Source organism: Corythoichthys intestinalis, chromosome 17, assembly GCF_030265065.1.
Source record: "Corythoichthys intestinalis isolate RoL2023-P3 chromosome 17, ASM3026506v1, whole genome shotgun sequence".
NCBI lineage: Eukaryota > Metazoa > Chordata > Actinopteri > Syngnathiformes > Syngnathidae > Corythoichthys > Corythoichthys intestinalis.
The window spans coordinates 269444-505220 of NC_080411.1; the positions used below are offsets into that span (position 1 = coordinate 269444).

The 235777-nt window shown below is 40.1% G+C and overlaps 7 protein-coding genes and 1 long non-coding RNA gene across 12 annotated transcripts; 3 read left to right on the forward strand and 5 right to left on the reverse strand.

The window, feature by feature from the left end:
- Positions 1-282: 282 nt before the first annotated feature.
- On the reverse strand, positions 283-32089 carry slc27a4 (solute carrier family 27 member 4). The gene is made up of 14 exons (XM_057819449.1): positions 31721-32089; positions 29835-29996; positions 15271-15481; positions 15005-15188; positions 13444-13602; positions 10103-10172; positions 9002-9093; positions 7726-7835; positions 7420-7629; positions 6007-6133; positions 5781-5918; positions 5543-5707; positions 5330-5476; positions 283-4736 (listed from the first exon to the last, which is right to left on the reverse strand). The coding sequence occupies exons 2-14, from the start codon at positions 29993-29995 to the stop codon at positions 4579-4581; spliced, it is 1932 nt and encodes a 643-aa protein (XP_057675432.1). The 5' UTR covers position 29996; positions 31721-32089; the 3' UTR covers positions 283-4578.
- A 2955-nt stretch (positions 32090-35044) lies between these two features.
- Positions 35045-51669, reverse strand: swi5 (SWI5 homologous recombination repair protein). The gene is made up of 5 exons (XM_057819818.1): positions 51530-51669; positions 41785-41833; positions 41609-41712; positions 40196-40290; positions 35045-36196 (listed from the first exon to the last, which is right to left on the reverse strand). The coding sequence occupies exons 1-5, from the start codon at positions 51655-51657 to the stop codon at positions 36132-36134; spliced, it is 441 nt and encodes a 146-aa protein (XP_057675801.1). The 5' UTR covers positions 51658-51669; the 3' UTR covers positions 35045-36131.
- Positions 48864-56085, forward strand: LOC130905982 (uncharacterized). Of its 3 annotated transcripts, XM_057819817.1 has the most exons (3): positions 48864-50800; positions 55576-55693; positions 55971-56013. In XM_057819817.1, the coding sequence occupies exon 1, from the start codon at positions 49044-49046 to the stop codon at positions 50526-50528; it is 1485 nt and encodes a 494-aa protein (XP_057675800.1). In that variant the 5' UTR covers positions 48864-49043; the 3' UTR covers positions 50529-50800; positions 55576-55693; positions 55971-56013. The 3 variants fall into 3 exon arrangements, with proteins under 3 accessions (XP_057675800.1, XP_057675798.1, XP_057675797.1); XM_057819815.1 differs by lacking the exon at positions 55576-55693 and having other exon boundaries at positions 55971-56085; XM_057819814.1 differs by lacking the exons at positions 55576-55693; positions 55971-56013 and adding an exon at positions 50956-51076.
- Positions 56086-61279: 5194 nt separating this feature from the next.
- fam163ba (family with sequence similarity 163 member B, genome duplicate a) lies at positions 61280-87358 on the reverse strand. The gene is made up of 3 exons (XM_057818087.1): positions 86644-87358; positions 67831-67946; positions 61280-65245 (listed from the first exon to the last, which is right to left on the reverse strand). The coding sequence occupies exons 2-3, from the start codon at positions 67921-67923 to the stop codon at positions 64784-64786; spliced, it is 555 nt and encodes a 184-aa protein (XP_057674070.1). The 5' UTR covers positions 67924-67946; positions 86644-87358; the 3' UTR covers positions 61280-64783.
- Positions 87359-96588: 9230 nt separating this feature from the next.
- Positions 96589-125582, forward strand: dbh (dopamine beta-hydroxylase (dopamine beta-monooxygenase)). Its single transcript, XM_057819685.1, has 12 exons — positions 96589-96973; positions 100776-100922; positions 101991-102248; positions 106218-106394; positions 113656-113758; positions 116715-116881; positions 117180-117323; positions 120025-120063; positions 120315-120374; positions 123727-123854; positions 123973-124132; positions 125124-125582. The coding sequence occupies exons 1-12, from the start codon at positions 96605-96607 to the stop codon at positions 125256-125258; spliced, it is 1887 nt and encodes a 628-aa protein (XP_057675668.1). The 5' UTR covers positions 96589-96604; the 3' UTR covers positions 125259-125582.
- Positions 125583-125941: 359 nt separating this feature from the next.
- Positions 125942-200828, reverse strand: sardh (sarcosine dehydrogenase). Of its 2 annotated transcripts, none has more exons than XM_057819684.1 (22): positions 200738-200806; positions 197192-197384; positions 196248-196384; positions 193587-193765; positions 190750-190929; positions 190343-190466; positions 189008-189108; positions 186244-186348; positions 181752-181881; positions 179132-179218; positions 168460-168550; positions 166864-167005; positions 159375-159458; positions 157649-157762; positions 157392-157530; positions 152332-152445; positions 149038-149185; positions 136390-136483; positions 133814-133976; positions 132452-132620; positions 130989-131124; positions 125942-127936 (listed from the first exon to the last, which is right to left on the reverse strand). In XM_057819684.1, the coding sequence occupies exons 2-22, from the start codon at positions 197377-197379 to the stop codon at positions 127808-127810; spliced, it is 2754 nt and encodes a 917-aa protein (XP_057675667.1). In that variant the 5' UTR covers positions 197380-197384; positions 200738-200806; the 3' UTR covers positions 125942-127807. The 2 variants fall into 2 exon arrangements, with proteins under 2 accessions (XP_057675667.1, XP_057675666.1); XM_057819683.1 differs by having other exon boundaries at positions 125943-127936; positions 200684-200828.
- Positions 156518-159523, forward strand: LOC130905906 (uncharacterized). Its single transcript, XR_009061171.1, has 3 exons — positions 156518-157179; positions 157376-157453; positions 159377-159523. It is a non-coding gene; the product is annotated as an uncharacterized LOC130905906 (long non-coding RNA).
- Positions 200829-202463: 1635 nt separating the features above from the next.
- cercam (cerebral endothelial cell adhesion molecule) lies at positions 202464-219425 on the reverse strand. 2 transcript variants are annotated; one of them, XM_057819881.1, is made up of 13 exons: positions 219320-219425; positions 218831-219007; positions 214862-214972; positions 214600-214717; positions 213279-213413; positions 213001-213205; positions 210197-210316; positions 210018-210094; positions 209642-209748; positions 209400-209532; positions 208438-208565; positions 208159-208362; positions 202464-207088 (listed from the first exon to the last, which is right to left on the reverse strand). In XM_057819881.1, exons 1-13 carry the CDS (start codon positions 219343-219345, stop codon positions 206854-206856), a joined length of 1776 nt encoding a protein of 591 aa, XP_057675864.1. In that variant the 5' UTR covers positions 219346-219425; the 3' UTR covers positions 202464-206853. The 2 variants fall into 2 exon arrangements, with proteins under 2 accessions (XP_057675864.1, XP_057675863.1); XM_057819880.1 differs by having other exon boundaries at positions 218831-219423.
- Between the last annotated feature and the right edge of the window lie 16352 nt (positions 219426-235777).

The window sequence follows — 235777 nt, forward strand, 5'->3', positions numbered from 1 at the left end:
CCCGCTTTTCACTGCGTTCTCGCGGCGGCCACGTTGTTGCGCCTAATGTCCTACTATGTTGGTCCTCATAACAGTAGAGAAGACGGAGTAAATATAATCTACACAAAGAAACTGTACCCCATTGACTCACAGCCTCGAAAAGTAAGGGTTACATTATGTCAGAAACTCGTTCGGTAGGCCTCCGTTCCGAACCGAGGACCACGTACCGAAACGGTTCAATACAAATACATGTACCGTTACACCCTTAAGTATACATAATTGTGATTTGGTTCTTCTATAAAGGAGGTCACTTCTCAAAATCAGGCCATTTAAAGTACGTGTTGCCCGAGCATCCCAACACTGCTGTTATTAATGTTCAAATGCTACTCAAAACATTGTCCATACAGTTAACAAAGCAACTGAGCATCACCATTTTACCAAAGCGTTTTGAGTGGAATTTTTCCATTTGGGAGAACATAATGTATACTTTTTTAAATCATAAAATCAGTTCACCAACCACTACTCACGTCACCGATTTGAATAGTTTTTTATTTATAATTTTTCCATTTTCAGCACAGCTTTTCTCATTTGCTTGGAACTCACAGACTTTTGATCAGTAGATAAGAGGACATCGGTGTGTCACGCTCACAGCACACCTCCCCTCTTTTCTATTCCACACACTGCTTGATCTGAGAGCTGCCACTTGTGCAGAGACACGATACTTAAAACAAATATAAGCTTTAAAACAAAGTCGTTTTTGCCTTTTTTAACATCACTTGATGTTTTCAGGGGACAGAGAAAAAAAAGTGCAATAGTCAGGTTGGGTTGGGTTGATTGGAGGAGACAACAGTGCGGTATCATTTAAAAAAGAAAAAAAAATCTTAAGAATGTATTGAATTCACTTTGAAATAATTCTGTTTTTTGTTTTACACGTTTATAACAATGTCAAAGAAACGGCGATTACAATGATTACGATCATTCCATCAGAGCGGCATTTCCTGTTAATTGTGATCATTAAATGTCATGCTGCATTTTCACAACATTAGTTTGCGTCAATTCATATTACTCCATTACAATAAAACAAAGGCGACATATCATGGAGTGAACGTATTTATAATTTGCTTGTATGCAAACAATTTGGTGTGGAGTGCCTGTCTTGTGTTCACCCATGAAGTGTACATGTAAAATTAGGCCTATCATGGCTTGTTCATGTGCCTGCCGTCGAGAGTGGGAGTGCTGAACATCTCAAGTTTTTTTGGAATTGGAAAAACTAGTTGCTCACTATGAAGACAAATACATTAAGAATCTGTTTAATTGGAACCTAAAGGTGACCCTACTGTAAATGTTCACTCTTTGGTTCATTTAAAACCAATTATTAAGACACCGAGGGAATGGATTTAAATGGTGAAAAAATATGCCCCCTTCAAACGGTTCCCCTTGTGGTCCAACGAAAAATTCCCTTTCTCTTCAGACTTCACTTGATTTGAAACAAATATGGGTCGCCGTACTCTACAGTGTGCATTTTAAGATGAGACCACTTAAAAGATGTGACTGATGTTTGCAGCAGATTGTCTTCCACTCAAGCATGAACCCGACAAAATAAATCACAACGCTTCAACGTTTCACAGAAAACATGGACAACACACAAAGATTGATGAGACAATCAAGATACACTTAACAGTTGTTCAGAAATAATTTAAGATTAAAAAAAACAAAACAAAACAGGAAACATCCATTTCAGAGTGCTGTTCCTCTGAGGCCGTTTAGTCACACGCCACCTCGGCGGTCATAGTCAACTCCCGGAAGCATCATTAACAGCCCTCCAGAGTTCCCGTGAGACAAACATTGACATACGTCAGCATCCTATTTCATTTTTTGTCGTGAGACACTCATCATTAAAGAAGTTTGCCCTTGTCCTAGGGATGCGGTCACATAAAGGTACTATGATGACTAATGCTATGTTTTCACCGGTGGGAGATGAAACTGAACAAAGACGTCTTTAAGGGTGCTTTCACAACTACCTATAGTTGCAGTCAGCTGATGGGTGTTTCCCACAGATTGCTTTCAAAACCTTTCTCTACTCTTGTAAGTAGGAAGGATGTAGATAGCAAGAAGGTTGGCTGGGCAGAGTAGTAAAGCAGCGTTTAGAAAACAGTTTTTTTTCCCCTCATTTGCCAGTTGGATCAGTGCAAGGTCGTATTCAGGTTTCATTGAGTGTAATCTCTAATTCAGCCTCATCAAACAAGAGTACCATGAAAGATGAAAATTAATTTCTAAAGTGCCAGTGTGAAAGCACCCAAAGACAATCCAAGAAATGGCTTCTGGAAAAACAAGTTGAAGTTTGGATTTAAAGGTGCTATATGAAATCTCCAAACAGAAGACGTCACACTCAGAACGAGCTGCAGATTTTTCGCAATGTGCTTGCATGCTATCCATCAGCTTTATATTCCCTTGTTGCTGTGTGACTGTTTTGTTATTCTGTCAACATGTACTAGCTAGTAAGAAAGCTCACTATGATCATCAATTAAAAAAAAAAAAATGTGGGTGTTCCCTGATGCATTTTTTGGGCAAATAACAATGAAATGGTAAAAACAGCCAGATTTGAGAGTAGAATGACATCAGTGCAGTCATTTTCATTTTTCAACATGGCCACCATTTCATAGCACCTTTAAAAACCAAACGTAAGGGCCTCACAAGATTTGAACTGAAGACAAAGGGAACAAGAAGTTCAAAAAATTAGAAAACCAACTTTGAGAACTCCACAATACTGTGTATGTATGTTACCTATGTGAGTGGTCCAGGGCCTGTGAATCACAGTAAGGCACAGTGCTCTGCTATGCTTGATGATGCTAATTCATGCCTCAATAACCTCTAGTGACAGACACCTCAAACATAAATCTTTTTTTTATTTTAAACATGGACTTTCTCAGTCTTCCCTTCTTCAACTGACCTTTTCCCGACTCTGCTGAAGGTGCTCTCTATTAACCTGTTTTCCTCGCTCTAAACACAGACACGGTCATAGACGGGTCAGTTCAAGTTGAACAAAACCGCATCGCCCTGCGTTGCCCAATTCAGTTATATACCGTACAAAGGAACGCAAAGCTCGCACTGAAAAGAACAAAATTATTTGAAAATGCTTTTCACCCTATATGCAATTGAATACACTGCAAAGACAAGATTGGTTTTGTTATTTTGCAGATATACTCTCTCTCTCTTTCTCTCTCTCTCAAAAAAAAAAAAAAAAAAAAAAAAAGCTATAGGGTTCCCATAGTTACTAAGCCACATTCTGCATGTTACAACAGTGTGGCTGCATAGTAACGAGTACTAGACTGGCCTGCCAGCAGTCCAGACCGGTTTCCAATTGAAAATGTGTAACGCAATATGAAGCGCAAACTATGACAACAGAGACTCTTGAACAAATAAAATTTGATATCAAGCAAGAAAGGGGGAAAAATCTAATACGCAACAATGAGCATCCTCAGTTTCCAAATACTGATTGTTAAATGTTAGTTCTTGATGTTGTTAAAAAGGGTTTTAATACACTGTTACGCACGCATGTGACGCTGTCCACTCTTTTTTAGAAAATGTTCCGTTTGAACATTCATATCCTAGCTTTTTCAAAATGACTCTACGCATGCATAAACTGGTATATAAAAGTGAATAATGTTATACTATTATTGGTGATACCGCCACAATTTAGCAGGAAAAGAAAAAAAGTTTTTCTGTTGTAAATAAAAAGTTGATTTTGTAATTCTGTGATTTCCTTATATGACATTTTTTTCTTTTCAGTGTTCGGGTCATTCCTTTGTAGGTAGAAAACAAACCCTGTGGAAGTACTTTCTGCCAAATAAAGCTCGAGAGATATTTTGATAAAGAAAAACATGTTTTCATGGATGTAATAAACATAAATAACTTCCACGTTTGCTTAAATATGTAAACAAACGAACTATATTTGGTGCAATGCATTTTGAAAAGAAAGCTTTGATTCACTCGGTGAGGTGTTTTACTAGTATCGCACACCAATGGACTGGACCTTCATTCAACACTTGATGTCTTTTCCACATGTTGGCTTAAGTTGAAATGCACGTGACGAGGCTGCAGAGAAAGTGCGCTAAAAAAGCTTTGCCAGTGTTGGCTAATAGTGCAGTTGGAGCCTCTTTGCCTGACAAAGTCAAAGACAACAATAAAAAGACCTCATCAGCTTCTCTGGATCGCAATCCTTCAAGTCTGTGTGGCTTTTCCGACTTCTTGCGAGGAGGCTTCCAGCAAAAACAGGCTTTCATGGTCGACTATGCGGTTCCGATGGTTGCTTTCAAGCTACCGGAGATATCTGGTTCATGGGTTTGTACCGCTGTGTGTGTGTGTGTGTGTTAATTGAGGTAGCCTGAAGGGTTGCCAGGGAGACTTCAGCGGTGATGAAGGGAGCGCTGCTGCTTGTGTTTTGTGTCGTCGCAATCCAAAAAGGGCTTTAGGGACGTGTGTGGCTATTTCGTTTCCTGCAATTTTCCATTTTGGTCACACAATATCTCGTCATTTTTCTATCCATCTGTTTGTGAGCGTGTGCACATATAAGTAGAGATGTGGAAGGAAGCTCCAATATCACAATTTATGTTTCCCTGAAAGTATGGAGCTGTACAGCTCCTCGTTGAGCTGCACGTAGCGCCCTCTGCTGGAATCCAGGAAGTACAGTTTGTCCGATACCACTCTGGGGTCAAAGCCGTCCCGTCGAAGCTCTGTCTTTTGGAACTTAAACGTTCCTGAGATGACAGAAAACAAGTGTATTTGAAATGGATTAGATTCCAAAGGAAACGTCAAGTATAGTCCAGAGGGTGATTCAAAAAAGTATACAGTTGTTTAGAAGTTTCCTCTATGCGTGTCATTTAAAATTGTTTACAGTAGCACTACAAGTTTATTAGTGCGATTGACACTTGAATTTGCAAAAAATTTTTTAATCCAGCTTGTATGGTTTCATATATTCTATCGTGAGCCTTCTAATGTTCCACAACTATATAGGGCTCGACTGTATTTTAATTTCGTCGTAGTAGACTTGAGCCTAGCCTCAAAGTGCCTGTACAACACTTTCAGAACGACGGAAATCTAAGGGAGGAAAGCTTATCAGTAATTCAGTTCAAAAAGTCTAATATGCAGATCCACAAAGCACAGGGTTAAATATTGCAAGATTTTACATTACCCAATTTTATGATCAATCTTTCAACCAACTAGTTACTCATTAGGAATGTGGATGTGAATAGGTCTACAAACAAGTATCATAATTGATGTTTTGTGTCATATTGACACTAGTTTGACATTTTTGAAATGACCTTGAGGTGCACCTAGAGAGCGTTCTCACCAGTCTTGTTGACTTCTGGAAGAAATCGGAGGAAGACCGGCCTGGCATATGGAGGAAGAGCCTTGTCCAAATCCTTGACAAATTTCTCTAGATCGGAGGAGTGATTGGGATCGGCGATGGCAGCCATGCCAGCCTTCCCTTCTGCGCCTAAATGACACCGAACCAATGTTTCCTTCTATCCTGTCCACGTGAGGCGTGTATTTAACACTTTACCGGGTACTTCCACCCCGTAGACGACGACGTCTTTCATGTCCAGCAGCCTGCTGAGGGTCCCTTCCACTTCTGTAGTTGAGACGTTCTCTCCTTTCCAGCGGAAGGTGTCTCCTGTCCTGTCCTTGAAGTACATGTGGCCGCACTCATCCATAATCAACACATCGCCTGGTGAGAGGATGGAACGTGGATTATACATTCTGTCCATATCGTGTACATTCAGTAAAACACACTTACTTACCAGACAGATAAGCAGTATCTCCCTTTTTGAAGACACTATGAGCGATCTTCTTGCTAGTTGCCGATTGGTTGACATAGCCATCAAACCTACGGAGAGGGTCATTCTGAATGATCCTGCCCACCAGTTGACCGGGCTCGCCTAAAGAAGCGGACATTTTAATATTCAGGAGCTCGTGGATTCATATCGTGAATATGGCTTCATAATGAGTAATGATGAATTGAATCACCAGGTTTACAAGGAATACAGACACCGTCCGGCCCTCGGATCAGCTCCATGGTCTCTTCATCTACCCTCACTAGTCGGATGGGGTAGATGAAGGGTAAAATCTGACTGTTGAAGCCGCACGCTCCCACCTGCCGAAAATCACAAGAAACTCATTTGGAGCAAAACAGGCGTCCCTCAAGCTAACCAATGGGGCACTGTTGTTTTCGTCAACAATAACGATAACAAAATTATTTTGTTGACGAACTATTTATCTATGACCTGAAAATGTGGCTCGGGAGACTAGACGAATGGCAGTTTTCGTCCGACGAGACAAAAAAGCGACGTACTTTCTGTCATATGTTCACAATCCATGACATTTTGTACGCAGAGTACGTCAGCTTGCATCGACGCAGTGTTTGGGTCGTGTCTGTCACTCACTCACACAAGTTAAGGATGTGTTTCGAGCCCAGCTGCGCTCCATCTTGCTTGTTTGGACACACATGGTAAAATTGCTTTTCTTATCTTGGCAAGACAAAATATGCTACATATGTTGCTTTAGCCTTTAAAGGTCTGTGCTGAGTGATCATCACACACTAAATAAAACTCGTCGTGTTAGCATAGAATTAAAAAGTTGGCATTAGCGTCAACTTTAGCATGACGGGCATCCTCTGAAACGCTCAGAAAAATGTATTTATTTATTCCTTTTTTTCTTTCCTACTGAGTGTGTATTATCATCACAAAGTTGTCCTCGTAAATGCTGCAATATGTGCTCGTCTATCTACGTTCATTCAAAATTGTTGGAAACCTCTATTTTAAGACTAACACTTTTGAATTTTACCGATGAAAACGTAACTGTCTAGCTAGATGAAATTGGATGACATTTCGTCGACTAAAATGAGACGGACAAATTCTGAAATGACTAAAATATAACTAGTATTTTTTTCTAAAAGAAATGAAAAGGGCTGCCAAAAACAACATTGCAACAGAAAGAACATTTTCATACAGAGACCCTAGTGGACAGCGAAGACAAAAACAAGTTTGTTTGCTTGCTTGCTGTAGTCTCATTCTAATCTGTGTTGTAACATGGATTCATTAGGTTAACAAAGTCATTTGATGCTGACCTCTTTCTCTGATTTCGTCCTCTTTGCAGATTCTCTAACAGCAATGTGTCATGAAATCCTTTAATTAGGTAACCTGATTAAATTAATACCTAACCTGAGTGTTACTACTCCAATCAAAACTCATTGCAGCACTAGTGCAAACAACTGCTTTTTGAGTTTGAGACAGCTGTCCGAGTGAAAAGCATCCTTTTTTACATTGTAAGTTACTTTTCCAAGAGGAGTTCTTTTGTTCTGTCAACTCAGGCGCGGCCAAGCTCAGGCAAAGTCTACAAAAATCGTCACTCCCACACACCTCAGTACACCGCCATGCCTACCTTGTTGTCAAAGTTTCCTAAACTGCAGTTGCACTCCGTTGCTCCATAGAATTCTGCTATTTGTGGAATGTTGTAGCGCGTCATGAACTCCTTCCAGATGGACTGACGCAGACCGTTACCTAGCGCCATGCGCACACAATGTTGTTTTTCCATATCCTTAACTGGTTGGTTGAGCAGATAGCGGCAAATTTCACCTATATATTGCACAATCTGATGGATAAGGACAAAGAAATATAACCACTGTAAGCTTCAAAAAAGAAAATACACATTAAGAAAAGGGAAACAATGACTTGTTAGTTTTCTTACAGTGCAATTGTACTTGGCGCAGTCATCCCAGAAACGGGAGGCAGAGAACTTCTTTCTGATGACAACAGTCATGCCATGGATTATACACTGGCCCACACCCACAATGTTACCTGTCAACAAATTTGGGAAATTGATTTTGATGGCATTTGAGATGAAATACATAAGAAACGAAAATCAAGCATAGTATCGCTGGTGTATGGTTAATGCTGTGACAGGATATATATATAAAAAAAAAAAAAGAAACAATGTTGGATGACACCATTCACCCAAAAGTCTTGGGACAATTTTAATTAAACAGAGGTTGAGTAAACCAACTTCGTTTTCCATGTATAATCATTCACGTTATCTTTAAAAAAAAAAAACTAGAATGAATGTACCCTTGTCTACAAGGCATGCTTAGTTGTGTTTAGTGTGGGACCCAAAAGTCAAGTGCCTTTTTGTATGTCATCTCATCTCATATATAGTAATACTATTTATTTCTAAATCGATTATTTATGACCCCCCCCCCCCCCCCCCCACACACACACACACTATTAACTGCTTTTAATGTTTCGTACATTAGTTCCAAAAGTGTTCAAAAATCCTCTCAGGCTAAAACAAATGACTATTTCAGTATCAAGTTAACAGTTCAAAACAGTAAATAAAATACTCAAGACCCCATTCTGTATCAGCAGCTTTCAACTACATTCAATTAATTTAATGTTGTGGATCAACCGTTAAAGTTGTTGCTCCCGTTATTCCATAATCTCCCTTCTGTCTACATTTGACATGTAAAAGTTTTAAAACTGTTTTAAAGATAGATTCAAGTCCAGATTTTGCTGATTTAGGAGTATTTTAGATAGAAACTTAATTAGGTTCGCTACAACAGCCTTTGAGGGAAGACTACTGCTTTAAGATGGTGGCTGTTTACTAACGCCAGCAAGTCTCTCATTTCGCATCCAGTTCTTTATACATGGGATATCTACCGTAGCATTACCTGTACGTAGTTTGTAGCGGCTGTCGGCAGCAGTCAGGTATTATTGTTTTTTCATCTAGCGGCATGAGTTGAGCCAGAGCTGTGAGTTGAGTATTGTAATGGGTAATGACAAGCATGATATTTCCTCTCGGTGTGTTCCTCATTGCATCCTGAAGACCGCGCTGACTGTGTTTTTTTTCCGCTTTACTTGACATATTTCAATAATGGGAATTTGGATGTTTGTGAATCGTTCTCGACTCTTCCACGGCCGAATCGCGAATAATCTAAGAATCGGAAATTTCGCACACCTCTACTATTTACCTGCGGAGTGGTAGAGTGGGAGGCAGTCATACAAGACGTCATCTGATGTCATCCTGAAACCATAATAGACCAGAGCGGCCATGCGGTAGTACCTATAATCAGAGGAAAAGAAGAGTTACAGTAGTATGTTTGGTGTGCCATTCTTTCTACTCGGCACAAGAAGCAATTGGTCTGGAGCAGAGATGGACCGATATGGGTTTTTCAGGACCGATAACGATTATTACTAGTGAGAAGGGCCAATAACTCGGACTCATTACAAAACTTCAAATCACTCCTAAAAACCCACCTGTTCAAACTAGCTTTTCCCACCTCTTAATTCTGTTTATGTGTTATGTTATGTAAAGCGTCTTTGAGTGTCCAAAAAAGCGCAATACAAGTTTGATGTATTATGATTTATTATTAATAACGGATTTTTGGAGCCGATAATCATTTGCAGTAAAAGTGAAAAAAAAAAAAGAAGAAGAATGCAAACACTGAACTTTACTGAAATGCCTAAAGCATGTTTATTGAATCACACAAATAGAGAATAATACCTCCCTGAATTTCCTAGACTCGGAAACATCTCTTATAAAGTTGAATAAAAGGTTCAATAAATTGGTCTCTGAAATGTTTCCACAGAAAATACGATGAAACAAAAATACAGAGAGTTCTCAGGCTCAGCAGCACCCCTTGTATAAACACGTAGATAATTGCTCCCTGAATTTTTTAAAAATAACATTTCAATATAAACCGAAATCATTTCACTTGGTTTTAATTTCAAACACAAGCAAAAAGTGCAAGATCTCTCAGCATTTTCTCTGGTAAATGCAAATAAAAACTTGCTTCCAGAGATTATATCAAGTAATAGGATACAAACTTCAATAAAATTTGCACAGAAATGTGTCAAATCCATCAGTAGTTACCATTTAACCAATCAGAGGACGGGGTGAATACTAGTGCAGCAGACAGCAGGCATCTGAGCCGAAATAAAAGTTTTAAATTGTCCCCCCCCCATATCGGCAGGTCGGATTAAAAAACAAAAACATCAAATTTCCAAATATGGGCCCAGCCAATATTCGACCTATCTCTAGTATGGAGCGTCTCGGCAAGATGGCTTCCTACCTGCTGTGCACAACAATTGCCGCTTTAGGCATCCCGGTGGTTCCTGACGTGTAGATGTAAAAGAGGCGATCTGGAAAACATAATGGTAACTACATTCATATGATTGTTTCTGTGTTTTTAAAAAAAAAAAATTATAGTGACATTACATGGCATTTCCATGATGGTCTTGCCCTTGCAGGTGTGAACGGGTGAGGGAATATCATCAACACGCACTACATAAATGACTGCACCTGAAAGCACCAAGCTGCCCCATTTGAACTCTCGAGACCTTCTAGGTCCTTGTAATTGCAGTCTTTCAGGAAGGCCAACATTAACCTAATCCTCAGAAGTACCCGGCAGACGATACGGTTTTTGTCACTGCTGAGGAAGCAAGGAAGGACTGCCTGTATACAGCAGTCATTGTCCATAACAGACTGGTTTGGTGCATGCCTTCTTCACACCTCGTCCTTCTCCGGGCTAGGAGAACTAATATAAGGGAAGACAAATTCTCCTGGACCTTCCACATGCTGACCAACACCATTGCCAGCTCCTTGCCTCTGGGAGGCGCTATCTATGCACAAGAAAACCAGCAGGCATTACAAAAGCTTCTTTCCTCTGGCATTAACTTGACTAATAAGTCCTTGCCAATCTTTTGCCAATTTTACACAACTTTGTTTTGACAGGACTACCTGGTTCACTTCTGTAGCCACACGACTACAACACTACACACAGTCCTGCAAAAACTATAATTGTTTTTGTGGCACAATATACAACTGGTCACTTTTTACTGTGTTGCGACTGCAATCAATTGAAGGATGGTTGATGAATCACAACTACTGCACTACTTTTCACTTAGAATTTTTTTTTTAACTACTGCATCATTTTACCAATTGTCGTATAATAATTACAGTACCACACAACTGGTTGCAATACTGTATATTGTTGAACGACGCACTAAATCACTTCAGCAACTGTTATTGTTCCCTAGTAATTCACTAGCGGTATTCTTATTGCCTGGTACACCAGACTCACCGCTTTTCCAGCTACAGAGTCTGGCGACCGTTCGGCGGACCCTATTCCCAGGGCGGAGCAAGCCACAGCAAACAGACAGCAAAGTGGACCAATCAGCGACGGCCGGACGTGCCGTTGATAAAGCGACAAGAAACTCTAGCGCGAGGGAATAAACATACTGTAGGAGGAGAGCGGAGAACGAAGAAGTTTATCCAACATGGCTAGCGCGAAATAGACTGTTGGTTTTAGCGACTCGATGTGTTTTTGGTCATTTGAAACGGAATTTATCGCTGTTTGGAACATATTCTCGGCTCTCTCGTCGGCCATCTTTGTTGTTGCGGAGACAACTTCCCACGCGCAAGAGTGATGTGACACGCAAACAAACGAATCTGATTCCACGGAAGATTTCGTTCTGGCTCGAGAGGCCAATAAGGAGATGGGTCCCAGACACTTCTCACAGTGTTTGGAAAAATAGAGGGAGAATAGTCTGACGGTGCCAGGCAAGTATTCTTGCGTTGCTAAATGTCTCTCTGTTCTTGTGTCCCACATGTATTTTTTGTTACATTGGCTTGTTTGTATTGATAGTCGAGTAGCTTCAGCTAATTGAGAAAAATACCTTGTGTCATAGACTTCATAATGGTATTGACAGGTCAATTCGGCCAGCCACTGGGCAACGCCTTCAAGCAGGGGGCCCATCCCATAATCCGCTTCAGTTATTCGCAGTCGGTCTGCGTTCTAATGCCGGATTTAGGATAAAAGTACGAAAGCTGTACCGCATACAAACAGGAAGGATTGTCTCAGGACTGATTCGTTAGAGGATTCAAGGTAATTATTATATTTTTCGTACCATGCATGCATTTTAAAACGTTGTGAAAAAAATCCATGGGAGAAATAAAATTAGCCGCGACGGCATTGGCATCGTAGTTTGCAATATTTACGGGAAAAAAATGCTAACTGCCAGTTTTATTTGCTTTTAACCAAGAATTGAGACTGTTTCACGTCCGTATCTATAAAGAATTCAGGGATTTAAGCATTTATTCACAAGAATTTCAACGTAATAAGCTCTTTGTTGTGGTAAGGCGGCACCACAGTGACTTACCGGAGCAGCACATCGACATATTTACGTAAAACAAATGCTCAATGTCCGTTTTTTTGGGGGGCTTTTAACTAAGAATCGAAACTGTTTTATGTCCATATCTATAAAGAATTCAGGGATTTAAGCATTTTCAATGGAAAAAGCCATTGTAGCAGCCCCTTTATCACAACAAAGAGCTAAGAAACTAGCATCATTCCTCGACATAATTACGTAAAAGAAATGCTAACTGCACGTTTTTTTGGGTGCTTTTAACCAAGAATCGAGACTGTTTTACGTCCATATCTATAAAGAATTCAGGGATTGAAGCATTTATTCACAAGAAATTTCAACGTAAAAAGCTCTTTGTCTGTGTTTCCACTCGGTCAGCTTTGACGGCGATACAACCCCTATTAATCGGCCCCGTACCCCGTCAATACCATTATGAAGTCCATGCTTATGTGTTGTGCACTTGGCCAATAAAGATGATTGTAATCTGACAGGATGATCTTTATTTACCAAGTATGAACATGGATGAAGTTCACTTGTTTTATTACCAATGCAATGCAATTGCACTGTTGTCATCCATGATTACAGGTTACACAACCAGATAATGGTAGTAAATAGATGGTTTTTTAAAAAACAATTTAGTGTGGATGTAGCTGTTCTGTGACTGAAAGAATGTCTTTAATATGAAAATATATAAGTTAGTCCCAATGAAAGGAAATAGAGTATAGGTTTTTGTCAGTATAGTTTTCTGCCATGGATGACAGATCTATGTTATGTTTCTTATTAATGTGACTGTTTCCGTTTTTCCAACTGTTAAATGTGATATCTAGGATAGTTTTTTTTTTTTTTTTTTTACTGTACTTGAAAATTCCCTGTGTCCAAGTGCCATTTTGCTGACTTTCACTCCATATAGGGTTTTTACCAGAGGCTTCATTGAGCTTTTGCAATGTCACAAGATTTATTCCTATCCAGTTTTGCATGAATTTTTCACCAAGATCTTGCATTTGTGATAGTAGTAGTCTTCTCCAGCACATCCCAAACATTCTCAATGGGGTTAGAGATTGGACTCTGGGGCAATGGAAAACGTTCATGTGGCCAGAGTGATGGGTGCATCAGGGTAAGAAAAGAGGCAGATGAAGTGTTGCCTCGTGCCTACTGTACAAGCCTGTGGAAGGAGTGTGATGATCTGGGCTAGCTGAAGTTATGGGGGAGCGAGCCGTTTATTTTTATACGCTTGGAATTTTCAGCTCCTACGTAAAGATGTCCCTACCTGTGAAGCAGCGTTGCGGTCGACTGGGCATGTGCAAAGGAGCAGCGGCCAGCAGAGGCTCGAGGCACTCGGTACCCTGCGGTACCCGTTTGGGGTCCCAGTCCCCGGAACAAAACATCTGTACCGTCTTTCCCATTGAAATGTGAACCTCAGACACAGCTGAAGAAACAAGGCACAATTACATTCTAGAAATCCATCATGTATTCAAATATAAAGATCAGATGTAAACATTGAAGTTTAGCCAATTATTTACTTCTAAATTTCAAAACAACATGGCTACCCACAATTGGCGAGAGTGTTCCCTGCTAGTAGTTGGGGGGAAAAATGCATACAGTCAATTAAGAAAAACTAGTTGAGGATTCAATGCAAAGCAGCAAGCTTAAATCTCTCTTCAAGGAGGCTGAGATCAGCACCTTTTTTTTTATATTTTAGGCAGGGAGCCAAAAAGCACACAGGGCATTGAAATACAAATTTATGAGCACTCTACAATGCTGGGGTGCAGTTTTCCAACTCTGATGCAGCCTTAATATTTAAAAGCAAAAATACTGCTAGTAATGCGATATTACTATTATTAGCTCTTAATTACTTCACATAACAAATTATAAACCTTGTCTAAACAGTCACTAAACAATTACCATATAACAATTAGCAATAGTGCAGTACGTATAAGTTTTATACTATTTAGTATCAAAAAAAAAAAAAGAAAAATGTGTGAATGCTAACAAGAGTGCCACTACAGCTTAGCATAGCACAGGTTCCTACTGAAACAGGACTTCAAAGGGATTAAGCATTTGATATTACAAGTGCATATTTGAAAGAAACACAAAATCGATCAATCAATAGCTTATTTTCCCCGATGTCAATGAAAAAAACTTCTCATTCATCTTTTTAAATCATGGGATCCGCGAAAACAATGTTTTCAATTGTACGTTACTTCATGACATAAGCACTCGCCTAGCTGCAATGTCTACTCTTCATTGGCTCAGCAGCAAAGGAAAATGTGTTGAACACTGGCTCATTTGGTTCAGACAGAATTACCAAGACTCATATTTCTGTTTTAAATATGTAATTAAAAAAAAAAAAAAGTTGGAAGAAACAGAATGGGGAAAAAAAAAAAGATCATTCAGCTGAATTGCCCTTCAAATCAGTGCGCCCCCATTCCCAATCTTTTAATGGATGACTAATTCGATCTTTTAACGCGGAGCGTTGCTTGATGTAACATTCCTCCCCTTCATCACTTCTTACTTTCATCTAATCTACAAGTCATTTGAAAGCGCCACTGGTTTCTACTGAAAAGAGGCCGCCAAAACCTCCAAACCCATATGAGCTCAATACATTTTTTGTGCTCCACATCTGTCAGCGCGCTAAGCACCGTTTGCCAAAACAGTGCATACTGTAAAGGCTCTCCTTAACAAGTGTACATACGTAGATGTTTCTCTTTCTTTTGATATGATTGATTATCAAATTAGAAAAGACAATCTGGCTGAACACTAAATTTGGAGCTTTTTCTCTTTTTTTTTCTCTCAATTCCATGTCATGAACTAAAAGAGTTATTCCTTACCATCAGTCAACTCAGATCCAAACACCACAGCTTTGGCATTGGAAATGGTCACGCAGTGCACCAAGGCCTCAAGTCTCAAATTGAAGTTGATCAGAGCAGCCTCCACTCCAATTTTAGCCATGCCAAGCCAGAGACCCACATATTGCGACCTGTTCTCCATGAAAATGGCAACTACATCACCCTCCTGAGGATGAAAACGCACAAAGCACAGGCGGGGAAATGAAATCAAACTACTTGTCGATTGGACGGGCAGACGTTTGACTTACTTTAAAGCCACGCTGAAGCAGCAGATTGCCCACTTTGTTTGAGTACTCGTCTAATTGTCGGAAGGTCCACTTCTCACCAGTGCCTTCAAAGATCAATGCCGTTTTGTCCGCGTGACGACGCACCGTCTCGGCAAAGATGGCAGGAATAGTGTTCTTCTCCCGCAGGTGGCGTTTGACGTTCATCTTGACCCGCAGCAGCACCGCGGCCGCGCTAAAAACAACAGGAAGAATTTAGCGCTATGCGTTTACTTAAAAAAAAAATTATATAGTATTTTAAAAACAACACCGACTGAACACAAATTGCTACATAACATGATGAAAGCCAGATGCATAAAAGAAATAAAATAGTAGTCAGAAACAGAATTTGATCTGCACACTGATTTCATATAGGATGATGGCAATAAACTGCATATTCATTTTTGCATTTCTGTCATTGTATAATGTCTTCATTGAAACGGTCTATAACCACATCATATTCCAAGATATTGGACAAATGTAGTTGTCCAAAATGAATGACAAATTACAATACAAAACTAGGCCTGCAAGCAGGACTGAACGGGCCCTCGCGATCTAGCGCAACTCGGACGTCACGCAACTCGGACTGTGTGCAGGTCAGGGCGGTGGCAGATCCTCCTCTCTAATCATCTCATTAGAACCTAACATGCTCGAAAGTCGCCTATTTACATTCCCACACCCAAGAGATAAAAACCCCTATTGGAGAGAGTACTACAAAAAAGGAGCCACTACTGAGCTGTGCAGCCAAGCCCTTATTCAAAACTAAAATTAATCTTCTAACTGGGCCAATTCGACCAAGTGTGCCAACTATTGTGGCTCTATAAGCTGCCTGAGTCTCTGAAAAAAAATATTTCCTTTAAATGGCGAACAAAGGGTCGTCACGGCAACAGACAGAGACACGTGGACATGGGCCGTAAATAAGTATTTTAATAGGTCTTGAAACTACAATGACCAACCTGAAAAGAACTGGACATGTATTGGAAAAACGAGTGACTTTCTATTGCCACTAGTTGGCGCTGTAGGGTTGATGCAAATGACCCCTACAAGGCCCTTCAGGGTATGACTCTCAACAAGCACGGGAAGTTTGGCGCAGATATGTTGTATATCTGCCGAGTTATGACTGTTCAAAGTTTTTGGAGAGAAAAATTGTTGACAGTCATTTTCACTTTCCTGTTTGGACCCCTCCGCTTCAACGAAACTTCAATATTTTTCATCAGGCACCTGAACACAGGTCTTAAGGCTTCCCTTTTGCAGGTTTGAGGTAGATTGATTTTTTCCCTTTAGAGGAGGAGTGTGTCCCGTAAAAAAGGGCATTTCCTGTTCCCACTAGGAGGCGCCAGGCACAAATGGTAAATTTTCAATCCAGTCCTGCTCAGGCTAGTATACCTCACACACATGCCAGATTTAAAATAGATTGAACGTTGTATGAGGGAGTTATCAGTCATTTTATGAATTCGGTGTTTTGGCGAAAAAATGGCCGACTTTGGCACCCCGCCCAGGTCAGGCCCGTGAATGAAAACACACCATTTTTATAACTTAAGATTTCATATGCCTCATGAACAGGCTCGCCAATTTTGAGAATGATCAAACTAATTCCCTAGGTGCCAAGGTGTAAAATGTGCACACTGTAAATCGATAAAAATTTCACATTCAATCCAAAATACCCGATTTCCTGTAGGATTTGGAATGTGTGTGCAAGAGACTTTTTGGAGCAGTTTTGCACAAAGTTTTGACTCTCCAAATTTCATCACTCTATGTTAGAAAAACCTAAATGGAGAGGCCTTTTTGAAAATTTCAAGGGGGCGCCACTGAGCCATTTTGTTAAATTTTTTCGTAACGTTGCAAGATTATCGAACGTTATCCAAAGCCGCATGTATGTGCAAATTTTGGTGAGTTTTTATGCATATTCAAGCCTCCAAATGTAAACTCTTACTGTGAACCCATGAAAATTTCACATTCGATCCAAAATACCCAATTTCCTGTTGGATTTGGAATATGGGTGCAAGAGACTTTTTGGAGCAGTTTTGCATAAGGTATCTACTCCCCAAATTTCCTTGCTCTATGTTGAAAAAACCCAATAGGAAAGGCCTTTTTTAAAACTTCTTTCTTTCGCCACTAGTTGGCACTGTAGAGTTGATGCAAATGACCCCTACAAGAACCTTCAGGGTATGACTCTCAACAAACACGGAAAGTTTGGCGCAGATATGTTGCATATCTGCCGAGTTATGACTGTTCAAAATTTTTGGCGAGACAAATTGTTGACGGTCATTTTCACTTCCAGTTTGGACCTCTCCGCTTCAACGAAACCTCAATATTTTTTATCAGGGACCTGAACACATGTCTTGAGGCTCCCCTGAAACAGGTTTGAGGTCAATAGTTTTTTTTCCCTTGGAGGAGGAACCTGTCTCGTAAAGAAGGCCATTTCCTGTTCCCACTAGGGGGCGCCAGGCCTAATGGGTAATATTTCAATGCAGTCGTGTTCAGGCTGGGATATCTCATATACATGCTAGAAATGGAAAAGATTGAACGTTGTATCACGGAGTTTTTAATCATTTTCTGAATTTGGTATTTTGCCCAAAAATGGCCGACTTTGGGACCACGCCCAGGCCCGACCCTTGAGTGAAAACACACCATTTTGAAAACTTAAGATCTCATATGTCTCCTGAATACTCTGACCAATTTTGAAGACGATCCAACTATTTTCTTCAGCGACAAGGTCTCAAATGTAAATCGATAAAATTTCACATTTGATCCAAAATTTCCGACTTCCTGTTGGATTTGGAATATGGGTGCAAGAGACTTTTTGGAGCAGTTTTGCACAATGTATCGACTCGCCAAATTTCATCGTTCTACGTTGAAAAAACCTAATAGGAAAGGCCTTTTTGAAAATTTCAAGGGGGCGCCACTGAGCGATTTTGTTAAATTTTTTTGTAGATTATCAAAATTTACGCAAAGTTGCATGTATGTGCAAATTTTGGTGAGTTTTCGTGCATGTTCAGGCCTCCAAATGTAAACCCCAACTGTGAACCGATAAAAATTTCACATTTGATCCAAAATATCCGATTTCCTGTTGGATTTGGAATATGGGTGCAAGAGGCTTTTTTGAACAGTTAGGCATAAGGTATCTACTCCCCAAATTTCATTGCTCTACGTTGAAAACCTGAGAGGAGAGGCCTTTTTGAAAATTTTAAGGGTAAAGGGGGCGCCACTGAGCCATTTTTTGACATTTTTTCAAAACGACACAAGATTATCGAAATTTACGCGAAGCGGCACGTATGTGCAAATTTTGGTGACTTTTCGTGCATGTTCAGGCCTCCAAATTGGCCATTTTCATTTGCCCTGAAAAAAGAAGAATAATAATAATAATAACTAGGCCTGCAAGCAGGACTGAACGGGCCCTCGCAATCTAGCGCAACTCGGACGTCACGCAACTCGGACTGTGTGCAGGTCAGGGTGGTGGCAGATCCTCCTCTCTAATCATCTCATTAGAACCTAACATGCTCGAAAGTCGCCTATTTACATTCCCACACCCAAGAGATAAAAACCCCTATTGGAGAGAGTACTACAAAAAAGGAGCCACTACTGAGCTGTGCAGCCAAGCCCTTATTCAAAACCAAAATTAATCTTCTAACTGGGCCAATTCGACCAAGTGTGCCAACTATTGTGGCTCTATAAGCTCCCTGAGTCTCTGAAAAAAAATATTTCCTTTAAATGGCGAACAAAGGGTCGTCATGGCAACAGACAGAGACACGTGGACATGGGCCGTAAAAAAGTATTTTAATAGGTCTTGAAACTACAATGACCAACATGAAAAGAACTGGACATGTTTTGGAAAAACGAGTGACTTTCTATCGCCACTAGTTGGCGCTGTAGGGTTGATGCAAATGACCCCTACAATGCCCTTCAGGGTATGACTCTCAACAAGCACGGGAAGTTTGGCGCAGATATCTTGTATATCTGCCGAGTTATGACTGTTCAAAGTTTTTGGAGAGAAAAATTGTTGACAGTCATTTTCACTTTCCTGTTTGGACCCCTCCGCTTCAACGAAACTTCAATATTTTTCATCAGGCACCTGAAGACAGGTCTTAAGGGTTCCCTTATGCAGGTTTGAGGTAGATTGATTTTTTCCCTTTAGAGGAGGAGTGTGTCCCGTAAAAAAGGGCATTTCCTGTTCCCACTAGGAGGCGCCAGGCACAAATGGTAAATTTTCAATCCAGTCCTGCTCAGGCTGGTATACCTCACACACATGCCAGATTTAAAATAGATTGAAGGTTGTATGAGGGAGTTATCAGTCATTTTCCGAATTCGGTGTTTTGGCGAAAAAATGGAAGAATTTGGCGCCCCGCCCAGGTCAGGCCCGTGAATGAAAACACACCATTTTTATAACTTAAGATTTCATATGCCTCATGAACAGTCTCACCAATTTTGAGAATGATCAAACTAATTCCCTAGGTGCCAAGGTGTAAAATGTGCACACTGTAAATCGATAAAAAGTTCACATTCAATCCAAAATACCCGATTTCCTGTAGGATTTGGAATGTGTGTGCAAGAGACTTTTTGGAGCAGTTTTGCACAAAGTTTTGACTCTCCAAATTTCATCACTCTATGTTAGAAAAACCTAAATGGAGAGGCCTTTTTGAAAATTTCAAGGGGGCGCCACTGAGCCATTTTGTTAAATTGTTTCGTAACGTTGCAAGATTATCGAACGTTATCCAAAGCCGCATGTATGTGCAAATTTTGGTGAGTTTTTATGCATATTCAAGCCTCCAAATGTAAACTCTTACTGTGAACCCATGAAAATTTCACATTCGATCCAAAATACCCGATTTCCTGTTGGTTTTGGAATATGGGTGCAAGAGACTTTTTGGAGCAGTTTTGCATAAGGTATCTACTCCCCAAATTTCCTTGCTCTATGTTGAAAAAACCCAATAGGAAAGGCCTTTTTTAAAACTTCTTTCTGTGGCCACTAGTTGGCACTGTAGAGTTGATGCAAATGACCCCTACAAGAACCTTCAGGGTATGACTCTCAACAAACACGGAAAGTTTGGCGCAGATATGTTGCATATCTGCCGAGTTATGACTGTTCAAAATTTTTGGCGAGACAAATTGTTGACGGTCATTTTCACTTCCAGTTTGGACCTCTCCGCTTCAATGAAACCTCAATATTTTTCATCAGGGACCTGAACACATGTCTTGAGGCTCCCCTGAAACAGGTTTGAGATCAATAGATTTTTTTCCCTTGGAGGAGGAGCCTGTCTCGTAAAGAAGGCCATTTCCTGTTCCCACTAGGGGGCGCCAGGCCTAATGGGTAATATTTCAATGCAGTCGTGTTCAGGCTGGGATATCTCATATACATGCTAGAAATGAAAAAGATTGAATGTTGTATCACGGAGTTTTTAATCATTTTCTGAATTTGGTATTTTGCCCAAAAATGGCCGACTTTGGGACCACGCCCAGGTCAGACCCTTGAGTGAAAACTCACCATTTTGAAAACTTAAGATCTCATATGTCTCCTGAATACTCTGACCAATTTTGAAGACGATCCAACTATTTTCTTCAGCGACAAGGTCTCAAATGTAAATCGATAAAATTTCACATTTGATCCAAAATTTCCGGCTTCCTGTTGGGTTTGGAATATGGGTGCAAGAGACTTTTTGGAGCAGTTTTGCACAATGTATCGACTCGCCAAATTTCATCGTTCTACGTTGAAAAAACCTAATAGGAAAGGCCTTTTTGAAAATTTCAAGGGGGCGCCACTGAGCCATTTTGTTAAATTTTTTTGTAGATTATCAAAATTTACGCAAAGTTGCATGTATGTGCAAATTTTGGTGAGTTTTCGTGCATGTTCAGGCCTCCAAATGTAAACTCCAACTGTGAACCGATAAAAATTTCACATTTGATCCAAAATATCCGATTTCCTGTTGGATTTGGAATATGGGTGCAAGAGGCTTTTTTGAACAGTTAGGCATAAGGTATCTACTCCCCAAATTTCATTGCTCTACGTTGAAAACCTGAGAGGAGAGGCCTTTTTGAAAATTTTAAGGGTCAAGGGGGCGCCACTGAGCCATTTTTTGACATTTTTTCAAAACGACACAAGATTATCGAATTTTACGCAAAGCCGCACGTATGTGCAAATTTTGGTGACTTTTCGTGCATGTTCAGGCCTCCAAATTGGCCATTTTCATTTGCCCTGAAAAAAGAATAATAATAATAATAATAATAATAATAACTAGGCCTGCAAGCAGGACTGAACGGGCCCTCGCAATCTAGCGCAACTCGGACGTCACGCAACTCGGACTGTGTGCAGGTCAGGGTGGTGGCAGATCCTCCTCTCTAATCATCTCATTAGAACCTAAGATGCTCGAAAGTAGCAAAAACCCCTATTGGAGAGAGTACTACAAAAAAGGAGCCACTACTGAGCTGTGTAGCCAAGCCCTTATTCAAAACCCAAAACTAATCTTCTAAGTGGGCCAATTCGACCAAGTGTGCCAAATATTGTGGCTCTATAAGCTGCCTGAGTCTCTGAAAAAAAATATTTCCTTTAAATGGCGAACAAAGGGTCGTCACGGCAACAGACAGAGACACGTGGACATGGGCCGTAAATAAGTATTTTAATAGGTCTTGAAACTACAATGACCAACCTGAAAAGAACTGAACATGTATTGGAAAAACGAGTGACTTTCTATCGCCACTAGTTGGCGCTGTAGGTTTGATGCAAATGACCCCTACAAGGCCCTTCAGGGTATGACTCTCAACAAGCACGGGAAGTTTGGCGCAGATATGTTGTATATCTGCCGAGTTATGACTGTTCAAAGTTTTTGGAGAGAAAAATTGTTGACAGTCATTTTCACTTTCCTGTTTGGACCCCTCCGCTTCAACGAAACTTCAATATTTTTCATCAGGCACCTGAAGACAGGTCTTAAGGCTTCCCTTATGCAGCTTTGAGGTAGATTGATTTTTTCCCTTTAGAGGAGGAGTGTGTCCCGTAAAAAAAGGGCATTTCCTGTTCCCACTAGGAGGCGCCAAGCACAAATGGTAAATTTTCAATCCAGTCCTGCTCAGGCTGGTATACCTCACACACATGCCAGATTTAAAATAGATTGAACGTTGTATGAGGGAGTTATCAGTCATTTTCCGAATTCGGTGTTTTGGCGAAAAAATGGCCGACTTTGGCACCCCGCCCAGGTCAGGCCCGTGAATGAAAACACACCATTTTGATAACTTAAGATTTCATATGCCTCATGAACAGTCTCGCCAATTTTGAGAATGATCAAACTAATTCCCTAGGTGCCAAGGTGTAAAATGTGCACACTGTAAATCGATAAAAATTTCACATTCAATCCAAAATACCCGATTTCCTGTTGGGTTTGGAATATGCATGCAAGAGACTTTTTGGAGCAGTTTTGTACAAGGTATCGACTCTCCGAATTTCATCCCTCTACGTTGAAAAAACCTAAATGGAGAGGCCTTTTTGAAAATTTCAAGGGGGCGCCACTGAGCCATTTTGTTACATGTTTTCGTAACGTTGCAAGATTATTGAACGTTATGCAAAGCCACATGTATGTCCAAATTTTTGTGAGTTTTCGTGCATGTTCAAGCCTCCAAATGTAAACTCCTACTGTGAACCGATAAAAATTTCACATTCGATCCAAAATACCCGATTTCCTGTTGGATTTGGAATACGGGTGCAAGAGACTTTTTGGAGCAGTTTTGCACAAGGTATCGACTCCCCAAATTTCATCACTCTCTGTCAAAAAAACCTAATAGGAAACGCCTTTTTGAAAAATTCAAGGGGGCGCCACTGAGGCATTTTGCTACATTTTTTCGTAACATTGCAAGATTATCGAACGTTATCTAAAGCCGCATGTATGTGCAAATTTTTACGAGTTTTTGTGCATATTCAAGCCTCCAAATGTAAACTCCTACTGTGAACCCATGAAAATTTCACATTCCATCCAAAATACCCGATTTCCTGTTGGATTTGGAAAATGGGTGCAAGAGACTTTTTGGAGCAGTTTTGCATAAGGTATCTACTCCCCAAATTTCCTTGCTCTATGTTGAAAAAACCCAATAGGAAAGGCCTTTTTTAAAACTTCTTTCTGTCGCCACTAGTTGGCACTGTAGAGTTGATGCAAATGACCCCTACAAGAACCTTCAGGGTATGACTCTCAACAAACACGGGAAGTTTGGCGCAGATATGTTGTATATCTGCCGAGTTATGACTGTTCAAAGTTTTTTGCGTGACAAATTGTTGACGTTCATTTTCACTTTCCTGTTTGGACCCCTCCGCCTCAACAAAACCTCAATATTTTTCATCAGGCACCTGAACACAGGTCTTAAGGCTCCCCTGATGCAGGTTTGAGGTCAACAGATTTTTTTCCCTTGGAGGAGGAACCTGTCTCGTAAAAAAAGGCATTTCCTGTTCTCACTAGGGGGCGCTAGACCTAATGGGTAATATTTCAATGCACTCGTGTTAAGGGTGGGATACCACACATACATGCCAAATATGAAAAAGATTGAACGTTGTGTCAAGGAACTATAAGTCATTTACTGAATTTGTCATTTTGCCGAAAAAATGGTCGACTTTGGCACCACGCCCAGGTCAGACCCGTGAATGAAAACGCACCATTTTCAAAACTTAAGATTTCATATGTCTCCTGAACAGTCTCACCAATTTTGAAGATGATCCAACTAACTCCCTCGGCGAAAAGGTCTCAAATGTGCACCCTGTAAATCGATAAAAATTTCATATTTGATCCAAAATAACCGATTTCCTGTTGGGTTTGGAATATGCGTGTAAATGCTTTTTTGGAGCGGTTTTGGACAAGGTATAGACCCCCCAAATTTCATTGCTCTACGCTGACAGACCCTAATGTTATAGGCCAATTTTAAAATTTCAAGGGGGCGCCACTGAGCCATTTTGTTATATTTTTTTGCAACGTTGCAAAATTATCGAAATTTACAATTTTCCGGACGTATGTGCAAATTTTGGTGACTTTTCGTGCATGTTCAGGCCTCCAAATTGGCCGTTTTCATTTGCCCTGAAAAAAAAAAAATAAAAAAAAAATAAAAAAAAAAATAATCCTTTGCAAAACAATAGGGCCTTCGCACGCTTAGTGCTCGGGCCCTAACTAGGCCTGCAAGCAGGACTGAACGGGCCCTCGCAATCTAGCGCAACTCGGACGTCACGCAACTCGGACTGTGTGCAGGTCAGGGTGGTGGCAGATCCTCCTCTCTAATCATCTCATTAGAACCTAACATGCTCGAAAGTCGCCTATTTACATTCCCACACCCAAGAGATAAAAACCCCTATTGGAGAGAGTACTACAAAAAAGGAGCCACTACTGAGCTGTGCAGCCAAGCCCTTATTCAAAACCAAAATTAATCTTCTAACTGGGCCAATTCGACCAAGTGTGCCAACTATTGTGGCTCTATAAGCTCCCTGAGTCTCTGAAAAAAAATATTTCCTTTAAATGGCGAACAAAGGGTCGTCACGGCAACAGACAGAGACACGTGGACATGGGCCGTAAAAAAGTATTTTAATAGGTCTTGAAACTACAATGACCAACATGAAAAGAACTGGACATGTTTTGGAAAAACGAGTGACTTTCTATCGCCACTAGTTGGCGCTGTAGGGTTGATGCAAATGACCCCTCAGGGTATGACTCTCAACAAGCACGGGAAGTTTGGCGCAGATATCTTGTATATCTGCCGAGTTATGACTGTTCAAAGTTTTTGGAGAGAAAAACTGTTGACAGTCATTTTCACTTTCCTGTTTGGACCCCTCCGCTTCAACGAAACTTCAATATTTTTCATCAGGCACCTGAAGACAGGTCTTAAGGTTTCCCTTATGCAGGTTTGAGGTAGATTGATTTTTTCCCTTTAGAGGAGGAGTGTGTCCCGTAAAAAAGGGCATTTCCTGTTCCCACTAGGAGGCGCCAGGCACAAATGGTAAATTTTCAATCCAGTCCTGCTCAGGCTGGTATACCTCACACACATGCCAGATTTAAAATAGATTGAACGTTGTATGAGGGAGTTATCAGTCATTTTCCGAATTCGGTGTTTTGGCGAAAAAATGGAAGAATTTGGCGCCCCGCCCAGGTCAGGCCCGTGAATGAAAACACACCATTTTGATAACTTAAGATTTCATGTGCCTCATGAACAGTCTCGCCAATTTTGAGAATGATCAAACTAATTCCCTAGGTGCCAAGGTGTAAAATGTGCACACTGTAAATCGATAAAAATTTCATATTCAATCCAAAATACCCGATTTCCTGTTGGGTTTGGAATACGCATGCAAGAGACTTTTTGGAGCAGTTTTGTACAAGGTATCGACTCTCCGAATTTCATCCTTCTACGTTGAAAAAACCTAAATAGAGAGGCCTTTTTGAAAATTTCAAGGGGGCGCCACTGAGCCATTTTGTTACATGTTTTCGTAACGTTGCAAGATTATTGAACGTTATGCAAAGCCGCATGTATGTCCAAATTTTTGTGAGTTTTCGTGCATGTTCAAGCCTCCAAATGTAAACTCCTACTGTGAACCGATAAAAATTTCACATTCGATCCAAAATACCAGATTTCCTGTTGGATTTGGAATACGGGTGCAAGAGACTTTTTGGAGCAGTTTTGCACAAGGTATCGACTCCCCAAATTTCATCACTCTATGTTAAAAAAACCTAATAGGAAACGCCTTTTTGAAAAATTCAAGGGGGCGCCACTGAGGCATTTTGTTACATTTTTTCGTAACATTGCAAGATTATCGAACGTTATCCAAAGCCGCATGTATGTGCAAATTTTTACGAGTTTTTGTGCATATTCAAGCCTCCAAATGTAAACTCCTACTGTGAACCCATGAAAATTTCACATTCGATCCAAAATACCCGATTTCCTGTTGGATTTGGAATACGGGTGCAAGAGACTTTTTGGAGCAGTTTTGCATAAGGTATCTACTCCCCAAATTTCCTTGCTCTATGTTGAAAAAACCCAATAGGAAAGGCCTTTTTTAAAACTTCTTTCTGTCGCCACTAGTTGGCACTGTAGAGTTGATGCAAATGACCCCTACAAGAACCTTCAGGGTATGACTCTTAACAAACACGGGACGTTTGGCGCAGATATGTTGTATATCTGCCGAGTTATGACTGTTCAAAGTTTTTTGCGTGACAAATTGTTGACGTTCATTTTCACTTTTCTGTTTGGACCCCTCCGCCTCAACGAAACCTCAATATTTTTCATCAGGCACCTGAACACAGGTCTTAAGGCTCCCCTGATGCAGGTTTGAGGTCAACAGATTTTTTTCCCTTGGAGGAGGAACCTGTCTCGTAAAAAAAGGCATTTCCTGTTCTCACTAGGGGGCGCTAGACCTAATGGGTAATATTTCAATGCACTCGTGTTAAGGGTGGGATACCACAAATACATGCCAAATATGTAAAAGATTGAACGTTGTGTCAAGGAACTATTAGTCATTTACTGAATTTGTCATTTTGCCGAAAAAATGGTCGACTTTGGCACCACGCCCAGGTCAGACCCGTGAATGAAAACGCACCATTTTCAAAACTTAAGATTTCATATGTCTCCTGAACAGTCTCACCAATTTTGAAGATGATCCAACTAACTCCCACGGCGAAAAGGTCTCAAATGTGCACCCTGTGAATCGATAAAAATTTCATATTTGATCCAAAATAACCGATTTCCTGTTGGGTTTGGAATATGCGTGTAAATGCTTTTTTGGAGCGGTTTTGGACAAGGTATAGACCCCCCAAATTTCATTGCTCTACGCTGACATACCCTAATGTTATAGGCCAATTTTAAAATTTCAAGGGGGCGCCACTGAGCCATTTTGTTATATTTTTTTGCAACGTTGCAAAATTATCGAAATTTACAATTTTCCGGACGTATGTGCAAATTTTGGTGACTTTTCGTGCATGTTCAGGCCTCCAAATTGGCCGTTTTCATTTGCCCTGAAAAAAAAAAAAAAAAAAAAAAATAAAAAAAAAAATAATCCTTTGCAAAACAATAGGGCCTTCGCACGTCTAGTGCTCGGGCCCTAATAATAATAATAATAATAATAATAATAATAATAATCCTTTGCAAAACAATAGGGCCTTCGCACGTCTAGTGCTCGGGCCCTAAAAATGACAACATAACTACCAACTGAACTAGGCACATACAGTGGGGCAAATAAGTATTTAATCAACCACCAATTGTGCAAGTTTTCCTACTTGAAAAGATGAGAGAGGCCTGTAATTGTCAACATGGGTAAACCTCAACCATGAGAGACAGAATGTGAAAAAAACAACAACAGAAAATCACATTGTTCAATTTTTAAAGAATTTATTTCCAAATTACAGCGGAAAATAAGTATTTAGTCACCAACAAACAAGCAAGATTTCTGGCTGTCAAAGGCAAGGCAAGGCAAGGCAAATTTATTTATATAGCACAATTCAACACAAGGCAATTCAAAGTGCTTTACATCACATGAAGATCATAAAAATCACATTTAAATCAATACAACGTAAAAACCAAGAGGTCTAACTTCTTCTAATGAGGTCAGGGTTTAGTATTAATGGCACCTGTTTTAACTCATTATCGGTATAAAAGACACCTGTCCACAACCTCAGTCAGTCACACTCCAAACTCCACTATGGCCAAGACCAAAGAGCTGTCGAAGAACACCAGAGACAAAATTGTAGACCTGCACCAGGCTGGGAAGACTGAATCTGCAATATGGTGTAAAGAAATCAACTGTGGGAGCAATTATTTGAAAATGGAAGACTTACAAGACCACTGATAATCGCCCTCGATCTGGGGTTCCATGCAAGATCTCACCCTGTGGCCTCAAAATGATAACAAGAACGGTGGGCATAAATCCCAGAACCATACGGGGGGACCTAGTGAATGACCTACAGAGAGCTGGGACCACAGTAACAAAGGCTACTATCAGTAACACAATGCGCCGCCAGGGACTCAAATCCTGCACGGAGGAATGGGCCAAAATACAAGCAACAGTGTGTGAAAAACTTGTGAAGAGGTACAGAAAAAGTTTGGCCTCCGTTATTGCCAACAAAGGGTACATAAGAAAGTATTGAGATGAACTTTTGGCATTGACCAAATACTTATTTTCCACTCTAATTTGGAAATAACATTTTTTAAAAAATCAAACAATGTGATTTTCTTTTTTTTTCTCCCCCCACATTCTGTCTCTCATGGTTGAGGTTTACCCATGTTGACAATTACAGGCCTCTCTAATATTTTCAAGTGGGAGAACTTGCACAATTAGTGGTTGACTAAATACTTATTTGCCCCACTGTAATACAACGTAAGAAAAAAAAAATCATTTAGAACCAAACAACTTCCAAATGAAGTTGAGTTTATGCAGATAGAGTCTCATCTCTGACTCTGAAGAACAAAGGTCATTCATAATGACACCTGCCATAAAAGATTACAGCACAGCTGGACAAGGAGTGGGTCGGTCCAAGGGACAAAATGGAAACATTGCATTTGATATTTCAGATACAGAACAAAGGTGTGAAGATCAAGATTATCATTAGACTGCAGTATAATTTACCGATACATCAGCAAAACCGATTCAAGTCCCTATTGAGTAAGTCGATGGCTACCGGTGCAGCGTGCTAACGGTTTCCTCACACATCAAAAAGGGTTAGCCTGTAAATACAATAATACTGGTATAAGGTTGTTGATGTTGGTGGTATTCCGGAAGCATTTCGAAAGAATCACTGGCAAAGTAGGTTTGTTGAATTTGGCTAATAAGTACATTTGCATAAAAAGAAAAAAAACTTTTTGTTGTCAGACTTATTTTAGTATTGGTTAATTTTACATGCAATACATTTCGAAGTACATGTGCTTATTTTCTTATATTTAAGATCAAATTTACTCTTCTAGCAATGCATAATACATATTACAGTTGCCTTTGTTATTTTGTATATTTTCGAGGGATAGAAATGGACTCATTTTACACTGACGGCCTCTATGCTACTGCGCATCCTTTGTGACAAAAGAGAAGCATAGAGAGATTTTTTTAAAGGTGTGACTAGCTTGAAACAGTTTGGGAACCAGGGTATTATTGTGATGGACATCCTTTTCCAATATGATCAAGTGTAGTCGTCACAGCAACCAACAAATGAACTCATCAATAGAATCAATGCCCATTTTTAATATTGAATTTCCATTCTTAGAAAAAATAGTTACCCTCGGAATTTACGATGACGGAATTCAAAATCAAAAGAGTCTGCGGTACAAACGTAAGACGAGCCTGGCCACCCGAAGTCGCGCCAGCCACTGAGTCATGCTTGTTATGGAAAGAAGATGAAAGCTTTTAAAAAAGAATTTAGCCTTACAAGTCTGATCATAGAATCTTCACCCAAGCCTTTGGGGAGCCAATGATGAAGATGCAAACTCCTTCCTTGTCATTTTTTGTTTTTTTAAATCTCACACTCGCAACACGCGTGAAAGGAACAAGTACAATTCGTGAATGAGATTCGTCAAGTATACTTGAACCAACAGAAACGACGGGGCTTCTCCGTACTACTTACTGCAAGTCTCTGCCGATCGTTTTGACGAAAATACGAAGGAAGCGCCATCCTCCGCTTCCCAGGTAGAAAATCAGAACGGCGGGTAAGACCTGGAACCACGGCAGGCCCATCAGCAGCCTCAAGACGAACAGCAGAGCCGAGCAACACGTTAAACGCAGCATCCTGCAACAACATACAGTAGATCTATGAAACACTCCAGTAGAAGAAAGTTCAAATTAGTGAAACGGGTCACTATTGTACTGTATGTGAGCAATTGAACTTCTCAAATAATGACTCTGCATAGTGTGGTTTAAAATGTTTAACCTCTTAGTGGGGGTAGTTCCTCTAAAGTGTCATACTCAAAGTTCGGGGGCCAAATCTAGCACGTCATATTTTCTGGGGCCTGCATCAAATTTATGTTTCGGGTGAAAATTTGTTGGCATTTTTTTCACTTTTAGAAACAGTGAGGTATCAAAACTGTTAGTGACACAAGTTCCAAATAAATTCCATAGGTATTTTTAACAAAACATTTTGACTGGCTTTGCATTTCACAAACAGGTGTTATTGAATTTTGGTGTATATTTAACAATTTCAGGTTTTTACTGTAGTGTATATATGTGTTTGCAGTCACGATGCCCCCCCAAAGGAAACCATAGCTGATGTGACTTCACATGACAAAATAATGTAGTTTGAAAATCTTACTCTAAAGTGACACAAGAGTACCTTCCTGAATTTAGGTGAGCAAGTATTAAAATGGGTAAATGACAACTATTTTGTCATCCTCCCATAGCCCGAATCCTAAACTTTAGGTCCACTGAACACTCTAAATTGTCATTTGCTGTGAAATAAATGTTTGTTTGACTATTGTGTATGTGATGGCGACCACTCCAGGATGTACACTATTTCACCCATGAGTCTGAAGGCGACAGGGGCTGTTAAAAGAAGTTGGATGGATGTTTTAGGGGGTTGATTTCTTTTTACACTTGTAAAATGCAGTTAACAGATAATATGGGAAGGACATCAGTGACATGACAGTTTTATTACATGTTAACAATTTTAAAACGGTAGCTAAAAAGGTTTTAATGGTGACATTTTTGTTTTTCTAGAACATAAAAAAAAAAAATCACTGTTTTTTTCCCCATGCGGTCGTAAAAAAAGATGAAATTCGACAAATCTGATAGACTACACTGGTGTTATGGAACTGATCGTATACGCAAACACTTTCAGGTTGAAACATAAGCAGGCCAGGCTATATCTGAAGAACACTCAAACCTCTGCCAAGGCTTCAAACATTTGCATACATCTAAACTAATAGCAAGCAACCAAGGAAAGCAAAGTCAATGATTCTCTATCCAAATAATTGCAAAGCAAAGGGATCCGTATTTAATGAAAGGAAGCTGGCTTGACCCCTGCATGGACAAAGCTGATACATAGCCTAACATTGTGTTGTCTCAGGTGTGTAGTGACAGCTGGGAAGGTGGCACCCAAAGATGATGCAGCAGCAGCAGCAGCAGCAGCGGCGGCGGCGGCAGGCATGTGTAGCTGGCCGAAATTCTTTTATTTGCATTCTTAGTCCGCGGAAGTTCTTTCCCTTCCTCATGTTTGTGGCATGTCACCAAGTGCCATGTGCGTCCACAGTACAAAGGGCCTAAACTGGGCACCGTGTGGAGAACACCGGCAGGTCCGGCCAAGCGGGAGGTGGTGCCACGCGAAAATTTAGAACCATGGCTCGGAGATACGGCGGCTATGCTATTTGCTTGTCCTGACTGCGAATGAGCTGGCAGTCAAATGGCTTTAGCGACTGATCGCCCGCCCGCAAGGTTGACGACGGAGGACAAGCGCGCGCGGTCATCATCACGTCAGCCTTTTGTTACTATCGCACGCATTGACGGACAGACGCCTCTCACCTGGCCCAGTCGGAGCACGTAATGTGCAGGAGAAGAAATCCTCGAGGCGAAACTCGTTGATCGGCTTACAGGCCAGCCTGCTGGTCGCCTCGCACACGCTCGCTCCGGCTCGATAGCGGCGCTAAAAGAGACGCACCGAGACGGTCGGATACGCGCACCCTGCCCCGGGATTCTTCTTGTTGTTAACACCACGGCGCCTCCGCTCCGATTGGCCTGACTGAGCGTGTCGACTTTGACCCGGCGAGAATCATCCGTCCGTGATGCCGATCCGTGATATGATTTCTAGCTTCATTGCTGCTGTAGCTCGCGTAATTCAAATGACCTTATCTTTTTCTTAACAAGTACCCGCCTACTGCCGGCAGTTTATCGCTAGCGGAGAGGGAATAAGCGGCGATTGACAGGAATCGCGACCAATCGGAGCCTTCCATTTCTGTCGCCATCGCGGATGGGATAGGCAGGAAGGGGGCTTTGCTACAGACTTGACGGGAAGGAAAATGCGGCGCGGCCCTAACCTGTGTTCGCCGATGCATTCGTGTACACGGTACGAGTGAGAAAAAAAAAAAGCCCTGATTCAGAACTTTAACGAACACTACCAACTGCGCACGCGTTTAAATAGCTGCGTTCACCACTGCGCATCGATGTACGCGACGGACGCCCGAACATTGAAGCTAAGCTAACCGACATGCCGTGGTGGAAGCCATATTAGAGGGGGCGATATGTTTGCAGGGTATACAGTATTTGCCAGTTTATGATTTATTTACGACTCTATTAATGTTCATGTATGTATCTTAATATGGATGTAAGTAAAAACAAAAATGCACTACATTGAATGAATATTGTTTATTGCAATTTGTTTGTACAAGTTACAGTTACAGTGCAGTGGCGGAACAAATCAGATCGCGACCCGGGGTGAGGAATAGGACCGTGCCCCAAAACCCAGGTAATAAAGATCTCCATGCCCGCGGCTTACGAACTTCAAGACAACAGAGAGCAAGTATGTCATTTTGAAGTCCATAAAATGGACGTGAAGAATAATGGACCAAGAAAACAACCCAAAAAGTGGGCTACATGGCCCCTAACCCTAACTGTCTGAAGAATAGAACACACACCAAGCTTGCAGAGATAAGAGTGTTGTCAAAATGGAACATTCGCCCTAGTGGTTAGAGACTTCGAACGCACCCTAAGTGGCAACGTCATCATGGTGCGCCGGTGTTGTGCCGAAAAATAGCCGCCCCTCGTGAAATGTCCCCCCTGACGGCAACGCTAATTTATAACGCTTTATTGAGCGCTTATTTGATTTGATTTATTTATTTTATTATTGAGCAGCAACAGGTCACTCGTACAAACAGCTTTTTCTTACCAATCGATGGAATTGGAAACGATTTTCTTGTACCGTGAATATGTACTATTTTACTCTGCTTGAACTAATAAATGTCATACCTGTGTGACTGTCATTGGGATATGGTCGTGAAAACCTGTAGACTAATATATTTCTGTTCAAAGATGGTTATGTGGCCCAGTCCACGATTTGTTACTAAAATACAGTACTAGTATTTTGTGTAATTTATTTATTTAAAGTTGATTTTACAGTCGTAAATCCATTACTGTAATGCGTCCATGAAAACATTTGATGTTTTCACCTCAATAAAGCATTATAAATAAGTGTTCCCCTCAGGTGGGACATTTCACGCGGGTCGGCTAATTTTCGGCACAACACTGGCCGCAGAGCAAAATGAAATGAAAATGTCATTAGAAAAAAAAAAAAAAAACATTTTAATTAGTAATGCTCGTTAGTCCCCCCCAAAATTCCACAAATAAATATTATTTGTTATAAAAGCCGCATGGCACAAACTGGGGGGGAAAGTGGTTTATAGTCCAAAAAGTATCTCATATTATTATCGTCTTTGCGGTGCATTTTTTTGGGGGGGGGGCTGGTACGGCTTACCCCTCAAGTGTGAATTATAGTCCAAAAATATGGTATATAAAACATTTTGTCACCCCCTAACCTACGTTAATGCAGTGGTAAAGTCGTAATCCCAGTGAATATGAAGAATTCTCAACCAATATTTATATATGGCGGAAAACGCAGACAAGGCTGAAAAAGCAGTTTCTGCTCTTGCACCCCTCTTTAAAATAAACTGCTGTATTTTAAGCCAAAAGAACTGTTGTATTTGAAAGAACAATATGTCTATATCACAGGTGTCAAACTGATTCCAGAAAGGGCCAAGTGGGCAACCAATGAAGAGGACACCTTTTCACCAATCAGATCTTTTACATGAGTAATCAGTTCAACTTTGTCAGGTGCTGCTTGTTTCAGTAGGAAGTTCCTTGGTCAAACTCTGTACGGTATCGGCTGGAACAAAATCCAGCACCCACTTGGCCCTTTCTGGAATCGGTTTGACACCTGTGGTCTATATGCTGCCATAGCAGATTCAAGACTTAATTTGTCTGTTTTACCCTGGAAACCCCCGTTTACAGATGTCGCGCAACCGCTTTTGTTTCAACTAGCCATAAAAAGAAGTAATTCATCATATTTATTAAGCGAAATGTCTGTCATTTTTATCTTAGAATCATTAATTGATGTCTCATATTTAGTTTAAAAAAAAAAAAAAAAAACTTAAAAAAATTATTCACTCGCATATTTTAAACTTTTAAACAAATTACGTCACAATGAAAAAAATTTGTGTTTGTAAATAAGTTCAGATATCTACCTCATAACTATCGCTTAATTGTTTTCCTCCCCGTTACAGTCGCATTTCCCCCAATATTTTAGATGATAATCGATCCAAACAAAGAAAAACTTTTTTTTTAAAGGGTTAATATATGAAAATGAAAATCTCGCCCACTCCTTGTTGTCTGCGATTTCTACATCGCGACCCTTGTTATATGACCACGTTTCACCCATAAAATCCCCTCAAATCCTGCTGTGGCCATTCACAGCTGTGTCTTGACACTCGGTGATACATGCTACACAAAGTTTTTGGATCAAAAAGAGGTAAGTACGCGATAACATCTCGTTAAAATCATGGCATCTTTAATGCTACTGTCTCGTGCTCTCACCTCCAGTTAGGGTTTTGCTGTTTTTTGTTTGTTTTTTTAAATGCCCTGCTGTTCAAAATTTTCTTCCCCCAGAAAATTGAGATTTTAAGCTTTCCAATGATGTATCGCACATACATATCGGACAATTTTGAAATTTGGCCAAATTGGGGATTTCTATTCTAGAGAAGTGGTGCCTTGACATAAAAAAAAAAAAAATGTCTCCAGTGGGGCAAGGGCTGGCAAAGTGGGTTGGTGCTATTTTGCCACACTTATTTACCAGTATCGACATGATAAAAATGGAAACACCAACAAATACAGTGCCTCAGTTTTGGGAAACAAGTGAATGCACACCTCCTTGCATGCTAGCTCAAAATAGACATCAGCTTTGGCCTTTTGGTAACTTCGAAATGTCACATGTCGGGTAAGGACATTTAGTTTTGTACGTCTGAACTCATTAACTGCCATGATGGTGGTACAAATCCAATCCATTTTGACGGGGAGGGCTGACAGCGATCATTTGATGTCAATGGCAAACAATGAGCTATGGAAAAAGTCACCTCAGAAACTTTTGACTTCCATTTAGCCCCTGCCAGTAATTCCATTCAAATGAATTTGACATCTATCCCGTCATTGGCAGGCAACGAGTTGACGATTGCATTTTCATCGATAAGTGAATCAGTTAATTTCAGAAAGAGCAATGGCAGCAAATACTGTAGGTCAAAGTGTACATAAGGAAGGTGCGTGGCTTGACAACTGCGCGTTACCTCGGTGGCCTGGAAGGCACCCGCTAATTTGAGCAGATATTCTTATCAATAGTTACTTTAACAATACCAAAGTCTAAAGAGATAAACGTTAACTCTTAATATAACTTTATTATCTACAGAGATCTGATACACAGTTATGCCTCAAGATAAAAACATGAGATGAGTCTGAAAGTAGACCAAAAATTAGCATCACTGGAGGCCACAAAAACGCTTGCCTGTGCTGCTCCAGTGGCAAAAACCCACACACTGTTTCAAGGCAGATAAGGACACACCCACAAGCACTCAACTGAGGAAACTTTTGTGTAGGACGCCGTGGAGCTGAGCTGTCTGTAAAGCTTCATCGATGGTATGAAATCACGTGAACAAAATAGAAATACAATCTCATTTTTGAAATGCTGTGCACCCAACGTAGCTGAATTGTGACATGCTTTCAGTTGGAAAGAATGATGTGTCCGTGTGAAAACTTTACACACAATGCTTTAACACATTTAAATACATTTTTTTCTAAATAACTAATAAACCTTTTCAGATGTGTATTTCATACACTGTTGTTTGGATAAATTAAAGTTGACAGCCAGCTCCATTTTTCAAAAACGTCATTTTTACTGTCAATCGTCCAATTGCAAACCAAAGTGGCTGTAGAGGTCTCGTGTGGTGGTCCCACGTAGAGTAGCTGCAAGAAAGGAAAAAGCAGCAGCAGTTGCAGTCAACCTTAAACATGTATTTCGTTTATTAATTGATACAGAATGAACTGTATATGAAAACCACAAATGAAGCCTGAACATTGGGTCATTTCTGGTATCTCTTGAAGAAAAGAATTTCAACAGGTACTTGGTCCCAGTTACAGCTCCCCCGTGAGAATAAGCGGTTTAGACTATGGCTGAATGAATGAACTTGGTCCCGGTCTCCTACTATAGGGCTTTTCCCAGTGTTCTGAACCAGAACAGAAGCGCTGCTTTGCTGAGTTCAGAAGTTGGTTGCCCTTATTTATTTATTTTTATATTAACAAGAACAAGATTTGATGTAGTAGACCAAAAAGTAGTACAGGCTAAACAATAAAACATCACAGCCTGAAACAAAAGCAATATGTTTTGAAGGACGAACAGAGATGCACTTAAAAATGGATGCTAAAACATGTTTTCGTGAAGTCGAAACACTAATTAGGTGGAATTACAAATATTTCACTTTTGTCCAAGGGCGTAGGTCTGCATTGGCACGGTAGGGACATAACACTAGCAACTTTTCAGGATGCTCAAACTGTCCCCGCCAACCTTTAAGCCACCTTATATGCATTATATAATGAGTTCAGTTATACAGAAGATTTAGATTGTCTTTCCATATGTTGTAAGGATAGAATTGACACTACCTTCATTCAGTGAATTATATTCAAACTACCCCTTTTGGGGTGGGGAACACACTGCAAATTTTGCTACTGAAAGTCTGACCGGCATCAGAGTTAGCATAACATTAAACTGGGTGAATTTTCTAACCTGCTGAACTGAAGTAGGAAGCTGCTTAGAGAGAAGTGTCCTTCTGTTTCTGTTTTCTACTGTTAACGTTAAATAAACTGAGAGAAATGTAGTGAACTCTGGTGGAAACCATAGAACCAGTAAAACATGAGCAAGAGGCTGCTTAGGGAGGGACTGGTGCTGCATGACCTCATTTGTTGCTCACACAACACAACACAACACAACACAACACAACATGCACAAAACATTTTAGCTGGTGATTTGTAATCTGTCAAACACCCAACTTTTTCATGCCTCTATGGTTTGTGGTATGCCCAATTTGGAGATGAACTGAGAAAATAGAGCCAATGCACCTCTTATCTTCAGCAAGTGAAATGCATGCTCAGTTGGATTACGGTCAGGTGAATAACCTCCGAAAGATTGGGAGACATGACCACTAAAACCAATTTGACAAAAATCTTGTCATGATGTTGAGGATACTGTAGCAAGAATGAAGATAACTGACTGTGCAATCAAATGAATTCATTTTCTTCTTTTTAAAGCATTAGGATGAAAGGTTAATACAATGTCAATGATTAGTCCTTGGGATTGTAGAATAACCAATATAAAAATAGATTTCATCTTGGAAATAGAAAATTCTTTTTCTCAATTTGCAAAAAACAAAATGGGACAGCTTCTTCATATGTCACTTTTAAAAATTCCCCTTTGATTGAGAAAGTGTCCACTGGGACACAGTTGCCATCATCTACAGCCGGACAGTCGTCTCTGACTTGTCCTGCAGAGCATCTCCTCACATCACCGGTTACCCACCCGTGCCCGCCCCCTCAGAATTGACGGCGTGGAGAGCATCGACTCTGTGTCTAAGCTAGGGCTCTTTGTGAAAGCGTGTGTTGAAAATGAGCGAGGCGACGTCAGAGAGGAAGTTGCTGTGTGTTTCTATTAGACTGTACGCATGTGTGTCAATAATAGAGACCGTGATTGTGCCTAAGCGTGGTGAAAGATGACCATTGTACTGGAGGGGAAACGCTAGCTCTATTTACAAAAGAGTCGCCATTGACATGATTTTTAGAGCGTTTAAATGGGAGGACCAAGTTTCACAACAATGCTATGTGTCGTATGATAAAAGTAACAAATGTGCAGAAATTAAAATGAGCGCTGGTGCTGCTGAGGTCACCTTAATTCTTGCAAATCTGGGGGAAAAGGCATCCCCCCGCCCTTATGACTGATTGTGATTCATTCAAAGTTTGCAAGAACAAGGCTAACGTTAGACACACTTCCGCATTTTCAAGTCACTGCTTGACCTTGTCATTTGTAAACAGCACCACAATCATCTGATAAAACCCTACGATTTAGATGATTTATGAACGCTTACGATGTGTCACAAAACCACATTGACTGGATGGCTTAGATCATAGTTGTCACATTTTTCTTCAACAACACTAGAAAACAAAATACTTCATGTGGTCTGCTGAGCCGAGGAAAGGGAGTGTTTTTATTATATTGTTCAAAGAAACAAGTTCTAAAACGGGTCTTTAAATTCAGTTGAAACAAAACTCCAGTGGCCTCTACTGGCTAACTGCCGAACAACCATAATCCAAACATTTTAACGGACTGCATCATTTTCACATACAGTATTTTAACATGCAACAGTTTATATATTGTTAGCAATCGGCAGCACTAGTTTGGCATCATTTCTGTGCAAGAGGGTTACCTTCATTTTTACACATAAGCAGCATTACTTTTAAACAGAAACAAAGCCTTGCGGATACCACCACCATAGGGTTAGGCAGATTTTTTTCTTTCAAGTCAAATATCCTTACGTGTGGTCGGCATTTTGATTGTTGAGCCATTTCTTATGCTTCTTGGGTATTTGATTAGAGAAAATGATCAATATCTAACATCAAAAATAGTGAATTGCTGTTTTAGTGTCTGGCTGCGACAATACAAGTAGGAGGGACAATTTCTCATTTCACGAACACCAATTTTCAATTAGGGCAAGAAGACTGAACATTTGTCAAGGAAAACAGGGGGATTGTGGTTTTGACTAATAAGTCATGATGACCTAACTCCAGCCAGATATCCTGTTGATTGTTTTGAGCGCTTTAATGTTTACTGTCATTTCTCCAGTGTAATTTTGCTGATAATGAATAGCTGTTTTCATCAAGCCATTTTACAATATGATAGCAGATAACAACAAACATGCACACAACAGTCCGATTTATGGTGAGTACTAAAAATATTGTATACACATTTGTAAAATGACTCATTAAGCAATCACATCATAATTACTTAATGAAAGTACATGCTTTTTTTTGGACAAGCCCTAAGCTATCTAAACCAATATCATGTATCCTTAACATGTAGTAATCATAATCCAAATTCCACGTTCGCCATCAAGTGTGTTTACTCTAAATAGCCGTTTCAAATCTTACGCAACCCCAAACAGTGTTTTTTTTTTTTTTTTGTCGTTGTTTGTTTAAAACAACCAGAGACTAACTCGCCCTTCACTGGCTGAAATTTCTCTTCTGATAAGATGCAATTTTTAGATTGTGCAATTGCTCTGTTACCACTGTTGCACAAACAGAGTACTGTAATGTTTTTGATTTCCTTTTAAAGAGTGAAATGAAATCATTTCCGGACTACGGATGTCCCCGATCCCATCACGTGATGGGAAATCGGGCAGTTTTTCAGAGGATCGGAATCAGATAAAAACGATGGGGTTTTTCCATTTTAAAACATACATTTTTGTGTGTGTGTGTTTTGAAGGGCTAAAAAGTAACACAATAATCTAGAAATACAATGGCATTGCCAAAAGAAACAATATTATATTTTTGCGTCCGAGTCGCCTGATTTTCAGAATCTGCCGATTGAATACCGTGAAAAAAAATCCAAAGTTCCAAACATGTTACAGTTCCTTACTTTTTACAGTACTTCTTTTTTACCAGGAGTGTCACGGAGTATGAAACATATATACAGTGGGGAGAACAAGTATTTGATACACTGCCAATGGGTTTACACTGCCAATATTATATTATATTACACTGAAAATCAGGCGACTCGGATGCAAAAATATACGATCGGAACATCACTATTCCAGAAACTTTGAATTTAAGAAACAGTTTAGTATAAAGCACACTGTAGCTTTTGCTGCTGGTACATCAATCAGAGCATTGATCTGTCATGTTTATAGTCATTTTTCATACCTAATCTGCCCAGGAGAGACTGTCCAATGTCCTTAATGTCATTGTACTCGTGCAGCATATCAATGTGATCGTTCAGCTCCTCCACTTTGTATCCTCTGAAGAGAAACAATATTATTTAGACTAGGCATGTGCCAGCTTCAAGGTTTACCGTGGTATTAAAATGTCACGGTTTAATACATTTTCCGTCATACTGTAGTACGGAATTAGCTATTTTTTATGTTCCAAAAATGCATCGAAAAATGGAGCGGGAGCGCTCACCCCTTCCCCACCGTTGTTGCTATGTCCGTCAGTGACGCTATCTGTGCTATAGGCTAGAGATGACACAATGGCTGAAGTTGGGGAGTTTTTTCCGCTGCCCAAAAAAACAAAATCACTTGTATGGGAGTACTTTGGCTACCGAAAAGAAGCAGACGGCGCCAGTTAGAGGAGGAAGGACATCCGAGCTCTAGACTTGCTTGCGGAGGGCAGCTGCAACACCTCATATTTGATTTCACATTTACGTGAGCATCATCTGTCAAGAGGTCTCTCCAGCGTGTTTAGTGTGTCTAGCGATAGTAAAACAAATACTATGACGTCGCGTAACTAGTCTGTTAACGAGGCAGATAATGTGGCTTGTTAGCATGCCAAGACGGCTCACTCAGTTCCTTTCTACCATTAGCCAACTTTTCTAAAGTCTTCCGCGCTAGTGTACTTGCCAACAGTCCTGGATTGTGCGGGACAACCTGAAACAGGAAGTTCCTATATTGCAGGTTGTCATGCACTATCCGGGACTGTTGGCAACCTAAATTCGTTTGCCATTATAAACATCTGTTCAAAACAACATTTTCATAATACAGCCTGTGGTGTTTTTTCTCTTTGGCGACACACTCGCTTTTCATGAATATTAATAGTAGTAGTAGTGGTATATTAACTCAGAACAGGTGAACATACTCAGATCATTACTTGGACTGAGAGAGAAATATGTAGACAATGAGCAAGTCTCTAAAGATGGAGCTTTAAAGTCAATGAAGTGCCTGATTTTATTCAGTTGTGTTTTTACATTTTTATGGATTTTTTGGGGGGGGAAATTTGAGCTGTGGGTTTAGTCTATAAGTTCTATTTATTTCAATTTCATTATAAATATTTCAGTTATTTATTTGAACATTATATTCATGTTCATATGTTGTGAAAAATTAAAAAATCCTCTTCAATGGATTTTTTTAATAACCCGTACATCTCAAAATAACACATTTTAGAGCTATAGTTGCAATATCGTGAAACCGGGGTTTTTTTTTTGCATAAGGTTATCATAGCGTCAAAATGGTACATGCCTAATTGAGACTAAAAAGGAATATCATTGGATCTTTCGCCACCAGTCTGCTGCTGCATAACATGTAAACTCCATTTTCAAGGACCGAAAGCAGCTGTACTCACTCCAGTTCAAGCTGTGCAATCTCAGCATCCAGCTGCATTTGCCTTCGCTCCAAATCCTCCACCTCTTCTTCAAGACTCGCTTTGGAAATTTTGGTGACGTGACCCTGTGATCAAAACATAATAACATTGCTGATATTTCATAAATGTTTTTGGATTTAATTGTGCTCGGTACTTACCGGTGATTTGAAGTTTGAGTGGACTTTATTCGACTTTGAAAAAGAAGTTCTACAAGGACAAGTGTTTTTAGAGAGTGAGTGTTCATGAATGCATCTTCAAAAAATAACATTAAATGAAGAGACCGGTATTAGTGTGATTGGCTGGCCATCAGTTAATGGGGTACCGCCCACCAACTATTTTCTCAGAAAATACAGTGTTATAGAAAGGTGTGTATTAAGCCTGTCGCGATGTGCAATAATTCCATTTATCGCAAGGTAAATAAAAATGAAGGCGATAATTTTCCCGCTGCGATTTATTGCCTCACGTGCACGCGCGTGCGGCAGACGTGCTGTTAAAAGTTCAGCTTCCTTGTTACCAACTATGCAATATGCTGCGACAAGGACTCAGTGCCAAAACACACCAGACACATCTTTGTTCTGTCCGGGTCTGGCAAAAAAATAGCGCCGGAGCCAATCCGTTTCCATTATAACCTATCGTTCAACATATCCCGCCGCGTCAGTGCTCCAGATTGACTACGGACTATCTCCGGCATGCCGGATGGTTTGGGCTATTTTCCATTTTTGCCGGAGACGCAACGGTCAAAATGGGCGGAGCCGGGCTTGGAGTCAACAGCCCAGTTGCTTAATCACGGTTAAAACACCGGCGAACACGGACAAAGAACGCTCCATCATGGAGGTGGAAAGTCACAATGTGATTTATGATGCGGCATATCATCATTTTAAGGACAACATTAAAAAGGAAGCTGGATGGTGTCCTGTTTTTCTGGCAATGATATCAAACACACGACGTGCTGACAACTTTTTTTATTAACACACGGCGCTAACAACACTTCCTCAAACGGTGGCTCTCGGCAGTCTGTGTCTCTCACTGCCGCGTCACATGAACAAAACTACATCACCGTTGTGTGCGCATCAGGGTGCCTCGGAAAACATCCAATCAGAATGTTACACATGGAACGCCATAGCAGATGCTATGAGGGCAAAAGTTTTCGTTTGCCTAAATGCTTAAGTTATTAATATTTTTTCTTGAAAAAGACATTTTATTTATTCTGTGTTTCTGTGCGATAGTAATATTGTTGTCTTTTACTTAAAAGAGGCATGACCTATTTTTCGTTGTGATTTCTTAAAAAGTATTTTTGAATTTAAGAGTTAACATTTATTGCGCTTAAATGGGTGTACATGATCGATTAATATATACTGTATTCTCACTGTGTTATGGTAAATCGGTTTAAAATTTTTTTTGGGGGGGGGGGCGCGCGCAATAATATCGCATATTGCAATAATTTATGAGCTAAATGATCGCCCACTAAAATTTGTTATCGCGACAGGCCTAGTGTCAATGTTAAAAAGACAAGTTAGATGGTAAAGATTTACAAACATAGATTAGAGTATATCCATGGTCACGAGGTGGTGCCAATTGTAAAGTGCCAGATGGCACCAGGTCCTAATCTTTGATGGGAAATTGTGACTTCCTAGGAATGTGGGAGAAACAAACTGCCCGATTTATGAAAATGAAGTATTGTTCTGCATTGATCACTTTCCTGATAACTGTAAGACATCATTCACATGATATAGACCCTACCCACCGACGTCACAAAACCACGTGCTCGCTGTATGGTGCCGCCCACTTGTCCGTCATTTTGTCTCTGTATTAGCATTGGTTTCAATTGATCGAGGAATTTAAAATACATTTCATGGAAGACCCGGTGCTTTCTGATGCCGTAAACTCACTGGATGTGTTGCATAAAAGGCGTTATGTGGAAAAGCTTCGTTCTATACAGTCGCCAGATCCATATTTGATGCCCAAATCGATGTTTTTCGACCCACTGTCTTCGCCCTGTCTGCCTGACATCTGCTACGCTGATATTTACAATTATCTTGTCCACACAAAATCAGCCTATTCTCACGAAAATTTGAAAAACTTCAAGAGCTTGGAGGCTTATAAAAACTTCGTTGCTGGTTGGGTGAAACAGGTCCTCGTCCACGAAAATTCGGCAGGAATCTATCTTGTGCTTGGAAAGGTGAGTTACGAAATTTTCAATTCAAAATCTTTTGTTATTGCTAACATCCACTGTCAAGTCTAATGTATTTCATGTCGTTTGTCAATGGAGTTCAGGCTTTAAATGTTTATATGGTTTAGCGATAGCACTCTCACTGCATACATACGTGTATGTTGTCGGCGATTAGCCTAGCAATGATCTTAATTGTGGTTATTTGTCAGGCCAAAACCCTCTAAGTATATCTTAAATGCATCTTACCGGATATAAAATGACTACTACATAGTCTGTGGTGATTTTTTGGTGCCCAGTTTTCACGTCGAACTGCAGCCGTCCATTTCGCTCTCCTCTTTGGATCCCTCGGAATACGGTAAATGTTCTGCCCTTTGGTGAGTTTTGTAGAAGGCTTTTTTGTGCTGTCCAGCAGCGAACTCTAGTGGTCGCCTCGCGACATGGTTTTTTGTTTTTCTAGCCAATTCAATATGGCTGCACGACGTCTCTGGCTGAAGCCTAAGTTGCAACGTTGTGCTCACATGATCCTTGGACAAGATTTGTCCGTAAGTATGGATGTTGTGGATAATGTACATATTATGTTGGTAAGAGAAATGTTATGTTTTTTGTATGGAACACTTTTTGTTTATGTTTAGTGAACTAGTCTGGCGTGCTAAGCTAACGTTGTAGCTAATGCTATGCTTCTATACTTTTTTTGTCCTTTTACGACGGTCCGGAGAGGACAATGGTTTAAGGCCATTCCATTAATAAATCAGATAAAACCAAAGGAAGAAGTCTGTTTATTAAAGCGTCGTTCACTAGCCGTCTAGCTTGGAAAAAAGTAGACGCTTCCGAGTGAGGACAGCATAGTAAAAGGACATCAGCGCGGCGGGATCAACTACGACGCAACACACAACAATGAGCCTACGGTCAGAAAAACACCTGGATTCTACAGACGAAGGAGCAACGCCAAGGCAACAACAAAGACAAGTGGAAAACAGAGACTATGCAGACAATACAGAGAACATGGATAACGCAAGCAATGCAGACTCACAGGTCAGGTCTATACGCACGCATACATCCAAGAGTTCATCTACTAGTTCATCAACTAGTTCTGCAGCACTAAAGGCGCGAGCAAAAGCAGTAGCCGCACGTGCACAGTTGGCATATTCAGAAAAAGAAGCTACCATGATGAAGCAAAAATCTGAGCTTGAAGCCAATCTACACGTCTTAAGTTGTCAAAAGGCAGTTGCAGCCGCAGAAGCAGAGGCTGCTGTTTATGAAGAAGAAGAAAGTTTCACAAAATCTGAAGTAAGACATTCAATTGTAGGACAACCTGCCAATCCAATGCAACGTACAGCAGAGTTTGTTCAAAGCCATCCAGACAGCTACTATGAAAGATTTTTATCGAAAATGGATCCACTCGCCAGCCACAAAGCAGCACGTGAGCAATGTGAAATGGCGATGAACACAGAAATAGATGAGAGAAATTTTTACAGTGAGAAAAAACCTGACATCAAAGTGGAGCAGCAAACACAAGAGAGAGAAGAACGCAGTCCACCCAAACTGTACCCGTATGACACTCTTCCAACCCCGGCAGAGACGCAGGGAAAACAGAACATCACATGTTACCTGAGACGGAGAGAAATGTTGAGTACTGGACTTTTACAGTTTGATGATCTCCCAGAGAACTACTGGGCATGGAAGGCGTCATTCCAAAATGCCATTAAGGACTTGAGATTAACAGCCCAAGAAGAAATAGATTTAATGATAAAGTGGCTTGGAAATGAGTCTCGCCAGCAAGCTAAAAGAATCCGATCAGTTCATGTCTTCAATCCAACAGCTGCACTTCATCTTTTGTGGGAACGACTGGAGGAATGCTACGGGTCACCTGAAGTCATGGAAAATGCATTGCTAAAAAAGATTGAACAGTTTCCCAAACTTAACAACAGGGACAACACAAAGTTACGAGAGCTAGGTGACATTCTACAAGAAATTGAATGTGCCAAGGACGGAGGATACTTACCAGGCCTATCGTATTTGGACACGTCTCGAGGAGTCAACCCCATCGTGGACAAGCTACCTTACGGGCTTCAGGACAAGTGGATCGCTACAGGAGCGAAGTACAAAGAAGAACACAAAGTCGTCTTTCCACCTTTTAGTGTCTTTTCAAAATTTGTGAGACAACAAGCAAAAATAAGAAATGACCCAAGCTTCGTCATCACATCTCCTGTCAACACAAGCTTCAAAAAGGAAAAAAGCTTCAAAAGTGATAACAGGCGAGTGGTTTCCGTGCACAAAACAGACATTCCAACTGACACCAGTACAGCTCAAAAATGTTTTAGTAAGCCAGCAGAAAGTCCGGACAAGCTATGTCCATTACATAAGAAACCTCACCCGCTTACAAAGTGCAAAACCTTTAGAGCCAAGCCCATTGATGAACGCAAGTCATTCTTGAAAGACAACAGAATTTGTTTTAAATGTTGTAGCTCAACTCAGCATTTAGCGAAAGACTGTAATATGCAAATTAGGTGCATGGAATGTGGCAGCGAAAGACATTTGACAGCGCTACATCCAGGTCCACTTCCTGCTCCAGAGGAAAGTTCTGAAGTTGAGAAAGGTGATGGCGGGGAGACACACGAAGATGTAAGTGTCTCAGTTGTTTCTAAATGCACTGAAGTATGTGGTGATGCAAACAGCACACTTTCATGCTCAAAAATAAGCCCTGTAATAGTGTACCCAAAGGGTGAGCGAGATCAAGCAGTAAAGCTATATGCTGTACTTGATGAACAAAGCAACAAGTCGCTTGTCAAGTCTCAGTTTTTCGAGCTCTTCAACATAGAGACACGCTCGGACACTTATAAGCTTAGAACATGCTCAGGCCTGTCAGATAATGTCGGCAGAACAGCATCAAACTTCATGATTGAGTCAGTGGATGGTAGAGTAAAGCTCCCACTCCCAAACCTAATTGAATGTGACATGATTCCTGACGATAGAAGAGAGATCCCATCTTCACAAGTTGCTATGCAGTACCCTCACCTGCAAAGGATAGCAAACAAAATACCTCCGGTAGAAGAAAAAGTACCAATCCTATTGCTCTTGGGACGTGACATTATCCAGTTACACAAAGTTCGAGAGAGGATTAATGGACCGCGTAGTACCCCCTATGCACAACGTTTAGACTTGGGTTGGGTTATAGTTGGTGAAACCTGCCTGGGTAAGACGCACAAACCTCCAAACGTGAACGTCCTCAAAACAAACGTTCTTCAGAATGGCCGTGCTTCTTACTTCAGCCCATGTCCTAACACCTTTCAAATCAAAGAGTCGAATGGTTTTAGTAGCCAGTCAAACACTAAACCAACTTCCCAAAACGAACGTAAAAATACAAACACGGATCAGCTGGGACAAACTGTTTTTGAGAGAACCAAAGATGACGACAAACCGGCACTCTCAATAGAAGACAAATATTTTCTTGACATTATGGAAAAAGAAGTATATCAAAATGAAGATAACAGCTGGGTGGCGCCATTGCCATTCCAATCTCCAAGACCAAAGCTTCCAAGTAACAAGGAGCAAGCACTCAAACGTCTCCAGTCACTCAGAAAAACACTGGACCGAAATCCTGAAATGAAAAAACAATACATGGAGTTTATTCAAAACATGCTGGACAACGACCATGCGGAGATCGCTCCAATTTTGGACTCAAACAAAGAACATTGGTACTTACCATCATTTGGTGTGTATCATCCTCAAAAACCTAACCAATTAAGGGTAGTTTTTGATTCAAGTGCAGAGTTCGAAGGTCAGTCACTTAACAAAGTGTTACTAAGTGGACCGGACTTGAACAACACGCTACTAGGCGTTCTTATGCGTTTTAGAAAAGAGTCTGTAGCATTTTCTGCTGATGTGCAACAAATGTTTTATTGCTTTCAAGTCAGAGAAGATCATAGGGATTATTTAAGATTCCTTTGGTATGAGAATAATGACATGAGTAAAAGTGTATGTGATTATAGAATGAAGGTCCACGTTTTTGGAAATAGTCCGTCTCCGGCTGTGGCTATTTATTGCATGAGGCGCGCTGCAGTCGAGGGAGAGGAGGAGCATGGACTGGATGCAAAACAGTTTGTAATGAGACATTTTTATGTTGATGATGGCCTTGCGTCCACAGCAAGCTCAGAAGAAGCTGTTGAAATACTGACAAATGCACAAAACATGTTGGCCCAGTCAAATTTAAAGCTGCACAAAATAGCCTCCAACGACAGCAAAGTAGTTGAAGCATTTCCTGTCGCCGAGAGAGCGAAGGATCTAAAAGACTTGGATTTAGAATTTGACAACATACCCTTACAAAGAAGTTTAGGGGTGTTGTGGGATCTTGAAAATGACTGTTTTACTTTTCATGTCCACACTGATCAAAAGCCATATACTAGAAGAGGTGTTTTGGCTACAATTAACAGTTTGTATGATCCGCTAGGATTCGTGTCTCCCATAACAATGCAGGGAAAAGCTCTTCTACGTGAACTGTCGGCAGAGCAAAAGGACTGGGATGAACCACTTCCCATTGAAAGAGAAGAGGAGTGGAACAAATGGAGAACCTCGTTGAAGCACCTCGAGCAGCTACGGATACCAAGGTGCTACCTACCTTTTTCTCAGACCACTGCTGTGAGAAAAGAACTGTGCATATTCTCAGATGCCTCCACCATGGCCATAGGAGCAGTAGCGTATCTGAGAGCGCTCAACACTGAAGGTCAGTGGCACACAGGTTTCATCATGGGAAAGTCCAAAGTGGCCCCCCGACCTGCTCACACTATCCCTAGGTTGGAACTGTGCGCAGCAGTATTGGCTGTAGAAATGTATGAACTCATTAGAGATGAGATTGACATTGAAGTGGACATTGTCAGATTTTTTACAGACAGCAAAATCGTCCTAGGTTACATACATAACAACACAAAGAGATTTTACACGTACGTAGCAAACAGAGTGAACAGGATTAGAAAAACCACACATCCTGCACAATGGTTTTACATTAACACAGATGACAATCCAGCAGACAAGGCCACAAGATCAATTGCAGCTCCTGCGTTGACTTATACAAACTGGTTTAGTGGTCCTTCTTTTTTGACACAGCCGAGTACAGACACGTCACACTGTGACACATTTGCTCTCATCGAACCTGACGCAGATGCAGAGATTAAACCTGAAATCAAGACATTTGTTACTCAAGCTTCAGTAACACAGTTCGAGTCACGTCGTTTTGAAAGATTTTCTCATTGGATGAGATTATGCCACACTGTTGCATCATTAAAACGTGTAACAGCATCTTTCAAGAAAACAAACTCAGAAAGTAAAGGCTGGAAGTGTTTCAGTGTAACTAACACCCCAAATGAGCTCGAGAAAGCAGCGAAATTCATCATTCACACAGTTCAGACTGAAACATTCAAAGAAGAGTACAGGTGCATAAAAGCAAACAAGCCACTTCCAAACCTAAGCTGTCTCAAAAAGTTAAATCCAATCATCGATGAAGATGGGCTCCTCAGAATAGGAGGACGCTTGGCACCTGCAAATTTGACAAAAGAGGAAAAACATCCACTCATCATCCCAAATGCTCACCATGTAGCCGTCCTTCTTATCAGATACTATCATGAGAAGGTAGCACATCAGGGACGCCACCTATCAGAGGGTGCGCTCAGAGCAGCTGGATTTTGGATCAAAGGCAGTAAAAGACTCGTCTCTTCTGTAATTCACAAGTGTGTTCTCTGTCGAAAGCTTAGAGGACAACTACAGACACAAAAGATGGCGGATTTACCCATTGACAGACTTACACCTATGCCCCCATTCACCAGCGTAGGACTGGACGTTTTTGGCCCCTGGTCAGTCATCACACGTCGCACCAGAGGAGGAAGTGCAGACAGTAAACGCTGGGCTGTACTTTTCACCTGTATGTCCACAAGAGCTGTGCACATTGAACTCATAGAATCAATGTCAACATCCAGCTTCATTAACGCATTAAGAAGATTTTTCAGCATCCGTGGACCAGCTCAAATACTTCGTTCAGACAGAGGTACCAACTTTGTTGGCGCATGCAACGAACTCAAAATTGATCACAAAGACACAGAACTGACCTCCTACCTACAGGAGAAAGGATGTACATGGCTTTTCAACTCCCCACACTCCTCACATATGGGAGGGGCATGGGAAAGACTCATCGGAGTCGCACGACGAATCCTGGATGGAATTCTTTTAAAAGCCACAAATGTCCAACTCACTCATGAAGTGCTGAGTACTTTCATGGCGGAAGTAATGGCAATAATGAATGCGAGACCACTCGTACCAGTATCAACAGATCCAGACAAACCAAACCTTCTCACACCAGCAACTCTTCTAACCCAAAAGACCAACACGTTAACTGCCCCAACAGGAAACTTTGCACCTCCCGACCTCTACGCAAAGCAATGGAAGCAAGTGCAGTGCATGGCGGACACTTTTTGGAAACAGTGGAGAAGTGAATACCTTTCCTCTCTGCAACAAAGGAGAAAATGGACAGACGATAAACCAAACATAAAAACTGGTGACATTGTGCTATTGAAGGATGTTCTTGCACATAGAAATGACTGGTGTATGGGAAGAGTTGTGAAAACATTTGAGAGTAAAGACAATAAGGTTCGAAAAGCAGAAGTTAAAACTGTGAAAGATGGAAATGTGAAATTGTTTATGAGACCAATTTCAGATTTGGTTTTGCTACTACCAGTTGAGAAGTAATCTCGTATGTTGTTGTAATTGTTCAAAACAAAAAAAAACAACAAAAAAAGTGTTTTGTAGTGGCACAATTGTATTGTACCAGGCGAGGAGTGTTCTGCCCTTTGGTGAGTTTTGTAGAAGGCTTTTTTGTGCTGTCCAGCAGCGAACTCTAGTGGTCGCCTCGCGACATGGTTTTTTGTTTTTCTAGCCAATTCAATATGGCTGCACGACGTCTCTGGCTGAAGCCTAAGTTGCAACGTTGTGCTCACATGATCCTTGGACAAGATTTGTCCGTAAGTATGGATGTTGTGGATAATGTACATATTATGTTGGTAAGAGAAATGTTATGTTTTTTGTATGGAACACTTTTTGTTTATGTTTAGTGAACTAGTCTGGCGTGCTAAGCTAACGTTGTAGCTAATGCTATGCTTCTATACTTTTTTTGTAGTTTTACGACGGTCCGGAGAGGACAATGGTTTAAGGCCATTCCATTAATAAATCAGATAAAACCAAAGGAAGAAGTCTGTTTATTAAAGCGTCGTTCACTAGCCGTCTAGCTTGGAAAAAAGTAGACGCTTCCGAGTGAGGACAGCATAGTAAAACTTCAAGTCTCTCCTTCCATCTTCTCTGTTAGTGCAACCAACAGCCACACACGCCTTCACCATTTTGATTATTAATGTTAAGGAGCAGAAAAACACGCCGTAAATAGGAGGAATGTACGTAGCCGTAACAGGTTAACACTATGTTTTGACGGACAATTGGGCGGTACCATTCAGGAGAGCGGATTTGTGACGTCACGTGGGTAGGGTCTATAGCCCAAGTAAAGTAACAGTAAATCAAACTATATACAGTTAGAAATACAAATCAATAATATATATTTTTTTTTTAAATTAAGAATTCATGCACTCAAATCGCATTATAGAGACACAGTACCGGAAATTAGCTCAGTGTCAAAAATGTTGGGGAACCCAGTAACTTTACAATGCGGGACACACATCAAACGTGCACCCCCCAAAAAACACCTTTTCAGCGGTCCTCTCTTTGGGTCAATCGCTACTGGTTTCATTGGACTTGTAGATTTCTTTTCTTCCACAATATCGCCAGGTGGTTGTTCTACGTTCATATTCTCACTATTTTCGTTTACAGACATCGAACTGAGAGAAATAGGAAGTTCATGCATGGCGGGTAGCAGTCAGACTAAATTTCATTGGTTGTCAAAACTCGAAAGGCGGGGCTACGTTGACGTTGATAACTACGGTGTATGAGAAAAGTCAAAATCCACATGTGTATGGACGCTCATCAAATGTGGTTCACGTAGCCCACGCTAATAGATGATGCAAAATGTGATATCCACATTTGGAGACGCCAAGTCAAAATTATAAATGTGTCATTTATTTTAAAGAACTAATCATGATTTTCTTCATTAAATAGATGGCGGACGATCTGACATACTCGCATCAGGCATACTCGAATCTGCCAGTCCTTTATTGACCCCCCCCCCCCCCCACACACACACACACACATTCACTATTACATAGCAGAAAAATGAAATTTTGTTATTTTTCAAATTCCAAAGCAGAATTATTTTTTCTGATTTCAATTCATTGCATCAACAAAGAGCCTTATTTGTACATACACACACGCAAAAGTTACTGACTGGACATTCATTCATTCATTCATTTTCCATGCCGCTTCTTCCTCACGAGGGTCGCGGAGGTGATGGAGCCTTAACACACAAAGTTAAACCTTTTTTCTGGGTTATATTTTAAATGTACCCACCAGGTGGCACTAAATTACCGAATAGAATTGACTGACGCATGAGTCTGTACTTGAGTCCCTTCCTTGGCTGTCGCCAGCTCCCTGTTGCCAGGAGAACGACGGCTGCATTATCAGAGAGTGACACTTTGACACATATTCACGTGTTAATCTACAGCCAGGCATCTTTGGAGAGCGTCAAGGCTGCCTCTCAAAGTGATTGGCGCTCAGAAAGCTAAATCACTGATAGATTAACAAAACTAAAGTTCAGGTTTAGTGTGCAAAACACTCAGTTTATACTTTTAACACACAATTGAGACTCAAGATGTTCACCACGGTTCTCTGAGTAGGTAGTGGGAAAGTGGAGGAAGAGGAACACGCTGAAAGATTAAGCTTTTAGAACTCGGAGAAAAGAGGGTTCACATAGTGAGTAAGATAGAAAGATGGAGAAAACGCCATTCCTGGCTATGTACGACACAAAATCAAGGCCATTCAGTTTTATGTCCTTGGGAGTCATTGCTTATTTATCATTAAAAAAAACTTTTTTTGTAAAACAAAGCAAGGGTGGGGATGAAAAAATCAGACAGGAAACGTGGCTTTTTTTCTGCTTTTAGAAAGATCACACACACACACACACTGTCTGCTAATGGCTCATGCTTGGCGTGGTGCGCGCCAGATGGACGACTGAGATTTTATTCCCGTTTGAGACAGTAGCATAGCAATTAAATCAGGTTTCTCTTCCCAACATATATGTATGGAACAGCTGTCAGTCAAGTCAAATGTAGGATTTGGAGGGGTTTAATATTGATCAGTCAATTAAGCATGTCTGTTTTTTGGATTTTGGGAAGGACCAGAGTATCTGGTCCGGGGGGGGGGGGCATATACATGTGGTGTGAACATGCAAAGTCCAGACAGGAGTGTCCCTCCATTCAGGTCAACAGTCTGTGTTTTATCCTTGACAGCTGTAGATACTGTATATTTATTCATTCCGACATATTTTTTCATTTTACTTGGCATATTCATTTCCATATTGGTTGTCTTATTGACTAAGGCTGGGTTCATACTGCAGGTCTTAATGCACGAATCTGATTTTTTCGTGTTTTTCTGACTCGAGTGAGGCATTAACTTGACGCTCTGAACGGGACAAGTCGCATAGAAGTGGACAATTTCAAATCCGATCTGGGTCACTTTCGTATGTGGTTTAAATCCGATCTGGGCCACATTTTTCCAGAATGTGGCGGCGGTCTGAAATGTCAAGTCTCCCAAAACGGAATTCATGCAACCACGTCAGCAAAGAGCGAGAACAACACGCAAGACGTCAGCGATGTAGCTGTTCATTAGCTAGCTTGATCTTGGCTTTTACTACGCGGGAGGCGGGCTTGACCACAGTCATAAAAAAATACAATGAAGATCATGATAAGCCTGATAATGTTCGGTTTCTGTGTGCCAAATGAGCAATGTTTCAGTATTGCTTACATGGTCGAGTCGGAGCAAACTGACGCACACACGTATGGCTTATGTGTGTGGGTCATGCAGGCACAGTGCGTAGTTATTTGTTTCGCCCCAAAATTGGAATTGTGCATTAAGACCTACGGTATGAACCTAGCCTAAGGGCACAAATCCGATTTTTTGTCATATCTGTTTTTTTGGCGTGCCTGTCTAGAGTGCCTTTGTCCATTGAGCCCGTTCAAGTATCACGCATGCGCACTAATTCGCAGTCTGACACGCGCTGAGCAAACTGAACGGCATGTGCAGGAGCATCAAAACACATGACCACACATGCTGGCTCAAAGTCATTCAAAAGTGATGATATTTTGATTTCCAAAAAGGGGACACAAATAACAGACATAAATAATCCGTGTTTAGTCTTATATTCAAAGTTTATATGGATCGATAGCACGCTCGTATAGTCCGTGCATGACACGCACACATACGGACAGTTTGCCCCGACTCTCGGCCGTGTAAGCAATTTTGTAATATTGCTCTTGGAGCAGAGAGAAAACAAAGCATTTTCAGGCTTATCCTCAACCCATTTTATTTTTTTATGACTGTTGTCAAGCCCGACCCTTCCCCAAAAGCCGTGTTGAAGGCAAGCTAGGCGCTAACGCACAGCTGCACCGCTACAGTAGCGCCCGGTCTCTCTCGCTCTTTGATGACGTAATTGCTGTATGAATTCCGATTTGGGAGACTTGACAGTTCAGACTGCCGCCACATTCTGGAAAAATGTGGTCCAGATCGGATTTAAACCACATACGAAAGTGACCCAGATCGGATTTGAAATGGTTCACTTCTATGCGACTTGTCCCGTTCAGACCGACAAGGTAATGCCTCCCTCGAGTCGGAAAAATACGAAAAAATGGGATTCGTGTATTAAGACCTGCAGTATGAACCTAGCCTAAGTGTCTATAACTTATGACTCTAATCGGATAAGATGCGAATGCCATCTCTCAGCTTCTTTCTTGTGGCAAGCCATCGTAAGCGGATAAAGTTGTGGCCCTGTTGCAGCTACGTAGGGAATTTCCATTTTGGGGTGAGCCATACAGGTGTCCCTACAGGGTTAACTTGTGGGCTGGCATTGGCCAGCCTATTCACATATGGCAAAATTAAAAGCGTATGATTCGGAAGGTCAGGACTGAATCTTGTCGAAGGCATCATGGTGCACTCGAGAAAAGAGGCCTGGGTCAGCCCGCCTTTTAATTGTTCATTTATTACTTAATGCATTAAATTTAGGTGTTTGTGGCTTTCTTTTTGCTCCTGAATTATGTGCTGTCATTTAGGAGAATTAAGGAATGTTTAAAGAGAAAATGGACTATTTTCTTCTTCTTCACAGCATACTAGCCTTCCAATCCAACATCAGTAAAATAACTGATAAGATTATTAAATGGTTATTAAATATCTGCTTTTACCAATGAAGGCTCACCAAAAAAGTATTGATTGCTATAATAGTATGTCCAATGATTGATTGCAGTAAACAGACATTTTAGTGATTGATAAGTATAGACATGTTTAATTCTGCCTTTTAACCGGTTCGTCATGAAATGTATTTGATAAGATAGTTATCAAGTTGTTATTATATATTTGCTTTTATCAATTGCTGCCTGCAGTGAAGAAATGCTTTTGCTTATTATTATTGTTCACAAAGAAAGAATGTTTTGTCTTGCCTGGTCAAGGTCAGAAGAGGCCGCTTTGCTTTGCTGAAGTGTCCTGACACACATGTACTATATACTATAATTCCACCTACAGTACATGCAAACACATAGCAAAAAAAAAGACAAAGGGTGTCGTCACCTTGCTTCCCCTTTTTCCCTTTTAGGGCAAGACACCTGTTGCCAGGGCCATCCCAAATAAAAGGCCAGGTGAAGGAGGGGCTAGTTAGAACGATCGCGGAAGCTGTATTTTGTAGTCCAGCCTTCTCCCTGCAAGCTTTTCAAGTAAATTGAGTGCCTTCTCTCCTTATTTTGGGTAATATTGTAAATGTCTACCAAAGGATTCATATTTGAACTTGACAATAACCTGCGCCGCCTTCAACCCTCAATAAACCCAAACACGTTACTCCATTTATAGGACCTCTTGTGTGGATTATTGCAACTGACTTCTTTTCGTCCTCTCTCTCAAACACTATACATAAAATAGAATTCAGCTGTCCACCTTTTCACTCATCACATCACTCCCACCCCCCATATCCTCTAATAGCTCTACTGTTTGCAGGTTCAGGCCATGGACAGCCTCCAAAATGTGCAAGAGCCATTTCCATCAGGCGTGACAAGATAACTTGCATTGCTTTTGGTACAAAATTCCTACTTGAAAATAAAGCAGCAAGTGGAAAGACAATATTGGTTAGCAGTGTTTGTTGCATGGCCTCTTATCTATCATCTTCATAATTCATGGGCATCCCAGCCACACTGCTGTGCTGCATCTCAATTCCTCTGCTGGAGATTTATGGCTATGGGAAGAAACAATGTTCACACGCTGATATACAGTACAAACCCCACCCAAAAATAAGAAAACAAATGAGGGTACATCCATCCGGGCATGCTTCACAATATACTCACGATAGTGATGAATTTAAATGCTTAATGCTTATTTAAACAAATACAACACAAACACAAGTGAGTTAGCCCAGGCAGAATAATATGTTATGTACCATTAATGTGATTGTACCCATACAAACTTTCAGATTGCCGTTTTAAAAGGGAGCGAAAATTCTAAAGCAAAATGTTGTAAAAGGGCTGTAATTAGAAAACCAGCCTAGACAGCTGTCAGCACTAAAGAGAAGCTGAAAAAAAGTGAATGTTTTTGTTAACAAAAATTGTGTTGCGAGCTCTGGAGTAGAAAGTACTTGTCTGTAACTGTACTGGTGGCGTGTGAATCCCAAGGTTGACCCCCCCCCCCCCCCCCACCACCACCACCACCACACACACACACACACACACACACACACACACACACACACACACACACACACACACACACACACACACACCAACATTGACACACAAATGCACCTAGTCGTAATAGCGTACCGCACGGATGCTATTTTAAGACACAAGGCTGCGTTACATCGTCATCGTAAACCGGAAGGTGGTCAACATAGAAGCGCGCTCGCATAAAATCCATGCTAGTACTGCTTGTTTTCTGCCAGTAATTTTTCAAAAAAGGACATGGCGATTAAACACTGCTGCTATGGAACTTGTAGAAATGACTCTAGACATTATGACATATGCAGGATGTTTTCTTCATACGTGTACCGAAACCAAAAACTCTGAGGAAAAAATGCGAACAATGGATTCACTTGTGCGGATGTCCAAAAGACCAGTTTAACGCCAGCAAGGTGAAGTCATTCACCTTCATATGCAGTAAATATTTTGTTGGGGGCCATGGTCCTACAGATCAACAATCCTGCCTCGAAGAGGTAAGCCATTTTCATATTTTTACTTATTTTTTAGCGTGGCGTTTTGACGTGCTGCTTCTGTCTGATAATGAATGATCTGGAAAAAAAAAAAAAAAAATTGATTTATATATCACAACAGTCATGTAGGTCTAGTTTTCTAAAATATGGCATGTAGGTCTAGTTTTCTAAAATATGGATATTTAAATAAATAGCACACCATAAAGAAACAGAATAGATACACAACGCCATCTTATCACAGAAGCCCAACAAGCAAGATTGACGCACCAACTCTGGCAATCAGTTCTCCCGACAAACGAACAAGGACAAACAACAGCACGCTTTGTCCTAAAACAAGTAGCGCCAGCCCGGATAACAAAGTTGATAGCAGGCGCATGTGACGTCAAGACCAGCGTCGGTCACTGTGGCAACCACATCCCATCCACGCACGAACCTAAACAGCCCGAAACCGGCCAGAGAGGGATTATCCCACAGCAACGCCCGGACACACCTTCGGCCGGCCCCTACATCACGGACTTAAAAAACACTGCACACTGAGATAAGACAGATTTGCTGCTCAGAAACATTTTCTATGTAGCCTTGTTTTGGATCCAGAATTGTCCCTCCGTTGTCTGTTTTTGCCTTGTTTTTGACCATTGTCGATGAATAAATTGTCAACCTGTTTTCGGTGAGTCTTCTTCAAACTTTTGAAACATGGAGTCAGTACAAAGGGTTAAAATAAGAAGAGAACGGGCGGAGTTTTGTTTCCTCCCGGTTTGGCCCGCGGGGGCGGTAAACAGCGGAGCACCAGTTCCGTTCGGCTGCCGCCGTTCCTGTACAGCTTCGGCCGAGGGGACTAAATTCCAACAGAAAGAAAAGGGCATATGGTGGTAAATGTCTTTGTCAGTATCGTAAGGCAATGCACGCAAGAAAAAGGTGTTGATAATAAAGCTACCTCTGTATCAGGTCGGCTCTTTTCCCAGTCTTTTTCAGCCTTCGACACTAAAGCCATCTCTGTAACTGAACATATGTGTGTTTACCAGTAAATTTGGCACCCGGGACATCATTTTCGGACAGAATTTGTAGGGTTAACTCAGTAAACATCTCGTTCATGCACTATTTACTACGAGGGACAAAGACGAGTTTGACCCCCCCTAGCAACAGTTGCTAACGTCATAAATATTAATGAGCAAAAGTGACGTGTTACGTGCGGTACGCTTTGCTTTGATCGGCCGTTGGTGGAGTGGATCTGTCGGTCGGAAGCTCGTGGGCGTCGGCAACGCGTGTGGTGACGAATGTATCACAGAGGGGTGGGGAAGTTGATCCAGTCCAGTCCAGGCGAGGAGGCTGACAATGGCACAAGCCGGGAAAAATGTCTCTCAGTGGGCAAGAAGAGGAACAGCAGCGCAGCAAAAAACGTCACAAAGACTAGAAGTGGTTGTGCAAAAGAATTGTAAGACACCACAGCAAATGCACATTTTAGAAAGGCAAAGTTTTAAAGAGGCATAGGTTCCAAACATAAATCCCAGTCAAAAAGCTGACACAAGGTGGTGGCATAGGACGTGGCAGGATACCAGACAAAGGGCAAGGGCAGACGCTGACCAGACGGCGAAGAGCGTGGCGGGGTGGGGGGAAAAATATCGAACGAGAACCGGACAAGGAGGCCAACGTTTGCCGGCGAGCTAGCCGGCAGAAGTGCCTGTTTGCGGGGAAAACGGCAAAAAGCTTTAACCTGTATTGTCCACACCCAAGTCAGGTGATCATACAACTAACAACAAATCAAATCACATGGTAATATAAATGATATACTGTATATAAATCATAAGCGATTACAAATTGCTCAGCATGGTGAAGTAATAGTTAACGCATCTGCCTCGTCGTGAAAAGAATCTTGATTTAAACATGAATAAATTCCACACTGGCAAAATAAATCATATTAAGTCAAAGTGTAACGTTCCTAACTTTTAAAGGATGTAAACATGACCTAAAATCACCCGCTTGCAGTTTTTGATACATGAGCACGGTTCTCTTCTGCTTTCTGTTCACATCTGCTCCTCGTCTCACCGAGGAAACATAAACTATATTTTCACTTGTTTCACAGCTGTCTGCTACAAGCTGTTTGTTGGTGCGAGATATTTAAACAAAGGAACCAGTGATCCGGCATTTATTTTTTTATTTGCAGTCAAACGGCATTAGTGAAACGTTACCACGGGAGCTCAATATGGACTGTCAAAGCAGATCAACATTGATAGCAGTGAATTTACAGTTTGCGCACAGCTCCAGTCAGCCCTGAGGTGAAAACTCCTGTTTGTGAAGATCACTAACTTTGCCCGTGATGCACGAGTGACGATGAACCGGGCGATAATGAACCCATCTGCCGAGGGTCGCGGAAACGATCATCCCGACTTGCACAGAAGAGAGCTATTTTAACAATGTCGTGATTTAGTCACGGAGGGAAGCGCGCAATATAAATAAAGTCTAGAAAGAAAAAAAAAAAAAGACCCATCCGGGAGAGGAAATAGATGTGCTTATTAGAATAGTGAGTCAGAGGTAATGAATGAGAGATGGGACAGAAGACTGTGACAGATGGAGGCGTGTGAGGAGCCTCCCTGGCACAGACATGAATAGTCGCTTTGTGATGACATTAATGCAACGGGCTAAATTCAAACATGAAAAATGGTTCTGCTGATTTTATTTGACAACGTCATATTCAAAATGGAACGCTGTTCGGGTTATTATACAGTATATTTCCAATCAATCAGGATGATCTGTTAGAGAGACAGCTTAAATTTGGCCTGCTTTTAAGTGTTGTCAACCTTAATATATTCAAAGAAAAAGAGAGAGAGAATTGAGGAATTCTAGTACAATACACTTGAGATGTGTCCTTGATCAAGGTTAAAGATGTGAGACTTTACTTGGATTTGCTTTACAAAGACTTGATACTTGACTTGAGACCAATTTTCACATTATGAACAGAAACCTGACTGGCTTGTCGCCTCAGTCCTCAAACACATGGCAGGTGAGTTGAATTTAGATCAACTAAATCCAAATGAAAGACATAACTGTCTTAAGTGAGGTCTACACGTACTCATTTTGAAGCTCTTAACTGATACAAATATTTCTCAAATGTGATGGACGCCATACAACTGAGGAAATAAGCATGGTTCAATACACGCTAGTCATTTTAAAAAAAATCTTGTATAAAATGATTCATGTAAACATTTGGTGAAAATCAGACCTGTTCCAAATATGGATAAAGATCAATTATTTCCTGACTATAACTTGCAGCAGATTTTAAGGAGGACCATCAATAAATGAGATTATTTTCTTTTACAAGGCCCACCTGATTGGAAATTGCGTTCTTGTTGTGTTTTACAATAACATATCTCGTGCTCTATTGTTACTCTTCGCTTGATGCATCCTTGTCTTGTTTTAGGGGCCGTTTACGTGGCGACGCTCTGATAATACGACACATTTCGTGTTTGCATTTCCACGGTTCCGTCTCCATTCGAACGATGTCGCAATGGCGTACCGTAAGCAACACCTCACTTTTGCTCATTAATATTCATGACGTTCGTAGTTGTTGCTAGGCGGGTCAACCTCCCGTTTGTCCCTAATCGTAAATGCATGGAAATAGTGTACCAATGAGATGTTTACTGAGCTCGACCTACCAATTCTGTCCGAAAATGATGTCCCAGGTGCCAAATTCACAGGTAAAGATGCGGAGACCATACAAATGTTCAGTTAAAGAGGTGGCTTGAGTGTCGTGGGCTGAAAAAGAGCCGACCTGATCCAGAGTTAGCTTTTTTATCGACACTTTTTTCTTGTGCGCATTGCCTTACGCCACTGACAATGACATTCTCCTGTTTCAACAATCTGCCCATTCTCACCATACGCCCTGTCTTTCTTATATATGATATCTTCTGGTTGTCTTACATCTCTGAGTGTTCTTGGGGGTCATTTATATTGCTATTTTTGTGTAGCGATCGCAAATGCTACTCAGTGACAGCCAACAAACATTTTTCATTTTTTCATTAATAACAAATCTTAATTCTATAATTTATTCAAACTCTCTCCTTACTGAAGTTGTTTTTACAACAGAAAAGGTAACAGCAGCGGCAGTCAGATACCATTTTAATTTTTTCCAGGTCGTTCATTGTCAGAAGCAGCACGGCAAAACGCCACGCTAAAAATAAGTCAAAATATCAAAATGGCTTACCTCTTTGTCCTTTGTTGGACCATGGCTCACAACAAAATGTTGAATGCATATGAAATGTGAACGGCTTCACCTTGCTGGTGTTAAACTGGTCTTTCGGACGTCTGCGCAATCCATTCACATTTTTTTCCTCAGCGTTTTTGGTTTCGGGAAACGTATGAAGAAAACATCCTTCATATGTGGTAATGTCTAGAGTCATTTCTACAAGTTCCATAGCAGCAGTGTTTCCTCAGCATGTTCTTTTTTTGAAAGATTACCGGGAGAAAACAAGCAGAAATAACACGGATTGTACGCGAGGGCGTGTCTATAATGACCCACTTCCGTGTTACGATGGCGACGTCACAGTCTAAAAATAGCATTTGAACGATGTCGCAATTCCGTGTGAAAACAATGTAATATTCATACCGGGCCCTAGGGGGCAGTGCAGTTATACAAGGCGACCGCCAATGATGCACTTCCTTGACAACAAACTCCTCAGCCTGGAAGACATACCCGCCCACTCGAAGCGTTTTTTTCCTCTTTTGCTTCAAAAGGCACAAAAACCTAGTTAAATTAAAAACGAAGTAAACATATTCAATTATTATAAAAACAGTCAATTAATGCCAACATTTTTGCTATTTTGAATGTTTAGTAGCTGAAATTGCGTATGCCCAAGGTGACGAGTGTGAGTGCTCACGTCATCGGAGCGAGAACGTTCCATTCATATGGTTTCGCAGCAATGGAATCCTTCCGCTTTGGAGGCCAGAATCAGAAGTGTGCGTCTTCACCTTGAGTTTTCGCCGACACCGTGTAAAGGCGAGGCCGTTCCGCAACACCATCAGTGCGTCACCATGTAAACGGCCCCTTAGTTTGCTTATTGCAGTTTTCATCTGTATCCCCTCTACCTTCTGCGGCTACAGTGTTTCCGTTTTCACCCTTTTCTCAAAGCCCTCTTCCCATGGTTTCAGTTAGCCTATGGGTTGTTTTGAATCCCTGTCACCTTCAGTCCCGGACCCTTTCTGTTACCTCCTTTTTCACGATCAAGTGTTTCAATAAATCTTTCTAACACACCCCCTTGGTTGTACCCAGACCAAATACTCTACTTGTATCTAAAGATCAGTGAATCAAAACTAGAAAAAGTACTGGTTTCCTTTTTGTTTTTGGTATTCAGCTGCACTAATGATCAATAGATTATCACTAATTGGAATTGAATGGAAAACAATGTCATGGCTGATATTTTGTTTTCACACCATTTTATTATCAACATTGTGTCCGTTAGCCAGTAAACCATTAAAACAAGGACAGAAACGTGTCTGCTGTTCTTCTCGAAACCAAACATAAAAGCAACACTGAATTTGCGTGTTTAATCATTCGAATAACGCTAACAAGAGTAGTGTTTGTCTCCTACTTCCCCGTGCGACGCTTCATTAACAAGGAAAGTTTGCCGTGTGTGTTTACAGGAAAGCACGTCGATCGCTCCATGTTTGATCCTTTGGAAAAATAAATGAGCTTGCCAGGTCATGGTGATAAACAGAGAGAGAGGATATACAATAGCATCCATTTGAAAAGGGGAAGTGTGTCCAGTGTAGACGCGCCCGCTTTCACTTCCTCTCATCATCAAGCCGTAATTAATTCCACTCATTAAGACCATCCAAATTCAAAAGCCGCTGCTTCTTAGTCCGAGCGGCAGTCTTCCAACAAGGCTGGTCAAGAGTAGGAATACTTCTTAGTCTGAGAGAGAAAGGAGCCTGTTAAATATTAAGAGAATTGGCTTCAAAGCTTGATTAATGTTCAGAGCATGGATCAACAAATCAAAAGAATTCAGACAGAAAATGGAAAATGAATGAATGCAAAGTCCGAGAAGTTTCAGCAAAGATGCAAAGGAGAGTGGCATCTCTTTGATAAGAATAATTACAACTTGTCATTTCATCAATTCTGTTGATGATGGGAACCAGTGAAATGCTGTCATTCTTAAAACCTATTCACCGTTATTGCTGCCGATTAGCACGTGGGTCATGTCATTCAAAAATAGAAAATAATAACGGCTGAATTCCCATGAGAGGATAGGATTTCATACAAAAGGATTTTTCATTCGTAACCCCCAAAAATGGGGGTTACGAATGAAAACACAATATGAAAACACAAATTAGAGAAGCGTCACATGATTTTGCAAAGGGTGCCAATACTGAGTTTTGTGTAATTGTTTTCCCACAAGTAACACCTTCTCAATGGAAAACCAATAATACTGCAAATATTGTTTGAAATTCTCAAAATGTATCCCACCAGTAACACCATCTAAATGGAAAACAAATAATACTGCAAATATTGTTTGAAATTCTCAAAATGTATTGTAATTGCCAGGCTAGAAAGTGCAATGTAGAGTTGAATTCTTATATAGGTTGTGTGGAATGCACTACTTATTTTCCCTGCCTAGAGTTAGTAAACATGGTTGGCTGGCGTCTAAAGTTAACAACTGTGGTTCCTTGGCCTAGCTAAAACAACCAATGTACTTTCTCGACTTTTTCCAAAGTAGTTACTAAATACGGTTGATTTCGCTATGAAGTTGCAAAATACACGTCTTTGCCCTATACGTTTGAAAATATGATTTATATATATTTTTTGCATCCATGCGAGGTTGTTTGCCTTATCCAAATATAGTTCATTGCAGTAATAAATCACTTAAAGATACTGACGGGGCTTCTTGCTATATACAGTAAATCCACTAAATATGATTCCTGGCTCACGGTGTGCCGTTTTTTTTGGGGGGCAATTTTATATATAGTTTTGAATGGGATCACATTTTTGGTGTAGCATTTCCTACTCCATTTTTGCAAGGTGTTGAATGACGAAATATATTGTTTCACATTCACAGTCCTGTGAGCTGGACAGATCCATCTACAAAGCACACGAAAAATATTGTTGGGAAAAGAAATAAAGGAATTCTGTCTTCTACGAGCCCTTTATGTCATTTCGACATCACAGCGGAAGTTTAATCTATCTGCAAAAACAAAACAAGGCTCCCCCATCCCAATGATGCTGAACTACGTTTCATAATCTCCATAATCGGTGCATGGAGGAGAGCAGACACATCCTTCTATGACAGGGAAACACAGCGCCTAATCACATTTCACTTTGTTTTGTAGCAGCTATGGTAGAGAGAAATCCCTGACCTGACCGTGATGTCTTCCCGGAGAAGAGGGGCCCGACATTTTGTAATCTTTTACAAAAGCCTTACCGAGCCAACAGATTACATAACAACTTGAATACTTCAGCGAATGAATTCACGGACTCGGTGTCGCGTTCCAGTTCTTAGACCTGAACGCAAGAAATGATGTCCTGAGAGCCAGTCGAATGTCCGAAGCAGACCGCGTTAAATGATAGCGAGTTGAATATATGTGAACGCGGCCATCCGTCTTTGCGTGCGGTCCGCGGGCTCGGCTAAACGTCAGTGCTGATGCTACAGCTGCGAGTGAACATGTCTCTCATGGTCACCGAACGGGCCAAGTGGGGTTTCCGGTAGTTGGAAATGTTGACCGGCACGGGCAGCTCCATGTCCGGCTGCTGTAGGGGCGGCGGCACGCCACGGAAGTTGACCCGCTCGCCGCCGTTCCTGAGGCCGTCGGCCTGGTGGTGGTGGGGCGGGGGAGCGGGCGGCTGAAGATAGAAGGGCAGCTCGTAGTGGGTGCACGACGGACAGAAGGTTTGCGAGCGCGTCAGTTTCCGGGCCAGAGGCGGGGTGGGGAAGAGGGCGGGGCCATTGGGGATGGAGGAGGAGGAGGCGGCGGCGGCCGTTGCCGCCACAATGTTGTGGTTGGAGTGGACCGGCGGCAGGCGCGACGTCACGGCGAAGTCTGGCTCCTCCTCCTCCGACTCGGACTCTTCTTTCTTACAGCAGTAATACTACATAGTAGATGGACAGACGAGGAATAAATGTTAAAGAACAGAACAGGAATATTCTGCTGTAAACATCACATTCAGATTTGTCAACCGACAATATATAGCTTCTCGTCTAGTAAAATATCTAAATATGCTCCCCGAGAGCCCCTATCTGCGTGGCTGTTGCAGGTTTGGTGGGGCTCGCGCGCAGCTGGATGTGATTGGGCGCACCCGAGTGGGGCGTCTAGGTGCCGGGATTGGCGATGGGGCGGCATAGGTTAGAGAAAAGGAAAGAAAAAAAAAAGCCAAGACCTATGTTTCATACTCTAGAAGTTGAGACTTCCACCCAAAATCCAGATTCACGACTTGTGTTCACACTAGCATATGCCAATCAAAGGATTTGGAATTGCTAATTGCTAGTCTTTTCAGTAGGAATAAAGCTCCCAAATCCATTTGACCTAAATGGTCAACACAAATTGAAATGCACTTTTACAACGCTGAACCTTCATTCTAAACTGCCCATCCAGACATCTCTTTCAGAGGAGACCTAGCATTTTTCAATATGATCATTCCAGAGCGCACAGGGCATTAATTACCAGACGATGGCTATTGAGGCAAAAGAAAGAGGCATTGAAATGGCCAGCCTGGAATCCAGATCTTTCACCTATAGAGACCATTTGGCACATCATAAAGAGGTACGACAAAGAGGGCCCAAGACAGTTGTTTTAGATGACATCATTCCTATTTCTAAACTTGAGAAACTCGGTCTTCAGATGTTTATAGACCGTTGTAAGCAGAAGACGCAATGCCTCACAGTGCTCAAAATGGCCTTGAGCCAAAATGACTTGTTGACAGCATAGATTTGAAAATCAACATCATGTCCCCTTAAAATTATACAATTGATAGAAACAAAAATTTGGCCCCTCCAAATAACTTTAATCAGTTTTTATTCACAATGTGGATAACATTCCAATTGTTTTGGAATCTGATTTGTAGCTTTACAAAGCCACAATTTCACTCTTTTAAAATCTATTCCTTTTTTTTTTTTTTTTTAAGATCTTGAAAATGGCTTCGGTTAATTAATTTTAGGCACCGCGCATTACCTGGCTAACTATTGTCACACAAAACTAGTGGCCACACTTTCTTTCTTTCCGCGTGTTTGCTACCAAAGGAGAATAACGATGTTCCATGCTCAGTAGCAAATAGTCAGTCTTGCCCTATTCTATCAAGTCACCACTTATGGTCCCTAGCTTAATAAATTAGAGAATACAGTTTATTTTCGTAGAAATTTACCAAGACTTCTTGTCCTGACTTCTTTCATTGTATGTACTGTATTTCAGCTCAGACGCATAATCTCAAAGCATTCACACGTAATTGTTTTTGAGATTGCTTGTACCTCATGCACAGAATTTAAAACTCACACAATCTAATTTGTAGATGCATCCTGAGGGCTAATATAAAACTGCAATATAAAGAACACGTGGTTTTCTCTCGCAAATGAAACAATCGTAATATGCCCTAAATAGAAAGGATAATATAGTGACTGCTGCCTTTGCTTGCAGACAACCTTAGCAAATTGCTTTAGGGTGAAGAACATGCAGGTCGGTGGCATTATTACGAGCAATTAGGAGAACACTATCCTCACGATTCAGGTATTAGGCTTTTTTTCTCTTTTTTTGCACACAAATTACTCTCCATCAGTGTAACCTATATTCATATGAAATGACACAGTGTTAAAAGGTGACAATATGGGAAAAGAGAATGTTGTACAATGATGAGTGAAGAATAGAAAACTATGCAAACACACTTGGGTGAGTTCAGATTTAAGTTGTAGTCTGCATTCTCTTTAAACAATCTGGCAAGCTCATTTTTCATTCTAGTGCACTCAGCTTCATTTCTAATGTCTTGATAATGAAATATCCTTGATTTAATTGCCAGTCTTAATGATTACCCATTGTTACCTTTAAACCAAACAGCCTGCGGATGCATTTCATCTTAATTGTACCCTATGTTTGACTTTGGTGTCAATGAATTCAATTTCTAACAGCAACACTTAGAATTATTCTCTCCAAGAAGGTTGCGGTTACTAGCGCTCAATAATCATTGCGACGTTTGTGACAGTGACATGAATCGGTTCATTGATATCGGACTACTCATTTTCGCCAAATGTGAATATCTGAAACTCATTTAAGTTGTATTGGCATATTTTAGATCAGTTTTTGTCAAACATTTGACACAAAGTACCATCTTAAAAAAAAATACATGGCTCACTATTACCAGTGCAGTTGTCTACTAGGGCTAGGTAATGTGAGTGAAACACATCTAGATGCACTCAAATGCTTCTTAAAAGTTACTTTGTACCTTTAGATATAACCTGAATACATTGAAACTGACTGAAATTCTCCAGAAAATGTGTAAAATACTTTATGTATCAAATGTATTAAAGTACTACGAGATGTACTCAAATACATGTAATCTATTCCAGTAAGAATGGCGAAGCTCAAAACGGGAAATCCCATAAATGCACTTTAATTCAACATGGATGAACAATAATCTGAGCGATATCTGTTAAAACTGCTGTGCTTTGAATGCCCATACTGCACACTCACCTGTAGTCTGCAGTAGCACAGTACTGCAATAATAAGAAGTAATATGACTGTAGCAAGGATTCCGCCAGTGATGACCACTGTCCCGGCTGTCATTCGAATGGCTCTCCATCAACTGCCTGCATGGAGAAAAGAGGAGGAAGGAGGTGAAGACCTGGATGACAATAACGAGAGCACAGAAGGCTCACAATAGAGAGGCGCCATCAAGTAGATTACACCAGAGTGTCACCTCGGCGCCGCTTATTGAATTATCCAGCTGTTACAAATAAATGTAATAGAATCATCTGGCAAGTGATGCCCGCTTGTGTCAGCTCATACTTGAAAGCATTTGGGGCAGGGAAGGGAAAAAAATGGAAGTTGTTTGAGAATACTTGATTACAGGCAATCAAGATGATATGCTGAAAAAACAACAGAGTGGGGAAGAATGCAAGAGAGGCAGACAGATTTGATGACTGGATATGGAATGAAGAAGAGGGACAGAAAGGAATGAAGTTTCTGGGAGGAAATGAAACATGATAAAGCGATTCATTTGTTGTTGGAATTCTGACTAAGGGGCAAAAACAGTTATGCCCAGGGGCATAGCATGGCCCAGTACACTGTCAGTGGACCCCTAAACATACCAGTGCATGACACGTGTGGGCTTAAAAAAAAAAAAAAGGGCAGGGTTATTATTAATCAAGTATTTTAAAAAGTCAAGTCATTTTAAGACAGGGGTGGGCAAACCAGTCCTCGAGGGCCGCAGTGGGTCCAACTGATTCAGCACAGACAGTTTGACCAATGAGGTTTCAGCGGAAAGAAGAAGCACCTGACTGCAATCTACTGATTGTATGAAACCAGATTGGTGAAAGGCTGTCCTCATGATGGGTGTGAACAAAAACTCGCACCCACTGCGGCCCTTTGTGGAATAGTTTGCCCACCCCTGCTTTAAGGGGAGCAGCATCATATGAAAAAGAGGATTATTTTACTCAAAAAAATATATAAATAAATAAACAAATATTTACATGAATATTGCCCCCCACCCCCCCAAAAAAAGAAAAAGTTTTGTCTGGCAACACAACTGGAAACAGCAGAAGTGGGGGAAAAAAAAACGTTATGGTACCTTTCATGGGAAGCTAACGGTAAGACAGCATCATGCAAGAGTGATAACGTCTGTAATATATAAATATTTTACATTTGGATGTGCCCCCCTCCGCTACATATGAAAATATGTCATCGAGACAACCTTAGAATAAACACAGTGGCAAAGGATGTACTGCATGTTATTTATTACATCCGCATATACAGTTCGCATTGATTTTGCTGCCCTTTAATGTATATTCCTTTCCAATCTGCTTATAATGGCTCAGGCAACAAAAGCAATGCACCCGGTCCACTAACGTGACACAACTGCTCCCCCAAGGCAGTAGTTCAGATGAATTTAAATCCAAACTGCAAACCAACTAGATCAATAAGAGGAAAAACAAAGAACAATGACTTTTAGCTTAAGATTTAGGTCGTAGCAGGTGTGAAACAGGGTTTGTTTATTTAATTAATTGAAAAGTAGTTCAATCTATTATACGTACATAGTGGGGGGGTTGCCAACATGCAACACAAAGTATTGATGAATGTGATCAAGCCAATTAATATTTTGAACTGCGTGTGTTGTCAGGTTTTAGGGGCGAGGTGGTCTCAATCGCAGCGAAAACAAAAGGCAGGGCAAGGCAGGGTGTATGGGACCTGAAAATGCTTTAGTAGCAGTTAGTTCAAAACAAAAGACCAGTGAATCAAACGAAAAGGTATCAAAACTTACTTTTAAGGAAAGAATTTGAACACGAGGGCTTGGGCGTACAAATAGACAAGGACAGTACATGGGGAACTTAAATACAGACATGGGGTAACGAGACAATGAGACACAGGTGGGTGACACAAGAGGCAGCAGATTGGACAACACACAAGGAGCAGGCAGAACAGGTGAAATCAATGGGTAATCACGGGGACAAGCCACACTAAGAGGAAACAAACCCTAACACATTGGTGTCAAACCGATTCCACAAAGGGCCGCAGTGGGTCCTGGTCTTTGTTCCAACAGATCCAGCACAGACAGTTCAACCAATGAGGTTTCTGCTAAAATAAGCAGCACCTGACTGCAATGAACTGATTACGCTTGTAAAACACCAGATTGGTGAAAAGGTATTCATCTTGTTTGGTTGGAATGAAATCCAGCACCCACTGCGGCCCTTTGAGGACCGGTTTGACACCTGTGCCCTAACACGTGTAGCATTTTCCAACTAAATGAGATGGCTGCAAAATTCTGATCGTGTTATCCCCCATCAGCTAATAATGGTAGTGTGACTAAATAAATCAATCACATGAAGACATGATTCCTAGTTGGGTTGAATTTCACCACTTTGAATAAGGGAAAGTGAAAGCAAAATCAAATGAGTCCCTGCGGTATGCTAATAAGGCTCGCCATCATCCTCATGGAAATTCCACAATAAAAAATTGGGAATTAATGTTCCACTTGCTTCAAACTCATCACAGTTTATTTGCAGCATGTTGATGACAAAATCGAATGAGCTAAAATTAGTAGAAATATGATTTGCACTATGTTAAGGAGTATGCTAGTATGGTCACAACTATAGAATAATAATGAGACCCATATAGCCTCTTTGAAGGGCACATCGTAAATTGCAGGCAGGGGCTGCACCATTTTCTTTTCAGGTGACACTAATGTGATGAAAGCCAAGTCGATGTCCTGACTACGTCATTGATAGTTTGACAGTACAGTACTATAATTAGTTCATACACAACATTTGCGCAGAAACACATGCTAAAACGTTGCTACTTCAACATTGGTTGCAATTTCCTGCCAGATTGGGGGGGGGGGGTGGAACCCCTCTTTCTTGGTGTGACAGGCAGGTAACGGTTGTGCAACGTACCAAACCTTTCTTGGTTTTGGGTGCATCACAGCAACAGGGTCTGCATGGTGGGAAATTGAAAGCGTCTCAACCCTAATGAGCAAACAATAAATAAAAAAAAAATAGTAAAAAGCGAAAAGAGCCTGCCTTTTTGTTTTCTTTTAAAGGGTCTAACTTACTTACTGAAGCAGCACATTTAGAAATACAACACGAGTTTGTTCAAATAGTGCAATGGCCAAAATAAATAAATAAATAAATAAATAAATAAATAAATAAACCCACATCATTTGGGATAGTGGATTTCAAGCTCAAAATGTCATTGTGCAGCAGGAAGGAGATAGTACCTTTTCTCGTAGGCACCGTCTAACTGTTTGCATTATTCTAACACACTTAATATAATCAATCAGGGAATAATATTGTTTCTCGTATTTCCTGTTTGACTATTTGTATTACTCTAACACACCCAATATAAAATAAATAGCACTTATACCATAGTTTAAGGAAAACAAGCAGAATATAGATAAATTAAGATACATGACGCCTTCTTATCACGGAAGCCCAACGTGTGCGTCATTCAACTGAATGAGCAAGATTGACGCACCAACTCCCGCAATCAGTTCTTCCAGACTGTCCAGAACAAATGGCGGGACGCCCAATCCCAACACAAGGAACAGCGGTGAACGCCCGATATCTAAGTGATAACACGACTGACAAGACACCAAGAGCCCCTTTGACGCTGAGGTGGCAAAATCCACAACCCCCGTTGCCCTGACAACAGTCACTCCCGAATCCTCCTGTCCAATCCACAAACAGATAATAATCCTAAACAACGCCTAAACACACCCTTTCTTCAGCCCACAGCCTGCCCCACGAGAGCCTTCAAAAGACAATGTTTAACTAATCGTGCCATTTTTTTCTCGGGAACCTTTTGTTGACATGTGATAAGGTGACCTTTCCTCCTCGCATGAGTCTGTGTCTGTTTCGCCTTGCTGTTTGATCGCTGTCAACCAGGATTAATTGTCAACTTGTTCTCAGTGAGCCATCTTCCAGCTTTAAAAATGGAGTCAGTACAAAGGGTTAAGACTAAGGTGAATGCGTGGAGTTTGGTCTTGGGCCAGATTGCCGGGGTCCCGCCGACCCGGGTATGGCTGGCGCGATTCCGGCAGTCTGGCTTAACAGTACAGTCGACAAGTCTGTCAACCCTTTGTATATTGTTTGGTGGTATATTGAGCTTTTTCTCGTTAGTAGTGGAGCTCATCTTTAACCCTTCATCTTTGTGTAATTCATTCATTCGTTGATCGTCTGTACCTCTTATCCTTCCTCACGAAGGTTTGTGGGGGGGAGCCGGAGCCTATCCCAGAACTATGAGCAGGACCTGAACTGTGAGTACAACCTGAACTGATCGCCAGCCAATCACAGGGCACACAGACAAACAACCTTTCATGCTTATAATCACATGACTGGAGAATTTAACACTTGACGTCCCGGGGTTTTTTGGGCTATAACAAAAGACCAGAAAGGCGTCTTGGGTGGTTCAAACAATAGACCACTCAAACAAGCAATCAAGCACACAACTCCCCTTCACACTCCAGTGGAGTTGCTGCCTAGGTGTGAAGGTGGGGGTTTCACTCTGGATAGCTGCAATTGGCATCTTGAATAATTGCAAATCCAGGGCTCCCTTGGCTTTGGCAAAAACGGATATGGCCGGTCGCCGTGTTCTACAATATAATTGACATGGCAGCACTGATCAGGCATGCACCGGAAGGCAAGAGAGACGGGTGGACTTCTTGGTGGGTCTTGCAAAGGAATTGGCTCACTTTCATGCGGGTGCAAAGAAGGAAAAATGGCTTCGGCAACAATCTCTAACACCTAGCCCCGGGAAAAGGGCGAAGTGTCATATGTCACCACATAAAAAATGTTTTGTTTTTTTACTACACCGTCCCTTGAACTGTAGGCAATCTGCAGCTTTTGGAAGATGTAAAAAGGTTGTCCGCCCAATTGCCTGCCTGAGCAGTCGGTCCACTGTTCGACAAAGCCAAGGCAGCCCTGTCCTGCAAACACTAAAGATGCTAATTGGAGCAATCCAACCCTGTGGTTTTGCTAGTTTGAATGGGAATAAATAATGAGGACCTCAATGCTCACAAAAGATATGCTGATTAGGGTCAGAGGACCCTTTTTTTTGGTACTTCTAGTGTTTTAAAGCGCTTTGGGAGGAAGCCAGAGGACACATAGAAAAGGCATGGAGAGAACATGCAAACCCCACACAGGAAGCCCAGAGGCCAGGATTTAACCCTTGATTACAGAACTGTGAAGCGGGCTTGCTAACTATTCTGTCACTGTGCCATCTCTTTCTGTAACAACACGCACCACATCTCATGCTATACTGTATACACGCACACATACCATATAGACGTCAAGACTGTCAACACAGGCATGCAGCCTCAGCTACTGTGCACTGTATCCTAGCAGGTCTCGAGAGGCCTTTTTAACCTGATCAGAGCACTTCCACAGTGTTAATTATTCAAATGCACACATAACACACGCGTGTGTAAACACTGCACGGTGTGTAATAGCTTCGTTTCTGCTAGTGTCGGTCCGCCATCATAAGGCGAGGTTAGCGGCAATCCTCGGTCGCCTCTAATGCACTCAGACAACAACACGGGAATAACGCGCCCCGCTTTGATGGAACATGGCAGAGATCACAGCAGAGGTCTTGCCTGGAATAATGGCCGCTGACAGGCTCTCAACCGGAGCGGGGCGGGAACACTTGCGAGGTGGTGAACAATGAGACTGGCGCTGTTACAAGTTTAGGTTGTCAACACACAAACACACTCGTGTGCATGCAGCAGGGACAAGTTCTGTCAATAACTGTACAGCTTTGCTGTATCCGCTGTCACCGACTTCTTAGAATAGAAATGAAATCTACAGTGGTACCTCTACTTACGAAAGTCATTGGTTCCGGAAGTAGTTTCGTCACCTGAAAATTCCGTAAGTAGAGACGCGTTTCTATGTAAGTGGCATAATCTGTTCCAAAACCTCCAAAATTCAGACATAAATCTTCTATAATGCATATAACCTTGTAACAAATACATGTTACAATTAAGATTATTGCACAATAAACATAAAATCAGAGTTGCGCGTAATGTAAAAAGAATAAAAGTTAATGAAGAGGACGCTGGGATACACACATAGACATACAGTAGAGGTCCCTCCTAGCCAACTGGATGCCAGGAATGCTAGGCAATAGCCAATGGCAGAGCAGCTATGTATGTTACGTTCAGTAAACCCTGAGAGCTGCGAGTATCAGCTATACTGTATTTTTGCCTTTCGTATCCTGATTTTTCTTTTTTTCGTAACAAGAGGCAATATTTTCCCGTTGAGGTGTGTCTCAACCTGAAAATTCTGTATGTGGAGACGTTAGTAAGTAGAGGTACCACTGTATTCCTAAACAGAAAGTGTCCGTCAACAACCTTTTTATCCTGCGTAGTCATTCAGTCTACAATATATCATTCGATCATTATCAGACCACTAAGAGTATTAGATGGGAAAAATGAATTACCACCAAGTGATAACAAGTAGTACTTTCTAAAATAAAAATAAAAAAACTCCATAAAAATGTCTTAATGCTAATGTAGAGCATATTCATTAATTTACTTTCACTGGACTTTTTTATTCAAAGCACTTCTTGCCTACCTATTAATCTTTAGTTTTCTATTTCTGAAAACAAACCTGATCAATTTCCATCATATGCTACTGTAGTTGAATGCCTCAGTGGCCAGTGAGCATATTTAAGGCTCACTAGAACTGACGAAATGACAAACTAATGATTAAACATGTGGTAATCACAGAATTGGAACGGCTGTATTAAAGACGAAAAATAGCCATTGACACGGCCGCTTTGACACCTTTGAGCCGTGACACAATGCGATGTTCTGTCCGCATGACTGCAGCGTCGTCACCTGATTCAGCCTGGCTCGGAGTCACATTTCACATTTGACACTGTCTCATTGCAGCTCTGCGGTCACTCCATACTGCTGCGTTATGACCACAGAAGAAGAACAGCCTCTTTACGCTACCAAGCCAGACTTCAATGAATACTGGAAATTCGGCAGCACTAACAAAGCTTTGTACAATAGTGTATAAATGAAATGCACGTCATCTTGAAATCTTTCCTGGTTACAAGTCATGGTCAACAGTGAAAGTTACAGTACAAGCCTCTCAGAAAGAAATGACCTTTCCCTCTCCAGTCATCGGAAAATAATTGCCTGTAATTATATTTTGTCACTCGTACTTGCTGCCTACGCAGAATAAAGTGGTAGAGCTGAGGTTAGTCTTAATGTGTGCACTTTTAAACTTTGAATGTTGTTTACAAGAACAAAAGTAGACTTAAAAGAAGGCATTTGAACATAATGAAATTGTTCAAGTATTTTCATTGTTCTAAATTTATACAGATGTCATGGGTGTAGACTTTCTAATCAGACAAGCTTGGGTTTTCTTTGGGTAGTTTAGCTGTTAACTCCCGCATCCCAAAAGCATGTGCAACCAACTATAATCCATCCAAACATGGACAAATGTTTCAAAGCCAACACTACCCTTGAAAAAAGGTCTTCTTGACTGGAAAAGAAGAAGAAATAAAAAGCACCCCAAGTGTGCGTTGACATGTGGCGGCAGAGACTCTTTCAAAACAACCTCTTTTAAAGACCCTGGCAAAACTTCTCCCTGACACAGAAAACCTCGAAATACTTCTTGGGCACTAGGGATTTTCAGTGGTATGAAATTTCTCACATTTCTGCATAAAGTCAACATCAAATTTGATCTGATTGTAGTCAAAATCACACAGATGAAAATACAGTGTAACTATAACCACCAAAGCATTTATAGGTTTTCATATTTTCATGAGGATAGCATGAAAACAATGACAGAAGGGGGAAAAATAAGTAAGTGAGCCCTCTGCCTAAGGAGACTTAAAGAGCAATTGAAACAATATTTTTACCAAACATTTTAGGTCCACATTTTGCCCACTATAAAACACACCTGGTAAGAAATGTCTTGATGAGAAGCATTGTCTGATGTGCATCATGGCTCAGTCAAAAGAGCTGTCTGAAGACCTGCGATCAAAGATTGTTGATTTGTATAAAGCTGGAAAAGGATTAAAAAAAAAAACCTTTTCTAAAAGTCTGGATGTTCATCAATCGACAGTCAGAGAAGTTGTCTACAATTGGAAAGAGTTTGGCATTGTTGCTTCTCTCCCAAGGACTGGCCGTGCAGTAAAAAAGAACCCTAGAGTGTCTGCTAAAGACTTACAGAAATCACTGGCAGAGTCCAATATCTCTTTGCACACATCAACTATATGTAAAACTATGGCCTAGAATGGTGTTAATGGGAGGAGTCTAGGGAGGGAGCCACTGCTGTCTAAAAAAATAAATAAATTGTTGCTCATTTAATGTTCCCAAAAAGGCACTCGGACACTCCACAGAAGTTTTGGCAAAATATTTCGTGGACTGATGAAACCAAAGTTGAATTGTTTGGGAGTAACACACTACGTCATGGTTGGAGGAAAAATGGAACAGCTCGCCAACATCAACACCTCATCCCCACCGTGAAGCATGGTGGAGGGAGCATTACTGCTTTGGGGCCTGGACAACTTGCAATCATTAATGGAAGAATGAATTCAAAAGTTTTGCAGAAAAACCTGAGGCTATCTGTCAGACAGTTGAAGCTAAAACGAGGATGGATGCTGCAACAAGACAATGATCCAAAACACAGAAGTAGGTCAACTTCAGAATGGTTTCAGAAGGACAAAATACACGATCTGGTCAAAGTCCAGAATCCATTGAGATGCTGTGGCATGACCTGAAGACAGCGATTCATGCCAGACATCCCAGGAATCTGTCTGAACTACAACAGTTTTGTAAAGAAGAATGGGCCAAGATTAGTCCTGATCGATGTGCCGGACTGATCTGCAACTACAGGAAGCGTCTGGTTGAAGGTATTGCTGCCAAAGGGAGGCCACAAAATATTTAAATATGATGGTTCACTTACTTATTGTTTGCATACTATCCTCATTAAAATATGAAAATGTATAAATGTTTGGGTGGTTTTCGTTAAAGCAGACAGTTTTTCATCTGTGTGATTTTGACAAAGATCAGATCATATTTGATGGTGATTTTATGCAGAAATGTAAGAAATTCCAAAAGGTTCAGATACTTCTTCATACCACTGTACTACTCGACAGGGCTTTGATGGTATCCTGAGGCATCGCGAGGTGCTTCTGAAAGAGGACAAAACGTGCTGATAAGTCAGTTTTGCGTCGAAAGCTTTTGGTAGGTTACATAGACAAAACTCTTTGCAAGTAGTAGTATTTATTGGCCAATATATGCGCTGTGCCACCTGTTTTTACTGCCTACAAAAAAAGTATTCCATAACAGGCCTGGGTTATAAGTTCAGTATCAGTTAAATGTACCCCAGAGAAACAGTGGGCGCTGTTTGCTGTGACACCGCTAGCGCCGTTATGACCTCCTACCTGGAAAAGTCTTCCCTAATGTATACACATTAAGCAGGTGGTTTCCTGTCGGTTTGGTCTCTCGCTTCCATGCTCAGCTGGCGCAAGGCATCCGTGCCCTAGGGAGCACCGCGAGGCATCTGTTTCGACATGACTTTGAACGGTGGTAAGAGCCACGAAAGACAATGCCTGTGATGCGCAGATGAAGAGGTAACACAACAGTCCGTGTAATGCTGCGCTGCGCATGAGTCCAAGTCTATCAAGTTGGAGCGTGTTCTCCGGAGAATTCAGTCAGATTTCAGAAAAAGAAATGCGCTGTCATCACTATAGTGACTGTAGTTTTGTGAGGGTAATGTGGTGAGGCTATACAGTATGGTGACTATTTACACTACAGTGGAATCCCCTGGGAACAGAAATAGGCTATATATAAATCATTTTTCTTTCAAATTTCATATGTTGACAGAAGAAAACAGGGTTGGGGTCTATGTTTTGGGTTTTTGCAGCAATTTATTCCTGGCCTTGCCCTTTCCCCCCCTGTGCTGTTTCTTATCCTTGCCTTTTGATTATTGTATATCTTAATTTCATATAACCATAACTAAAATTGCATTTATCTTGAAAAAATGCAGTAAATCTGAATTGAAAAGCTTCATAATTCATACTGATTGGGCATGGATATTCATGATACATGAAACATGCATTAACCAATATAATTTAACTCTAAATGGGACCTATTTAATGATGTTAAATGGAATTTTAAATTGCTTCAATACAAATAACAGTGTTTCTAGAGTGAATGCCAACCCATTTCTTGTGTTATCCACGCATTTAAAAAAAAAAAAAAAAAAAAAATCGACATTGCAGTGACGTGTGGTGAAGTTCATGGCTGGTGAGACTCCTAAAATTAAAGTCAGATGTACAAAGAGATGAAAAGGGTGTATTGGTCATAATTGTTTATACTTGGGATATTTAGACAGAAGTATGTCACGTATGTTATTAAGATATCTACACTGCTGGCCAAAAGTATTGGCACCCCTGCAATTCTGTCAGATAATGCTCAATTTCTCCCAGAAAATGATTGCAATTACAAATGCTCTGGTAGTTATATCTTTATTTATTTTTGCTTGCAATGAAAAAAACAACAACAATTAAATCATTATCATTTTACACAAAACTGGGCAAAATGGGCTGGACAAAAGTATTGCCACCCTCAGCCTAATACTTGGTAGCAAAACCTTTAGACAAAATAACTGCGAACAACCGGTACCCATCAATTAGTTTCTTAAAATGGAATTTCAGACCAGTGTTCTTTGGCCAACTGCTCCAGGTCTCTGAAATTTGAAGGGTTTCATTTTCAGATCTCTCCACAGGTGTTCTATGGGATTCAGGTCTGGGCACTTTGGAAGTCTCCAGTGCTTTCTCTCAAACCATCTTCTAGTGTTTTTTGAAGTCTGTTTTGGGTCATTGTCCTGCTGGAAGACCCATGACCTCTGAGGGAGACCTAGCTTTCTCACACTGGGCACTCCATTATGGTGCAAAATTTGTTGGGAGTCTTCAGACTTCATATTGCCATGCACACGGTCAAGCAGTCCAGTGCCAGAGGCAGCAAAGCAACCCCAAAACATCAGGGAACCTCTGCCATGTTTGACTGTGGGGACCGTGTTTTTTTCTTTGAAGGCCTTGTTTTTTTATCCTGTAAACTCTGTGTTTTCCCAGAAAGCTCCAATTTAGTCTCATCTGACCAGAGAACATTCTTCCAACACTGTTTTGGCTTTCTCAGGTAAGTTTTGGCAAACTCCAGCCTGGCTTTTTTTATGTCTCTGGGTCAGAAGTGGGATCTTCCTAGGTATAGAGTCCCTTTTCATTCAGACGCCGACAGATAGTATGGGTTAACACTGTTGTACTCTCAGACCGCGGGACAGCTTGAACTTGTTTGGATGTTCGTCGAGGTTCTTTATCCACCATCCGCACAATCTTTCGTTGAAATCTCTCGTCAATTTTTCTTTTCCGTCCACATCTAGGGAGGTTAGCCACAGTGCCGTGGGCTTTACATTTATTGCTGACACTACGCACAGTAGACTCAGGAACATTCTTGTCTTTGGAGATGGACTTGCCACCTTGAGATTGCCCATGCTTCCTCACAATTTTTCTTCTCAAGTCCTCAGGTCTTCTTTTTTCCCTTCATGCTCAATGGGGTACACACAAGGACAGAGGACAGAGGTTGAGTCCACTTTAATCCATTTGAACTGGCTGCAAATGTGACTTAGTTATTGCCACCACCTGTTATGTGCCACAGGTAGGTAACAGGTGCTGTTAATTACACAAATTAGAGAGGCGTCACATGATTTTGCAAAGGGTGCCGATACTGAGTTTTGTGTAAAATGATAATGATTTAATTCCTCCCCCCCCTTTCTCTTATGTGTTTTTTCATTGTAAGCAAAATAAATGAAGATATGACTACCAAAGCATTTGCATTTTCTGGGAGAAATTGAGCATTATCTGACAGAATTGTAGGGGTGCCAATACTTTTGGCATGCTCTTACAGATGAGTATAAACGATTAGAACAGTGAGTTCAGGGAAGACGAAGTTTAGGAGTAGGTTTGAAGGCAGAGCGTACAGCAGGGGTCTACATGTTTAGTCCTCGAGAGCCGCCATCCAGCTTGATTTCCATGTCTCCCTCCTTTAACACACCTGAATGAAATAATCAGGATCCTTATCAGAGGGAGACATGGAGAACAAGCTGGATAGTGGCTCTCGAGGACCGGACTTGCAGACCCCTGGCGTACAGTATGAATATTGACTTTAAAAATGTTTAATTTGTCTTCTGTTGGCTATAAGTGATGGGCATAAAACCTTTGAGAGATTTTTTGTTGAGTACTTTGAGATGGTGGTACTTGTAATCCCCACAATTACGCAATACTTGGTGCAGTGTATTATGTTGTTCAGTCCACCACGGTGTTTCAAACAGTTCAAGCAGGGGTGAAAGTGGGCCGGAAAGCCGTTCCGGTATAAAATTCGGAACTGTCAAACCTCCATGTTAAAAAAAACATGCTTGAGTATCTGAGACCGACGACACAGCGGACCGCCGTTGATGTGCACGTGCGCGCAGCGAACCACTCTTTCCTGGACTCCAGCTGTCCGTTCAATTGGCCAACATAATGACATGTGATCAGCATGGATAGTTTGCTCTGATTGGTTCGAATGCACGTTTCTGGCACAACAACAAAAACAAAAACAAAACAAAAAAAAAAAGGAACGAGTCTGTTGAATTTTTTTTTTTTTTTTTAAAAGATGATGCAACGAAAAATTGATCAGGTCTTTTAAAAGAAAGAGTTGAAGAGGTGTGTTTTATCTTATTTTATTTGCTCTGATGGGGAGGTTCAGAACAATGTATGTCATTCGTACTTATTTTTGTTTGTGTTGTACTGTATGTTATATATTATTATATAAAAAAAAAAATCCATGTTTACATTATCTTTTAATGTATGTCCCATGTATGTTCTTTAAGTAGGTAATATTGAGGTTTTGCATTTAGATGAGAGGAAATGACGGAAAATAAAAATGAGATGGAGATGTATGGTGTTTTTGTTAATTTGCACATCCTTGAAAAAAAGACAATTTTGAATTTAGTAACAGTTTCTCGTGTATGCCGTGTTACAGTAAGTGTAATGCAGTTGCGTAATGCAACCTGTTGTTTTATTGTGTGTTATTGGTATAACTGCGTAAAGCAGTTTTCCTTGCATATGTGTGGTTTTAGGAGGTTTGACACCCCCCCAATCCCCCCCCCCTTTTTTTTTTTAAATTTCCGGCAAGACGTTCTCGCCCCTTTCACCCCTGAGTTCATGATTGGATTTGAGAGAATAGTAAGGCATAATGGCTCTGAATTAAAGAAAAACGTTAATCCATAGACTTTGTAATTGTATTGACGGGTCAACACGGCCAGCCACTGCGCAGTGTTTCAAGCAAGGGGCCCATCCCACAATTCACTTCAGTTATTCGATGTCGGTCTGGCATCTAACGCCGGATTTAGGATAAAAGTACGAAAGCTGGACCGCATACAAACAGGAAAGATTGTCTCAGGAGTGATTTGTTTGAGGATTTAAGGTAATTATTATATTATTTGTCCCATGCATGCATTTTGAAACGTGAAAACGTGAATTGTGAAAAAAGAAACAATGGAAAAAATTAGCTGCGAACTTTGCAATATTTACATAAAATCACAAAGAATCGAAACTGTTTTACATCCATATCTATAAAGAATTCAGGGATTTCAGCATTTATTCACAAGAATTTTTACCGGAGAAGGTCTTTGTGGTGATAAGGCGACGCCACAGTGGCTTAAAGACTAGCAGCACATTCAACATATTCACGTAAAATAAATAATGCTGCCCGTTTTTTTTTTTTTTTTTTTTTTGCTTTTAACCAAGAATCGAGACTGTTTTATGCCCATATCTATAAAGAATTCAGGGATTTAAGCATTTATTCACAAGAATTTCAACGTAAAAAGCTCTTTGTTGTGGTAAGGCGGAAACACAGTGGCTTCAAAACTAGCAGCACATTCGACATATTTACGTGGAATAAATGTGTACTGCCCCGTTTTTTGTTGTTGTTTTTTTTTGGTTTTAACCAAGAATTGAGACCGTTTTACGTCCATATCTATAAAGAATTGAACGATTTACGCATTTATTCACAATAATTTTCAGTGTAAAAAGCTCCTTGTCTGTGTTTCCACTTGGTCAGCTTTGACAGGGATAGGCCCTTTATTAATGGGCCCCGCGCCCCCTCAATACCATTATGAAGTCAATGGTTAATCCTTGAACAGCATTTAGTCTCCCAATAAGAAGAAAACATAAGGGAAGAAAACCTTAGAGAGGATGAGGACGAACATATAGTGGAAGGAAAAAAAATATCTTGACAGAGCTGTGTTACTATGGTGACTGGGCAGTTGCAGACAATCATACCATCACCTTTTAGTTGGTTGAGTGGGTAGAAAAGTGCTCGAATGGTTGTTTGTTGTGCCCTGCAATTGGCTGGCAAGCAACAGGATAGGCTCCAGAACCCCCAAGACCCTCTGAGGCTAAGCTGCGTGTAGGATGAATGAATGAATGAACGATCATTTCTATACTGTATAATTGTTTGTTTGTTTGTTTGTTTGTTTGTGTTAAATGAAACAACTACAAAATGTACATATGTGTAACTGGTCTGATGTTGGTGATGTCACATTGCTCCTTTCTTGTTCTGCTCTTTCTTCAACCGGAGTTTTTAACCAACGCTATCACTGCTACTGAGCCAATAGCAGTCTAGCTTCATTTGCAAGTACACTTCTTCAAGCTCTCAGTGAGCCGTGCTTTTCTAACCTTTGACATATACAGCACGTCATCCAACTGATCTGGAGTAGCTCAGGGGTTTGCGCCATTGACTGCCAAGATAAAAGTGTGGATTCGAACATCATGTCACCACCATCAAGACTGGTTGCATATTATATATATTATTAGTATTTCTTTACTGGCCTACCATGATTTTCTGGTACGTTTATTTTACGGGTTTCTTTCTTGTTGTTGTTGTTTTGGCCATAGACTTCATAATGTATGACGGGACATGGGGCCGATAAATAGGGGGCCTGCGTTGTTGGCGAGGTTGTCAAAGCTGACCGAGTGGAATCACTGTTGCGGCGAAGAAAGATTCGCCGATCCAGCAAAAGCTTATCTTTTCACTTTTTCTATTTTTTTCTCTATTTTCCACAAATTTTCCTTTCCTGTCTTTACCACTGACTCACCCTTTTTAGACCTTTAGTGTAGTCACCCCTTGTGCCACCAGATGGAGCCACATAAAAGTTGGCCTCTAATGATCCACTAATGGGGGATGGAAGCCAGGTGTGTATGTAAACACTGTTATATAGGTAAGGGGAATCGGGTGTGTCCGTAAGCACCCAAACAACAGAGCACAGACGTTGCTGGTGAGTTGCAGTTTGCTTTCCCATTCCAAATAATGAATAATCAGGCTACTAGAATTCAATAAGCCTTTGTGAGTGTAAAAGTGAGACAGCTATGAGTTTAGAAGTTGGGCAGCTGTAGGCTGATATGTTTCAATTTAGGTATTGATCAGAGTGGCCTGAGAGGCTGCCCTTTTTTTGTAAGCATTTTCTGTTAGAATTTGAATCTGTTCAGCAAAGCATGAGTACATTTCAGCTTGTAAGTTAAAATGTTGACAAGTTACTTCATATTAAAATATGCTTGACTGAATTTGAACTATTATTATCATTAATGATGATGAAATAAGTTGATTAAGTAATCAATTGGTCTAGTTTAAGATAAGTTAGAAATTGTTTAAGTTCATGACACCGATATTTGATTATTTGACTGTAAATATTTCACTGTAAATAGTACAGAAAACATTTTCACTCTTTTTACTGTTTGCTTTTTTCCCCCCAAGGTTTTCAACCTGCTATTCTTCTTTCTGATTATTCAAACGTTCTGATTATTCAAACGAATAAAAATTGGAAGAAGCCGAGTTGGCCTCGCGTCATATGTGCTTGCCATCCCATCAAGCGGGACAAACATTTAAAAGAGCTTGACAATCACAGACAAAGAGCTTTTCTCATTGTGAATAAATGCTTAAATCCCTCAATTCTTTATAGATATGGATGTAAAACAGTCTCGATTCTTGGTTAAAAGCAAAGAAACCGTGCAGTTAGAGTTTATTTTACGTAAATGTCGAAGTACAATGCTAGTCTGTTAGTGAATGTAGCTAGCGGCCACCTGATGTAAACGGAGCTTTTCTGGTGAAAATTCTTGTGAATAAATGCTTAAATCCCTGAATTCTTTATAGATATGGACGTAAAACACTCTTGGTTCTTGGTTAAAAGTAAAAACAAACAAAAAAAAGCGTGCAGTTAACATTTATTTTATATAAATATTGCGAACTATGATGCCAATGCAGTAGTGGCTAATTTCTCCCATTAATTTTGCTCCACAACATTTCAAAATGCATGCATGGTACAAAAAAAAATAATAATCACCTTGAATCCTCGGACAAATCACTCCTGCGACAGTCCTTCCTGTTTGTTTGCGGTACAGCTTTCGTACCTTTTCAACAGAAATCCGGCGTAAGATTGCTGTGTGTTTGTGAATAGCTCCTTTTGATGTGGGCGGCCCCTTACTTGAATGCGTTGCGCAGTGCATGACCGATCTGAGCCGTCAATACATTATGAAGTCTATGTTTTGGCATAGCTGTCAGTATTTTACCGATTCAGTTTTTTTTTTTGGAACAGTTTACTGTGCTGGCAACATGGTATTGCAACTCTGCCCATAGACTGTAAAACCCCATTGAAAAAAAAAGATATAGCTGGGGTTCACGGTCTCTCTAATGTAACGCAGCAGCTTCTGTGCCATTTCTTCCTGTTGCCCCACCATCCCCCACCGCCAACCCCCAACTCACTCAGTGGGATGAAGTCAGCTGACCGGCGGCTGGCCCAGGAGATCTCTCCATCAGAGAGCATGGCAGGGTGGAGCCGAGTGGGGGCTTGGAGGAAGGGTGGCGACTGTTTAACATGATCACATCCTTTTCCCTTTTTATGTAGACCACAGTGGATCTGTAATAATGCTCACTAGCTCGCTCCCTGTGGTGTGTTTTAAAGGTAATTAAGGCTGCTGTGTGAGCACTCAAGTGGACATGTAATTGCATTTACCTCTCCGCTTTTCTACCACTGTGGAACCATATTTCATACACCCTTCTCCTCTTCTGGCTGCAATCTTTTTTTTTTTTTTGGATATCTTCAGTCCCTCCTCCGGCTCTTTAATGGCCGACGGTCTCGTGCTGAAAACATCAGCAGTAAAAACACACAGTCATGCTCTGTGGGGGGAGTTTATTGTGTGTGTGACTGATCTCCCAGGGGGCCAAGGTTATTCGGAGGGTCACTGGTGGATGTCACCATGGGAACCCGAGTCCCGCCTTGTCTACCATTGCTGGAGGCGCTCTTAAATGGCACAATGGACAGTGCGAGATAAAAATCAATTGGAAAATGATTTTTTGACAGGTGCATTAAATGATGTAGTATTTGATTATGAACAGATATGTAATAATAAATCTATAATAATAGTACCTCATAGCTCAAATAACATGAATATGCAATATCTATTAAATATTCAATAAAATATGGATGACGTAACACTGTACATACCGTTGGAACACAACCACAAGTAATACAAATGCAAAGAGTACGCATACTACAATGAAGTTACAATGAATTGGTGGGTATTAAACTTTCTCACATGATTATCTTTACGAATATCTTTATTTTCTTGAAATGACCACCTCTATTCCATTTATCATGTAACAAAAGTCACATCCATGTTTATATTTCAACAACTGCATACAGTATGCCTAAGATGCAAAAAGGATGAGATATGGCTGGCAAGTAGTTCAGGGTGTACCCTCACTCCTTCAAATAATCAGCTGGAATAAGCTCCAGCGATCATTGAAAATGAATGAATGAATGTATGAGCAATATGTAAATATTTACATCAATTGACTGTATAAATACATAGAAGCATTCAGAACAACCAATTGAGAATAAGTTTTCCAGGGCTTCATATTTTGTTTCTTATGTCAAACCGTCACAGGAGGCAGCTGACAAATCTAACTTTTTCCAACCAAAAAGCTATTGAAAGTCTAAAAAGTGCCACATATAGTGATATGAAAGCGTTGTTCTCGAATCCTCACTTTAAAATCATTCCCAAAAAAAAAGTAAATATCAGAAAGCTATTGCATAAAATGAAGCTTTATCTATTAAGGAAATAACTATTCAAAGCTCCCCACCTGATAAATCATGAATTAACTGTGGCTAATTATTTTTGGGGGGGAAAGCCGAGTATATCTGTTAGTTCATCTGTCAGTATTGAAAGGGTTACAAAACCAGGTTCCAGTGAACCTTTGTGAGCAATTCACAAACAAAGAAAATATATACAGGTGGTGGACCCTCTCAGGAGTGGGCGGCCAACAGAAATGACTGCAAGAGTGCAGTGACAGCTCGTCCAACTAGTACGACTACAGTAGCATCTGCTCACAAGTCATGCTGTTTTGTCAGCATGTAGGAACTCTCGCTCACCTTCCCCCACTTTAATCTCATTCTTTCTTGCCTTTGTTTTTAGCTACATACATGCCCACGAACACACGTTGTACTGAACACTGTGCGGATGGACTATAACCAATTATGAATTCAATTGAGGAGCGTACAGGGAGATACGAAGCAGATGCCTCCCATTATAGCTTGAAGGATGCGCTGGTGCTGTCCAAGGTTCTGCAAGTAGATGCGCTACTGTCTTGCCAACTTTACTTTGTCTCCTGGGTTATTTTACCCCCAATGTACTAATTATAAATCGCGTCTCAATAGGGTGCAGTGAATGAGAATTCAGCCTTACCTTCAGAGATAAGATGAATCAAACGGGTCACATGGAGGGTAGAAGCGGCTGCTTGGATGCCAAGTCCTGATCTTTGCTGGCTTCAGAGACTTCACATTGACCCCGGTCAAAAAATAATGGGGTGAGAATGTCAAATGGAAAAAAAAAAGTAAATCAAAATTAGATTTTAAAAAAGGAACGTGCAGAATTTATATTAGTCTCTTAAATCACAAGGCAAACACCTTGTATTCATACAAAACTGTTGAATCTAAGAGTGAAAAAAAATAATTAAATAAAAAAATGGAGTGACTGCTGTACACACACTTCCATCCACAGCTCCAGTTGTTGTTTTCGATGAAAGACAAGCAAGAGAGGCTGATAAAGCAAATAAAACCCTCCTACGCGAACATCCCCCTCAGCTTCAGCGGCATATGTGATGGAGGATGAGACGGCGTGATGGCAAAACTCCACACCTCCATTCTGACCAGGACAAAAAAAAATCAAACACCATCAGAAGCAGTCCGGTGTGGCTCTGTCGTTTTGGCTCATCCACAGTCAAGGCACACGCTGCACAATCAATTCATTCCCCTATACTGCCCGTAAGAAGTAAAAAATTTTAAAAAAACAAACAAACAAACATCTCTGAATAGGGGATTTATTTCAATAGAATGGAGGAATGCACGCCGATTCCGGCAGCCTGGGAGATGGCGCTTTCGTCACAGACTCGCATTGCATATAAGAAACGAGAGAGGGTGCGGGCGTGCGAGAGAGTGAAACGGGGAGAGAGAGAAGGTGGGGGCAAGAAAAAAAGGGGGACAAGTCCCTTTTGAGTCTGAGTCTGCAGGCGGTGCATGGTTGGACTACACACACGGATGCTGAGTAAGTGGAAGGATGTGACTGGGAAGTAAATGAATGAATGAAAGAAAGGTGGATGCAATAACATTTCATAATGAATAGATACAATTTACCCTACCCTAGATAAAACATATCTTGCACTTTTCCTGAGTATACTTGCTAAGTGCTTCACATATAGTATGAAAAAGTATCTGAACCTTTTGGAATTTCTCACATTTCTGCATGAAATCACCATCAAATGTGATCTGATCTTTGTCAAAATCACACAGATGAAAAAACAGTATCTGCTTTAACAAAAGCCACCCAAACATTTATAGGTTTTCATATTTCAATGAGGATAGCACGCAAACAATAACAGAAGGAAAAATAAGTAAGTGAACCATCCCCTTAAATATTTTGTGGCAGCAATCACTTCAACCAGACACTTCCTGTAGCTGCAGATCAGTCTGGCACATCGATCAGGATGAATCTTGGCCCATTCTTCTCAACAAAACTGCTGTAGTTCAGTCAGATTCTTGGGATGTCTGGCATGAATCGCTGTCTTTAGGGCATGTCACAGCCTCTCGATGGGGTTCAAGTCTGGACTTTTACCTGGCCACTCCAGAACATGTACTTTGTTCTTCAGAAACCATTCTGAAGTTAATTTACTTCTGTGTTTTGGATCATTGTCTTGTTGTAGCATCCATCCTCTTTTTAGCTTCAACTGTCTGACAGACAGCCTCAGGTTTTCCTGCAAAACATCCTGATAAACTTTTGAATTCATTCTTCCATTAATGATTGCAAGTTGTTCAGGCCCTGAGGTAGCAAAACAGCCCCAAATTATGATGCTCCCTCCACGATGCTTCATGGTGGAGATCAGGTGTTGATATTGGTGAGCTGTTCCATTTTTCCTCCACGCACAACTCAACTTTGGTTTCATCAGTCCACAAAATATTTTGCCATGAACACCATTCTTGGTCCTTGTTTTACATATTGTTGAAGTGTGCACAGAATTATTGGACTGTGCCAGTGATTTCTGTAAGTCATACACTCTAGCGTTCTTTTTTACCTCTCTGAGGTATTCTGCTCTCATTTCTTGGCATCATTTTTGGTGAACTGCCACTTCTTGGGAGAGAACAACAGTGCCAAACTCTCTCCATTTGAAGACAACTTCTCTGACTGTCGATTGATGAAAATCTTTTAGGGATGGTTTTGTATCCCTTCCCAGCTCTATACAAATCAAAAATCGCAGGTCTTGAGACAGCTCTTTTGACCGAGCCATGATGCATATCAGACAATGCTTCTCATCAAGACAATTCTTACCAGGTATGTGTTTTATAGTACTCATCAGTGATTGGGCACACACCTAACTTAAATTGTTCAATGACTTATTTTCCCCACTCTGTTGTTGTTTGCATGCTATCTTCATTAAAATATAAACGCCTAAATTATATATAAAATGATAGTATATTAATATAATATATATAATTTATTATATATAATAAATGTTTGGGTGGTTTTAGTTAAAGCAGACAGTTTTTACATCTGCGTGATTTTGACAAAGATCAGATCACATTTGATGGGGATTTTATGCACAAATGTCAACATTTCAAAAGATACTTTTTCATACCACTGCAGCTACAGTATATAAATGTATTATACTACATTACGACTATCATTCATCTTCTGAACCACTTATCCTCAACGAGGGTCACGCGCGTGCTGCAGCCGGTCCCGGCTAACAACGGACAGAAGGCTGGGTACATCCTGAAGTGGATGCCAGCTAGTCGCAGGGTAACCATTCACGCACACACTCACACCTATGGACAATTTGGAGCGCTCAATAAGGACTATATCGTACAATAGTAATTGAAACACTTTAAATCATTAAAAATGTAGAAATAATAATAATAAATCACATGAAATGGATATATACCTATTGAAACAGAAGCTCTTAGCCCAAAAGGAATTTCTCTTATTTGTGAACAATATTATCATACTGACGCCTGGAGGGAACCTGTAAAATAAAGTTTTTGATGACTTGTAGATGGGGTTCAATGGAGTCAATCACGCAGAAACGCCCACCAGGGTATCTCGAAAAGTTGGGGCACACCATCGAGGGCAATAATGTCCAAATTCTGGACATGAAGGGCCACATTTGAAAGGGGTTGAAAAGAATGTCAAACTAGAAAAGCATCCAAACAAATGTACACATGATGAAAACTTGATACGAGAGACACCGACAAACATCGGTAAAGATTTGCTGCGTTCGGACCAACGCTAAACCGCTGCACGAAAACTCCACGCCTACCCTATTTCTGTCGCCGAAAACAGTTTTGGGTTGACACAGACCTTACGTCGCCAGAAGTCAGTGCGCATGTACCCTCAGCAATAATGGCAAGTAAAGCATTTTATTTTTTAAATTTTAATGTATTGTAGACTCTGCAAGGACATCGCCAACTTCGTCAGATTATTCAATAGTTTATTTGCAACCGAAAGCACGGAACACGATTACTGGTCTGTAGCCGAAGTATTTTGATTTGGATCCGTAGCCGAAGTATTTTGACCTAGATTTCCACTGAAATTCAGGTTACGACACCTGCATAGGAACGGAACTCATAGCTCGCATTAAAGTATTAGTTCTAGAGTTATGACCTTAAAATGAAGCTCATGAATCAAGGTACTTCTCCGCTTTACTATATAACCCTGCCGTTTTAATTAATGGAAAAAACTTGAGACACACAATCACGAGGGGAATGCTAAGCGTCTCTCTTGTACTCTATATTGTCCTCCATTTTCACTTTTTATTGGTGCAATGAAAAGTTTTTCTTTAAAAACCACCGAGTCTCCCTGTGTGTTTGCCGTCTAAGGTCAAAAATCAATCACAGGGCCAAAAATATTCCTTAAAACCTAGTTGGATGACACAAGTGCCTCATTCAGTTACATTTTTCTTCCAATTTTTTGTCCCCCAGAGGTTGTTGACTTCCTCATGGCAACATTGAGCTAAATTGTCGGCATCCCTTTCCAATAGTCAACTGTCTCACCACTGCCTTCCATCTCTACTTCCTCCTGTCCCCCTTCTTGCCTCCTATCCGAGCCACATTCCACACCGGGTGACCGTCTGAGTTTTTTTTGCATTCATTATTCACACTCAAAGACATGGAGATTAGTGCACTTGGAGAGTGTATGGTGTTCAATTATTTAATATCAAAGGAAAACACTATGGCTGGATTGGTGGCATGTGGTTACAACTGGCTTTTACTGACTTTCCCTGCTGGTATTCAACTTCATTTCCTTCGTGATTCTTCATTTTTGCCCCAAACTATGCTATCAATAGTTGCGCAATACAATAAACCTCTTTAATAGAGCCCGAGAACACTCCCAAGCCTTTTTAGTTGCTGCATTGAGATATGAGCTGAATTGACTTTTTGCACAATGTGCTGTTGCATCACGTTTGCAGCCATTTAACAGTGTACAGGAAGAAGTCATACTCATAAAAGGTCGATTTTAATTTTTCGTCCATTTCAAAAACAATACAAACAACCCTGTAAGCAATGCTGTGTCCCATTGTGTGTATTGCCATTCAAGATGAAGCTCAATTAAAGGACTAAGACAAGATATATCCGTGGTTAGTCCTGGTAACATGACTTGTAGATTATGAAGGAATCTGACCTTTTAGCCAGACTGTCGGAATCACGCCAGCAGAACCGCCGGACCCGCGCTGGCGCAGCTCCAACGAACCGGGCCGGCAAAACCCAACAACCCGGCCAAAAGGCCAAACTCCGGGCGTTCACCTTAGTCTTAACCCCTTGTACTGACTCTATTTTGCAAGCTGGAAAAAGGCTCCGAAACACCAGTTGACAATTTATTCTGAGTCGAAAGCAATCTTACAGCACAGAGGAGCCCAAGCGAGGATCCATATCACAAGTCAACAAAAGGATCCCAGGAAAAAATGAGAACGATTAGTTAAAACTTGTCTTTTTGAAGACTCTCGTGGGGCGGGCTGGGCTGTGGGCAGGAAGAAGGGTGTTGAAGGGAAAAGGTACCGTTCTCTCACACACCATATAATTGTTTGCATTAATCTAAAACACATTCATTTAACTATAGTTTCGGCAGACTTCACTCAGTGGCCTTGACACAGTAAAGTTAATCACCTTATCGGGGCTCCTGAGGGGGAAATGGAAAAATGGTACCGTTTCTCGTAGGCACAGTCTAACTGTTTGCATTACTTGAACGCACGGAATACAATTAATCAGGGAATAGTATCTTTTCTCATATTTACTGTGGGACTGTACTGCTCTCACACCTAGTGTAGAATAGACAGCACACCATAGTTTAATGAAAAGAAGCAGAATAAATACACAACACCATCTTATCATAGAAGCCCACCGTGTGCGCCACGAGCAAGATTGACGCACCAAAACTTGCAAATCAGTTCTGCAAGGACAAAGCGGTCTTTGTCCGACAACAAGTACAGCCAGCCCGGATAACAAAGTTGATAGCAGGTGCTTGGGATGTCAACACCAGCGTCGGTCGCTGTGGCAACCACATCCCATCCACGCACGAACCCAAACAGCCCGAAACCGGCCAGAGAGGTATGATCCCAAAGTAACGCCCGGACACGCCTTCAGCCAGCCCACTACATCACGGACTTAAAAAACACTGGACACTGAGATAAGACAGATTTTGCTGCTCGGAAACATGTAGCCTTGTTTTGGATCCAGAATTGTCCCTCCGTCGTCTGTTTTTGCCTTGTTTTTGACCATTGTCGACGAATAAATTGTCAACCTGCTTTCGGCGAGTCTTTTTCAAACTTTTGGAACATGGAGTCAGTACAAAGGGTTAACATCAGAGATGAATGCGCGAAATTCCGCCTTCCCGGTTGGTGCACGCGAGGCGGAATCTGCAAAACGGCACTTGGCTTGGCTGTCGCTGTTTCCGTGCGCTTTGACTGGGGAGGCAAATTTCAATTTTGTGTTTGGGCATTGTTTAGGATTATCTTCTTTTGCAGTTTGGGCTGTTTAGTTCTTGCGTCACAGTTGCTGAGTCACTGTTACTGATGCAAGCGGAGTGGGAGATTTTGCCCGCCTCAGCGTCAAAGGGGCGCTTGGAGTTTTATCAGTCGTATTATAAGTTGGATAGCGGGCCGGTGTTCCTTAAAGGACAGGACGTCCCGCCATTTGTTCTGGACTGTCCTGATTGCGGGATTTGGTGTTGGAGACATGGGCTTGCCTATCACCTGGTTGTTGGTGTTAATTTTGCCCTGTCAACTGCATGACGCACGCGTTGGGTTTCTGTGATGAGAAGGTGTCATGTATCTCTTATGCCCTATGTCAAATATATCCTGCCTCAATAAATGCTATTGATTTTATATTGGGTACATTAGAGGAATACAAACAGTCGAACGGTAAATACGAGAAGATACTATTCCCTTCAATTAGCGCATTTTTTTCAAAACGCTAAAATCAGATTTGATCTTCCACGACATGGGAAATTGAGGTAGTCACTGCCCTTTCCATAAAATGTCTCATGTACATTGTTAACCGACAATAAACTTTTTTGGTGCCTTCTGGCATTAAACTGATCGTTTTCATTTGTGTGTATATAACTTTACTTTTGTCTTGGGGGCAGGTATGTCAGGAGCAGGATAATGTCAGAAAAAGCTGCAGGCTTGCCACATGAACACTAGCACACATACACGCACGCACAAGGCTCCGTCCGTCATCTATCTCCTAAATCCCCTCTTCAGCGCCCATCCCCCATTTTTTTCTCCCTTTCGCTCAGTGTGGTGAAAATGCCTTTTGCCGTTTCGGCATCTGGCCTTGTTTTGGTATACATTGTGTATATCCATACGTGACTGGGCCAAGAAGGAAATGCATTTGGACCTACTAAAAATGTTTTCCTCAACCATATATCCTTTTGCCCTCGTTTATTGTTGTTTCCTGAAACGCTAGCGCTTTGCCCAGGGAGAGTCAATTCCATGTTATCCTGTACAAAATTGAATTACGGACTGTATTCAGGACATTTGAAGGAAACCTGGGATTGATCAGATCAAACCTTTAATGGAATAAACATTTTACCTGTGCCAACTGAGGCAGAAATAGACCAGGCTACTACATGGGATCAACTAATGGCAATGGTGGATGAACTACTGACTTTTTTCTTAAGTTAAAGTTAAAAGTATCTGAGAAAAAAATTACTCTGGTAAAAGTACAAAAGTACTTGCTTCTAAAATTACAAGTAAAAGTATTTTCTCCCGCATGCAGTGATCCCTCGCTACTTTGCGCTTTAAACGTTGCGCCCTCAGTTATTCATGGATTTTTTCCAATTAAAAAAAATTTTATTTATCTATTTAATAGAGATGTCCCGATCCGGTCAAGTACAGCCTTTCACCCTCCTTCCTGCTGCTTTTATTACTCACCAGGGCAGCTGCAGTTTGCTTATTAAAGTTAATGATAAGTGACAGGCTTACAAGCTCTGATCTTGCCAGAGAAGCTTGGAAGCGCTACCTTCAAAGAAGCCAACTCCTTTAGCTTGTTAAACACTAGCGGTAGTGTGCTGTGGCAAGAGAGCAAGAGTGACAAGAGGCTGGTCTTGGCAGTGTGAGAGGATTTGAGCGGACTCACTCAATGAAGCATTTAATGAAAACATTTGGCACTTTGTTGTTTAAAAATAATTCGGTGGGACAGTAACATAAAACCTATCATAATTATTACATTTGAAGTACTTAAAAAACATTCATTCATTCATTTTCCATGCTGCTTTTCCTCACATACAGATTTTTAAAAAAATTATACTGTTGGGGGGACATGGGGGGCACCTTCAATACAAGTGCATTCATTTAGTGAGGAAAAAATGCCACATAAAGAAAAAATTATTTGACATCAAATAATGTGTGTCACAATTATTACCACCCCTGGTGTTATTACTTTGTACAACCCCCTTTTGCCAACAAAAGAAGGTCTGGGGACTGAGATGGCCATGGGAGGAGCTTGATTTTGTGTCTGGTGAACCATTTCTGTGTAGATTTGGCCATACGTTTAGGATCATTGTCTTGCTGGAAGACCCAGTGACGACTCATCTTCAGCTTTCGGGCAGAGGGCAACAGATTTTGATTTCAAATGTCCTGGTATTTCAAAGCATTAATGATGCCATGCACCCTAACAAGGTTCCCAGGGCCTTTGGAAGCGAAACAGCCCCACAGCATCACTGACCCACCCCCATACTTCACAGTGGGTATGAGGTGCTTTTCAGCATGCGCATCTTTCGTGGTACGCCAGACCCACTCAGAGTGTTTGTTGCCAAAAAGCTCAATCTTGGTCTCATCTGACCAAAGCACATGGTCCCAGGCTTCAACTGGGACCGTGTGTATTTTTGTGTGAGACCAAACCAAAGTCAAACATCATTAAACTGTCTCACAATGTAGATTAGCCACAATTAGATTCCGTGCAGTCTGACTACAGGCGACCAGGAGCAAGGACATTTACTTACTCACGGGAAATGCTGTATTCTATTAGGCAAAATGCTACTGCGTTTGTCCACTGGTGTCACCAAAATCACCGAAAGCAAACGTATGAAGTCATGCTTTAATAAAAATGTTATATGATGGTAGCAGTTTGACTTTGGAAAGGATTCATTGAATCTATAGGTACAATTCAATATGTTTATTGAAATGGTAGTCCTTTAAATACTTTCAATCAGTAGTCAAACTCAAAAACCAAAATTCAGATTCATTAACTGCTGAAAAATATTTTTTGAAATTTGTGTTAAAAATATAGATGTGCACAATTGTTAGCTTTTTTTTTTTTTTAAATTTCATTCAAAATCATTAAAGGTATAGTTTTTATGTTCGATGAACTATAATAAAATTGTTTAATTTCAAATCGGGTCTGTCAGAAAACGGGCAGGCAGGTGGTGTGTGGACCCAAACGCAGGAAAAGGGAAGCGAGGCAAAAAAGGCGGTGCAATAATGTTTTAATTAATGCCAACAAAAAACAATGTACCAACAAAATGACTGGGGAATCCAAAAAGTCTTAACATACAAAAATCAGGCTAACAAATCAACTTACTTTAGGAGCAGGACGAGGAACACGAGGAACTGGGGAAAACGCTGTCATGAATGTGGACATTCACATTGAAAATGACGCAACAAGGAGTGTAAAGAGACTGGGAGCTTTTTTACACACACAGACAAAGGGTAAAGAGACAACGAGGAACAGATGGGTGACACAGGAGGATGCAGATTAGAGGATACACTAGGAGAAGGTACAACAGGTGAAATCAATGGGCAATCACAGGGACACACTAGGAGGGAACCAACACAAAACCTAACAGTGACGTGTTTCTATAAATGAAATATTTTGTAGAGTAAGCAAACATGTGTAAATTCCCTATGGAAAAGAAAATTATATAAAATCATATTAAAAAGTGGCTCTATTTGGCTTTATAGTAGGTCTCCACCAAAAACTAACTACATCCATCATGTGTCCAATTTTTATTGATCATTTGTTATTTTTACTTCTTGTCAAGACTAATGTGTGAGGTGTAGGTTACCTGTTGCATACACACCCACACATGCTGCCTAAAGGGATGCGCTAACCTTTTTAGGCAGCTTAAAAGTGTCTATCTTGTGTGTGCCAGCGATAATTGGCAGTGCAATAAGGTTGTTTAGAGCCCGAGGAGGTGCCTTGCTCAAATACATGAAGATGTGTATGACTCCACAAAATATGCTTGCTGCCTAAATAGACAAAAGGTCAGATTTCTTTTGAAGGAAATATGTGATTTAGGAAAAAAAAAAAAAAGAACTGGGCAATAACGCCGATGATTGTCATTGATAATGTCCATGGTTGAGTTTGGATCAATTAGAGCGAGGCAGACATGTACCCTCATGTTTGACCCGAGGGCCTTCTGGGACACAATTGAATTGCGCTCAACAAATAATAGCATTAGTCTGCATCAAAACGGACAAGTCGCAAAGGGAGGAGTCTTTTAAAAAGCACCGATTGGGTACCAAAGAGTAAAAGAGAGGACGGGACGGGAGGAATGATACTCACACCAAGTTGGAGACAGTGTTGAGCTTACTAGACCTGCAAGGATATTTTTCAATTATAGTTGAAAATAAAGTGGAAAAGAAACACTTGTTTTGGCCATGAAGATCATGAGCAAAGACTTTCGCCTCCAAGACGTCACCGTCATGTACTTCACCGCGCTGGCCGCCCTTATGGTCATCCTGGTGGCCTCCTACCAGGCTCCCTCCCACGTCACCGTGGTGGAGGCGTCCCGCCCCGACTCTGCTCCGGCGCCGCTCGCTCTCCCCATGCCCTTCCGGGTGCTGCTGGACCCGCTCGGGCACCTCCAACTGGCATGGAACATCAGCTACGCCCGCCAGGAAGTCTACATGGAGCTGAAGGTGACAGAGTTGAAGCACGGCGTAGTGTTTGGTATGTCGGACCGAGGAGAGCTGACCCACGCTGACCTGGTGCTTCTTTGGAATTCTGGAAGCCAAAGTTACTTCGGGGTGAGTTTACAGACAAAAAAAAAAAATCTTTAGGGAAAAACAAGCGCATGGTTAGATGTTGTTTTTTTCCCCTTAAAGAATTCTTACTAACTATGTGATTTCAACACAATATATATTGAATGAGTCATTTTTACATTCATTCCGTACGGCTTTATACGAGGGCCGCGGGGGTGCCAGAGCCTGTCGTAGCGGACTATGGGCAGAAAGGGACCAATACAACTTAAACTGGTCGCTAGCCAATTGCAGGGCACTTTAACAATAAACTGTAAACCCATGGTGCAAATTAGTTTTTATTTGCCTGTGTAGATAAAATATTTCGTCTTGTATTATACATAAGAAAAAAAAAAAGTTCAAATAATGTTCTTATATATCATTTTATAATTCAAGTGAATTAAATTATCCCATTTTTAAAAAATTGTACAGCACTATATTTTTCATAATTGCTATTCCAGCCCGATAAGAAGCAATATTTCAAGCAGATCACAATAATAATATTTAAAATAATTCATGTATTTATTTCTATCATACAGATTTGTACCTGTAGATAACCTAAAGTTTAATTGTATGCATGTTTCACAGGAGCTCCAAGTGGTAGAGGGTTATTGATCATGTACACATACAGGTGTATCTTGGTTTTAAAAAAAAAGTTTCAGGACAGGCTGTGATCACTCAACGCAGACCTCTATCAGGCTCTGTGTAACAGAGAAATCAATGGCAAAATGTCCATATTTGGGCCGATGGGCAGCCTGGTGCAAACGAAAGTGACCTCTGCGCTAGAGGCCATCAGAGAGCACGAGTGAAACGATAGCAATGAAGGAGCAGCTGCCAATTCATGGACACATTTAGAGAGCAAATGATCTATACCCTGTGACTCTACTTGCCTCCTAATCAAAACATTAATCAATGCCTTACAAGATCCTTTCATTCTCATTTGTTTAACAAGTCCATATGTTCATTATCTGTAGCACCTGGCCTTGCCACAGGTGATCTGAAGCCTATCCTAGCTTGAATATTTATTATTATTATTTTTTTTTACACAAGGTATAATCCGATTACTGGTAGTCTGATCTGGACAAACGCTCCCATGAACCAAAATCAGGTTTTAAATCTGTCAAGGGTCTTACATTTAATGGTAAAAGATGAACTTTACATTTACTCCACTGTTCTACAAATGTGGTGCATTTTTTAGTATAAAAACCTCTTGTGTAGTACACACAGTGCAGAAAGCTACGACCCTTTTCACAATGAAATAAATATTTATTGGAATTTTCTCCAAGTTTGTTCTGAATTTGAAATCTTTCAATGTGAAATGTGAAAAACTAACTACTACTGCTTTGCCGGTATTTCTTAAAATGTTGGTTTGGTTTGTGAGCAAATATATCTGAGATGTTTATTAACAATTTCTGGAACCTTATTAAATTGAAACATTTGATTATTCTTTTAATCTAACTGGTGATTCATAAATGCGCAAAATTAAAATTTTTTGTTCAAATCAACTTTGTCTATTTGCATATTACTTCATAGCGACTAAAAATGATCTTCATATTATTTTCCAGTCTGTGTGGGAGAAGCATTTGCCAAGGGCAATACAGTATACTGTACTACTTTTACAGACTATCAAAAAGAACAGTCAATATGTGACATCTAGAGATTGTTTCTTCTTTGGCCACATGTATTTTAGATGTGTATAAAAGAGTATACAGATGGGCTGTGAGATGTGCGCATGCTGTTATATATGAGTTATGTAAGCAGAGCACAAGTATAGCAATAGATCTTGGGTACTATTCCCGACTAAAACGGTAGGAAAAGTGAGAAAGATAGATGACGCAATTGAATAAACGCAGCTGCGGCATACCAAACAGTGTGGTGACGTAATTGTACTAATGTAATTCCAATAATTAAATGCATGGAACGCTTAACCATACTTCAGGTGGGTGATTCAAAATCTATATATGTTAAAGATGCATGTGTGTAGGCAGGACTGTGGCTTGTGGCTGGCATACTGTAGATACGTAGATGACAAACAGTTCAAAGGTTTGCTATGCTTTGCTTACACGTTCCAAAAACATGCATATGAGGTTGAATGGAGAATCTGTTTATACACTGCTGGCCAAAATTATTGGCACCCCTGTCATTCTGTCAGATTATTCTCAATTTCTCCCAGAAAATGACAGCAATTATAAATGCTTTGGTAGTCCTCATTTATTTTGCTTGCAATGAAAAAACACAAAAGAGAATGGGGGGGATTACATCATTATCATTTTACACAAAACTCCAAAAATGGGCCGGACAAAAGTATCGGCACCCCTTGAAAAATCACGTGATGCCTCTATAATTTGTGTAATTAACAGCACCTGTTACTTACCTGTGGCACATAACAGGTGGTTGCAATAACTAAATCACATTTGCAGCCAGTTCAAATGGATGAAAGTTGACTCAACCTCTGTCCTGTGTCCTTGTGTGTACCACATTGAGCATGGGGAAAAGAAAGAAGACCAAAGAACTGTCTGAGGACTTGAGAAGCAAAATCGTGAGGAAGTATGGGCAATCTCAAGGATACAAGTCCATCTCCAAAGTCCTGAATGTGTCTACCGTGCGCAGTGTCATCAATAATTGTAAAGACCATGGCACTGTGGCCAACCCGCCTAGATGTGGACGGAAAAGAAAAATTGACCAAAGATTTCAACAAAAGATTGTGCGGATGGTGGACAAAAAACCTTGACTAACATCCAAACAAGTTCAAGCTGTACCGCAGTCCGAGGGTACAACAGTGTCAACCCGTACTATCCGTCGGTGTCTGAATGACAAGGGACTCTGGTAGGATACCCAGGAAGGCCCCACTTCTGACCCAGAGACATACAAAAGCCAGGTTGGAGTTTGCCAAAACCTAGCTGAGAATGCCAAAAATGTTTTGGAAGATTGTTAGAGCTTTTTGGGAAAAGTCATCAACATCGAGTTTACAGGGAAAGAAAACAGCCTTCAAAGAAAAGAACATGGTCCCCCACAGTCAAACATGGCAGAGGTTCCCTGATGTTCAAAGAAAAGAACACGGTCCCCCACAGTCAAACATGGCGGAGGTTCCCTGATGTTTTGGGGTTGCTTTGCTCCCTCTGGCCCTGGACTGCCTGACCGTAAGCATGGCATTATGAAGTCTGAAGACTACCAACCAATTTTGCAGCATAATGTAGGGCCCACTGTGAGAAAGCTCAGAGGTCATGGGTCTTCCAGCAGGACAATGACCCAAAACACACTTCAAAAAGCACAAGAAAATGGTTTGAGAGAAATCACTGGAGACTGGCCAGGAATGAATCCAGACCCGAATCCTATAGAACACTGCTGTGGAGAGATCTGAATATGGCTCCCTTAAAATCTGAGACCTGGAGCAGTTGGCCAAAAAAGGATGGTCTAAAATTCCAGCAGATCATTGTACGAAACTCAATGATGGATACCGGAAGCGGTTGTTGTTTTGTTTAAAGGTTGAGCTACCAAGTATTAGGCTGAGGGTGCCAATACTTTTGTCTGGCCCATTTTTTGGAGTTTAGTGTAAAATAATATTGATTTTATTTTATTTTTTTCATTGCAATCGAAATAAATGAAGATATTACTACCAAAGCATTAGCAATTGCAATCATTTTCTGGGAGAGATTGAGAAATTACATGGGGTGCCAATACTTTTGGCCAGCACTGAATTTTTAAAGGTGCGGATGTAAATGTCAGTCGAGTATAAAATTTCAAACCATGAGGAAATGTGTGATGGTATGACAACAAAACTCTTTGAAACCTTGTCGTATTTCCCTTCCAGGATGCTTGGAGCGACGGCGAGGGCAAGGTGACGTTGGACAGTCAACAGGACTACGAGCTGATAGAAGCTAAACGCAAGGCCGGAGGCTTCTACTTGCTCTTCAAGAGACCCTTTAGCACCTGTGACCCCAGAGACTATCTCATTGAGGTGGCATAACTCTTCACTAGAGAGTTGTCATTTTAAATGACTGTTAAGTTGTCGACTGAGATGTCATTGGGCCAATGTGTCGGTCAGATTAATGGACCCCCCCCCCCCTTTTTTTTCTCCCAATATCCGCTGATTTACAATTAGTGAGCTAATATATTCGAATTAGTCCCATCCAAGGATTAACCAGAAAAACTAATATGCCTTTAAAAACGAACATTCTGGGCACTTAAAAAAAAAAAAAAAAAAAAACTGTTGCAAACTTGGTTTTATGGCATCCAAGGTTAAAAAAATATTCTCAAAAATTATAAAATTGTGGGGAACCTTTAAAATATATTCCAAATACAGTACACATCGGATAATTTCTGTATTAAAACTTCTTTTACGTGGCCCATTTTTCTGTTTAAAGGGAGTGTTTCACTTTTTTACTCCCGACTGCTACATCCGGCCTAAAGCGTAACTACAGTTTGTGCACGGCGCGCATGCTTGTACGAGTAACAGCATAAAGCAATGGCCGTTGTGCCCATCAAATCAGATCCAGAAACGTAAAACCCATTAGTATCAAGTCTTGAGTGGGTTAGAAAAGTTTTTTTTTCAAGTGGAGATTGGGCAGAGGCTCTGTGAAACAGCGCTGCTGCCGCAGGGACGTGCACAAACGCGTTTTGCTAAGAGTGTTCAACACAAAATCTCTATTGAAGGTACGAAATTGGGCTTTTAGGGGCAGTCTCAAAATGTCAGGGCTCTGTGTACTCATCAGGGCATTGGTTGAGCATGCATGGGATAGAAAAGTATTCTAAATTTACTGTAAAAATCCCATATTGTCACTTAAAAAAAAAAAAAAAAAAAAAATCTAATTTGACCCTTATGTATAAAAACTGGTCAACACCTGTCATAGAGAATAAAAATCATAGCTGAAACTTTAGGTGTACAATGAATTGAAGCAGGCGTCGCAATGCTAAGATTACACAAGGAAAAGATCTGTCTAAAGTGTACTGTCATTAAGCATCAATTTGACAAATATTGCAGCCACTGATTAAGATTGTAGTTGTCTGACAGTTTTGCTTTGCTTAGGAAGGAACAGTGCATGTCATCTACGGCATATTGGATCAACCACTCGACTCACCGGAGCAGCTCAATCTGTCGCGCATCGACATGGGCCTTCAACGTATCTTGATGCTACGTCCCGACACACCGGCCCCCACGCTTCCCCCCGATGTGCAGACGCTAGATGTGGTGGCACCCGATGTCATCATCCCAAATCAGGAGACGACCTACTGGTGCTCCATTCACACGCTGCCCGAAAACATGGCCGAGAACCACATCGTCATGGTACGAGGGCTGCTGAATCTCCAATGATTGTGGCCGTTTTTGGTAGCATCTGGAGAAAACAAACGACAGATGGAATGTCATGCTTGGCAGGAAGATGCATACATCAAGGCCAATGCTGAAACACTACCGATTTTGTTCCTGCACAAATCTGCTTTATACGTGCGGAATGCTTGACGCCACTGAAAGTTAAAGCAACAGCTCGCATTGGCGTAGAATAGCTGACAGCTGTACTCATTATTACATGCTGTCAAATTAAGTTTTTAATATCTATTTACTGGTTAACCTATTTTTAATACTATAAAGACAATACTTTATTGTCCCGATAAAGTCTGCTAGCTAGCTACCAACTGGCTAAATGCAATGTCTCTTTGGATTAGCATTTTGTTGTAGTCATGTTATGTTAAGTTCATTTGCACAGTCCATGTATACAAGAGGTTCTCAGAGTGCTTCACGCTTTGTGTTCATTTCGTTAAATTATTTGTAACCTTTTCTATTAAAAAAAAAACAACAAAAAACAAAAAAAAAAATGGTGGTAATGAAACATGCTACTGTCAACTGACAAGCTACTATTAATTAGCAAACTGCGGACTAAATGGAAAACTAAACTGGTGACTAACTGGATCTCTACATTTGATTTAGAATAGAATAGAAAGCCTTTACTGTCATTGTACAGAGTACAATGAGATTTAAAGCTTCGCCTTAACGTGCGCTATATAAAACAAAAGTACAATAAGGCTAATATAAAAAAAAAGTTTAAAGTGTACACAGATTACGAATAAAATGTAGAGTGCTGGCCAAAAGTATTGGCACCCCTGCAGTTCTGTTAGATAATGCTCAATTTCTCCCAGAAAATGATTGCAATTACAAATGCTTTCCTTCAGTTATTTTGCTTGCAATGAAAAAAACACAAAAGAGAATGGAAAAAAAAAAAAAAAATATATATATATATATATATATATATATATATATATATATTTTTTTTTTTTTTTCACACAAAACTCCAAAAATGGGCCAGAAAAAAGTATTGGCACCCTCAGCCTAATACTTGGTAGCACAACCTTTAGACAACATGACTGCGAACAACCGCTTCCGGTACCCATTAAAAAGATTCTAACAATGCTCTGCTGAAATTTTCAACCGTTCTTCTTTGGCCAACTGCTCCAGGTCTCTGAGATTTGAAGGGTGCCATTTTCAGATCTCTCCACAGGTGTTCTATGGGTTTCAGGTCTGGCCACTTTCGAAGTCTCCAGTGCTTTCTCTCAAACTGTTTTCTAGTGCTTTTAGAAGTGTGTTTTGGGTCATTGTCCTGCTGGAAGACCTCTGAGGGAGACCCAGCTTTCTCTCACTGGGTCCTACATTCTGCAAATTTTGTTGGTAGTGTTCAGACTTCATAATGCCATGCTTACGGTCAAGCAGTCCAGTGCCAGAGGCAGCAAAGCAACCCCAAAACATCAGGGAACCTCTGCTACATTTGACTGTATGACTCTATGTTGATGCCTTTTCCCAAAAAGCTCTACTTTTTTTTCATCTGACCAGAGAACATTCTACCAAAGCGTTTTTGGCTTTCTCATGTAAGTTTTGGCAAACTCCAACCTGGCTTTTGTATGTCTCGCGGTCAGAAGTGAGGTCTTCCTGGGTATAGTCCCCTTTTCATTCAGACGCCGCTGGATGATGACACTGCGCTCGGTAGACACAGTTCTTTGGAGATGGACTTCTAGCCTTGAGATTGCCCATGCTTCCTCGCAATTTTGCTTCTCAAGTCCTCAGACAATTCTTTGGTCTTCTTTCTTTTCCCCACGCTCAATGTGGTACACACAAGGACACAGGACAAAGGTTGAGTCATCTTTAATCCATTTGAACTGGCTGCAGGTGTCATTTAGTTATTGCCACCACCTGTTATGTGCCACAGGTAAGTAACAGGTGATGTTAATGACACAAATTAGAGAAGTAGCACATGATTTTTCAAAGGGTGCCAATACTTTTGTCTGGCCCATTTTTGGAGTTTTGTGTAAAACGATAATTATTTCACCCCCCCCCCCCACCCCCATTCTCTTTTGTTTTTTCATTGCAAGCAAAATAAATGAAGATATTACTACCAAAACATTTGTAATTGCTGTCATTTTCTAGGAGAAATTGAGCATTATCTGACAGAATTGCAGGGGTGCCAATACCTTTGGCCAGCCCTGTATAAGTGACTAGCAGCCGGTGGTGTAGTGGTAATATAACAGTGCATGTATGACAATTTACTGTATCAGACTAGGAGGCAGGTGGCTGATGATAGTGCAAATAAGTTTTTGTCATGCATGGGGTTAACTTTTTTTCATACTGTACTTGTGTGGTAGTCCAGTAACCACTAGCTACTGTAGTTGCTAAATGAAAACAATGAGACGTACGGTAATTTTCGGACTATAAACCATTACTCCAAACCCTGCGTCTTATAGTCCTGTGCGGTACAAAATTTTACAGGCGAATGAGAGACATGCGTTTTTTGTTAAATTTGTCAGGATACAATGTGACTCCTGCATCTTATAGTCCAATGTGGCTTACATATGACCAAATACAATTTTCTTGTGAAATTTAGTGGGTTCACCTCATAATCAGGTATGATTTATAGTCTGAAGATTACAGTACACGTTATCCAAGGCGCAGTGCTTTATTGTTATAATGCAGTCAGTCAACTTTTTTTTTTTTTTTCAAATTAAACTTTCAGTACATACTAGACATACAGAAGATTGAAATCGCATACCTCTCAACCCCCCCCCCAAAAAAAAACTTCAAAGAAATGAATTGACCAAATTAAAATAGGATAAGAGAATAAACATAAAAAAAACCACAAAAAAAACCATGACAGACAAAAGGCACATATATGGAAATGACCACTGAATATAGATAGTCCAATTAATCATAATAGCAGAAGAGCAAAATTAACTGCTTGTAGACTGATTTAAGATTAAAGTGACTAAAGTGAGTGAGCAAGTTTAGGTTTAAGGTAGATGATAGTCGTAATTTTTTTTTTTTTTTGTACTGTAATAATGAGGACTACAGGCTAACTTTTTGTTTCTTTTAGCAGGGGCACAGGGACCAACTGATCTAAATTGTTTGTAGCGCAACAATACATTTTAGGGGCGTGCATTGTTAAAACGACATACGATGCAAATTTATATTTTTACTTCTCACTGTCTTACTGAAAAATTCACAAAATGTAGAAGTTGAGTGAAATTATACTCACTATTACCACAAATTTCTAGTTCACGCAAGCTACTGTGTTTATTAAAACTTTCACCCTGAAATACCTCCCCCACGTGTATTCCTGCAGCCCATCGTCCTGGAAATACAATATATTTAATCATATTCATGTATTTAATCATCGCAACGGTGTCCTTAGGAAATGAGGCAGACTCATTGTGAGGATTTTTCTCCTCCTGGACCTGAGGTTTATTGTGGAGAAAGGAAGCACTGATAGTCCTTTTTGCTATTGTCCACAGCTTATAAATGATGTGCAATGTGTAGATCGGCGCGATAACTTCGAGACATCTCTCTTCTCAAAGATTACCAACGCCTCAGCTCTCGAACAGACTCTTTTAGAATTTGAAGGTGGCTGGCAAACCAGCTCATTATTGCCAAGTATAGGGCTGCCGTGTCAAAGTTTGTCAGCAACAATTAATATTCAAGAATTATGCAAAACAAATCCGCAAATATACATCAGTAGTCGCGAAAATGTACATGCGCTATTTAAATTGCCCCCAATTTGTGTGGCAGTAATATAACCACTTGCTAACAGTCGTTGGGCAAACTGCTCTCCAGTATGTGTTATATGTTTTGCTGTCGCCATGTTTGTGGTGAACCGGTTTTTCCATTCATGTGCGGTGATAAAGTAACCACTAGCTAGCTGCGACTGGCTGTGTGTCAGTGATTTTTATACAACTACAGTCGAGCATAAGCTGACATTTTCTTCCTTTTTTCTGGCAGTATGAGTCGGTGATAACAACAGGCAACGAGGCCATCGTGCATCACATCGAGGTGTTTGAATGCTCGCCGGACGACGGCGACGTACCCCAATACAGCGGCTCGTGCGAAAATAAGATGGTGCCGGCCAAACTCAATTTCTGCCGCCACGTTCTGGCCGCGTGGGCCATGGGCGCTGAGGTATGAAAAGATCAGGATGTCTCACACCTGTGGTGTTGATTACGTGAATTGAAATATCAACGGCTTTTAAGTAAATTGGAATACATGAATGAAACAGGGCCTTGAACCGCGACCAGTCTGATTCACCCAACAATAGATGAGCCATTTGAATGCGAAAGCAACTAATTGGAGGAGGACTTGGAATTCACTTGCATTTTTCTGGGCGCTATCCTTGTCTCTATTCATAGGCGAAGACTCCTACTCAAATAATGTGAATGCCTGAAAGTTTCGGCACAAATTCTATTAAGGGCATGCTGCCAGTCAGTATGTGGGAAGACAATTCACATGCAAGCAAACAAAGGATTGCATAGCCTTACACAATGAATATTTGTAGAAAGACAAGTTTTAAATAAGCATTCAATTGTTATCAAAGGAAAATGAACTGAAAAATACAGATTACGTAAATCTTGTGTAAATTTTTTTCAAGGGTCATGAGAATTGAGAATCTTCCGGTCTTGACATTTGTCCCGATTTTGCTCTCTCCTGAGTCCAATGTTGTTTTTGTCAACGAGGATGATCACGAAAATGTTTCCTTGACTAACAATTGTTTCATGACAATGATCATCACACACTGAATGTAACTTGTAGCGTTAGCATTAGTGTGGCGAGCGTCGTCTTAAACACTTGGACAACTTTTTTTTCATAAAGTTTGTGGCGTCCAGGCGGGTTAAAATAAGTAAAAATAATAAACTGTTTTTCTGCTAAGTGTGTATTCTCATCACGAAGATGGTGATGTCAATGTTCATTTGAAATTGTTGGAGACCTGTTTATTTTTGGACTAAAACTTTTGAATTTTACAGACGAAAACATTGGGTAATGGCCAACCAAAACTAGATAAACACATTTTGGAATGAGTAAAATATGACTAAGACTTAAGCCTGTGGCGATGTGTCAAATTATCGCATGGTAAATAAAAATGAGGGTGATAATTTTCCCAGCTGCAATTTATTGGCACGTGCGTGCATGCATACATATGTGCGTGTGTTTGTTGCGTGTACACGTGCGTGTTGATTACATATGAGACTCCAGTAGCTTTCACAGATGTTTATTGGCCATCAACATGCCGTGGAATTAAAGTTCAGACATACTAAATAAAGAAACTTGTCTATATTAAACATTATAACACGTTAGCATTGCTACATTGAGGCAAACGGAAAAAAGAAAATGTACTAACCACTTTGGTCTGGTATAAAACATGGACAGTCTTCTCCACAACGTGAAATTGTGGTGTAAAGGTGACACTTCAAACATGAAAACTCTCTGGATTAAATCATTTGCAAGCGATGCGAACAAAAGAAAAAAAAATCTATTACTGATACAACTTGCATGATGGAGAAGTGCACTTTTTTTGGCTTTCTTTTTACTAAGTGTAAAACTTAGTGGCTTAGCAAAGGTACTTCCGGTGAATGTTTCAAAATAAAAGCATGCCATGTTTAGATTTCTGGAGGCAATCCTATATAAATCAGATTCTACAGTAAGAAAAAAATTAAAATGACACCCATTCTGAAAAATCTAATTGGCAATGATAAAATGATGTAATAAATGATCATAATTTGGCTTCAAATTTGTTGCATGTGCACTTTGCAGGACAAGATGACAGTCATTTTGGATCAAATGAACACTTTTAATGGGCTCTAATTGGCAGACAACAAAAATGACAGTGGCTTTCTCACTTAATTCTTTTTTAATATTTATAAATTTTAATATTGTTTGTGTTAAGAATGACAATTTATTGCATTTCAATAGGTGATTTATTGTCACTATATTCGTGGTTGAATAGGTTAAAGCAGTACTTCTCAAATAGTGGGGCGAGCCCCCCCAGCAGGCGCAAAGCGATGGTGGCGCATGTGACCTCGGGGAACATGCTTTTTTTGCCGTACTAGAATAAAGTGTACTTGCACATCACTCAGTGGGTGGCAGTGGCACTCTCATTTTCAGAGTGCGCGCAGTATTTTTGAACCAAGCAAGAGCACACAGAAAAGAGATGTGAAGAGCTGTGTGCCCTTTTTGAAAGCAGTTTTCCGGCCGGAATCACGCAGCGACCCACTGTCTTCTCCGGTGTCCGCCCTACAAGTGCTATTTTCGGCTTGGAATCGTCACGACGACCCCCCTCATCTACGGTTCTCCCCCGGCTGCCGGGAATGGGCTTTTTTTGGGACGTTTGGCTTTTGGCTTTGACTTTTAATCCAGTGGGAGATGAGGAAAGACCACTGTTTACTGTGTCTAAAAATGATTGTAGCGGACAGCGGGAAGCCAAATCAATTAAGATGCCACTTAAAGACATTGAACTCCAATCTCATGGATAAGCCGCTTTTGATTGTCAGCGAAAAAGTACCGAATATTGCCAACAATCGTCCCGCTTTGTCAGTGTTACATCAGTAAACCAGTGAGCAGGCTGAGTGCAAAATAACCCCACACCATTGCAAACATTGCAAAGGAGGTGACACTGCGAGCAGCAAAAATAAAAACTGTCCTTCAGTCCAAAGACACTCGTTTTACCGATCAAATTTTTTAGCATATCGTCCTCATGAGTTAATGTTTCTAATCAATTTGAATTTGTTATTATTTACTGATTTTATTGCATTTTATTTTTCAGTATCAAATGGTCAAAAAAGTACCAACATTTATGTGAGTATTTTTACAGTTTGGATGTGACTTTATTTTTTTTAAATTCAGGCAAATTGATGCGCTTTCAAGTCTTTTCCGTTACAAACAAAGCAATGCTAATAAAGTTATATTTTATTATAAGTTGATCTAGTTTACTTTTTTTTTCTTTAAGAGAAAAAATGGGCACAATGTTAGGCAGAGGCGTACTCATAATAGTAATTTTATAGACAAATAGTATTTACAGTGGCGGCAGAGAGTTTGGGGGGACGCGAAACATTTACATCTTCCTTGGGGGGGGGGGGGGGGGCGTGACAAAATAATTGAGAAGCACTGGGTTAAAGAAAAAAAACAGGCAACAATATCGCATACCGCAATAATTTATGAGACAATATATGTAAAATTTGCGACAGGCCTACAAAGACTAATAAGTATTTTCGTCCAAAACAAAAATGAATAGAGCTGCCAAAAACAACACTCCTGACCAAGAATGTCAAACACCAGACAGTCTCATGTCATAAGACTATCCAATAAAATCTAATCTAAAAAAACAACTGACTTTTCTATGGAGATAATACCATACATTAGTTTTTAATTGTGGATGCCAGCTAATTGGCGGCACGTATGCAGGAGTGCAGGTTTATTTATTTATTTAAATGCTTTTCAAAGGGTAGTCAAAAACTTGCTATAACCGAGCAGAGGTCCAATTAAGTGAAGCTATGGCACAGCCAGCAGGAAGCCGGGCTCTCGCATAAAGCAAATCGGACAGGGGAACAGGGAGCCTGTCACCATATTTTTGTGCTCGCCGGCCAGGCCGCTCTCTGATTGGATTATGTGTCAGCCAAACAACAACAAGCGGGATGCCTCCATTGCCGCGCGTGAGCCGCAAAGACGAGATGAGGTGGGAAATATTCAGGCCTCTTTCATCACCTCGTAATAGTGTTGTTCAATTCTCCCCGGCAGCGGCGCACAAAGAAATGCCACCTTGCAAAAATAAATAGTTTTGTGTTTGTGCAGAGGAGACAGCTTACAAATAGTTTTGTTTTGCCGATAAGGAAAAAACATGGGGTGGGAAAAAAAAAAAAAAAATCTTCAATTGGATCAGCAGAAGGCATGTGCGGTTGCATCTGGTGCAAGATTAAATGATGAATTAAGATTGAATCAAGATTTCCCCACAATAGTGAGAGGGCGCTGATACCCCAAAGGCTTGTTATTTCATGGAAGATCATGGGAGAACTGCATGGGCAGAGACATGTTTTCCTGCAGAATGTGGACAGTCTCATCCAGCTTTGCTTCCAAGCCTAAAACTCAGATTGGAGGATTTTTTTTTCCTTTTTGCGGAGTTTCATACGTAATGCACATTGCATTTTATCATCTCTGTTAAAGAATCTATCACATCATATTTTAGATTTTCATAGCCATAAAAGTCCATCTAAATTTGACACTTTTCATAAAGAACTAATCATAGAGTTGTAACTAATTAGTATTTTACACACTAAACTTAATTCAAATGACGCATTTTGAGAGAGAGATTTTTTTTTTTTAGACAATTAACATCAGCTTTAAACAATGGCATGACAAAAAAATAAAAACGTTGGGCACACCCAAGGTATCCAGACTTTTGCATATCGCTGAGCGGGTAAAAAATCTTTTTTTTTTTTTATTTATTAAAAAAAAAAAAAAAAAAAAAAAAATATATATATATATATATATATATATATTTATATATTTATAGTACTGAAATAAATAGACGTAGCCACACAAAACTAACAACAACTATATTAAGGCATCACTGTCAAGGGTAGAGGGCAAGCAGCAGGCAAGAAACTAGGCGTGAGTGGACCCAAACACAGTGTCACGTCTCGGAAGTCTTGTTAATGTTTTGTGCTGGTTCATGCCAGATTCTTTTATTTTGGTAGTTGCGTGCCTCATTGGGCTAACTTTACTTCCTGCTCTTGCCAATCAGGCTGATCATATCCACCTGTGACCCTCTGTATAAATAGCCTGCTTCTAACCTTGCCCACTGTCGGTTTGTCTGCTATCCTGCCACGTCCTACGACACCTCCTTGTGTAAGCTCCTTTTTTGACCATGATTGATGTTTTTTTGAACCTTTGTCTTTTGGAATTGACTCAGTTGATTGGTGTCCACCTGTTGCTGTGAATTTTTGTTATCTCCCTTTTTGAACTCTACTAACTTGACTCAGTTTATTGGTGTCCAGCTGTTGCTGTGATTTATTTATTTATTTATTTTTGGTCCTTTTTTTTAACTTAACGAACGGAAAAATAAAACACTTTTGTTTGAGCATAACTATCGAGCATTTGGGTCCTTGGTGCATCCTTGTCACACAGGAAAACTGAAGCAAGGCATAGGTAAAAAAAATGTTTAATGACTGTGGTCAAAACAAAGTAGAAACAAAAGCAGGCGATGCAAAAAAAAAAAAAAAAAAAAACGTGGACAAACCAAACCATTTACTAAGCTAGGACGGGGGGACAGCATACAATAACCGACACTGACGCTGGCTATGACACAATGGGTACGTTTACATGGGTAATTTTCCTCAATCCGATTGAAATAATTCATATTAAGTGAAAAGGATTTGACCTTTTATACATGAAGGTTAGGTAAACAGATTCACGTTCAATTCGCGTTTGCATGTCCCGTGCTGAATCGGATTGTCTTGCTCTTTTTGACATGCACATTATGTTACACTCAGCCACTACCGATAATACATAGACTTCACTATCAGTTGACGGGGCTGATCCTTAGGGGGCCTATTTTCAAAAACTTAAATTCAAATATTTTTAAAACCAAAGCCGCTAGCGACCCAAAACCTAAACGGGCACCTCCTTTAGGTACATATGAATCTCCATGAGCAGCGACATCAAAAAATTCTGTCGTTCCCAAATAAAATCCCTATTATTATTATTTTTTTATACAAGTGAAACAAAACTTTAAAACTGCTTTAAAATTCTCTAATTTTACGCTAGATGCACAAAAATCACCAAAGGCAGAGATAATCTTACCTGGAACTCCGGACTCACCGCTGTTCCAGCCATTGAGTCTGGCGACCCGTCCCGCGGCTCAAATTCCCAGGGCGGAGCAAGCCACAGCAAACACACAGCGGAGTAGACCAATCAGCGACGAGTGACAAGATTCTTGCGCGAGGACATAAACACACAAGAAGACCGAAGAACGGAGACGTTTATTCAACATGGCTAGCGCGAGATAGACTGTTGGTTTTAGCGACTCAATGTGTTTTTGGTCTTAGGGTTAGGAATTTACCGCAGATAAAAACAAATTCTTGGCTCTCCCGTTCGCCATCTGTGTTGTTGCGGAGACGACTTCCGACGCGCAAGAGTGTCGTCGCTCGTTAAGAACACGTCATGCAAATAAACGAATCTGATTGCACGGACAATTTCGTTTGGACTCGAGAGGCCAATAAGGAGCTGGGTCCCAGACTATAGCTGGAACAGCGGTGAGTCTGGAGTTCGCAGCTAGAGATAATCACCTATATTTTCAAGAGCAATATTTAACATGTAAGTTTTTGCCCAAAATAGCAACTTTTTATTATTATTTTTTTAATCAATGCAAGTTTTCAACTAATCAATTTTCACATCAGGAACTTAATACTTGAGTAAAGCATGCAGAATCATCTTAATTTTACCCAACAAAAGCAAACCTTGCATTTTTCTATATACAATCACAAGTTATTTCGGTTGAATTCTGCTATTGTGGAGAGATACAAAATCCAACATGGTGGCCTTCACGAAACACTTTTTTTAAATTGAAAATTCTTGTAAATAAATGCTTAAATTTTGAAACTTATATAGATATGAATGTAAAACAGTCTGGATTCTCGGTTAATTCAATGGCGCTCCGCCATTTTGAAAAGTAAATGGTCGTCCCATTTCGGAAACTCTGGTATTATGATAAAATCCCAGTTTTCCAGCATAAGAGAACCGGTCCACTTCCTGCTTCACCCACATGCTCTTGCGTAGTAGGAGCGCATGCGCAAACCCAACAATTTTCTCTATCACCACTCAGCAGTTTACATGGGGTATTGAGCGGATTATCAATTGGCTTAGACTACCTCTTAAACCCATACCGATTGGGTAAGGTGTTTATATGAGACATTTCAATTGGATTATTATAAATAGGATTTTTGAATCCATGTAAACGCACCCGTCGATGCACAGGTGGGTGACACCCGAGTCAGCCGACTGATCGACACAATCAATGGGTGAGGACAAGGACAAGAGACACCATAGCAAAAACATGAAACGAACCAAACCCTAACAAACTGAAACCCTGACTGTCATTCACAAACATTAAAGCCCAATCCCGCTTTGAAGCCGCTTGAGTTTAATTAGCGAAAACGTGCCAAATATTGCCAACTATCTTACTGCACTTTAATAGACAAATGATACCATTTATTATAGTCACATTGAAGAGTAAGCGGGTTGGAAAATATTTTCCTAGAGGGGCGTAAAAGAAAATAATTGAGAAGCACTGATTAAACTCATTTTATTCAGCATAGAGCAAACTCAAATAGATGGTTTCAAAAAAAATGTTTTTTTTTTAACAAGGAGTTGTGTGTGTGTGTGTGTGTGTTTACAGGCGTTTTACTACCCTCCTGATGCAGGTCTTCCTATTGGTGGTCCAGGCTCCTCGAGGTTCCTTCGGCTGGAAGTCCATTACCACAACCCTCTGCTTATATCTGGTACAAAGGCACGCACGCACACACGCGCTCAAACACATGAACGAGCAGCAGGAGAGTGTTCCTGAGAAGCTGCGGGCTAATTTCCAGCAGAGCAATTCATTTTGAATTTTCCAGATGACGCTTTTCATCTTGGCCACATTCGTCATTACGAGAATCACAATGTGCTGGCCTTATGTGACCTTTAATGCCATGTTCATATATATATATTTTTTTAATGTTTTAAGACTTGTCTCCACCTTGATAGCGAATACTCTCAGGCACTGATATATCATCATACTGTATATTAAAAGGCAAAGAAGAGATACTGTGGATATATTGCACTCCATATTATTGAGATGTTACTGCCGCATGATAATGCAGAGCTCCACCAGGGTAGCTGAAAACCGCAATAATTAGTGGTAACAAGCTGGAACATCAATTTCTTCCTCCCATCATTAGTCATTTTCTGCCAAAAAGATGGTAGACAGTGAATTGATGTTTTGCGAATGAGAAAAAAATCGCAAATAAATCTAAAATGTCTTCTATTGTGCTGAATTTGGAAATTATGTATCTTTTTAAATTATTTATCTGAAGGAAAATATTCATTGAGTAACTTCCTATTTAATACAGAGTACTGATTAAAAAGCTAATGTGCATCAATATGCTATATCAAAAATGTTTTCCATATCGCTTTCATGCATGAGGATATTTTTATGATTCACATCTTACTGTACTAATTGATAATGTTGTCTTTTTTAATATATAACATTTTCCAAATTTCTAAAAAGGTATCCGATGTAAATTGCTATATTTTATTTTTACTGCTCTTTTAATGGAGCATGTTTTACTGGTCAAGGGGTACACTGCTGGCCAAAAGTATTGACACCCCTGCAATTCTGTCATATAATGCTCAATTTCTCCTAGAAAATGTTTACAATTACAAATGCTTTGGTAGTAATATCTTCATTGATTTTGCTTGAAATGAAAAAACACAAAAGAGAATAGAAAAAAAAAATTAAGTCATTATCATTTTACACAAAACTGCCAAAATGGGCCAGACAAAAGTATTGGCACCCTTTGAAAAATCATGCGATGCTTTTCTAATTTGTGTCATTCACAGCAATAACTACATCACACTTGCAGACAGTAAAAATGGATTAAAGTTGACTCAACCTCTGTCCTGTGTCCTTGTGTGTACCACATTTGAGCATGGTGAAAAGACCAAAAAAACTGTCTGAGGACTTGAGAAGCAACATTGTGAGAAAGCATGGGCAATCTCAAGGCTGGAAGTCAATCTCCAATGACCTGAATGTTCTTATATCTACTGTACGTAGTGTCATCAATATGTGTAAAGCCCACGGCACTGTGGCTAACCTCCCTAGATGTGGCCGGAAAAGAAAAATTGACGAGAGATTTCAGCGAAAGATTAAGCAGATGGTGGATAAGGAACCTCGACGAACATCCAAACAAGTTCAAGCTGTCCCGCAGTCCGAGGGTACAACAGTGTCAACCCATACTATCCGTCAGCGTCTGAATGAAAAGGGACTCTACCCAGGAAGACCCCACTTCTGACACACAGAGATAAAAAAGGCTAGGCTGGAGTTTGCCAAACTTACCTGAGAAAGCCAACATTTTGGAAGAATGTTCTCTGGTCACATGAGACAAAGGTAGAGCTTTTTGGGGAAAAGGCATCAATATAGCGTCAGGGGGGAAAAAACGAGGTCTTCAAAGAACACGGTCCCCACAGTCAAATATGGCGCAGGTTCCCTGATGCTTTGGGGTTGCTTTGCTACCTCTGGCACTGGACTGCTTGACCGTGTGCATGACATTATAAAGACTACCAACAAATTTTGCAGCATAATGTAGAAAGCTGGGTCTCCTTCAGAGGTTATGGGTCTTCCAGCAGGACACACTTCAAAAATGGTTTGAGAGAAAGCACCGGAGACTTCTAAAGTGAACAGACCTGAATCCCATAAAACACCTGTGGAGCGATCTGAAAATGGCAGCCTTCAAATCTCAGAGACCTGGAGCAGTTGGCCAAAGAAGAATGGTCTCGCATTGGAAGAAACTCACTGATAGATACCGGAAGCGGTATTTTGTCTAAAGGTTGTGCTACCAAATATTGTCCGGCCCATTTTTGGAGTTTTGTGTAAAATTATAATGAGTTAAAAAAAAAAAAAAAATCAATTTTGTTTTTTTTCAATGCAAGCAAAATCAATGAAGATATTATTACCAAAGCATTTGTAATTGCAATCATTTTCTGGGTGAAATTGAACATTATCTGACAGAAATGCAGGGGTGCCAATACTTTTGTCCAGTTTTGCCATGACCAAGCAATAATAGGGTGATAGGGGATTTCATTGAGGGCCAGTACTCTGGCTCGGTGAGTATAAATTAGATATCTTATCGCTTTAAGAAACGGCCTCATTGCTAATAAAGGTTAAGTATGAACACTTCAGTGAGCCCTTTGCAGATTAGATTGCGGTACAGAGAAGTTGGAATCTGATTAGAGCAAACAAATCTGCCATGCACGTACTAGAAACGAGGGAGCCTAGACACTTTCTACGAAATGTAAAGTTTCCATTTTTGAGAATAGTTTAATGTAACAAATATTAGCCTGTAGCGTATATGTAGGTGACCGCTTATGATATTCTTTAGGCCCCTTGCCAAACTTGACTGTTTATACTGTCCTTTAATATAGTCTTGGTCATGTTTTGTTTCACAGGAAAGATTGAGTAACGATGACTTTGCTTTTTACGACAATGACATCTGGATTCTTCTGCCGTCGTTCCCGCCAGAATGTCCTCTAACAAACCGAAAAGAGATAAACAATGTATCCGCCTTAAATCATTCACCCGTGAACGCTTCCGAATATCCCGCTTAAATTATTCTGCCCTGCGAGCATGTGAATATGTTACAGGGAGTAAATGGACCGCACGTAAAGCGCATTAACGATCAGCGACGTTGCTGCGTGCAGGCAGACGTGACTCATCGGGGATAAGGTTACATTACACCCCCAGTTTGAGGCGCTACGACGCCGGGATCATGGAGCTGGGCCTGGTCTACACGCCCATCATGGCCGTCCCACCTAAACAACACAACTTCTATCTCACCGGCTACTGCACTTCCAAGTGTACACGCACTGTAAGAACACCTGACACATTCTGCATCTAAAGTGTTATCAAGTGATGTATGGTCTCCATTTAGATGTGAGCCCCCCCAAAAAGGAAAAATCACTAAATTAAATGTTCAAAGTAGGCATGAGCTTATAAACCAAAGCACACAATAAAGTTTACAATAACATAAATTGTCAAATCTAATATTGATTACTGTGGTGGTAGTTGAAGAGCCAAGTTTTTGCTTTTTGAGTGTGAACATTTTGGCTCCATTAGTGTACTAGAATCTATTCCTGGATAAGTGATCATTTTGTCTTCTTTTACAGGCTCTGCCTCGAGGTGGCATCTTTATATTCGCGTCCCAGCTGCACACTCACTTGGCAGGCCGTGGGGTGCGCACTGTTTTGGTGAGGGGGGGCAAAGAGATAGAGATTGTACAGGAGGATCAACACTTCAGCACACACTACCAGGTGTGAGCCTTTTGTTACGCATTTTGTTATTCCAATAGATTCAAGAGTGTGCTCACTACAGAAGTGGGATAAAGTCATTATTTGCTATTCTTAACCTTCAAAACAAATCCAAAGTTTGTCAAAAATTTTTACTTGCTGACTGCCATTGACGGTGACAAACGTCCAATCCATTTGAACTGGGAGGAAACAAATGTTCATTGGCTGCCAGCCCTCCCTCGCAGTTCAAATGGATTGGACGTCTACTCGTGACAAACTAATATTCGTTTCACAGCAGAAGAATTAAAAAGGCCCATGTGATTGGACGTCTATCATCATCCATGGCACTGAAAGAGTTGGGGTGGGGGATGATGCAAGTTGAGATGAATCCCTACTAAATTGAATTAGTGGCTAGCTCCTAATCTACCGGTAAATATAAGGCAGCAATTAATTCATTAGCCTGATACAAAAAAAAAAAAAAAAAAAAATCGGGAGAGACAGCGAGAACCAAAAGTGATATTTGCCATGTGGCATTTTTTTTGCCACATGCGCCCCCCCCCCCCCCCCCCCCCCAAAAAAAGGAACCTGGCAAAAAAACTGCCACGTGCCATTTTTTTGCCACATGCCCTCCCCCCCAAAAAAAACTGCCACACGGCAAAATCAATTTTGTCACATGGCAAAAAAAATGCCACATGGCGAAATACATTTCGCCACATTGCAAAAAAAACAAACAAAAAATGCCTCATGGCAAAATCCATTTTGAAACACGTAGGGAAAAAATGCCACGTGGCAAAATCCATTTTGCCATGTGGTTAAATAAAATGACACATGGCAAAAACCATTTTGCCATGGCAAATACTACTTTTTGTTCTTGGCCCTGCTGAAAATCGGGCTCTGAGGATAATTGCAGCCTCCCTACCAAATCTCATCCTGATCCATCAACGAATAAGGGAGGAATGTATCAAAATGACAGTGTACACACCACCAACAACATGAGCCTTGACAGCCTGTAAAATGTGTGGTTGTAACCAACTTGTAGAGGTCAGTTTGGTGCAAGTGTAACTTAATTAACTTAAGGAAAATAAATTTGTGGTTGTAGTTAACATGATGTGTGTTTGTATCAAAATTGACTTATAACTGTAGAAAGTATCAATAAAAATGAAAAATATTGAAAATGCACATGAAGATGATAAATGTAATTGTCACTTAACAATTGACACTTGAAGAAATGATCTGTGATGATTGAAATGATTGAGTGGTTAGCACGTCCGCCTCAAAGTTCTGACATGAAGGGTTCAATCCCGGCCTTCCTGTGTGGAGCTTGCATGTTCTCCCCGTTTCTCCGGGAACTCCGGTTTCCTCCCACATCCCAAAAACGTGTGGTAGGCTGATTAAACTCTAAATTGTCCGTAGGTATGAGTGTGTGCGTGAATGGTTGTATGTGATTGGCTGGCAACCAGTTCAGGGTGTACCCTGCCTACTGCCCATAGTTAGCTGGCTCCGCAACCCTCGGCATGGAAAATGAATGAATGAAATGATTGTCTTTCTGCACAGTGTATTTTTGATGATAGTTTTGCTGAATTATGCCGAGACGAATATTATTGAGATTACTATTGAAAATAATACTATCCCAAATTGTGAGGAGTAATCCAATATATATATATATATATATATATATATATATATAATTTTTTTTTTTAAATGATTTTGTTGTATTGATCACCAAGCACTTATGTGAGGGCAACAGCGTGGCTTGCCTCAACTTCCCCAACACTGTCAGTGAATAGTATGACTGTCAGTCTCATTTGAATGTGGTTGACACACACCAACAAACAAACAAACAAGCGGAGATAATTAACATGTGCTCTCCCCTTCTAGTGGCAGAGGATGCAAATCTGTGCGTGGTGTAGAGTACTTCTGAAACAACACAACAATCCTAGCCATACAATACACATTGGATTCTCAATTTTAAAGTGACTTGACTAAAATGACTTGGGAGCTTGAGACACATGATGACGCTTGAGACTTGAATATGTGTAGTTTGATCCCATCTATGCTAAGTGGTAAACCCAATTTTGTGTTCAGGTCAATGGTAGCATCTTTCAGTCTTCCACCTGGAAGTACCCTTTCACTTCATGTTTATACATGATAATCGAGTTCTGCAGTCGGTACAACGAGTCTTTCAAACAACATCTGCTCGTGAGCTTACCATCACGAGTGACAAACATGAAAATTAAGACGTCTATTCTTCATATTGCCATCCTGAAGATGAACATAAGAACATGAAGTAAAGAAGAACATCTGCTGAGCTGCCTTGCACATCATTTGCCACCAGCCCACCTTACTGAGGCTGCTGTCTAAGCACTCAGCCTCATTAGGGATATTACGGCTGTTTACACACTCTGTCAATAGCAGCGAAGACTATGTGCCACGAAAGCTTCCTCAAGTGCAGCTAAACCCGTAAAAAAAAAAAAAAAAAAACACATTGGAGAAAATTCTCATTTATTTTTAAGTGCTCTGTCGTTCTGCTTAGAATTTATGAACACCATTAGGTGCACTAATCAATTATTTAATCAAGCAATCATCATAATGAACAGCAAGAATTACGGATTTAAAAAAATATAGGGATTATGTATTTTTTTACTCATAGGCTGGGTAAATTTCGACATGTCTAATCAATGAAATATGGTCCCTTTCTTATATATATATTTTTTCCCCTCCCCAGACTATACGAGTTCTGAGGAAGATGGCAAACGTTTTACCAGTAAGTAGGAAGAAGAAAAATTGACATTCTGATCATCGTAGTATTTTTCAATTTAGTATTTACTCATGTGAGTGAAAGCAATTTGCAAACATGCAGTTTGTTACTTAAACTGAGGTGACTTTAGAACAAGCTGGCATTTTAGTAGCATAATGATACATTCTGTCAAAGAAAACTTTTTTCTTTCATTTTTTTTTCTTTGTCTGATGTATTAAACTAAAGTAAAAGACTAAATGGTCTGCTTCTTTCAACAGGGTGATGTTCTCATAACAAAGTGTACTTATAACACAGAAGACAGGGAGAAGCCCACAGTGGTGAGAGAGCATTTCTAACACAAATTCAACTATACATTATTTTAAAAAAAGGTAGGGGAGAGACTGGGGTAATGCTGTGAGACATTTTTTACAGTTGCTCTCCTCCAAGCAAGCTAAAACAACAAACAAGTCAAGTTTCGATAGTTCCCATTTATTTAGGGTGTTTCCTAGCAACAGAAATGATCAGAATGTACTTAGGATGAATGGTATTGAAAATATAACTAGTTATTCTGTCTTACTTCACCCCATCTACAGTGCAAACTGAGACAGACTAGAAAAAAATGAAAGGGGTAAAGTGAACCAATGAGGGGTAAACTGAGTCAGTTACTTTTTTCCATCTTAATATCAGAAATCATAATAGCAAATGCAGTGAAAATCCTAACATGTAGCTTGATAACAAGACAATTCAGAATGAATGTTAGAATAGTAACAGCATCGTCAGGTTTGGTCAATCTAACACATTTTTTATACACCTGAATGCAACTCAAGATCACCTACACAATAATAGAACATATCATCATACATCATAACATACAGTTGTATGAAAAAGTATCTGAACCTTCTGGAATTTCTCACATTTCTGCATAAAATCATCAAATATGATCTGATATTTTTTTTTAAATCACACAGATGAAAATACAGTGTCTGCTTTAACTAAAACCACCCAAACATTTATAGGTTTTCATATTTTAACGAGGATAGCATGCAAAAAATGACAGAAGGGGGGAAAAATAAGTAGGTAAACCCTCTGCCTAAGGAGACTTAAAGAGCAATTGAAACCAATTTTTACCATTTTAAGTTAGGTGTGTGTGCCCAATCACTGATGAGTGGTTTAAAGCTGCCCTGCCCATTATGAAAACACACACCTGGTAAGAAATGTCTTGATGAGAAGCATTATCTGACGTGAATCATGGCTCGGTCAAAAGAGCTGTCTGAAGACCTGCGATCAAGGATTGCTAATTTGTATAAAGCTGGGAAAGGATAAAAAAAAAAAACATCTCTAAAAGTCTGGATGTTCAGCCATCAACAGTCAGAGAAGTTGTCTATAAATGGTGAGAGTTTGGCACTGTTGCTTCTCTCCTGAGGAGTGGCCGTCCACCAAAGATGACGCCCAAAAAAAAAAAAAAAACGCTAGAAAAAGAAGCCTAGAGTGTCTGCTAAAGACTTACAGAAATCACTGGCACTGTCCAATATCTCTGTGCACACATCAACTATGTGTAAAACTATGGTGTTCATGGGAGGACTAAAAAAAACCTTGTTGCCCGTTTAAAGTTTGCAAAAAGGCACTTGGACACTCCACAGATGTTTTGGGAAAATATTTTGTGGACTGATGAAATCAAAGTTGAATTGTTGGGAGTAACACACAGCATCACGTGTGGAGGAAACATGGAATAGCTCACCAACATCAACACCTTATCCCCACTGTGAAGCATGGTGGAGGGAGCATCATGACTTGGGGCTGTTTTGCTTACTCGGGGCCTGGACAACTTGCAATCATCAATGGAAGAATGAATTCAAAAGTTTTGCAGGAAAACCCGAGGTCGTCTGTAAGACAGTTGAAGCTAAAAAGAGGATGGATGCTGCAACAAGACAATGATCCAAAACACAGAAGTAAATCAACTTCAGAAGAACAAAATACACGTTCTGGAATGGCAAAGTCAAAGTCCAGACTTGAACCCCATTGAGATGCTGTGGCATGACCCAAAGACAGCGATTCATGCCAGACATCCCAATAATCTGACTGAACTACAGCAGTTTTGAAGAGAAGAATGGGCCAAGATTGGCACGTAGGTCAGGACTAGACTGATCTGCAGCTACAGAAAGCGTCTGGTTAGGGTTACTGCTGCCAAAGGTGTGTGTGTGTGGGGGGGGGGGGGGGGGGTGTAACAAAATATTAAATGTGATGGTTCACTTATTTTTCCCCCTTCTGTCATTGTTTGAATACTATCCTCATTAAAATATGAAAAACCACCCAAACATTTATTGGTTTAGTTGAAGCAGTTTTTTTTCATCTGTGATTTTGACAAAGATCATATCACATTTGATGGTGATTTTATGCAGAAATGTGAGAAATTCCAAAAGGTTCAGATACTTCTTCATACCACTGTAATATGAGAAAACGACCCACGGCCAGATCTGAGTGATCTGGATCATTTCTTTCATCAAGTGGACAAGTGGGATAAGGACATCAGTCTCCTCAGAGCTGCTAACTACAATTTTCTGTTTGGTTGCTTTCTTTTTCGGGTCGGTCTTTTCTTTGGTTGGGAAAAGGCCATTTCTGACTGAGATCATGTGGCACATCTGGTCAGCTGACCAGGCTTATCCCAGTGGACTATGTGCAGTGGATATATGAGTACAAGTCAGTGAATTATCTGAAGCGAGTAGTTCATCTGCATGGGTGGGCCATCCAGATCTTCTGCAACTCAGGGTTTGGCCTGTCTGACACCATGGAGGGTGCAAATACTTGTGATGTGAGAGTGCAGTGTCACTGCTGACATGAAGGAGTGAAGTGAGAACTTTTTGTAAGAAAAAAATAATTTTGTAAGAAAGAAAACCTCTCCTAGCAACACAAGCTAATCTTAAGTGAGCATCATTATGTTTTTATATGTTGTTAGTTAATCAACCGGTGGAGATAAATATTTTCGAGCTAAATCAATTTGCTTTGGCACAACAGCTGATTAAGTTGACAAAAAGACATTTTTACATTTACATGCAAAAAATATATTTGGGGGGAAAAAACATGTTTACCAAAAGTAGGAGGAGGATCTCTTCATCATGGACAAGGTGAATTGGTAGGGGCTTGAAAACATAATCACAAATGTGCTCCCTCACTTCGATACAGGGGATGTCTCACATTAGCCCAGTCTCTCCTGCATCAAACCTAATCTGGAGAAGCTCCCGGAGTAAAACAGAAGTTGGACGTTACTACGGGCAGCAATTATAATAATGTAATCTTTAAAAAAAAAATTTTTTTTTTAATGCATTATACTCGTAATCTCTCAAGGGAAAATTCCACTCACTCTCCTGAAGGCCACATTTGTGTAGCGCAAGTGGAAGGCTGAAGGGGAACATATTAATCTAAGTGTTAGCGCTGGAATCCTCTGGCAACTGGAGTACGTTTAGCCTGGCCTTAAAAAGGCTCTACTAATGAGCCACAGGACAGGTGTCGCTAGTTAGCCTCACCAAACCCTAACTGCAGCCTGCAGACAGGGAGAAAGGCATCAATGTGGAACCTAAGGCAGGATCACAACAATGTTTCAACATTTGAACTTTTAAAATGGTATGCTAAAAACCAAAAACATGGAGCAAACAACCCACTGTGAATGCGTACCTAATATCCATGTTTCCTCAGGGTGGTTTCGGAATCATGGAGGAAATGTGTGTCAACTACGTCCACTACTATCCTCGCACTCAGCTGGAGCTGTGCAAGAGCCACGTGGACCTGGATCACTTGCAGAAGTACTTCAGCTTCATTAACAGGTAGTGCGGAATGATCCGTCAATGATTGCTCCCACTTTCACAAGCACTTGATCAAAGAGCAGATTACTCGACCTCACTAGTAGTCCCTTTGAGATGAAAGCGTGACGTTGTTCTTCAGATTCCAGGGTAAGGATCAGTGTGTTTGCGGCAATGACGATGTGACCGAACAGTATTCCGGACTACAGTGGGACGGCTTCGCTACGCAAGTGCTGGACTCGCTTTATAATACGGCGCCCATCTCCATGCACTGCAACCAGTCCACCGCGCGGCTCTTTCCTGTAAGTATGACAAACGACTAACAATGCAAAATAGGATAGGTTACGTTGAATGATATTTTTTATGGACATGTACACAGACAATATTATACTGTATATGTTTGCAGTATTAAGAACCATAAATGTAAACTAGTACAGCGGTACCTCCACTTCTGAATGTGTCTACAAATGGAATTTTCAGGTTACGACACACCACAACGGGAAAATACTGCCTTTTATTACGAAAGAAATTTCAGGATATGAGAGGCAAAAATACAGTAGAGTACTGTAGAAAATACTTCCTGCTTTTAATTGTCGCGCCATGAGATCCTCCTGCCCTATTGGTCATAATCTTTCTCATCATGCAATTCTGCTCTCCCAATGGCCTATTGTTGATGACATTTCAATTTGGGTGTCGCAGTATGATGACGTGCACAGGCTCGACTGTGTTGTTGTTGTTGTTGTCATAGCGGGCTCGTCGTCTTTGCAAAAAGAACACAGGTCTCCTCACCTTTTTGTCTCATTAAGTTTTTTTCAAGCGGTTCACTACGTTAGCACATTAGAGCACAGGTGTTCTTATGTTTTTGCGTCACAAAGTGTAAGTAAGATGTGCGATATGCACCATCGTGAAGAAGGTAGGATATTTTGTTCTATTTTCCTTTGCATTACTGTACTATGTTCTATTATCGACTTCATGACAGGTATTAACGGTTAGCTTAGGTTAGGTATATGAAATGATTGAAATGTGTTTGGCTGTTGTTTTATTCTGGTTTTACCTCGATTATAAAATTCAATATGGTGTTTCAGTACCGCTTGGAACGGATTAGGGCATTTACGTGGAAAACACAGAATTTTCAGGTTACGAGACTACTTCCAGAACAAACTTATTTTGTAAGTAGAGGTACCACTGTCCAAAAATGCAAGGAATAAATAAATGATATGGAAAGGTACTTGAGCATTTATTCCGTAGTTGTTAGTATTACTTTTCACATATGTGATATGCTTCTTTCTTCAGGGAGAATGGAATAAACAGACGCTACCGGTTGTGACCTCCCCCTTGAAAAAGTCCCCTTACCCATGTAAGGTCAGAGCACGCGCCACTAGTAGCCCAGATTTACCTGACCGTCTGAGCCAGTTTGGTCTCCTCTGAAGGTGGCCAAAGTTACACTGCATGTTGGCTCTCATGTCTGTGTTGCATGTGATCATAGAAGATGTCCTATTTGAATTACACGCTTATAAGTAAATACACGCTGTTTGTAGTTTGGAGCGTTGTGTTGATCCAGGCAAAAACAAAAAGCACTCTGAAAAAAGAAAATGTCTTTTGAAGGGAAATGTTCTACAGCAAATGTCTTGCTGCATATTTTTTCTTTTGTATAAAGCAAAAAGATGACGTTTGTGTTTCATAACGTGAAAGTATAAAATTTATTGCCAATATTAAACATTTGAGAATAAACGGTGCAGATTAACTGCTATGTTCTAAGTTTTAGCCTCAGTGGGATGACAAGCAATAAGTAGAAATTTAAAAAACGATAAAACCAGCCATTGCTTCACCATCATGGGGTTACGTTCCAGAATGACCCTGCAATAAGTGCAATTTTTTTTTTTTGCTCAGCGTAAGTTTGATGCGTACTTTGTATGAGGAAGTGCAATCAGACAATGTGCAGATAATACAAGTTGGACCACGGAGATCAGTGCTGTGAATTTGGCACTCGTGTCTGTGTGTGTTCAAGTTAAAGCTAGCAACAAACAATCACACTTTGTTAATAATGCACGCAACAGCAGGTTAAAGATCAAAATTTAACTGAAAAGGCTATGGCCTATAAAGGACATCGAAAAGCAAAGACATCCATAATCATCTTTAATAAACTCACCGCATCACATTTCACAATTGGTTTTTGTAAACAATTTTTCCACACAATCAAACAAGAAGGTCCTTGAGTACTTTTATTCATTTTGCATGGTAAACATGAAGTAATTAAGACTGCACCAAACATGAAGTCTGTCACATGAGGTGTCCTTCAATTTTTTTGCTCAATGTCACGTCAAACTGCAAGGAACATTTTTTTAAAGTCATTATTCTCATAATAGACATCAGTCTTCTGTAATGTGACTCAAAGTGCCTCCAGGGATAGTGTAACTGGAGAACGTATTGCCGTCAGACCGCATAGGATGAGCCAGAAATAAGGTTAGACCAATGATATATTATACTGTATAGACTTTGAAAGTATCCTGGCACAGAGCTAAATTGCCATTTGACTTAGAACAGATATTTGTCTTCAAGCTCCAAAATGAGAATGTAAAGCAAGAAGCTGTCATATCTTCTGCTTCGCAACCATTTTGATCTAATAATGCTTTTATAAGGAGAAGGGCACATCTTGTTTTGGCTTATTTTATTCAATTGGTGGACAAGAGTGGGTGCCACTCAAGGGCGTAGGTTTGCATAGGGATGGTAGGGACATGACACTACCAACTTTTCAGGATGCTCAAATTGTCACCAACTTTTAAGCAACACTGTTTGCATTATATAAGGAGTTCAGTTATTTAGGAGATTTAGATTGTCTTCCCCTATGTTGTAAGGATAGAATTGCCCCTACCATTATTAAGTGAATGTGCCGGTCTATTGTTTTCCTTCTCAAACGCACATTTGATTGACTGATGACTGGACCCTGTCCCCTGCCACACAGTGACACACTCGCGCAGCCTCTACAGATACATGTCGACATAATGCCGCCTCCTCCGAAGAGGAGGGATATTAGGAGTTTTTTCGGCCAGCAGCAGCAGCAGCTACTATAAGTAATGTAAAAATATGTCAGTGTTGTGTGGAGGTGGGAAAACACCACTAATTTTGCTACTGAAAGTCTGACCTTCATCAGAGTTAACATAACCATAAACTGTGTGAACTTGCTAACCTGCAAAACTACTGTGGTCAAGCCAGCCTCCACAAGGAAAAACAAAGTCATGCTAGCCGTCCCTCATTTAGATCATTGTTTGCATTATGTCACGCAATTCAAAATGTTTCTCTGGTAGTTTTTGAAAACAAAGGTTTCAATCGAACGTTGAACACCTGAACCAATACACATGCAAGTTAATACAAGTCAATAAAGATTTATTTTGCATTGATCATTTAGCCTATCAATTCATTAGGTTGATATTCGTGAGAAATGTAGCCCGGAAACCCGTTCAATAATCTGTTTGGTCTTATGTCCCGTCCCCAGCAAAAAGTGTACAGTATATCGTACCTACCAATGTTGAGACCAAACCTACGTCCTTGGTGTCACCGTTTGTGCAAACTTAAAAAAAAAAAAAATTTTTTTTTTTTAACTTTACTATAGTTCAGCATTTGCGCTCTTAAAAACAAACAACCTGCCTGATATTTTGGGGTAACTCACAAGATGGGGCAAAGAATGAGCTTCATTTGAATTGATAATGTAATTGTTTTTAATTGTCTGCAATTAGGTGCTGTTACAATCAATTCTGCAAAGAAGTCTTACTGATTTTGAAATGACTCCCTACTAAACATGAAGTTGAGGGAAGGAAGAACCTTCAGTGATACCCCATTCAAAAGAGATGAATTTCATATTAGCTATTCTCCGTATAAATGAATATCAAATTCCCAGGCAGTCACAGCATGAACCAAAGTTCTGTATTGAACAGACCATTGAAGCCTTGCACCTGCGTGCCAAACATCGGAGGTCCACGTCAGTCATAGATGCCCTTCACACGCTTGTTCTCGGGGTCAAATGGAGATCTGAGATGGGCCTTGGCCTTGTACGTGACTCCCATCCTCTCCAGGGTGAACTCGCCATTTTTAATGAAATCGGCACTCACCTGAAAAAGGAGAGGACATATCAGGATTGAAAGCCTTTTTTGTCCCGCCCACTGAACAACCAAACTGAGGTACAAATACATTTTAGGGCAATATAGCTCTTTTTGTAACATTCAAAAAGGTCATTCTAAATGCTGACAAAAATACAAAGTTTATTGTTATATAGGATTTTTACACTTGAGATACATTGTTATTATTAAAGGCTTTACTTAAATTATTCGAGATAACAGGATGAACCTTAAAATGTTTTCGATGCTCTGTAAAACGCTTTCTATAAATATATACTAGTACAGTGGTATGAAATAGTATCTGAACCTTTTGGAATTTCTTATATTTCTGCATAAAATCACCATCAAATGTGAGCTGATCTTTGCAAAAATCACACAGATGAAAAAACTGTCTGCTGTCACTAAAACCAGCCAAAAATTAACAGGGTTTATGTATTACAATGACAGAAAGGGGAAAAATAAGTGAACCATCACATGTAATATTTTGTGGCCCCCACTTTGGCAGCATTAACTTCAACCAGACGCTTCCTGTAGCTGCAGATCCGTGTGGCACATCAATAAGGACTCATCTTGGCCCATTCTGCTCTCCAAAACTGCAGTAGTTCAGTCAGATTCCTGGGATGTCTGGCATGAATCGCTTTCTTTACGTCATGCCACAGCATCTCAATGGGGTTCAATTCTGGACTTTGACTAAGCCACTCCAGAAAGTGTATTTTGTTCTGTTTTTTTGTTTTGGTTCATTGTCTTGCTGCAGTACACATCCTCTTTTCAATTTCAACAGTCTGACAGACGGCCTCAGGTTTTCCTGCAAAACCTTTGAATTCATTCTTCCATTAACGATTGCAAGTTGTCCAGGCTCTGAGGCAGCAAAACAGCCCCAAATCATGATGCTCCCTCAACCATGCTTCACGGTGGGGATGAGGTGTTGATGTTTGTGAGCTGTTCCATCTTTCCTCCACACAAGACATTGAGTGCTACTCCCAAACAATTTAACTTTGGTTTCATCAGTCCACAAAATATTTTGCCAAAACGTCTGTGGAGTGTCCCAGTGCCTTTTTGCGAACATTAAACAAGCAACAATGGTTTTTTTGGACAGCATTGGCTTCCTCCGTGGAGTCCTCCCATGAACATCATTCTTAGCTATTGTTTTACTTATAGTGCCAGTGATTTCTGTAAGTCTTTGGCAGACACGCTAGGGTTCTTTTTTACCTCTCTGAGTATTCTGCTCTGATCTCTTGGCATCATCTTTGGTGAACCGCCACTCCTTGGGAGAGAAGCAACAGTGCCAAACTCTCTCCATTTGTAGACAACTTCTCTGAGTGACGACTGACGAACATCCAGAGTTTTAGAGATGGTTTTGTATCCTTTTCCGGCTTTTTATAAATCAACAATCCTTGATCGCAGGTCTTCAGACAGCTCTTTTGACTGAGCCATGATGCACATGCTTCTTATCAAGACATTTCTTACCACGAGTGTGTGTTTTATAGTGGGCAGGGCAGCTTTAAATCACTCATCATTGATTGGGCACACACCTGTCTTGAAATGTTTGGTAAAAATTGGTTTGAATTGCTCTTTAAGTCTCCTTAGGCAGAAGGTTAACTTTATTTTTCCCCCTTCTGTCAGTTGCCACGTTTACATGGAGCCAAATATTCCAATTACAATCGGAATATTTGTTCAAACCGAAAAATGTGTTCCATATAAACACCTCATTCGGAATGAACAGGCCCAAACCGAATGGAATTTCATTCCGATTCACAGGGGTGGAATAGTCCTTTTCCCAAACCGATTAGAAGTAAAATTATATCATGTAAACAGGGAAGCGGAATGGTGTCTGGTTGCGTTCTTTCTGCACATGCTCCGTACTGACGTGGTGACGTCACTTGCAACATGGATTCCAAGCACAGCGCACCTAATTGGAGTCCGACGGAAAGATTGTATTTAATTCAAACTTTAAAAGAATTGAATATAATTGCTCGCTTAGACGGGCGTAAAACGAGGAACAGTGAACCATTTAAAAAAGTTCACCAGAGGTTACACGAAGCCGGAATAGACCGGAGCGTTGACCAGATTAGAAATCGGTGGAATACGCTGACAACCGGCTACTACAAGGCAAAACAGCAGAAGCGGATACGACCCCACAAACACAACAAGTGGGTTAAAGTTAAAACAGCAGCACTCTGACGATCGATCTCCGTGTTTTGCAACGTGACGCTTTGTTTTGATTAATCTGCGCATGTCAGACGGCAGTTGTCAAACGTCCTTTCGGAATAAAGGCAGACACATGTAAACGATGGATCGGAATAGATGAAGTGACATGTAAACAGCTGATCTGAAATTTCCATTCGGAATGATTTGAATCGGTATGAATAAAAGTCAGCATGTAAACGTGGCTACTGTTTGCATGCTATCATCATTAACATATGAAAAGCTATGTTTGGGTGGTTTTAGTTAAAGCAGACAGTTTTTTTTTTTTTTTAATCTGTGATTTTGACAAAGATCAAATCACATTTGATGGTAATTTTATGCAGAAATGTGAGAAATTCCAAAATGTTGAGATACTTTTTCATACCACAGTAACTGGATAGGTAAAGGAAGCATTGAACTAGCAAAATAAGCAGACATCCGATAATGTCGTGTTCTAGGCCTCTTCCAGTATTAGGACTTCTTTCTTCAATGAATTCACTCTTGTAATATTGTGACTGTATGCGAGCAAAATTTCGACTTTTTGTCACGCACACAATTCGATAAAATTTGATGAGAATGAAGCTGACAATGTGCAAATTTCACACGGATAAAGCTGATCTCCATTTTGATGAGGACTATCGAGTTGTGACCAATGAAGACCAGTTTTGTACAGGCAACACTATCAGAATCGGCACTTAAATGGGATTGCGTCAATATTTTTTGTCTCTGTGAAACCACACCACATCCAGATGAAAAGCCTTTTGTTGGCTTTGTTCGATCGTAAAATGAACACTTGTTTAAACGACTGCGTCATTTTCCACTTTGCGTTTCAGCACGTCTCCAATAAGTTGCTGATAATTACCACTCCTCCATCGGGATCGCGAATGTATCCATAACCAATTGTCTTGTCGACATAGAAGCCGTAGTCAGAGCGCCGCAGGTGGCCAACAGGGACGCCATTACGGAAGATTGCCTCCAGGCCAAACATGGGTACTTTCCTGCATTTCAAAAAAGCCACATGAATAAAAGTCATTTTCCCAGTTCGTCTCAATTAGTTGTCAATTCAAATATTTAATACAAATATTTATCATTTTACACAGCGTGGATTATAGGAACATACTAGAGTTGTCTGATACGGACTTTTTAACAGATATCCTGAGGTTGTCCAACTCCCAAATCTGACATGGATATCAAACCGATACCATTATACAGTATGCAGTCGAGGACATATTACTGCTAACTGTATTGTGATGCCCCACTGGATGCTTTAATAATGATGCGGTGACAACGAATTGCAAATACAGGTAGGCAATCATAAGACAAGGTAAATCAACCCATTTTCATTAATTGGACATTTATAATGAATTTTTTCTGCGTAAATGTATTTCAAGAACAGTAACCGTAATAAACAAGAATACACGCTTTTGCAGACTAATTGCGCTGTTTGAATGTTCGCCTTCAGCCTCAAATTTCACCACATTGGTTCGAACCTTACTCATGACGCCCAGCACAGGTTTGCTTAAAAAAACCACAATTACAATCTAGCCTTGTCTATCTCAAAGGCCAAAGACAAAAAAATAATGTACATACTGGATTCTTTCCAATTGAATCTTAACCTTGTTTACAATAGTAGAGCCTAATGAATTAAGAGAAATTAGAAGCTAAAACCCAGCAGAGGGCTGTAACAGTCAACCAAAGCTAATATACAGAAAAACGACTAACAATCACACATGCTTGTCTCATTGGCAGCTATTTTGTCATGCATTACCACCCACCAGCAGCTCCTTCTGATGGATTTCCGTCACTACGGCAGAGAACTTCAATCCATGGCCATCCTAATCTTATTCCCAAAATGCATTTTGCTGGGCTTTTGCACAGATTTTTTAAAATTAAAATGATGTTCTTTATTACTTAGTGATTATTTCTTTCTGGTGACACAGTAGTTATGAGTTTGGAATTCATTTTTTCATTTATTGTTAATTTTATTTGAGCGCCATGAGTGATAAGGGTCTTTCTCTCACTTAAGCCCAAGCATCTTATTTGAAAGACATCTGGAGGTCAGGTTGCTGAGCACTGCTACTGTGCTATTTTGCAACCCATTCTGTGCACAAAGGTTGCAGGCTTGCACACAGACTTAGGTGCGCACAAGTACGCTGAGGCAAAACCAATACAGATATTACATTGGTATTGTTTTAAATGCTTGTATCAACCGATATTATGGAGCGGTCGAGGAAAATTGGACAACTCTATTGCACAAAAAGTGTGACTGCAAAAGTATCATTTCCTTCGTTTTCTCTTAAATGCGCAAACGCAAACTCGACTTACTCGTCGATGGTGAAGGAGACAATGCGTCTCCTCAGGCCCTCCTCCTTCTGCTTCTCCAGCCGATGTCGACCCTGGAAGGGGATGGCACTCTTCAGCTTGCAGGTGAAAGCTAGCCCCGCCTCCAGAGGCGTGTCATCAGGGCGAAGGTCGGCATGCCAGTGGCGGTACCCTGAAAATGTGGAGGGTGATTGTTAAATGTGGGAATCCAACAAAAACTTCTGCTAAATATACCATAATTCTATTAATGAACAATTACATGTTCCAAGACTACACCCCCAAAAATATGAGAAGTGAAGGAATCTGACCTTTAAGCCAGATTGCCGGAATCACGCCAGCCGAACCGTTGGACTCGCAGATCCAACGACCCGGGTCGGCAAGACACCGACAACCCGGTCAAAAGGCCAAAATCCGCGCATTCGCCTAAGTCTTAACCCTTTGTGCTGATTCAAATTTGAAAGCTGGAAAAAGGCTTCGAAACACAAGTTGACAATTTATTCTGAGTCGACAGCAATCATACAGCACAGAGGGATCCAGGCAATGATCCAAGTCTCACAAGTCAACAAAAGGTTCCCGAGAAAAAAACCCCCAATGCTTAGTTAAACATTCAGTCTTTTGAAGGCTCTTGTGGGGCAGGCTGTCGTAGGCAGGAAGAAGGGTGTGTTTGGGATTATTGTCTGCTTGCGGATTGGACAGGAGGATTCGGTAGTTACTTTTCTCAGGGTAACGAGGGCTGTGGATTTTGCCACATCAGCATCAAAGGGGCTCTTGGAGTCTTGCCAGTTGTGTTATCAGTTGGATATCGGGCGTTCTCTGGTGTTTCTTGTGTTGGGACAGGGTGTCCCGCCATTTGTTCTGGACTGTCCGGAAGAACTGATTGCGAGAGTTGGAAGTGCAGATGTCGGTTTGTAGATGTCAGCGTCACTCTTGCTCAGTTAGTTGCATGATGCACATTTTGGGCTTCTGTCATAAGAAGGCGTCATGTATCTCTTATGCCCTATATTCTGCTTGTTTTCCTTAAAGTATGGTATAAGTGCTATTTACTTTATATTGGGTGTGTTAGAGTAATATAAACAGTCAAACAGTAAATACAAGAAATGATATTATTCCCTGATTGATTATATTAAGTCTGTTAGAGTAATACAGTCGATCGGTAAATACGAGGAAAGATACTATTCCCTGATGGATTACATCGTTTTTTTTTTTTTTAGCATAATACAGTTAGTATCTTTTCTTGTAGGCCCTGTCCATCTCCTGAATTTAAAATTGTTTTTATTTTTTAATTGCTCCAATAATAGTTATTAAGCATATATAAAGCATTTACTAGACTAAATATTGAATCCCTCCCAGCAGACGTAAAATTACCTTTCTCTATACTGAGTGAGTCAATGGCCCTGTAGCCTGAATTGATGATACCATGCTTGGCGCCGGCAGCCATGACGGCGTGGTAGACGGGAATGCACGACTCTTTGGGAATATGCAGCTCCCAGCCCAGCTCTCCGACAAAGGAAAGACGCATCGCTCGCACCTGGAAAAGAGAGACAGGGGAGTCTTACAGAAGATGTGGCACAAAACGAACACAATCTCCAGGCTCCACATTGACTTGCATTTCAGTGAGGACCGTGCACAGAAGAAAGACGCCAGGAAAAGGCTAAGCAAAATGAATAGTAATACACAACAAACCTGTTGGAGAGAGGCAATTGCCATTTTATATGTCCAAAACGAGATTCATAAAACCTAAATCAATGGAAGAGATGGTAGGAAATAGGAATTTTAGCTGATAAAAAAGGCTTCAAAATTAAGGAGGAATCCAGATTTCAATAGAAAATGGAGCCTTTGAAAACAGGCTGTTCCCCTTCTCCTTTCATCAGTCTCATTTTACAATCTCTGCGGCTAGATTTCAGGAATCCCAAAAAGAGATCAGGAGTTGTGATAAGATCATTAAAAAGCTACACATTTGAAAACATCCTGTGGTGGTCCTAGCCCATACTCCCCACTACTTTGTCTTTTATTGTTGTGACCCTTCCTGTATTGTGTGGTATGAGTTCAACCTTGGCAAGCAGAACGGCAGAGTAAATAGGCGTAACAGATTATCATCAATACTGGTTCATCTATTCTTATGAATTAACTACCATCAATAAGAACATGATTTCAGTTTACATGTGGCAAAAAAGGCACTTCAATGATGGTTCACATTCAATGACTTAACATTAGGTTTTATAGGATAGAAATATGAGCGAATCTGCGAAAGACCAGCGCCTCGAATTAGATTGTGATCATCCTTAGGGGTTCCGCTGTAGCATGATGCTTTGATAAGGAGGCAACGATAAAGCTCAGATGAAGGCTGTATAGTGAACGTGAACGAGTGAGCAAACGAGGAAAAGGAGTATGAAGCGAGAAGCGACAGTTTCCCCAGTGGGCGCTGTGACAGTTGGGCCATCTGGCCGGCCGAGACTCACCCTGGGCCCCATATGTACACGTCGCCTTGCGCGTTCACAAACCTGGGCGAATGCGGGAGATACATGCACACACTTGCATGCATCAAACACGGACTCCCACTGTACATGAATGAACACAAAAGCGCATCTAGAAGAATTCAGATGAGCCGACGGGCTGGCCTGTTCCTTAAGAGAATTTAGTGGTTGAGAATAAGCTGAGCGCAGAGGGAGAGCACAGGGCAGAGAATGTTCTGTTCACGCAGCAGTGCAGCCATTAAAATGTCACCCAGACAAGACCAGTAAGCAGCACCAACGCTGCACAAGCAACACACTTGTGTACGCGCGCAAACACCGCGAGAGAGATGCCGTCCAGTCGCTCGCGCTTTGAATAATTCAAGCAACGGCAACTTAGACAGAGGGCTCGACTCGGGCACGTGTTAGCTGCTGCGTGAGCTGGAACAACACGCTCTGGCCAACAACTCTGTTGGTCAGGCTCAAATACAAAAGTTGAGGAATTTGGCCACACACACTTACTGTACTCTCAGGTAAGAGAACATGAATAGAAGATGAGCCACTTATGAATGAAGAATAACATTGGTGAGGACAAAAGTGGTGACATTACAGCAGTTAAGATCGTAGGGCAGGGCAAGTTCAATCTACTCCAACCACGACTTTTTTAAAGTTCGGATCGACTACTTACTTGCTTCTCCCAAGTTAACATCCATTTGACTCAGATCAACAGGGTCACATTGAGAAATGGTAAGATTTCAAGATGAAATGCGCCACTTCCAATTAAGGAAGTCCCGGGGTTTTTTTTTTTTTGGCAATAAAGAAAGATCAGAAAGGTGTCAACTGACCCCGATACCACACTGACTACTTGGCTTTGTCAAACAATAAACCACTGAAACTAGCAATCCAGCAGACAATCCCCTACACACTCCTGTGGAGTCGCTGCCGATAGGTGTGAATGGAGGGTTTCACTCTGGATAGCTGCAGTTAGTATCTTGAATATAGGAGAGACGGGTGGACTTCTTAGTGGGTCTTGCAAAGGAATTTAGCACACTCTCATCTGGTCGCAAAGAAGGCGTAGAAGGAAAAATTGCTTCGTCAACAACCTCCAACACCTAGCCCCGGGAAAAGGGAGAATGGTCAAATGTCACCACATAAAAAATGTTTTGTTTTTTATTACACCGTCCCTTGTACTGCAGGCAAACTGCAGCTTTTAGAAGATGTAAAAAGGTTGTCTGCCCGATTGCCTGACTGAGCGGTCCACTGTCCGACAAAGCCAAGGCAGCCCTGCCCTGCAAACACTCAAAATGCTAACTGGAGCAATCCAATCCTGTGGTTTTGTGAGTGTGAATGGGAATGACTAATGAGGACCGCAATGCTCACAAAAGATATGCTGATTTAGGGTCAAATGACCCTTCTCTGGATACAAAAGGGATTTGTTTCAACTGTTCCACCCTTGGTAGTTCTAGTTAAAAGTCGTGCCTATGTTCTCACCTGATGGCCCACCGCGTTGACGACTTTGTGCGTGGAAAAAGGGAACGCTTCGTTGCTGAGGTCTGTGTCCAAAACCTCTTGTAGCACCTCCCGACTGGATGAGAAGACCAAGAAAGGAATCATCAACAAGAGTGAACGTCCGAATATTGTCATAAATTGATCAGTTTTTTCATTCGTATTATTCATTCATTCATTGATCCTCTGTATTGTCACAAGGATTCGCAGGGGTGCTGGAGTCTATCTCGGGAAATCGTGGGCAGTGGGCGGGGTACAACCTCAACTGGTTGCCAGCTAATCGCAAAATAAATAAAGGTTTCCAACTCTTTCAAATGAACATTGAAAGTCGAGCACATATTGTAGCATCTACAAATCTATACAAACTTGGTGATAATACACAGTAATTTTATTAATAACAGTATTATTTTCAATTAATTATACCTGCCTGGAAGCCACCAACAGGAGGGGTGGGGGTGCAGCACATCACATGACTGACACAACCAGCCACTGCTACAAGGCAGGCCAACTACACATAAAATGTCACACATTGTCAACATGTGACGTAAACTATGATGCATTTTCGTCTCCTTCTCATCTCTTCATCCCTTCGCGCCGAGTTTGGCCTTTAGGCCGGGTTGTCGGGATACCGCCAGACCCACCGCGCGTTCACCGTAGTCTTAACCCCTTGTACTGACTCCATTTTGAAAGCTGGAAAAAGGCTTCGAAACACGAGTTGAGAATTTATTCAGGTCGACAGCGATCAAACGGCAAGGCAAAAAAGCGACAGAACCAGCCGAGGATTCGGGGTCATCATGTTACAAGTCAACAAAAGGTTCCCGAGAAAAAATGACAAGGATTAGTTAAACATTCAGTCTTTTTGAAGGAACGAACCGTGGGCAGGAAGAGGGGTGTGCTTGGGTCTTCTTCTGTTGCAGATTCAGCTGCATTATATTGTGTTAGAGTTATACAAACAGTCGAACGGTAAATACGAACAAAGATACTATTCTCTTCAAGACGTAAACTGGCATTTGTCTCGTTATGTTTTAGTCGCCAAAGACACGTTTTTAGCTCGTTATCATCATGAAAAAATTGTTCGGCGACGAAATATTTTAGTTACAGTTATCGTTGACGACACTGTCCCTGATAATCACTGCCAGTTCTCCCAGTTCTAATGGATTTGATTTCTATCACTGTCAATTGCAGCCAATTAGTTAAAGGAACGATGCGGACTTTGTCACCTTTTTACCCGCGACTGCCACCTCCGGCCTAAAGCCTAACTGTAGCTTGCACATGCTTGTACGAGCACGAAAATAAAGGAACGAGCGTTCAGCTCATCGAATCAGCAACCGGAAAAACATAAAAATCAGTGGATAGCAAGTCTTAGTCTTAGTCTCGATGAGAGGCGTGTTGACTTGTGAGCAACCCCAAATGATGCTGCCTTCAGGAAACGTAGGTGCTTTGATGAATTATCAATTCACTCTCTCACTTTATTTTCTTGATACCTGTAGTTAAATTAATGCTAAGAGGGGAGGGGCTTTTTCTTTTGTAACTCTAGACGACTCTTGGTAAGTTTTGATGAATGAAAATTGGAAAATATGCGAAAGAAAGATTTGAAGATTTGAATGTGAAAAAAATTTGAAACTGAAAAAATAAGATCTGAAAGTGAAAAAGAAATCTTTGAACCTGAAAATATCAACTTTGTAACTGAAAAAAATCAAAACATATTTTTCGCTTTTGAAAGATTCAAGAACAAAACTTAAACATCCAGTTAGAATTTTTTTTTTTTTTTTTTAAATAGTTTCTTTTTTCCCTCATTACAATACTTTTGGCCTTGATTTAAATCCAAAGACTTGCACAGGCGTGTGTATTGAAGGAAAGAAAAATGGCTTTTGGGCAGGCCGAGTTAAAATGTCAGGGCTCTTTGCCCTCATCAGGGCATTGGTGGAGCATGCATAGAGTAGAAAAGTATTTTAAATTAACCCTAAAAATCCTGTTTAGTCCCTTTAACATACACTAGCTTTTAGATGTTAGTAAAGAGTTTCTCTGAATAAAAGACATTCTAAAATCTAAGCTTTTTTTTTTATTTTTTTTTTTTAATTTTTAAAAATTCCAATAGTAGTCCAATTATAGCAGTTTTAAAAACAATGAAGACTTCTTTTTTAGTAATTTTCTAAGCGATAGGTTAATATGCTTTGTCATAGACTTCATTACTATTGACGTGTCACTTCGTCACTGCGTAACGCCTTATCAGAGGGGGGACGAGCTTCATTTAGTAATAGCCAAAGACGGCATGCGCTCATGTCGGATTTAAGCTTGGATTTATTTACGATTGGATCTGACTACGAAAGCTGTACCGAATACAAACAGAAAGGATTGTCTCAGGAGTGATTTCTTTAAGGATTCAAGGTAAATATAATATTTTTTGTACCATGCATGTGTGATTGAAGCATTTATTTGCAGGAATTTTCTTCTTTGTTTACACATGGAGACGGCTAATTTTCGTAACTGACTAGCCTCATAGTTTACTTTTAACCAAGAATCAAGACTGTTTGACGTCCATATCTATGAAGAATTCAGGGATTTAAGCATTTATTCACAAGAATTTTTGCCAGAAAAGCTCTGTTTACGCCAGGCGGCCGCTAGCCTCATTCACTAACATAGTAGCATTGTACTTCGTCAATATATGTAAAATAAATGCTAACTGCACGGTTTCTTTGCTTTTAACCAAGAATCGAGACTGTTTTACGTCCATATCTATGAAGAATTCGGGTATTTAAGCATTTATTCACAAGAATCATCGCCAGTAAAGCTCTGTTTACGCCAGGCGGCCGCTGGCCTCATTCGCTAACAGTATATAGTGTATAATGATAATAAAAGGCTATTCTACTCTATAATAAGTTGTGATTGTATATAGAATGTATTAATAATCTACGTATTTACATATTATTTATAATTGATTCTTCATGTTTTCCTCAAGTTTCTGATGTTAAATTGAGTAATTCGTTAGCTGTTGAAAACTTTGAAGAAGAAAAAAATTAAGTTGTTATTTTGGTCAAAAACTTATATGATATGTTAAATATTGCTACTGATCCTGAAAATATAGGTGATTATCTCTGCATTTGGAGATTTTTGTGCATCTAGTGTAAAATCTGAGACTTATAGCCATTTTCAGTTGTGTTATACTTATATGAAAAATAATTAACCAGGATTTTATAAGGGAACGACTTTGAATTTTTTGATGCCGCTGCTCATGGAGACTCATATATGGCTAAGGTAGGTGCCTGTTTTGGTTTTAGGCCAGTAGCAGCTTTGGTTTAGAAAATATTTTAAATGTTTGAAAATACGCCCCCTATGAATTGGCCCTGTTTCCTGTGTCATGTCAATAGGTTATGAAGTCTATGGCTTAGTTTCGTTAGTTTTAGGTTACTCGTGTAAGAGCAGAAAACTCACATACTCGTTCCAGGAAAGTACTTTCTTGAAAAGGGCTGATATTAAAGGGATTGACACACAATACTGATATTACGAAAATCACCTCTTTACAGGAAGCTGGCTAGCACACTTTGAAAATCCTGCTCCTTTTTAAGCCATATTACACCAAGACTGATGCGATAAGACTTGAAGGGAAAAAAAGAGCTCATCTCCTGCAAGGAATCTAAAAAGGTTCTCTTATGATAACCTCTCCCACTAACACACACACGCGCACTAAATCGATATTACATAAAAATGAGTCAGCAGGAAAAAGACTAAGTTAGGCTTACTTTGCTTCTTGTACGTACACTTGTAAGGGGGCAGAGATAGAACACAATATGCTTCTGAAGAAGGTGCAAAATAAAACAAATAAAAATCATGAGTGAGGTTGAAGACCACTTTCTATTTTCTCAAAAGTAATCAATGCTGTTATAATTTTAGTCGGCAAAAGATGAGTGTTCATGCAAGCGTGCAGTCGTTGTCCTCCCCGAAGCTATACTTTGCTCACTGAACACACAAGCAAGAACAATGATCTATAAATAAATCTGTGAAAAGGTTGTGTGCGCATGCGTCTTCATGAGGTTTCGCAACTACTAATTTCCTCCAGACATGCCACTTATCTAACTTTTCAGCAGTGAACACCGGAACCTGCACTAGCTGGCCTACTCCGCAATCATATGGCAAACGTCAAATTGTTGAGTTTATTTAAAATAATAAATGACATGACTTATTTTTTAAGGTTTATGAGCATTAGAGAGTTTTAGGTAATCTTATTGATGCAAAACCTACAACATTTTGTAGCACACTGAGGAAGCTGACCTTTCAAACACCTGTAATTACCGTCATTTTCTGACTATAAGCCACTCATTTACCTCCGCTTTCAACCCTGCAATTTATAGTCCATTGTGGACTTTTTAAAGCAAATGAGCTACATATCTTTTGATGTGATCATTTCATTTGAGCATATTGCTTCATAGCAGTACATAGGGAAACATAAATATGCATTTATACATGTTATTGTGAAAGAGACACTCAAAAGGAACGGGCAGAAGTCAAGGCTGCCCCTTTTCAGAATTGAAGTAAAGCAATGATAGAAATAGGAATTTCCCACACAGTGTGTGGGTGTCTGTCTATAGGTGAATGTTATCTTCTGCTTCTTCCCTTTCACTGACGTAAACGTGGAGGATTTTCTGTTTGTACCTTTGCTTAAATTGGTTAAGTGGAGTTCTAGGTCTTTCTCAAGATCATCTCATACAGTATATCCACTCCACTTCTTGAGAAATCGAGACATTTTCTTCCATAGTTGTACGAGATCCCAGTTTTTGAAAGTTTGTTTTCCCACGTATTGGGTCGCTTTACTGCTAAACAATGTTTGGATTTTGCAAGGAAGCAAATGGAGTCTTGCCTTAAACAAATCTGCAGAATTTGACATTTGATCAAATCTCCAATGCGTACAGCCCTTTTCTGTAGAACAAAAAGGGACTTTAAATTTGTTTCATAAGCACTTCCCCCAACAGACAATACGTTAAATGTGCGCATACCAATCTGCAATAAATGGTAGACAGGGTTTTGCAATCGAATAAATATCTCCGTTTTCATATAATAGAGATGGATTTAGCCATATTTGAAGACACCTTTAGGTTGAGTATTACTCCATTCTTATATGCGAACAAATACCATTTTCTTGTCAAATTTGGTGAGTGGAGCTTGTAGTCTGGTGTGTCTTATAATCCAAAGGCACAGTATTTCAGTTTTAATAATTGTAATTTGAACAAAGTGTCTTAAATAATCATTTTTTTCTAAAAGGCTCTTTACATTGCCCTGAAACCAGAGTGCCTTGTTGACATGGTCTCTAATGATTCTACATGATGAATAGCAGTTGACATAAAGTACAAAAGCATTCACCCACATGCCTTAATTTGCACATGAGTAACATCTCATCCTTATTCCAAAGGGTTTAATATGAGTGACGAAAGCAGCCCACCCATTGCAGCGAAAACGCCTTCAACTATTTTGAAAAGGCTTTCCACAAAGTTTAAGAGTGTGTTTATAGGAATTGTTTTGTAAATGTGTAGTATAGCGTATAGAAAGAAACGCATAGGAGTTATTAAAGATGCACCGATACCGATAGACCCCAATCACGTGACGTCACAACTCCGCCCCCCTGACTGGTACCACCATATTGTCAGTCAGCTCATCGTGTTTACATATTACCGCTACGTACATTCCTCCAATAACTGCGCGTTTTTCTGCTTGTCTAAGGAATCATCGCCTAGGAAACGAACCCAAAAACCTTCCGGACAATCGTTAACATTGATGAATCAAAATGGTGAAGGCATGTGTGGCGGTTGGTTGCAGTTACAGAGAAGATAAACTGTCATTTTAGTAGTTGCTGTGTGCCCATTGTTAAAAGGGCAAATATTTAAAGCAGCACGGTTTGTTTATCTCGGTCCAAGATGCGTTTGTGTCGACAGCCGTTAGACAACGGCGAAAACATCAATATGATTCCAACACGATCGCAGACATCATCGAACGGAGACTCCGAAGCTCGTCGCCACGGTCGCGTAGCAAGTAGGTGAGCGCAACAACAGGTGTTGTGCCGAAAAATAGCCGCCCTGCCTGAAATGTCCCCCCTGACGGGAGCGCCTACACGGAAACGACTTTCTTGCACTGTGAATATGTATTATTTTACTCTGCTTGAACTAATAAATGTCATACCTGTGTGATTGTCATCGGGATATGGTCGTGAAAACCTGTAGACTAATACATTTCTGTTCAAAGATGGTTATGTGGCCCAGTCCACGATTTGTTACTAAAATACAATACTAACATTTTGTGTAATTTAATTACAGTATTTAAAACTGATCTTACAGTCGTAAATCCATTACTGTAATGCGTCCATGAAAACATTTGATGTTTTCGCCTCAATAAAGCGTTATAAATAAGTGCTCCCGTCAGGGGGGACATTTTACGCGGGGCAGTCATTTTTCGCCACACACCGGCCCGTTGTCGATCAAATTTAATTTTACAATCGTGAAAATGGTGACGCTCAGCTGACCAAATGTCGGTTTATATTCGGGCCGGTGCCAATTTTGGGTACCTGACCCCTCATCGTGACATAAACTGGAGTATGATTGGAGGGTTTGTGGTCTCCGGACGAGCTCTGACGCACGGGACGGGACCGGATGGGAGGAAACATCGGTTTGGGCATCGAATATGGATCTGGCGACCGGATCGAACGAAGCTTTTCCAAATAACGGCTTTTATGCAACTCATCCAATGAGTTTACAGCATCTGAAAGCACCGGGGCTTCCATAATTTGCAAGTGAATCCACCTTTAGAAACTACGATCATTGACAATACGGACACACAATGACGGACAATATGGCGGCACAATACAGCGATCACGTGATTGTGTGACGTTGGTGATTGGGGTCTATTGGCAAGGGGGGCCGATCCAGCCCGAAATGGCGGTATCCGTATCGGCGAGTACCAACAAAGAGGGCGCCAATACTATTTACCGGTCCAATATTATAACACCTGACCGCAGCCTTTTGTTATCCTGACGTTCACTACACTCTCTGTTGTGTGATGACACGTGATCACTTTGCATGCTTAGCAGCTACTGCTATTGGCATGCTCTAGACCAATGAGAGCGGGCCAATAGCCGCTCTTCACCAATGGCGGGGCAGCTTTTTCATAAGTAGGAAAAACAAACTACGACAGAAAAATGTCGGCGGTCTGGAAAATTTTCAGGATAGAATCTCTATCAAGTACAAAGGCTGCATGCAAGATTTGCGGCCTGAAAGTTTGGAGAGGTGGAGTTAAATCGGCCAGTTTCAATACCCCGAACCTGATAAAACATTTGAAGACGAAACATGTGAACGAAGACAAAGAGTTTGAGGCTACAAAAGCAGCAACTGCTACCAAGAGAAAGGTCAGCTCACTTCATCTACTTTATTTTTTTTGTCTTTTTTCTGAAAGAAATGCGGCAGTAATTTGAGACCTCTTTCAAAACTAGGGTTGCCACCTTTCAGAAATAGAAATAAGGGACACCCCCCCTCGTGCCCAAACCTGTACAGGCGACGAAAAAAAGGGACATCCCCCATACTCCTAAAATGCATAGAAATGTATCTATTTATATATATTCCGTATTGGTTCAATACGGAACGCAACTGTTAAACGAACGATTCTTTACTTCAAAGGACGGGTGGCAAGCCTATTCAAAAGTGCTGTAGAAGTAAGCTAGGCTAAGCGGGTAAGTGTGTGTTGCTGCTGGTGCACAGAGAAGGAGGCTAACAGAGAGACAGGATGCTGTGGTCAATTATTATTACTTATAATTTCATGAAAGTTGCACTGCTTGGCCTTTGAGAGCCAAAACTTAGGGTTTAAAAAATGTTTATTATTAATTCATTGTATTTTTACTTTCTTACTGTTGGGCTAGTATTTATACACGTTTTAATTTCACGAATTTAGCACTATTTTGGCCTTTGAGAGCCAAAGGTTTACCTAACTATTGTCACCCATAACAGGTATGCAATAAAAAGTTCTACTGGATTCACTACATTTCAAACAAAGTGGTATCGGTATGGCATCAGCCGACACTGCACAGCCAGGTATCGGTATCGGTAGGGATGGGAATCGAGAACCGGTTCCTATAGAGAACCGGTTCCGTATGTTTCAATTCCATCGAATCGTTTGGCAGTTTATATAACGATTCTCTTATCGATTCCAACCAGCACAATTTATGTCACGTAACTTACGCATGTTAAACACTTTCGGTCCAGCAAGTACTCACCAAGTAAAATCTAAGAGTTGTTGCTGCGTAATTTTGCATTGAGTTTCACAGACCAGGTCATTATTCATGAGACTACTTAAAGAAGTGGTGATCTCCCCCCCCCCCCCAACGTCTATTAATGGGTCTATTGTATTGCTCGTCGAATACTATATAAGAAAAATATAACATACTGTATATGCATAAACGATTTTATTAGCAATTTTAATACTCCTGTTAGAACAGTTCCTTGGGTATGCATTCACTCCCATAGCAACCAGTCAGTTACTTCCTGTAATTGTCTTAAGTCACACGCGCTGCATATTCTGGGGACGAGAATAGGCGTAAGGTGCGCATTTTGAGCAGAGTGCGCAGTGCGGCCACCTGTTAAGGATGTGTGCAAGGAAGTGTTAATCTGTGTGCGTCCATGAACGAATGTAAGTATTTCCTCTTCATGTCATAAAGTTCTTATGATAGGTCAGAGCCGTTATCAGTGCGACCGTTTCGTGTTTTTACTGTAACATCAGCTCAGCTGGTTGCTCCCGCACGTCCTCGCTGCGTCGAGGAGAGCGTTGTTTACATTATATTCGCGTTGCACATTTGTGTTAAGAGGGAATGTGTTAGTTTAGCATCTTAAGATGATGTTGTACATCCATATGAGTGTAAAGTGCTTAGTTTTCGCCACTTTTATGGCCAAGATGACCGCACGCGCACGCAGCGTGCTTCCTTTTTGTGCGCGCGCACTCGCAACCCCCCATCTTTGTGTTCATTACACTGTGCGAGTCATGTATGTGTGTCATTGACTGCTTTACAGTCAATTTGCATTGTTTATTGCATCAGCACTAATATGACGTAATTTTCTTTCCTTTCAGAAGCACAAATATACCCACACATTCCAGTCTTCTTCCAAATACATACAAATACATCGACATCTTTCCACGCATGCTGTCAATTGCTAATTGAGTGATTCTCATATCAAGTGCCATTGCCTGTATATACAGTAGTTGTGTCTGTTGCCAAGTTGGATTAAAAGTGCCAAAGACCAACTCCACTCTCCGCTCCTTGTGTTCTAACTGACACTCCGAGGCAAATGAACCATAAAACATATTGAACCTCATACAGTCCATTAGTCCAAATTAGAATCGATAAGAGAATCGATAAAGAATCGAATCGTTAAGCAATATCGATAATGGAATCGGAATCGTAAAAATCTTATCAATTCGAGGTATCGTGGCCAAAAAAATGGTATAGGTGCAACACTAGTAATTGTAGTAACTTGTGTTTTTAACAGCACATTAATACAATTTGTGTCATGCTTGTTTAGTTTTTGGAAATTACTCATGCTGACTACGCCCTAAACTGGTCGCCCGTCCATTGAAGGGCACGCACAGACATCGTCACTGAGTGGGAATCCCACGCCAAAGTCACCACCAGTGACTTTTATTTAACATAGTTCCTCCATAGTTCAAATAGAAAACTAGAACAAGAATTCATAAATTATCAGCCTTTTGGAGCTAAAACAAATTCCTTCATTTGTATAGTGTATCTGATGAGATGTCTTACCCTCTCAATAATCCCCATTTATAATTGACGTTCAATTAGTTGTGTGAATCTATAATGACCAGTGTTGTTAATAACGGCGTTACAATATAACGGCGTTACTAACGGCGTTATTTTTTTCAGTAATGAGTAATCTAATTAATTACTTTTCTCATCTTGGCAACGCCGTTACCGTTACTGAGGCGGGAAAGGCGTGCGTTACTATGCGTTACTAAGTTGGTTGAATAAAAAAAAAGTCTGAGAGAAAAGGACTCACGGGGACGAGAGCAGAGCAGGAGTGGGGAAGACGCCGTTGCAACCGCGATGCTAGGTGGCTTCAATAATACCTGACTGCAGCCATAGCCGACAAACTACGCCCACATGACACGGTAGATATCATATTATAGAACTAGATGCAAATGACAGACACTGCTGCATTGCCAACATGTTTTAAGGACTACATGCGTTTGTAAACAGCCGCCATCTTAAAGCAGTAGACCTCTCAGGAACTTAGGAAGGCCCTGATGTAGAGATCCTTCCTAGCGAACCTAAGTAGCTTTTTAAAATCTAAAATGCTCCTAAATCGGCAAAATCTTAACTTAAATCTATCTTTAAATGATGAAACAGTTTTAAAACTTACACATGTTTAAAGTAGACAGAAGGGAACTAATGCAATAACGGGAGAAATTTTAACAACTTTAACGATTGATTCACAACTTTAAATGACTTCCACACATAGCAAAGGTTACTAGCTAGTTATCGCAATACCCTTGTGTCTAGTTAAGTGGAGGGCAAAGAATTGGGCTAGGGCCAATTGTCCCCCAAACCCTTTAAGCTTCACATTGTGTGACCTGTGTTTTTTTTTGTTTTGTTTTTTTTTTTGTTTTTTTTTTGAGAAAAAAAAATAAAAAATCACTAGTTACTTTGCCAAGTAACTAATTACTCTTACATTCAGGTAACTGAGTTACTAACGCAATTACTTTTTGGGAGAAGTAATTTGTAACTGTAATTACTTTTTTAAAGTAAAATTAACAACACTGCATGGCACTAAATGCGTTAGTAGACAGCCGCCATCTTAAAGCAGTAGACTTTTTAGGACGGCTCTGTTGTAGAGAACCTTCCTAGCGAACCTAAGTAACTTTTTATCTAAACTACTTCTAAATCGGCAAAATCTTGACTTGAATCTATCTTTAAATGATGAAACAGTTTTAAAACTTTCATATGTCGAAAGTAGAGAGAAGGGAACAAATGCAATAATGGCAGCAATTTTAACAACTTTTAACAGTTGATTCAGGGTAAAGGGTAAATTTGGGTCAAGAATTGGGCTCGGGCCAATTGTACCAAAAACCTTCACAAAAAACTTCACATAGTGTGGCCAATTTTTTTTTTTTTTTTTTTTTTTTTTTGAGGGGAAAAAAAAAAAAGTAATTATCACCAATTACTTTGCCAAGTAACTAATTACTCTTACATTCAGGTAATTGAGTTACTAACGCAATTACTTTTTGGGAGAAGTAATTTGTAACTATAATTAATTACTTTTTTTCAGTAAGATTAACAACACTGATAATGACACTACCACACACCGGCACACAGTGTAATAGGCTCCTGGAGCCTGTGACGCACTCAATGCTGCTTTGACGCAAGTCTTCACAGCAAGAGAGAAAAGAGAGGTTAGTGGAGGGGGATGGGGGGGGGGGGGGGTATTGCAGGAGTTGGCGTTGGTAGAAAAAGTGTGGATACAAAGATCAAGAGAAGATGAAAGAAAAAAAAACATCCTTCAGGGAAAGACATCAACAAAACATACTTGAAGAAAAAACAGTGATTGAATATGAATGCAAAGGCATGATGAAAGGTGGTTGTGAATGATGAGAAAAATGGAGCAAAAAGTATTATTTTTGGTTATGCACACTGGTGAAAAGTGAACAGGATGGATAGATTGTACAAAACTTTCAGGCATTTGTCCTAAAGAATACATCCCCAAAAAATTTTAAAAAATAAAAAAAGGAAAATACCGTAATTTCCCGAATATAACGCGCACTTTTTTTCCCCAAAATCAACTTGTAAACTCATGGTGCGCATTATAAACGGGTACATGGATGGAGACAGAAATATATATGTATTACATATATATATAAACCGATTTTTTTTCATTGACACGGCCACGTTGTGTTGAAGAAACGTATGCGGCGACCCGTTGCCGACCATTACGGTACGTGACGTCACCATTTTGTTTCGGTAATACTTCACACTAATCGGCCGAATGATTTCGTCTGTGTTAAATTCTGCTTTTTTCACTCTTCATAAAGCACAGAATTTAGTTTCTTGAACTCATTTGAGTCGACGTTTATTGCAGCTCCACAATTCGGAGCATAACAAATGTAAGGACACACACTTCCTGTGTCCGTCAACTATATCGGTCCCTCGGGAAACTCAAACCCAAATAACAATAGTTCAGTAGTTTTACCGTATCAATCCATGGAAGAAACATTTATTCATCATGAGGAAACGAGCAAGTTATACAGTAGCCTTTAAAAGAAAAGTCACATCCGTTTTGTTTTCTCCTAGATTCTGGTAAGTTGGAGAAGTTGTCAAATCATATTATTACCGTAAATATTGTCAGTTTACGGTAATGTTTTGAACTACCAATGTGCTATGCTTGTGCTGTGTTTCACCAGTCAGTAAAATGACATCTCTGTATCTGTACACGAGCTCTGTCTTCTTGTATTCTTCTACTTATTGGTGCTAAAATTAGGGTGCGCGTTATAAACGGGTACAATAATTTTCCCCAAATTTTACAAGTAAATTTGGGGTGCGCATTATACACGGGTGCGCCTTGTAGTTCAATTTGATCCCATTTCTGCCCACCTTACCTCTTAGGTCCCTGGATGCTGATCATGCCCATGTCCTCGGAGTGGTCTGTTAAGTGGCAGCGGAACCCTTGATCCTGGAGAACCGTTCGAATGTGATTCCAGTTGTGCTCGGCAACACCACCTCCGATGGCCAGGTAGTACGCATCACCTGAAGTGAGCGGATATAAAAAATAAAAATAAAGAAAACCTACTCAGATACATTTTCTAAGTGGTATTTTTGTTGTCCTTGTCCTTGAAGAGATGTACCAGGAATTAGACGCAGGCGCAAAAACACTGGTGTCGTTGGGCCTATTTTAGGGGGGCTTCGGCTTCAATCAAATAGGAATGGTGTTGTTTTATTTATTTATTTATTTTTAAAAAGCTGCCTTATTCACTATGAAGTTGCCAGAATATTAGTTTAAATCAATAATCATGTAACCTGTCATTATGAATTTAAATATGATCATAAATCTGTCAGTTTCCCCTCACTGGTAGAGTGCCCCATCGGTGCGTACTTATCATATAGAGAATGCCCACATTACTAAAAATCCAGTCCGCGTCTTCCCTGTGACTTGCTCGTACTGGCACTGTGTGCATGTGTACCTCTGATGCCCACCAGTCTCGAGTAGAGCGTGAACGTGAATAGATGGATGAAGGATGGACATTAAACAGATTTCAAGAAAGTGAATATTTATCACTGATGGGAAGGTTAGTTAGCTCTAACTCCCAGCTAACAGCAGAAAGTCCAATGTAATTAATAAACCAAATGCTCCGTGCTTGACAAATCAAAACCTGGCTTCCACACCACACTACAGACAATCTCTGCGCACGTCTTATCTTTTTTGTTTTGCGATCAAAAGTTATATCCCGGCACTAAAATAACGCTGCTTCTTAGCGACTGCTAGCTAGTTAGTCTGAAATGCATTGTGAAGGTCCAGGTTGTCCATAGAGTTAAGTCTTTTTTACAACTATTTTTGGGGTGACTTCCTTCGAATCTGGGGCATCAGTTGTTTCTCACCTTATGCATAGATGATTACAGGAGCTGAGCTCATTCATGTATAGTACAGGCCAAAAGTTTGGACACACCTCATTCAACGCAACACAAATGAAGGTCCCAACCCCAAATGGCGAGAGTGCGTGAAAAAGTAATCAGAGCAAAGGGTGGCTACTTTGACGATACTAGAATATGATACATGTTTTTATTTACCCCCCACCCCCGCTTTTTTTTTTGGGCTAAGTACATAATTCCACACATGTTCATTCATAGTGTTATTGCCTTCAGTGAAAATTCACAATGTCATGAAAATTAAGAAAACCCATGAATGAGAACGCGTGTCCAAACTTTTGGCCTGTACTATATGATTATCATCAGTGGATAGTCATAATAATACACTAATAATAATCACTCCTCTACCTTCATTGACCTCTAGGAGTCAGTGCAGAGGAGCAAAGAGGGTGAGAGGGGAGAGACCTCTTTTGTAAAGGTGAGTAGGAGTAATGATTACAAATTGGAGAAAGCCAAGAAGATGACTATATATAGCATACACACACAAATACCTACACTATACGTATATATATATATATATATATATATATATATATATATATATATATATATATATATATATATATATATATATATATATATATACATACATACATACATACTGTATGTATATATATACATACAGTATGTATGTATGTATGTATATAAAATATTTGGATATATATTTGTGTATGGGGTGGGTGTGTGGTGTGTGGAAGGCAAATTAGCCTGACCCAGATATTACTTCAAGAAATTAGAAATCAAGAAATTAGTAGTATTTTTCAGGGTTTGAAATTACAGACATTTTTGTCACATATGTGCCCAAAATCTAATCTGGGTGACTTACAAATATTTTGGAACAAACAATTACTTTGTTGTGAGCAGAGGTCATGGCATTAGCTTCTATGATTACACACACACACACGCACATACACATAAATGTATTATAAATATATACTGTTTATGGCTGAAAACACAGACAAGACTGAAAAAGCAGTTTCTGCTCTTGCACTCCTCTTTAAAAGAAACTGCTGTATTTTAAGTCAAAATAACTGTTGTGTTTGATAGAACAATATGTCTATATGTTGCCATAGCAGATTCATGGCGCATGACGCCCCCAAACTATTTTTAATGTGCCTGTTTTACCCTGGAAACCCCCGTTTACAGACGTCGCGCAACCGTTTTTGTTTCAACCCAGCCATGAAAACAAGGTAAGTAATTATATTTATTATTCAAAATGTCTGTCATTTTTAGCTTTGAATTATTAATTGATGTCAAATGTTTTGTTTAAAAAAAAAAAAAAACGACTTTAAAAAATTATTCACTTGCATATTTTTAACTTTTAAACAAATTATGTCACAATGAAAAACAATGGCGTCTGTAAAAAAAATCACGAATATCTACCTCATAACTAGTGCTAAATTGTATTTTTTGTTACTGTCACATTTCCCCCTATATGTTAGATGATAAATAATTGATCCAAACAAAGAAAATTTTGAGAGAAAAAAAAAGTTTAAAAGGGTAAATAAATATATGAAAAAGAAAATCTCGACCACTCCTTGATGTCTGCCTTGTTATATTAGCATGCCTCACCCAAAAAATCCAGCTGTGGCCATTCACAGCTGTGTCTTGAAACTCAGTGATAGATGCGACATGGAGTTTTTGGATCGAAACAAGGTAAGTACACGATAATATCTCATTAAAGTCATGGCGTGTGTAATTCTGCTCTCACCTCCAGATAGGGTTTTGCTGTTTAAATTTTTTTTATTTTTTTTTAAAATGCCCTCCTGTTCAAAAACTTTCTTCCCCCAGAAAGTTGAGATTTTGAGCTTTCCAATGATGTATCACACATACATATCGGACCATTTTGAAATGTGGCCAAATTGGGGGTCTCAGAGCAGAACTTCAAGTCACCTGAGTCTTTTCCGCGATATACATATAAAAAAACACTATGTTCACTTACATCCTGGTCATCTCCTGGGGGCTAAGCCCCTCTAATTCTTAAAAGCTAGTGACGCCCCTGCAGAACAATATTAAACCTGTCCCAAACTCCCGAAGCAAAGGTGGATGGTGACTTGCATGACAGCTGATTAACAAATGGAAGAATAGAGAAAAATGAAAAGATGAAGGAATTAAAAAAAGCGTATATCAACTGACATGCAAAAGGGGTGAGACGGCCTAAGCAGCTGTTTATTCACCAAAAAAGGATTGTGTAGAGCAGATTATTGTATTTTTTTTCCAAATAGTGATTGAACCATCTGCATACGCACCGTTGGACTCGGGCGCCAGCGGGAGGTTGGCAGCTCCGGACTCCAGTCTGCTCACTGTCAGGTCAGCTTCTGTCCCTCCTCTGGTATTTAGCATGCAGGTATACACAGTGGAACCTACAACAAACAAACAAACAGTCATAGGCATGATTTATCCAAAATTGATTCACACATGTTGGAGATTATGTGCAAATGGGTTCATTTTTACCCCCCAAATTGCTACAGTATATCATTTTTTCACTGATCTTGGATGTGCTTCCAAATATGAAAACGGTTAGTATCTTTGGCGCCAGTCAATGTACATATAGCGACAGACGGTGATTTCTTCTTCTTTGTATCTGACACCCTTTTGAAGCCTATGTGCCATTTCCTGGCAGCGCTGTTTGTCAGACTGTCAGAAGATGTACCAATAACACGTAAGCCCCTTTTGTTCAGAAGCTGCCACGACGGAACGTGAAGCCCCATTAAAATGGAAATGTCAACCGAGCGCATCGCTGGCAGAAACAGTCACCGCGGGACCGCCGGCGCCATCGTGTCGGATGACATCTGTGTATAATTTCAAGCGACATCAAATGATAACGTGTCCATCGCACAGCGGGCCAAGGGACATGCTAAACCGTGACTGTCCTTCAGCCATCACGCACAGCAGTAAATGATTGACATGAAACAGCCGCATGAAAGCATCCTGTGCGTGTACTAACAAAGTTAACTTTGACTGATGGGGCATGTATTTAACATAGCATTTAGCATTTAATTCTAAGCAGGACACACTACATTGCAACATGATTGGTTGGTACCTTAAACACTCAAGACCCCCTTCGACACAGTTTCCTCAGAAAAGACAATACAGGGAGCCGCACGTACACATTGCCTTAACGACTTAACTGTATAATACATACATTCAATACATATGTATAATATATATTCTGTGGTGGATAATGAGCCCCCTTTTAGTAAGCAGAACAAGTATTCATTTTGTACACACCTGTATTCACTAAACACTCACACAGGTCATGAATTCGCCAACTATGTAAAGTCACGGTTGCCACGCGAAAGGTTTGCACACAAGTCTTTGCGCCCGTGAACGGGACAAAGACTTGTCAGCAGGGGTGAAAGTGGGCCAGAACGGTCAGGAATGCAGTTCCGGTATAAGATTCGGGGCCAGAACGCAGTTCCGGTATAAGACTCACGGTGCTTTGATTCTGAAAATATGACAGCAACTGTCAAAACGCTATGTAGAAAAAAAAAAGAAGAAAAAAAAAAAAAAAAGCTAAGCTGCTACACATGCATTTCAGCTCCAAGAAGAAAACAATCTACCAACATCAGATTTACATACTCAAGTGTCAACAACAAGCATAATACAGTGCCTTGCAAAAGTATTCGGCCCCCTTGAATCTTGCAACCTTTCGCCACATTTCAGGCTTCAAACATAAAGATATGAAATTTAATTTTTTTGTCAAGAATCAACAACAAGTGGGACACAATCGTGAAGTGGAACAACATTTATTGGATAATTTCAACTTTTTTAACAAATAAAAAACTGAAAAGTGGGGCGTGCAATATTATTCGGCCCCTTTACTTTCAGTGCAGCAAACTCACTCCAGAAGTTCAATGAGGATCTCTGAATGATCCAATGTTGTCCTAAATGACCGATGATGATAAATAAAATCCACCTGTGTGTAATCAAGTCTCCGTATAAATGCACCTGCTCTGTGATAGTCTCAGGGTTCTGTTTAAAGTGCAGAGAGCATTATGAAAACCAAGGAACACACCAGGCAGGTCCGAGATACTGTTGTGGAGAAGTTTAAAGCCGGATTTGGATACAAAAAGATTTCCCAAGCTTTAAACATCTCAAGGAGCACTGTGCAAGCCATCATATTGAAATGAAAGGAGCATCAGACCACTGCAAATCTTCCAAGACCCGGCCGTCCTTCCAAACTTTCTTCTCAAACAAGGAGAAAACTGATCAGAGATGCAGCCAAGAGGCCCATGATCACTCTGGATGAACTGCAGAGATCTACAGCTGAGGTGGGAGAGTCTTTCCATAGGACAACAATCAGTCGTACACTGCACAAATCTGGCCTTTATGGAAGAGTGGCAAGAAGAAAGCCATTTCTCATAGATATCCATAAAAAGTCTCGTTTAAAGTTTGCCACAAGCCACCTGGGAGACACACCAAACATGTGGAAGAAGGTGCTCTGGTCAGATGAAACCAAAATTGAACTTTTTGGACACAATGCAAAATGATATGTTTGGCGTAAAAGCAACACAGCTCATCACCCTGAACACACCATCCCCACTGTCAAACATGGTGGTGGCAGCATCATGGTTTGGGCCTGCTTTTCTTCAGCAGGGACAGGGAAGATGGTTAAAATTGACGGGAAGATGGATGCAGCCAAATACAGGAACATTCTGGAAGAAAACCTGTTGGTATCTGCACAAGACCTGAGACTGGGACGGAGATTTATCTTCCAACAGGACAATGATCCAAAACATAAAGCCAAATCTACAATGGAATGGTTCAAAACTAAACGTATCCAGGTGTTAGAATGGCCAAGTCAAAGTCCAGACCTGAATCCAATGGAGAATCTGTGGAAAGAGCTGAAGACTGCTGTTCACAAACACTCTCCATCCAACCTCACTGAGCTCGAGCTGTTTTGCAAGGAAGAATGGGCAAGAATGTCAGTCTCTCAATGTGCAAAACTGATAGAAACATAACCCAAGCGACTTGCAGCTGTAATTGGAGCAAAAGGTGGCGCTACAAAGTATTAACGCAAGGGGGCCGAATAATATTGCACGCCCCACTTTTCAGTTATTTATTTGTTAAAAAAGTTTCAATTATCCAATAAATTTTGTTCCACTTCACGATTGTGTCCCACTTGTTGTTGATTCTTGACAAAAAATGTAAATTTTATACCTTTATGTTTGAAGCCTGAAATGTGGCGAAAGGTTGCAAGGTTCAAGGGGGCCGAATACTTTTGCAAGGCACTGTAAAGTGCTTGTGTAGCGTAATCCGTCTCCACCAATATTTAATATTTATTTTATTCCACGGACGGCATGGAGGTTTCCCCAGCTGCTGCAGTTATCCGAGTCTGACGATGATGAGTCACGTCAATGTGCGAATGCACGCAGCAAAGCAAAACGCCTGGACTCATTTATCCGTTAAATCAGCAGAGATGGTTAGTTCTGATTGGTTCAAATGTGCATGTTTTCTGGAATAGCAAAAAAAAAAAAAAAAGCTTGTTGAATTGATGTGACAAAAAAAAGGGCAATGCAACATAAAATGGATCAAATCTTTAAGAGCAACCAAAGAGTTAAGGATGCTTATTTATCACATTTAGTTTTATTTGCTCTGATGGGGAGGTTCAGAACATCTTAGCTGTCAATGTGCACTTCGGACTTATATTTGTTCATTTATGTTAGGCTACCTATTCATTTCCTTATGATTTAAAAAAGTCCATGTTTGCACAATCTTCAAAATCTATTCCATTGCCCTCTGCATAATATAAGTCATTTGTACTTATTTTTCTGAATGTATGTTACTTATATCTTATTGAAAAAATGTTTACATTAACTTCCGTTTGAGTTCTTAAGTAGTTAAAATTGAGATTTGGCATTTAGTATGTGAGGAAATAAGGGAAAATAAAAATTAGGAGATGGAGGTTGGGGTTATTGCTGTTTTTGTTCACTTTTATTTTGCAAATCATTGAAAAAAATACAATTTTGAATGAAAAATAAATAAAATATCTGGCTCCGTGGTGACCTTCAGGGCGGGGAATTCTAGCCACTTTGACCCCTGCTTGTCAGTGCACTTTCCGAGTGTCAACCGTGACTTTAGACTTTAGTCGGTCAATTCATGACCTGCTTGAATGAACTACACTGCTGGCCAAAAGTATTGGCACCACTGCATTTCTGTCAGATGATGCTCAATTTCTCCCAGAAAATGATTGGAATTACAAATGATTTGGTAGTAATATCTTCATTTATTTTGCTTGCAATGAAAAAACACAAAAGAGTATTAAAGACCTATCTGAAGACGGTACACAAGAAAGCCTGCAAACAGTTTGCTGAAGAAGCCATGTCAACAAAAAGCACATGGATTACTGGAACCATGTCCTATGGTCCGATGAGACGGGCGGGCTTTCTTGTGTACCGTCTTCAGAAGAGGCTTCCTTCTGGGTGACAGCCATGCAAACCAATTTGATGTAGAGTGCGGCATATGGTCTGAGCACTAACAGGCTGACCCCCTCACCCCCACCTCTCCAATCTTTGCAGCAATGCTGACAGCACTCCTGTAACGAGTCACATGACATTTTGGAGGGAAAATGACAAGCAGTACTCAATTTGGACATTTAGGAATGTAGTTTCTAAGGGGTGTACTCACTTTTGTTGCCAGGGGTTTAGATATTAATGGCTATATTTTGAGGGGAAAATGAATGAACTCTATTGTATAAGCTGCACACAGACTACTTTTCATTGTGTCATTTTGTCAGTGTTGTCCCATGAAAAGATATACTTAAATATCTGTAGAAATGCGAGCGGTGTACTCACTTTTGTGATACTGGTGATACTGAATCTGCAAAGTTAAAACTTGAAAACATCGCTCCATGTGATGTTTATTCCTTTCAAATCATTGCGACAGTGTGTTTTTATTTTTCTAACAAGTGGTAATTCTAATTTAATTCACTGAAATGTATGTGCAACTTTACAGCTCCTTCTCTTTTGGCTGTGGAGAAGGTAACACAAACACTTGCCAAAATAAGAAATCCTACACAAAGCTGTGATCAAACTGTTGGCTGTCATCCCAGTCTTCTATCTCGCTGTCAGCACAGAGGAACTAGACCCAGCTCAGTTAAGTGACAAAAAAATAAGAAAGCTTCATTTCACATCTGTATGGACTCCAAACATATATATAATTGGAGGTGATATGTTGATGTCTCGTCTCATCCCCCTGTCTGTCAACCAACTGTCAATCTTCTGGTTCATCTGACACTATGTCAATGTATGTGTGTTGAGTTTTTTGGTTTTTTTTTTTTTTTTGCTTTAGAGGCAGTCACACTGACCTGGCTTTTTGTTGACATCGGCAGTGAACAACCAATCGGCCGCTTTCTTGGCATCTGGACCGGTGAGATAGAATTTTCCAAAGTAGGACATGTCAAACACGGCAACACCGTGCCTGCATGACAGGCACTCACTCTTTATCTACATTTTTTAAAAAAGGAAAAGAAAGGAGGAAAAACGAAGGGAAAAAAAGACAACATTGACTTCAAAACCAAACTGCTGACTGGAAATGTCTGTCATGATGGCAGTTTACTCTTACCACATCATGATGCGGTGGGAAGTCAAATGTGTACTCTTTGCCCAGCAACTCATTGTATTTGTACTCGTGATTCTTCTTGATGTCATAGGCACCATAGTAGTCATAGTCTTTTACCTTACCACAAATTATAAACACACTTTTCATTTAGAATAACTGTAAAGTACAATACTGTAATACAGTGGTCTCAAACCGGTCCTCAAAGGGCCGCAGGGGGTACTGGATTTCATTCCAACCAAACGAGACTAATACCTTTTCACCAATCTGGTTTCTTACAAGTGTAATCAGTTGATTGCAATCAGGTGCTGCTTATGTTAGTAGAAACCTCATTGGTTGAACTGTTTGTGCTGGATCTGTTGGAACAAAAACCAGGACCCACTGCGGCCCTTTGTGGAGTCGGTTTGAGACCGCTGCTGTAATACTAGCCCTTGCTAGATGAGCTACCAGGGCTTACCGTTAACTTTCATCAAAAACATTTCCATGCCTGTACCAAACTTTAGCTTGCCCGATTAACATATGTAATAAACATATTTTTGTAGATTAATAAACAAAATGAAATAAAATGACCAAATTGAGGATGAGTCTAACATCATTTATAGAAATACAGGATTTGATAACATAGACTTCATAATGATATTGACGGGTCACATTCGTCATACACTGCGCCACGCCTTCAAGTAGGGGGCCTGCCCACATCAAGAGGAGTTATTCTCAAACACACGAACGCAACGATCTAATGCCGGATTTAAGTTGAAAAAGTACAAAAGCTGTACCGCATTCAAACAGGAAGGATTGTCTCAGGAGTGATTTGTTCGAGGATTCACGGTAAATATGATATTTTTCGTACCATGCATGCATTTCGAAACATGAAAAAAATCAATGGGAGAAACTAGCCGCTACAGCATTGGCATTATACCTCGCAATATTTACGTGAGATAACTGCTAACTGCACGTTTTTTGTTTTTTGTTTGCTTTCATCAAGAATTGCGACTGTTTTACATCCATATCTATAAAGAATTCAGGGATTTAAGCATTTATTCACAAGAATTTTCAATGCAAAAAGCTCTTTGTTGTGGTAAGGCAGCGCCACAGCGACTTAAAGACTAGCAGCACATTCGACATATTTACATAAAATAAATGCTAACTTCCCTTTTTTTTTTTTTTTTTTTGCTTTTAACCAAGAATCCAGGCTGTTTTACGTCCACCTCTATAAAGAATTCAGGGATTTGAGCATTTATTCACAATTTCAACATAAAAAGCTCTTTGTGTGGTAAGGCGGCGGCACAGTGACTTAAAGACTAGCACCACATTTGACATATATACGGTACGTAAAATAAATGCCAACTGCCCGGTTCTTTGCTCTTTTAACAAAGAATCGAGACTGTTTTACATCCATATTTACAAAGAATTCAGTGATTTACGCATTTATTAGCAAACATTTTTAATGTAAAAAGCTCTTTGTGTTTCCATTCAGCTTTGACGGAAATAGGCCTCCTATTAATCGGCCCCGCGCCCAGTCAATATCATTATGAAGTCTATGTTTATAAATACATATTTGTAAATAGTATTTTGTCATGACAAAAAAATGCATTGTTTTAATCATCCACGTCATTAAAAAATTAGGCCTGGTAGTAATAAAAAAGGTTATTAAAACAAATTTGCCATTGTCATACTGTGAATGCGCAAAAGTCAACTAGACAGTCTTGACTGTATAAGTGTATTGTCTCACAGGAGCTTGTCCGTCCTTGGTGAACCAGCCTGGTCTCTCCCAGCCGTGTCTCTCCTGGAACACGCAGCCTCGCTCTGTCAGCACCTAAAAACAAACGAAGGAAGCCAACAGTCACTATTGAAGAAAACCATGCAGATCTAAAGGTTCGGTAGAAAAGTGTTTAGTTTGGACATTAACTACAAGACTATTTTCAGGAGCAGTTGTTGCGGCAACATGTCAAAAATAGTACATCTTGAACTGTCCATCGAGCCATTCACATCGCTGTAAAATGATGAGACAAAATGACTTGACATGAAATTTTTGGGGATGATGACACTGCTACTTGAATTTGAATAAAAGAATAAAAAATGATTTGTTGCTGAAAAATGAAACCACATTCGATGAATACATGTCATCATTGCTGTCTGACGACATCAGTTCAAAGTAAAGAAATGAACATAATACAAGTCATTTTACAGAGGTTGTGTCCAATTATTGACACTTTTTCCCTGCTTGTAGTTTCCCCATTAAGCCTAAACTTTTATGGGCAGGATATCGGTCTCGTGCTTAAATCACCAATATGATTTCACGTCGGTGGCACAGACTAAGGCTAGGTTCATACTGCAGGTCTTAATACACAAATCCGATTTTTTCGTGTTTTTCCCGACTCGAGTAAGGCATTAACTTGACGGTACGAACGGGACAAGTCGCATAGAAGTGGACCATTTCAAATCCGATCTGGGTCACTTTCGTATGTGGTTCAAGTCCGATCTGGCCACATTTTTCCAGAAAGTCGCGGCGGTCTGAACTGTCAAGTCTCCCAAATCGGAATAGCGTACCACACGAATGCTATTTTTAGACCGTGACGTCGCCATCGTAACGCTGAAGTGGGTCATTATAGACACGCCCTCGCATACAATCCATGTTATTTCTACTTGTTTTCTCTGATAATCTTTCAGAAAAGAACATGCCGATCACACACCGCTGCTATGGAACTTGTATAAACGACTCTAGACATTACGACATATGAAGGATGTTTTCATCATACGTTTCCCGAAACCAAGAACTCGTAGGAAAAAATGTGAAGAATGGACGAACTTGCGCGGATGTCCAAAAGACCAGTTTAACGCCAGCAAGGTGAAGCCATTCACAGTTCATATGCAGTAAACATTTTGTTGGGGGCCATGGTCCTACAGAGGACGAAGAGGTAAGCCATTTTGATATTTTGACTTATTCTTTAGCGTGGCATTTTGCCGTGCTGCTTCTGTCTGACAATGAATGACCTGAAAATTTTTTAAATGGTATCTGACTGCCACTGTTACATTTTCTGTTGTAAAAAACAACTTTAGTAAAGAGGAAGTGTAAATAAATTATAGATTTGAGATTTGTTATTAATGAAAACAATTTTAAGTTATTAAAAATTATTAAAAATTAAAATTGCCTCCAAGAAATGTCAGAGACGTAAGACAACCAGAGGATATAACATCTAAGAAAGACAGGGCATATGGTGGTAAAGGATAGATTGTTGAAACAAGAGAATGTCATTGTCAGTGGCGTAAGGCAAAAAGGCGTCGATAAAAAAGCTACCTTTGGATCAGGTTGGCTCTTTTTCAGCCCTCGCCACTCAAGCCATCTCTTTAACTTAACATTTGTATGCTCTTCCACATCTTTACCAGTGAATTTGGCACCAAGGACATCATTTTTGGACAGAATTGGTAGGTTTAGCTCGGTAATCATCCCGATCGTACACTAGTTCCATGCATTTACTATGAGGGACAAACGGAAGGTTGACCCGCCTAGCAACAATTGCTAATGTCATGAATATTAATGAACAAAAGTGACGTGTTGCTTGCGGTACACCATTCATGCAGCAACTACGTCATCGAAGAGCGAGTGAGACGCTACGGTCTAGGTGCAGCTGTGCGTTAGCGCCTGGCTTGCCTTGAACACGGCTTTTGGGGAAGGGTCGGGCATGACAACAGTCATAAAAAAATAAAATGGGTTGAGTATAAGCCTGAGAATGCTCTGTTTTCTCTCTGCTCCAAGAGCAATATTTCAAAAATTGCTTACACGGCCGAGAGTCGGGGCAAACTGTCCGTATGTGTGCGTGTCATGCACGGACAATACGTGCATGCTATCGATCCATTTAAACTTTGAATATAAGACTAAACACGGATTATTTATGTCTGTTATTTGTGTCCTCTTTTTGGAAATCAAAATATCATCACTTTTGAATGACGTTGAGCCAGCATGTGTGGTCATTTGTTTTGATGCTCCTGCGCATTCGGTTCAGTTTACTCGACTTCGAATTAATGCGCATGCGTGATAACTGAACGGGCACGCCCAAAAAAACAGATGTGACAAAAAAATCAGATTCGTGCATTCAGACCTGCGGTATGAACCTAGCTTAATTCAACCGTGGCCGAACAATTGTAATTTGGCTCAGCAGACATTGCAAACATTAATAGCTAAACATGTTCTACATATGCCTACATTTCATCAATAAGGTTTATGCATTGTTCACTGTGAAAATGTGTCAATAAAATGTTTATGTATTGATCTATAACAAGTGGAAACAAAGGACAAGCCCCAAACATAGCGATAATATCTGTCTGACAAAATCAAGAAGGATATAAATAAGACCTTGTGTCCCAATTGGATTTCACCCTTTTATAAAAATGTCTGTTGATTCTTGAAATGGCGGAAAGCTTTGCACTTAGATGCTATTCGCCATCCTCTTCCTCGTTAGAATTGACAGTCGCCCACAGTTGCTAGTGTAGGTATGTTCTGCTCGTCGTCTCCTGCCAAACCTTCCCACACTTTGCTATATTTACCATCTGTGCCGCCCGGCAAGCGTGTGTGCAGCCGTGTCAGAGCGGCCGCATTTTATGGGCTCAAGTTGCCTCCTAAAACTAGTCTAATTAGATGCAAAGTGACAAGTGAACACCCCTGAGTCCATATGAGGTCAGTCTCACATAAGACTCATTTAGAAAATAATAGATTTTTATTTTCCCAGCGCTGCAACAAAACACTGCTCTCCGGCTGAAGGAAGGCAGTTGCTAGGTGATCGCCCTTTCCGAGTCATTTGCATTGGCCTTAACAGGCTTGGTGATGAGAGTCTGAAAAGCCCAGTCTCACAGGAAAGTTACTCTCAAGCTGCAGCAAAAATGCCTATTAGCGGGGAAAACTAGTGCCATCATTCAGATAGAGAAATATGTTACCGCATGACCTGTGTGGGTGGGTAAAAATACAGCAGTAGCATGGAGTTTTAATGTCTCATGTATACTTTAATAGTTACACAAGTCAAAAGAAACTGAACTATATGTTTTAAAAAATAATATAATGTATCTGCAGACACACACAGTACTGTGATTGTGTCAACGCAAAAAGAAAAATAAAAAATCCTTAGCAGGATTCAGATGTATTAGAAACACTAGTAGGTTGCCTGCTAATACATTATCTATACCATTGGTGAAAGATACATCTTGCAGATGCGCTGGGACACATCATCAGTGATGTTTCTTAGCGTCATCAGGGGTTTCGGGTCTCTCAACATCAGACCCCCTCAGCCTAGGTGACCCGACCGGGGTGATCAATCCCTGGCCTGTGTCCCAGTGTCCCCTGTGTTAGCCCACGGCTCTGCCCTCTTAATCCAAAGCCTTCTTGTGGTTTTCTCTGCGGCTTCAGTTGCGGCTCTGATAGTCTTCCGTTTTGCCCACCCGACAAGTCCTAGCCGGGTGAACACTCTGCAGAGTGACCGCCCTGCAGATCCACGGCAGCCCACCCCCAGAGTCTCACAGATTGTCTTCCAGCCTTGCCTCCTGCGCTCTTCCACCAGCTCCTGGTACTTGGCACGCTTCCTCTCATTTGCCTGGTCCATGCGTTCCTCCCATGGCACAGTCAGTTCCAGAATGATCGGCTGCCTGCTGTAATCTAAACAATGACAATGTCTGGACGGAGCCTGGTTAATGTAATCCCGGAAGCGAACTTCAGGGGCCTGCCCAAGTCCACCTCCAGTTGCCAGTCATTGGCAGAGATGAGGAGGCCGGACTTTTCCTTTGGTGGTATACTAGGCTTCTCTCCAGCTCTGTGGAATGCAATGGTCTGTGGCTTGCGGTGGCCTTTGCTGGTGTTAATGCCAGTGGCAATGTTGTCAGCGACAGACCTGAGCACCTGGTCGTGACGCCAGCGATAGAGCCCTCTCCAAGGGCTTTTGGGCAGCTGCTGAGTATGTGTTCCAGGGAGCCCCGTCCTGGGCAGCGCGGGCAGGAAGGTGTTTCGGTTTTCCCCAGACGTGGAGGTTTGCTGGACTTGGAAGGACATCGTACACACCCTGGACTAAGAACCTGATATGATGGAAGTCTGCTTTCCAGATGTTGGACCAGGTGATTTTCCGTTGGAGAACGTTCTCCCATTTAGTCCATGCTCCTTGCTGCCCCATTCCCACCATCCTGCTGGTTCGTGCTTCCTCCACGCCTGCCCGCACTTCCTCCTGGATCAGATGGCGACGCTCCTTGTCCTGGGCCTTGTCAACTCTGGTTGACGGAAAGTAGCCAATCCCTGCACGTCTTGTTGCTATGGACCCCACCAGTGCTTTCTGCCTCAGCCGTGACTTAGCCACATCTATGGCTTTGCCTGCATTCCATTTCCTGCCTGTTTGCACCTAGATACCAGCTGATGCGACCTTTGGATCTCTGGATTCTCTGTATTGTAATGCTTCCCGTTTTCTGGACAATATGAACTCTTCAGTGAGGCCACTGATTGGGAGCTGCATTATGTTACTGGTGCCATACAGGGCAGAGCTGCTTAGGCTGCGTGGCAGACGGAGCCATCTCCGCAGATAGCTGCTGATCTTTCTCTCCATGCCCTCAACTGTTGTTATACAGTAGGTACTGTGTACAATAGCAGACGCCACAGGATCCGAGGCAGGATGGAATGCTGGTAAATTTTAGGCCTTGAACCTCCCTGGAAGACCCGACTTGTCAACCTGGCTGAGCCAGTCCTCAAGTTCTTTGCTCGTTCTCTGGATGGAGGCAGAGTCTTTGAGGCTGCAGTCAAAGTACTTCCCGAGGCTTTTAACTGGCTTTTCTGTGATGGATGGAATGGTGGCTCCACCCAGTGAGAAGTGGAACGTGTCCACTACCTTCCCTCTCTTGAGAACTAGGGACCTTGATTTTGCTGGCTTAAAGCTCATCCCAGCCCAGATGATGAGTTTCTGTAGGCCTTGGAGAATCCACCTGCTGCCTGGTACAGATGTCGTAGTGACTGTCGGGTCATCCATGAAGGCTCTGATTGGTGGCTGACGTACTCCTGATGTTGTCGAGGGGCCCCTGCACTCTACCTCAGCGGACTTGACTATCATGTTCATGACGAGAGCGAAAAGGTTGACTGAGATAGTGCAGCCGGTTATAATGCCTTTCTTAAGCCGATGCCAACACAGGATTCAGATGTATTTGAAACACTAGTAGGTTGCCTGCTAATACATGATGTATGCCACTGAACCATGTTGACGGAAAGATAACTCATTTGAACCTGTTTACACCATGATTGAGATTGAAGAAATATCAGTTGTTGACGGTGAAAAAGATTGCCAATGCCAATAATGAGTTTTGTGTAAAATGATAATGATTTCATTTTTTCCCCCCATTCTCTTTTGTGTTTTTTCATTGCAAGCAAAATAAATGAAGATATTACTACCAAAGCATTTGTAATTGCAATCATTTTCTGGGAGAAATTGAGCATTATTGGACAGAATTGCAGGGTTGCCAATATTTTTGGCCAGCAGTGTAAGTGTGACCTTTTTTTTCATCACCTGCACTATCCTTTTTGAGACCCATGTTGATTTTTCTCACAAGAAAATCGTCTTGCGGCAAGACGATGAAATTGTGAAAAATCGCCGTATTTCGAGCATGTCGGAACAAAGGACGACTCAAATTTCACGTCGGATTGTATGTCGATGTGATAGTATGTTGAGGTACCACCGTACTCCGATGCGCCTAATAGTGTGGAAAATACGGTACTCTATATGTGGATGTCGACGTTTATATTCATAGTTTATCATGTAGATTTATAGAATTAAATCAAATGCATGGAAAGTCATTAATGATGGCTTATCATCTCTATGGTTACTAAATCAAAGCTAATCTGAAACATAGGAAGACTTTTAGTCTCAGCTAATTTTCTGCTACGATGACAATGGGCACCAACTTGATTTTTTACGCAAACGGGAAAAAATCCCATTTAAGTGTGTGTGTGCCCCATGTTGGTCTCCACTCCAGCACACAGAGTTACACATGATTAACAAGATCTACTTGACACTTATGAATATAAAAAATGTTTTAAATGGGGGGGATACCTGTGTAACCTCACAATAAATTGTTTTAATGAAGACCAAACTGTGTTTTAAAAGGCAGCTGCATTTTTCATATCACGCAGCAATTGACAAGCAGTCAGTCATAAAGTCAAAACAGTCCCTACTTTTATGTTGAAGTAAGAAGAAACCAGTCAGTGGTAACAAACGTTATTTCACTGCAATCTGTTGTGGAGAAAAGCGTCAAGATGCGTGTACAAGGACAGACCCTGTCAGACAGTTTTGCAGTTAAAATAAAGTCACCAACAGGGAAACAAGACTAAGTGGCCATTAATGTTTCAATACGGGTCCATTAGGAATTTGTGTCGAGCGTAAGGAGAAGTTGAAAGACGTGCGAGACTAGGCGACTGGAGATAAGTGTATCATTTATAGTCACGACGGACGGGATGGCATTAATAAATGTAGCCGCTGGAGAAGAGTGACACAGCTAACTGCTTTCTGCCTCAGCCTCAATGGTTTTTTTGACCGCATAAAACAGCAAGAGAGTGAGAGGAGGAAGAAATGACAAGGACAAATAATAGAATCAAATTAGATGCTGAGTGTGTAAAAAAGGAGGTCAAGTATGAGCACACCCATCACAAATGTGATTTCAATGCCAAAATGACAACTAATTACTGATAGAGAAGAGTGCATGTGTGGTCTACATTACTGCTGAACAATGTAGCGCTTTAACAGAGAACCTTTTGTTGTTTCATATGGTAGTTTTTAAATCTTGTTACATTTTTTACATTTTACTATACAATTACGATTAGATTGTACACTGGTGTCACTGTCGATTTTAACTGGTGGAAAGTGTTGTTTATTACTACTTCTTAGTCAACATTAGAAGAGTATTATTTGAATGAATATTTTGTGTCTGCTCATACTGGTATGACAAGTAACCATGTTAAAAATATGTTTCCAGTAGAGTTCATACAAAAGTTTCACATTGCAACAGTTTGGACTCTGGACCTAATCATCCCCAAAAAGATTCATATCATGGTCTCACTGTACTTGAGTAAACAAACTTTTTAATGGTAATATTATTTCAGTCAGTTCGTTATACAACACGCAGAAACGCACGTGTCAGAAAGGTCACATCAGAATTGTTTGCTCTATAATAAAGTGCCTGTGAAGCGCAGATCAAAAGCCCTCATTTACCTGGTGGAAGGGATCCTTCCTCATGTTTCTGCTCGCTAGCGGCTCATCAAACGGGAACACTACAGAGTAGTTCTTGGCATAAGACTCATGGCTCCGCTCTCTGATCCAGCGTTGGTTGTCTGTCAGTGAGTTATGGAAACGCCTGGGATGGGTAGAAGGGCGATTCAAACGACCATCGCTCATTAAAAGTCACGATCACGCTGCAGTTTCCACTAGAGTTGGCCGATAAAAGCATTTTAAAATGAGCTCGACTTTGGTTTTGGCCACAATACATGTTGCCTTCAAAGTGAATGCCTTTTGCCATTGTACAAGGGCTTGTCACAGCTTAGCACAGCAGTTATATGCGTATTGACCATTAGATGCCTCCAGACTAAGATGCTTGTGATTTGGTATGTGAATAGACCATTTGCATTCATGGTGCAAAAATGAAATTAATTGGAAAAATGATGAATTAGGGTTTAGGAGATCAGGGCAGATTGATTTCAGTTTACAATAAAATGACTGTGCTTTTTTCATTTGAAAAGCTTTTGCCAGTTTGTCTTCATATGCCAGCCTTTTACCTTATTCACTGTACTGAAGCTGTGTGCCTGTGTTGTTATTTTGAGCAAGAAACACTGTGTGAGCCATATGAGATGTGACACTTGCACTTGATCCAACAAAACCTGATGTTTGCACTATTTTGATTTCAACAATATAGTGGTGCAACTTTTTCCTTGACTTCAGTTCACTGTTCTCTTATTTTTCACAGAATGTTTATTTGGGAAACCTTGAAGTTGTTACATTTATCATTATTAAAGCATACAGTGGGGCATCACAATACAATTAGCCATAATATGTTAAATCCATGACCGCATATATCCGTAAAGGATTTTTAGAGTATCGGTTAAAAAGTCATTATCTGACAAACATTTAAAAGTATATGTCGCTTCTCTTTTTTTTTTTGTTTAATTTTAATTTGCACTTACCATGGAAGCTTTATTTTTGTTTTGTTTTGATAACGGCTTTAAAGCTTTGGACTCTTAATACTGATATAAACGCATGGTGGTCCCTCATTAAAGGCTCACTACTTCCAGATATTAATAGGATAATACACGGTGACACAAAAAGAACAAGCCCCCAAATGTAGACAGCCGGGACAGGAATGATCAGATATCATATTAAAATAAAGTAGCTTAGCTGAAGTCTCTTGTTTATTCAGAAAAAGAACCATCAAATGCCGCCTATCTACATTTGGGGACAGTTTTTTTTGTTTTTTTTTTTGGGGGGGGGGGGGGGGGGTGTCACCCTGTAGTAGCTCATTTAAAAATATAAAAGAAACAACTATAAAGGGCAGCAGCAAAAGAGGGAATATATTACTGTTTAATCATGACTTGAAGGATATTTTGCTGCTTCTTGTGTTTGTTCTATTCCACCGGTTTGAACAGGAAATTCAGCCACACAAAATTTGTTAGAGTGTTTGTAAACAATGATACAATTAAAGTTTGAATGATAAATTTGGCATTAAACCTCAATCATTACTCTGATGGCTGCATAAATTGGGAGCTAAAGTGACTTGATTGTAACTTTTATCTTAAATTTAGTATTGTTTACAGGTACCTGATGTCATAGCCATACATGTCCTTCTCAGGGCGGCCGTGGATAATCCAATGAGCTAGCTCTCGACCACAGCCACCTCCCAGCATCATGCCTGGCAGGAATACACACGAGACAAACATTCACAATACACAGGTAAACAGTCATGTAATGAAATTAGCAATCAAATCACAAGTTAGTTAATCGTGGTGGTCGATATGTCGGTGAAAGCGAGACTATGAAGAAAACACCACTGATCTACCATAAAAAGTTTACCAGTACATTAAAAAAATGAATACAACATCAGTATTTCCAGTATACAGCGGTATGAAAAAGTATCTGAACCTTTTGGAATTTCTGCATAAAATCCCCATTAAATGTGATCTGAGCTTTGTCAAAATTACACAGATGAAAATACAGTGTCTGCTTTAACGAAAACCACCCAAAGATTTATAGGTTTTCATATATTAATGAGGATAGCATGCAAACGATGACAGAAGGGGGAAAAATAAGTAAGTCAACCCTCTGCCTAAGGAGACTTAAAGAGCAATTGAAACCAATTTTTACCAAACATTTTAAGTCAGGTGTTTGCCCAATCACTGATGAGTACTATAAAACACACACCTGGTAAGAATTGTCTTGAGAAGCATCGTCTCATCAGGGCTCGGTCAAAAGAGCTGTCTGAAAACCTGCGATCAAGGATTGTTGATTTGTATAAAGCTGGGAAAGGATACAAAATCATCTCTAAAAATCCGGATGTTCATCAATTGACAGTCAGAGAAGTTGTCTACAAATGGAGAGAGTTTGTCACCATTGCTTCTCTCCCAAGAAGTGGCCATCCACCAAAGATGACGCCAAGAGTTCAGCGTATAATACTCAGAGAAGTAAAAAAAAGAACCCTAGAGTGTCTGCTAAAGACTTACAGAAATCACTGGCACAGTCCAGTATCTCAACTATATTTAAAACTATGGCCTAGAATGGTGTTCATGGGAGGACTCCATGGAGGAAGCCACTGCTGTCTAAAAAAAAAACATTGTTGCTCGTTTAATGTTCGCAAAACGGCACTTGGACACTCCACAGAAGTTTTGGCAAAATACTTTGTGAACTGATGAAACCACAGTTGAATTTTTGGGGAGTAACACACAACATCATCTGTGGAGAAAAAAATGGAACAGCTCACCAACATCAACACCTCATCCCCACCGTGAAGCAAAGTGGAGGGAGCATCATGACTTGGGCCTGTTTTGCTTACTCAGGGCCTGGACAACTTGCAGTCATAAATGGAAGAATGAATTCAAAAGGTTTGCAGGAAAACCTAAGGCCATCTGTCAGACAGTTGAAGCTAAAAAGAGGATGAACAAGACAATGATCCAAAACAAAGAAGTAAATCGGTTTCAGAAGAACAAAATACACGTTCTGGCCAAGTCAAGGTCCAGACTTGAACCCCATTGAGATGCTGTGGCATGACTCAAAGACAGTGATTCATGCCAGACATCCCAGGAATCTGACTGAACTACAGAAGTTTTGTAGAGATCACTGGGCCAAGATTAGTCCTCAGCGCTGCCAAAGGGTGGGGGGGGGGGGGGGGGGGGGCACAAAATATTAAATGTATAAAACTCCCCCCCCCCCCCTTCTGTCATTGTTTGCATACTATCCTCATTCAAACATGAAAACCTATAAATGTTTAGGTGGTTTTAGTGAAAGCAGACACTTTTTTTTCATCTATTTGATTTTATATATATTTATTTTTATTTTCCCTTCAGGCATGACAAATCCAAAAAACCGCGCATTTATATGTGTTTACAATTAATTCAACCCGAAAAGAAAAGGGCTGACGGGAGAAGTTGAAGCTTATCAAAACCCGTCCCCAGTATACCATAAAGGACGCAGAAAATATCGAATATCAATTTTTGGCATTCAGATTTTGACAAAGATCAGAGCACATTTGATGATGATTTTATGCAGAAATGTGAGAAATTCCAAAAGCTTCAGATACTTTTTCATACCACTGAATATACTGAATCTATTTTGACTGTACATGTTAAAAAGGATCACTATACAGTGCCTATTTAAAAAAAAAATATATATATATATATATATATTTGTAACATGAAATAAATGTAAGGTTAAAGGCAGCATTTCAAAAAAGTCAGTTGACCCTGACACACAAACTTGTCATTCAGTATTGCAGCCATCTTAGTTCTAAAACAGCTGTGTTAATGAGCTTTTCCCTCGAAGCGACCCCCCTGCTTGGGTTCCCTTATTAGCAATTTGCAAAAATGCGCATGCGACACAGCATCAATACTGAGCAACACAACTGTAATGGCCTTGCATCCTTCTTTTATCCCTCCATTAGCCCTTTGCCTCACACATCCAAGATCATTTCACACAGCTGCAGGTGCTGTCACTGCGGGGCCCAGCTGGAGGTGAACGTCTGAGTGGATGGATGGATGGATGGAAGCTGGAGAGAGTGATAGAGTTCTCCCAAGACACTCGGACAAGCAGCGGAGCGAGGTGGCACTGATAAATGTCACCGCAGAAGGCATCTGCATGCACGGGCTCCCGTTTCCACACATATGGCCACCACTTCCTACGCCAATATATATATTGTACGCAAATAAACAAACAACAACAAAACCCTGCAATGTTACTGGTCCCACATGTGCGAGCAGATGAAAAAAATACTCATACTCAATGTTCCCTCTAATTTTGCATGTGTCTTAGCAGACACACAAGCTCCCTGAGCACACTGCGGACCATGGTGAGCAACATCACATGTGTACACGGTGGCCACACACCAGTATCAGGCCTGTTCAAAACCTTGGATCATAGCAAGTTACATGGCTTATTAAAAGAATGAAATTACAGCAGCAATTTCCATGACTTTTAATATACCGTAATTTTCGCACTATAAGGCCCACTTCACTATAAGCCGCCACTCGTCAAATTTTGCATGAAAACGGCATTTGTTCATAGATAAGCCGCACTGGACTATAAGCCGCAGCTGTCTTCACTGTATTATGGGATATTTACATGAAAAGATAATAACCGGTTACACTTTATTTGACAGCGGCATCATACGACTGTCATAAGACCAAATGAACCACCATGAAGCTTTGAACCAATTGCCTGCAAAGCTTTATTGCTTCAAGAAGCTTCATTTGGCTATCATTGCTTCCTTGGGGGAGACAGTCAACCTCTGCTGCCAACTGCTGTCTACACTGTTGTTGTCCAACATGCCTCCTAGCATGCATTGCAGCGCTACAGAAGTAAATATTAGGGCTGTCAAACGATTAAAATTTTTAATCGCGTTAATTACAGCTTAACAATTAATTAATCGTAATTAATCGCAATTGAAACCATCTATAAAATATGCCATATTTTTCTGTAAATTATTGTTGGATAGGAAAGATAAGACACAAGACGGCTATATACATTCAACATACGGTACATAAGTACTGTATTTGTTTATTATAACAATAAATCAACAAGATGGCATTACCATTATTAACGTTCTCTTAAAGCAATTCATGGATAGAAAAACTTGTAGTTCTTAAAAGATAAATGTTAGTACAAGTTATAGGAATTTTATATTAAAACCCCTCTTAATGTTTTCGTTTTACTAAAATTTGTAAAATTTTCAATCAAAAAATAAACTAGTAGCTCGCCATTGTTGTTGTCAATAATTACACCATGCTCACTCCCCAAACCCATAAAATCATTTGGACCCAAGCGCCAGCAGAGGGCGCCAAACAACAAAAAACAAGTAACTAGCGGACATTACACTGCTGTCATTTTAATCTGTTTGAGCGAGGCATGTGCGTTAATTGCCTCAAATATTTTAACGTGATTAATTTTAAAAAATTAATTACCGCCCGTTAACGCGATAATTTTGACAGCCTTAGTAAATATCAATCAAAATCCATTTCTATGCTAATTATTTCTTCAGTTAATGTTCCAGTTGTTTCATTAATTGCTTGATATGATATTTGGTAACACTTTATTTGACAGTGACGCCATAAGACTGTCATAAGACCGTCATAGTTATAACATGACACTCTCTTGAGCATTAATGAATGCTTATGACAGATGTCATTTGAAAGGTAAATGATTACCGGATGACACTTAATGACATCTGTCATAAGCATTCATTAATACCCATGATAGTGTCATGTCATATTTAAGACGACATAATGATAGTCTTATGAGGCTGCCGTCAAATAAAATGTTACCTGTTAATCCAAATAAAACAGCAAATAAACTGCACTGGACTATAAACCACAGGATTAAAATGGCGTTAATTGTTCATGAGTTGTGTACTATGTTATATATGAGAGTCCTGCTTAAACCATAGGAAGAGTCCTGCTTTGGCCTGGGTGAAGGTTCAATTGTGGCATGGGTGAGTTAATAAATATAACATAATGAACAACCACAATATATATCAATCAATGTATATCAAGCACACATTAAAACTGTTCAGACACTAAGGACGCTCAAGAATCCTATTCTCCATATCTAAGCAGCTACAGTGCAAAACCACACCTCCTTAAAACTAGTTAAAGTCCCGTTTTCTCAGTTAAAATAGATAATAATAAATAACAGATAATAATAAGCGCTGACAAAGTTTGGGAGCATAATGTTGTTTCATCAGCACAGAGTCAAACTCTCTTTTCTCCACCAAAGCGAGTGTCGCGTTGCCGTATCAAACGCGCAAACTGGACACATCACTGCGGTGCTGACGGACAGTAGGCCTATTGACGTTAAAATACATTTTTGTTCAATTTTATTTTGTGCGCCGCATAGATTTTCTTGTGCGCCAAGTATGTGCAAGCAGTGCGGGATTGCGCCATGCGCTGCTTAGGGGGAACATTGGTCGTACTGGCTCAAATTTTGGTCCCAGTCTGGAGCCCTTTCTATCCATCTTGGCTTTATAGGCGACAAACCAGACACTTCAATTCACGTGTACTTAAGCAGCCTTTTGGTGAGAGATGAGCACTGTCACAAAAAATGATGATTAATAAGGGTGTATTGGTTCATACACAGGCTGAAAAGTGCTCAACTTTACAGCAGGAAAAATTGGGTTGAGGGGTCAAAATTGACAACCATTTCCTTCCACCCAATTCCAGCTGAATTCCAACAAGCTTTCCTCTCAGCATTTACACATAATTTGTGTCTCATGATTCACACAATTACTCTGACACTTCTTATCCCACAAATTAACATTTGAAAATAGACACTTTATTTACAGTATCCTAGTCACCATCTCACCAATAATAACCCAGTAATCATGTGGCAGCCAGCTTTGGCATGCATCGCAGCTGTACAACGCACGACTTCCCTTAGTTGCACACAGCTCGATGGGACGTGGAGGGCAGCTGGGGGCATTTAACATGCCTGCCTATTTGTCCAGAAATGTGAATCAGTTGGCATACACTGTTTGCTAAAAATGCACCCTGCCACATACAGTGCTGGCCAACGATAATGCTCAATTTCTCCCAGAAAATGATTGCAATTACAAATGCTTTGGTAGTGATATCTTTATTTATTTTGCTTGCAATGAAAAAACACAACAGAGAATGAAAAAAAAAAATCAAATCATTATCATTTTACACAAAACTCCAAAAAATGGGCCAGACAAACATATTGGCACCCTTTAAGAAAATTATGTGATGCTTCTCTAATATGTGTTACTTACCTGTGGCACATAACAGGTGGTGGCAATATCTAAATTCCACTTGTAGCCAGTTAAAATGGATTCAAGTTGACTCAACCTCTGTCCTGTGTCCTTGTGTGTACCACATTGAGCATGAAGAAAAGAAAGAAGACCGAAGAACTGTCATGGGTCTTCCAGCACGACAATGAACCAAAACACACTTCAAAAAGCACTAGAAAATGTTTTGAGGGAAAGCACTGGAGTCTTCTAAAATGGCCAGCAATGAATCCCATTGAACACCTGTGGAGAGATCTGAAAATGGCACGCTTCAAATCTCAGAAACCTGGAGCAGTTGGCCAAAGAAGAATGGTCTAAAATTCCAGCAGAGCATTGGAAGAAACTCAATGATGGATACAGGAAGCGGTTGTTATTTCATCTGGAGGTTGGGCTACCAAGTATTAGGCTGAGGGTGCCAATACTTTTGTCTGGGCCATTTTTGGAGTTTTATGTAAAATGATAATGATTTTTTTTTTTTTCATTCTCTTGTGTTTTTTCATTGCAAGCAAAATAAATGAAGCTATTACTACCAAAGCATTTGTAATTTTCTGGGTGAAATTGAGCATTATCTGACAGAATTGCAGGGGTGCCAATGCTTTTGGCCAGCACTGTATCCTTCCCATCTAGATGCCACAAAAATTGCAGCAAAGCAACACTTTTAATACTTGATAGGGGTTTAAACCAACCCCAAAAGAAAAATGTATACTGTGTTCCAAAAATGCAACTAGAGCATATTTGGCCATCTTGTTGTTAAGCCAGATCTTTCCCATGTGCCTCGAGTTTGACACCAGTCTCCTAAAATCTTTCACGAAAAATGTCAAAGCATCTCAGTAGGACTCAAAATATTTAAACGCTTCCATAAAGGTAGTGCTTTTGGTTGAGTTTAATAAGAACTACGTAAGAAATTCTCATGCGATATATGACCAATTGTGTAACATTGTTTCTTCATTCTAAATGCATCGGCAACAGAAAGCAGTGCGTAGGTCTCGATTTAACCTTTCATCTTCATTTGGCTTTTTTGCCTTACCTTGAATATAATCTATTGACAAGTGTTGCAGCACTCAGACTAATTACACTCCGACCAATTTCTGCTTTAAAAGCATCGCTGCGTTCTGCCCGCCTTAAGGTGAAGGTGCTCATTATTGCCATTGGGGAAAAAAGCCGGGCAGTCACGCAAAGCAATTACACATTCATAATTGTCACAATATACGAACGCACTTTAAGCGTTCCGAGTGATGCCCTGACATTGTGGAGGTCATTTAATGTTGCCTGGCAACATATACAATGACCCAAAAGTAAGCACTTGGAGCGAGTGAAGAACTTTAGCCCCGTGGTTTTTCCCCTTATCCAAACACTGAGCCAAGTAAGCCACCGTGTGACGTGAATGTGTTTTGCGCGATAAGAGATGAGAGATGAGACAGCAGCATGGGGGGAAGTGGCGTGAGCTTTACAGAGAGGGAAAGATTTCATAATCATACTGCTGCTTTAGTGGATGCTAATGGTGGCCTGTTAAGTATGCGAGTTTCTGCTTCATATAACACATGAGTAATACCAGTAGGGTTCGGCAATTTTATTAGACAATAGTATATCGAGATATTCATTCATTCATTCGGTGACAATGCTTGCATTTATTGGTATGAAAAAGTATCTGAACTGTTCGGAATTTGTCACATAAAGTCACCATCAAATGTGATGTGATCTTTTTCAAAATCACACAGATGAAAAAACTGTGTCTGCTTAACTAAAACCACCCAAACATTTATAGGTTTTCATATTTTAATGAGGATACTGTGCAAACAATGACAGAAGGGGGGAAAAATAAGTCAGTGAACCATCCCATTTAATATTTTGTGACCCCCGCCCCTTTGTCAGCAATAACTTCAACAAGAAGCTTCCTGTAGCTGCAAATCAGTCTGGCACATCAATCAGGACTAATCTTGGCCCATTCTTTTCTACAAAACTGCTGTAGTTCAGTCAGATTCCTGGGATGTCTGGCTTGAATCACTGCCTTCACGTCAAGCCACAGCATCTCAATGAGGTTCAAGTCTGGACTCTGACTTGGCCACTCCAGAATGTGTATTTTGTTCTTCTGAAACCAATTTACTTCTGTGTTTTGGATCATTGTCCTTTTGCAGCATCCATCCTCTTTTTAGCTTCCACTGTCTGACAGACAGCCTCAGGTTTTCAATTTTTTTGAACTTTTGAATTCATTCTTCCATTAATGACTGCAAGTTGTCCAAGCCCTTAGGCAACAAATCAGCCCCAAATCATGATGCTCCCACCACCGTGCTACACAGTGGGAATGAGGTGTTGATGTTGGTGAGCTGTTCCATTTTTGCTCCAAACATGATGACGTTGTGTGTTACTCCCAAACAATTCAACTTTGGTTTCATCAGTCAACAAAATATTTTGCCAAAATGTCTGGAGTGCCCAGACATTGAACATGCGAACATAAAACAAGCAACAATGTTTTTTGTTTTTTAGACTCCTTTGTGGAGTCCTCCCATTCTTAGCCATAGCCATTTTACATATAGTTGAGATATTGGACTGTGCCAGTGATTTCTGTCAGTCTTTAACAGAGACTCTCGGGTTCTTTTTTTACCTCTCTGAGTTTTCAGCACTGAACTCTTGGCGTCATCTTTGGGGTACAGCCACTCCTTGGGAGAGAAGCAACAGTGCCAAACGCTCTTCATTTGTAGACAACTTCTCTGATTGTCGATTGATGAACATCCAGATTTTTTTAGATGGTTTTTTATCCTTTCGCAACTTTATAGAAATCAATAATCCTTGATCGCATGTCTTCAGACAGCTCTTTTGACCGAACCATAATGCACATCAGACAGTACTTCTCATCAAGACATTTCTTACCAGGTGTGTGTTTTAGAGTGGGCAGGGCAGCTTTCAACCACTCATCAGTGATTGGACACACACCTGACTTAAATTGTTTGGTTAAAAATTGGTTTCAATAGCTCTTTAAGTCTACTCAGGCAGAGGGTTCACTTACTTATTTTATACCCTTCTGTCACTGTTTGCATGCTATCCTGATTTACATATGAAAACCTATAAATGTTTGAGCGGTTTTCATAAAAGCAGACACTTATTTTCATCTGAGTGAGTTTGACAAAGATCAGATCACATTTGATGGTGATTTTATGCAGAAATGTGAGAAATTCCAAAAGGTTCAGATACTTTTTCATACCACTGATTTTAATTAAGAAATTGTTGTAGTTTGTATTCAAAGTGATAAATAGCACAAACTAATATTTGACTTTCCAAAAATACAGAGCATTATTTTTTTTTCTTCAATGACACGATAAACAATAATGAAAACATTTTTCAACATGTACAGTATATGTTCATTGTGCGCTGTTATTTTTAGCAGTAGCATCTCACTATATTGCAATGGGATTCACTCTAACGCTTCACTGAGATGCCTCAACTCACCAATATGGCACTTACTGTATATTAGTCATTCTACACGGATGATAAAGAATATCTCTGCGAGTTCTGTTATATTTTCTCTCGATATCAGGCTACCTGACCAATTCAGGTTCTGCAGCCGTTGTCGGCCGAGTAAAAGACTTTATGACGGCCGCAATTCAAGTCTGGAAACAATGAATGAACATTTACAATTGTGTTCCAATGTCGAGTCATTTGTTTTATCAGGTTGAGCCGTGAGAACGCAATAAAGGTCTTAACCATTTCTTTTAGAGCAGATTATCTGTGGCTTGCTTGCTTGGTTACTGAGCAATTTAAGACATCTTAAAAAATGGATCCCACAGTGACAAAAGCTTTCTTATGTGGTGATTAACATTTACACCTCCGCACTGTATATCTTTCAAAGTGCTTAGACGTTGAAGTTTCTTCACATCTCCAGTCAGGGGTCAACACTTCAGTCAGTTAATGGAATGACACGCATTGACCTTAGGGCCCCCGGTATTCATTTGTGCCTCGAAGTGTCCACGTATAATAGTGAAGAAGGTTGAGGTTCAACCTGCTTTTGGTTCCAGTTTTCTCCTCAAGATGATACATTTATACATAAAGTTGTGTTTTCTGACAAGTATGCACAGGGTATGCCATATATGTACAGTATATATTAGGGCTATCAAACGATTCAAATTTTTAATCGAGTTAATTAGCAGCTTAAAAATGAATTCATCGCAATTGAAACCATCTCTAAAATATGCCATACTTTTCTGTAAATTATTGTTGGAATGGAAAGATAAGACACAAGACGGATATATACATTCAACATACGGTACATAAGTACTGTATTTGTTTATTATAACAATAAATCAACATTAACATTATCAACATTCTGTTAAAGCGATCCATGGAGAGAAAGACTTGTAGTTCTTAAAAGATAAATGTTAGTACAAGTTATAGAAATTTTATAATAAAACCCCTCTTAATGTTTTCGTTTTAAAATTTGTAAAATTTTCAATCAAAAAATAAACTAGAAGCTTGCCACTGTTGGTGTCAATAATTACACCATGCTCACTCATGGTGTAACACATAAAATCAGTTGGACCCAAGCGCAAGCAGAGGGCGCCAAACACCAAAAAACAAGCGAACATTAAACTGTACTGTCATTTTAATCTGTTTGAGCAGGGCATATGCGTTAATTGCGTCAAATATTTTAACGTGATTAATTTAAAAAATTCATTACCGCCCGTTAACGCGATAATTTTGACCGCCCTAATATATATTTTTTTACATAAACGGTAATTCTTACTTTCTAGTACTGCTGGAAGGTGCTCAATATATATCCGGACTTGATTTCCTCTCATTTTCCTGTACATTTATTGGTTTGAGCCATCTTTGCCCAAAAAAGGCATTCTCTGATAATATACAGCATTATTTTTATTGTCTCACAAAACATAACAATAATAAACAAAAATAAGAACTGCTCATCCTACAACATCACTTTTTTTAAAAATCTATATTTAATTTAGATGAAAGGTGCTCGTCTATCACATAACTTACCTGCACTGTTAAAGCCACAGCCCAAAAAGAAACCTCTGACCTCTGGAGCTTCTCCCATTAGCGGCTTATGGTCTGCTGTGAAGGATTCTGCGGACAAAAACAAGTTCTAAATGACAACAAAGGGTATATACTGTACGCAATATACAGCGCTGAGCAAAAGTATTGGCACCCCTGCAATTCTGTCAGATAATTTCTCCCAGCAATTACAAATGCTTTGGTAGTAATATCTTCATTGATTTTGCTTGCAATGAAAAAAGACAAAAGAGAATGAAAATAAAATGACATCATTATTATTTTACATAAAACTCCCAAAATGGGCCTGTGTTTTATTATGAAAAGCCAACAGCAAGCTGATCCTCGCCTCTGCCAGCCGGGTGCTTCCCCTCCCGCTGTGACGTAAACTGATCGACGACAGACAGGCAGACGATGTCACCGCCGCTGATTGGCCACGGAGAAAGGGCGCCGAGCTTGAAAAGTCAGACGCTGTCAACTGACAGCTGAGGTTGCTTGACAGCAGTGCCGCGGTCATTCTCGCCCGCTGTTTGCTCGCCGTTCATTCTCGTGTGCATTTGATCGCTAGCTTGATACACTCCCGATTTTTTGGTGAGGTCTTATGCGTTTGCCATTATTGGATCGTTTTTGTTCACTACTGTAAATACAAGCACTGAAGCCGTACGGGTAAGATGTCATCTTCGTTTTGCTTAGTGTAGGAAGCCAGGGTAGTGGCTGTCTTTTTGTTATTTTTCTTTTTGCGATCAGGGTTTAGTTAGCGGGTGGGGTTTAAGTGCAGATTCCTTTTGTTTGTTATTTTGGCCTGGGCTTGCCCTGAAGACGCGCTTCTCAGTATTTTGTATTCCTTTTGATTGTGAGTTTGATTTGTGTAAATAAATTTGGATCCACTTGTATATGTGTGGTTCGTTTTATGTTACGCCCTTAGCTAGCCGTCCGTGGGACGTAACAGGGCTGGACAAATGTATTGGCACCCTCAGTCTAATACTTGGTCGCACAATCTTTAGACAAAATAACGGTGAACAACCCCTTCTGGTATTCATCAATGAGATTCTTACAATGCTTTACTGGAATTTTAGACCATTCTTCTTTGGCTAACTGCTCCAGGTCTCTGAGATTTGAAGGGTGCCATTTTCAAATCTCTCCACAGTTGTTCTATGGGATTCAGGTCTGGCCACTTAAGAAGTCTCCAGTGCTTTCTCTAAAACCATTTTTTAGTGTGTTTTGGGTCATTGTCCTGCTGGAAGACCCATGAGCTCTGAGGTAGACCCAGCTTTCTCACACTGGACCCTACATTATGTTGCAAAATTTGTTGGGCGTCTTCAGGCTTCATAATACCATGCACACGGTCAAGCAGTCCAGTGCCAGAGGCAGCAAAGCAACCCCAAAACATCAGGGAACCTCCGCCATGTTTGACTGTGGGGACCATGTACTTTTCTTTGAATGCCTCGTTTTTTCCCCCTATAAACTCTATGTTGATGCCTTTTCCCAAAAAGCTCTACCTTTGTCTCATCTGACCAGAGAACGTTCTTCCAAAATGCTTTCTCAGGTAAGTTTTGGCAAACTCCAGCCTGGCTTTTTTTTTTAATGTCTCTGGGTCACAAGTGGGGTCTTCCTGGGTATAGAGTCCCTTTTCATTCAGACGGCAACGGATAGTACCGGCTGACACTGTTGTACCCTCGGACTGCCGGACAACTTGAACTTGTTCGGATGTTAGTCGAGGTTCTTTATCCACCATCCGCACAATCTTTCCTTGAAACCTCTAAACTTTTCTTTTCCATCCACATCTAGGGAGGTTAGCCACAGTGCCTTGGGCTTTACACTTATTGATGACACCACGCACAGTAGACACAGGAACATTCAGGTCTTTGGCGATGGACTTGTAGCCTTGAGATTGCCCATGCTTCCTCACCATTTTGCTTCTTAAGTCCTCCGACAGTTGGTTGGCCTTCTTTCTTTTCTTTTGCTCCATGCTCAATGTGGTACACACAAGGACACAGGACAGAGGTTGAGTCAACTTGAATCTATTTTAACTGGCTGCAAGTGTGATTTCGTGATTGCCACCACCTGTTATGTGCCACAGGTGCTGTTAATTACACAAATTAGAGAAGCACCAAGTTTTTTCAAAGGGTGCCAATACGTTTGTCCGGCCCATTTTTGGAGTTTTGTGTAAAATGATTTATTTTTTTAATTGCAAGCAAAATAAATGAAGATATTACTACCTAAATTTGTAATTGCAATCATTTTCTGGGAGAAAATTAGCATTAACTGACAGAATTGCAGGGGTGCCAATACTTTTGGCCAGCAGCGTGAGAAAACGAAAAATTTCAAATAATCCTTCATCGGGCACAGTATTGTAAGAAAGTTTTACCAGGAATTAGGTTTAACATTCCCCCCCAAAAGTGATGCTATCAAATACACAGACTGCGTTTTAAGATATTTCTACATTTCCATATATCCGCTTCTACCTTTTTTTTTTTTTAACATGAAATAATGTGTATGGTGAGAAATACTTTCAAAATTTCAAAGTAATAATTTTGTTTTTTAATGATTTCTGCACGAACATAAAGTGTGTGTGTGTTTCTGTGAGGGGGGGGGTGTGCATGCATACCTGGTCCACAGACAGTAGATTTAATACCAGTCTGTTCTAGGACAGGAACTCGGTTAATGGCACCCTCAATATGTTGCATAAATACATCCCAGTCCAAGTCGAACAGGCTGAAGGCAAACTTATCGGATACCTGTGAACAAACCACGATGTCCATGTATTTTAAAGCTGAAAGTGTTTTTTATTATTTATTTATTTAACTGTGGAGAATTCCCTCCACGCGTGTATTTAAAGACATAAGCATATTTGGCTCAATATTCCTTTGAAACATTCCAACATTACGCAGACCTTTGCATCATTAAACCTGTTGATAGTCAAAAATAAAAATGTAGGTAGCATACAGTGGGGCAAATAGGTATTTAGTCAACCACTAATTGTGCAAGTTCTCCCACTTGAAAATATTAGAGAGGCCTGTAATTGTCAACATGGGTAAACCTCAACCATGAGAGACAGAATGTGGAAAAAAAACAGAAAATCACATTGTTTGATTTTTAAAGAATTGATTTGCAAATCATGGCGGAAAATAAGTATTTGGTCTATACCAAAAGTTCATCTCAATACTTTGTTACGTACCCTTTGTTGGCAATAACGGAGGCCAAACATTTTCTGTAACTCTTCACAAGCTTTTCACACACTGTTGCTGGTATTTTGGCCCATTCCTCCATGCAGATCAGTGATGTTTTGGGGCTGTCGTTGGGCAACACGGACTTTCAACTCCCTCCTCAACCCATAACATACATAACAAAGTATTGAGATGAACTTTTGGTATTGACCAAATACTTATTTTCCACCATGATTTGCAAATGAATTGTTTAAAAATCAAACAATGTGAATTTCTTCTTTTTTTTTTTTCTTCCCCACATTCTGTCTCTCACGGTTGAGGTTTAACCATGTTGACAATTACAGGCCTCTCTAATATTTTCAAATGGGAGAACTTGCACAATTAGTGGTTGACTAAATACTTATTTGCCCCACTGTACGTAATAGTCTGTATATTTTTCAGTTCCATGCCCGAGTTCAAGAGTTCTACTTCTCAAAGTTCCTCCTTGTGATCCGATCTTACTGTAGTTTTTATCTTTTCACTCATGCAGGTCACTGAAGACTCAACTTGAAATTCTCCCGGCTCAGTCAGTATAATCCCCCTTTACAACTAAGTCTGCTTTCTCTCTCCATGCGGGTCATCTCCTTTGCTCGACATTTTGCATTTTGATAAGGTCAACCAAACTATTTGGCACTAAAACGTTCCATCAGAATTGGGCATCGTCTGTGGACCCGGCTCCTTAATAACAGGTAATGAATGAAAGTACTGCGGAATTGCACTTGGAAATGTCATGTTTTGAAGCACTTAGACCCTAAAAAGCTTGTGTCGGTGTACGAAATATTGCCAAACACATTTGAAATGTATTAATCAAAAGAGGTCTAACGCTCCAGGTGTCCTCATCAAACCGGTAAGAGCTCCTCGAGGCTAGGACCGAGGCCATTTTAGAACTCCACTGGGGTTTACCTCATGTTTATGTCAATTGGGCTAATGACCCATAATGTCACAGATGCCAACTGGATGAGGGGATGAGGTTTTGAGTTGGTGAGCTGTTCCATTTTTGCTCCACACATGACGTCGTGTGTTACTCCCAAACAATTCAACTTTGGTTTTGTTAGTCCACAAAACATTTTGCTAAAACTTCTGTGCAGTGTCCGAAGGCCTTTTTGCGAACATCAAATGAGCAACAATGTTTTATTTAGACAGCAGTGGCTTCCTTTGTGGAGTCCTCCAGTGGACACCATTCTTGGCCATTGTTTGACATATAGTTGATATGTGCGCAGAGATATTAGACTGTGCCAGTGATTTCTATAAGTCTTTAGTAGACACTCTAGGGTCCTTTTTTTACCTCTCTGAGTATTCTGCGCTGAACTCTTGGCATCATCTCCGGTGGATGGCCACTCCTTGGGAGAGAAACAACGGTGCCAAACGCTCTCCGTTTGTAGACAACTTATCAAATCATCGATTGATGAACATCCAGACTTTTACAGACAGTTTTATATCCTTTCCCAACTTTATACAAATCAACAATCCTTGATCTCAGGTCTTCAGACAGCTCTTTTATTTTTGGGGACCACTGCACAAGACTGTAATGAAAGCCTAACAGAAAAAGGCAGCAAGTCCTCCCGTGAAGAGCATGCATTTGTGAGAAATTAATGACCATCAAAAGCTTTGAAATAACCTCTTACGGCCATAAAATGAAGCTCTGAAACATAACAGTATTTTGTGAATCTGGAGGTAGAAAAGCATGACCACCTTGCCGTTTTAAATGAACTGAATGTTTATCACCCTCACTGGCATCGAATGAGTTCATTGAAGTGGAATTCCAAGTCAGACTACAAACTCGTTTATAGAATGCAGATTCTTAAACTTTCCAAGTAGCGGCATGATTTCCGTACAACTTGAATAACAATGAAATATGCAAGGTGACTAACACTAGTTTGATGTTGCCAAGGAGTTTTGCACAGACCACTTAAGTGAAGATGTCCAATTCGGCACACTGCTCCGCATCCTTCCCAACACATCAATCCTTCTTACTCCGTCCTTTAGTCTCCTCGCGCTCACTCCGTTTTCAACTAATTCTCATCACCTATTTCTCCTCCATAGCGATCAAAGCCCGCGCCCGCCCGACAGCACAGCAAGGAGAAAAGATCAAGACGCGGCTTCTGCACACATGAATCATGCCTGCACACAGAGGCAAAGTCACTGAGTTGTGAATGATGAAGGGGAATCGCCTGATCAAGTCCCTTCTAGAATTCGGTGGACAAAAAAAAAAAACCAACCTCATTTACACTTGTTGGCCAAAACATTGCGGACACTCACACATATTAATCGGCCACAATAGAAGTGCCCTGACAATGAGATTAATTCACAAGGTAGGTGGTATGCTTCATCCATTAGATACTCATAACAACATACACTGAAAGTTTTAACCTTTGGGTCAGGACTGAGAAAAGTTAATCGGTACTTATGTTTTGTATTATTACTTTAACAGCGCTATTTCAATAAACCGTAAACATAGGAGGGTTGGTGAAATTCATTAGGTCATTAAAATCTAATTCAATTTAATGAGCAAACCATGACCGATGCAGGCTGAACATCAGTAATTCCAATCAGTCTGTCAAATGAATTAATCCACTTTTACTTTACTGGTCAGAAAATTATTTCATAAAAATGATGTTTCTTTGTTCAGCTATCTACTGTATGCCAGCGATGTATAGTTACATGAAAAACAATGCAGATGTACTTCCACTATGATGTCAGAAGAGGCAGTACATTGTATTATATCCACTTTAGGGCTTTCAAAATTATCGTGTTAACGGGCGGTAATTCATTTTTTAAAATTAATCACGTTAAAATATTTGACGCAATTAACGCACATGCCCTGCTCAAACAGATTAAAATGACAGCACAGTGCAATGTCCACTTGTTACTTGTGTTTTTTGGAGTTTTTTCACCCTCTGCTGTTGCACCCAAGCGCCACTGATTTTATAAGTTTAAGCACCCATGAGCATTGTGTAATTATTGACATCAACAATGGCGGGCTACTAGTTTATTTTTTGATTGCAATTTTACAATTTTTATTAAAACGAAAACATTAAGAGGGGTTTGAATATAAAATTTCTATAACTTGTACTAACATTTATCTTTTAAGAACTGCAAGTCTTTCTATCCATGGATCGCTTTAACAGAATGTTAATAATGTGTAAACCAGCTTGTTGATTTATTGTTATAATAAACAAATACAGTACCTATGTACCGTATGTTGAATGTATATATCCGTCTTGTGTCTTATCTTTCCATTCCAACAATAATTTACAGAAAAATATGGCATATTTTAGAGGTGGTTTGAATTGCGATTAATTACGATTAATACATTTTTAAGCTGTAATTAACTCGATTCAAAATTTTAATCGTTTGACAGCCCTAGTATATTTAGCTGTTTTTTTTGTGGAAATGTGTGTTTGAATGATAGGTAAAGAGCTTTTTAAAAAAAACAACAACAAAAAACAGCATTTTATAATATTGAAGATGGTGGACCATTGCTATGCAAGTTATTCAATTGTTCTCTTGTACTTGCTGTAGATCCTCATTTATTTATTTTATATTGTTTGAGGCCAAGCTCAGGTGTTGTAATTTATTTTGAAATGAAAGTGCAATTCTGCATAGTTTGAAGAAACACTTGGGAATTTTATTTTGTAGTCGCTCGCAGTTCATGCTCTTTAGAAAGTGCCATTTTTGAGAGCCTTTGTTTTTCATCTCCTAAAATGAATTCTGCAACGCATTAAATAGTCCTAATCCGATTACTCGCACTGGCTAGTTGATAGATTAATCAACTACTAAAATAATCGATAGCTGCAGCCCTACATCACAGTATATTGTATCAGTACATTGACACCAGCGAAATAAGTTGAAGTTTCACTATGAACAGCTAACATACACTGTAGGACGGTTTACCTCATCCCAAAAGATAGGATTTTGTTCATAACCACCCACGGACAGGGCATCCCCTTGGAGACGTAGGTACACTGATGCATCATGGTCCCTTACATTTGGCATATTCTGCACAGATGGATGAAATAAATACATTAGGACATGTTACATGATCACAATGACATTGCATTTTTTTTTTAATACAATGGCGATGCATGATAAGAGTCGTTACAGCAACATATCGTATCCTGAATTTTGAAGGCACACTTTAAAAGCTGAACTCTGTAACTACAGCGGTAGAACTATTCACCTTGTATTGTGTTCAGTGAAATGTGGGAACAAAACATCAAATATATAGCTTCATCTTAAGCCTGTTGTGCCTTTTCTAGTCACTGAGGTGCATTTTCCTTTCATTACTACTGTTCTGTTGACAGTGCAAGGACTCGCAGGCAGGATAAGAACTTCAAATAACACATGTACCAAGTAGCACTGTAATACTTTGGTTGTCTTATTAACTAACGGAGCATAAATTTAGAAACAGCCATCAGAATGTTTCAGCGCACTTCCAAAGCATAGCCAAACATACCCACAATAATGAATAGGGTGATTTGAATTCAATTCAATGTTTTTTCTGAAGTGAGCAGAATCATTTTTGATTGTGTGTTTTCCACAGGTGAATCATTGTGTGTGTGGGGGGGGGAAGAAAGTAAAAATAATGTATGCAAAGTTTGCTTTAATTCACCATATTTTGACAAAAGACAGTCACAGGCATGTTATCAGGAAAGGGGTATAAAATTATGGCGTGAAGTTTTAAAACAGCTGTTAGATTTTGTTGTGTTTGATAAATCACATGATCTTCTTGGATGAATTTGGATAACAGGTTGCACAATCACAGTGCAACAATACAACAAAGAAAAGTACATTAATCATTTCCCTTGGAATGGTAACAACATTTAAAACTGATAATAAGATGGGGGGAGGGCGTTCTTATAAAGTCACGAGGAAAACATTTACTATCCTAGTAATAAATAAAGAATATTACAGAGGCAAATCATTCTTCCCAGACAGAATGGGACTTGTTGAGTCGCCCCCTTCTGGCGACTACAAATATAGCCGTCTAAAGTGACTGCATTTACTGCTTTAATCCAGTCTATGGAAGTAAATGTGTCACGGAGCTGTAATGCCGCTTAACTCCCTTCAAACTATAAAACAGTGACTCGTTCTGGCTGCAAAAAACAAAACATCCTCAAGAGGATGAGCACTGTTAAACATGTGCCACACTGGCTCAGTGCACACTCACTATTTTGATGCACATGACGGGGTTAAATTGTGCCTTGTCAGATAGAAGTTAGCCACAGCCAGCCTAACATCATTGGGATATTTACACAAAAAACAGACACACACTGAACCAAGCTGAGCTTTAAACACTCTGTATAACTTTGGGATCACAGTGCCCCCTGTTGGTTCAATTAACTTTCACAAGACAGTCTCAAGTCTGTAAATTGTTAAGAATCCTGTGTGCGTTTGTACCCACATTGCATTTGTGGGTATTTTCTAGATACTGCTCGAAAGGAGAATAAAACGCTATTGAAAATGCATATATTAAACCCTACACTTAGGTTTGAATTCATTAATTTTGTATAAAAAAAAAAAACAACATCATCATTTTGGATAGTTCCAACAACAAAATCCTCCTCACCACTTTCAAAGCTCTTCAAGGCCTGACTCCATCTTATATATCTGACCTTTTTTGCAACAATACTCCTCTACGACCACTCCGATCCATTTCTCAGCAGGGCCGAGAACGAAAAGTGGTATTTGCCACCTGGCAAAATCCATTTTGTCAGGTGGCATTTTTTTGCCATGTGACAAAATTGATTTTGCCATGTTGCATTTTTTTTTGCCATGTGGCAAAATGGATTTTGCCATGTGCAAAATATATTTTGACAAGTGTCATTTTTTGGAGGAATGTGGCAAAACTGATTTTTTTTTTTTTTTTTGGTATGTGGCCTTTTTGGAGGTATGTGGTATTTTTGCAGGCCATGCACGTCCATACCATTGACGGCTATGCACGTCCAAATTTTCCATTCATATCAAATGGCAGACAAACATGTCTGGCTGTGATTTTTCACCATACGCTTACCATTACAACACACTGACGTTCAACTGGCACCCAAATGGAAAATTTGGACGTGCATAGCCGTCAATGGCATAGCCTTACTTGGGTGCCAATTGGATGTCAATGCACTCTAATGGTAAGTGTATGGTCAAAAATCACAGCCACACATGTTTTTCTGCCATTTAAAATGAATGGAAAATTAGGACGTGCATAGCCGTCAATGGCATGGATGTGCATGGCCTGCAAAAATGCCATATACCCCCCAAAATACCACATACCAAAGGCAAAAATGCCACATGGCAAAATCCATTTTGCCACATTCCAAAAAAATGCCACAAGTCAAAATACATTTTGCCACATGGCAAATACCACTTTTGGTTCTCGCTGTTTCTCCCTTTTCTACCCACTTTCCTGTCCTCCTTGCCTATTTCAATTGTGTTTTGTTTCAATCAGACTTCTAAGTTTCTTGTTACTTTGTTGTTGTGCTTTTAAATCTTTGGTTTTGTCTAATTTTGGGGGGGGGGGGGGGGGTACAGTGTCCTTGGGTGTATTGAAAGGCGCTTTGAAACATATTATGATGATGATGATGACGGTTATTTTTATTATTATATGAAAAAATGGTGTAGTGACTGAGCTAAAATTTTTTGCAATGATTGACAAAGAACTGACCTGAATGCCTTCGATCCTTTCTGTTACAACGTAGGCGTGATGCATGGCAATGAGGGGCACTTTTACGCCAGCCATTTGCCCCAATTTTGTGGCCCACACTCCTATGCCATGAGCATAAAACAGCAATGTTATTAGCAATGTCACCTTCAGTTCCAATAGGCTTCCTAAGCGCTTAATAAAATTGTAAATGCGCGGAGACAATGTGGGACAAAAATGCCAAGTTTACTGACTGTATTAAAAAGGCAAAATGAAGTTGATTATTTAAAATTGTGCTTTGTGAAATTCAAAGTAAAAAAAATACAATCTCAGACTTTTCAGACACACCTAAAACTTACGTTTGGGTAACGTTTGGCAAACATTAGGTAGAATGTGATATTGTTCTTCGTGTTTGAGTGGGGAACACTCCAATTAAAATATCTAAAATGTAACATGCACTGTGTGTACTATACCGTGTATACATGATTACAGCGGTTAGGGATTCCACTGGCATTTTATGTAATGCTATGTAAAAGTATGGATGCTCATATGTGAAAATTAGGGCTGTCAAAATTATCGTGTTAACGGGCGGTAATTAATTTTTAAAATTAATCACGTTAAAAATATTTGACGCAATTAAAATCAAACAGATTAAAATGACAGCTCAGTGCCATGTCCACTTGTTGTGTTTTTTTGGGGGTGTTTTTTCGCCCTCTGCTGGCGCTTGGGTGCGACTGATTTTACCACATTGCACCATGAGCAACATGTAATTACTGACATCAACAATAGCGAGCTATTAGTTTATTTTTTTATTGCAAATTTTACAAATTTTATTAAAACGAAAACATTAAGAGGGGTTTTAATATAAAATTTCTATAACTTGTAGAAACATTTATCTTTTAAGAACTACAAGTCTTTCTATACATGGATCGCTTGAACAGAATGTTCATGTTAATGCCATCTTTTTGATTTATTGTTATAATAAGCAAATACAGTACTTATGTACAGTATGTTGAATGTATATAACCGTCTTGTGTCTTATCTTTCCATTCCAACAATAATTTACAGAAAAATATGGCATATTATATATAGCAGGTTTGAATTGCGATGAATTACGATTAATTATTTTTTGAAGCTGTGATTAACTCGATTAAAAATGTTCATCGTTTGACAGCCCTAGTGAAAATATAAGCACAATTGTAATATCAGTCAGTTAAATTGATTTGTTGTGAAAGAAATAGCGATAACTCAAAAGGACTACTGAAAAACAACACCGTCAAGACAGGCTCTTATTTGATTACAACACATAAAATGAATCAATGACAAAATTCTAATTGATTTGGGGCTGCTTTGCCTGACCTGCACAATTCACCACACATGGTGTCTCGATGGTGCCGTGTGGGGTCTGCACTGCCTTCACCCTCTTCACTCCCAAGTCATCCGCTTGAACTTTGATACCGGTCACAGGGCAGTTCTCAATCACCTGGTTTAGGAATGCACAGTTAGATCGTCGAGGCTTTTACAGATTCATTGTAAATATTTGCATACTACAGTATATAGGTATTGCAGGTTTTTGCATTGCTCCCGCTTACGAAAGTTAGCCATTCCATGTGATGAGTCTTTTGTGATTTATTTCAACCATTTAAGAATTACAAACATTTTGGGGGAGAAAAAAAAGACAAAACATTTATCCAAAATTGAAGCCACTTTTCAGTGAGACGTGTTGTTTTTTCAGAATATTATGAACATTGGCCAGTAAATGTTACCGTTGCTCCCCTTGCAGAAGCAGCTCTGCTCAGGGTAGTGCACGTGCCCGCAGGGTCCATAGTGCCATCTTTGGGCACGTAAAGTGTTCCATAAAGGTCGTCAACATTCATTAGAGGATAAAGGTCCTTTGTCTCAGCAGGTGACAGCACATGGGACTCTATACCATACACTTTACCCAGCTAGAAGACAGAGACATTATGGTTTCAATGGTTAGAATTTGCACATTCCAAAGTAACCTTTGCAAAATGAAATGTGCTTGAAAAGTCCTTATTAGTGTTGCACCGATACCGGCATCGGCACACTGCTATATGTATTGCAATCTGTATCGGGTGCCGAAAAATGATATCGGGGCAACACTCATCTCCGTGCTGAGACATCCCATGTTTCATGGAAGTGAACTTTAGACTCCTGGTAATGTTATAATCAAAGACAAACAAAGCAGCGACTACCGACATGATTTACAAAAGTACAGTGATCGACAACGACATACAGTATAGCACTGCCATGGTTAGCTGGATGTACGTACAATGGTATGAAAAAGTGTCTGAACCTTTTGGAATTTCTCACATTTCTTCATAAAATCACCATCAAATGTGATCTGATCTTTGTCCAAATCACACAGATATAAAAACAGTGTCTGCTTAACTAAAACCACGCAAACATTTATAGGTTTTCATATTGTAATGATGTCCTGCGATTGGCTGGCAACCAATTCAGGGTGTATCCTGCCTGCTGACCGTAGTTAGCTGGGATAGACTCCAGTACCTCCGCGACCCTCGTGAGGATAAGCGGCATGGAAAATGAATGAATGAATATTTTAATGAGAATAGCATGCAAACAATGACAGAAGGGGGAAAAATAAGTAAGTGAACCCTGTACCTAAGGAGACTTAAAGAGCAATTGAAACTAATTTTTACCAAACAATTTAAGTCAGGTGTGTGCCCAATCACTGATGAGTGGTTTAAAGCGGCCCTGCCCACGATAAAACACACACCTGGTAAGAATAGTCTTGAGGAGAAACATTGTCTGATGTGCATCACGGCTCGGTCTGAAAGCCTACGATCAAGGACTGTTGATTTGTATGAAGCTGGGAAAGGATACAAAACCATCTCTAAAAGTCTGGATGTTCATCAATCGACAGTCAGAGAAGTTGTCTACAAATGCAGAGAATTTGGCACCGTTGCTCAACTCTAGAGTGTCTGCTAAAGACATCACTGGCACACATCTCTGTACACACATCAACGATATGTAAAACTATGGCCAGGAATGGTGTTCATGGGAGGAAGCCACTGCTGTAAAAATAAATAAATAAATAAATAAAACATTGTTGCTCGTTTAATGTTCGCAAAAAGGCACTTGGACAGTCCACAGACGTTTTGGCAAAATATTTTGTGGACTGATGTGACCAAAGTTGAATTGTTTGGGAGTAACACAGAACATCAAGTGTGGAGAAATAATGGAACAGCTCACCAACATCAACACCTCATCCCCACTGTCAAGCACGGTGGAGGAAACATCATGATTTGGGGCTGTGTTACTACCTCAGGGCCTGGACAACTTGCAATCATTAATGGAAGAATGAATTCAAACGTTTTGCAGGAAAACCTGAGGCCTTTGGTCTGTCAGACCGTTGAAGCTAGAAATAGGATGGATGCTGCAACAAGACAATGATGCAAAACACAGAAGTAAATCCTCTTCAGAATGGTTTCAGAAGAACAAAATACACTTTCTGGAGTGGCCAAGTCAAAGTCCAGACTTGAACCCCATTGAGATGCTGTGGCATGACCTAAAGACAGCAATTCATGCCAGACATCCCAGGAATCTGACTGAACTACAGCAGTTTTGTAGAGAAAAATGGGCCGAGATTAGTCCTGATTGATACAGGAAGCGTCTGGTTGAAGTTATTGCTGCCAAATTGGGGGCCGCAAAATATTAAATGTGATGGTTCACTTACTTATTTTTCCCCCTTCTGTTATTGTTTGCATGCTATTCTCATTAAAACGTGAAAACTTATAAATGTTTGGGTGGTTTTAGTTGAAGCAGACATGGTTTTTTCATCTGTGTGATTTTGACAAAGATCAGATCACATCTGATGGTGATTTTATGCAGAAATGTGAGAAATTCCCAAAGGTTCAGATACTTTTTCATACCACTGTAGGAGCAACCCAAAATGCTCTCGCATGTAAACAGGTTGCTCCGAATGAATATCGACATAAACCTGAATATTTTCTGCATGTAAACATAGCCACTACTGATTCTGTTCATAGCCAGACTTTCTAGGCTCGGCCGAGATATTGAATAAAAACTACCTGTCTTTAAATTGTCTTTGTGTTATATTTACATTTGTTTTAACATTTTCAACATTCAAATGTGGACATGACGGAAAAAAATAAGAATCAGAGAAGGGTGCAAATACTTTTTCGTGGCTTTGTACATACATAGCAGGTTGTAGTGACCACTATCTCGAAACAGAATTCACCAATGGAACTTATGTGGGGCATGCCGAGTTCCGGGGGAAACTTTTGTCACGCGCGTGTCCGTCAGAGAGAGACTAGAGTAACAAGAGACACGAGCGGCCAAATACGGCAAGCAGACTCAACAACATCATCCGCGACAGGGTAGCCTACTATTTTTTTGCTTGAGAATGCTCAGAGATGTTGTCTATTGGTCCAAAAAAAGACCACTGTAACTGACTCCTTAAATATTAATTTAATTAACCAAAGCATGCAAATGAGCACGATGGCAATGTCGTCCAGGCAATTTTATGTGCGTGTGTGCTTTCATCTTCCGGCAATAATGACACTGTTTTCCAGCCAATGAAAACCCTGCGTCTCACCGACATGAGGCGTTTGTATTCGTCCAGCCGCTGCTTGTTGGAGGCAATGAAGAGTCCTCCGTTCTGGATCCAGCCAGTGTGGAGGCCTGTTTCTTCCTCAAGGTCTTTACTGATCACATTCCGTGTGTGGGCCAGGAGCTCCACCTCAACATCACTTGGGCGGAGCTGCCACAGGAGGCCTGGAAGACATATTAAAAAAAAAATAATAATAAAAAAATAAAAAACCTAATATCGCATATTAGAAATGACAAAGTAAGCCACAACCGTAACAAATGACTGTCTATATTTTGGATGTCACCATAGTCACATTTCAATTGTAAAGTTCAAAATCATTGTAGGTTCAGTCGCTATCTACTTTTTATTGAACTTGTCCTCATTTGGCAAGAGTCGGGGTACAAGTTGATTTGTCAACAGACATATAGACATTACAGACAATCACCTACTCGCTTCCATACCTCCAGTTGAAGAACTTTAGAGTCATCAATGAACTGGTTTTTGTAATTAGGGAGCAATGTTGTTAATAACGGCGTTAGAGTATAACGACGTAACTAACGGCGTTATTTTTTTCAGTAGTGAGTAATCTAATTACTTTTCTCATCTTTGCAACGCCGTTACCGTTACTGAGGATGTAAAGCTGTGCGTTACTTTGCGTTACTACGTTGGTTGAATGACTCAAGAAAAGTCTGAGACACACTGACTCGCGGAAGCAGAGTGGGGAGGCAGAAAGGAGTTTTGATGCCATTTCAAACTCGATGCTAGGTGGCTCCAATAATACCTGACTGTAGCCAATATTCTACAAAATACGCCCACATGATGCACGATGCGGTAGATATCACATGTATATAGAACTAGATGATAAATAACAGGCTCGGCGGGGTTAGGACATGTATAGAAAACTAGATGCGAAATTATAGACTTGCTGGCGTTAGTAAACAGCCGCCATCTTAAAGCAGTAGACTTCTCAGGATAGCTCTGTTGTAGAGAACCTTCCTAGCGAACCTGAGTAACTTTTTATCCAAAATACTCCTAAATCAGCAAAATCTTGACTTGAATCTATCTTTAAATGATGAAACCGTTTCTATGCAACGAACTAATGCAATAACGGGAGCAATTTTAACAACTTTTAACAGTTGATTCACCACATTAGATCGACTTCCAAACATAGCAAAGGTTACTATCTAGTTATTGCAATATCTGCAATACCCCTGTTTCTAGTTAAGTGTAGTGTAAACAATTGGGCTAGGGTCAGTTGTCTCAAAAACCCTTTGAACTTCACATAGTGTGACCTAAGCTTTTTTTTTTTTTTTTTTAATAGAAAAAAAAAAAAAAAACGGGGGGGGGGGGGGGTACATGAAAAGTAACACCAGTTACTTTGCCAAGTAACAAATTATTCTTACATTCAGGTAACTGACTTACTAACTCGATTACTTTTGGGGAGAAGTAATTTGTAACTGTAATTAATTACTTTTCTAAAGTAAGTTTACCAACACTGTCAGGGAGTGTACTATATGAGGTGCGTCAGAAACCTCTATTACTATATAGTTACTGGTAACTATTTCAAACTCAAACTATGAGCTTCAACACGGGCTGGATAGCCAACCAGCACATCTTCAAATCCATCTTGCGGCATTTGCTTTGTTAACACGTGAGAAGAGCAATTGGTGACAGCTTCACCATGTCAACCCAGTTACAATTCATCTGATAGTTCCTGATCAGAAAGTGCAACACGATCCTGGATCCTGGAAACCTCCCTACTCATCTGACCTTGCTGCAAGGGGTTCTGGAAGAATCTTACTAAGTAACGCATGAAGCTGTGGCAAAGGATAGAAAAGTGTGTTGGATTCAATTGGATTTACTTCATATCGAAAAAGTGGTCATTTGGATACGCAATACATCATTTTTTACACCAGTCCTGGACGTTTTTCGACACCGAGTCCCCATATGTCCATTATATACAGTGTATCACCACATTTCAGTGGCGTGGGCCTGGTGTTGGGGAGAAAAAAGTGTTTTGGTAGAATTTTTGGGTTTTGTTTTGTTTTGTTCAAAATAAAATAAATAAATAATGTAAACAATAGCACATTTAACTTTAGGGATTAAATATACATGTTGAAAAAGTTGCATGGCGAGTGCTGTTGGATATTCTTGCGCAATTTATTTTAGTGTTGTGGAAAGGGGGCGTTAAACCGAGGCTTATTGGCCCTTTTTGGTTTCAAATGCATTCGTGTGTCATTGCGCCGTCTAGTTGCGGGGATTTGCATTATAATACAGTGGCGCTCTTATTTCCAATGCAAAAACTCCAACAATTACTGTAGGTGAAACAGAACGCTGTCTTTGTAGTAGCCTAGCAGTTGTACATAAACGATCCAGCATGCATGTGTACTGCCTTTGTGCACGACTTGTATGGAGAAATGACGTACTTGAACCGAAACAGCTGTTTTTGGATGGGGAAAAACAAACAAACAAACAGACAAAAAGACGCTCAGCACACTCCGCTGTGAGGGATTTTGAGCCCCCCTGCCACACTTGAAAGCCCAACTAACCAGCTACACAAAATAATACGTTATAGTACCAAGTTGTCTCTGGGTTCTTTTCAATTGGGAAAGCATAAACAGGGAGCAACGGCAAATCAAAAGCGGACATTGTTTTGAAGTCTGTCACCTGCAGTGTGCCACGTGGTTCCAGCAGTCAGTCGGTCTCTCTCCAGCAGAACCACGTTTGTCATGCCCATTTTAGCCAGGTGGTAGATGGTCTGACAGCCCAGACTGCCCCCTCCAATCACCACCACATCTGCTGACCTAAACCAGCACATAGAAGGACAAAACTTACTGATAGTCTCCTCATTTTGTTGCTTAATGATAATGCCAAAAAACTCTGAAGTCTATAGTTTCCACCTAACCATTTTTGTGCTCAATTCATTCCACGACAGTTGTTCACAATTGTTAGCCTAGAGATCTGCCTTGTAGTTTGTACAACCACGGAAATCTTATATTATGGCAGCCAAATACAAGTTAACTAATATCTGCTATGTCGTGTTTCCCCTCAATTGAGGACAAAATGACTGTGACACTGGTATAGTGACTGGTAACTCATTCCCAAAATCTGTAGAACTCATTATACTCCGTTGGATGTGAAGGAATGTATTTTAAAATGATAATACGTATTTGTTCATTGCTGTTCGACTACTGTACTTCAATTTATGCATAAGAAGTGGGTGCTCCCTTTTTGTAGACAAAATGAACTCCTCTCTAAGATATGATAAGGGGATAGGAATTGACTGTTTATACCTTGTATTTTTCCTACCGTGTAGAGATGGGCAGAGTTTCCAATAGTGAGTGCCATTTTGAGGCTGACGCAAGCCTGCCTTTTTGGATACACATACTAAAAAGTGTATCTACCCGAAGGCATCCCGGGGCACTCGAGAAACCAAGTCCACGTCGGCCTGCTTTAAATTGTTCCCTTATGACGAACTGTATTTAGCTTAGTTGTTTATTATTTTCTTTTTGCAACTGAATTGTTTGTCATCATCTTCTGTTCATTTAAGATTTTTTTTTTAATAAACTGTAGTTAGAGAAAGTTGGCTATCTTTGCTCTTCAGATGCTACCTGGGTAAAGGTTTAGTTGGCCCAGATGTGGCCGTTTCATCCTGTCTCAGTGTCTTCTCATAGGGAACACTCTTCTCTTTGGTGGGCTCTGAGCTGTAGGTCCGACAACTTGTTTGGCACATAGGTGTGGAGAGCTGGGGGCGCACTCCCCATACCAATCGCCGAACCGCACTCCCGAGGAAGGCCATAGCCCCTGTGGAGAGTCGGGAGACATTAAGCTTTGACGTAAATGGAGTTCCAAAAATAAATATTCCTATTCAAGCAGAATTAGGGGATTCCTTGGTTTACAATTCATTTACATTTTGCGTAGCTGTCAAAAAAGGTTTTGCTCTGCAACATTGTAATCAAGACTCAAGCAGGAGTGGACAGGTTTCAACTCGACTTAAGTTGTATGAACTAGGATCCATAGGGCTGCAGACAACATTTTCACTGACTTTGCCACGGCAGCCCATGTTATGTAAATCAATGTTGAGCCAAGGTAAGGGTTGTACATGAGGAAAAATCTCCACCAAACGAACAGCGCTTACAAACATCCAACTGAACTCCCCGATATCTGATATGAGAAGACAAATTGGGGATACATGAATATATTTCCTTTCTCAATATATAACATATGCTAGACATAAACAGTGTATGGTATACGTTTGTTCTTATTATCATGCAATCTGTAAGCAAACGACTTAAGACTAAATCAGCTAGGGACATACAGTATATTAGTGCGTATTTGGTTTAAGGGCTTCAAGACAAGATTAATCCAACATTCATTGGACACAATCAACCAAATTCGTATCATTCTAAGACCCAATTACGACAAAAACTAAACAATTAAGGACAATCATCTAATTGAGATCTTTTTGTCAACTTTGCCATTATATTCCAATACACTTTAATATTTTTCACAGTCCTCCGCTAATGCTGTAAATCAATTTGTATTATAACAAACACTGGCATAATATACCCCAAAAAATAAATAAATAACATGAAAAGTCCCAATGAACATAAAGCAAACAAGAGTGGACTTCTTTTAAATCTCAACAAGTCTGGCAAATATATTCACTCTGGAACAGCAGCATGAAATGAAATGAAATGAGCAACTACATTCTTGGACAGCCCTACAGCTTGTAACACTTTCACTTTCAAGTGCATATCACGTAATACTAAACACAACAACGGTGTCTGCCACACCTTTCGCATACCAATAAAACCACAAACTCCTGTCATCTTCCTACAAGTCTTAATCAAAGTAAATAGTACCACACATACACAGTGATCACGCACCCATATTTCTGCTGCGCGCCTTTGCAAGGGACCAATCATATTGCAGCATAAGTGTGATTTAATGTTCAACTACAAACACTAAATGGAATCATTTCTCATTATAAATTGCCAGTTAGGACCAATGTCTGGCAAGACCACCAACATCATTGAACAAACAAATGCCATGCATCAAAAGTTTAGATTATCTGTGTGTGCGGTATGCATGCACGCAACAAAACTGTGCAGCTCAGCTTTCCTTTTGGCAGTTATGTGTTTCACCCAAGGGCGTAGGTTTGCATAGGGACACTAACAACTTTTCACGATGCTCAAATTGTCCCCGCCAACTTTTAAGCAACTTTATTTGAATTATTATAAAGATTATAATTGACAATAATTATTAATGATAATAATTATCATGTCTTCCGATATGTTGTAAGAATAGAATTGACAATTCCATTATAAAGTGAACTACTGTATTTTCATTATGTTCAGACTTATATTGACCCCTTTTCACTTGCTGAATGCCCCAGTCCATTTCCCCCCCCTCAAACGCACGTTTGATTGGCTGATGACTAGAACAAACAAACACGCACACTCACACAACCCCAACAGAAATGCATGTCAACATGCCGCCTCCTCCACCCCCTTCAAAGACGAGGGATATTAGAATTTTTTTTCGGCCAGCCGCAGCAGCAGCCACTGTAACTAGATGTCAATGTTGTGAAGGTGGGGAACACGCCACTAATTTTGCTACTGAAAGTCCGACCTGCATCACAGTTAGCTTAATATTAAACTGTGTGAACTTTCTAACCTGCAAACCTTGAGTAGGAAGCAGCTTAGAGATAAGTGTCTTCCTGTACTGTATGTGTTTTCTACCATTAACGTTAATTCAACTGTGCATTTATTCATTAATTAAAATAATTTTTCTCCATCATTCATTTAAAAATAATTTTATTTGCAGCCTATGCAGACACCCCCCCCCCCCCCCCAAAAAAAAAAAAATAACACACACGAAAACACAACCGCTGTAAATTTCCCTTTCATGAAGAAAGGGGGATTTACCCCATTTTCTCCCTTGAAAATAACACTTTTAACTTTTTTCATTTTTACGTAGGGAACACATCAGCATATTTGTGAGAAATGTAGCCCTGACCCCCATTCACCCAATCTGTTTGGTCTGATTAATGTCCCGTCCCCAGCTAAAGGTATATATGTTGTTATAGCATCCCTACCGAAGTTAAGACCAAACCTACGCCCTTGGTTTCACCCCACCACAACAAAACTACAAATGTGATCCCCGGATACAGTACCCTTTCCCCAATGTCGTCAACTTAGTGGCGACTCAACAGAAGATGAGTTGTGAGTTAGATGATTATCTTACTTTGGGATAGGCCCTTGAGTGGTCAGCAGTCAAACATAAATATCCAAAATTTACATGAAACTTATGAGTTTATTTTCTTGCAAAACAAACAAACAAAAACTTCAAAAACCGAAAATTCTCAGATGTATTACAAAACACATCAGTCCAATAAGGCAAGCTGTCCATAGATCACTGTGAGAGAGAGCGTGCTATCATTTTCCATATTCATCTACTCTAAATATCTACAATAAATGACCTGTCTTGCAACCTAGAATCTCCCATAACATCCCCATTTAAATTTAGCAACACCCAAACATAGTTTGTCTCTGGTCAAAGATCTACATATCCCTTTGACACCAATACTGTATACTTCCCTATTAGACAAAGCTTTGGCATCATCTTGTGGCGTTTCAGAAACAGCACGAACAATGCAGATACGAGTTTTACGAGTTTTTTGTATCCACAAAAATAAATACGGTTATAATGGCGAACCGCAAAATATGGGCTTATTCTATATGGTCAAGTCTGAGATCGTGTATGCCTTGTGTGTAAACTTATATATTTTCAAATTAGAGAACATCTACATAAAACCTCCAAAACTGTTGCAATCTCATCAGTGCAAACCAAGCCGAGGAGGGTTATATTCCTCCTCACTCTGATATAAACATGATCAATTGTGTCTTCATACATTGTTCGGCAACACTGAAAGAAAACCTCGAAAGGCAAGCAGAGTAGATGTAAATAAAGTACTGTAGTTAAGTGACTCGTGGAAAGCGTAGCTTGCACAGAACACACAGAAACCAACCGAGGGAGAAACAAACGCATATGGCAGTTACAGCAGCATGTGGTGCGCAATTGCAGAAGCAGACACTTACTGGTTTAAAAAGAGAGAGAGAGAGCAGCTTAGGAGAAAGTTTTGAGTTGTTTACGTGTGTCCTGTTGACATATGTTGGGCTGGCACTTCTTGTCGAGTGACACCGAAAGAATCTGTACACAACGTGGAGTTGACTGCTTTTGGCCACGCCCCCTTCCTGCTCACGAAACTACAGAATTTCAAATTTAAATACCGCCATCAAATGATTTTTGCAAAGTGTAAAAAGGAAAACAATATACGTATGAATTACATTTGCTTACCTGTCTTGACTCAAGCTAAGTGACATCCCTTTCCTAATCTATAGGTTTTAGCCTGCCCTTTTTAGCTAGAACTGCTAAATGCCTCCTGCAAGGTTTAGAAGTTAATGTAATTTTTTTTTCAAAATTTCTTTCAGAAGCAATTAACAAGGTTACACACTGTTGTTGAATGAGAAGGTGTTGCTCTCAGTTTGTGGTCTAATTCATACCAAAACTGATCTGTCAAATTGAGAATTCTGCATGAAAGTTAAATTAATTCACATCTGAATTTATAATCCAGCAACTGGCTACGACCAAACTGTTACCACAAAATTGCAGAAGCATGCAATTGTCCAATATGCTGAAGCATTTAGCGTTCTTTTCCTTAGGCCAATAATAAGGGACAAATCCATGCTCCCCATTATGTTTGCCTGTTTCTGTTCCAAAATGACTTTACAACTGTGAAGGAAGTAAGGTAAAACTTCAGCTTCAACTGATGATCATAAATTTCTGACCTCAACTCAATAGAACACCTTTGGAATAATTTACAATAGGAGGTTCAGGCCTTGTCATTTAAATCAGCGTTTGACCTCACAAATACACTTGTTAATGAACATTTTTTGGGGGGGGGGGGGCAAGAAATGAAACCACAAATTAATCGCTGTGAAAAGCCTGTACAGAGAACCTGAAGCTGCACAAAATGGACAGATTATCATTAATTATGTTCTATGCCTGATGAAGTATTGATAAGGTTTGACAAACGAGTTTGACCTTAATTGAGCAAATCGAGAGCAGTAGTATTACAACACTTTATTTTAGTTAGGTAACCATAATTGTGTGTTAGTGTGCTGTACAAACAATATCATGTCTACCACATTTATAAAAAGGAAACCAAACTATGCTCTATTATGTGGTCTAACCCCACCTCCATCCTAGCAGCCAATGGAGAGCCGACATGAAGAAGCCTCCTGCAGGAGGAGGTTCTCTCCGGTCTCGACCAGCCTCGAGTACGGAGATCTTTGCCTGCAGAATCCTCTGAAAATTAACCCCAGGACCTTTGAACACGACCCTCGTCTAATCCTAGCCTTAATCTCGGATAAGAGTATCTAATCTGCACAATTGTATATCATCTCTACACAGTGTACAATGTGAAACAAAAGGTTGTGTTGTGTGCCCTGGCATTAGTCTTTCCCTTGCCCACCTACCTTACCCACCTTTTGCAACCTCCGCAGTCTTAGGTTTAGGTTGGCATGACAATGAATTTGACAATGTTCAATAGTCTAGAAAAATGGCCACTTTTGTTTTAGCTTGAGTTTTTAGGGCACAATTGAGTCATTTGCGGCGCCCTCACACAGGTTGAGCCCTGGGCACTCGCCTACATTACCCATGGCAAAAATTGTTATGCTACCAACCCAGGTTAAACTAAGCTCCAAGAAAAGGAAGTCTCAGTCAAAGGTGTATGGCCTCAAAGTAGTCATTAAACACCAATTTATTTATTGAAATTATTTTTGTTGTATAAACAAAACTCAAAACAGGTATTCTTCTCAACTGGAAACACTCTTCTTAGATTGAATGGAAGAAATAGGTGTTAGTATAGCGTGAACCACAAACATGTGATGGGTTACTGAAGCAAATACAGTACAGTATTCAAATCTTTGTTCGTATTTACTCTCAAGTTTGTACAACAATGGAGAAAAAAATGCCTTTATTAAATTGGTCATCACCTAAAAGGCCAATAAACAGAATCCCAATAGTGTCAAATGTATGTGAAACAATCTGTCAAACTTTTTCTTAGTTTGTGGAGGAATCTCATTCATTCTGGTCAGTCACTTTGTTCCAGATCAAACTAGGTCATGCAAGCCAGATAGACGGCTGCATGTGCAGCTGAGGTATCGCTTAGGGCAGAACTACACACATGGCTACAACCTGCAAATAAAGCATTGCATTCCCCCCAAACAACATGTTTGGCATAATTCACACAGCCTACAGTTGATAATTACTGAGCATAAATGATGAGTATACCACCTTGATTACGCAACATGCAATGGGCACACCGATACACAATCATTCATAATTTGTTATTCATTATTTGATCTAAAATTTAGAATATGCATATTGTAACAAACTGAAATAACAATATACTTGTAATATCAAATTCATTTACCATATGTAAACGTGCATGTACTTTTTGCAAAGCAGATAGAACAAGGTATTTGGCATTTTGCCACTGTATTAGGAAGTACATATGCTCCATCATCGCCCTCTAGCGGTTACTTTGTATAAATACAATCTCAGACGTTGCACCTTTTACACAGCAACATATTCACATTCCCACTTGGCATACACCTCCTCTTTTTTTATTTTATTTTTATTTTTATTTTTTTACATGGATACATTTTCTACTGTTTCGACAAAATGGCTGCTCCACATCAGCATCTACCATGTAAAGCCACAGTCAAAGAAAAAGTTTTGTTCCATTCAATTATGAAACAAATGTTTCTTTATTCAGGGCATGTTTGGGGAAAAATGCACGATGCGAAGAAAACAATAATTGGAAGAATTTATAAACCTTTTCAAGAAATGTAACATAAGCGTTGGGATACATAAAATGTACTTGCTCGCACTCTTTCAAACTAGGCTACCGTAGTTTTCAGGCTATAAGCCGCTCCTTTTTTTCACCCTCATTTTGAATCCTGCGTCTAATTTGTTGATTTATTTGGGTTAATAGGTAACACTTTATTTGACAGCAGCATCATAATTATGACATGACACTGTCATGGGCATTTATGAATGCTTATAACAGATGTCATTAAGCGTCATCCAGCAAGTTTCGTCAATAACTCCATTTATGTCCTGCTCGGATCTTTTACATCCATCCAAAAATCACATAATTTGCCGTATGTCATCTTACATAAGCATTCATTAATGCTCATGACAGTTTCATGTCATAATTATGAAGCTGCCGTCCAAAAAATTATTACCAGTCAATATCTTTTGGTGTAATTATCCCATAATACAGTGAGAACAGCTGCGGTTTATAGTCCTGTGTGGTTATCTATGAAGAAATGCTGTTTTCGTGTCAAATTTGGTGGGTGGTGGCGGCTTATGGTCCGAAAATTACGGTACTTGTCTTTTTTCCTTTGCGATTCTTTCAATATTTTGGTCTTCAAATGAACTACTTCATTCATTCATTCTTCCAAGCGGAAGAAGTGTGATACTTGAGCAATGAATTATGGCATGAACACATGAAGAGATGAACAGATGCAAGCATTTCATTGCCATGTGTGCAGCAGTAGCTTTAAAACAGTTTTTGAGAAAATCTGAACTAGTCACACCTGAATTGCAAATCCGTCCAGATGAACATATTCTAGATTACATTCTGAGTTTGGTTATTCATCTGCATCAGAGCCTCATGCTAAATTTGTAAACAAACAGAGCAGCTGGAACACAGACATCAAATGAAAAAGTAGCACATTCTTCACAGGGAGCTAAACCAGTAAATGCCATTAATTGTGTTTTAATAGCATAATCATTCACTCAGTTGAAACTGTTCCCGTTGCACTCTCCTGCACATTTGATATTATAATAAGAAAACAATCCATTAATGGTGCGCTCTCCAAAAAGCCAAAGATTTCAGCTGACAATGATGATGTTTGACTTTCAATTTCATTCAATTAATATGCACAAAAGCATGTTTGTATTTTGGTCCTTTACTGTACCGAATGTAAACTAAACATGGCCTTAAAGCCAAAATACTGCATGCTGTATCATACACCCCGAGTGAATTTTTCACTTTTTTTTAACGGACACAGCTTGTCTACAAATGTCTTTTAGAATATGTCCTTATTCATTTGAAAATGTGCTTTTTTCCAAATTGCATCATCATTTCAGATTGTAAAGGTGTGCCTAATTAAGTGTTTACTGAGTGTATATACAGTGCTGGCCAAAAGTATTGGCACCCCTGCAATTCTGTCAGATAATGCTTAATTTCTCTCAGAAAATGATTGCAATTACAAATGCTTTGGTAGTAATATCTTAATTGATTTTGCTTGCAATGAAAGAACACAAAAGAGAATGACCCAAAAAAATGAAATTATTATTACTGGCACTCAAGGTCGCCGTACAATCATTTAGAAGTATTAGACAAATTTAAGACTAGAAAAAAATACTAATAGATGAAGATAATTAGCCGGACAGTAAAACATAAGAAATCAGGGGTTATTATGGGTATGAGAGTCTGAACAGATGAGTTTTGAGTTTCCATTGAAAAACAGGGAGTGAGTCAGTGTTCCTGAGAGCGGGTGGCGGGGAATTCAAAAGCCGGGGAGCAGAGCGGCTGAATGCTGGATTTGGAGCCGATAAGCAGCACCTCAGTTTTACTGCTTTTGAGTTTGAGGAAATTTTGGCTGAGCCCGTTTTTTTATTTCGGTGATACAGTCAGTCAGGAAGGTGGGCGGAAGAGAGTAGGAGGGTTCGGAAGTCAGCTAGAGCTGGGTGTCATCGGCATGACAGTGAAAGTGAGTGAATTTACGGAAAATATTGCCAATGGGAAGGAGGTGGACGATGAAGAGTAGGGGCCCTAAGACAGAGCCCTGAGGGAGTAGATTTATGGGAGTTTAGTTGTATGTAGTGAAAATGTCCAGAAAGGTAGGATGAGGATTAATCCATTTTTACTGGCTGCAAGTGTGATTTAGTTACTGCCACCACAGTTAAGTAACAGGTGCTGTTAATTACAGAAATTAGAGAAGCCCATCCATCCATCCATCCATCCATCCATTATCTTCCGCTTATTCCGGGGTCGGCATCACATTACTTTTTCAAAGGGTGCCAATACTTTTGTCCATTTTGTATAAAATGATAATGATTTCATCCCCCCCATTCTCTTTTGTGTTTTTTTTCATTGCAAGAAAAATACCGCATTGGCCCGAATCTAAGACGGTGGTTTTTTGCATTGAAATAACACTGAAAAAGAGGGAGTCGTCTTATATTCGCAGTCTAGACATTATACCCATTCACGACGCTAGATGGCGCCAGAAATGATGCCCATTCACGACGTTAGACAGCGCCAGATATCATTGAAGCGATGGTCTGTCATGATATATCTCAGCTACTCTCCCCATTCAAGACGCGAGATGGCGCCGGATATCATTGAAGCGAATGCTGAATTTGACTCCACAGGCCAAAGCAAACCCCTTATGGTTAATGCAGTTATTGCAATTTTATTCTTTTATCACAATAGATTGGTTTATTTACATTTCAAAAACCAGAAGCCATTCATTTACGAATGTGATTTCACTTTAGTTTACATATTTAAATGTTCAGATATTAAGATTGAATGAGGCAAAATAACATGCTTTTTCTTGCAAATATATTGTTATAATCATTTGTTTCGGATGTACTGTTATTTATTTTCTGTATAGAAATTAATTTGGTGTTCAAAAAGTCTTTTTTCAAACTTGACTATTGAAAAAGAGGGGGTCGTCTTATAATCAGGGCCGTTTTATATTTGGGCCAATACGGTAAATGAAGCATTTGTAATTGCAATCGTTTTCTGGGAGAAATTGAGCATTATCTGACAGAATTACAGGGGTGCCAATACTTTTGGTCAGCACTGTGTATACTAGGCAAAAATGAGGTACATTTGGTCATGAACAAAGAAATCAATAGTTTACCCACAAACACACTTTCAGAATGTTTAAAAATGTCTTTTCCTGGTCAAAAAAGTGTTGTTGTTTTTTTCTTATTGCGTGTCATAATGACACAAGTCCCTGATCAACAAAAATAAAAACGCAGCATCCTTGCTACCGTTCTCCTCTCCCATGTCATCACTAATGTGCTTTGCAGAAAAGTCCACCTTTAAACAGCACTGTGGTTGACATGAAATGGAGTGGATTGTGAGATCATAGTATTCACCTCTCTATTGTCTCTCACCGCTTTAGAGTTCATCCCTGTAGGAAGCAGAGAGCATTTCGGGCGGCGGTACGCCCCCCTTGAGAGTCTTGTGGGAGCCCCTCCAATCGGTGCGCACCGCGTCGTCATCCCACAGCGTGGACGTCTCGGTATCGCTCACCCACTGGGGATCGCCGGCGTAGTGGCAAGGCTGCACCAGAAGTGGGCGTGTACTGAATGTTTGTAAATTCCTGTTGGGGAAGTGGGACTTGTAGTCCTCACTGTCAAGAGAAACGAGGAATAAAAAATGAATTCCTAGTTCACAAACGGAAGGCGAAGACGCAAACGTTTGATTCCGTCCTCCGAAGCGTAACGATTCGATTGCGGGGATTGCTCCGCAACCGTTTCGTCCGGGTCCGTTTGCTGTCGACCTGAAATAAATTGTCAACTTGTATTTCCAAGCCTTTTTCCAGCTTTTAAAATGGAGTCAGTAGAAGGGGTTAAAACTAAGGTGAATGCGTGGAGTTTGGCCTTCGGCCGGATTGCTGGAGTTGCGCCAGCCCGTGTCGTTGGATTTGCGCTAGCGCTGTTTGGCCGGCGTGATTACGGCAGAAAAATCAAAATATGACTTGATTTTTGCCAAATCAAGGCTTTTTCAGAATACTACTATTTTTGTTGTTGTTAAAATACATAGATTTTTTTTTCTCTTTTAAACTTTCATGGGAACGCAGGAGTGCTGTGTACTGTAGCCATTGTACATTTCTTTGTGGTTGAGTGAAGCGTGATGAGACGATTCCCAGCGGTGCTGGCCATAATCTCATTTTCCCCACAAGTTAAAGCACATGGACACAGCTGACCCTTTTGGTGTTCAGTCATCCAACATATTCAGTGTGTTTTATGCGACTCGGCTACAATATGGCCAACTTTGCAACTTTTCTATGATGCGTGCCGTACTGTTGAAAATAAACAAGTACACAAAGAACATCTGCAAACATTTTGCTATGGGTCACGACAACAAAGTGTTGGGGAGGAAGATAAGACATTTGAACTGAAACTGTTGAATATCAACCAAGTCCCCGAATTCAAATCAGAGTCTGTTTAAGGTTAAATAACACGCACACTGTATGATGAGTACGTAATATTGTATATACTCCAGGATTATGAACCCGCGAGAAGTTATTTCCAGAGATTATTAAAAAAAAAAAAAAAATCTCTTCCTTTCTTGGAATTTGTGGTCCGGCCACACAAAAAGGTTTGGAAAAAGAAGCTTTGAGATTTACTTAGAACTCCAAAAAAGAAAAGCAGTGAGGCACAAAGAAAGAAATGAACACGATAACGAGTGTGTACATACTTGGGATGTTTGTCGTACATGATGGGGAGGAATTCGTCGACGGGTAGCATCTTGGAAAGCGGCTCGGCATTGAGCAGCTTCTGGGCACCCTGCTGGGAGATGGCGTAGGAGAGGGTCCAATAGGAGTAGTCTGCTATGACCAAGTTCTGGACGTCCTCCACCGCTTCCTCTTTATTGGGGTTGACCTGCTTCCTGCCCAAGTATCTGCGGCCCACCCCAAAATACGACATTTTCAGAGACTTGTGAAAAAAACATTTCACGATGGAAGAGATGTCTCACATGAGGTCCCAATCCAGCTCCACCTGGTCTATTTCCTCCATCAGCCGCAGGACTCGTCGCTTGAAATTGGCCTGGAAGCGAACGTCGTCCTCGAGCACCAGAGCTTTGTCCAGCTGCATGTCCACCATCTGGAGAGAACAACCCAATAGCTAATCCAGTGGTGGATAGTAACACATTACATTTACTTGAGTAAGATTTGGAGAAAAATGTACTTTGCAGTGTAGTTTGACCTTACAATACTTTTATACTAGAGTAAATTTGTGAAGAAGAAACGCTACTCTTAATTTGGACTACACTGGAGTTATTTTACGCATATTAGATTTGACTTTATTTTTGCCAGGTATGCCTACAGTGGCTCTACCAGTTCCACCAATGAGACGTCGCAACAATAATCACAAGACTCCATGATACCAATCAGACGTAATAATAGTCACTGCTACACACAAGCTTGCAGTCGAAGAAGTCCTATGATCACGTCAGTCTGTTTAATCACGTGGTGTCTTTAAAGCATAGCAAAAAAATTTCACATAGAGCGCTGCAGGTACAACATTACTCAAAAGCCCGGATTTCAACACGTCTCCCAGTTTTTATTTGGCACCACAGAAAACCGGAGACATGATCGTTTTAATTTCACTTGTGCACTTTGGGCGGGTGATGTTTCATTTCTGCAGTTGTTTGTAATCAGAATTAGATGATATTTGTGTATTTTCTTAGCCTTATATGAGCATGTAGTAGGTTATACTATAGTATAATAATAACAGTTCATAAAGATGACATTGTGCTGAGAAAAAATGTATACCGTTGTTTAAAAATAGCAGTTATTTATTACTTCTTTTCACCAAATACTTTTTTACTAAAGTAAAGTTTTTGGATGACTACTTGAGGAACATTTTCGGCTACTCTACCCACCACCTATGTGTATAGCTAATCGCAACACATTTGTACTGCGTTCATGTTCTTACTTCCTTCCAGATGTAGTAGTGGCTGAGGAAGCAGCCCACCTCCCCTTTAGTGAGGGTACGTCCAGAGAACGGGTCATAGTATCCTGGGAGTAAGTCCACGCCCAGAATCTTGATGTCGCTGCTGTTGAGTGCACTGCCAACACACACATACGGTATGTACACATTTTCTACATTGACTGACTGCACACGGTGCAAGACGACAACAGGCTATCGTTGTTTATTCTGGGCGCGTACGTACTCACTTTCCGTCAACGGCGTCGACCACCTTGACGTCGATTTCCAGCTCGTTCAGGGAGAACAACATCCTGTCTCTGCGGTCGGGGCGCCGCCGCAGATTAATCAGATAAATCTGAGGGGGAAAAAAATTCCAATTCAATCGCTGTTTTTTAAATTTTAATTTAGAAAAATGGGTTTTGCTACACACACAGGATTCGTTAACAGTCGCTTAACTCATTTTCATATGAATGTGCTAAAACACAATACAATCTGGAAGTTCGTGGGTCCTGAAAAATGTATCTAATAATTAACATCACAGTGAAGTTCGTGGGGATAGAGTGTCATCCCCAAGTCCTCTGTAATGTTATAATTACTAAAAAAAAAATCTTGTACTTACAGTACCTCATCAAAGCCCATGAGATCTCTCTGCTTGGGGAACATGTGGACGTATTGAGATGGTTTCATAGGAGGGCCATCAACTAGTGGAGGAACCACAATTTAAAAGACAAATCTTCTTATTGTACTGTATGTTAAAAAAAACAACAAAAAAGACTGAGCATAGATTTGAACTTGGCGCTTACTCATTGACTCCAAGTGGACATGTACAAAGTTGAGGCGATCATCCTCTAGAGTCTGCTGTGGTTTAGCTGGGATATTCAAATAGCCGTAGCGCTCCTTGTTGCATAGGTACATTTGAATCGCTGCAATAAGTGGATAAAGAATAATAATATAAAGATAACAACAGAGGACTTGAATGAAGGTGAATAAATGACTGTCCGATTATAGTAAAACAAGCTCAGTCAGATGTAACGGCTTTGGGTAATAGTGTGACATCATTGCTTTGCTTGTAGAAAAATTGGAACCCACGTTGTCAGACCAAGTGCTACACTTCATATTCAATCCAGTGTACAGAACAAAGTGTTTCACTTCAAAGGTTCCACTGTTGTGTTCTTCTAATCAGGGGTGAAAGTGGTTAGAATTTCTTGCCCCAACGTGAAGGTTGCCGCGGAGCCAGAAATTGCATTTATTTATCTATTTATTTTGGGGTAAAACTACTGAAATGCAAAGAAAACTCTTTTTGGTCAGTTATTTCTATAACACATACAAAAACTGATTTTCATTCAAAATTGTATTTTTTCAATGATTTGCAAAAATAAAAGTTAACAAAAACAGCTATAACCCCAGCCTCCATCTCCTAATTTTTATTTTCCCTCATTTCCTCACATACTAAATGCCAAATCTCAATTTTAACTATTTAAGAACATTGAAGATAATGGTAAATGGTGTTATATTTATATAGCGCTTTTTCCACCTTTCAAGGCAATTTACACGATGTAAACATTTACTTTTTTTTTTTTTATAATAAAGATATAAGTAACATACATTCAGAAAAATAAGTACAAATGACTAGTATTATGCAGAGTTAAATGGAATATATTTTGAAGAGGGCGCAAACATTGATTTTTCTCAATCATATGGAAATTAGTAAGTAGCCTAACATAAATGAACAACTATAAGTCCAAAGTGCACATTGACAGCTAAGATGTTCTGAAGCTCCCCATCAGAGCAAATAAAACTAAATACAATAAATAAGCCACCTTAACTCTTTTTTTGTTTTTGTTTCAGAAAACATGCACATTTGAACCAATCAAAGCTAACTATATCTGGTGATCACATGTCAGTATGTCTGCCAATTGAACGGATAAATGAGTGCAGGCGTTTTGCTTTGCCGCTTGCATTCGCACATTAGCGTGACTCATCATAGTCAAACTCGGATAACTGCAGTAGCAGGGGAAACCTCCATGCTGTCCGTGGAATAAAATAAATAATAAGTATCGATGGAAACCGATTACGCTACACAAGCACTTTACTATGCTCGTTTTTGACACTTGTGTATGTAAATCTGATTGCTGTTGACAGTTGCCGTCATATTTTCGGAATCAAAGCACCTTATACCGGAACGACGTTCCGGCCCTGAATCTTATACCGGAACTGCATTTCAGCCCTGAATCAGCGTTCCTGACCGTTCCCGCCCACTTTCACCCCTGCTTCTAATGCTTTATAATTGACAAATCCATTCCTCTTCTGTACTGCTTAAAATTCAGCAAAAGTTCCTAACCAGTGCCAATTGCATTTTAATGCATCATACACTGAGAGTTTGGCCTGGTTGGGATCAGTGGTGGGTTCACGCATGACTAGATGCAACCAGACACATTCAGGTGAATAAAATTTGTTGCTGCCAGGACTAGCGATCAGATAGCAAAAGGTAGGTTGTCTCATTAATATTCAAAATCCTAATACTGGGTTCCCCACTAAACTTGACTAACATTGTTTGCGCACTCACCTTACCCTATCACACCCTTATCTGACCTCTCTTTTTATCCTTTTGGTTATTATCCTCCCCACACCAGGGGTCGCGTTAACCGAATATTTTCCGTCGTTGACCGGTTTTTTAAAACGGTGACGGAAAAAACTGAAGTCCATCTGTCATTTTGACAGGTTGCAATTCACACCCCAGACCACAGGGTGGCGAGTGAGCATATTAATTAGCTATTGTCTCTCTTGATGCATGACGTCGTTGGCCTTACTCAGAAAAATGTCAAGGCAACTGAGTTTCCGAAGTTTCTTCAAAAAAGTTTCTTCTTGAGACATTTGATTATGCACAAGCGGGCATGCAATTCAAGTCCATGCAGGAGGAAGGTGTGAGACTGCGTTCAGGCCACAGCAGGTGAACTGTTAATTTCATTGTTCCATATGTGGCCTACCTACTGGGGCCACAGTCAGCTGTTTTTGTCACTGTGGAGAAAAAGTTACATATTCATCTGCTTGATGTGTGATGGCACGGTGTGGATTCTCTGTTAAGGTTGTTCGGACAGAATATTAATTAAAAATGAATGAAAACTATATACTATTGAATATGTCATTATTATCATTTAAAAAATTTAAGTGACGGGTAAAAATAGATTATGACCGGATTTTTATGACCCTGTTAGTCAAAATAACAGACAATGAAAAAGTCTAGCGCAACCTCTGCCCCACACACACACATGGATAGTGTCCTCAGGTAAGAATAGTTATATCGCGATAGCGTATGCTTGGTAGCATGTGTATTTAATTATATTTTCTTTTTTTTTTTTTGTTCTTCTCTTTGTTTTCCCTTTACTTTGCCCCCCCCCCAAAAAACCCATTTCTTTCCACTGCTTCCTCTGAATAAACAACATAATATAAACAACTAAAATAGGAGTAGCTACACCAAGCTCCCATGAGGCACATTAAAACTCTTTACCCCATCAAGACACTCAGATTCCAATTTCCTGTGTCTAAGCAGCAGAACAGGATAGGATTTTAAAAAATAATAATTCAGAAAGTGGGTGCATTTGCGAACCTGTGGCTCGGCAGGAGAACGCGAAGACAATGATGTCATCGTACGGCCAAGAATACTCCTTATGAGGAGGGTAGAATGCCAGTTTCTTCATGCCCTCCTTCCTTAAATCCAGCAGCATGGTGGAGTGTACCATCGGGACAGGGAAGCAGCCCAAGCGGTGGCGGTGGCGGGTGGGGAAATACTCGGCGGTTCTACGATAATAACCCTTAAAATAATGGAGAATTCAAATCAAAAACGGACTCTTTTGGGCAGACAATCCCTGTAAAGTAGCACCTCACCTGTGGTGTTATTCCACACCAGTAGTTGGAATACGCACCCTGAGAGTCCAGCATAGGAGCGACGACTGACTTGTTCTCAGCTATCAGTAGGTTAAGGACATTAGGGTTTGTGAGGATGTTGTCACTGTCAGCATACTGGAACAGGAAACAACAAAAATGCCATTTGCAATATTAAAATACACAGAGTTGAATCAAAATCTGTCACTGGGAATGAATAAACTATCTCTAGCGACACCGTTTGTTTGTGTATCATTTGGGATTTTTCATTATGTACACTCCGGTTCAAAAGTTTGGGGATGCTTAGACCCCAAACTTTTGAACGGTAGTATATATATGTATATGTATATACAGTGTATCACAAAAGTGAGTACACCCCTCGCATTTCTGCAGATATTTAAGTATATAATTTCATGGGACAACACTGACAAAATGACACTTTGACACTATGAAAAGTAGTCTGCGTGCAGCTTATATAATAGAGTTAGGGTTTAGAGGGTCTAGAAAAAACGTATATCCCTAATGTCCAAATTGAGTACTGCTTGTCATTTTCCCTGCAAAATGTCACGTGACTCGTTACAGGAGTGCTGTCAGCATTGCTGCAGAGATTGAAGAGGTGATGGGTCAGCCTGTTAGTGCTCAGACCATACATCAAATTGGTGTGCATGGCTGTCACCCCAGGAGGAGGCCTCTTTTGAAGAAAGCCCGCCCGTCTCATCAGACCATAGGACATGCTTCCAGTAATCCATGTGATTTGTTAACATGTCTTCTGCAAACTGTTTGCGGGCTTTCTTGTGTACCGTCTTCAGAAGAGGTGACAGCCATGCACACCAATTTGATGGATGGTCTGAGCACTAACAGGCTGACCCCCCACCTCTTCATCTCTGCAGCAATGCTGACAGCACTCCTGTAATGAGTCACATGACATTTTGAAGGGAAAATGACAAGCAGTACTCAATTGGGACATTTAAGGATGTACTGTACGTAGTTTCTAAGGGGTGTATTCACTTTTGTTGCCAGGGGTTTAGATATTAATGGCTACATTTTGAGGGAAAAAAATAAATGAACTCTATTATATAAACTGCACACAGACTACTTTTCATCGTGTCAACGTGTCATTTTACTTAAATATCTCCAGAAATGCCAGGGGTTTACTCACTTTTGTGATACACCGTATACAGTATATAAATATATTTAGTTTTCAGCAAATTTATGTGCCCCCCTTCAAAGAATCTTGCTTGACCCAATCCAATCCTTTAATCCTAATTTTGTCCATGTTTGCAAATGTATGTTTCCTCCTGAAAGGTGTCGTTGTGTTCCGTACCAAGATGTAGTCAGCCCAGCGTTTTCTGGCAAAGTTGAGCGCCGCTTGCTTTAGCTTCATCACATACTCGTACCTGGTGTTGGGCCAGTGTTTGGGGCCCATTTCTCCAGCGTAGGACCTGAAACAATCCATTATATAGAATCACATTTATGGTGAAAACATTATTCTAGACAAATACAAGTAGAAATAGATATCTATGTGACTTAAGACAGAATGACAGTAGTTGGAGATGATTTAATCTGCAATGTAAATGTAGTCTTACACAGGTTGCTCCATTGGTCTCCACTCCACGTAATGGTAGAATTTCTGCATGACCGTGAGCCACTCTTTTAGCATAGCTGTGGTGTTATCCGCATTGTGATCGGTGGCTGCCCTAAGGAGCAAACAAAGGGTGTCTTCAAAAATAAAAGCACTCCGCATGAAATGAAAACCACATTCAAACAGACAGAATCATTATATAAAAGAGAAACAAAAATATTGGCCAATTTTGTACCATAACTCTCATATTCCGGAGCCTTACAATCTCCTAAGTTTTGAGCATTTTAAACGTTTTAAAATTACTTGTGCAATTTATCAAATATTTCGTGGACTTACACCCTCGATATTAAGGAGATTTATAAAGCTGAATCTACCATCACCAGAGCCACTTTTGTCAGCACCCTACAAACGAACCACTTTGGACAGTCGGTTCTGTTAGTCAGGGACTGTAACATCTGGAACATTGTGCAACTCACATCTGAGAAGACCCCATTTTCAACACCTTCAAGACTGAGTTTTAAAAAAAAAAATGGCAAAAGCAAGTCAGTTGTGTAATCATTACTTGGACTTTTAATTGTTTTTAATCTTTGTTACTTTTTATACTGTGCTTTTTCTCTCGGTGTTTTTTTTTTTTTTTAATCTGATCTGCCTGGGGACGACGGATATAAAATATGGCGATAATCCGGGGTTCTATGTATTGTTAATTAACATAGGGCGGGGATCGGCAACCCGTGTTTTGAGAGCTGCATGCGGGTCTTTAACGCTGCCCTAGTGGCTCCCTGGAACATTTCCAAAAATGTTTGAAAACGGACAAAGATGGTTAAGGGAAATATATTTTTTGTTTGGACATGGTTTCTGTAGGAGGACAAAAATGACACAAACATTCTTAACGTTTTCCAATGCTGTAAACATGTGTAGAATAAATATTACATTTCAACATTTCTGTCATCAAAGAAATTATATTACTGAACTCATTATATCATGCAAATAAGGTTGCTTAAAAGTTGGTGGGGACCAATTGAGCATCCAGAAAACGTGGTAGTGTTATGCCCCTACCGTCCCTATGCAAACCTACTCCCTTGAAAAGAAGACACATGATCGACATTATTAGGAGATAAACTTACAAATCCGTTTCAGGCCCGGATCTAGGTTTACCCACCAGGGTGGGCACTAAGAAAACTTGAGGGGGCACCCCAAATGTGGGCTTTTTTTTAACCCTCAGCATTTCTCCAGGCTTGGGAACGGCGCAAGTAGGACACTGGCTTGTGTCCCGTTGAGGCTGCATTAACTTTGGGGGGGTTTGTTTTTTGTTTGTTAGTTTTTTTTCATTCTCGCTGTCGGCATGATGTCACGATGACGTCATCTCGCATAGCAACGTGTCGCCATTTTGAGATGGGGGCACACACAGGTAAACATCCGTAGACAAACGCCTGAAATTCATATATTTCAGGTGTGTTTTGCGTCTTTTTTTCATTAAAAACATCTTAAACATGACTTATTATCACGAGTCACTGCTGACAGACGCGAGGAGGCGATACAACTTAAAATTAGCGTGTATTGGCCTGCAAATCTGCCCATACAAAGTCGCAGCTGATAGCTGGATAAACAATCCAAAGGAATTGCCTGCAGTGGAGTTCGGTAACATCTACAACCACCTCACAAAGTCACCCAGTAAGTTGACCTTTACCAATTACGTGGAATATGTACTGTGAGGAACTAATAAAACTGGTAGTATATACGGAGTGATCATTTCTGCCGTAACCGGTAATTCGCCTCCAAGCGTTATTTAGCTGTGAACACGTCGCGGCAAAATAACCAATTCCCACCAGGCCAATATTATACCGATTGACCGATCAGAGCAGTTCATGGCAAAAGAAAAATAACGCTTTGCAAGTTGTCAGTTACGGTAATAATAAAAATGCTTAGTCTATTGAATCCTAGCAGCTAATTGGGGCAAGAAAAATCGATTAAATTTTACTCACCAGTAATAAAATGTCAGCTGCAAACGTACAGTAAATGTGCCTGGATTTAGGTTCCCACTGGCGAGAATGGTCCACTGAACCGTCTTGTTTTACTGTTCCTTAATTAATTGCTTTCAGCCATTTGCTTGTCCTTTTCTTCTCACGAGGAAGAATAAAGAACTTCAAATGCGGCTCCGAACTCTTCCTTGTGTTACAAACCTCAACACGGCAACTTTTAGTCATTCCGATGTAAAAAAAGACCGCAAATAAGACAAAAGTTCAACGCGTTTGTACTTCAATCAAGGACAGAGCAACTGCTTGTGACTCGTGTTTTGCCCCCATTTCAATATGGCGACGCTTTGTTGTGGCTGGTAACATCATTAATGCCCGGATGTCCGACTGCGAGAATGTGTCTGGAGGAGAGAGAGGAAGCGTGCGGTTAACAAATGAGGTTGGAAAAACAGCTTGTTTTGGTGATTGCTTGTTCGGCGTGGTTGCGGCCGTTGCAGTAACCGTTAATCCTGCAATAAAAAAGTAGGTGAGACCAACTCTCCGTGCGTTCTCTATATCCAGTGTGACGCTAAATAGAGACTGTGCCGTCACGATAGTCGTGGCTATGAACACCTTTCTCGTATCAACGACTCTACAAACGTGGCTATGTCCAAGCAGGTTTATTAAACCTCAAAAGGGTCAAACTAAAGAAAACAGACAAAACAACACAATCAAATTATGCACAATATATGAAATCGCATATGTACTGCCCTATCTGTAGCAAACTGCATATGAAAATATGAATAAACAATTAGCAGAGCGCCCGAGACGCCATTTTGCCGACCCTCTAACTCGTGGGTAATTAGCATATCACAAGTTTCATGCTAAGTAAATCTGTCTCACTTTTTTAGCACTGAAGTACACACAATTCACATATTTACGTTTTTAAACACATTTAAACAATACATACCGGCGATGCAACCTCAAATTCAAGGCAAAGTGGTCACAGAGATGGTGCGAACTGACTGCGGCCGTCGTCGTGTGATTCCCTACTGAACAACTACTGAACATCCGTGAGACAGTTTCTTTCAAATAAAGTGCACATGGGATGCAGTAAATTAAGGCGTCCACTAGATGATGCTAATAAGACGTAAAAGCAATAAACTCAGGTATTCAATCACAAAACCCATCAATCTTTTATGCATAACAGAACACCGACATTTTGATTGGGTGGGCACGACTCACATCTGGGTGGGCCGTGCCCACCCTGGCCCACCCATAGATCCGGCCCCGATCCGTTTCTTCCTTTGAGTGGATGGCGAAGTGTACAAAACACATGGACCAGTCAGATGGGTCCCGTGAAAAATCTTGAACACCGGACATTTTCACGAATTTATGAAACCCGGCCGGACGATATGGACAGGACGTAAAAAGTGGACATGTCCGGGGGGGAAAAAAAAAAAAAAAAGAGTACGTTTTGTCACCCTAGTTAACATGCACTGTCCCGACCAAACAAATAAATAAATGAACTCTGCTCAGATCCGTTTCCTATAGCCCTTTAACTCAGGATGGAATCCATCCCGCCTGATCAAGAGATGACGTACACTTCCAGACGGCAGACACCCGTCAATTAGAGAGATGACTCTGAACACTTTATGTTTTCGGCAACGTAACAGGAAGCTGCAGTAGCCAGAACTTTATAGAGAGATGTGTCAATAAAAACTCAGAGTCAGGCGTACTTGCTAACTAACTACTGCAATGCTGCTGTAATTTATACAAAGTAAACACTGATTCTGAAAGGCACACTCAATGATTCCAAATAGATTTGAGGGAGGCCGGAGGGGTGCTTGTGAGCACTTGATCATGCACTTCAACTACTCATGACAAAGATCAGAGAAAGTTGGGCCTACAACTTTAGAAAAGACAAAAGTGGAACTTTTAGTGAAGACGGAGCTTTCAGTTAGTGTCCGAGGTAAGTGACCATAATGCACGCATTAAATGCAGAATAGGGGGTCACCCACCACACGGAGATGCGATCTTTAGGATAGTCAAGCCTCTCCAGGGCTCCAAGGTAGTATGGCAGGGAGTGAGCAGCGTTCCTGGCTATGATGGCTACCACCACCGTCGGAGGCTGCATTCTCGACTCCTCGGGATATCTCTCCTCGGAAAAGTAGCATTGGGCTGGTAACACCAACGCGCTGAAGATACAAACAAGGTAGCGGTAGAACATAGCGAAACACAAGTGCCGCTTCTCCTTCGTCTTCTTCTGCTAGGAGGGCGAGAAAGAAGAACGGGGAGCCGTCGGACGCGTCAGCAGTACCAAGAAAAAAAGAGGGCATTCCCAAGTTTCCAAGCCCCTTTCCCAGCGTACAAGTTGGAACATTTCCTCTCTTCTCGGCTTACAACTTCCGGACATGTAACAACTAATTCCGATATGAGCACTAAACGCAAATATTTGGTCGAATCTAAAGTTATATTTAAGCGCTCTCCTGTAATAAGACATAACGCACCGTGCACTATCGTGTATCGTCCACATTGTCGAAGGGCAGGTTTGGACTTTCAAATTTCAAATAGTATGCAGTTGAATTTTGAAAGAAATTCCTGCATCAAGAAAAGCTACATAACCATGACGTTTTAAATTAAAGGACAGACAGACGGGTGCAGCGGCATGAATTGGCCAGCGCGAGGCGCCGTTTGACTGTATAAAGCCAATCTTGACTGCAGTCCAATGCCTGAGTGACCAATGCGACCATACGACAGTAATTATGATTCTGATTTTATCCCCACCCACAGAAAAAAAAATGAAGTCATCAAATTGCACTTTGTTATTTTAAAGGTTGTTTGCATTAGTTTTTACTTTAGTTGTGCTCATAAGAGGGAGAATTTGTTAAACAGTGGCAAAACTTTTTGATCTCTTTATTGCTATTGCTTCAACGACTGTTATTCTGAAATGCTGGGTGGTCTCATTAGTTTCCTTAATAATAATAACAATAAATAAAAAAAGGAGGAGGTAGGGGTTACCTACCGACTACAATAAAAAAATATCTGTATCTTTGTTCCTGTTTATGCCAGCGATGTCTCCTCACACGCAGTAAAAGATATTAAGGTGAAATATCAACCTATGTTAAATGTTCGATGTTGTACCAGGTAATTTTTTTTTGTAATGTAAATTGTGTTACAGTCGGTTTAATACAAGTTTGTTTCGCAGATTTTTTTTTTTTTTTTTGGTCTATATTTTGGATACAGTTGTTTAAAATTGATATTGTTACAAAATAAATTATTTCAATGTTTCATATGGTATAGAAGTGTCTTTCATACATACTGTACGCACAGTGATCTAGTTTTAGTGTGTATGCGTTGGAAAAAGGTCAGTTATTGCTGCAATTACAGTTATTTATTGGATTGATTTGTTTGTTTTTCCTTCCTATACATATTTCATGTAATTATGACTATAATACTGCGTTAGAATGTGACGTATGTAAAATTCCAAGTTACGTTTTATATGATATTAGAAATTTCTCTTAATGTTACCATTTCTATCCCATAATATTTGATTTAATTTTTTAATATTTGTCCTTTATACTTCACAGTGCCCTCTAGTTTTATGAATGTTTTTCTTGTGGAAAAATGTAATTTTTTTATTCAGTTTTTTTTTTCTTTTTTGATAAAAGATGAACTAAAATGGAATAATTCATTTGTTTGGAAAAGTTCAACTTAACCTGGTAAGATTGCTACATTCGAACTTTAATTTTGTAATACCAGGTGACAAAAGTATATGAAAATCATTGTGTAACCTGGAAGAGCAGCTGGAATCACAATGACACATTTTTCAAAACTGAAGTTTTGTTGTACTCAAAAAGGGAACAATCTTTTGCTCCGTTTCATCTAAAGGAGAATTTGCAACTTGAAGTTGTGTTGTGTGTGCATTGTCACTTAAAATCACCAGCTCTCAACTAAATTTGAAGCAATCAATTGCGTCAAGATTTTTTAAGTTAGGAACTTAAAAGAATGTTTGATTTCGGTTAAGTTAAAAATGTTCATCAAGTCAACTTAGTCTTAAAGGGTGCTGAAGGCCCCCTAAAATAGGCCTAAAGATGCCAGTGAGCGAGCACCTGGTAAACCGGGCCTGCACCCAAGGGATCCAGCTGGGCAAAGCCCGAAAAGGCATCATGGGTTTCCTTTCCAATGGGCTCACCGCTTATGAGAAGGGCCAAAGGGGTCCGGATGCACAATGAGCTGGGCTCTTTTGAAATGTCACCTCTCTGGTTGAGAAGGATATTGAGCTAGTGCGTGAGGTTGAGAAGTTCTGGCTAAGGATAGTCAGAATCACCTCTACGCACAGCTTAGGCACTGAGCACACACCTCCTGAGAGGTTGTTGGACATTCTTTGACTCGGGAGCAGGTGCGGCCACACTTATTGCCCCTGAGGCTGGGTGCGTGTACGCAATTGGTTTTACCCCAGTGGACGAGACGGTATATTCCCTCTAGGGACTCACTTGTTCTGCTGGGGGACTTCAACGCTCGTGTGTGGGATGACAGCAAGACCTGGAGGGACATGATTGGGAGGACCCCAATAAGTGTTCTAAAATGGACTTCTGAGCTTGTGACCGATTGTCCATAATGAACATTATGTTTGAGCACAAGACTGTCCATACAGTAAGTGCCCTTGGCACAAAGATATCCACAGTTTGATGACTGACTTTGTAATTGTATGATTGGACTTGCAGCCGCCGCTACGTCTTGGACACTCAGGTGAGAAGAGGAGCGAAGCTGTCAAACGATCAGCATCTGGTGATGGGCTTGTCAGAGTACTCAGTCATATTTAGCTTCAACTCCTACCTTCAGCAGAGCCTCGCCCATGTCCGGGGAAAGCTGGGGACACGTGATCCGAGCGGAACATGTTCCGCGCTTCCATTGCCGAGGCAGCCAATCGTTGTATTGCTTGGGAGTAAAACACAACGTCATGTGTGGAGGAAAAATGGAACAGCTCCCCAACATTCCCACCGTGAAGCTTGGTGGAGAGAGCATCATGATTCGGGGCTGTTTTGCTGCATCAGGGCCTGGACAACTTGCAATCATTAATGGAAGAATCAATTCAAAAGTTTTGCAGGAAAACCTGAGGCCGTCTGTCGGACAGTTGAAGCTAAAAAGAGGATGGATCCTGCAACAAGATAATGAACCAAAACACAGAAGTAAATCGGTTTCAGAAGAACAAAATACACCTTCTGGAGTGGCCAAGTCAAAGCCCAGATTTGAACCTTGTTGAGATGCTATGGCATGACCTAAAGACAGCGATTCATGCCAGACATCCCAGGAATCGGACTGAACTACTGCAGTTTTGTAGAGAAGAATGGGCCAGGATTAACCCTGATCGATGTGCCAAGGAAGCGTCCGGTTGAAGTTATTGCTATTTTGACAGAGATCAGCTCACATTTGATGGTGATTTCATGCAGAAATATGAGAAATTCCAAAATACTCAGATACTTTTGCATACCACTGTAACTTTTATAACATTCAACTCTATTCTCCAACTTCATTATGTTTTTTGTTTTCTGAATAATACTGCTTTATTGATAGTGATTTGAAAACTCCTTTTTCCTTTCATCCTGCAGTAATTTTCTTCTTTGTATTCAGTATCACATAGAAAAGTATCACTGCAAGTTGTGTGAACTCTATTGGCGGGCTTCTAGCCCAGGCGGCTAAGGCTAACAATAGCGGCGCTGCGCATTGAAGGGGTCATTTGCGTGGACAGGTCAGAGGTCGAGGGTCAAAACTCTTCTTTTCATGACACCCTGAGTGTCGCCACGCTCACACACTAAGACACACACGTATGTCAGGGGGCCACTTTCCCAGCGTTCCATGCCTGCGAACGAGCTGAGAGAGTTCAACCTCGGGTGCGCTAACTTTTCACAGTGAGGTCAAGGGTGGCGCTGGCGGCGCTGTGAAAGCCAGGCATGTATAAAAAGTTGGAAAAGGGGTCCAGAGACAAAAAGAAATTTATCATTGTTTGGCTAAAGAAAATGTATACAGCGTCACTTGACCTCACCGAGCACATTCAAAGGAAAAGTTCAGCTAAATTACACACATCAATTTCAAACACAATTTGCAGTGTTTAGATGTTTTTTTTGTTTGTTTGTTTTTTTTAACTGAGAAAAACCTTTTGCTCATTGGTCAAAATGTCTAGGACCAACTTCATTCTTTGAACTTTTACTGTTTTGCAAAGAAAAACAATTGAAGCTGTATGGAATTAATGAAGCTTTATGAATGATTCAAAAAGCTTCATCCCCCAAACAGAACATTCTTGCAGATTCAATTTTTTCCCCCTCCCAACACCAGTTTGTCTGAATTTGACAGTTTTAGACATTTTTTCCTGAAAGAATCAGATTTAATCCTCATTTTTTTGATAGTCCAATTTTGTAACATTACAATTGTATTCTAATATCTTAATTCTTTGCTTCACCATTTGTTACAGAACATATTACTGTATTGTTTTTCATACACAAAATGGCAGGGAAAAGGAATTAGCAGAACATGCATACAAAAATCAAAAGTTTGGATTCACACTAAATAATACCTTACTGATATGAGTATGATTGTTGTATATGTCACCAGAGATTACTACTAGCTCACCGTAACGTGGCTATACATCTTCTTTGCATAGGTTAAAACGTGTCTTTATGTGTGTGTGTTCAGATTAGGGCCTACGTACGGGCGTCCGAGATCCGTGACATTCTCCAGAGCTTCCGGGACCTTTATTGCCGCGGCAATAATCAATAGCGTTCCCACAGAGACGCCTTTTGGGCAGGGGCGGGTCAATAGCTGTCACTCAGGGTCTGAGCCGAGACACGTACCCTCTTACTCAGCAGCTAGAGAGCGCTCGCTCTGTCTGCTAAGGCTACACCCCGTCCCCGACGGCCCACCGCCCACTGCCCATCATGCGTCTCAGTAGTGTCATGTTTGCACATTTCAAGAAATCACATGGCGTACTAGTCTACTTATGTTCAATTTGTTCGTGTATCAGCGTGATGTTGTGTTGTGGTCCAAGCCAAACCTGTTAACAATCACACATAATGCCTTTCAAGCTACTAAAAAAATCTTATACTGAAGAAATAAAGCCATTTATTTAAGATTATAGTCTACATATTTGAAGATAACTGCTGAAAACATGTAGAAATACAATGACGGAGAATAATGAATTACTGTACTGAATTCTGGTGGGAGAGAATTGAACTTCTATTCATCATATCCCAGTTGTTTGTGGCTATGGCATAGACTTCATAATGTATTGAAGGGACACGGGGCGCGGGGCCGATAAATAGGGGGCCTGCATTGTTGGCGAGGCCATCAAAACTGACCGAGTGGAATCACAGACAAAGAGCTTTTTTCGTTGAAAATTCTTGTGAATAAATGCTTAAATCCAGGAATTCTTTACAGATATGGACGTACAACAGTCTCAATCATTGATTAAAAGCACAAAAAAAAAAAAAAAAAACTGCAGTTAGCGTTTAACGTAAATCTGTCGAAGTATGATGCTAGTCTGTTAGTTAATGTAGATAGCATCAACCATATGTAAACAGAGCTGTTCCGGTGAAAATTCTTGTGAATAAATGCTTAAATTCCTGAATTCTTTATAGATATGGACGTAAGACAGTCTTGATTCTAGGTTAAAAGCAAAAAAAAAAAAAAAATGTGCAGTTAGCATTTTTTTACGTAAATATGTCGAAGTACGATGCTCGTCTGTCAGACAATGTGGCGGCAGCCTTATGACAAAGAGCTTTTCACGTTCAAAATTCTTGCGAAAAACCGAAAAATATAATAATTACCTTGAATCCTCAAACAAATCACGTTTGAGACAAACCTTCCTGCTTGAATGCAGTACAGCTTTCTTACTTTTTCAACATAAATCCGGCGTTGGATCGCTGCATGTGTCGCTGCGACCGACTGCGAATAACTGAAGCAGATTGTGGGATGGCCCCCTACTTGAAGGCGTGGCACAGTGAAGGTCGAATCTGACCGGTCAATATCATTGTAAAGTCTATGACTGTAGAAATAACGCCATTTATTTAAGAATATATTCTTCAAATTTGAAGATAACTGCTGAAAACATGTAGAAATACAATGACAGAGAACTATGAAGTACTGTAATGAATTCTTGTGGGAGGGACTTGAATTGCTATTCATCATATGCCAGTTTTTTGTGGCTATGGCAAAACAACACGCCCATTGATGCAGCTGATCATCCGGCATGAGCCCCCACTTATTGAAAACAATTATTGGTGTTATTCTTTAAATTCACAAGCGAAGAGATAATGTTGCGGACGCCTTTCTGCCAGTCCAAAGAAGGGTAGCCACCCGATTCCAGCCACTGCAGGCTTTAAGCTAAATAGTTTTGTATTTTAAGATTGTATTCATGTGCCAATTTAATCATTTACATCCATCGAGGTTGTTAATAGCACTCTTTTCTGTGATTGATCAAATATTCAAATTAATATATCTTCTACTCTTTCTATTCACTTTACGGGCTTTTTTTAATAAATGATTGAATGCTAAAAAAAAGGTGGAAGCTAATGGCAAGCTACCTCTGTTTCTAAAATATTTTAAGTAATTTCGTGACAAAGAAAACTGTTTTGTATGCAATAATAAAAAAAAAAAAGTTTTAATTACTTCATTTCAGTCCGTGTTTTTTTCTTTTCAAACATTTTAATTCGTTATTTTTTGCACAGCATGAAAACTAAACTCAAAATTGTTCAACGTCTCCCTGGATAGCATCCATTTATGAAGGACACTCGGGATACAATTACAGCATATACGAAGCAAAATGTGTCATTGACATGGATATAATTTGTCAATAATGAAATGGCTTGCAATTAAAAGAAAAAAAAATCTCGGTTGCACGATAGTCTGCTTATTCAAATTTTTGAAACGGTGTGTAATAATTCATATAACACATAAATGAATAGATTAAGATATAAACTTGATGTATAGGGGCCTACATACAGCTTTACATTTCCCGTTACTCCACGGATGACGCTGTCCATCCGCCCCGGTTACCAGGCAACAGTGCAGCCAATGTCAAAGAATTCTGGGGCACGTTTAGGCGGCGGCATGCGAATGGGGGGAGGAAGGAAGGTGTGTTTGTGTACGGGGGACAAGGGGGGTGAAGAGAAGAGGAACGGAGGGCGGGTTTAACATAGAGGAAGGAGTTACTTTTCATCCATTAATGTGTGTGGTTGTATACTCACACAAACACATTCATATAGTTTTGTAAATAATTAATTGTGATTAATTGCATTTTAATTGAACAGCAATATTTTTCTCAAAACACTTACATTTTAGAATTGAAAAGATTTCAGTGATAAATCTCATAGCATACTGTATTCTGGGGAAAAATGCAAATAATTGCATTTTTTTAATTGTGGAAAAAAAGTTATCTGTGCAAAAAATGAAAGAGCTGTAGTTAAAGCGCCACTTTAGGAGTTGGTGTTTTTTTCCTAGAACAGTCCAACATTTAAATGGTCAATAAAGACAAAAAAAAACCCAGCAAAGTGCTTATTATTATTATTCTGGTAGAAGCATCAGAAAAATGCATCTTAAGTTTTTTGAGCGGTCTAAACTTCAGGTTACTTCAGTAAAAGATTATGAGGGTGAATTATGTAAATACTGGCACATTACGCTGCTGGCACGCCTGCAATTCTGTCAGCTAATGCTTCATTTCTCCCAGAAAATAATTGCAATTACAAATGCTTTGGTAGTAATATCTTCATTTATTTTGCTTGCAATGAAAAAACACAAAAGAGAATGTAATCATTATCATTTTACACAAAACTCCATGGACTGGACAAAAGTATTGGCACCCTTTGAAAAATCATGTGATGCTTCTCTAATTTGTGTCATTGACAGCACCTGTTACTTACCTGTGGTACATAACTGGTGGTGGCAATAACTAAAAATCACATTTGCAGCCAGTTCAAATGGATTCAAGTTGACTCAACCTCCGTGCTGTGTCCTTGTGTGTACCACATGGAGCATGGAGAAAAGAAAGAAGACCAAAGAACTGTCTGAGGACTTGAGAAGCAAAATTGTGAGGAAGCATGGGCAATCTTAAGGCTACAAGTCCAACTCCGAAGACTTGAATTTCCTGTGTCTACTGTGCGCAGCGTCATCCATGAGTGTAAGGCCCACGGCACTGTGGCTAACCTCCCTAGATGTGGACGGAAAAGAAAAATCCACGAGAGATTTGAACGAAAGATTGTGCGGACGGTGGATAGAGAACCTCGACGAGCATCCAAACAAGTTCAAGCTATCCTGCAATCTGAGGGTACAACAGTGTCAACCCGTACTATCTGTCAGCGTCTGAGTGAAAAGGGACTCTATACCCAGGAATACCCCACTTCTGACCCAAAGACATAAAAAAGCCAGACTGGAGTTTGCCAAAACTTAACTGAGAAAGCCAAAAACACTTTGGAAGAATGTTCTCTGGTCAGATGAGACAAAAGTAGAGCCTTTTGGGAAAAGCCATCAACATAGAGTTTACGGGGGGGGGGGGGGAATGAGGCCTTCAAAGAAGAGAACACGGTCCCCACAGTCAAACATGGCGGGGGTTCCCTGATGTTTGAGGTTGCTTTGCTCCCTCGGTCACTGGACTGCTTGACCGTGTGCATGGCGTTATGAAGTTTGAAAACTACCAACAAATTTTGCAGCAGGGCCCAGTGTGAGAAAGCTGGGTCTCCCTCAGAGGTCATCCAGCAGGACAATGACCCAAAACACACTTTTTTTCATTGCAAGCCAAATAAATGAAGATATTACTACCAAAGCATTTGTAATTGCAATCTTTTTCTGGGAGAAATTTAGCATTATCTGACAGAATTACAGGGGTGCCAATACTTTGGCCAGCAGTGTTTATAAACATATATAAACCCTCCTTTTTTAATGAATGTATCTTTTTCTTAATGTTCTCATTTAATAGGATTTTTCACTTTCGGTCACTGTTAGTTGAGCTAATGTGTGAGTCAAGGTTCCATGTCTGGAACTTTACCTTGGATTGAAATGTTTATTTTCAACTCAAAACTCATTTTTTACACTTATGGGTTAAATAGTTTCTATTTTATTAATTGTAATTATTGTATGAAAGTCCCGACCCTAAAATGGCGACATCCCCTGATCTAAACCCCTTCCCTCTATCTGCTTAGGAAAAATACTGTAGATTTTCTAATCAGGACAAAAAGAGATACATAAACATCTCAGTTGGCGATATTGTAGTTCAACTGCGGGGCCGTTTGAGCGCTAAACAAAACAGAGGTACACAGATGAAGCCCGTAAATCGCTTCAAAGATGAGTTGGAGTGTGGAGACTTACGGCGTGATAAACAAGCTCACTGCAAAAAATTGGCTTTAACAAAGATGACTGTTTCAGTATAGTCTGAAGTGCGATTCGGATTCATATCAATTGATAGCCTATCTGATCTCATTGGGCTTAGAGAGAGAGAGAGAGATGGTACACACCGGACTGCTCACTTTCCAATCGCACTTGGAACACATACAGTACGCTCCTAAAAATTCTTTAGTGATGCTAGAATGCATGACATAACAGATTATTAGAAAGTGCCCACTTGTTGTGACGCAGCATAGCAAAGCTAACCACCATTCCAAATGTTAATTAAAGATTGAGAAATACAGCCACAGTGTTGGCATAACCTCATGCCCAGCAGCAAGAAGGAAATGACTTCACAAGAAGAGAGAGGTTTTGCCCAAGAATTCCCATGCAGCATTTGTTCTCTCTCTCTCTCTCTCTGGCCCGCCCTGAACAGGATGGTTTGATGGCCCACCCTGCCGACCGGGCCTCCCTCTCCCCTGCCAAGCCTTTTAGCCAGCGGGTTAAACATTGATTTGTGAATGGGGAGAGGCACAGTGGCCCCCGCGTGGAGTGCAGCAGTCCCCTACTGCTTCTGTGTGTACACACACACACCGCCACTATACACCACCAAGAGCATGGCTTGCTATAAAAGGCACTCGGCCAAAAGGCCTTCATTCAACAATGCGTACAGAGCCCACACATTTTCTTTGTTTCTGTAGCTATTTATCCATTGATACTTGATTCTCTTAATCTCATTAACTTGAGTCAAATGTGCATAGTAATATGAGGGAGTATTAGAAAGAACAACCAATTACTCATAAGAACAGTTAGTAACAAGTAATAACAAGAAAATGTAAAAGGCAGAAAAGGGAGTAAAAAAAAAAAACAAAAAAACTGTCAATTTTAGAAGAATAAAATTGTAAGGTTATGAGGAAAGGTTTAAATATGACGGTAGGGGAATTAAGATAAAGTATATTTATATCATTTTATAGAATACAGTTTTCAAAAAGATGTAATTTTATTCATACAAATTGTAATTTTACTAGTAGTAAGTAATGATGTTACAACGAAAAAGTGCATTACAAGTTGTCAGAGGGAAAAAAAAGTAATTTCAAGAGAAAAAAACTCATATTCACTTATTCACATTGATTGATAATGAAATATATTAATATTATATATAGAAATAATCAAAATATATTAGTATATTAAAAATATTAATGATTATACAATAGATAAAAATAATATATTTTGTATAACAATACAATAAACAGACAAAAAATATTCAGAATAAAATTTATCATTTTAAATTGCATGTGTGAGGGGAGGAAAAATGCATCATGAATTCCACTTTATAGGCCGCTACTTTTTCTCAGGATTTGATACTTGTGACTTGTAGACTGATGTTGTTTATTTACTAAATGTATTATTACATGAATGAATATTTAATATTCATGAATCCATTTTATTGCTATATTGCATTGTGTTTCGGTTGTTTTTAGTGAATAAACTTTAAAAGTAATCTTTGTGTGTACCATGATAATGTTGTGTTAAACTCATAGTCAGGTTTTTCTTAGTTTTTATTAAATTTTTGTGGTCACCTTTAGTCAGGGTGCATCCATTTTAGGTGAACAGTTGAGGAATTACAACAGTTATTATTCTGTGAGTGCCTCTTTTTAAGATACCAAAAGTAAGGGGCCAGACTAACATTCTTAAATGTAACTTTCACTTTACCTACAGTGCTGGCCAAAGGTATTGGCACCCCTGCAATTCTGTCAGATAATGCTCAATTTCTCTCAGAAAATTACAAATGCTTTGGTAGTAATATCTTCATTTATTTTGCTTGCGATGAAAAAACACAAAACAGAATGGATTTTTAAAAAATCATTATCATTTTACACAAAACTCCAAAAATGGGCCGGACAAAAGTATTGAAAAATCATGTGATGCTTCTCTAATTTGTGTCATTAAGAGCACCTGTTACTTACCTGCAACACATAACAGGTGGTGGCAATAACTAAATCACACTTGCAGCCAGTTAAAATGGATTAATGTTGACTCAACCTGTGTACTTGTGTGTACCACATTAAGCATGGAGAAAAGAAAGAAGACCAAAGAACTGTCGAGGACTTAAAAAGCAAAATTGTGAAGAAGCATGGCTAATCTCAAGGCTACAAGTCCATCTCCAAAGAATGAATGTTCCTGTGTCTACCGCGCGCAGTGTCATCAAAAAGTGTAAATCCCACGGCACTGTGGTGCAACTCCCTAGATGTTGACGGAAAAGAAAAAATGACCAGAGATTTCAACAAAAGATTGTGTGGATGGTGGATAAAGAACCTCAACTGACATCCAAACAAGTTCAAGCTGTCCCGCAGTCTGAGGGTACCACAGTGTCGACCCGTACTATCCGTCGGTGTCTGGATGAAAAGGGACTCTATGGTAGGATACCCAGGAAGACCCCACTTCTGACCAGGACACATAAAAAAGCCAGGCTGGGATTTGCCTAAACTTACCTGAGAGAGCCAAAAATGTTTGGAAGAATGTTCTCTGGTCAGATGAGACAAAAGCAGAGCTTTTTGGGAAAAGGAAAAAAAAACAAGGCCTTCAAAAAAAGAGAACATGGTCCCCACAGTCAAACATGGCAAAGGTTCCCTGATGTTTTGGGGTTGCTTTGCTACCTCTGGCACTGAACTGCTTGACTGTGTGCATGGGTTTATGAAGTCTGAAGACTACCAACAAAATTTGCAGCATAATGTAGGGCCCAGTGTGAAAAAGCTGGGTCTCCTTCAGAGGTCATTAGTCTTCCAGTAGGACAATGACCCAAAACGCACTTCACAAAGCACTAGAAAATGGTTTGAGAGAAAGCACTGGAGACTTTTAAAGTGACCAGACCTGAATCCCATAGAACACCTTTGGAGAGATCTGAAAATGGCACCCTTCAAATCTCAGAGACCTGGAGCAGTTGGCCAAAGAAGAATGGTCTGGCATTGTAAGAAACTCATTGATGGATACCATAAGCGGTTGTTCAGTTATTTTGTCTAAATGTTGTGCTACCAAGTATTAGACTGAGGGTGCCAATACTTTTGTCCAGCCCAGTTTTGTGTAAAATGATCATGATTGAATTGTTTTTTCATTCTCTTTTGTGTTTTTCCATTGCGAGCAAAATAAATGAAGATATTACTACCAAAGCATTTGTAATTGCAATTATTTTCTGGGAGAAATTGAGCAGTATCTGACAGAATTTCAGGGGTGCCAATACTTTTGGCCAGCACTGTATTTGCAAATCCTTGGCAGCTGGATTTCATCCTTGGTTATCAATACCAGGTCTGCAACAGTCTTGAATCAAATAATCCAGATTATTATCATCAGGCTTCTGGAGAGCATAATCATTTCATTCAGGTGTGTTAGGGGCGAGAGACACGGAAAACATGACATCGAGGTCCGGATTTGGTAAAGACATCAAAAACAATACGTCATTGTTCATCTGCTGTGTAAAGGATGACAATATTGCCCAAAACACAGTCACATCATCAATAAATCCAAGGAAACCATTTTTTTACAGTCCTATTCATTCATTCATTCATTCATTTAATGTAATATTTTCAAGATGAAATAATACTTTTTTTCTTGAGTATAAAAACTTTTCTCCAAATATATAATAATATTTTGGAAAATACTTTTCCCCCCCATCTTGAAACGCTTCAACATGAAATGATTACTTCACTCGGATGTGTTGTCAGGGTGGCCTAATATTAATTCAAAGGAAAATATTTTAGTGTCAAAACTATACACGGTAGAACGGATGAAATGCTGTGTCAAAAATCAGTGGTTTGTGTCAGATCATTATTTCATTTAATGTAGTAACCAAGTGAAAACTATCAGAATCCCAGGGGCGGAATGGGTGTCAAGGTGAGAGTGCCTCTTGACTTACTGCAGGGTTTTCCCGCCTCGGGAGGAGTCGGCTCATGAAAAGGGAAAAGAGAGGACGCCGTGGTTTGCTTTTCACCACTTTAGTAACCTGCGAGAAAAGAGCAATGAATGGGAGGCGGGCTGGGGTTGAAGAGGGGCTCTGGCCCTGTGGATCAGCAGAGGTTAACTCACTTTCTCCACAGAGATGAAAAGGGGAGGAGGGGGTGGATTGAGCTTTAAAGAGGAGGACCCCCTGCGCCCAGGGCGGGATCAGTCAGGATGATTTATTAGAGACACAAGAGAAGAAGAAGAACAAGGGGAGTTTGTGCGCATCACATCAAACCAGCTCCGCAGCATTAGAAAGTGCTGAGACACTTAACTAGGTACACCTGCACACTCTAAAAGAGAGTGAGAGAAGAGAATATTGCTCAGAAAAGTTTAGTGGGTTGAAATTGTTTGTTCCCTTTCGTAAAACAATCAATTGAAAGTGACAAGACTGGAATTGGCTAAAATAGTTTTTTGACAAGGCGCACACAGATTCCCCGATTGGTGTTATTTAAGCTTTTGGTCAAGTCACGTCAGCTGGGTTTACAGCAAAATGACCAAAACAATGAAAAGAGTAAAGGCTCGGTTATGTTCCAAAGCTGTTTTGCTGCGTGAGACGAATGGTGCAATGACATCTCAAACTATGAAGGCATTTCAGAGAAATGTGTTTTACTAGCTAGGATAGACTTTTGTTTACTTCTGATCACCAACATTTTCACAAAATAATGATCCAGAATACAAAGGAAATCAATGATGGAATGGCTTGAAATGAAGAAAATAGCTGTTCTGTACTGGCCCAGTCAAAATCCTGACATAAACCTATTTGAGATGCTGCTTCATGACCTCGACAGAGAATTTCCAGGAATTTTGCTGAACTGCAACAATTTGTGGGATGGATATAATTTTTCCCCCATGAGTTCTCAAGCATTTGGCTGAATATGAGCAAATAATGTTGGCCAAAAACAGTTCAGAATTCATCCTGATGCTTTTTATTTTTTTGGACAAGTCGAAACAATAAAGACAATGGAACCAGTTCCATTGGCAATCATACATTCCCACTTGGCCATTCAACTGCACAGAATCCAACTGTCCCGTTACTTTTGCTCCCTCATCACTTCGACATTTTTTTGTATTTCTCCACCGTCCCCCTGATTTGGTTGTATATGCTCTCAAATTGAGGCATAAATGTAAAGCACCTGTGTCATTTCAATAAATTGCAGTGATGTTCAGAGCCATAAAGATCTGAATTACTGTATGTCTGCGTCCCAATATTTATGGAAATGACTACAATGTCATCATTCTCATCAGCTAGTACAGTGGTGGTTATGACAAGGTGGTCTGCCACTTATCTCAGCCATGCCAGAAAAACTAGAACATTTTGTAGAATATTATTTTTGAACACAACAATTTTTTAAACAAAATTGGATTAAAAAGCATGTTTATATATGGCGGAAAACACTGAGGTGACTTGAAGTTCCGCTCTGAGACCCCCAATTTGGCCCACTTTCAAAATTGTCCGATATGCACGTGTGATACATCATTGGTAAGCTTAAAATCTCAATTTTCTGGGGGAAGAAAAAATTTATTAAAAAAAAAAAAATTAAACAGCAAAACCCTATCTGGAGGTGAGCGCATGCGTGAGCAGAATTACAGACGCCATGATCTTAACGAGATATTATCGTATACTTACCTTGTTTCGATCCAAAAACTCCATGTAGCATGTATCACCGAGTGTCAAGACACAGCTGTGAATGGCCACAGACGGATTTTGGGGGGATTTTATGGGTGAAACATGGTCATACAACAAGGGTCGCAATCCAGAAATCTCTGACATCAAGGAGTGTTCGAGATTTTCTTTTTCATATATTTACCCTTCTAAACGTTTTTTTTTTTTTTTTTTAACCCAATTTTTCTTTGTTTGGATCTATTATTTATCATCTAACATAATCGGAGAAAATGCGAAAGTAACAAAAAAAATACAATTAAGCGATAATTATGAGGCAGACATCCGTGACTTTTTTACAGACGCCATTTTTTTCATTGTGACGTCATTTGTTAAAAGTTTAAAATAAGCGAATGAATAATTTTTTAAAGTCAAAAAACGAAATATTAGACATCAATTAATGATTCTAAGCTAAAAATGACAGACATTTTGAATAATAAATCAATTATCTTCGTTTTATGGCTGGGTTGAAACAAAAGCAGTTGCGCGACATCTGTAAACAGGGGTTTCCAGGGTAAAACGGACAAAAATAAAAAATAGTTCGGGGGCTTAATGCGCCATGAATCTGCTATGGCAGCATATAGACATATATGGCCATACATATATATGGCGGAAAACACAGACAAGACTGAAAAAGCAGTTTCTGCTCTTGCACTCTTCTTTAAAATAAACTGCTGCATTTTAAGCCAAAAGACCTGTTGTGTATGATAGAAAAATATGTGATTGTCCATGAGTGTGAGTGTGTGCGTGAAATGTTATTCGTCTTCATGTGCCCTGTGATTGGCTGGCAACCGATTCCGGATGTATCCCGCCTACTGCCCATAGTTAGCTGGGATAGGCTCCAGCATCCCCACGAGCCTCGTGAGGATAAGTGGCTTGGAAAATGAATGAATGAATATATATATATAGGTGTATTGGTTTATTGTCTTGAAATTGCTCATAGAAAAATGACTTGTCACATTTTTTTCATCAAGAAATGAGCATGCATTGAATACATTTATTCTGTGATTATTAAATTAAATAGATAATAATACATATTTACCAAGACATATTTGGGTAAAAATACTTTGTTTTTAGACTACTAAATTACCCCAAAAAGTATTTTTAAATTGTATTTTTATGTTTTAACAATTAGACTGATATAACATGTTGTGAATTTTTTTTTTCTTTATAAACATGCATCTTTGTGCAGTGGTACTTTTTCTCATTAAATATAGAGTGCAAAGGAATTTCATTTTTGTTTAAGAGAAAAAAAACTGGCAAAAAGTGTTTTGAAAATTTAAGTACACTTAAGTTTTGTCTGAAATACATTTGTTTCAAACTTTAGCTACATTGTTTAGTGTTAGTCAAACTGAAAAAAGTTGTACTGCCTTCAAAAAAATATCCTTCAGTATAGTACACTTAGTTCAATACATTTCCATCAAATCTTTTAGAACAGTATTTTTAATTAACTTTTCTGTTCCATATATCTGAATAATTGTTGACAGTGCAAATTGCTATTACTATTATTTATTTATTTATTTTATTTTTAATCCAGTGCAAAGGATATGTTGCGAGTGCATTTCCGTTTTTGGCTTAAATTCATTTGCACGCAATCTTTTATAATAGATTTTTTTAACGTTTGTTTGCTACATTTCTTGTTTTATTTTGTGCAACCCATTTTAATCATATTCAAGATCATTTTTCATTTTTTATAGGTTCAAACTGTGCATAATCTTGCAGTGGGTTACGATAATATTAGCAAGTTTAAGGAATACTGTATAAGCAATCCATCATTTTTGGTAAACACTTAGGCCTACTACACTTCTGTATTTTACTGGTGGGTATTACGGTGGCAGGCATTTTATTTCAGTGGTAGTTGATGTAAAAAGTTTGTTTTTATTAGCCAGACAAGGTAAGAAGAATATATGACACCTACCCGTGCATGCTGCACAATAATGAA

What these genes read in the sequence shown, in the direction of transcription:
- dbh (XM_057819685.1), top strand. Translation starts at nt 96,605, where the DNA reads ATGAAGATCATGAGCAAAGACTTTCGCCTCCAAGACGTCACCGTCATG. An exon ending in CAACCCTCTGCTTATATCTG is followed by an intron (nt 113,759 to 116,714) that starts GTACAAAGGCAC and finishes TGCTGCGTGCAG; the next exon opens with GCAGACGTGACTCATCGGGG. An exon ending in ACAGGGAGAAGCCCACAGTG is followed by an intron (nt 120,375 to 123,726) that starts GTGAGAGAGCAT and finishes ATGTTTCCTCAG; the next exon opens with GGTGGTTTCGGAATCATGGA.
- LOC130905982 (XM_057819815.1), top strand. Translation starts at nt 49,044, where the DNA reads ATGAGATTATGCCACACTGTTGCATCATTAAAACGTGTAACAGCATCT.
- fam163ba (XM_057818087.1), bottom strand. Translation starts at nt 67,923, where the DNA reads ATGACAGCCGGGACAGTGGTCATCACTGGCGGAATCCTTGCTACAGTC. An exon ending in TGTGCTACTGCAGACTACAG is followed by an intron (nt 65,246 to 67,830) that starts GTGAGTGTGCAG and finishes TCTACTATGTAG; the next exon opens with TATTACTGCTGTAAGAAAGA.
- swi5 (XM_057819818.1), bottom strand. Translation starts at nt 51,657, where the DNA reads ATGTCTGTAAACGAAAATAGTGAGAATATGAACGTAGAACAACCACCT. An exon ending in ATTGCACAGCTTGAACTGGA is followed by an intron (nt 40,291 to 41,608) that starts GTGAGTACAGCT and finishes GTTTCTCTTCAG; the next exon opens with AGGATACAAAGTGGAGGAGC. An exon ending in GTCTCTCCTGGGCAGATTAG is followed by an intron (nt 36,197 to 40,195) that starts GTATGAAAAATG and finishes CCTTTCTTGCAG; the next exon opens with CTACTCTACGTGGGACCACC.
- cercam (XM_057819880.1), bottom strand. Translation starts at nt 219,039, where the DNA reads ATGTTCTACCGCTACCTTGTTTGTATCTTCAGCGCGTTGGTGTTACCA. An exon ending in AGACCAATGGAGCAACCTGT is followed by an intron (nt 214,718 to 214,861) that starts GTAAGACTACAT and finishes GGATTGTTTCAG; the next exon opens with GTCCTACGCTGGAGAAATGG. An exon ending in ATCTCATGGGCTTTGATGAG is followed by an intron (nt 209,749 to 210,017) that starts GTACTGTAAGTA and finishes TTTCCCCCTCAG; the next exon opens with ATTTATCTGATTAATCTGCG.
- slc27a4 (XM_057819449.1), bottom strand. Translation starts at nt 29,995, where the DNA reads ATGCTGCGTTTAACGTGTTGCTCGGCTCTGCTGTTCGTCTTGAGGCTG. An exon ending in TGGATCTGAGTTGACTGATG is followed by an intron (nt 13,603 to 15,004) that starts GTAAGGAATAAC and finishes TTGTTTCTTCAG; the next exon opens with CTGTGTCTGAGGTTCACATT. An exon ending in TCCAGAAGTCAACAAGACTG is followed by an intron (nt 4,737 to 5,329) that starts GTGAGAACGCTC and finishes CTGTCATCTCAG; the next exon opens with GAACGTTTAAGTTCCAAAAG.
- sardh (XM_057819684.1), bottom strand. Translation starts at nt 197,379, where the DNA reads ATGGCCTTCCTCGGGAGTGCGGTTCGGCGATTGGTATGGGGAGTGCGC. An exon ending in GCTGGCGCCCGAGTCCAACG is followed by an intron (nt 149,186 to 152,331) that starts GTGCGTATGCAG and finishes CGCTCACTTCAG; the next exon opens with GTGATGCGTACTACCTGGCC. An exon ending in AGCATCCAGGGACCTAAGAG is followed by an intron (nt 136,484 to 149,037) that starts GTAAGGTGGGCA and finishes CTTCTCATCCAG; the next exon opens with TCGGGAGGTGCTACAAGAGG.